At 47.1% G+C, this 228513-nt stretch overlaps 2 protein-coding genes across 2 annotated transcripts; one reads left to right on the top strand and one right to left on the bottom strand.

The window, feature by feature from the left end:
- Window positions 1-34206: 34206 nt before the first annotated feature.
- Window positions 34207-38036, bottom strand: tlr22 (toll-like receptor 22). Its single transcript, XM_038795574.1, has one exon. The coding sequence runs from the start codon at window positions 37924-37926 to the stop codon at window positions 35065-35067; it is 2862 nt and encodes a 953-aa protein (XP_038651502.1). The 5' UTR covers window positions 37927-38036; the 3' UTR covers window positions 34207-35064.
- A 33465-nt stretch (window positions 38037-71501) lies between these two features.
- On the top strand, window positions 71502-212302 carry arhgef37 (Rho guanine nucleotide exchange factor (GEF) 37). Its single transcript, XM_038795576.1, is given in 13 exon segments — window positions 71502-71524; window positions 71526-71661; window positions 89570-89693; window positions 119960-120107; window positions 139940-140139; window positions 149299-149429; window positions 154251-154355; window positions 158755-158868; window positions 158962-159291; window positions 175988-176110; window positions 177345-177531; window positions 209103-209272; window positions 211906-212302. Coding segments are annotated over 13 exon segments (1998 nt in total). The 3' UTR covers window positions 212113-212302.
- The last annotated feature ends 16211 nt before the right edge of the window (window positions 212303-228513 follow it).

Below are 228513 nucleotides of genomic sequence, written 5' to 3'. Positions count from 1 at the left end.
TTATACATAGGTTAATGGACTTCCCCCACCGCTCAGCAGGGGAGCTTGTATGCCACGAGAACCATGGGGAAGATAAAAATTTCCACCCTCTAAGTCCCTGCGGGATATGACCACTACAATTATTCAGTTTCGCTTTTTAAGGCTTTCCAACTTTTGTGAGGGCCACAAAGAATCCAGCATGAGTTTGTAGATTCAAACAGAAAGCAACTTCATTTACAATAGTATGTACACAGCAGCAGTAATTCACCACCGCTTCCTACTTTGCCGGTAACACACTGGTCAGCTCTATTTATACAGGTGCAATTGGTAATGATTTCCACCCCCCCCCCCCCCCCCCCCCCTCCCCCCCCCCCCCCCCCGGCCTCATTGGGGGAGCTCACACTCCACCTGAGTAGCTCACATTCTGAGGTGTTGGAGGGAATCTGTCTCTGAGCCCCAGCTGCCTCTGGCTGTAACCCTGCTCCCTGACTTGGTGTGTTATCCTGTATGGTGGCTGCCTTTTCTGGACTTTGAAGCCTGGACTATGGAAAGGGTGAATGGTGCTACAACCAGTTAGATGGAGGAGAGGTTGCTTGCAGGGGAAAGAGGACGGAGTTGCCTGCCTGCAGTTGCCACGCCTGGGAATCGTACTTGTACTTGCCTTTCTGCTTACCGGCTGGGAGTGGATTTTGGTTGGCCTGCTGTTGGGTTGAAAGTGGAGGAGAACTGACTCGTTTTAGCAATTTTGGACTGGATGGTGTCTGGAGACCGGATGCCGGAACTGTGTAAGCAGCAGGGCGGTGGCCCAAGTGACAATGTGCTCTGCTTGCACTGATGTTAATTTTGTTTTATTGTTGGGAGATTGTACGGTTATTATTGTATTTTTGTTGTATATTATTATTTTGGACCTAGCGGCTGCATGCTAGTCAGTTGTGGCTCTCCTTCTGTGCACTGGTATTTGAGGGGTCCTCCCTCGTGCTAGGGAGGGAAGGGGGGTGTTCTCTCTCTCTCTCTCTCTCTCCCCTCAACCGCATGCTGCCTGTCCTTTCCCCGTGGATTGAGCTGCTTGAGGGCAACTCTTCACCTACATGGGGCTGGTGCCAGGGGAGGGTGGGGGAGGGGAGCGCGCGCTGGCTTGAGTGCTGGCTTTCCCTTGTACTTAATTGTTTGTTGTGTTTCTTGTGGTTGCTCTGTATTTTGTCTTTTTTTTTTATAAAGGGAGTTCTCTCTCTCTCTTTCTTCTGCCATGCCCCGTATCGGTGTGTCCTTTTCCAGTGGTCTGTGCCGTTCATTTGGTTGCTTGGGGCTGCCATTAGGGCAGGGCATCAGTGTGTCCTTTTCCAGTGGTCTGCGCCGCTCATTTGGGTGCCTTTCTATGATGTGGGGCTACCATAGTGGAGAAGGGGTTGGGGGCTGAGGTGGCCGTGCAGCAGGTGGTTTATTTACAGGATATTTACAGTGATGCGAATGTCAAATTTACAAGATGCAATGCTTGAAGCAGTTATTGCTTTTTGCCTGCAAGGAAGAGAAGGAAATAAAGAAATGGGCGTAAAATACCAGCTGTCTAAGAGAATTTGAAATCCAGAGGAGAAACTTAGCCAATTTAATATAAGAAAAGGTGCTAATGAAGGCAATTAATGTTTTTTTAAATTATCAAATCTCAAAGACCTGAAGGTTTCCACCCTGTGGTTATAAAAAGAAACAGGATATTGCACATTAAGAAGCATTTGGCCGAGTACTTGAAACTCCATAGCATGCAAGGCCAAGTGCTGGAAACTGAGATTAGAATTGATAGGTGCTTGATGGCTAGTGCAAACACAATGGGCTGAAGGGCCTCTTTCTGTGCTGTAAAGCTCTATGATTCTGACTCTATAGTCTTCATAATTTTCTAAATAGTTGTGAATAGAGACATTGGAAAATTGCAGATGTTTTCGGACAAAATCAGGAAGCTCTTTCTTTCCCCCACGCAAATACAATTAGAAATCCGGAATTTGCTCCCCAGAAGTTCGAGACTACTTGCCCAATTGAAAATTTAAGGACTAATCGATAGACTTTTTAAGAAGGAAAATCATAGGATATAGGACAGATGTCAGAGGTAGGTTCTTTACTCAGAGAGTAGTAAGGGCGTGGAATGCCCTGCCTGCAACAGTAGTGGACTCGCCAACACTAAGGGCATTCAAATAGTCATTGGATAAACATATGGATGATAAGGGAATAGTGCAGATGGGCTTTAGAGTGGTTTCACAGGTCGGCACAACATCGAGGGCCAAAGGGCCTGTACTGCGCTGTAATGTTCTATGTTTCTATGTGGAGAAAAACTGGATAAATGGAATTGCTGTACAAATTTACCATGATCCAACAAAATAGTTAAACACGCTTGAAGGGCTGAATTGCCTACTTCAGTTCCCCTGATTTAGGGGAAGGAGGGTGAGAAGTAATTACAAGTAGGTGGCGGCTCAATGAAATATAAACACTGCATAGACCAGGTTAGGCTGAATAGTCTTTTCGTGGGTAGATTCCAAATAATTAAGTCATTTGATTTACCAAGTGTTGCTCACAGAGTAAAACTACCTTCAGAGCAGCTCATTTCAGTCACAGGTTAAAAATCGATCAGTGCTGCTTGCTTTTCACAGCTATGGACTGTGAAACAGCTCTGTAGATTAAACAGTGAACCAATATGAGGACTGGATGAACGCCAGCAGGATGAATCAGGCACAACTCACAGCACCCATTTAGCGTCTGTTGCCAGGCAACCTCTGTGTCTGTCATCAGAATTCCTGGCTGCAGATTAAGGGAGTAGTTATGCAACTGCTCCTTTGAAATCTTGTAGTATGAAGGCCAACCCTGAAAAGACGATCTTAGTACAAGCATAACTCTGTTCTGAAGTCAATTTATTTGAACACAAATTATTGCTCATGGAATTGAATACATGATAGTACAACATGTCCAACCTAAACAGGATAACATTAAATTTTGTTTGAAGCACCAATCAATAGCCCCTTGGGCAACAGGGTTTGGTGCTTATTGCATCAAACAACATTTTGTGTTACAAGTATGATTCATTTATAGAACTACAATTTTCTACCCCCACATGAAGTTCCTTTTTTTAAATAGGATGTACTGAAATGTGGCTTATTATTTTTCACACAGCTTTGTGGAATATCTGAGTTCATTTTGATTAAATGGGAACAATTTGTACTTGTAGACTCTTGTGTTCAAGTGCTAGTCACTTTATCATTTCAGTAAATATATTTAGTTCCTTTGGGTAAGATGATGACAGGTAACCTGTTCTTTAAACTGGAATTAATGTTGTTAATATTTAGTGATAGGTAAAGCAAGAAAGTTTTTGTACTTTGTTTTGAACTGTAACTTTGGTTTGATTACTTTATAGAGTTATACAAGTCTGCCCTCATGTGGCATTTAACCTTGTTGCAGATACACTTATCTTTTCTGTCCTTTAACCCGCAGTGTATGTGCACATGTTATATATGCTGGTACAGTATGTTGTTGACATTGCACTAGTTTACCAATTTGCGTATGAAAGCTCATACATTTATGACAACATTTACTGTAGTCATGGATATTAGCTAATTGTAGGATAGAGGTTTCTAGCCATGATTCCTAATGGACTCGATCAGTTACTGATCTCAACCCTCTTCCGGAGGTGATAAGGAGAGAGCTGTTGCCATTGAGGAAGTGAGGGACAGTGGAAAGGGTAAGTTCTATCTTCCGTCATTCATCCTGCTGTGGATGTTTACAGAATGGCATTGAGAAACCTGGGAATGGTTTTCTTGTCTGACTGTGTACTTCTCAGAAAAATACATAAAGCACACTATCAAGCACCAGTCATAACAATTGGTGGCACAATGTTGTAAAGGATTCTTATACCTTGGCAGTATGTTTTGTATGGATGCAGCATTGATAACGATATCCATGCACGCACTCTGAAAGTAGGTTCTGCCTATGTCTGACTCCATGACCTTGGCGGCACGGTAGCACAGTAGTTAGCACAGTTGCTTCACAGCTCCAAGGTCCCAGGTTCGATTCCCGTCTTGGATCGCTGTCTGCGGAGTCTGCACGTGCTCCCTGTGTCTGCGTGGGTTTTCTCCGGGTGGTCCGGTTTCCTCCCACAGCTCAAAGATGTGCAGGTTAGGTGGATTGGCCATGCTAAATTGCCCTTGGGTTAGGTGGGGTTACTGGTTTACGGGGATAGGGTGGAGGTGTGGGCTTAAGTCTTCCCCGGAGCTGGTGCAGACTCAATGGGCCGAATGGCCTCTTTCTGCACTTGGTAACACTTGGTAAATCAAATGACTTAATTATTTGGAATCTACCCACAAAAAAGCAATTCAGCCTAACCTGGTATATGCAGTTTATAATTCATTGAGCCTCCACTTACTTGCAATTACTTCTCACCCTCCTTCCCCTAAATCAGGGGAACTGAAGTAGGCAATTCAGCCCTTCAAGCGTGTTTAACTATTTTGTTGGATCATGGTTAATTTGTACAGCAATTCCATTTATCCAGTTTTTCTCCACATCCATGATTTTCCTTCTTAAAAAGTCTATCGATTGGTCCTTAAAATTTCAGTTGGGCAAGTACTCTCGAACTTCTGGGGAGCAAATTCCGGATAATTTCCAATTGTAAATTCTATGATTCTATGATTCTATGATGACCTATGGAAGCAGCATAACATTAGCTGAATTCTAAAATCAAACTTTACCAGACCAGTTTATTTACTACCCTGCTGCAAGGCACAGAATTCTGGGTCTGCTATGGGGCCACATCAAAGCTCTGGAATCAATAGACTGAGAGAAAGGAAAAAGCCCACAATGCACCAAAGTTTTGAAAAAGTAAGAAAATTAGGTTCTGTAAAATCGGAAGTAACTTGAAATGGTATCTTTACTTCTGAAACCAAATGTGCACAAAAGCAAGGAAATAACTGCCAACATTTAAGAGCAAACAATGTATTGCAGTACATCCACATGCACATAACAGTGCCATTTACTTCTAGGACCTTAGGAGAAATCAGAGTTTCTCAATTTTCATTCCATTATTAACCACACATCTTTTACATTCAATGGTAGAATTCTGAACTTCTCATTTAAGTTAGTAAAGTATTTCCCTAAAAGTTGGTGAAACATTACAGACGCACTTTGCCTCATTTTACAGCATGTCATAAGTAAGGATTTCGCAGGTGGCACGGTGACTCAGTAGTTAACACCGCTGCCTCATGGCGCCGAGGAGCCGGGTTTGATCCTCGCTCCAGGTCGCTGTCCGCGTGGAGTTTGCACATTTTCCCCCTGTCTACATGGGTCTCACCCCCACAATCCAAAGATGTTCAGGATAGGTGGATTGGCCATGCTAAATTGCCCCTCAATTGGGGGGGGGGGGGAATGAATTTGACACTTTAAATTTATATTTTAAAAAAAATAAGGATTTTACAAGTGTCAGTACCTTTTTTGAACAACGAGAAAAATGTAACCCAATATTGTACAGGTAGCCTTATATATTGAAATAATTCAATATTATACTGAAAGTTTGAAAAATTTGTGAATAAAGTGTGAATTACTACTGTTCATGGTGGGTAGACTGCTGAATCAAGTTCAAGGATTGATGAACATTTTATTATCCTCTGGGGCAGATTATGTGCTCAGCTGATTTAAAGTAACATTCAATGAAATAAACCATTCGATGCTTAACAACAACAGTAGCTCCAGGCCATTGCCTGGTTGATGGCTGAGATAGGCTGATCAACCAAGATTTTCAAATATACAGGTAGCTGTCTTTGCGTAGAAGACCAGTCTCACAGTCAGCTATTAATGTGTGAATGACATCCTCGCAATCCCTTGAAGTTCAGAAGTTATAGAAATAATAAATCCTGCAGATTTTTAAATTCAGTCGATTTTCCAACCAACATTTTTCCAAAAATTCATTTATGGGAAGTGGGCTTTGCGGGCTAGGCGAGGATTTATTGCCCATCCTTAATTGCCCTCAAGAAGGTGGTGGTGAGCTGCCTTCATGAATCACTGCAGTCCATGTGGTGTAGGCATGCCCACAGCACTGTTAGGAAGGGACTTCCAGGATTTTAACCCAGCGGCATTGATGTAATGGAGATATATTTCCAAGTCAGGATGGCGAGTGGCTTGAAATGGAACTTCCAGGCTTTGTGATCTTGTGGCCTGCTTTATACACTGATTAAAGTGATTGAGGACGTCATCCATATTATAGAGATCTTCCGGTAGTTTATTTTATCCAGATTTCTATCATTTGAAGAGCAAATTTAAGATTTTATCCTAACTACTCAGGTTGAACTCCATTTTCCCTCAAGATAGTTTCAGACAATTTATGCAAAATGTATAAAGAACACTTATCAAGTGACAATGGGAGATAATTTTGAACATACTACACCAATTTTACAATATGAATATAAATAGTTTGGACTACTTTTCCTGGATGTGGAAAGAACATTTAATCAGTTGGAACAGAGATTTCTCATTGAATATGATTATGGAAAGTTGGAGGAATTCTATTAAGGCACTTGCTTTGCATTTCTTGGTAATAACTATGATAATTTGGTCTCTACAGCGGAAACATAAGATAATTTCCATTGCATCCACTTTGAAAGGGCTGCTATTCTCTATTCTTGTGTAGTAGTTGTGGGTTGCAAAGGGAAGAAACTTGATTTCATTACAACTTGGAAATTATGGTTGGGGATATTAGCAAATGGATACTTAACATATTTGTGTGGCATTGTTCAGTCTCCAACTTTAATACAGGATTTAATGAATTTGCTTTGAATGGATTAATACCTCCATTAAAATAGCAGAAATAATGTCATACGTGTTAAATGTTCAATTATTATTATTTTCAACTGCAATATCTGAGATTTTATGCCGATTTATTATATGTAAACGTTGTACTGGGTATATTGCAGTGAAAACGTCCATTGCCTAAAAAGCAGATTTTCAAATGGCTATTTTGTATTTATTGCCTTGATTCACAAACACCCCCCACCCCCAGAAATTTTGAATAATCTGTAAGCTTTGACACATTGCTTCCAATTCCATGGCTTGATCATCCGCATATCCAGTTTTTTCCCCTCTCCCAGGAGAAATACACTAAATTAAACAAACTGTGGAACAAATTAAAAGGGGCAGCCTCTTAAACGAAGAGCAAATTAAACTTAAAACATCAAACCAAAATGTGTTTGAAGAGGTATATAAAACATCCCAGACCCTGCAGTGCCCACCAAGCATGGAAAGTCTCGAATGTGCCCGTGGACCACTGCATGCTTCCACTCCAGGGGCACCCGGCCATGCATGCAGCTGGGGACTGTCAGGTTGGGTGACCCCCCCTCAGTCGCTTGCCCCCTGCACCTGTTTATGGCAAGTTTGGCTAGGCCCAGGAGAGGGTTCTCAAGGAAGTCCTTCTCCGTCCCCACCTAACTCCACACTGGGTGCCCATAGATCAGGAACATGGGGAATATAGTGCAAACAAAATTGCGACAAAAGATTTTTTTTTAAACTGAGAAGGGTGCCGCTTTAAACAACTTACATACACTTGGTCCACAAACTCCACAAGGCTGCAAAAGAAGCAGGCATCTTGGGAGTCTGTGAACCGATGCTATGGGGATGAACATTAAGTACTGCAGTTAGCATTATCACAAAGGGCTTGAATTCAATTTGTGACCATGTGTGACATTCAAGGGCATAAATGTATAATCACCGTATCATTTACAGGAACAATATTATTACTGGTTGAGACCTCTCACCATTTTTGATTTTGTTACAAACCTCACGGAGGTCACAGCGTATGGACTGTCAGGTTCCCCGTGGCCTCAGCAGAGTATGAACTTCCCCTTAACAAGGGAAGCCTGTTGGGTATAAAAACCCTGGCCTAAATGTAGGTTGGGTGGGGAGAACCTTTTGGGGCGTGGCAAAGCCCAGTTCTGTGTTCCAGTAAATTTTGCTTTGCCTCCAAACATGTTTCCTTGTGGTCACTGCTTGGATCCAGCAAAGATATGATAGATAGATGTACAGTAATCAGCATCTTAAAAAGCTTGATCTAGTTTTCAAAAATAACTTAATTGAATGAAACTCTGCAAGTTCCTCTTAAAATAAATATCCTGAATAATTTTTGACTGTACAAAATTTGGAAGTTATTTAATGAAAATGTTTATTTCCTATGACATCAACTTGTAAAAAAAAATTGAGAAATGATCCCTCCCGCAGTCTATTAAAACCCAAACTTTGGGTTGGTTTAGTACAGGGCTAAAGAGTTGGCTTTTAAAGCAGACCAAGGCAGGCCAACAGCACAGTTAAATTCCCGTACCACCGTACCAGCCTCCCCGAACAGGCGCCGGAATGTGGCGACTAGGGGCTTTTCACAGTAACTTCATTTGAAGCCTACTTGTGACAATAAGCGATTTTCATCTTAATCTCCATTTCCTGAATTATTTTAATTTTTACTACTCGATTGGTATACTATATTATATGTTATAGGCCTAGGGCAGCATGGTACCATAGTGGTTCGCACTATGACTTAACAGTGCCAGGGTCGATTCCCGATTTGGGTCACTGTCTGTGCGGAGTCTGCATGTTCTCCCCCTGTCTACGTGGGTTTCTTCCGGGTGCTCCAGTTTCTTCCCACAAGTCCTGAAAGATGGGCTGCTAGGTAATTTGGACATTCTGAATTCTTCCACTATGTACCCGAACTGGCTTCGGAATGTGGGGACTAGGGGCTTTTCACAGTAACTTCATTACAGTGTTAATGTAAGCCTACTTGTGACAATAAAGATTATAAATTATTATAGGTTCTTCATCCAAACTTCCCAATTTAAAAAAAAAATACAAACACATTTGGGAAAGTAAATGGTATCCAGTTCTTGTACCACCAATAAAATTAAAATCTTCTGTTTCACAGAACTTCATTAGATGCGTAGCTTTCCATTTCATGATTACTTATTTTCTCAAAAATGAGAAAGAAACAGATTCCCTGGAACTCCTGAAATTCTAAGGGAACTTATCAGATAAAATTGGAAATGACAAGAAAAACTGCTACAATGGCAGCACTGAAGGGAGGCTGCAGATCTTTAACCATTTTAGCCTGTTCAACCTGTGATATATATATACATGAGGCAGGTTCTTCCCAGCCCCATGGAGATTAGAAGGTGGGAATGGAAGGAAACTTGGGAATTTGCGTGTTGTATTGTCTTCTGGATGTTTTCTCGCCTCTGAGCAGTCTTGCCAGATGCAGGGCGAGAGTGAGAAACGGCATGGAGAGAGGAGGATCTGGCCAGTTACAACACTGAGGGAGGGGGGAGGAGCTTCAGAGTGGGAAACAGCGTGGAGAAGGGTGGAACCTTCCACTTAAAACAGCAGGAAAAGGGAGTGGAGCTTTGCCATTAACAGAGTGGGGAAAATAAAGAGAGACGTCACAGGAAAATGGTAAGTTCAATGGCTGGGAAGTAACTGCTAATTTGCATTGCTTATTCTAATTTGCTTTCAGATTTAAGGTAAAAAGGTGAAATATCTTACAGATTAGAAAGACTAAAAACCAGCTGGAAGTTTCAGAAAAGAACAAATTAAAAATGAATTAAATAAAATAGAGATGCAGGGCCAGGAGTGTTGTTACTGCATGATGTGGGAGCTGGTGGACCTCATTATGGTTCCGAGTGAGCATATCTGTAGCAAGCGTTGGTTGCTTGAGGAACTTCTGCTCAGAGTTATTTTCTTTTGGAGCACCCAATTATTTTTTCAAATTAAGGTGCAATTTAGCATGGCCAATCCACCTAACCTGCACACCTTTGGGTTGTGGGGGTGAAACCCACGCAGACATGGGGAGAATGTGCAAATTCCACATGGACAGTAATCCAGGGCCGGGATTCGAACCCGGATCCTCAGTGCCGCAGTCCCAGTGCTAACCACTGCGCCACATGCCACCCTAACTTCTGCTCCGAGTTGACGAGCTGGCCTGAACTTCAGACTCTGTGACACATTGGGGGGGGGGGGGGGGGGGGGGGGGGGGGCGGTGGTCAAGAGGCAGTCACATCCCTTAGAGATTAACCATCCTTGAATTCAGCCAGTGCTCTGCAAGGAAACAGGTAATTCTGGATTTGGTGATGGGTAATGAGGCAGACTTGATTAGGGAACTTAATATGAAAGAACCCTTCGGGGGCAGTGACCATAATATGATAGAATTCACCCTGTAGTTTGAAAGGGAAAAGCTAGAATCAGATGTAATATTATTACAATTGAGTAAAGGTAATTACAAAGACTTGAGGAAGGAGCTGGCCAGAGTTAGTTTTTTTTAAATAAATTTAGAGTACCCAATTCATTTTTCCAATTAAGGGGCAATTTAGCGTGTTCAATCCACCTACCCTTGCACATCTTTTGGGTTGTGGGGGCGAAACCCACGCAAACACGGGGAGAATGTGCAAACTCCACACGGACAGTGACCCAGAGTCGGGATCGAACCTGGGACCTCAGCGCCGTGAGACTGCAATGCTACCACTGCGCCACCGTGCTGCCCTAAGAGCTGGCCAGAGTTGATGGGAAAGGGAGCCTAGCAGGGAAGATGATGGAACACCAATGGTAGGAGTTTTTGGGGTTATTCAGGAGGCATAAATTCATTCCAAGAAGGAGGAAACATGCTAAGAGGAGGGTGAGGCAACCGTAGCTGTTAGAATTGTTTGAGGAGGTAACAGGACGTTCGACAAAGGAGGGCCAGTGGATGTGATCTATTTGGATTTCCAGAAGGTCTTTGACAAGATGCCATACAGGAAGCTGCTAAATAAGATAAGAGCCCATGGTGTTAGGGGCAAGGTATTGGCATGGGTAGAAGATTGTCTGACTGGCAGAAGGCAGAGAATGGGATAAAGGAGTCTTTTTTAGGACGGCAGCCAATGACTAATAGTGTTACTCGGGTCAGTGTTGGGACCACACCTATTCACGATATACATTAATGATCTGGAAGAAGGAACTGAGTGCATTGTTCATATAATCATAGAATCCCGACAGTGCAGAAGGAGGCTATTCGGCCCATCGAGTCTACACCGACCCTCTGAACAAGCACCCTACCAAGGCCTACTCCTCCACCCTATTCCTGCAACTCCATAACCCCACCTCATCCTTTGGACACTACGGGCAATTTAGCATGACCAATCCACCTAACCTGCACATCGTTGGACGGTGGGAGGAAACCGGAGCACCCGGAGGAAACCCATGCAGACACTGGGAGAACGTACAAAGTCCACACAGACAGTCACCCGAGGCTGGAATTGAATCTGGGTCTCTGGTGCTGTGAGGCGGCAGTGCTAATCATTTGTTAAGTTTGCAGATGAGTTAAAATCTGTAGAGGGACAGGTAGTGTTGAGGAAGTGGGGAGGCTGAAGAAGGACTTGAACAGACTAGGAAAGTGGGCAAAAAAGTTCAGATGGAATACAAGGTGGAGAAGTGACGTTATGCACCTTGGTAGAAAGAACAAAGGCATATTTTCTAAATGGGGAAAGGCTTCAGAAATCTGAAGTAAAATGGACTTAGTTCAGGCTTTTCTTAAGGTTAACATGCAGGTTCAGTTGGCAGTTAGGAAGGCAAATGCAATGTTAGCATTCTTACCTCTCTTACTTTTTATATATCAAAAAAAAAACTCTTACAGTCTTTTATATTACTAGCTTGCTGACATTCGTATTTCATCTTCTCCCCCTTATTGCTTTTTTAGTTGTCCTCTGCTGGTTTTTAAAGGCTTCCCAATCGACTGGCTTCCCACCAATCCTTGCCACGTTGTATGCTTTTTCATTTGCTTTTATACTGTCCCTGACTTTCCTTGTTAGCCATGGCCGCAGAGACGACCCTCTGTGGGATGTACTGCAGTGCACCACCAAAGCGGTTGAGGCATCGGAATCGCATTTTAAGGAGTCTAATGCACTGCACACTGACAGCCCGAGTAGCCATATGGGCCTCGTTGTATCTGCATCAGCCTCTGTATTGGTGTTATTAGCCAAGTCCTCAGTGATTGCCCCCAGTTGTTATCCCCCAAGATCCAACCAGCCATACTGTGGTGGTCCTCGAAGAGACCATGGATATTTGACTGTCCCAGGGTGTAGCTGTCATGCACACCCTGGGAATTGTGCACACACGTGCATGATCTTGATGTGGTGGTCACACGTGAGCTGGACATTCAGGGAGTGGAACCCCTTTCTCTTGATGTAGGGCACTCCCGGATGGTCCGGTGAGCACAACACTACATGTGTGCCATCTACTACCCCCTGGACCTTGGGCATCCCGGCGATAGCGCAGAATCCTGCTGCCCGGGCATCTTGTTGGGCCTGGTCCATGTCAAAGTTTATATAGTTTGCTGCCCGGGCAAACAGGACATTCGCGGATGCACTGGTGGGCTGTAGCTTATGAGATTCCACACAAGCCCCGCTTGAGCCCCGGAATGAACCTGAGGCTTAGAAGTTAAGGACAGCGGTGACCTTGACAGCCACCTGGGGTGGATATCCTTCTCCTCCACATGGTGCCAAGTCTGCGAGAACATGGCACAGGTGCCACACTGTCGTCTTGTTGAGGTGGAGCCTCCTGTGGCACAAGCTGTCTGTCATTTGTTCGAAAGACCAGTGAAGCCTACACATCTTGGGCCGTCCGTGCCTCCCCCTCTGGGTCCCTCCCTGGCCTGATGGACGGCTGTGTCCTTGGAGTGTGAGGCTGGGCCCTGCCACATGGGCTGCCGCCTCGAGTCTCTGTCACCACCTCTGGCGTCTGGCTGCCTGACCTGCCAGCAGCACCACGAGGGCAGCTCTTGCGGGGTTCAAGATATTATCTGTTCCGCGTAATATCTGTAAGGAATTGGAGACTGTGAGACTGACAACCATTGGTGTCTTCCATCCTGGGATTCTCCATTCCCCCACTGCTCCCTCACTCCCCCCACCCCATGCCAACCCGATACTCCCTGCTTACACACCACCGGCCGCAGCGTGGGCCCCTGCTCACCGGACCCCACACCCTGTACCCCAGACACCCACACGTAACATTACCTGAACTAGGTGCTGGCCCCTTCCCCCGATGCACACACCCACCCTCTAGTCACCAAAATGTCCCCGGTGCAGCGGCCCAGCCCCTGGGTAGTCAGATTTTGGTTGCTACATCCGTGGTGTTGCCTCCCACAGTGTTCAGGCACAATGTCCAGGCATCACGGTCTGATTGGGATGCAAGACAATAACCCCCACATGCTACATGGCCCGCCTACCCATGGGCATCCACTTCGGAGCTGTGAAGTGCTCACTTAACTACGATTACTAATTCCCAATGATCAATAGCCTTCAACCGCATGGCCAGAGGTCTTTGTGGTCAATGGGAGTTGTGGTTGGACGATGGGACAGACGGGCAGGGGCTGGTTACATGATCCAGGGGTGGTATGATGGACCACCGGGCGCAGAGACACCATCTCTCTTTCCCCTGCCCCCCCGGCCCCCGCCTCCCCCCGAGCACCGGGGCAGCAACCCAAAACCTCTGGGCTCATTGCCCTGGAGCGAAGATGGCTACTCACCTCATCGGATCCCCACAGCAGCTCTTCCGCCAGCTTTTAAAAAGGTGTACTAATCGGCGCCCGTGTGACCACATGCCGGAGAGGTGGTTAGTTCACAGGAGGCCGTTAGATTGGGGGTTGCTCCTGTTAATTGCATGGAGATTGACCTCGAGTGGTGATTATTGGATTCTCTGCATGCTATGGCGAGTTCCTGATTTCGCGAATGGGAGTGGGCTCGTTAGATCGCCCGGCGTGGTTCTCGTTTTCGGCCTCTCCTGTGATCTAATAGCCTCGTCGCACTTTCGCTGAAGCGCAATGCGGCCATGAAATCACGCCCTAAATGTCTATCAGACAGAGATAGATAGGGTCTTGATTGATAAGGGGATTTGGGGTTGCAGGGAGAAGGCGGGAGAATTGGGATGATCGAATGGCGGAGCGGACTCGATGGGCCGAATGGGCAAATTCTGCACCTATGTCTTATGGTCTTATACTGACACCAGATACCGGTATGCAGCGGTGGGTAACCAATTATCAAAATGCTGATAGCGTTGGATTCATACGAGCTGGAGAAAGGCCTTCTGCTGAGCTGAAGCCTGCCAAGCGCCAAGAGGTTGGCAGTCCATGAGGCGTCCTTTCATTTCCACGCCCTGTCCGGAGTAGCGGATGCCAGGGGAGCTCCAGTCGCAGCCACAGGCCATCCTGTGGAAGGACTCTTGTCTACACTGATGGCCTGACAGCAGCGATAAGACTGATTTTTAAAATATCATAGTTCTCCAGAGGGCCCCTCCATTTGAGACGCTCTTGCATTATTCTGCTGCCCAACTCTCCCAGTGAGACTGTCAGCTGTCTCTGGTTGAAAATTAGGTGTATTTCGATATTGGGACAACATGTGGCTACATTCCTGATGCATCTTGCCCTATAGAATAGCTATTGAGGCTCAGAGAAAGGGTGGCTTCAAGCATAGTGCCAGCTGCAAGGGTTTCACTTCTGGAAGAAGTTCTTGGAGGAAAACAAGAACTAATCTATTTCTTTGCTAAATATAAATTTTACTGTAGTTGCAGAAAATGAATTCTGTCCTGAATATTTCCATCCACGAAGCGGGAGTAAATAAATTTAAAATTATTCACTGTTTAGATTCTATCTGATGTACACAGTTTGTCTAGTTTGTGGGAGATTACCACAGGTACAGACTACAGAAAGGAAAACAAAATACAGGGGTCAGTGTACATCATGCTTAGTGAACGGCTTGTAATCTGTATTTTTTTTTAACCTAAATTGGTGCATGCATTTGCATAATTGCTTTTGACCTGTATTAATAATGAGTTTGTAATATCTTATGGGAAGTAAAATTATACCTGCAGGTGGCATCTGTGGAGAGAAACAGAATTAATAAGAATTCAAGATTTTGCGTAATAGATGCAGGGGAAATGTGAAAAAGACATGTTTTTGTGCAACAAGTATTTATGACCTGGGGCTCATTGCCCAACGAGGGTGAAGGATGTGGAAACGAGCAATGATTTTAAAAATAACTTTGGTCACTTGAAGGAAATAAACTTGCAGGACTATGATGATCAAGCCAACGATTGGGACTGACTGGATTTCTCAGCAGGTACCTGGTCTGGGCTCAAAGGGCCGATTGGCCGCCTCCTGTGCCAGAGATAACTCTGATCAATGTGTGCAATAGGGGTCCATTGCATTGGAGAACTGATGGGAACTTCGGGTCGTTTATCTCTAAGAAGCCTGTCAATTATCAGGCAATCAGATAATTACCCTGAACAGCATCGGGCTTCCCACACAATCAAGCCCCCGATAGGTTAGAAATCCCACACCCAAGACACCCAGTTCCCCAATACTGCCAGTAACATTAGGAACAGTGGTCACTGCCAGCACACAATTCTAGGGCCTACCTTACAGACTGTTGATGAATCCCCAGATAGAGGTGGGTGGGATGGAGGTCATGAGTGGGGTGGTGGGGTGGGGGTGGGGGGTCAGACTGGGAATGCGGGGAGAGGGGTTGGAAGAAAGGATAGGGAGTGGCTTTCAGAGTTCTTGTGAATGAAGGGACCTTGCAGGCCCGACTAGCAAGGCCCTCACCAGTCATTGGTTGAATACCAGTTGTTGTGGAATGAGGCCTTCTATGGCCCTTGGTGGCTACATAAGGGCCTTAATTGGCCTCTTAAGTGGGTGGCCTTGCTTCAAGAGCTTGTTCAGGAGAGGAGAGAAGGGATGGAGTCTCCACCTCACATCTCCGTGCCAAATCAAATGGAACCCCCCCCCCCCCCCCCCCAAAAACCTCCAGATGGAGTGGGAATGTGAGAATCCTGCCCAACATTTCGGGCAAATGACCCGTCAATTAATGCATTCAGTCTGAATACCAGTATGTAGATAATGGTCCAGTTGTACTACATATTTTACGCTTTTGCCTTTGTATTGACATAAAACTAAATGGTACAATCTGGGTGTGAAATCAGTTGAATCACATTTAGGTCACAGCAACATCACTTTCAAAGGTAATCCAGAAATGCTTTAGGTTCACACTGACTGAGGTTTTAACTACAGCCAATTTGAAACACAGTCCTGAAACACCATCCAGAAGCAATCAGTGAGTCATGTGTTGACTGTAAAGGCAACTCGTTTTGGATGCCAATGACTGGAGTTTTATACATGTTTATTAATGTGTATCTGCTAGGTTTTGTATTGCCACAGAGCAGCTTGAAGCTGTCAAGATGATTTCAACCTCGGCTTTTGGTGGTGGGATGTGCTGAGCAGTCGCATACCAGGTGGCTCTCCTCCAGAATACAATAAAACAGGTACTTTTGGATGAATTTAGCCCCCAAATTCGGACTCATTCTACCCATAAACAAGCGAGGATGAGGAAAGGTGCAGTATGCTTGCAAATGGGAGCTCAAGGCCGCAGATAAGGTAGAAGCGGGAGGGAAAGATGGCGAGTGAGCGAGTCAGTGGACCCATGAGTCGAAGGGTCTCCGTCCACTCCCGAGGGAGGGAGACTGACAAACCAGACAATGGACAGCACGGTAGGACAAGTGGATAGCATGTGGGCGCCAGGGTCCCAGGTTCGATTCCCTGCTGGGTCACTGTGTGGAGTCTACACGTTCTCCCCGTATCTGCGTGGGTTTCCTCCGGGTGCTCTGGTTTCCTCCCACAGTCCAAAGATGTGCAGGTTAGGTGGATTGGCCATGATAAATTGCCCTTGGTGACCATAAAAAAGGTTAGGAGGGGTTCTCGGGTTACAGGGACAGGGTGGAAGTTTGGGCTTAAGTGGGTCGGTGCAAACTCGATGGGCTGAATGGCCTCCTGCACTGTACGTTCAATGTATTATACAATGGCCTCCCTTCCGCGCCCCCCCTCCCCCACACCAACCTGGAGATGGATGGAAGATATTCCTGACTAAGGAATTGACCGCGATGAGGGAGGCAAGCAAAGTGGAGATCAAGGTGGCCGTGATGGAGGCGCTGGTTGCCATGGAGATGGTGATCAATGGAATGGGGAAGAAGCTTGAAGCTTAGGGGAAGACGATCTAGGAGCTTGAAAGGGCTTCGACTGACAGGATTGTTGCTCTGGAGGCTGAAATAAAAAGGCTGGTGGCTACCCAGGGGGCCTGAAGGAGATAGTCGAGGATCAGGAGAACCGGTCTTGGCGCCAAATATCCGAATTGTGAGCTTGCCAGAAGGGATCGAGGGCAAGACCCCCACTTACTATGTGACCCTGATGCTGGGCAACTTAGTCGGGACGGACAAGTTCCCCAAACTGCCGAAGATCGACATGACACACAGGCCACTCCAACTGAAGTCCAAGGCTAGGGAGCGATAATCGCCGAACCACATAGATACCTGGGCCGGGATTCTCCCCTACCCGGCGGGGCGGTGCGGAATTCTCCCCAAAGGCTGGCCGGCGCGAACAGCCTTTGGCGCCCCGCGAGTTGGGGCCGAAAGGCCTTCGCCGGCCGGCGGAAGTCCGCGCATGCGCCGGAGCATCAGCAGCTGCTGACGTCATACCGGCGCATGCGCCGGGGAGGGGCTCTCTTCCGCCCCCGCCATGGTGGCCATGGCGGGGACGGAAGAAAGAGTGCCCCCACGGCACAGGCCCGCCCGCTGATCGGTGGGCCCCGATCTTGGGCCAGGCCACCGTGGGGGCACCCCCCGGGGTCAGACCGCCCCGCCCCCCCCCCCCTCCAGGACCCCGGAGCCTGCCCGTGCCACCAATCCTGCCGGTACCAGAGATGTTTTGAACAAAGTCGGCGGGAAAGGCCTGTTAGCGGCGGGACTTCAGCCCATCGCGGGCCGGAGAATCGCCGCGGGGGGCCTGCCGACCGGCGTGGCGCTATTCCCGCCCCCGCCGAATCTCGGGGGGGCGGAGAATTCAGGACACGGCGGGGGCGGGTCTGATGCCAGCCCCGGGCGACTCACCAACCCCCCGGGGGGGGTCTGAGAATTCCGCCCCAGGATCGGGAGAGGATCCTGCTTTGGGCACGGCAGACAAAGGCGAGCAGTTGGGAAGGACACAGAATACACGTTGTAGCAAGCCAATGGGGCAAACCTGGCAAACCGCAGGGCCGGGTTCAACCAAGCGAAGTTGGCGTTGTACAAAAATGGAATAAAATCTGGGATGCTATTCCCAGCCAGGCTCTGGGTGACATTCCAAAACAAGGAATGTTATTTTAAGACTCCAGTAGAGTTAGACGAGTTCATGCGGACAAATGGCCTGGTCAAAGGGCAGACAAGGCAGTGTTGAGGAAGATGCAGAGAGAGAAAGGAGAAAGAAAAGTAATGGACATGAACAATGTTTGTGCAGGACAGTACTGCCTTGCACTGAGCAAGAGCACCAGCTCAAGGAAAGGGTGAGGGCAGCGGAGCGCAGGACAGGGTGAAGAGGAGACAAAGGGAACAGCTATTGATAGGGCACAGGGAAGGGAAGGAATAAGATCAGCCCCAGGAGAGGAGCCACCACACTAGCGGGGAAAGCTAGCGCTAGGGAGTATGAAAGCAAGGGGGGTGGGGGTGGTGCGACATACCTCCCAGCGGGGAGGGAGCCTCTGGCAGGGAGGGAATGTAAGGGGGCGAATAGGTAGTTGAGGGTGGGGGGGAGGAGAGGGTAGAAATGGGGACGGAGTGGGGTGGAAAGAGGACCACGCGGGTTAGGCAATGCGAAGGAAGGGAAGATTGGCCTCGGCAGGTAAGCTTCGAGTTGAAGGAAAAAGATGGCACCACAAGCAGCCATTTTGGAGGGTTCCCAAATAAAAGGAAACCCTGGAGCGAGGAGGTCACCCACATGTCATACACACAGCATTGGTGGCCATGTTGGGTTCCCCCTGCACAAAGGATAAACCCTGGAGCGGAGGGACCTGGCCTCGTAGTGAGGACGACGACCGCAGCTATTTTGGATGGCCAACTAACAAAGGGAAACCCTGGACTGCAGGAGAAGTCTGGCCTTTTATTCAATGTAGCGATTTGAGTTAACTTGTTTCCATTGTACCTGGAAATCACCGGGTATCGCCTCATTAGTATGCTAACTTGTTTTCTTTCACAGTGCTGTCTGGTTTCTGCAGCAGTTGGAATACACAAGTGCTTTTGCAAGCTGCTTGCTTTTGCAACATGTCCATTTTCCCTGCATTCTTTGTAATCTTCCATTTTGTGTTGGGCAGTGGCCACCCCAGGTGGCTACAGACCTTTTATGAATAGGGAGAGAAGGCCAGCTACCTGCTGGCTCAGCAGCTGAGAAAGCAGGCAGCCATGAGGGAAATAGCCCAGCTAGAGGACAGCAGACTGGTAGCTGAACTAAAAAAAGTCAACAAGGCATTTGAGGCTTTCTAACAGGGACTGTACACGTCTGAGCCTCCCGACGGGGAGGTGGGGATGAAACGGTTCTTTAAAAAAAAATTTAGAGTACCCAATTATTTTTTTTTTCCCAATTAAGGGGCAATTTAGCGTGGCCAATCCACCTAACCTGCACATCTTTGGGTTTTGGGATGAAACCCACGCAGACGTGGGGAGAATGTGCAAACTCCACACGGACAGTGACCCAGGGCCGGGATTCGAACCCGGGTCCTCAGCGCCGCATGCTGCCATTGGTGAAACGGTTCTTTGATGGACTGGACATAGCAGTCATGGGGAATGACAGATGGAGGGAGCTGGAAGCACCAATAGGGCTGGGAAAGGTCATGGGGTGCATCAGCTCCATGCAGGCGGGAAAGACGCTGGAACTCGACGGGTTCCTGGCGGACTTCGACAAAACAATTTGCACAGGCTATTGCCCCACACCTACTGGAGATGTTTGCAGACTCACTAGCGAGGGGTATTTTGTCTCCAACGCTAACACAGGCCACTATATCACTTATTCTCAAAAAAGACAACGACCCGAAGGAATGCAGATCATATAGACCCATTTCATTACTCAGCGTAGATGCGAAAATACTCACTACAGTCCTGGTCAACAGACAGTGTCGTGGAAATTATAATAAAGACAAATTCCTCGAGGTTCGATTTAAGGAAATTTATTTACACAAATATATTTGCGGAGAGAGAGTGTTCCGGCTGCATAGCCAGTGCACCACACTCTGAGATTCGATTGAAGGACGCTTATCTTTCTAGTCTGAAATAACAGCTTGAAGTAAACAGATGTGTTTATATTAAATAGACCTTGGAAAGTGCATAAGATGAAATACGCAGTACGTATGTTCTTGCCCTTGGCTAAAAACAACTCGAGTACACATTTGGTTATCTTTCGGAGGACAATGTTTTATCATAATAAGGCTGAGACCAAAATATTAAGCAGTATTTCGTTTGTGACCTGACCTACTTATTTTCATTCAAAAGCAGTGTTAAACTATATAATCAAGCATTTCCCAGCATGCTTCTAAGTTTGCAACTCATTAATTTCCCTTCCATAGACAGGAGAACTGCGTACCAGATGTGGTCGCAGAGGACCAGGCTGGCTTTGTCAAGGGTAGATAGTTAACTGTGACGACTGATGGATGGGATACTTACCCGATCCGGGGAAAGAACACCAGAGGTGATAGTCTCCCTAGATGCAGAAAAGGCCTGTGACAGAGTCGAATGGAAGTACCTCATCGAGCGGTTTGGGCTAGGAACAAATCCACTGTAAATCGGGGGGAAAGGTCCCAAAGGTCCACCACGAGCGGTAGCTACTAAATAAGCGACCACTCACTCCATGGCTGCCACCATACGTCCCTGATCTCCTTATTAATCAAGAACCTATCTCTGTCTTAAAGACACAAAGAGATTTGACCTCCACAGCCTTCTGCGGCAGAGTTCCACAGATTCATCACCCTCTGGGTGAAGAAATTCCTCCTCATCTCTGTTTTAAAGGATCGTCCCTTTAGTTTGAGATTGTGTCCTCTGCTTCTAGTTTTTCTTACAAGTGGAAACATCCTCTCCACTCTATCCAGGCCTCGCAGTATCCTGTAAGTTTCAATGAGATCCCCCCCCCCTCATCCTTCTAAACTCCAACGCGTACAGACCCAGAGTCCTCAACCGTTCCTCATGTGACAAGTTCTTCATTCCAGGGAGCATTCTTGTAAACCCCCTCTGGACTCTTTCCAAGGCCAGCACTTCCTTCCTTGGATACAGAACCCAAAATTGCTCACAATACTCCAAATGGGGTCTGACCAGAGCCTTATGTAGCCTCCAACGTACATCCCTGGTCTTGTATTCTTGCCCTCTCAATATGAATGCTAACATTGCACTTGCCTTCCTAACTGCCGACTGAACCTGCACGTTAACCTTAAGGGAATCGTGAACAGGGACTCCTAAGTCCCGTTGTGCTTCTGATTTCCTAAGCATCTCCCCATTTAGAAAATAGTCTATGCCTCCATTTCTCCTTCCAAAGTGCATAACCTCACACTTTTCCACCTGTGTTCCATCTGCCACTTCTTTAGCTACTCTCCTAGCCTGTCCAAGTCCTTCTGCTTCCTCAATACTACCTGTCCCTCTACAGTTCTTTGTATCATCTGGAAATTTAGCAACAGTGCTTCCAGTTCCTTCTTCCAGTTCATTACTGTATATTGTGAAAAGTTGTGGTCCCAGCACTGACCCCCCGAGGCACACCACTAGTCACCTGCTGCTAACCTGAAAAATACCCCTTTATCCCCACTCCCTGCCTTCTGCCAGTCAGCCAATCCTCTTTCCATGCCAGGATCTTACCCGTAACACCTTAATTGAGGTCTTTTGGATACGCACACTCAGCTTTCCAGGTTTTTTCACTGAAAGCGTGCTGCTAATCCAGTCTGCAGGAATCGTCACTTTCTTGATTTACACTTGTCTTTTCAAGTTTCTCTATCTTGACTTTCAGGCTGGACTTGAGGGCAGCTGTAATTCTCCTCAAGGTAATGTCATGTGAGAGAACCTTTAAGAAATGGATGTTTAAATAATGTACCTTTAAGAAATGGAGCAGCTCATATTACTGAAGTGATGTCAGAGTGTGGGTGGAGCTGGGTTTTTAGCTCAGCCATTTTGCAGTGTTTTAGTTTCAGTTTTGAGGAAAAGAGCTTGGGTGTGTCTGTGTTTTCAGTAAGCTGGATCTGCTGTGATCTCTGCCAGGAAAGACTATCTTTGAAACATTTGGGTGATTTAAACTCATAATAGTAATGTCTTTAACCTGATGTGTTTCTGTTTAAAGGTATTAAGTCTTTTGGAGGTTTGAAGGAACATTTTGAGGGATTATTTAGTGTTGTATTATTTTCGGGGTTATCTTTGAAGTAAGGGGTGGTAAATGATCCAATGTTTATTTAAAAAGGTTAAGTTGAATTCATTGAATAAATATTGTTTTGTGTTTAAAAACCCACGTGTCCATAATTGTAATACCACATCAGGAGACCAAGCCATGTGCTTCAAAAGCAACAATACATTAAAGGGAGAGGTTGGTTGAACTCCATGATACATTTTGGGGTTCTGAAAACGCCGCTCCCATAACAGTAATAATCTTTATTCGTGTCACTTTATTTGGCTTACATTAACACTGCAATGGAGCTACTGTGAACATTCCCTAGTCACCACACTCCGGTGCCTGTTCGGGTACACTGAGGGAGAATTCAGAATGTTCGATACACCTAACAAGATGCTGAGTTGGTCTCGCAGTCTCCTCTACTTCAAGATTATATGGACTGGGAAGACATCCAAAACCCGTGAAAAGTCTTTGTAATTTGTTTCGGATTTGTTCAAATGTTGATGGTTTTGTGTCATGTGAAACATTACTGGTTCAGGAAGGGTAACTTGCCAAGATTTGATTTGTTTCAGCTGAGATAAGTGGACTTTGTTTAGTGTTTTTTATTTGCAGCTGTAAACCTTTCTCCCCATTGTGTTGGGTTCTCAACTTAGTTTGCCCTCCAGGGGTGAGCATTCCTCCACCATATAGCTCCTAATTTACTTTGGAAGACTTCATTTCTGATTCGCCATTTTGAGCAACTTCACACAAGCCTGGCGGAGCTTATCTTGTTGCACAAAACACATATTTTTTTCAATTAAGGGGCAATTTAGCATGGCCAGTCCACCTCCCCTGTCCATCTTTGGGTTGTGGGGGCGAAACCCACTCAAAGACGGGGAGAATGTATAAACTCCACACGGACAGTGACCCAGAGCCAGGATCGACCTGGGACCTCGGCGCCGTGAGGCAGCAGCACTAACCACTATGCCACCGTGCTGCCCTCCACTGGAGTGTTTGGAAGAATTGTGCAGGTTGATACTCAACGTGTCGGCCATGTTACCAACGCACTTTCCTTGGCCATCAAGTTCTGGGGTGGGACTCAAACCCAAAGCTTCTGGTTCAAATGCAGGATTGCTATCCACTGCATCACAAGACCTCCACTACTCCATTGAGCAGCTCTTGTGGAATTTCAATGATCATGTTTTTGTGCTCCAGATGATCACATGAGGCGCTGACCCCCGGTAACGGACACATCGTCATTTTAGCCCCAAAAGGCCACGCACATTTCCTGGAGGGCTTTGAAGCCAACCCTACTGCTGCCCTGTGCGACTGGGCCCAGAAATGCACCTGTTCAACAGACACTCACGCAGGAGTGGCAGTTTCAGTCGTCGGTCTTCACACGTTTACCGACATGTAGGCAGGTCTTCATAGAGCTGAGCAGCACGACAGCACAATGGTTAGCACTGTTGTTTCACAGCACAAGGGTCCCAGGTTCAATTCCCGGCTTGGGTCACTGTCTGTGTGGAGTCTGCATGTTCCCCCTGTGCTTGCGTGGGTTTCCTCCGGGTGCTCGGGTTTCCTCCCACAAGTCCCAAAAGACATGCTTTTAGGTAATTTGGGCATTGATTTTTCCCTCCGTGTATCCGAACAGGCGCCGGAGTGTGGCGACTAGGGGATTTTCACAGTAACTCATTGCAGTGTTAATGTAAGCCTACTTGTGACACTAATAAAGATTGTTATTGGAGCTTCGTGACACGGGGACCCGACTGGCCACATATACTGGGGAGCCCTTAGAAATCGAGGGCACCGCTCAAGTGCCCATGGCATATGGAGACCAGTCCACATGCCTACCATTGGTGGTAGTCAAAGGCAAAGGGCCCATCCAATTGGGGCGCAATTGGTTGCATCACCTACATTTGGATTGGCAACACGTGTGCCAGATGTACCCTCGTGGACCGGACGGAGTTCTGTCTGAGTTCCCTCGGTTTTTGCCAAAGGCCTCAGGACCATTAAAGGAGCTGTAGCCATGATTAATGTGGTAGAAAATGCCCAGCCCTGATATTTCCGCACCGCCCTGTGCCAATGTAGAAGGGGAATTGGAATGTTTGGAGCAGTTGGATATTATTTGCCCTGTCCACTATGCTGATTGGGCCGCATCTGTAGTCTCCATGTTGAAGCTGGACGGGTCGGTACGGCTCTGTGTGAACTATAAAATGATCGTAAACCGGGTACCCCACCTTGACCGTTACCTGGTCCCTCAGATCGAGGACCTCTACACCCAGCTCCGTGGAGGAAAAACATTCATTAAGTTGGACATGAGCCGCACATACTTCCAGCTGGTGCTCGAGCCAAGTTCCAGGAAATATGTGGCAATTAACACCCATTGGGATTGTTCGAGTAAACGCAGTTGCCGTTCGGGGTCTCCTCGGCTTGTGCAATATTTCAGAGGGTTATGGAGAATATCTTCCGAGGGTTGCCAAGGGTGGGCATCTACCTGGACGATGTTCTCATCACCGGGAGATCTCATCAGGAACACGTCAAGAACCTAACCGAGGTTCTTGAATAGTTTGCTCGGGCCCGGGTCTGCCGCTGGAGGGAAAAGTGCTTTTTCCGCGTGCCGCAGGTCATATATCTCAGCTACCTAGTGGACAGCACAGACTCCATCCAGTGGAGGAAAAGATGCGGGCAATTCGCCAGGTCCCCATCGTGACCAAATGGAGCTCGGCTCTTTCCTAAGCTTGAGCTACAATGCGAAGTTCATACTCAGGAAGACATGCTGCTCAGTCCACTCCACCAACCCCTGAAGAAAGGACAGAAGTGGAGCTCCCTGCATCTGAAGACGTTTCAAGAGGTGAAGCAGTGTCTCTCATCAGATGAATTGCTGACTCGCTTTGACCCGGATAAACCGCTGCTCTTCACAGGTGATGCCTTGCCAAACGGCACCAGGGTGGTCCTGGCACGCCGCTTGCCCGACAGTAGGAGCAACCAATAGCTTTTGCTTCCTGCACGCTGGTGGACGCCGAGTGAAACTACACCCAGATAGAAAAGGAAGGCAGTTGTGTTTGCGGTGAGGAAATACCACCAGTACGTTTATGGGAGACGTTCACGGTATACGATCACAAATCCCCGCTGGGGTTGTTCGAGGAAGATCGGGTGACTCCATCGATAGCACCTGCCCGGGTTCAACAGTGGGCCCTGCTTCTGTCGGCCTACGAGTTTATGTTAGAGCATCGCCCTGGCACAAACATCCTGCAAGTGGGAAGCGTTGAGCCCCTTGCCTTTGCCCACAAAGCCGCCAGCGCCCAGCGCAGCCACGGAAGTGATAGCCGCCCTCCATTTCTTGGGCACTTTGCCTATAATGGCAGCTGATACCCGAGAATGGACCCAGACCGACCTTGAGTTGTGGAGGGTCTGACATAAGGTCCAATACAGGGCCCGACATAGGGCGATACCAGACGGGCTGAGGGCCTACACCTCCAAGCTGCCTGAAATGAGCGTCGAAGACGGCGGCGTCCTGTGGGGGAGGTGAGTGGTTATACCCGAACATGGCACACACCACTGTTGAAAGACCTCCATTCAAGAACCTCCATAACGGGCACCCAGGGGTGGCCAAAATGAAAATGTTGTTGCGCAGCTATGTTTGGTGCCGCGATCAAGTGGGTGGTCCGCAATTGCACCCCATGAAAGGAACACCAGAAACCACATCCAGGTCCCGGCTTATATTCCAATTGGGAGGAAGCTCCACCCCTTTGTCACCTGAGTAACTCATAGGGAATCGGATGTCATATAAGCTCCGAATGTGTAGGAGGTCTGTGCCCTGTACCTGGATTGCATAGGAGACTGGCCTTGTCACGTGGAGGACTACCCCAGGGATCCATTTGGCTCCAGAAGGCCCTACCGGTGGCCACGATGCAGCCCTGGGATTGGCCCGGTAAGCCTTGGTCCATTGTACATATCGACTTTGCCAGCTCATTTTCGGGGGGGGCCACATTCCTTATATTAGTGGACACCCACTCAAAGTGGCTTGAAGTGCACTGGGTCCCCACGGCGACCACACAAGAAACTACGGACAGACTGAGGGTATTTTTAGCCAGCAATGACTGCCCGAGTTCCTAGTGTCCAACAATGGGGCGGCATTTACAAGCCAGGAGTTCACTTTGTTCATGGCCACGAAAGTCAACAGGCACGTGCGGACCGCCCCGTACCACCCGGCCTCTAATGAGCTAGTCGAACGAGCGGTGCAAACATTCAAGCAAGCCACAAGAAAGGTGACTTCAGAGTCAAGGGAGGTGTGGGTGGCACGTTATTTCAGTTATTGTACGATGCTTCACGCCACAACCGGCATCGCACTGGCAGAGTTGCTCATGGGGCGCCGGTTCCAGACGCGTCTCAGCCTCATCCTCCCCGACATCGCGGTACAGGTCCGTCTGCGGCTGGACTGCTCAGAGACAGACTCTCACCGCCACCCACAAGCACGCACCTTCACGACGGGTGATGTGGTTTATGTGAGGAACTTCGGGACCAGAGCCACATGGATCCCTGGGGTAGTCCTCCACATGACAAGGCCAGTCTCCTATGCAATCCAGGTACAGGGCACAGACCTACTACACAGACAGAGCTTATATAACATCCGATTCCCTATGAGTTACTCGGGTGACAAAGGGGTGGAGCTTCCTCCCAATTGGAGGAGCTCCCCACAGAATATAAACCGGGACCTGGAAGTGGTTTGGGGAAGACTCTGTGGAGAGGAATGATTCTTGTGACTAGTGTGGAATAAAGTGAGTTAGTTGTACACTGTCAGCATGGCCTCTCCTGGAGTCTCTGTCTCTGTCTACAACATTTGTTTTAAATAAATTGAGAGTACCCAATTTTTTTTTTACCAATTAAGGGGCAATTCAGCAAGGCCAGTCCACCTAGCCTGCACATCTTTGGTTCTGTGGGTGAAACCCACGCAGACACGGGGAGAATGTGCAAACTCCATACAGACCGTGACTCAAGGCCGGGATTCGAACCCGGGTCTTCAGCGCCATAGGCTGCAGTGCTAACCATTGTGCCCCCCTTTATGTCTACAACACTGACCATGCAGGCTTCAACTTCTGCCAACTTGTCTGTGGATGCCAGTGCTCAAAGGGGATTTCAAGGTCTCACAGCAATTTAGCATTGTGTCTTCCACGAGGTGACCAGGAATGCTGTGGCATCACTCTGGTGGCAGTGACTCCAAGGTGTGCAAACCCCTCTCAGGACTGCAGCATTCATGCGGAATGTTTGATTTGTTTTTTATTTCAAGATTTTGGACACGAAGACATTGATGGTTGGAATAGAGGGATGGAAGGATGGGAAAGTGTGGAGCAAAGATGGTGATCGATCCAGACTGTACTAGAAGGCATCAAGTGTGAACCCACCACCATTTGTTTTTTTTCCAGGCTCCTGTACCATTGAAACCAGCAGCAGTACAGAGCCAAATTTTTCAACCATGTCTTTAAACTGATCTCAGCCCAAAGGAAAGAGATGGATTTTTGCTGAATCTTGACAATACAATATTTCCTTTCGCGGGATACCTGATGGATTTTTTAAAAATAGGCCTATTAGATACCTGTGTTCTGGACTAAATACCCACAGAAGCGAAAAATAAATCTGAGTTGCTACAGGATGAATAGGCACTTCCAGATATACCATGGAGGAATAACAATATTTGAAATGCTGGAACAAGTGGAACCAGCTTCACTAGCATTTTAATAGTGGGTTGTTCTTGTTGATGTAATTATGGCAGACAAAATGGTTTCCATACGTGGCTACGTATCTGAAATTTATCTGTCTTGTTAAGGTCCTTCAGCACCTCCCCTTCACTTGGTCTTTGAGACCCTCTTTTTTTCAAGGCGCAGTTTTCAAATGCAGTCTGAATTATTGTGTAAACAATTGTTATATCTCGTTGTGCCAGAGGTGTAAGCTATGAATCCTCATCACATTTGTATTTGTCAACTATTAAGGCGATCTACCGGCCGGCGGGACGCTTCTGGTTGATCCTGGGAGAGGTCTCTCCCCACGGCCGTTACGTTTTGTGAGATCTTACCAGAGTAAGATCTCTTTTTGCCAGGGTAGCAGGCTGCCATTTTGCCCATGCTGGGGATCAGGCCTGGGGCTGCCCTGCCGGTAAGTGGTGGGGTGAGCCCCCCTACAGATGAGTCGGGCCATTTGTGCGGCGGTGGGTGATGGGGGGGGGGGGGGGGGGGTCTGTGGGTCGAGGGGGGTTCAAGGACTCTCAAGAAAGAGAGCCTCAAGGAGGTTTGGGAGAGTCAAGGACTCGAAAGAAAGAGAATCTTAAAGACCATGTGAAGGGAAGGCGCTGAAGCAGGATAAAAAGACATGAATTTCCAGATATGTAGCCAAGTATGAAAACTATTTTGTCTGCCGCAATTACATCAACAAAAACAACCCACTATTAAAATGCTGGTGAAACTGGTTCCACTGGTTCCTGCTTTTCAAATATTCTTGCTTCCTTCATTATATATCTGGAAGTGCCTAGTTATCCTGTAGCAACTCAGATTTATTCTTCACTTCTGTGGGTATTTAGTCCAGAGCACAGTTATCCAACAGACCTATTTTTAAAAATCCATCAGTTATTCCTTGCAAGAAAATATTATAATATTGTCAAAATTCGGCAAAAATCTATTTCTTTAAATTTAGAGTCTAGAAATATTTTTCTTTCCCAATTAAGGGGCAATTTATCATGGCCAATCCACTATCCTTGCACATCTTTTGGATTGTGGGGGTGAGCCCCATGCAGGCACGGGGAGAATGTACAAACTCCACACAGACAGTGACCAGGGATCGAACCCGGGACCTCGGCGCTGTGAGGCAGCAGTGCTAACCACTGCGGCACCGTGCCACTCTGTGCTGCTGGTTTCAATGGTACAGGAGCCTGGAAAGAATAAAATGGTGTCTTGATCTCTTCCTGCACTGACAGGCTTCTCTTGTTAGAGCTCCTTAGTACAGGAGATGATGCTGAGTGCGGCCCTGAGGGTCCCGGGTCGGTGAGTTCCATGTTGGGGTCCGAAATAGCAATAATGTGCTGTTAGATAGCGAGGTGGTTCCAGGAAATCCTGCCCAGAACGGAGTCTGATTTTTTTTTTTTTTGGTTAAATCACGCCATAAGTGTATTCCACAAAGTGTGTTCAAGACAGGTCAACGTTGACTCTACTGGTAAAATTGCATCAGGGTGAAATATTTGAGAGATTTTTAATGGACATTTTTGCAGACAGCTGCTATTGGAAGTACCAGAAATTGAGATGAAGATTATTTCTTCCTCTTCTAGACCAACATCCTATCCTCCAACATTAAGTATGTGATGTTTTATGAATAAGTAAAAATCGTAACAGCAGAAGTTAAATTTTGAGCCTGTTACTCAGGCACCAGTCTTGCCTCAGTAGTAACAACACTCTTGCAATGGAGTCAAACGTTTGTCTCCAAGTCTTGCTCCATTGACTTGGGCACATAATCGCCAAAGAATATTTGAAATAAAAGTGAAAAATTCCAAATGCACTCTTTATCTTGACATATATGATGCTATTCAGAAATTGTACACTACACAAATGAAAAGCTTTTCAAACAACCTTTCCTATCTTTGTATGTTCATAAATCGTTTACAGGATGCTGGTGTAGCTGGCAAGCATAGCACTTATTGTCCATCTCTAGTTGCCCTTGTGAATGCGTCTCTAATTCACTTGTCTCTCAGTCCGGAAGAAACAATCTCGAACACGTCGGTACTTCAGAATATTCTTTATTACGGTCGGGGCCGCTCTCTAGGTATTCCGGAGAACCACCTCGGAGAGTGCCAAAGTATTGCTCAAAACATCCTTTTTTTAATATATTATTAGGGGGCTGTCCCTTACATTCACTTGAGCTTGCCCTCATTACAAAGCATAAATTTGTTATTGCCATAGTTCCAATACATGATTTTACAGACTTTGAGGTTATCTATTGGCACATGAGTATGTAGCAGTCTTAGCTTAATTAGCAGGTGTTAGCTATAGTTGTAAGCGGTCCCACATTTCATATCCTGTCATCCGGCCATGCTCCTTGTTTCTCAAGGCTATTCGGCTTACAGTCATGAGTCGGCTCACGACTTCAAATATCAACTCCCTTATCTCAGCAAGTTCATTCTCCTTCAATGGCTTCAATAACAAGCTCCTCCACTTGTGATTTTCCACTAATGTATCCCATTCTTTCTGGCTCTTAACCCTTGCTTCACATCCTGACCCTTGAAAAGGTGGTCTGCTGAATAGTATCCTGTTCCAAATCCTTTGTTTGTTTCTCTGACTTCTTGAATAACTGCTGCCTGTATGGTGAAGGTACTCCCACAGTGCTGTTAGGTTGGGGGTTCCAGGATTTTGAGCAAGTGGTAATGAAGGAACAGTGAGATATTTCGCAGCCAGAATAGTGTGTGATTTGAAGGGGAGCTTACAGGCACCACGGGCGGATTCTTCGACCCTCCACGCTGTAATCGCGGGGGCGGAGAATAGCCGTTCATGCCGGAAATCTGGAGCGATGGAGCTTCCGTGATTCACCACGGACCCGCCAGTCCCGCATGCGCGGTCCACGCGGCGCCGGTTGGGGGCCGCTGGAACAGGCCCCCGCGGCGATTCTCCGCGGTCGATCGACCGAACTCCCACCGGCGTGGCTTACATGTAGTACCACCCGGCGGGAGCTGCTCTGCCACGTCAGCGGCACCCCCGCCCAGGTGGGCTCCGCGCGCATGTGCGTACCCGCTTGCAGCCACCGTGGCTAGCAGCGCCCCGCCGGCAGCCAGAGCTGCGGGATGCACACCGGGACTCTACCCCCTGGAAAATGGAGAATCACTCCAGACGTTTGAGGAAAAAGTCCAGAGTGATTCTCTCCCGTTTTCCGGCGGGCGTCGGGACTTAGTCCCCAGAAGGGAGAATCCTGCCCTATATTCCCAAAACTCTGCTGCCCTCTCCTTGGCGGCGACTACAAAACATGCAAGATTAAAAGAAAACTGGACAGTGAAAAATATGGGAGGTGAGTGAAAAGAGCCAGGAAACAGAAAGGAAACAGAAATCAAGAACAAAGAAAGAAAAAAATATGTTTGTTTTCTTCTTTGATTGTTCTGCACAATTTATCCAGTTAATCTTTATGCCTAGAACTCACAAATTTATTTTTATATACCTGGGCTGATTGCACTTATTTTATTTGAATTTGATGTTGTACAATATAGCCCCAAAATATCAGAGGATGATGAGGAAGGTGATTCTGGCCACCATAGGATATTCATCCTGAAGGCCTCCAAGTCTTCCCACTCCAGCATTCAGTCATTTCCAATTACCATTCTGATGGGAAGGTGTTCAGCCACTTGACGTTTCCATTCATGTTTTTATGAATGGAAACGGCAAGTGGCTGAACAACGTGAGTAAAGCCAGCTGGAAAGCTGTTCGAATCGCGAACAGCTTTCACAGCAGAATCCACTCTTCCCATCTTCCCATCAGAATACTACTGATTGTGACCACAGCATTCTGATGGGAAGATGTTCAGCCACTTGACGTTTCCATTCATGTTTTTATGAATGGAAACGGCAAGTGGCTGAACAGCGCGAGTAAAGCCAGCTGGAAAGCTGTTCGAATCGCGAACAGCTTTCACAGCAGAATCAACTCTGCAGAAACCACACACAATGATACCATTTGGAAGTTTTAGTTTCCAAACTTAATTTCCAAAAAAGTCACTCGCATGATACATGAGGTATACCATAAAATTATGTTTGGGGACGAAAATTTAGGGGTCGCATGATACGCGAGATCGAAGGATACGCGAGTATATACGGTAGATCAATCTGAAACGTTTCACCTCCATTACTCTGCCTGAAAGTCTATTCTATCTATTGATTGCTCTGTTTGGAAAACTTCTTGATACCAATGCTAAATTAGCTCTTTACAGGTTAGGAACCTGTGCCTGCTTGGTCTACCATAATAATTTAGTTTTAAGCAATTTGAAGTCCATTATCTTTTCTATTTCATATAGAGTCTTAACTTAAACAATCAGATTGCCTTGATCTCATTTGCCTTCTTTCAAAGTCCAATTTCTTTAATTTTTCTCCAATCTCTGACACTAAGCATGAGCTTTGTCGCCCTTTTCTGAATCACTTCTATTTCTTAAATAGTTGTCCTGTATCTTGCTGGACAGACATGTACACATTACTGTGTTCTGGTTTGTTCACTATGGTGTTCAAGTATTTTAGGATTTTTAAGGCTGTTAGGTCTTTTTCAATTTCATCCTTAGCAATGTCAAGACGCAGAGGTAGTTTTAAGTAATATATGTTTGCATTGTTGGATATTTAGAAATTAAGTATAGATTTAAGAGAATTTAAGTTAGTGTTTCTCTATAAGAAAGGGTAAACATCTGTTTACCAAATGTGTTTGTTGTGGGGGGGTTTGGTTTTAGTTCAATCTATGTTTTTATTGTGCTGAGGGAGAGATTACGATTGGGAAAGTAAACACAAGCCTGAGGAAAAAAATGAAATGTTGCTTCACAACTAGGGGCCACTTTAGGAGGGACAGACCTTGTGATTATTTACCTGAAATCATAGTAGGTGGAACTATGAAGCTAGAGAGGGAACAGTTATCTTAGCTGTGGAACTAGGAAGCTAGAGAGGGAGCAGTTCTCTTAGCTTTGCCAATAGGACAAGGGAGCTGCAATCAGACAGACGTCCTGAAAAGCACACCAGGAACTAAAGAACAGCTAATTATAGAAACCAAAGAATAAAAAGAGATGTTCCAGAAAGTCAGAGGAACAAACACAAACAGGATTTGGAGCAGCATACTATTCACTGAAGTTAAAGACAGAGTTAAAAAGTGAAGCAATTGATGAAGTTGGCAAGCTAGAAACCAGAGACACATATGAAGCATTCATAAGGTTTGGTATACTTATTTCCAATTTTTTGAAACAATAGTTTCTATTGGGAACTGAGACCTGATCTGTGTGTAGATGTTTGGATGTGTGTCACAATTCAAGGCAAAGGCATACTGAAAACAGAGTTGGAAAACGTAGAGCCAGATCCTGAGGGAAAGCATTGAGTGAAAGAAGATTTTAAAACATGTTTTTTGGGAGTGGAGTTTGGAATCATTCATGTGAAGATCATCTGAGGAGAAACGCACAGAAGATTGATTGTGTGGCATTGGCCACTGGGTTTCAGTGGAGTGTTGTCTTATCACTGTTACGATCCCAGACCAGACCCCAACAGTGGCCAGGATACTGGACCAAAACACCAATATTTTAAGTTTATTTGTAAGACTGCGGAAAGAATGATTCGCTCCAGGTTTGATTGCATAAAGAAATAGAGCTTTGGTATGTTCTTGAAACAAAACGTTAATATGACTTACAATTACATCTTAAACACTGCTATTCAATTTCCCATTAAAGAGCAAGAAAAGAAACATACAGCTCTCAATCTATCTTGCTGTGGGAGAATTGTCGACTCAGTGCAGGCAGAAGAGAATTCAACTCCTCTCTCCGAAACTTCCTCTAAAAACTGCCTCTCTAAAGCTTTGTAAAATGTTTCTCTAAAGCTTTGCAAAATGTTTTTCTGCATTCCTTGGCTCCACCAAGCAACAACCTCATCTCCCCAAGATATAAAACAAATGATCTCTGCAGGCTGCAAGGCACTTTAATCCCCAGGAACTTTCCCAGTCAAAACACAGATCATTAGTCCAGACTGAAAAACACTTTCATTTGTCAATTTCACCTTCTGGCTGCTAAAACCTAGGCCCTGCAAAACATTTTTTTTTAAACAAACATGTTTAAACTGTTGAACTGCTTGCAGAAAAATACTTTTCACTGTACCTCTGCACACGTGACAATAAACCAATCCAATCCAGTCAAACACATTCTAGCCCCAGGTTTTTAACCCTTAAATTGACCAATACTTCAAATCCAATATTCTAAAGGCTTCTAGTCATCACACCATAGTCTGTTGAGTTACAGGGACTGTGTGTTTAATGAGAACATAGCATAAGATGTACTTTGTAACCTGTGTTATTCTTTAAAATGGGTGTACATTTGTGAAGATAACTGGGAGTGAAGGAGTACTGTATTGTAGGCAAACTTTTCATGTTCAATAATTTTTTTGTTGTTGTTAAAAGCTAATTGGTAGCCTTTGTTCATCCAAGTTTTCTAAACAGAGTGTAAAATTTACGGCCTTTTGAGCCAGGGTGCCATTGTGGGATTTTCCCGACCAGTTATAAAATCAGCTGGAATTGTACACCTATTACAATGCTATTAATGAATACATGCCACCTGTTTATCCTTCACATGTGCAGTTGGTCTGAATTAAATTTAATCTGCCATTTGTCTATCAATATACATATTTTGTCTAAATTATTTTGTAATTTCTAGACCAGCTTACATTGATCAATTGAGTTTCACAATACAAGTTGGCCCTTTGCAAATATTTACTTATGTTCTGTTGGATTAGGGTACATCAAAAAGTAATTGTAAACCCATAAAAACTATTTGTAAACATTAAGATTAGCACACATTCCCTAGTAGTACACAGAGCTCCAGGTATCTTGCAATCATATTGTTAACTTTCTGCATCTTCTGTTGGTTCCTTTTAAAAATAAAATCATTCTCAGGATGCGGCTGGCGGTGAGGAGGCCAGAATCCATTGTCCATCTCGTATGACAACAGTGTTTCCAAACGGCTGCAGTCCATGTGGTGAGGGTACTCCCACTGTACTTGTTAGGCAGGCATTTTTTGGCCAAATGTAGCCAAGACTTCAACTTCAGCTTCATAGCGTGAGATAGAAGAATGTGATTGTATATCCTTTCCGTCGCTGTATTAAACAACTGCGGGAAGTAAATGTTTAATAGTGACTAGCACTAGAGTCCTGAGTTAGTCCCAGAAAGGAGCGGGCTCTCATCTCTATTCTCGGCTGTTTTCAATGCGGTACCAAGTTTAAGCCAAAACAGAGCTCTCTCCTCTTGATGTTGAGGCCACTGCAAATACGTGGTCTTTTTCACCAGTTTCCTCATTCTGTGATATGGGGAAAGTTGGTCTGGGGGTATGTCCTCCAGAAAAACCAAAATCAGTACATCTTTCCTTTCATCAAAAAGCCGAAAACTTGCCACCTGGATTTCTCTGGAACACCATTCACTCTCCAGAAAGTGGCGACTGATGACGCAGATCGTTTTCCTACTCTGATAGATGTTGTCCACAATGTTATCAATGATCGGCCTCCCAGGTTCGAAATCTCGATGGTGGAGACATAACGTCCACTCATTGTTGCCTTCCAGGTTCGGCAACAGTTGGTTCAATACCCATTGTTCATCTTGCGCGTTATAAGAAATAAAAGCATCATACTTGCAGCGTTCGTTTCTGCCCCTCTTGCGATCGTAAATTAAAGCTAAAAAGAGGTAATATGCATAGACAACATGCCATCTCCAGAAGTGATAGGCGAAACTTACTAATATGGTCATTATTATGACTGTGGATGATGAAACGTAGAGCAAAAACTCGAAGTGGATAAGGCAAGAATTCGAGTTAAAACTAACCAGTTTCATCCCTTCAAGGGTGGGCGGGTAAGTACATGAGTACCGATCGAAGTATATCACTTGGGTTTTATTGCCAGAAAGGGACCAATTTTGAAACCAAGAATTATCGCACGCACACATGAAAGGGTTTTCTCTAAGGTCCAGGAATGTGAGCGATGGCATTGCCTTGATATGTGCTGGGTTTACCAAACCAATTTGATTACCCGCAGCCCGCAGGAGTTTCAGATTGATCAGCCGTGCCTGCTTCAGGAAGTCGAGATTCTGCAACCCGACTTTATTGAGGTGAAGTTCGATTAAGGCCGGTAAGCGCAGCAGCAAACTAAAATGAATGGATTTGACGGCATTGTTGCTCAAGTCCAGGAAAGAAATATTTGGCGCGTACTGAAACGTATTAGGATCAATGTGACTAATGACAATATTCCCTGCGTGGAGCTCTGTCAAAGAATCGAGCCCTTCCAGGAGGTTTACAGGGAAATGCTGGAGACCATTGTGAGCCTGGCTGTTTATGGCAAGGTGGTCCAGCCACTTGAGCGAAGTGAACGGTGCCCTATCGAGCTTCTTTGAAGACGGGTAGGCGAGGCAGTTGTCGAATAGTTGAAGTACCTTCAAGGACTTAACTGGTGAAAATATATCGCCTCTTAGAATACCAGCTGTTAGTCTGTTGGATCCCAATAGCAAGTGTTTTAGATTTGAAAGCCCCTCAAAACTCTCCTCCTGCAGGTCGGATATCTGATTGTCAATCAAATTAAGGCAATCCAAATTCTGCAAATGGATGAATGTATGCTTCTGAATGAAATTCAGCTTGTTGCGTCTAAGACTCAGAGTTGTTAACCTCTTCAGGTCGGATGAGAAGTTGGCTATTTCCAGCAGATAGTTGTTACCCAACTGGAGTTCTACCAATTCAAAAAGGCCAGAAAATGAAGACGGCGCAACTCGAGTGATTTTATTTCCGGCAAGAAGCAGCCGCTTGAGTTTACCAAGCGTAGCGAAATCCTGAGGATCAATGCGGCCAATCTGATTGAAGCTGAGATCCAGGCTTTCCAAACTGCAGGCACCCAAAACAGCTGCAGGGACCAGCGTCAGTTCGTTGCTAGCGAGGGACAGCAGTCTTAGAGCAACGGAATGGTTGAATAAAGAACTTGACATGCTGCTTAACTTATTCATTGATAAATCTAAGTGCTCTAAGTGTACACATGGCCTAAAGGCGCCATCGCCATTTAAAGGGTTGAGACTATTTCCGCTCAGATTTAAAACTCTCAAATTTTGGTGCAAAATGCAGATTTCCAACAGGAGGGGGTCTGTCGCCTGCAATTGCAGATTGTTTAGCTGGATAACCTCCAGTGACACGTTCCTGATGCTTGCCAGGAGCGCCCGTATCTCAGGTGGCGCCATGTGAATCCCTCCCAAAGCTAATTTCTTTATCCCCTTTAAACAAGAGCCGGCAGCAACGTGCAGCACCACCGAGCCATTGCCCCCGACAGAGGAGAGATCCAGAGAGTGGAGACTGCCCAGAACGTCAGTTGTAATATTGCAGAGGGCCAAAGGGTTCTTCGACACATCCAATTCCGTTAGGGTTTTCGGCACAAAGGGGATGTTCTGGGTTGAGAAGTGAACTAACCCGTTGTCTCCGATGTGCAAGGTTTTTGCGGCGATGGCGTTAAACACACCACTCATTTCCTCCAAACGGTGTAACCTGTTCGAGTTTAAGTTGATGAGTTTCACGTTCACCAAGCTGGCAAAGGCGTCGGGCTCAATGCTTTGGATCAGGTTGTTGTTCAGCAGGCACTTAGTGAGATTCCCCAGGCCGCTCAGCATGCCTTTGGTTAATGCAGTGAGTTGATTGTAACTCAGGTCCAGGTAAGAGAGATTGTTTGTGCGCCCGAAAGTCCCCTCCGCGATGTCACGGATGCTGTTTTGTGAAATGTTCAAGTTTTGAAGTTGCAGCAAGTGATCGAAGCTGGGCTTCTGCAGGCTCGCAATTCTGTTCTCGGCCAAGTCCAAGTATTTTGTTGCAGCCGGAATGTACCGTGGGACCTTGACCAAGTTCATCCGGTAACATAACACTTTCAAGTTTGGGCCAACGAGTAAGGAGCCGTGCACTTGGCAATCGTGCAGCGAAAAACTCATCACCCGCAGCCCCGAATCACCATGAAAGGAAATTAAAACCAGTAAAAGTTCAGTGAAATGCATAATTAGCACGGCGATCTGTGAAGAATTTCGGTTGAATTGACCCACAGTGCGTCAGGACCTTCCGCAAAAGCTAAACCACTCTCCACATCCTTACACTAATTTTTCAACATCCATACGACCATTTCTTCCGCATTGAAGGAAGTGAGACAGATGTGACTGTTCAAGTGACGTCTCCGCTATTCCAGTTACTATTGTTCTGAAAGCTCATGTTTACCACAAAGGATATTCCTTTTAAAAAATTGTTTCCAAGCACAGTCGCAGCATGATGGGGCGCAGTCCCAGATGGAGATGGTCCAATCCCTGTGCTTCATGGCCTCGAGCCGTGTGGACCCTGGTCGAGACCAGAGCTGACCTCCAGGACTGGCAGCACCAGGTGGTGCCGAAGCTTTGGCGAATAACTCAGCTCGCACATCAGTCCCAAGGAGTAGCCTGGCGGCCATCGGGCACCCAGAGGGAGGCGGAGGTGACTCCCGCCGGGGAGGTGCCCGAACACCACACACCTTGGATACCCCCCCCCCCCTGTCCGCCACCACTCCTGTCCCTGGTGCATCTAATGTCAGCGGGCATAATGTGTTGGCAGTGCACCACACGGGACACCTGAGCTGCAACCGAGCCCATCGAGGCCCACCCAGTTGCCCCAGAAGCCACCTGCGGATGGGGACCCAGGTCGCAAGGCAGGAATCCCAGCAGGCTGTCTCCAATCCTGCTGTACCATCTGGGGAACCAGCTAGATATAACGATAGAGCCTGTAAGGCCAGAAAGTTAGACACCAATTAATTTGGCATGGATGCAAGGCACAGTTTAGTTATAGGGGCTAGGACACAAACACGTAAATATTTGTTCACATTAAACACCTGTTACCATCGTTACAACCTGCCTCGGTGCTCTGTCTGATGGGTGTGAAGGGTGGGCTGGCCTGGGATGGCCCCCCCACATCCCGACCGTCTCCACCACCGCCACCCCAGAGATCCGATGGGACCATGTGATGGAATGGCTAGCTCAAAGGCATGGATCACCCAGGTGGACGGTGGAAAGTGCTACTGTGGGCAAGAGTCAGATGTTGGCATATGTTGCGGAGCACCAGAGCTCATCACAGAGTGGTTTGTTATCACTCTCTATCCCATGGACCAGACCCGGCGCTACTGCCAACCAACCCACGGCTCACACCCCGTAGTGCGTAGGTATTTATCACGGAGTGAGTTGCAGGTGGGGAGTGGCCGGGGAGTGAGGAGGGAATGGGGTTGGGATGTGGTGTCCGTGTCCCTGGCCAGTCCGTCGCCTCCCCCCCCCCCCCCCCCCCCCCCCCCCCCCCCCCCCCAGTCAGTGAACCTGGAGGCAATCAGAGTGTCCATGCATGTTGGCCCTGGCACACAGGTTGTGAGGCCTCCCATGCCTGTCTGGCCCCCTGTCCTGCCATCCTCGTCCTCCCCTGCATCCTCCGCGCCGGACGAGGCCTGTGTTCATCAGCCTCCTCCAGCACATCATCCCTCTGCTGCGTGATGTGGAGGATGCAGCAGGCCGTCACGTGCGGGCGACTCTCCCAGCATCACACTGGAGGGCCCCTCCAGAGCAATCGAGGCACCCGAACCGCACCTTCAGGAGGCCGAAGCACCCCTCGATCACGGACCTGGTTGCTGTACGGGCTCATTGTAGTGGGTCTCTGTGTTGGTCTGTGGCCTCCGGATAGGTGTCATCAGCCACAACCACAGTGGGTAGCCTCTGTCACCCAGGAGCCAACCCCCCAGCCGGGGTGGGGGAGTCTCGAACATATCTGGAATCATCTAGTGTGCTAGGATGAAGGTGTCATGCACATTGCCCGGGTATCGGTCGCAGAGATGAAGCATGAGAAATATGAGTAAGGTAAAAATATTTTAAAACGATTAAATGAATTAAGAAGAATCATTAAAATTATGAATACAAAAGATAGACAAACAGTCTGGACGATCAAAGGACTCCCTATAGTTTAGTTGGAGGATAGCTTCAAAGCCCTGGAGCAATTAGAAAGAGAATTGAAGATCTTAAATGGGGAAGACAAGAGTTTACTTCAGAAAAACTGATGAGTTGAATACAGCCTTCAGACAGAAAACAAAGGCGGTTATGGAATTGTGTGAAGAATCTTCAGGCAATTGCGAAGTCTCAGGAAATGCTCTGGAGAGCCCTTGGACCGATAGAGGTGATTCCTGGAGCCGGTATGAAGTATCCTCAAAGGGAAGGCAGAGGATTTGGTGACCTTTTTCCACAGAAGACAGAAACAGGCATGAGGCCAAAAAGTGCATCAAGGTTATCAGCACCACAAGCAAATGGAGCTGACATTGCAAAGGGGGTAAATTTTGTGTGATGCACTCTGCCAAATTGGAAGCAAACTCCTCCATAATCCTTGACAGTGATGGAAGACTATCTGGCAGGCCAGCCAATGCACCAGTGGTCTCCTGCACACCATCCCATTGAGCTCCTCCTCTGTGTCCACTGCAGCAATACTCACCTATGATCACACCCTCACCAGTGAGCTGGCTGTGAACCAATCTTTCTCCATGGTTTAGCCGCAGTCCACTCACGCCTGGTGACTTGACCTGTACTGCCAATATCAGGGAGTCGGTTCACTCAGTTGGCTGGACAGCTGGTTTGTGATTTGGAGCGATGCCAACAGCGTGGGGTCAATTCTGAGGTTGAAGGTTTACATGAAAGCCCCGCCTTCTCAACCTTGCCCCTCCCTTGCCAGAAGTGTGGTGACCCTCAGGTTAAATCACAACCAGTCAGTTCTCAAAGTGGAGAGCAGTCTTTGGTCCTCCGGCCGGGACTGTGGTGACATTTACGACCAATATTTGAGCTGGTAGTTGCAAATCTCAGATCAAGTGATGGGACCTCTTCATCAATACTGTGTTGTTGCTCCCTCTCCTCTGCCTGAAAATAAGGGGAAGTAGATTTAGGACTGAGTTTAGGAGGAACTTCTTCACCCAAAGGTTTGTGAATCTATGGAATTCCTTGCCCAGTGAAGCAGTTGAGGCTCCTTCATTACATGTTTTTAAGGTAAAGATAGATAGTTTTTTGAAGAATAAAGGGATTAAGGGTTATGGTGTTCGGGCCGGAAAGTGGAGCTGAGTCCACAAAAGATCAGCCATGATCTAATTGAATGGCGGAGCAGGCTCGAGGGGCCAGATGGCCTACTCCTGCTCCTAGTTCTTATGTTCTTATCTTATGTTCTTATGAAGCTATTTAGGCTGGGTAGTTCTTGAGTGGCTGAAAGCATAAAATTAGAAGTGAGTTGGGTGAAGAAAGAGAGGATGACTGTCAATGAGAGGCCAATGGTCGCAGCACCTGAATCTTGCTCACCTTGCCGGATGATAGGATGAGAGTAATCTGGGAGTTGGGAAATGGGCACAAGACAGGAACAAACAATCATCTTCAAAGTTCTCAGCAATGTTAGATATCATGAGCTCTGTATCCTGATAAAGGAAACCATCTCCTTTCAAGTGGTCAGGGGATGTATATGTCCTATTCCTTTGCTGGTTCTGCCCTGCTCCATTCTGTTATTTGTCACCTTGTCCCGTAAAATAGAGGCAGAATGTCAGTGACTAGTGTATTGAGCAGTTTTTGAGTTTTGTGTTGTGGTGGATAGGAGATGCCATGTAAAGATGCAATCACTGACCTTGACCTCCTGCATGAGTCATTTGACTTTGTGGAGCTGCTGCCAGGTCTTTGGGTCCAGTTGCAGGAAAATGATCTGCTGCAATCCCTTCTGAGGCAGTCCTTGATGCCCTTTTGAAAGTCTTCTATTAAAATCTTAATGGAGAAGACAGAATTTTAGGGCTAAAAAGTGTTATGTGTTATTTTAATGGATGTAGGGGTTATGACTTGTGACCTGTATGCCCCCATTGACGTGCAGGTTGGCAGCACTCAAATTTGTTACTGCCTCCTCCTGGGCTCCATAAAGCCTTGGTGTTTCTCCTCCTGCCTGTTTCCACCGCTAAGGTCTCCGGTGTTGCACCTATAATGGAGCCCTATCTCTTACCTTATACTACATTTTTCTTGTGTAGCATTTAGCAACAACGAGCTCCTGGTTATTTCCCTTTTAGACAAACAGACTTCTTTTAAGAACATACTGCTCAGCTATTACAGGTCACATTCAGCTCAATGCTACAATCATTACAATGAAGAGGCATTTGAGAACTGCTTACCTGTACCTCAAAATGTGTAGGCAGGTCACAAGTCATGACGCCTGTTCCATTAACGGCACAACAGTTTTTTGCCTTAAAGTTTTATCTGTTCCGTCAAGATTCTAGCACACAGTTTTTCAGAAGAACGACAATAGTGTTGATTTAATCAACTAACCAATGATTTCTCTTTATATTGACACATTTACATTTGCTGAAGTTGCAAGTTATTCATTTTTGGAACCCTTCTGCTGTGTTAATTATGCAATGTACCTGTGATGCTGTTGTTTAAAGGTAGAAAGATTAGATTTTAGAGAAACTGCGCCCACACAAATCGTGTTTAGAAATTGTCCATATATTTAAAGTTTAAAAGCAAGTAGTTGATTACCTTTAAACTGAAATTTATTTGGTAGAATTCATATGCACTTGATTGCATAAATCATGGGCTGGATTCTCCGATTCTAGGGCTATGTCCCCACGCCTACGTAGGAATGGTAGCATTTTACGCCAGAAGAAATGGCGTAAAACGGACACCGATTCCCCGTTTTGCTGGGGGTTAGCAGGAAGGCAGCATAGAGCACCTGATACAGCATGAAGAATTGCCGTGCAACATGGCGATGGCCGCTCGCGGACCCGGCCCGCGAAATAGTCTCCCCTTCGGCCGGCTTGCGTGCCCCGGACCACCTCCCCAAAGTGCCCCCAGCCCCTATTAAAGTCCCCCACTGCCGGCAGATCGGCCCCTCCCCGACTGTGCTGGCGCTGGACTGAATCCGCAGCCGCCACGCCGAGTTCCCCACACGGCTGAGACCACACATGTCCCATGCCGCCAGGAACTCGGCCGGTCGGGGGCAGAGCATCGGGGGTGGGCCTCAGGCAATGTCCTGAGGCCGTTGATACATGGCGCGGTGTACTAGTCTCCGGCAAATCTCTGAACGCGATTTCGGCGTCGGCGACCGGAGAATCCAGCCCCATACCTCTGCCTTCAAATATTGTGCAAAGTTAAATGTTGCTTGTTCAGACAACTCTGTAATTAGATGGCTCATTGTTTCCTGAATCTCCCCATAAAGTTTGTTTTCATGACCCCATTTTTTAGCTGGACAGTACACACTGTGCCTGGTATTCATTTCCATTGAAGTCAATGAAAACATTCTGTATGTGAACTTAAGTTCTTTGATGCACTTCATAACGAGTAACCTCTGAAAATGAAACTAAAACAGTGGCAATTCATGGGAAATTGAGGATCTGGTAAGAAACTGGCTGAAGCAAAGGAAGCAGCAGGGACTGATTAGAAAACAGATGTCAGGATGTAAGGAAGGTGCTAGGGGTGGCACGGTGTTAGCACTGCTGTCTAGAGTGCTGAGGACCCGGGTTCGATCCCAGCCCCGGTTCTCAGTCTGTGTGGAGTTTGCATGTTCGCCCCATGTCTGCGTGGGTTTCACCCTCACAACCCAAAGATGTGCAGGTTAGGTGGATTGGCCACATTAAATTGCCCCTTAATTGAATAAAAAATAATTGGGTACTCTAAATTTATTTTCAAAAGTGAGAAAAGTGCTGGCTGAAGTATCACAGGGATTAGTGCTGGAATCCCTACCGTACATGAACAAATTCATTCAGAAACCCAATGCAAATTGGCCAAGGTTATAGGCAAAACTAAGAACTGGAGCAGCAGAGTGTTGGTGTGGTATCTGTTGCCATTGGTTTAGATGGACTGTCAAAAAGAGTTACATAAAATCTGTAAATGGGCAGAATAGTGGAAGATGCAAATAACAAATAGCTGGCAAGTGGGAGAGACATTGAGCGCTGGACAGTCAGTGTGAGGGAAAGAAATGAACCGGATGGTCGGCATGCAGGAGAGACAGCGAGCCAGAAGGTTGGCGTTCAAGATAAGACAGTGAGCTGGAGGGTCGGTGAGCAGGAGAGACGGGCACATATCAGAGGATTGGTGAGCAGGAGAGAAGGTGAGCGGCAGTGTCGGCAAGCAACAGTCAGCAAGCTGAAGATCAGTGAGCGGGAAAACACAATGAACCGGAGTGTTGGTGTGTGACAGACAGCGAGCTGGAATGTCGGAATGTGACAAACAGCAGGCCGGAGTGATGGCAAACAATAGACGGTGAGCCAGAGCGTCGTTGAGCGGGAAAGATAGCTAGTCGGAGAATTGGCAAGCGAGCAGGAGAGACAGTGAGCCAGAGGGTCAGTGAGCGGGAAAAAATAGCTAGTCGGAGAATCGGCAAGTGAGATGGAGGTCGGTAAACAAGAGAGACAGTGAGGCGGAGGTCGGTGAACGGAGAGACAGCGAGCTGGATGGCGGCGAGAGGGGGGAGACAGTGAGGCGGAGGGTCGGTGAACGGGAGAGACAGCGAGCTGGATGGCGGCGAGGGGGGGAGAGACAGTGAGGCGGAGGGTCGTGAAAGGGAGAGACAGCGAGCTGGATCGGCGGCGAGGGGGGGGGGAGACAGTGAGGCGGCGGGTCGGTGAACATGAGAGACAGCGAGCTGGATGTGCGCGAGGGGGGGAGACAGTGAGGCGGAGGGTCGGTGAACGGGAGAGACAGCGAGCTGGATGGCGGCGAGGGGGGGGAGACAGTGAGGCGGAGGGTCGGTGAACGGGAGAGACAGCGAGCTGGATGGCGGCGAGGTGGGGGAGACAGTTGAGGCGGAGGGTCGGTGACGGGGAGAGACAGCGAACTGGATGGCGGCGAGGGGGGGAGGACCGTGAGCCGGAGGGTCGGTGAACAGGAGAGACAGCGAGCTGGATGGCGGCGAGGGGGAGAGACAGTGAGGCGGAGGGGTCGGTGAACAGGAGAGACAGCGAGCTGGATGGCGGCGAGGGGGGGGAGACAGTGAGGCGGAGGGTCGGTGAACGGGAGAGACAGCGAGTGGATGGCGGCGAGGGGGGGGAGACAGTGAGGCCGGAGGGTCGGTGAACGGAGAGACAGCGAGCTGGATGGCGGCGAGGTGGGGGAGACAGTGAGGCCGGAGGGTCGGTGAACGGGGAGAGACAGCGAGCTGGATGGCGGCGAGGGGGAGAGGACAGCGAGGCGGAGGGTTGGTGAAAGGGGAGGACAGCGAGCTGGATGGCGGCGAGGGGGGGGGGAGACAGTGAGCCAGAGGGTCGGTGAACAGGAGAGACAGCGAGCTGGATGGCGGCGAGGGGGAGAGACATCGAGGCGGAGGGTCGGTGAACGGGAGAGACAGCGAGCTGGATGGCGGCGAGGTGGGGAGACAGTGAGGCGGAGGGTCGGTGAACGGGAGAGACAGCGAGCTGGATGGCGGCGAGGTGGGGGAGACAGTGAGCCGGAGGGTCGGTGAACGGGAGAGACAGCGAGCTGGATGGCGGCGAGGGGGGGGGAGACAGTGAGCCGGAGGGTCGGTGAACGGGAGAGACAGCGAGCTGGATGGCGGCGAGGGGGGGGGAGACAGTGAGGCGGAGGGTCGGTGAACGGGAGAGACAGCGAGCTGGATGGCGGCGAGGTGGGGGAGACAGTGAGGCGGAGGGTCGGTGAACGGGAGAGACAGCGAGCTGGATGGCGGCGAGGTGGGGGAGACAGTGAGGCGGAGGGTCGGTGAACGGGAGAGACAGCGAGCTGGATGGCGGCGAGGTGGGGAGACAGTGGGCTGGAGGGTCGGTGAACGGGAGAGACAGCGAGCTGGATGGCGGCGAGGTGGGGAGACAGTGAGGCGGAGGGTCGGTGAACGGGAGAGACAGCGAGCTGGATAGCGGCGAGGGGGGGAGACCGTGAGCCGGAGGGTCGGTGAACAGGAGAGACAGCGAGCTGGATGGCGGCGAGGGGGAGAGACAGTGAGGCGGAGGGTCGGTGAACAGGAGAGACAGCGAGCTGGATGGCGGCGAGGGGGGGGAGACAGTGAGGCGGAGGGTCGGTGAACGGGAGAGACAGCGAGCTGGATGGCGGCGAGGGGGGGGAGACAGTGAGCCGGAGGGTCGGTGAACGGGAGAGGCAGCGAGCTGGATGGCGGCGAGGTGGGGGAGACAGTGAGCCGGAGGGTCGGTGAACGGGAGAGACAGCGAGCTGGATGGCGGCGAGGGGGAGAGACAGCGAGGCGGAGGGTCGGTGAAAGGGAGAGACAGCGAGCTGGATGGCGGCGAGGGGGGGGGGAGACAGTGAGCCAGAGGGTCGGTGAACAGGAGAGACAGCGAGCTGGATGGCGGCGAGGGGGAGAGACAGCGAGGCGGAGGGTCGGTGAACGGGAGAGACAGCGAGCTGGATGGCGGCGAGGTGGGGGAGACAGTGAGGCGGAGGGTCGGTGAACGGGAGAGACAGCGAGCTGGATGGCGGCGAGGGGGGGGGAGACAGTGAGGGCGGAGGGTCGGTGAACGGGAGAGACAGCGAGCTGGATGGCGGCGAGGTGGGGGAGACAGTGAGCCGGAGGGTCGGTGAACGGGAGAGACAGCGAGCTGGATGGCGGCGCGGTGGGGGAGACAGTGAGGCGGAGGGTCGGTGAACGGGAGAGACAGCGAGCTGGATGGCGGCGAGGGGGGGAGACAGTGGGCCGGAGGGTCGGTGAACGGGAGAGACAGCGAGCTGGATGCCGGCGAGGGGGGAGAGACAGCGAGCCGGATGGCAGCGATGGGGGAGACAGTGAGCTGGAGGGGGACGAGCGGGCGAGACAGCGAACCAGAGAGACAGCGAGCAGGAGGGTTGGCGAGCGGGAGGGACAGCGAGTCGGAGGGTCGGCCGAGCGGGAGAGACAGCGAGCCGAAGGGTCGGCAAGCGGGAGAGACAGCGAGCCGGAGGGTCGGCGACGGGAGAGACAGCGAGCCGGAGGGTCGGCGACGGGAGAGACAGCGAGCCGGAGGGCCGGCAAGCGGGAGAGACAGTGAGCCAGAGGGTCGGCGACGGGAGAGACAGTGAGCCGGAGGGTCGGCGAGCGGGAGAGACAGCGAGCCAGAGAGCGGGCAAGTGGGAGAGACAACGAGCCGGAGAGCGGGCAAGCGGGAGAGACAGCGAGCCGGAGGGCAGGCAAGCGGGAGAGATAGTTAGCCGGAGGGCTGGCGAACGGGAGAGACAGCGAGCCGGAGGGTCGGCCAGAGGGAGAGACAGCGAGCCGGAGGGTCGGCGATCGGGAGAGACAGCGAGCCGGAGGGTCGGTGAGCGGAGAGACAGTGAGCCGGAGGGGCCGGCAAGGCGGTGAGAGACAGCGGGCCGGCGAGCTGGTGGCCGGCGAGCGGGAGAGACAGTGAGCCGGTGGGCCGGCAAGCGGGAGAGACAGCGAGCAGGAGAGACAGAGAGCCGGTAGGTGAGAGAGACAGCGAGCCGGAGGGTCGGAGAGCGAGAGAGACAGTGAGCCAGAGGGTCGGAGAGCGAGAGAGACAGTGAGCCAGAGGGTCGGAGAGCGAGAGAGACAGTGAACCGGCAGGGTCGGGCGAGCGGGGAGACAGCGAGCCGGAGGGTCAGCGAGCGGGAGACACAGAGTGCCAGAGAGTCGGAGAGCGGGAGAGACAGTGAGACAGAGGGTCGGTGAGCAGGAGAGACAGCGAGCCGGAGTGTCGGCGAGCGGGAGAGACAGCGAGCCAGAGGGTCGGCAAGAGGGAGAGACAGCGAGCCGGAGGGGCCGGCGAGCGGGAGAGACAGCGAGCCGGAGCGTCGGCGAGCGGAAGAGACATCGAGCCGGAGGGCCGGTGAGCGGGAGAGACAGCGAGCCGGAGGGTCGGCCAGTGGGAGAGACAGTGAGCCAGAGGGTCAGCGAGCCGGAGAGACAGCGAGCCAGAGGGTCGGCGAGCGGGAGAGACAGCGAGCCAGAGGGTCGGCGAGCGGGAAAGACAGCGAGCCGGAGGGCGATGAGCGGGAGAGACAGCGAGCTGGAGGGTCGGCGAGCAGGAGAGACAGCGAACCGGAGAGCCGGCGAGCAGGAGGGTCGGCGAGCAGGAGAGACAACGAGCCAGAGAGCCGGCAAGCGGGAGAGACAGTAAGCCAGAGGGTCGGCGATCGGGAGAGACAGCGAGCCAGAGGGTCGGCGAGCGGGAGAGACAGCGAGCCAGAGAGCCGGCAAGCAGGAGAGACAGTAAGCCAGAGGGTTGGCGATCGGGAGAGACAGCGAGCCGGAGGGTCGGCGAGCGGGAGTGACAGTGAGCCAGAGGGTCGGCGATCGGGAGAGACAGCGAGCCGGAGGGTCGGCGAGCGGGAGAGACAGCGAGCCGGAGAGCGGGCAAGCGGGAGAGACAGCGAGCCGGAGGGCAGGCAAGCGGGAGAGATAGTTAGCCGGAGGGCTGGCGAACGGGAGAGACAGCGAGCCGGAGGGTCGGCCAGAGGGAGAGACAGCGAGCCGGAGGGTCGGTGAGCGGGAGAGACAGTGAACAGAGAGCCGGCAAGCGGGAGAGACAGCGGGCTGGCGAGCCGGTGGTCGGCGAGCGGGAGAGACAGTGAGCCGGAGGGCCGGCAAGCGGGAGAGACAGCGAGCCGGAGGGTCGGCGATGGGAGGGACAGTGAGCCGGAGGGCCGGCAAGCGGAAGAGACAGTGAGCCGGAGGGCCGGCAAGCGGGAGAGACAGTGAGCCAGAGAGCGGGTAAGCGGGAGAGACAGCGAGCAGGAGAGACAGAGAGCCGGCAGGTGAGAGAGACAGTGAGCCAGAGGGTAGGCGAGAGGGAGAGACAGCATGCTGGAGGGTCGGCGTGCCGGAGGGTCAGCGAGCGGGAGTGACAGCGAGCCGGAGGGTCAGCGAGCGGGAGTGACAGCGAGCCGGAGGGTCAGCGAGCCGGTGGAGTGGAGCTTTTGTGATTTTTTTTTTTTCCTTGTTGCTTTTGTACCATTTAGTAATATGTTCCTTTTAAATCTCAAACTTTGGCACACCGCTTCATCAATGGACCGTGTTGGGAGGGAGGAGAATCCGGGAATTTCCTAACTGACATAAATAGGTTATTGGCCATAATATCAATTGCACCCACCTTACCATTGCCAATTAGGTGCCCACCCTCTCATCTTGCAAATAACTCCAACTTGGAAGAGCCTTAAGGAATGTTAGGAGGCAATCCCAGAATAATTGCAGGGAGCCCAAAGGATTTTGGGAAATAGATGTACATTATCTAAATGCACATCATATTTTGATTCAGGCACAAAATGGACCTTTTATTTTCTTTCTTTATTGTTGTCTCAGATATTCTTGAACTACAGAATAAAGAACATTGGCAAATGTTGGACAAACTTTACCTGAACAGCTTTGGGGCAGTGTTGTTTTGGCAATCATTTCAATGAAACAATCCTACATACAATGATTCGGCATAAATTCAGGCAGGAATCTGCAACGTCAAAAGTCCAAAGATGTGCGGGTTAGGTGGATTGGCCATGCTAAATTGCCCGTAGTGTCCTAAAAAGTAAGGTTGGGGGGGGGGGGGGGTTGTTGGGTTACGGGTATAGGGTGGATACGTTGGTTTGAGTAGGGTGATCATTGCTCGGCACAACATCGAGGGCCGAAGGGCCTGTTCTGTGCTGTACTGTTCTATGTAACAAAACAATCTGTCCTGGGCTGTTTCAAGCCGACAATAGTGGTATTCAAATTAAGTTTCAGAACACCACTCAGAAAACCAGTTAGTCGAGATCACTTGTCAGAAGGATCTGGCGCGGGAAGCTGTTGTCAAGCTGTATGCTGCTTCGGTTTGCTGTTATTAACTTGAATCACTTGAGTCCAAGGTTCATTTTCTTCTGAATGCACTGACCCAACCCAAGGTTTAATGCCGGTAAGCCTTTTTCATTTTCATGCTTTGGATTGACCTAGATTTTGTACACAATCATTTGCTGGTCTAAATCTCTTGACATTGTTCAAAACAGCATATCTTAAATAAATACATAGTCTAGATTTGTATTGTATTTAAAAAAATATTTAATTACACAGAAGGTTGTTTACATGTTCACCTGATCTTCTGTTTAATGATTGTGGTTACATAGTAACCAGAAAGAAAACCTACTCAGAGGTCACTCATTCTGGCAGGCTACCCTCTTTTCTATGAGTGCCTCAAATCAAAAAGTTATACCTTTTTATTTGAACCCCTTATCCATTTATGTTTAAAACATGCATTGCTTCATTTTTATCGTCATTGGTTTTGGAGTACTCATGCCAAACTTCTCATTACCTGGGGAAGTCACCCTCTCTAACAGTGCTCTTCTCGAAATACTTGTGGAAGTACATAAGTGATATAAGCTGGCTTATACTCTCCCTCTTGAAGGATAGCTAGTCAGAAACTCAATGTGGAATAAATTGTTCACCTAAATCTGTGCTGTCTCATGCGGCACTGAATTGGTTTATCAACAAACCACTGCTGTTTAAATTTCAGAGCTTTACTTTGTCTTTTTAATTGCTTCAAGATAAATTTACACCTTCATAATTGATGAGCTTTCTTCACATTGTGTTTGGCCGCTGGTTATTTTGAAATCTTACACAAGCCTTTGTATTTCAATGTGCTACGTGTAAAATGGATATTATGGTCGCCTAGTTTTGCCAAACAGATGAGTTATAAGATGTTGAGCTTTTGCCTCATTTGAGCTAGGTGACCAAAGATTTTGAAGTTTTCACTCTTTTGTTACAAACTTTTTTGTTTCAAGAAGACAGAGTTTGCAGTTGAATGGAAGATGTGTTCATATAATCCATAGAATCTCTTGGGTGCAGAAGGAGGCCTTTCGGCCCATTGAGCCTGCACCGATGCTCTGAAAGGGAACTGGACCTAGTCCCCCTCCCCTGCCCTATCCCCCAATCCAACTGAACCTGCACATCATTGGACACCAACGGTCAAGTTTTAGCATGACCAATCCACCTAACCTGTATATCTTTGGACTGTGTGAGGAAACCCACGCAGACACCACACAGATAGTCACCCATGGCTGGAATCGAACCCGGGTCCCTGGCTCTGTGAGGCAGCATTGCTTTTTTAAAATAAATTTGGAGTACCCAATTTTTTTTTCCAATTCAGGGGCAATTTAGCGGGGACTTCTGGTGGCGGCATGTAGGTGGAAGCTGCATGTTGGGTGGCTCCTGCTCGAGGCTCATTTTAGGCTGAAGGCCGGGTCAGGGGAGATGCTGATTAGGAGGAATCATGGGTTTAAGCCAGAGAGGATGGGTGTGAGGCTTTGGAGATGGGACAGAGGAAATTAAGGATTTGTTTCTTGGGAGTGATTCGCGAGTCTGGAGGAGTTGGGTGAGAAGTACGGGTTGGCGCCAGGGGAAGGGTTTAGGTATCTGCAGGTTCGAGAATTTGCAAGAATCCGATAGCACCGGTCTCTTCGTTGCTTGAGGCGGTGCTGTCAGAGGGAGGGCTGGGGTTGTTTCGGCAATCTACAGGAGGATCCTGGAAGAGGATACGGTGTCTATCGAGGGGATTAAGGCAAAGTGGGAGGAGGAGCTGCGGGTGCGTTGGAAGTGGGGCTGTGGTGTGAGGTGCTGCAGAGGGTGAATGCCTCAACCTCGTGCGTGAGGCTGGGGCAGATACAGCTGAAAGCCGTACGTAGGGAGCACCTCACAAAGTCAAGGATAAGCCTGTCTGTTCAAGGGGTGGAGGATGTCTGTGAGCGATGTGGGAAGGGCCCAGAGAACCCCGTTCATATGTTTTGATCCTGCCTGAAGCTGGAAAAGTTTTGGAGAATGGTATGTAGCACAATCTTGGGGGTCGTGCACATGGATGTGGAGCCTGGTCCCCAAGAAGCCATATTTGGGGTGTTGGACCAGCCCGAGTTGCAGGCGGCAGAGCGGGGTCGGATGTGTTCGCCTTCGCCTCGCTGATCGCTCGTAGGTGGGTCCTGTTGAGGTGGAGGTCACCTTCTCCACCCTTTGCCTCACCGTAGCAGGGGGACCTGCTGGAGAAGATGAACTTTTAGCTGAGGTCAGAGGGATTGGAGGTTTGGGGGATAGTTTCTTTGTTTTTATATTATTGGGGTTGTTTTTGTTTCTCTTTTGTATGATGAAAATAGGGTGAATAAAAATATTTTTTTAAAAGGGGCTATGTAGCGTGGCCAATTCACTTACCCTGCACATCATGTTGGGTTGTAGGGGGGTGATTCACCGGACACGGGAGAATGTTCAAACTCCACACGGGCAATGACCACCAGGATCGAGCCTGGGTCCTCGGCGGCGTGATGCAGCAGTGCTAACCACTGCACCACCATGCTGCCCCCCATACAGAATGAAAGATGTATTGTGATAGCCAAGGGCTATCATAGAACTGACATTGATGATGACAAGGTGGACATCTGTAATGTTGCTACATTAGATGGAACAATTGCTTTGAAATGAATGCATTCATGGAAAGTTCCAGAACACGAGAATCAGGCTTAAATACACCCTGTACCTAATGGAAATTCATGACTAAAATTCAAGACATTAAGTCATAAATTGCTGTGATAAGCCAATGCATGGTATCTGCAGTCAGTTAGATCTACAGTTGCACGTTTAAGTTTTTATTTTTTTTGTGTGGCAGGTTGTTGAATGTTTCAGGTGGTAACATTGCAGTGAGGCAAACCAGACATTTGGGACCCAAGTGAACAGGGAAACCTGCAGGGTACCTCCTAAACAAATCAGACTGAAGGATTGTGAAGTGGACAATGCAAAAATAGAGAAGTAAGTTTACATTAGCGTGAATGAATTCAGGTTAGATCAGGAATAAAGAACAAAATAAATAAAGCAAAAAGAAAAAATTGATTAAGAGACTTTAAAAAGAGACAGAAAGCAAAAGATTTTCTTCGTTAAAAAGGATATTTAAAATTTGACATTTTAAAATCTCCAATAAAAATATGGAAACCTGAGGAATGATATTCCACACTTGGATGAGTTGATTTCAGTGCCAGATAGGTTGACAGTTACTAACTAATATTTACCACATCATTAAAAGGATACTTTGACTCGAATAGGCAAAACTTAACTTTGTGGCATGTTTTGTTAGTCTCTATTGGCCATAAACAACTTCAAACTCTCAATGCAATTTTACGGTAAGGCAATTCGCAAGATGCAAAGCTAATAGCAAGTGTGCCGAATTTTCTGGAGTTCTGCAGCTGCCCTCAGTTGAAGTTGCTGTTGCACTTGCGCATAAATAACCGTGAATGCTATTTATCTCACTGTTACTTTGACAGTATGTTATGGGCCAATGTGGTCAATGTCATTGCAACTAACAGAGCTGAGTTTTTGGAAATGCATTCCATTACATTGACAATCCAAGGTGAAGAATTAATTCATGTTTTTGTGATTTCCACTTTCAGTGGCGGATCTGTTTGGTGGTGTGGTGCAAGTGTCACAGCTCCCCTCACTGACACTGCCCCCCCCCCTTCCCCCCCCCCCCCCCCCCCAATCATTCCGAGGCTGGCCAATTTATATGTTGAGGACTGTCTTTATTTTGCTTTTGGAAACCACCATCATCCACTTTATCCTCTGGGTTTGGCCAGCAAGGTCAGTACGATTGATTGTTGGGTTGTCAGACTAGTGAACTGAGCAATTTCAAGTTTCCAGCTCATTTCATTACCTGCCAAGTGAATTAAATCTGGAATTCAACTGCCCCATCTCCAGCAGTTCTTGTGATGGTGATGCTCCCATAATGGTGTAACGTAGGGAATTTCGGGAAACTGACCCAGCAACAATGAAGGAATTATTATGGGCCAGGGTTTAGAGAATACCAAAGTATATCATGGAGTCCACCTGACCCACAACTTTGAATAGATTTTGGTTATGGGGAGCACAAGGGCCCACTTTACAGCTGTGATGCAACAGGGAACTAAAATATTTTTAAACAAAACAATATTTATTCTACGAATTCAGTTAACAGTTTTATAAACCCACAGTAAACATCTTACCAACTACCAACACTGATAATCCTCATAGATACAATACTCTATAGGTAACGCTTAGTAACTTTCCGAACAACATCCATAAGCCAAAACACTTTTTAACAAAGACAGTAGGTTTGAATTCTCTACTGAAACAGGTATCACTTTGAAATCCTCAAATGATCTGGAGACATTCTTTAGAGAGAAAGAGAGATATACAGCTTTTTGTTTGCATGCAGCTCTACAACTGAAAGCAAGACTAAACACAGAGCCAAAAAGCAGCTTCTAGCTCAAAACAAAAGTAAAAAGCAGAGCAGAGCTCAGCTCCACCCACACAATGACATCACTGCAGCCATTTGATAAAGCACACTTTTCTTAAAGGGGCAGTCACATGACAGAATGGCAATATATGTCTGTGTCACAATAGTGTATGGTTTGATGGAGGTGGTTTTCATATTAATTTGCTACTCCTGCGCCTGACTATTACGCTGCACAGCCAATCTGATTGGATGAAAGCTCTCCAATGCAGGGATTCCTTCCAAGTGCTGCCTTCCAGGAAGTCCCGCACACTGGCAATCAACGCTTATTTGAGGAGCATGAGAGCGGGTGAGGGTAAGAGAGGATGAAAGTGTGGGTCAAAGTGGGTGAAGATGAATGAGGCTGAGGAAGTGTGCGTGAGTGTGTGCTACCATTAATAATGACCAAAAGTGATGAGACTTGGAAGCATTTGTTGAATAACAGAACTTTTTTTATTGTAATAAATATATACATATTAGACATAGAAACATCTTTTAAAGTTTGTTTTGTATGTCTGTACCTATTGTACCTTTGTGATTTAATTCTTCAATATAATAAGGATGTGTCTTGGGGGCTCCTTCAGTACTCTTGGGAGCTCAAAAGGGTTCTGCGACTGGAAAAGTTTAGAAAGCCCAGTTTTAGATGGTGGAGATACTGTCAGGAAACAGGAGGTCAGCCAATTAGCACAGTCTCTGTCTTGTCCTTGTTCTGAAATAGTGTTGATATGGTTGGTGCTGTTAAGCATCTGGTCAATGGTGACTCGAAAGATGTTGGTAGTGGGAGTCCCTGGGCTGGTTTCAGAACTGGACTCAAGGAGTGAATAAATATTATGTTTGTTCACTATTCTAATTCGTTCTAAGGAAAGGAAAGGGAACTTAATGCTATCGGTAGCTGACACTGCACCTCACCATGGAGTTCTTGTTGCCAACACGTAGACAAGAAAAAGCACAGGGAAAAAACATATTTTCTCAAAGCAAAACTAAAATACATTGGGTTTCCTATTGTTGAGCTCAGCACATTAATCTACAAATCTCACTTCCACAAAGTGACTCATGCATGGAAAGTGCTGGGTATCAACCTGCTCATGTCAGTTACAGCCCAATTGGTATTTCGGAGTCAGAAGGTTCTGGGTTCAAGTACCACTCCAGGCCATGAGCACAAAAATCAAGACTGACACTCCAGCGCAGCACTGAGACTGGTGCACTATTGGAGGTACTGTTAGGTGGATGTGGAAGGTCCTATGGCACTATTTCAAACAACAGAGACGGTTAACCCCACTGTCCCGGCCAATACTTATCCCATATTCAACATTACATAAACTGTTTATTTGGTTATTATCACCCTACTGTTTTGGGACCTTGCTGTGCATAGGGTAGCTGCCACATTTCCTACACTCCAGCAGTGGCTAAGCTTGAAAAATACTTAATTGGCTGTAAAGCATTTTGTGACATCTGGTGCTATATAAATGTAAATATTTTCATAATTAAATGTGCACTGGAGTACAGCAGGGTTTTTTCCTGCTTTACATCATTTTCCGTTATAATGTCTGAATATTTCCTTTTTTGTTATATATAGCTGACACTGCTCATTTGCTTCCAAAGCAAATTAGTTAATACACCACTTGTTGGAACACAAACCATGTGACTGACTAATGGATGTGGTCCTATCAAGCCTGACGTACCAAGACTTTTGTTTCACAGGTCAGATTCTTTAGTCACTGGGAATAAAGATTGAAATCCCATACTTGCCTATTGGCATTTGCATCAAAAACAGTTGCAATTCAAATTAAACAATCAGCCCTGTATCCACCATTACTCTGCACGTATCAGTTCTGTGTGTCAAGCTGGCTGGTATCTTTACCTCCAGTGGGTTTCGCAGCGACGTGGGGTGGTTACAATGAGAAATCCCATTGAAAATCGGCAGGAAGATAGAATTCCGCTGCCAGCGAACGACGCGCGGTCAGGAAACAAGCGGCTGGCAGACCGGAGAATCCTGCTCAAGGTGCTGCAGCGAGGGTTCAAATATAGATCAAAAAATTAACATTTCAAAGTCTTATTTTTCATTGGATGATAGATTACCTTTGCGCTTTCTCTCTCTCTCTCTCTCTCTCCATGAACATAATGTTGCCACCTGTGGCGGGTTTCTCTGCCCATCCACGGCAACGTGATTCTCCGGCCCTGCTGCAGTGAGCGGAAGATTTGGCTGACCACCGGCAGTGTTGGCAGGGCGGACTCGCAGCCGATAATCCCGGCCCTGTCTTTCCAAGGTGACAACCTGAATTTTAATCTTTTCATATTAATAGTGCCTTTTGCAACTTCACAAAATGCTTTACAATCAAATAAGTACTTTTTGATCACAAAATCCTGTTGGAGATGCGCAACAAATTTGTGCATTGCAAAGTTTCATAACCAACATGATATTGACCAGATAATCTTTATAGTGAATGTCGGTTGAGGTATAAATATTGTCCCGGACACCAGGAAGAATGATAATTGATACCTGGTTGGAATTATTCGAACATTTGCTGTGAACAGGCCAGAGAGTTAGACCAAGAGAATCAGACCATTGCCTCAGCAGAGGCAATGGGAGTACTGAAGGTTCAAGCAGGGACAGGGAACACTGAACCACACAAAGTCGAGGATTGTGAGTTATTGGGCGGCATGATGATGTAGTGGTTAACTCTGCTGCCTCATGGCGTTGAGGACCCAGGTTTGATCGTGGCTCCGGGTCACTTTCAGTGTGGAGTTTGCACATTCTCCGCGTGTCTGCGTGGGTCTGACACCCCCAACCCAAAGATGTGCAGGTTAGGTGGATTGGCCACGCTAAATGGCCCTTTAATTGGAAAAAAATAATTGGGTACTCTAAATTTGAAAAAAGGATTGTGAGTTATCACAGGTCATATATACCCCTCGATGCCAGGCACATCATATGAGATGAGACTGGAGGGATTGCTCGAGGTCCATCCCCTGGAAGTTCTGAGATGAGAACTGCATGGCGGTATCCTGGAAAGTTCAAATTTTCGTTGGCCAATAACCTGCCTTGGTAATCATCTGACACTCCGATTTGAATCGCAAACTTTGGATGGTTCCAACTATCGCACCAGAATACCTACTCAAGAAAAGTTTGGAGAATTAAAACCACTTCTAGCTGCTGGATAACTAAAGTACTGACCCACTCTCTGACACCCCATGGGACACCATCTCCCCCTCCCCCACCCCATCACCTCAGCTGCCTGCAGCCCCATTCCCCGACAACAATCCACCCCCTCCCCCGACTATCATACCCACTTACCTTACTTATCTCCTTTGTGGCTTCTCACAAGTGGCTGCACTTTTAAAGCTGTTTGCTTTATGGAAGCTAGTGTCATACAGAAAGGAGAACTAAGAGAAGCACGGGAGAACCACTGCGGGCGAGTTCCCCCCCCACCCCAAACCACACACCATTCTAATTTGGATGATCCTTGTGGGTCCCGCCTCCCCCCACCCACCTTCTGCCCTATGAGTAACTGCTCTTTGCTTCCACTCTTTGTTTCCTACCTTGCAGTCTGCCAGCTATACATTTTATTACTTGTGCCCGAGAGCCTCATGCAATCACCTCACTGAATAGTCTGTCGCATGGTATCTTTCAAAGGCATTTTTGAAAATCCAGATTATATTGGAACTATCACACTATCCTTGTCTACTGTCTCTGTTACCATGTCAAGTGGTTGACCAAGTAAAACTTTCTCTTTAGGAATCCATGTTGCCTATTCCATCGTACAATTTTGGTTTCTGGATATTTTTTCTAATTTCTCCTTTTGTAGAGATGACTTTCCAGACTACCTGTGTTTGGTTGACTGCTCTTTAGTTCCCATTATTTCTTATGAAATTGTGCCCTGAGCAAAATAAATTGCATAATAAGACTGCATAATAATACAAGTTCTTTCATTGCTTTAACCTTTTGGCACTTTATTTTAATTTGTTTTACGTGACCATACCAGTTATGGACATCATAAGGGTAGGTTTTTATCCTCAGTGCTCCAGGTTGTTTAAAACAAATGCATGGGCAGAAAATAGTCATCAGTAGACACCAGAACCTCTGATACGCATTCCGCAAGCACAAAACCTGCTTCCAAGCACAAAGGACAAAAAAAGTAACTCAAAGAATGATAGAAAAGACTGCATGGAGACTACAGGAAGTGAGATCCTCTTTTCTACTTCTCACACATTGCACTTTCAATAAAATTACAGTCCTTCAGTCCTTGTAGCAAATAGTCCGTGATGCACGATCAATTGCACAAAGACGAGAGTTGGATACAATCGAGGCTTTAATACACTAAGATGCGTGGCCTCCTACAGCAGCTGACGAAATGGCTGCTGTACAAGGAGCACACATATTTATACTCCGACTACTGGGCAGAGCCAGTAGGCAGGGAACTACCCCCGTACTTGTAGTTGCGGGTAGTCAGTGGCTCGATCAGCTGTGCTGGAGTGGCCCCGTGATGACTGCCCCCTGAGTTCGTAGTCTTGTTCGAATTCCTCCACTGAGTTGTCTGAGCGCGGAGATGCCGATCGGGCCCGTGGATCGCACGTGGCGGAGGATGGCGTCCAAGATGGCGGCCCCCATGAGTCGCACGTGGCGGGTGGCGAGGAAGATGGCGTCCAAGATGGCGGCCCCCATGAGTCGCCTGTGGCCGGCCGCGTGGTGGAGGTGTTCCAAGATGGCGGCCCCCATGAGTCGCACGTGGCTGGAGGGGGTGGAGTCGGGGCACAGGCCGCAGCGTTTCGGGCCCCGCGGGGCTGAGAGTGCGGGGAGTGGTTACTGCGAGTTGCTGGGGAGTTGGAAGCTGGGGCCCTTTTTGCGAGGCACACTCTAGCGTAGTGCCCTTTTCGCACGCAGCTGCTGCAGGTCGCGTTGCGGGCCGGGCAGTGCTGTCGCGGGTGCTGGTTCTGGCCGCAGAAATGGCAGGCTGGAGCAGCATAGTGGCTTGCTGGGGCAGCATAGTGGCTGGCTGGGGCAGCATGGTGGCTGGGCGGCCGCGTAGCACAGGCCTGGGGGAGTCGCTGGTCAGGGGCCCATGATGGGGTCGCGGGGTCCGCGGGGAACGAGTTTAGGCTGCGGAAAGAGACCTCCATCGTGGTCGCTTGGTAATTACAGTCATTTGATAAATTGTTAAGTTCTCTTAGGAATTCTGCGAGCGATTCCGTAGGCCGCTGACGATGAGTTGTAAACACATGGCGCGCGTAAACTTCATTAATTGGCCTTACATACATTTTTTCGAGAACTGCTAGCGCTGCAGTATATGAACTGGCCGAGTTTAGTTGTGTTGAGATTCTATGGCTCACCCTCGCGTGCAGTAGACTTAGCTTCTGATCCTCTGTCATTTCGGCTGTGCTCGCTTCGGCCAGGTAGGCCTTGAAGCACCGGATCCAGTGGGAGAAGATTTCTTTAGCCTCTGCATCCTGCGGGTTGAGGTCCAGGCTTGAGGGCCGATTCCATAATCGATCTTTACTGTTCTTAAGTCGATTAAATTGATGGAACCATCAATTCATCAGGCACGTGTTTCTGAAGTGAATCTAGGCTTTAATCGACTTACTTCAGAGCCAGCCTGTTACCTGTTGATGAAGTCGAAGTGACCCAGGCTGACTCTGGACACGGATACTTATACAGCTGCACTAGGAGGAGGAGTCGTGGGCGGAACCAAAGGTGGAGCCCAGTACAAGTTCCTCAGTGCTCCGAGCGCTACTCCCCCTAGTGGTAGGATGGCGCTACTGCGCTTACAATCACAGTGTGAATTATTATATACATTCATATATTACATTCACCACAGGGAGGACGGACTGTCCTGGGGTGGGTGTTGCGGCTGGGTGCACCGGGGAAGGGGAGGATGGTGCCGCGCCGGAGGGGTGTGTGTGTGGGGAACCTGCTGGTGCCAGGTCCCTGAGGGAGACAGTATCTTGGCAGCCGGCGGGGTACGCTACGTAGCACAAATGGGTTGGCGTGGAGTAGCTGTACCCTTTCAACCAGCGGGTCCATCTTGTGAAGTCGAACGTGCTTATGGAGGAGTACGGGTCCTGGAGCTGCAAGCCAAGTCGAGAGCTTCACCTCGGAGGTGGACTTCCTGGGGAAGGCAAAGAGACGTTCATGGGGTGTCTCGTTAGTCGCAGTGCATAGGAGCGACCGAATGGAGTGAAGTGCATCGGGGAGGACCTCCTGCCTACAATGCCGCACAGCTTCAACGATGGCTTGGGCCTCTTTTTCGACAGAGGAGTGCTGAATTTCAGAGGCAGGAAGTGTTCGTAAAAAGAATGCCACGGACCTGCCTGCCTGGTTGAGTGTGGCGGCTAGAGCAACGTCTGAAGCGTCGCTCTCGACTTGAAACGGTAACGTCTCATCGACTGCGTGCATCGCAGCCGTGGCGATGTCGGCCTTGATACGGTTGAAGGCCTGGTGAGCCTCGGCCGTCAGGGGGAAACAGAGTGGATTGAATGAGTGGACGGGCCTTGTCCGCACAGTTTGGGACCCACTGGGCATAGTAAGAAAAGAACCCCAGGCATCGTTTGAGGGCCTTGGGGCAGTGGGAGAGGGGGAGTTCCATGAGGGGGCGCATGCGGTCGGGATCTGGCCCCAGAACTCCGTACTGGACCACATAGCCGAGGATGGCTAAGCGGTTCGTGCTGAATATGCACTGCTCTTTGTTATAAGTTAGGTTGAGGAGAGTGGCGGTGTGGTTAAATTTGGCAAGGCTGGCGTCATGGTCCTGCTGATCGTGGCCGCAGAGGGTGACGTTATCCAGGTACGGGAAGGTGGCCCACAGTCCGTACCGGTCAACCATTCGGTCCATTTCCTGTTGGAAAACCGAGACCCCGTTGGTGACGCCAAAGGGAACCCTGAGGAAGTGGTAAAGGTGGCCATCTGCTTCGAAGGCAGTGTATGGGCGGTCCGCCTTGAGGATCAGGAGCTGGTGGTAGGCGGATTTCAGGTCCACAGTTGAGAAGACCCGGTACTGTGCAATCTGATTGACCAGATATGCGTGGGAGGGGGTACGTGTCAAGCTGCGTGTACCTGTTGATGGTCTGGCTGTAGTCCATGACCATCCTGTGTTTCTCCCCAGTTTTCACCACTACCACTTGGGCTTTCCAGGGGCTGTTGCTGGCCTCGATAATGCCTTCCCGAAGCAGTCGCTGGACTTCGGACCTGGTGAAGGTCCTGTCCTGGGCGCTGTACCGTTTGCTCCTGTTGGCGACGGGTTTGCAGTCCGGAGTTAAGTTTGCAAATAGGGAAGGTGGGTCGACCTTTAGGATCGCGAGGCCGCACACAGTAAGGGGCGGTAGGGGCCTGCTGAATTTCAGTGTTAGGCTCTGAGGTTGCACTGGAAGTCCAGGCCGAGTAGCAGGGCAGCGCAGAGGTTGGGGAGGACGTAGAGGCGGAAGCCACTGAACTCCATGCCCTGGACAGTGAGGGTGGCTATGCAGTACCCCTGGATCGCCACGGAGTGGGACCCGGAGGCCAGGAAGATTGTCTGGTTGGCGGGGTTTACCGTGAGGGAGCAGCGCCTTACTGTATTGGGATGAATGAAGCTCTCGGTGCTCCCGGAGTCCAGCAGACAGGAGATCTCGTGCCCATTGATCTTCACGTTGGTGGAAGCAGTTGACAGGTTGTGTGGGTGAGACTGGTCAATCGTGACCGAGGCGAGATGCAGCTGGTCGTCAATGGTGGCAGGCGATGGGTTGCCCGGGGGGGGCATGGGTTTTGGTAAGATGGCAGCGTCCACGAGCCGCACATGTCATGAGGTAGACATGATGGTGGCGCCCGATGATCCTGGGGAGAACAAGATGGAGGCGCCCACGGGCCGCACGTGGTGGTGATTGAACAAGATGGCGGCGCCCACGGGCCGCATGTGGTCCGAGGAGGGGAAGATGGCGGTGCCCACTGGTCACACGTGGGGGGAGTCGTAACAATAGCGGCGACTGCGCGGGCCTGGCACACCGCAGCAAAGTTTCCCTTTTTTGCCGCAGGCCTTACAAAGGGCGCTCCGGGCTGAGCAGCGCTGTTGGGGGTGTTTAGGCTGCCCACAGAAGTAACATTTGGGTCCCCCGGGGTTGGTTGGCTGCCGCGTGGCACAGGCGTGGGGTTGGCTAAGGGGGGTCGCTGGTGAGGTCCACGATGGGGCAGCCGTCTGCGGGAGTCCACTATGCGCAGGAGGGATGTGCCACGTGGCTGGGGGCATAGGCCTGGGTGTTGCGCGAAGTCACTGTAAGCAAGAGCGCTAGCTTTTTAGTCTCAGCTAGGTCAAGTGTGGCCCCTTCTAAGAGGCACTGTCGGATGTAATCAGACCCTATCCCTGTGACAAAAGCATCTCTCGTGAGCAAGTTCAAGTGTTCCATGGCCGTGACGGCCTGGCAGTCACAGTTTCTAACTAGGGGAATGAGGGCACGCCAGAAATCTTCCACTGACTCACCGGCAAGGTGACAACGAGTGGAGAGGATGTGCTGGCGTAGAGCGTGTTCGTCCACTGGGCGTAGTTTTCTTTCGGTAGCGCCATGGCTTCTGCGTAGGTCGGCACGTCCTGGATAAGCAGAAAGACGTTGGAGCTCAGCCGCGTGTGGAGGATCTGAATCTTCTGAGCTTCAGGAATTGGGTCTGGCGCAGACCCGATGTATGCTTCGAAGCAGGCTAGCCAATGTTGAAAGTCCTTTTTGGCGTTGTCTGACTGCGGACCCAGCTGCAAGCGATCCGGCTTGATGCGGAGGTCCATCTTCTGAAAACTTTAGTGTATTAAATTGATGCACGATCAATTGCACAAAGACGAGAGTTGGATACAATCGAGGCTTTAATACACTAAGATGTGTGGCCTTCTAAGCAGCTGGCGAAATGGCTGCTGTACAAGGAGCACACATATTTATACTCCGCCTACTGGGCGGAGCCAGCAGGCAGGGAACTACCCCCGTACCTGTAGTATAGGGCCTTACCACAAATCACCTAATATGTACATCAGTGGTGACTACCACAGTCCGCAGCTTGCTTCCAGTGGATTCTCGTATCCCCGCTATGTCAAGTACTCATTTTGAGTGGCCTGTCCCTGTCCTAGTTTTTGAAGAGTTTCTTCAAACCACCACCAGAAATAAAAGCATGTTCCAATGATTCATCCTCCCCCCCCCCCCCCCCCCCCAGCCATGCCAGAACAAACCTCCCAGAATCCGCCAAAGGCAGCACAATACATCTCTTCAACTTGAGACTGTCTCCCTTCTGCATCCAGCTGTGGTAGCTCACAAATTCAAGCAGCCTTTTCTCTCTGCTGACCACACAGGACCTCTGCTGCCTGGCTGTGATATTCATTGATTTGTAGGGAAACCCGTAATTTAATCTCAAAAATGGCTCTCTCTGTCCTCTTCGCCATGGTAACGTAAAACATATTAACCCTGTATCTGGTAGAAGTACTAATTAGCTATCTTTGATTCCAACTCCCTTTCATCTTAGAAGTAAGTCTACCCGTTACAGCACAATTGTTCACAATGCCGTGTCTACAATATTGTTTTGGGACTTTGGGAGATTCAGGATCTACTCATGAAAAACTCAAACAAATATCCTGCCCTTTCTTCTCAGTAAAACAATCTAATCCCTCCTATGACCTCTAACAATCAAACCACCCACGCTTACTGTCAGGTAGCCATTTGTATTGGTCACAGGATCCCCTTCATTTTCTCCAAATTTAAAGCTATAGCCCCAAAATATAATACAATTATGAGGTGCATAAGATTTACAGCATGTACAAGTTTAATTAATGCCTTGTCAATAGATACTCGAGTTCAGCAAAATCAGACCATTGTTTTTTTGAGATTTTTTTCCCAAATATTGGCCTGCATTTTATGACTGAAATTTCATAGAATTTACAGTGCAGAAGGAGGCCACTCGACCCATCGAGTCTGCATCGGCTCCTGGAAAGAGCACCCTACCCGAGGTCAACACCTCCACCCTATCCCCATAACCCAGTAACCCCACCCAACACTAAGGGCAATTTTGGACACTAAGGGCAATTTATCATGGCCAATCCACCTAACCTGTACATCTTTGGACTGTGGGAGGAAACCGGAGCACCCGGAGGAAACCCACGCACACACGGGGAGGATGTGCAGACTCCGCACAGACACTGACCCATGCTGGAATCGAACCTGGGACCCTGGAGCTGTGAAGCAATTATGCTATCCACAATGCTACCGTGCTGCCCTAATAGTTAAATATAGAAATAATAGCGAAGATCTCAAAACTCCCTGTTATTAAAGTGTATATTAGACAGCAATTTCTGGAGTGTGCACATGTGCAATTATATGCAGAAATCAGGAAGTTGCAGTCCTGATGGCCCTGCATTTTCAGAAGCTGTGCTATCTCGGTTAGAGACTCAGCATTGAATTACATGTAACAATCCAGAAAGATTAATGGGGGGGGGAATTTTCCGGCCATTCTCGCCAGTGGGATCTTCTGGTCCTCCCCCGCAGCGGGGTTCCCAGCAGCGTGAGGTGGATTTAATGGGAAATCCCATTGACAGCAGCAGGACCAGAAGATCCCTCTGCTGGCCCACAATGGACCGCCTCCCACCACTGGGAACAATGCCACAGAGGGCATGGAAAATCCACTCCCCCCCCCCCCCACCTTCCCAGGACCTGTAATCAAAGCACAAATTTTTAACAGCTTGGTAAGTCCTAATTACCACCAAACAACCTCTCTGTCACTGAAAATGTATTTTTAATAGGGAAGTCTCATTTCTTAATTATTTCTTTTTCTTTGGAGATTTTAAAAATTATGCTTTAGAAACATTTTTTCTGGCTCTTATTTTGCACACTTAATTCAATCTTTTCCTCTCTTTATCTTGTTTTCGGTACATGATTTGACATTGAGTTAAATATTTCCTGATTTAGACGTTGCTTGGCATAATAAGGATTGTGCAATCAAAGGAATTAAGGAAATAAAGTTCCTTGTCCCCGATTGTCTTAGAGACGTTCGCGCTGTTCTGGATTTCTAATTTCTGCAAACTGTAGTGCAAAAACCATAGAATATCTGTGGATTTAGCACAGGGCTAAATTGCTGGCTTTGAAAGCAGACCAAGCAGGCCAGCAGCACGGTTCGATTCCCGTAACAGCCTCCCCGAACAGGCGCCGGAATGTGGTGACTAGGGGCTTTTCACAGTAACTTCATTTGAAGCCTACTTGTGACAATAAGCGATTTTCATTTTTTTCATTTCACATGTGTATGCAATGACTGGCGAGCACCATTTCTTCGGTGCTGAGCTCAAAATCTAGACCATAATCTCTCTTTCACATGACTCACAATCACCTCTGTCTAACTCCTTGCCGGAAAATGCACACAGTACTAGAGCTACTGTCTGACTAATGCCTTGCTTTTTAAATTAAGTTCTAAGTGGCTGCATGTTATATTTCTGGAAGAATGGGGCATACTTATTACATGGTTTTTGTGTGTTAATTTTTACTTTAGACAGAAGTGAGAAAACATGTCCTCTGTCGACTCTCTCTATCGGGACCAATGTACAAGTGTACAGTGTAAACCATTACAGGATACAACATTCCCTTTACTGAGTTTCCACAGTAACAAACACTATTTCCTGGATACCAAGTTGGCAGATCACATACCCTGACCTCAACCTAACTTCCCTTCCTTTAACAGGGTTTAAGCATGAAGTATAATAAGAAGAAAGGTACTCGTTGGGCGATTTCTCATTTCCTACCTCCTTATGTTGCTGCTGATACAAGTTATTTTGTTTACATCCACAAAGATATCCATTGGGCTGTGTGTGAATAGTAATTATGTCAAATGGAAAAGAATGCCGTGTCTACTACATATTTTGTTAGAATATTTGGGCTGAATGTAATAAAATGTATTGACAAACATTATGGTTTTTCATACTTACTTCAAGTAGGTCGAAACGATTCATGTATGTTTTCAAAGAAAGCAGCACAATTTCCTTTGTCTTTTAAATAAAACAAATTGCTAAATTTATTTTTGATAAAAGTAGATGGAGCAAATGGAAGAAATGTTTGTGATGGTCTGCAGACTGAAAAAGCACAAAGACAATATAAAATTGTGATACTGATTGTGGACTTGAGGGGGGGGGGGGGGGGGGTCACATTTCACATTATAGGTGTGATTTAACCAATCTGGTCCAAATCTGGATCATGTCGCGCCAGTTAAATAGCGGGAAAGGCCAAAAGCGAGATTCGCACCAGGCGCAAATCATCTAACGGACCCGATGGCAAGTTCCAGATCACACCCAAATATGATATTTATATCATTGACCCGATTTAGCACCAACTTCCATATCATTAGCCAGATTGAATTTGAATGTAAAGGCTTCCCAGGGATTAACCGGCTCCCCAGCAAGAAATCACACAGGCACTGTTTAGTACTCCTTCTTAAAAACGTAAAGCATGTATGCTGCTGAAGGGAACTGAGGAGGTGAGCAGCCATTTCCATTTCTCAGCATGCAGCTCAAGGGCACTGGAGCGTTTCCTTCCTTTTCTGTCGCCGAAAGAAGGACAATTGTTTCTAAGATACCTGGGTCCTGGAATACTGGACTCAAGGGGACATATGAGCCCAGAAGGAAATCCGGTTTGAAGCAATAAGACGCTGCGGGACCTGGTGCGTGTCATTGTTCCAAACGGGCCACCCGCTAATGCCGTTGAAGAAATGTTTTCGCAGATTGCTGATGCTTTTGTTACTGGTTTGGTGAGTGTGGCATGTAACAGGCATGTCACCATGGGTTAAACACGCTGGAAATCCAGGATGTTCAACTCCACCTTGAGTGCCAGTGGAATATGTGGTTGCCAGGATTTGGTTCCTGTGAGATCAGGCCATGTGGGAGGGCCTGCACACCTGCGGCTCTTGGACGGAGAATGGCACTGATACGTGGAACAAGTCACATATTGAGGGACAGATCATTTCTACGCCAAGGTAGAAATCTGGGCATGATAACACATTCTCAGGCTTATCCTCCTTTTCTGTTCAGGAACCTGTGAGGGGTGATACTGTGTGTTTGTTTCTTTTGAAAATTAGATGATATAGCTTTGTATTGGTACCAATATGGAACGGTAATGTTTCCTTTTTTAATGGTTAGTGTGATATGTGGAATGTTAAATAGTTGATTTTCAAATCTTTGTTACTGTTGACTGTTTAATAATCAAAATATTCTCAAATGGATTCTCGTGGGTACACATGCCATGTCTCAAACTTTGAAGCCTGAACAGCGTGCCTGAATTCTGGAAGCATCAGCGCCATAGAGGCAGCAGCCAACTATTAAACATTCAAGAGCTGGGCTTCAGCACTTGGCACATCTGCATGAGGGGATGCGGAGTGTACCTGAGCACGGTCCCCCTAATGTGCCTGGCAGGGGTCTGGAGTCTAGGGGCTCCTGCTGTGGCCAAGGTGAGTGTGCAGGGCAAGATTTTCTGCCACAATTGGCTTGGTGGATGGCATTCTGAGAGAAAGTGGGACAGGTAAGGATGGGGGAGGCTCATGGGATTTGAGGGTCTCAGTGTGGAAACTCTAACTGATTGTCGGTGTCTCTCCTCCAATTCCTTACAGATACCAAAATGGATGGTGGTGTCAATCCCGCAGAGGATGCCCTCACCGTGCTGGTGGCAGCCCAGGTGGCCAGACACCTGAGAAGGCAGCAGCAACGATGCAGGATGGAGGTGGCACCCCTTGTACAGGGGGCCACTGCAAACCTTGAAACCTGGCCGTCATCAGGCCGAGGATGGACCCAGATGGAGAGACCAGCAATGGCCCAAGTTGTATAGGCGTTGTTGGTATTTCGAGTTGACAAACAGCATGTGCTGCAGGAGGCTCCATCTCAACAAAGAGACAGTGCAGCACCTGTGCCATGTCCTCGCAGACTTGGCACCCGTGGAGGAGGAGGACACTCGCTCATGGTGGCCGTTATGCCACTGGTTCATTCCAGGGCTTGAAACAGGAATTGTGCGGCATTTCACAAGCTACTGCCCATAAGTGCATCCATGAGGCCTGTGCATCAGACTATATCAACTTTTTTCTGGACCTAGCCCACCAAGATGCCCAGGCTGCATGATTCTCTGCCATTGTTGGGATGCCCCAGATTCAGGGAGTAATTGATGGCACGCATGTCGCCTTGCATGAACTGGGCATGAGGGAATGCCCCTCAGTAACAGGAAGGGGTTCCACTCCCTGAATATTCAACTCATGTACGATCAATACCTGCGGATCATGCACGTGTGTGCACACTTCCCAGGGAGCATGCACGACAGCAACATCCTGGGGTACTCAGAGATCTTCAGCATCTTGGAGGACCACCCCAGGATGATGGGTTGCTTCGTGGTGGATAAGGGGTACTTGCTGAGGTCCTGGCTGATGATGCCAGTGCAGAGGCAGGAGACCAAGTCGGAGACCTAATATAATAAAGCCCATCCGTTTTCCACCTCCCGAGGTTTTGTGTAACATCATACCAGGGAGATGGTCCTGGGTCGGAATTGTCAGCAGGTCAATATACAAGGCAGAAGAGTGATGATAACTTGCTGGGTTCGATTTCCAACTTGGGTCACTGTCTGTGCAGTCTGCAAGTTCTCCCCGTGTCTGCGTGGGTTTCCTCCGGGTGCTGCAGTTTCATCCCACAAGTCGCAAAAGACGTGCTTGTTAAGTGAATTGGACGTTCTGAATTCTCCCTCTGTACCTAAACAGGTGCCGGCGTGTGCCGACTAGGGGATTTTCACAGTAACATCATTGCAGTGTTAATGTAAGCCTACTTGTGACACTAATAAAGATTATGTTATTATGTAAGGTCTGGTGCTCCTCAGTTTATGCCAAAAACTGACTCCTGTCTTTCTGCTGACAGCAGGCTCACACCCGTCCTCTGACCGTGATCTGTATCAAGGCCATTTAATCTTGGATAACTGTGACCGAGGGGTGTGAGTGGGTGAAGCAGAGGGCAACAGGGGGTGGGGGTGCGGGCAGGCCCACTGTGAAGATCAACGAGACAGAGGCTTCACATGTATCAGGTGTAACAGTTTTTAATTGTGAACATTTGACATTTCCAAACCCCTGGCTATACATAGTGATCTCAACCCCCCATCGCAGTGCCCATTCAGTGATACTCAATCTTTTTAATTTTGTGTCTACTGTGGTCAAGGTGTGTCCCCAGGATTCACATCAGAGGGGGAGGCAGCCTGCTGCTTTTCGTGCCCTGTGGACTTTGATGCCCTTGTCGGACATCTTCTGGAGGACCTGGAACCGGAGGGCCCCAGCCAACTTAGTGGTGCCATGAGCATGGCTGTGACGCCCTGTTCTGCCCGCTGACCTTGGGATGTGCCAGTGTCACGAGGAGGGATACGGTTGAACTGGAGACCATCATCATCTCCTTGAGTCCAGGCCGTGTGTTGGCTTCTGGCGCCTTCTCCTCTCTGATGATGCCCGTAGTACCCTGGGGGTCTCCATGGAACCGAGGGGCAGCTGGAGTGAACTCCAGAGGCTTGGCATCTGACAGGACCCAGCTGAGTCTTGGGATCCATGTGACCTCCGACTGCTGATTCCGTTGCATGTTCCTGCCTCCATCTTATGTGCGACTGGAACGATGCGGTGCTCAGCAGATTGTCCTGCAGGGATAAAGAACGAAGATCAGTATGTGGAAGGTACGAAGTGTCAGTCAGTAATCTGTGGTGGGAGGAGGGTTTGGGAATTTGAGTCATGACAGGTGGAACTGGTGCCAGGAGAGAGGTGGTAACTTGCCCTTGCAGCTCGGTGGAGGTCGTTGGTCTTCTTCCAACATTGCACGGCAGTCCTTCTGTTCATGCTGTCTGCACTGACATCCGCTGCCACTGCCTCCCAGAATGTATTGCTGACCCTGCTGCTGGCCCTCCAGTCCCCTCGGGGGAAGAACAGTCTGTCCCACCTCCCATCCACTGCCTCCAGAAGCCTGGACGGGTTGGCATTGCCAAAGCAAGTAGCAGGTCTGCATGGTGCCATGCTTGTGTGTTGACTGGAGTGAGTGGTGAGGAAGCGTTTAAAAGCAGCTCCTTCTTGTTAGCGGCGAGCTGCCAGGGCACGAATCTGGTGAATCAGATGGCGAGACAGCAAGTAATGGTGAGATTCCCGTGGGGCTCAATTCCGGTACTAAGTGCCATTAAATACGGGCTGCGATCTCGCCAATGTGGCCATCGAGACACACCCCGCCAATCGTGCCCAAAATGTCACTTCAACATTTTTCTGTTAAATCACGTCCTATATTTTTCCTGACACAATTGCACAATTGAATACAATAGCTTTTCTGTGTAGAAGCCATGTATTTTGAGATGCTGCATAATTGAATTCCAGGCGCATTTTCTTTTCGCAATTATGCAACAAACAAACAATGCAACTATTCTATTTTCATCTTCAATCCAGCCTCTATTACTTACAATTCATACAGCAATTCTAGGGAATGGCAGAAGTAACATTAATATGCACTAACGTATTGATTTATATGAACGCAGGAAGGAAGTTAGTTCTCTTTTTGTTTTTATTGCGCTGAGATTCTCATCCTGCTTCAAAATTACAGTACGCATATTTATTTGGCAAACAAATAACACACTGCGAGCTGTGGCGCAAATTTACAGAGTGTGTCAGAACAATCACTAACACACACTTGTTCAGACAGAAGTGTACAGAATTGCGGGATCATAAAAATTAAATGTGGTATTTTATTCCTGCTTCAAAGCAATTCTGAAGTTTGTTTTTGGATTCTTTTGATTCTGAAGCATGGAGTTAAAATTGGCCAATGAAAGCACAACTGCAGATATTGCTTTGGCAGCAAATTCTCCCTCCTAGCCTGTCGTTCTTGTCAGTGATCCAGCAGCACTGCGAATTGCACTGTGTTAAGCATTTATTTTGAAATAAAAGAACAATCCACAATAAGAAAACTGAAATATACTGAAAAGGTACGTATGTAGCTAAGAAATTATGAGTGTTTAAAATACTGACTCCTTTGAACCACTCATTAGTAGGGCGGCTCATGAAGCAATATTAGACTGGAACATTCCATGATTGCTTGTAGCAAAGAAACACGGACTGTTTATGTTGTTATGTATTAGCCAGGCAAATGTAACTGTGGTGTTACATTCTGTTCGATATGGATCACTTCAGGATTCATATCATAAGAAGCAGAGTAAGGGCCTGGATTAGATTTCTAAAATTAGATTTCAGGTTTACAGGAAATTGTGATTTACAGAACAAGATCAGGTGACACAAGAACTGCATTTAAATTCAACCACAAGGCCATATTTTCAATTCTTTATGGATAGATTAGCCAAAGGGTCGCAGAGAGGCATCTAATCAACATAACTGCAGTAATTCTAATTGTATCTCCTGCAGGCATAGTTACCATGGATGATTCATCTTATGTGGAACTTATTCACATCAGCCAGTAAAATGGAGGAAAAACAAATGAAAGCAATAGAAGAACTGGTTGCAACAGAAAAGCGCTACCTCACCTTTCTACAGCAGTGTGCAACAGATATACAGAACCATTTACAATTCAAACAGGTAAACCCTCCTTTCAGCAAGCATTTATAATTCGAGAAAAAAAAATTGTACTTAAGTTTAAAATCAAGAGGCAGAATTTTCTGAGGTCACTTCTTTCAGGATCAAGTAGGTTGCGAGGTAATGGGAGGGCAAACTGTGTGAGATAAGAATGAACAAGCAGGGTAGATAAAGATAAAAGATAAATATAACAAGCAATAATGAATTTAGCAAAAAGGATAAGATGAAGAAGTTATCTGCAGGATCTTCAAGATAGTAACAGGAAAAGACAGGGTGGATAATGATAAAAGGGCACGATCCAATGGCCACGCTGCATTGGAAAAACAGCTCGACACACCGCAGCATGGCCAATAAAAGCTGGAATCCCCACTCCCGGGATCTACCTGGCTCACAAAGCCTCGCGAGATCCAACGTGATCTCACGAGATGTTGCAATGTAAATCCCACCCATTGTGGGCAGGATCACGTTTTGGCAAATTTGCATAACAGAGCAAGAGAGCTAGCCTCACTCTAATGTGCAGATTCCTGAGGTACCTGAGGCTTTGGGGTTCATCCCCTTTGCCTTAGAGACCTCGTGCACATGGTGTTCAGCATTGGTCCCTTTAAATGGGGGCCAGACGGAATGGCACATGGGGGTTTCATCGGGGATCGGAGGCCCCTAGCTGCATGCCCTGTGCGTAGGGTGGTGTCCTGGCACTGCTGGTGCCACCTGGGCATTGTGTCAGTGGCAGCCTGGCATATTGGCAGTGCCACCTGGGTGTGCAAGGTGCCCAAGTGGTGCTGCCAGCTAGCATGGGCACTGGCATTTTCTGCATGTGCTGGTGGTGCCCTGCATGAGTGTTAGGCTGGGGTGGGGATACCCTCCCATAGTTGCGGGAATTGCAGATAGCGATCAGGACTGTCAGAGGATACAGCAGGATTTAGATCGTTTGGAGACTTGGGCAGAGAGATGGAAGATGGAGTGTAATCCGGACAAATGTGAGGTAATGCATTTTGGAAGGTTTAATACAGGTAGGGAATATACAATTAATGGTAGAACCCTCAAGAGTATTGACAGTCAGAGAGATCTAGGTATAGAGGTTCACAGATATTGATATAGGCAACACAGGTGGAGAAGGTAGTCAAGAAGGCATGCGGCATGCTTGCCTTCATTGGCCCATTGAGTATAAAAATTGGCAAGTCATGTTGCAGCTGTATAGAACCTTAGTTAGGCCACACTTGGAGAATCGTGTTCGATTCTGGTCGCCACGCTACCAGAAGGATGTGGAGGCTTTAGAGAGGGTGCAGAAGAGATTTACTAGGATGTTGCCTGGTTTGGAGAGCATTAGCTATGAGGAGAGGTTGAATAAACTTGGTTTGTTCTCACTGGAACGACGGAGGTTAAGGGGCGACCTGATAGAGGTCTACAAAATTATGGAGGGGCATAGACAGAGTGGATAGACAGAGGCTTTTTCCCGGGATAGAGGGGTCAATTACTAGGGGGCATAGGGTAGTGGGTGCCTGGAACTCTCTGCCGGAGGAGGTGGTGGAAGCAGGGACGATAGTAAAGTTTAAGGGACATCTTGACAAATACATGAATAGGATGGGAATAGAGGGATACTGACCCTGGAAGTGTAGAAGATTTTAGTTTAGATGGGCAGCATGGTCAGCGCAGGCTTGGAATGCCGAAGGGCCTGTTACTGTGCTGTACTTTTTGTTCTTTGTTGTGCGTTCGGGCTGGGAGGAAGGCCGGGGATTTCTTCAGTGGCCTCGACGATCAGGAACTGAAACAGTTTTAATTTTAAATCTGAGGGAGATAAATTTTTGTGAAGTAAAGATATTAAGGGATATGGGCCAAAGGCAAGTAAATGCAGTTAGGCCACAAATCAGTCATGATGTCAATAATTTGGCAGGACAGGTTCGAGGGGCTGAATGGCCTATGTTGTTCCTATATGTTCTTGTGTTCCTGTAAAAAGAGTGAATTGAATTTCAAGGACAGTGAAACTGCCTGTTAATCTGTCATTAGGGCATAGAACATAGAACAGTACAGCACAGAACAGGCCCCTCGGCCCTCAATGTTGTGCTGAGCCTTGACCGAAACCAAGATCAAGCTATCCCACTCCCTGTCGTTCTGGTGTGCTCCATGTGCCTATCCAATAACCACTTGAACATTCCTAAAGTGTCTGACTCCACTATCACAGCAGGAAGTCCATTCCACACCCTAACCACTCTCTGAGTAAAGAACCTACCTTGGACATCCCTCCTATATCTCCCACCCTGAACCTTATAGTTATGCCCCCTTGTAACAGCTGCATCCACCCGAGGAAATAGTCTGAACGTCCACTCTATCTATCCCCCTCATCATCTTATAAACCTCTATTAAGTCGCCTCTCATCCTCCTCCGCTCCAAAGAGAAAAGCCCTAGCTTCCTCAACCTTTCCTCATAAGACCTATCCTCCAAACCAGGCAGAATCCTGGTAAATCTCCTTTGCATCCTTTCCAATGCTTCCACATCCTTCCTATAGTGAGGTGACCAGAACTGCACACAATACTCCAAATGTGGTCTCACCAGAGTCATGTACAGTTGCAGCATAACTCCACGGCTCTTAAACTCAAGCCCCCTGTTAATAAACTCTAACACACTATAGGCCTTCTTCACTGCTCTATCCACTTAAGTGGCAACCTTCAGAGATCTGTGGACATGAACCTCAAGATCTCTCTGTTCCTCCACATTCCTCAGAACCCTGTCGTTGACCCTATAATCCGCATTCAAATTTTTCCTACCAAAATGAACCACCTCACACTTATCAGGGTTAAACTCCATCTGCCAATTTTTGGCCCAGCTCTGCATCCCATCCGTGTCTCTTTGCAGCCTACAACAGCCCTCCACCTCATCCACTACTCCACCAACCTTGGTGTCATCAGCAAATTTACTGACCCACCCTTCAGCCCCCTCCTCTAAGTCATTGATAAACATCACAAATAGCAGAGGACCCAGCACTGATCCCTGTGGTACACCGCTGACAACTGGTCTCCAGTCTGAAAATTTTCCATCCACCACCACCCTCTGTCTTCTATGTGATAGCCAGTTACTTATCCAGTTGGCCAAATTTCCCTCTATCCCACACCTCCTTACTTTCTTCATGAGCCGACCATGGGGAACCTTATCAAACGCCTTACTAAAATCTGTGACATCAACTGCTCTATCTTCATCTACACACTTGGTTACCTCCTCAAAGAATTCAATCAAATTTGTGAGGCAAGACTTACCCTTCACGAATCCGTGTTGACTATCCCGAATTATGCTGCATCTTTCCAAATGGTCATAAATCCTATCCTTCAGGACCTTTTCCATTAACTTACCGACCACCAGCCTATAATTATTGCTTGTTTTACACCTCCAAATTTGAGAGTTCCATTAATTTTCAACCACTCCTCGCGGTAAATGGACCAGCCACCATTTATAAAACGATCCAACTTTCCTGTTGAGAGGATAAGCACCATAGAAACATAGGGCGCGAATTTCCGGCCTCGTTATGCTCGTGCTCAAGCGTAATGAGGCCGGTGAATATCGGGAGAGGCCAAAACTGGGAACCCCGCCAGGTGTCAAACAATTTGCGCTGCAACTGGCCCACTCCCATAGGTGAATTTGGAATCCCGCCGTAGTATGGCGAGAAACCGTTTATCACCACTTCAGGCCCATTTCCATTACCTTGATGCCTGGACATTGTGTGGGAGTCAACACCACACACAGGCAGCAGCCAACATCCAAACCCCCAGGAGATGGGGCACAGGTCTCGGGACAAGACCACGGCTGGAGTGTGGGTTGGTGTGCCACGGGGCGGTCGCCTGGAGAGGCAGGCAAAGCGTCCGGGGGTCAGCCGCATTGCAGATGAAAGTGACAGGCATCATGGAGGGCATTAGCTATGAGGAGCGGTTGAATAATGGTTGTGCAAAAAGTTGTTTAATGTGCTGTACAATACCCCATTCCCGATAGTTCCGACCTCTCAGCCCCCAATTCCACCCCATCCCCGCCACCTACCTAACCCCACCCCCTACCTAGCCCCACCCATTCCCCACACCCTACCTAACCCCTCCCCCTACCCCACTGCCCTCAGTGATCCTCAACGTGCTTGGAACTTCTACATCTACCACTATATGTTGGTGTTTCCCCAGGATGCACATCCGAGGTGGGGGCAGCCAGCTGCTTACCTCATCCCGTGGCCTTCGATGCCCCTGGTGGGCATCCTCTGGGGCCGGAGTGCCCCGGCTCACTTGTCAGCGGCACATGCACAGACGAGCCACCCTGTCCCGTGTGCTGACCCCGAGACACGGCCTCATCAGAGGGGTGGAACTCGGGAGAGCTGGTGGCCACTGTTGCCGCCCCATGGGTCGGACCCGGTTTGGCACTCAGCACCCGCTCTTCCTGATCGGTGACCATAGGGCCCTGGGGTTCACCTTGGGATGGAACGGCAGCTGGTTCAGGCCCCGGCTGCCCCTGCATCATCTGGCTCTGCCAACCCTGGTGGTTCCCCATGGCCCGCACCATGGTGTTGACACCCTCAGCGATGCTCCTCAGCGATTGGGACACATCCCCCAGTGACTGGGCCATGCTCTGCAGCGCCTCAGCCATGTCCACCTGCTACTGGGACAGGCTCCGCAGCACCTCGGCCATTCCCATCTGCGGGACATGTCCGGCAGAACCCCATCCAGGTCGGCCTGGTACTGGATAACATCCCGCAGTGTGGCAGACATTCTGCCAAGACCCTCAGCCATGGTCGTCACCGACTGAGCGACACCTTGGATACCTTCACTCATGGTGCTGACATTGTGCACCAGGCTCTCCACTGCGGTCGCCACTTTGGCAGTGTTGGCCTTGGTCCAAGTCATTGCCAGCGCCATCTTCTGCACCTGTGTAGCATGTGGACTCTTCCAAATGGCAATGGATCTGCTAGAATGATGCTGCCATCTCTCTCTGAACGTTCCGGATGCTCCCTAACGTCTCCATCAGTTCTGGGAAACTCTGCCGGGGCGCAGCATCAGGCTGGAACCCAGCTGGGCCCAGGGATCCAGCAGCTCTCCTACTGCTGTCTCACCTGGGGGTCCCTGCCACCACCAGATGTACATCAGCAGCAGTGTGGTGTTCACAAGATTGTGCCCCAGAAGCCTGTCCACTTGCATGTCCCACCGAGATGCGTGTATCTGCGCTGGTGAAGGATGGGGATGACAGCTGTGCCACGACCACGGTGGCATCCTCAGAGCTCTTCTCCGAGGTGTTGCCCTTGGAGTCAGGAGAGGGGCCGGTGCCATCATTTTCTATTGGTTCCTCTCCTATGCCCATGGTGACTTCTGCACACGCTTCAATCTCCCTTCGAAGGTTTCCCGCTGTTCCTCAATGTTGCCCGCCCACAGTAAAACTTTGAACCTGTTGGAGAGGGCCAGCCAAAAACTGTCCGACATCTCCTTGTCTTTCAGTTTCCTCTTTGCAAATGACCTTCTTGACTTCATGGTTTGTTGTCTTCTGCAGCTTTAGGTGGATCTTGCCTCACAAAAAATTATGGTCAGATCCTACGTCAGCACCTCGCCAAATCCTGATATTTGTAGGGATGTCCTGCTGATGCAGGATCTGCTGCTGATGCATATGTGGTCAATCTCATTCAGAGTGTTACCATCACGTCTTTTTGAAGATGTCCTTATGTTTGAAGAAGTTTTATCCAAAACTGAGCCCATTGCTGTTAGGGAAGGCCAGCACACACTCATCATTTCTGTTGAGTATGCTTGCTTACCTATGTGGCCTGATCATACTGTTCATTCCTTGCCTGTTGCCATTGAACTTAGTATTGAGGTCATTGAACTGTAGCTTGGGGTCTGATTCACCCAAAAGATTTCTGAGTTCATTTATGGCGGGTTTTTCAGGAAGTTTCCCGCCGGCTCTGCCAGCGCGTTCCCCACTGCTTTTCAATGACACTTAGTCACACTGCCAGCTGGGCAGTGCCAAGGCGCCCGCGTTCCAGCGGGAGGGCCAGGGAGCCACCCTGCACTTATCCTGACCACCGTGAGGTCTCCGGTTGCCCAGGAGACCCCCGGGTGCCGTTATGCCTGGCCCACGTTTGTGTGGACCAGCACTGCTCAGCGCCCGGCTGCAGCCTCCCTGGGGAGGCATGAATCACAGGAGGCCGATTGATACCACGCAGGTAGGTTGTAAGTAGGTTTGCGAACTATGTTCGCGAGCGTCATTTGACCACGCCTATTTGGGACGGCTTTCCGAATCTGATGCCTCGCGGGGCATCAAAGAATCTCGCGAGGCGCGAAGGCTGTCAGGAGGCTCGCTGGAGGGCTTTCCCAAATTCCCTGGCCGCATTGCGCTCAAGCAAGAGCCCAATGCAATTGGAGATTTGTGCCCTTGATATCATTGATACAATTGGAAGAAGCACCACCTTAGCTGAGCAAATTAAGGAAAGTATCCTGTATTCCTTAACCACCATATCTATCCACCATCAGGAATTTGTTGATGTGAAATCCACTAGACGTCTTAGAATCCTACCATTTATTGCACATTATTTTGTCTTGTTTGCCATTCCCAAATGCAATAGCTGATACTTCTTTGGATTGAATTCCATTTGCCACTTTTCTGTCCACCGGATCAGTCCATTGATATCTTCCTGAAGTCCACAGTTTTTTTTCTCGCTATCATGCTCCCTACATTTAAGTCTAAATCAGTGATGTACGCCATAAGTAGAAAGCAGTCCATTACTTAATCCTGTGGAACCCCATTCCAGATGTGAACCATTACCGTCTGCTTCAAGTCAGAGTAAATTGTGGATTCAACATGTGACTTTCCCCAATAAGCTTTCTGTTGTGTTGGCCCTTGTCAACAGCCTTGTTAAAATCCAAGTAGACTACATCAAATGTGCTTCCCTCACCAACACTCCTTTCTATCTTAGAAAATTCAATCAAGTTCAACCTATGTTTTGGGCCAAATGGTCTGTTCCCATGCTAGAAATTACATGTCATTTTATGAGCTCCCAATGACGTTTGAACACTTCTGACTCTTCTCAACACTCCATACAAAACCACTACTGCATTGAACTTTTCTGTAACAGGTTTATTCCAAGTAACCGTGGGAAATCTGTCACATCACCCATTTTCAGTGCATATTTGCATCTTGCAGGTCCCTGATACATGATTCATTAGGGTCATTAATTTTATGGGAGATCTCTATTCTTCAGATGGGTTTTTGATCTTTAAAACGGACAGCTATTTTTGGACCATTGTTTGAAATCTACCGTTTCTGTAGTATACAGAGTAATGTGACTCTGGGAGAAAGGAAAGTAATTAAACTTTCTGAAGCATTAATGGATCATTTTCTGAATGCATACTGCTGTTGTGGAGCATCAGACACTGGATTGTATTTTAGCATTTTCACCTCAAACCTCCATGAGGATCCTATCATATGTTGCCACCTGTTTGTACAGAGCCAGGTAGGCTATTGTACCACCACATGTTCCAAGATATGCAAGAACTGTGATCTGCAGAATTGTATACCCTTCTGCAGCCAAGTGTTGGAATCACGTCCAGGGCAGGAACAGCTCCGTCAATGGCTGTGAAGAAATCAGCAGCATTGAACATTAATGTAGCAGGTTTATTTCAAGTTACCTTGGGAAATCTAGGTCATATTTTCGATTTTCAGCACATCTTGCAGCATCAGTAACTTCATTAATTTTCTTTTTCACAAAATGCAGCAAGCAACATTTTACTGAACTCCCTAGAGTGCCAGACATTTGTGATTGCAACCATGTAGCTAATTTAACCCTAGCTCCTTACCATTTCATTCCTGAACATAATATGCAGCTAGTCTGCAATTCTAGGAATTGACCAATCTCTGGAAATCTCCAATAAACCCCTGATGCTCCGCTCCCAATGGGCTGAGTTCCAGACCGTGGTTGACTTATAGTCATAGCGGTCGGGAACCCAGCATGGTGGCTGCGGACGGTGCCCAGTGCTGCCACAGTCGTACGGGAGCCATGCTGCTGGCCGGGAGGGCTTCAGAGAGGGCTGGGGGGACTGTTGGGGGGTGACCACGGGGTGGCGAGGGCCTGTCCAGGGGGCACTATATGGCAGGTTGGGTCCCCGCACAGCCGGTGCCATGTTGTACGGCGCGACTGCTGCAGGCCGTCGCCGTCTGCATACGCAGCCACAGACCCGGCAATTCTCTGGCCGTTTATTTCATGGAGGCCGGACGATTTACGTGGTGCGGTTGCTAGCCACTCACCTGTTGGAGGATCGGTGCTGGAACGTAAAATGCCACGGATCCTCCAGGCATAGCCTCAAAATCGAAGAATCCAGCCCAGAATCCAGCCCAGCGTCGATCCTGTTCCGATGCTCTGGTCGCCCCTCTGGTAGTGGCATCAAGGTTCAGGCCCCACACCAGTGGAGGATTCAAATAGGTCAAATTGTATCCTATTAACAGACTGGGCACCAGGTTCTCCAAACCCATTTGATTCTCCGGTTCTCTAGACGAGAATTGGTGCAGGTATTCCCAGTGTCACCCTGGCGCAGTGAACCTCGCAGTGGGCCAAGGGGGATAACGTTTTAAGGGGGTTTCCCCCAAAGTCCATTGGAGGGTTACCCCCACAATGCAAATCCTGCCCACCCCACCCCTACCAGACCCTACCACCAGAGATCCCACACCAGGGGTGGGAATCTCCAAGCCTCCGTGCCGTAATCGCGATCGGTGCGGGGGCGGAGAATGGGCGTTAATGCTGAAATCCGCCGCAACGCCGCTCCCGTGATTCTCGTGCGCGCGGTCTACATGGCACAGGCAGGGGGCCATTGACAGAGGCCCCTGCGGCGACTCTCCGACGACATCTGGCCGAGTTCCCGATGACGTGGGTCTCTCATGGTCCCACCCGTCGGGAACTTGGCATGGCGGCTGCGGACTCTTGCCACCTTGGTGGGGGGTGGGGTATCCTTCACCGGGGGGGGGGGGGGGGGGGGGGGGGGGGGGGGGGGGGGGGGGGGGGGGGGGGCTCACAGATGGCCATGCTTTCGATCGGGAGCCACCGATCTCTGGGCCTATCTTTTTGGTGCCAGTCCGCGGTATAGGTCCGCCATGTCGCGCAGGACGGCCGACACAGGCCGTCGCCGTGCGCATGCGCGGACGCTCGACCGAAAGTGCAGGGCCCCATATCGGCAGCTGGAGCTGCGAGGAGTACGCCGGGGCCCTGCTGGCCCCCTCCAGGTAGGACAATCACTCTGGACTTTCTTCAGGAAAGTCCAGAGTGATTTGCCTGCGTTTTCACGCTGGAGTGGGGACATAGCCCCATTGTTGGAGAATCCCGCCCCAGAAACACAGCTATAAGAGAGACCCCAACAAAACACTCCATAAGAGAGATCCCCACCACAAACCCCCCCAGAAGAGACCCCACCAGATCCGCCCCCCATTATGGAGACTTCACACCAGAGACCCCTCATAAGAGAGACCCCACCAGAGACCCCATTACAGAGACCCCAATCAGAGACGGCACAATAGAGTACCACCAGAGATCTCCCCATAAGAGAGACCCTCACCATAGGCCCCCCGATAAGAGAGCCACCCACCAGAGATCCTCTCATTACAGAGACCCCTGCCTGGAATCTAGAGAGCAGACAGAGACAGTGAAAAGAATAACTGCTCTAAAACATACCTCGTAGAATCATAGAATTTACAGTGCAGAAAGAGGCCATTTGGCCCATCGAGTCTGCACCAGCCCTTACAAAGAGCACCCCACTCAAGCCCACGTCTCTACTCTATCCCTGTAACCCAGTAACCCCCAATTAACCTTTTTGACACTAAGGGCAATCTACCTAACCCCGCACATCTTTGGACTGCAATATCTGCTGGCTCAGGCAGCAACTTTGGCAGTTAAGTGCTCTCTTTTCCTCTGCAGAAAGAACTCAACTATATGTGGTTCAAGAGCTGTCAATCACAACTAAACTTTATAAACATGATTAGTTTCACAGCTGGAGATCCATTCAAGTGCGAAGAGCAGTGAAATTAAACAATCCAGACAGCTGGCTATGTGTAAACTGTCAATCACAGCCTAGTAAAACCAATTCTTATTGATGTGAATGAAAGCGTTCCAGATCAAAGATCTGAGGGTGTTTAAACCCAGCTGATGTGGTTTTCACTTTTTAGGAATTTGCAGATGCTGTTTTCTCTGCCTGAGCCAGCAACTGAATATAACTGAGTTTTAAAGCAGTGATTTTGTTTCCACTGTCTCTGTCTGGAGTACTCTAGCTTGCAGGCAGGGGTCGATGCAATGTGGATGGGGGAGTGGGGTTTCTCTGGTGGGGGCCTCTGTAATTGAGGGTTTTTGGGGAGGGTCTCTGGTGGGGTCTTACTTTTATGAGGGAGTTTCTGGTGGGGGTCTCTTATGGGAGGCTCAATGGTGACGGCCTGTAATGGGGGAATTCCTGGTGAAGGTCTCTGGTGGGGGTCTCTTTTGGGGGGTTTCTGGTGGGGGCCTGTCTTATGGGCGGTCTCCGATTGGGGTCTGTGGAATAGGGGGAATCTCTCGTGGGGGGTCGTGGGGGAGGGGGTTCGGTTCACCATCGGACTGTCCCAGGGGAGGGGATGGTGACCTAGCAAATCCCACGGTGGGGGTGGGGACGGAAATGCATTATGGGGGAGGGGGCCTGTGGGGTAGCGGATGTCGGGTCCGCGCACGGCCGGCACCATGTTGTACGGGTGCAACCGCTGCCTGTCGTCGCCGTGCGCATGCATGGCCAAGGACCCAGCTATTCTCCGGCCGTTTTCGGTGCGGAAGCCAGGAGTCCCTCACTGGTCCTGGAATCGGTGAGGATTCGCCGCTGTTTTTGGCGTCATAAAATGCCCGCAAATTCTCCATTTCAGCCATCATTTAGCCGCTGAAACGGAGAATCCAGCCATGTAGTCTACCAAACGGAGAATTCAGCCCAATATTTACATCAAGGAAACATTAAATGCACAACAGTCATCTTGACATATCCTCAATTCCATTGATTGACAAGTCAAGTCTTACCACCCTTAGCATCAGACATATCTTCAAACTTATGGGGCAGGATGGGGGTGAGAATGCAGCTGGGCGGGTGTAAACATTTACGCTGTGGAAAGTGATCTTTGCCACTGTTAATTTGACCAGTGCCAGTAATTTTGACCAAAAGGGCTGAAGGCAGAACCCAGCAATCTGCCTGATTTGGATTATTGGTTTTGCTAATCTGACTAGGGAACCTGCAGCATTGGGCACAGTTTCAGGATAAGGGATGATCATTTCGGTCTGAGATGTGGAGATATTTCATCTCTCAAATGGTTGTGAATTTTTGGAATTCTCTACCTCAGGATTTTGGATACTCCATGATTGAATATAGTCAAGGCTGAACTAGACAGATTTTTGGTCTCTCGGGGAATCGAGGAATATGGGGAGTGGACCAGAAACTGGAGTTGAAAGTTTGGAATGGTGGAGTTGGCGCGAGGGACCTTATGGTCTGTCCACTTTTGTTCCTATTCCATGCGTTGTTATTTTCTAATGAGCTTGTTTTCGGCTTGTTGAGGGTCAGTTCTGAATTTCATTGGTTACACAATGGAGCTGTAACAGTCCAGATGCAAGGAGGTGGCAATATAGTAGTGAGCCAGTGAGAAATACCATGCAATTAAGTGAGCCCATAGAAACGTCAGTGACTGAGAGGGGCACCCATCCAATCGCACACAATGAGCCATTGGGTGGTCAGAATTAAAGTGTGGACTTTGTGTGCTTCGGCAGAGATCATGACTCTTCTGGCATTTTGGGGCTATAAGAGGGGTCTTGTCCATTAGGTACTGTGAGTGCAGCTGACTGTAAGAAATGCTGGTTGTGGAACTAAAGTACTCGAAGATGGGGATGAGCAGTACTGAGGATCACCATGCTCAGGAACAGATGCAGAGCCCTAGACTTGAGGAGGGCAGAGAGGGTCACAAGGAGCTGTGGGAAGACAACAGAGACTACACCCCCAATGCCGAATATAGCACCAATCAAAAGAAAAACTACCTGGACATGTCAGATAATAAGTGCCACAGGAGCCTACATCTATCGAGGAAAATGGTTACTGAGATTTGTGCTCTCACTGGGGAAAACCTCAGACCTCGTAATATTGCTCGCCGTGCCCTGCCAGTAGCAATTAAGTCATTGTGGTGCTTAACTTCTTCGCTTCTGGCTCCTTCCAAATACCAGTGGCTGTGACGAATGCAGGATTTTAGGTATATTTGATTATAAACATTTGGCTATTTAAGGGTTAAAAGCCTGGGGAGATTGTGTTTGACTGCAGTAAGCTTGTTTTTAAAAATAATCTTGTTTTGCAAGACCAGAAATCTTTGAGGAGCCAGAGGTGAATATTGACCAAAATAAAATGTTGTTTAACTAGGAGGAGTCCCTGGGGGTTAATGTGCTTTCAGCCTGGGGAGTTGGTTGGGTGGCACCCTGCAGGACGCTCCTGTAAGGATCTCATGCTTTGTGGTGGTCTACTGTGTTTTCCATGATATGGCCCTCCAGAGAGATGTGAACCTTGAAGAAGGCGGAATGCTAGATCGACAGTTTATTAATGGAGGAAGAGGGAGATGTAGGGCGGAGAAGTGAAGGTTGTGCAGCTGGTTAGCTGGAACCAGCTTGTGAGCCAAACCTCTCATCGGGATGGCATGAATGCTGAGGAACATCTGATCCAGGCTTGTTTCACCAGAGTGTTTTTCACCCAGCAGGACTTCATGCTCTGAAACTTACTTTGACCTGCCTGTGAGAACTTGTCCATTGAAGAGGTAACTTTGATTAAATTCACTTTTAGCGCCAATGCTTGGTTTACATCTGCCTCGCAGTTCCAGTGTCTCTTTTCAAAGACTACTGCTTCCCTTCCCCACTTCATTAATCATTCCCAGTTTTGCATGAAAGAATGGAAGCTCATGGGCTGAAATCACGTTCGGCGAACTATTGGAGAATCACATTTTCCGACTGAATCGGGGGCAGCGTCAGGCCGCAGCCGTGCGCATGCGCGACCACGGACCCGGCAATTCACCGGGGCATAGTGGCAGATAGAGTCGGATGCTCTACTCTGCCGTCCTGCTAGCCCCCAGCAAAACAGGGAATCGGTGGCCATTTTGCTCCAGTTTTTCTGACGTAAAGGTCCACCTCTCCCACGCTGGCATACGACATAGGCCCAGAATTGGAGAATCCAGCCCCATATGTCTGGGTCATGGGAATGTTGATGAAAGTTATAAAGTGCACTTTTACAAGTGAAATGAACCCCAGTCAACCACTCATTGCTCCGGATGACTCAGTGGCCTCCTCTTTCAGCAACTTATGGTATGGTGCTCCTCTTTGGCCTGGGCTGAGGTGGAGACAGTCTCACTTCCTGCTGAGGTGCATATGGTGGGCGGCCTCATCGTGTAGTTGTCAGTGGGGGCATCTCCGAAAGCTGCTGCACCTGGATTATTGCAGAGACTGCCTCTGTCTTGCTGCACAAATGGTTCTGCAGTCAGTGGGTCGAAGGAGGCTGGATGATAATGCCCTGTGCGAAGAGGCACCCTTACCCTTTTTGGTGATTGCCTCAGACCCTTGGCTGCTGCTCTGGATCACTGGAGGGATCTGAAGCAGGCGCTACTGACATGCACACCAAGTATTGCTGAATGTGACTGTCCCCGAGGTTAGCCATTCTCTCCAATAGAGGAGCTCATGTATTCAAAGACCTGCGCCATGGTGGTTCAGATGAGCTAAATGGACTCCTGCACTCTCAGCCCACGACCCCGCACTGCCTCGGGAGGACCCCTGACATGCGGGTAAGTATTTTTCACTGTTGGTCAAAGTTGCCCCTTTGCTTGCAACTCCTGAGACCCTGCATCTGTGTCCAGCTGGAAATGGCTGTGTCTGTCCTCCATCCTCTGAAGTGCACAGCTTTCTCTGCCTCTGTCACCTCCTTCTGCACAGCAGTGCCATGCTCTTCACCCAGTGCCACTCTAACCACATGCAAGGACCCAATAATGTATCTGTGCTGGTGCAGGATGTGCTTGTATGATGTGACAGTGCTAACTTTGTTGTTTTGAATGTTTGTGAGGCCCCCAGTCATGCAGCTGTACTCGTGCACTCAGCCCCCATGACTGACCCTGTGAGAGACATAAGAATGTTATTGTGGCAATTCGCTTCTGACAGCAGAAGCCTCTTCAGAGCTGCGTATTTGACGGGAAGGATGTATTTCATCCTCTTCATCGAAGATCACAATGAGCGGAATTTAACAGAAACATTTCTAAGTTCATTTGTGATGCGTTTTTCAGGGAGTTTACCGGCAAGTTCCCACTGCTATCAACTGACACAGTCACTTTTTTGGGCCCTGGGGAGTTTCTCACATCTTGAATTTTTTTCAGCACTGGCGAGCTGAACTTGGAGATCGAGCCGCCATTTTGAAAGGGTGCTCCGATCTTTAATCTTGTAGGTCCACCCCCACCAACGACCAGTATCACCCCTCACACACATGGGCATGACCCAGTATGCCCCCAAATGAGGACACCCTGCTATGGGGTCCCCAGGGGCCCCCCACTTCATGGCACCCACCTGCCACCTTACAGGACCCTCCTCCAGAATCCCCACCCTTCATACCCCTCTCCTTTCATGGGCATGGCCCTGACCCTGGCAGTGCCACCCAGGCACCATTGCTCTCCCAGCCTGGCACCATGGGCAGTGCTCCTTCCAGCTTGGCAATGCCACCAGATCATCTTGGCAGTGTCAGGGTGGCAGCCAAGGTGCCAAATGGGCAGTGCCAGGGTGCCCACATTCCAGGGGCAGGCCCAGGGAGCCACCCTGCACTATCCCTGGCCTCCCAGGGCCCTCCGATATACTGACAGACCTGCCCCCAAGCCCTCCCACTCCCGCCCCAGGTGCCATTCCACCTGGTTCACGTTTGTGTGGACTAGTACTGTACGGCACCCGGCTGTGGCCTCGCTGGGGAAGATGGTAGATCCTGGATAAGGATGCCTATGCACTATTTGGTCACGCCCCCTTTGGGCGGGATTCTGATTTTGATGTCTTGCGGGACATGGGTATATCATGCGAGGCGTAAAGACTGCCGGGAGGTGTGTGGGAGGCCTGTCCCGAGTGAGTGCGCAATGCGCCACAAAATCTTTGAGGTGGGTGGGGTCGGACTGTGGGGAGATGTGGCATCAGACATTGGGGATTGGGGGGTTCAGACATTTGGGAGGCTTGGATGTTGGAGGGAATGTGGAGGGACATATGGGGGGGGCGGTGGGATGTCAGAGTGACAGACATTGGGGAGGGTCGGACAGTGGGGAGGTTTGACTTGGGAGTTTGGATGGTGGGGGGGATGAGGAAGGTTGGACATGGGGGCACCGGACATCTTGGGGGGGGGGGGGCGGCCAGGTTGGGTCAGATGGGGGGGTGGAGAGCTCGGTTCAGTTTGCGGGGGCGGGGTGGTTGGGGTCGGTCTGGGCGGGAGTGGTTGGTGGGGGTGCAGCTGGGATGTATCAAGGAGGGTCAGGCCAAGTCCATGTTGGGTGCGGGAATCCGGTTGGTTTGGGGCGGGTCGAGTCAACTCAGGTTGGGTATGATCTAGCTGGGTCAGTAGGTCAGTAGGGTGGGTGTGGAATCCCATACAGGTGGAGGATCCGGGATAGGGTAGGGAGAAGGAGGGGCTGGGAAATCTTATGCAGGTGCGAGAACGAACGTGGGGTAAACCATAGGAGAGTCCCCTGTGGGGTCGGGATCTGGGCTGGTTTAGCTCAGTTGGCTAGACAGCTGGTCTTAATGCAGAACAAGAATGTGGCGACTAGGGGCTTCACAGTAACTTCATACTTGTGACAATAAAAGATTATTATTATTAATGTGAGGAGAATGTCATGTGGGGATCGATCTGGGTATGTAAACCAATTACACTGAAGTTAGAAATGGCTTTATTTCTTCTAACCTCTTCAGAGTAAATATTAGCGTAAGACTTGCAGAACCATGCGAAGCTGGCGATTTGAATCCCTTTGTCCGATGGATCCCAGAGCAGTGTAATTGTCCAGGGAAGAGTGTACTTCTGGATAATTGCCACACAAACCCTTACATGGGAACTTTCAAGAGGGATTCCCCAGTGCATCTTTGCTCATCGGACTATGCTCCCCCCCCCCCCCCCCCCCCCCCCAACCAACCGAATCTGATGCTTGGGTGGTTATCAGCCAATAGGTAGCATGTATTAACGCTGCCTGGTTCTCAACAGATTTAGGGCCCTGGGCTTTACTAAGAGGTTGATAATTATCCTGGAAACACATCTCTCATGTTCAGGAGCACCATACATCCTCAGGCTACTCAGTAACTGCAAGAGGCTGAAAAGCGAGAGGCCTGTTATCTGGGTCTCACATTGCACCCTCTTTGCCAGATCAAGTGGTGAAGGTCATTAAACCTCTTGCGGTACTGCACTCAGTTCCTCTGAACTTATGCTTCTCACAATTTCTGCCACCTGCAGCCAGGCCTGTTTTGTCCAGCACGGGTGGTCTTCTCCTGCCACCTTCTGGAAATACCACCTCACGTCTCTCTCACTCAGCTTGTCCGGCTGCATCTGTGAATATCCTACATACCAGGCCTCTACCTTTCCTCCTGTTGAACTGGAGCTTATTTACTGAACCAGAACAGAGGCATGAGTAATGGTAGACATTGTGCTTTTAAATTGGGCCTGTATTTTTGCAAGTACCACCTCCATTCTGCTGCCACTAATTGAACCCAGCCGTCAGACAATTAGAGCCAACCTCCAGGAAAACAGTGGGTTGCGATGTGCTTTCCACTGTGTGGGGTCAGGATGTTGGATTCCTGTTCCTGGAGGCAAAATTTGCCTTTCTAATTTTGGGCTAAAATGGATAACCTCATTAAACTCCATCTGCCAAATTTTGGCCCCATCCCCTAGCCTATCTATATCCGCCTGTAAAATCTTTATCTCCTCTTCACTACCTCCTTTCTCACCTATTTTAATATCATCCGCAAATTTTGCTATGTTGCACTCTGTTCCTGCTTGCAGATCATTTATATAAATTGTAAACAGTTGACCCCTGCGGCATCCCACTAGTTACAGTTCACCAACCCGTGTCTGCGTAGGTTTCCTCCGGATTCTCCGGTTCCCTCCCACAAGTCCCAAAAGACGTGCTTGTTAGGTGAATTGGACATTCTGAATTCTTCCTCAGTGTACCCGAACAGGCGTCAGTGTTTGGCGACTAGGGGGTTTTCACAGTAACCTCATTGCAGTGTTAATGTAAGCCTACTTGTGACAATAATAAAGATTATTATTATTAATAGAGAAGGACCCATTTATCCCGACCTTCTGCTTTCTATCAGTCAGCCAATCCTTAATCCAGTCTAGTACTCTTGCCTCAATCCCCTGCGATCTCACCTTATGGAGCAGTATTATGCAACCCCTAATCAAATGCCTTCTGGAAGTCTAAATATATCACATCTACAGGTTCCCCATTATCCACCTTGCTGGTTACATCCTCAAAGAACTTAAGCAAGTTTGTCCAGCCTGAGATACACTTCATAAAAACATGCTGACACTGGTGGGTTGAGCTTTGTTTTTCCAAATATTTTTGTTTATTCCATTATAATCAAAAAGCTACATCTATCACTGATCATGATTGTGATGCAATCGCTTCTCGGTCTTTTGGCTAAGATTGAGCATAGTTTGAGCCTTTTGGCTCAGATCTGTATGTCTCCTTTGTGGGGACCATGAATTGGATTCAATTTGAATTGGTTTTTGGAGCAAGCAAGGAGCTGGATTAGGGGTACGCCTCTGTCCACACTCTGAACCCTGGCTTTGTAACTCAGATAAAGTAATAAAAAATTTTTTTTTTTTTTAATGATTGTGATGCAGCTCGAAATACAAAATTTTACAGCGGTCACATTTCTTTTCCCTATTAGGTGCCAGACCTGGATCTTGAAGGTTTGTTTGGAAATACAGATGAAGTATTACATGTATCGTCCAATCTACTCAAAAGTCTGGAAGAAGCAGCTACTGGGGAATCTGATCAAGTCCTCTTGATAAGTAATTATTCACATAGTACTTTGCATTAGCTTCAGTACAAGTTATTCTGTCTGCTCGAAATGAACAGGCTATATTTGTTCCAGCGACATGGGCTACCTCCGCAAGTTGGAGAACCAGTTGGAACCACCTGTCACTTCCAAGGGGATGGCGCTACGCAATTATGTGCCTGACTAGCACTTCACTGCCAGTGTTGGGCCTCCTATGTGATTGAGGACCCTGGAGAACAGGAATCCTGCCTCGAGTGCTGCCAATCAATCAGCTTTCCATTGCAGGCAGCGCCACCGTGTACAGTGGCTGCTGCTAGTAATGCAATGAGACCCATCCCTAGGACCAATGCTGGACCCCAGGACACAATGAGTGAAGGTGGGGTGGAGATCTTGGGGTGGGCAGGTCACCATCGAAGCAGTGGGGAAGGGGTTGTCAGAGGAAAGGACAGGAGGGTGGCTGGTAACTCTCTCCACCCCCCCCCCCCCCCCCCCCCCCCCCCCCCCCCCTACCCACCCCCATCCCGATACTGGGTCCCTTGATCTGACAAAAACAAAGTGTCTGTGAATGAAGGACTCACTCACCCCACCCACCCTCCTGGTTCTGGCCCACCCCTCCCCCTGAAGGCCCAAGCAAACCTGACTGGATTTGCTGGGAAGCCTTCAGGAGACACGGGAAAGCTGTGTGATTTTGGGAGAATCCCTGGACCATCGCGAAATTCCACCACGCTCAAGGATAATTGGTTTTAAGTGGCTTATTAATGAGCTTACTTGCCTTCCTGCAGCTAGCGGGCTGGATTCCTGGATCGGGCCTTTCCTGCCTTCAACTTAATTGTGGGCGCTTTTCCTGGGAATCCAATTTGGGTAATCTCACCCAACTCTCTCAGTCCCCCGCCACCGTATCCCATTCCCTTGGGCTCCACTAAATCCTGCCCCACATGAGTGTTGAATGAGTCATGATGAATTGAAACTCCTGCCTGCTGTTAGCTGCCATTTTCCCCAATGTGCAAATGAAGCCTGGAAATTCCAATACCCCAGGCCATACACTTAGGCATTGTCCCCAGCCCCTGTCCATAACCCATTGGGGCTTAACATTGACTCCGATAATTCTGTGCAAGTTATCTTTTGTTAGATTTGTTAAAAATGCGGAATGGTTCTGATCTCTCTTTTTAATAACTTAGTTGATAAGCCATGTCCCTAGGCAAAGCTGAGTGCAAATGCCAAAAATTCTTTCATTGGGAGTGTGGCATTCCTCATGCTGTAACCGTGGGACTGTTTTTGTTAGATTTTGTGTTACGAAATAGGAATCCTGACTATTAGAAGTCACATGCTGTACTTTTGGCATTGTGAAATGAAAACTTTCAACTCACGTCATCGATCTTGTGATGTAGTTTGTAATATAAATACACTTGACAGCAGTTAGGTGGCTTTCCCCTGTAGGAGCTGGATCTAAATCTGAAAGGCTTATTTGGAATTACTGATGTACTGTGTGTATTGTATTTTAAGATTCGCTATTTTTCAGTGCAAAATACATAATTTATAAATGGTTACTTGGCACATTTAAAGTTTCTTGCCAAGGTTTCTAAACTGTTGCCTTTCAGAACATTTTGGCCGTGATCTCTGTTTACGCAGCACCTGTTTCTCAGGCGAGAAAATGGATGGTAAAGAGGCCAATGGCAATCAACCCAATGCCACATGTGCACCATATTCCCCATTGATTAGGCGCCTTGCAGGCATCAGGCATTTGCTTGAAACTGGGGTTAGGCTCATTGCCTATTCGAATCAGAGGTGGGAGCTAACGCATATTTTAGCCCTCTCCCCCTGTTTGTGACTGACCATAGAATGCATTGTGCATGCTATGGTCCTATTTTAAGCAGCCAGAAAGGAATGTCCCTTTAATTTCTTCAAACAACAGTCTCCAACAGAGTAAAATCAACTTCACCATATCATAGCTCTTAATGAGCATAATTTATTTTGAAAATGTTTATCACATCATCTTCATGAATATTGTAAAGGAACAAATTACAAACATACAGCCAAGGTCATTTATTTTTGTAATTTGAATTCCAATTTAGTAGTGAATTTCAAAAGTGTTATGATTGCAGTGCTAAAATCATAACATATTTACAGATAAATCATTTTCTAAATTGCAGAATGCACAAAGGTCATTATTTTTATTCTTAGCATAGTAATTTGAAAATGAACATGATCCCAAATTAAATGCAGTCTTCACCTCCGTTTTCTCTTCCATTAAATTGCATTTTCTGCCCAGCATATGAATGTATTGTTACAAATACAAGCAATATAAATACCGCAGCTACAAGAACACATCAGAGGCTTGGAATTATGTGGTGAGTAACTCACTGACTCCCCAAATCTTTGCCACTCTCTATAAAGCACAAATCAGGAGTGTGATGGAATATTCTTCACTTGCCTGGATGAGTATTGCTCCTGTGGTGATCCTCGCCTGTGTGTGTGTACATGTACCACCAGGGGGCAGCGCGGGGACAAATAGGAGGAACGCCGGAGCTCCGCCTTCAGCCAGTTGGAGCTAGAGGGTGGAAGAGACAAGAGGTGGAACTCAACTGTGGAGATGCAAGTCTTTTGGGCCTAGTTGCAGACAAGTAAAGCAGTATATTTTCAAGTACCACTGTAGTTTATTGTGGGGCACAATAAAGCATCAGTTAACCTAGAGACGACTTCGAGCATTCTTTTAAGAAGTCAAACATGGTACAGGAGTGGCTTCTCTGAACAAAAGGAACCAGCAAACAAAAAAAAAACAAAAAGCAACAACAGGCAGGCCACCAGACTCTGCAGGCTCTCAACTACAGACGACCTTCTGCAATGATGGAACACAAGCTACTTACAGGGCCAATGCGCACTACAGGTAATCTATATTCCAACTGGAAAATGTATAAACAACAGTTTGAGATGCATTTGTTAGCTCTGGACTTACATACAGCCGCTGATGACAGAAAAATTGCACATTTGGTCACAATGGGTGGCGAGCAGGTGTTAAATACATATAACTCTTTCACATATACTGATGCTGCAGACAAAACTAAGTATGACGTGGTAATTGCGAAATTTGATGAACACTGGAAGTCTCAATCCAGTGAGATCCTTGAAAGGTACACCCTGCGTAGCAGACTCCAAAACCACGGGGAGACTATCTCCCACTTTGTGACAGACCTACGCTTGCTGGCACAAGGCTGCAACTTTGGTGATTTGGCAAACTCACTCATTAGAGATCAGCTAATCTTTGGTCTTGCTGATACAAATCTGAGAGATTCTCTGTTACTACAAAGCGATTTAACACTCAAAACTACCATAGATAAATGTTTGTTACATGAGCAGAAAAAGCAGCAGGTACACGAGTTGTTTGAAAAGCATTCATTGAAAGACACTCACCACGAGGCAGATATAAAGATGGTGGCTTCCCCTCACAGGTCGTCTCTTCCGTTCTCCAGGCCGTCTCTTCCGGTCTCCGGCCCGTCTGCGCATGCGCACCGTCCTGAAAGACGCGATCCCGGAAGTGATCGGCATGCGCATGCGCACTACTCGCAATACCGGCCCTGGAATGAAAACCGCACTGCGCATGCGCGAACGCAACATGCGCATGACGTCATGACGTGTTATTGTTGCGGCTCCTCCCACTTAAAAGGGCAATGTCCAGCTCAAGGAAAAAGTGCAGAAAGTGTTTAAAAATGAATCACTTCGCCTCCCATGTCAGTCTACAGCAAATTTCACTCCTCAATGCCACGGCACGGGAACATGAAGGTCCGCACAGTTGATGTCATGAACACTCAGGCACCCGATGACAATTATTCCGACCATGAGGAATTCAACTCCTGGGAGCACGAGTACAGCATTGGAATTATTAATGCCACAGCGGAACCACAGGACCTGACGACAAAACCTCGTCACGTGCATGCCATCAATTCGGCAAGCGAATGGACTGCCATGGTGCACGTAAATAACTTCCCCATCACCTTCAAACTGGACACGGGAGCCTCAGCAAACTTGCTGACGAGCAAAGATCTCGCATCCGTCCCAGGGACGCACGAGGTGTTACCTGCAGCATGCAAGCTCACTGACTACAACGGCAACCAGATCGTCTCAAAGGGATCATGCCACCTACGAGTTGCCAACCAAACAGTCATGACAGAACTCCGCTTTGAAATTGTAGAGGACAAAAAGTCCTCACTGCTCGGTGCTCAAGCCTGCAAGGATTTGCGGCTGATTCAGTGGATTTTCATGAACACGGCTGCAGCATCACGAATTGCCAAGGACATACAACTGCTACTCAGCGACTACCCTGACGTCTTCTCGGGCATCGGCACACTGCCCTATACGTACAAGATCCTGCTCAAACAGAATGCCATACCGGTCATTCATGCCCCACGGAGGGTGCCGGCTCCATTGCGGGACAAGTTAAAAGCCGAACTTCAGCGTCTCCAAACTCGAGGTGTCATCTCAAGCGTCACACAGCCGACTGACTGGGTCAGCTCGCTGGTGTGCGTCAAGAAGCCGTCGGGTGCACTCCGGATCTGTCTAGATCCCAAGGACCTCAATAAGAACATTCGCAGGGAACACTACCCTATTCCCAAGCGCGAGGAGATCACGAGCGAAATGGCACAAGCTCGAATCTTCACCAAACTGGATGCATCACAGGGGTTCTGGCAAATGCAGCTCGATGAGTCCAGCCGCCTGCTGTGCACCTTCAACACGCCGTTTGGAAGGTACTGCTATAATCGGATGCCCTTCGGCATCATATCGGCATCCGAAATATTTCACAGGGTTATGGAGCAGATGGTAGAAGGCATCGAAGGCGTCCGTGTCTATGTGGATGACATCATAATCTGGTCCACGACAGAGGAAGACCATATTGCGAGGGTGAAGCAGGTCTTCCAGAGGATCCACCAGTATGGACTGAAGCTCAACCAAGCCAAGTGCACTTTCGCACAGTCCTCTCTGACCTTCCTGGGCGACACTATATCCGAGCATGGGGTGACGCCGGACGCTGAGAAGATCGCTGCGATTCAGGGCATGCAGCGACCACAGGACAAGAAAGCGGTGTTAAGGTTCCTCGGATTCGTCAACTTCCTTGGTAAATTCATATCGAACTTGGCAGCACGGACAACGGCGTTGAGGAACGTGACAAGGAAGGACACGGAGTTTGCCTGGACCCAAGCTCACCAAGATGAATGGGATGATCTGAGACACCAGTTGATGGCAGCTCCAACGCTCGCATTTTTTGACCCGGCAAAACCTACCAAGATCTCCACCGACGCCAGTCAATATGGAATTGGTGCTGTGCTCCTACAACAGAACGACCAGTCAGACTGGGTCCCAGTGGCTTACGCCTCATGGGCAATGACTGTCACAGAGTGCAGGTATGCACAGATAGAAAAGGAGTGCCTAGGGCTAATCACAGGGGTGACCAAGTTCCACCACTATGTGTACGGTCTACCCACTTTTCTCGTGGAAACGGATCATAGGCCGCTGGTCAATATCATCGACAAGGACCTAAATGATATGACACCGCGCCTACAACGCATGATGATGAAGTTGCGAAGGTACGACTTCACGCTGGTCTACACCCCTGGCAAGGACCTTGTGATAGCTGACACACTATCACGAGCCATGGACGCTGACAACCCGCCACCGGCTTCCATCAATGATGTGGAAGCTCATGCACAGTGGTGCAAGGAGACGCTCCCGGCAACGGACGAAAGGCTACAGCAAATTCGTCAGGCAACACAGGAGGATGCTACCCTCCTCCAAGTCTTACACAACCTGCAACATGGCTGGCCAAAGGGGCGGTGCCCACAGTTCCAAAATGTTAGGACTGAACTATCCGTGGTCGATGGCATCATACTACGAAACGACAGGATCGTCATTCCTACGGCTCTCCGGGCGGACATCCTTCACAGGATTCATGAGGGGCACCTTGGTGCCGAAAAGTGCAAAAGGAGAGCGCGACAATCTGTTTACTGGCCAGGGATTAACGAGGACATTACAAACATGGTGCTCACTTGTGACACGTGCCAAAGACATCGACCGGCGCAATGCAAGGAGCCACTGCAGCAGCATGAGATGGCCACGTTACCATGGGACAAAGTGGGCATTGACTTGTTCCACTCCATGGGCCGCAACTATGTTCTGATCATTGACTATTACTCCAACTTTCCGGAAGTCCTGCAACTCCCGGATCTCACAGCCGCAGCCGTCATCAAGGCCTGCAGAGAAACTTTCTCCAGGCATGGCATCCCACGGACGGTCATGTCCGACAATGGTCCTTGCTTTGCCAGCTGGGAGTGGACGGACTTCGCCAAGCACTACAATTTCCAGCACATAATGTCGAGTCCACACTTTCCGCAATCAAATGGCAGGGTGGAGAAAGGTGTCCACATAGTTAAACAACTCATCAGCAAGGCTGAGGACTCGAAATCCGACGTACACTTGGCCCTCTTGTCGTACCGATCGTCACCTTTGAACTCGGGACTATCACCAGCTCAGATGCTTTTCAACAGGGAAGTACGGACAACATTACCAGCGCTACAATTCACCAATCCTGATCACTCGCCTGTCCTGGATAAAATGCGTCACCAACGTCAAGTGCAAAAGCAGCACTATGACCAGCAGGCCAAGGTACTGCAGCCGTTGGCCAGCAACGACACGGTGAGGTTGCGAAACCCGGCTGGAGGATGGTCCAAAATGGCCGTGGTCCTTCGCCAAACATCGCCGCGGTCCTACATCGTTCGGTTGGACGCTGGGACAATGGTTCGACGAAATCGAAGAGACCTTCTTAAAGTCACACCTCGACCACGGGTCTTTCCGACTCTGGATCGGCAGGACACGCTGGACCTACAGGACGCTGTCATGCATCATCCTGACACTCCAGCAGCAGATGTCCACATGGACACAGACGACCCTGGATCTCCATGCCCACTCAGGAGGTCCACTCGGATCAGACGTGCACCTGACCGTCTGAACCTGTAAACATGGACTGACACATGCATGGCCCTGCCCTGATATATATATATGTATATAAACCTAACTGTTACATTTGTGTTTTGTTACAGCTCTGCAGCTAAGAAAAAAAAAAAAAAAAAAGAGTGAAAAAGGGGGATGTGGTGATCCTCGCCTGTGTGTGTGTACATGTACCACCAGGGGGCAGCGCGGGGACAAATAGGAGGAACGCCGGAGCTCCGCCTTCAGCCATTTGGAGCTAGAGGGTGGAAGAGACAAGAGGTGGAACTCAACTGTGGAGATGCAAGTCTTTTGGGCCTAGTTGCAGACAAGTAAAGCAGTATATTTTCAAGTACCACTGTAGTTTATTGTGGGGCACAATAAAGCATCAGTTAACCTAGAGACGACTTCGAGCATTCTTTTAAGAAGTCAAACAGCTCCAACAACAGACATGACCAGGAGCTGAACTCAGGCAGCATTTGACCGAGTATGGCATTAAGGAGCACTAGCAAAACTGAAGCCAGTGGGAATTGGGAGAATGCATTTGACTGGTTGGAGTCATACCAGCACAAAGGAAGCTGACAGTCCCTGCCTCTTCCTCCCAGGTGGCACGAGCTGCCCTGTGGCTGACCCTCCGAGCTCAAGGGAACAGGGCATCCTGTCTGGTCTCGACCACGTCCAACAATCTGCCCAGGTCAGCTCCGAATCGTGGGGCTGGTCTCCTCGGTGGCATGGCTGCGAGCTATGTGGGATTGACTGTGCAGGAGCAATTGTTGGGGGGGGAGTTTGTCGAGTGCGGTCCCGGTGAATCAGCTGGTGGGACAGCCATTTGCGGCATGTAGCCCATGGGCCTTCATCAAGTGGCTGAATTAACATTTTATAACGATGATGTCCTCAACGAGCCGAACATCGGGAAGCTTGTGGCAGTTCCCGATCGCTACTACACTTAGAAACCTTTCCATTAAATCGTGCCCTCAGTGTTGTGTCCTAACCCAACCATCTTTCATCAATGACCTTTCTTCCATTACAACGTCAGAAGTGGGGATGTTGCTGAATGATTACACAGTATTTAGTACCATTTTCAACTCCACATACTGAAGTAGTCTTTGTCCTTATGCAGCAAGAAGCAGACAACATTATGCCTTGGGCTGATGGTTGGCAAGTAACAAGCATACCACCACCGCACCCCCCTAAAAGCCTCTCCACCATCCACAAGGCATGAGTCAGGAACGTGATGGAATAGTCTCCACTTGCCTGGAAGTTCAACTCCAACAATGCTCAAGAAGCTCGACTTCACTCAGGACAAAGCAACCCGCTTGATTGGCATCCCATCCACTACCTGAAACATTTACTTCCTCTACCACCAGTGCACAGTGACAGCGCTGTGTACTAAAAACAAAATGAACTGCAGAAACCCATCAAGACTCCTTTGTCAGCACCTTACAAACCCGTAATCTCTTCCACCAAGTCGGACAAGGACAGCAACTGCAAGGGAACACCACCATCCGCAATATTCCCTCAAAACCAAACGTTATTCTGACCTGCAATCATATCAGCATTCTGTAAGGGTCCTTCCTATTTATCCTCTTATTTCCCCTTTCTTTTATTTTGAGCCATGAATGATTTATGGACATCTCTCTTTAAGGCAAGCAACCTTAGCAAGCAATCGGTCTTGCTATAAAAACTGTAATTGTGTTTACATTTACAAACATGGTGACTGTAATTAATCGGCAGCCAAAGGCCAAAGACTTCTGATATTTTGATAAGAATTATTAGTTAACCACTTGTGTTCTGACTCTGGGGTACATGAGGCTGGAATTGACCGCGCACTAGCCCAGGGTGTCGTAACAATTCCTTCACAGTCACTGGGCCAAAGTCCTGGAACTCACTCCCTAACAGCGCGGTTGGTGGATCTACACCACATGGACTGCAACATTTCACCACCACTTCCAAAGGATAGTTAGTGATGAGCAATGAATGCTGGCCAAGTCAGTGGTGTCCAGTTTGATAAGGTTGTTATGTTTTGGGGCTGTTTTCACTTTCTTTGGTAAAATGGAGGAATGAAGGAGGCCATGTGACCTGTTCCAAGTTCTACAGACAGCAAACTGGGTGGTTCAATTGCTTAATCTTAAAGGAGGGCATGGGTTAGTTTACTGGGGAGCAGGTGCAAGGTGTACACACTAATAGACAATGACACAAGCGTCTGTGCTGATAATGGATGTCAAATTCAAATGGCTATATTTTAATCTGGTTATTTAAATCAAAAATAGGATAGAGTTGGGGCCTTAAATGTAGCTAATTGGCATGTCTATCTAGCTACAAAGCACCTGTGATTCACGTTGCCATGAAGATAGGCTTTGAGTGGGGTAGAATGCATAGGAAGCTATTGTAGGATAACATCGCAAGGTTCTCCTAAAAGATATCCCTGAATTTCACATAGTCAATCTGTTAGGAATCAGGAGAGAGCAGAGAAATACTGGTAGCAAACCTCCATGGTTCACCATACAAGAATGTGGGTGAGTCCTCACAGTCAGGTTGAAGTGACTGAGTTTATGAGGATTTAAATGAGACTGGGATATTTGTCTAGCTTTAGCTAGTTGGAAGAGTCTCCAATTTGACCCTCACTGTAAATACCAGGGGCAGAATTCTCCGGAGAATCTCTCTTGGAGAATCGTCCGGGGCCTTCGTAAATCCCGCCCCCGCCGTGGCCGGAATTCTCCGCCACCCGGGAATCAGCGGGGGCGGGAATCATGCCACGCCGGTTGGCGGGCCCCCCGCGGCGATTCTCCGGTCCGTGATGGGTCGAAGTCCCGCCGCTGTCAGGCCTCTCCCGCTGGTGGCGCGAGCGGGCCCCGGGGTCCTGGGGGGGGGGGGGGGCAGAAGGCGATCTGACCCTGAGGGGTGCCCCCATGGTGGCCTGGCCCGCGTCATGACCCACCGATCGGCGGGCGGGACTGTGCTGTGGGGGCACTTTTTCTTTCGCCGCTGCCACGGCCTCCACCATGGCGGAGGCGGAAGAGACCCCCTCCACCGCGCATGCACTGGGGTGACATCAGCGGCCGCTGATGCTCCGGCGCATGCGCAGACTCACGCCGACCGGCGAAGGCCTTTCAGCCAGCCGTGACGCTGGTCGGCGTGGCGCCAAAGGCCATTGGCGCCGGTCGGTGGAGCGGGAGCCACTCCGGCGCGGGCCTAGCCCCTTGGGAAGGCCCGACGCCAGAGTGGTTCTTGTCACTCCGGTACGCTGGAACCCCCCGCCCCGCCGGGTAGGGAGAATCCCTGCCCAGTTCTGGGATTAGGAGTTATCGGACTGAGAAAGGAAAGGAAACAAATCATTGGCAGTTAAGAATCCCTTTGGACTAGTTCCAGGAGAATGGAGTGTCTGTTTAAGGGACAGAGTAAAATATAAGTTTTTTTTTGTTTTTGATGTTAAAAGGGGATCACTTTTCTGTAGTTTAAAGTATGAGTTACCGACTAAAATAGTGTGTTCTGTCACTTAATAATTTCTCTTTTAACTTGTCTCACTTCCTGCAAATCAAAGGTGTTGGCATGTGTCACATGGGACTCAGTTATGCCTGTCCTTTTGTGGGGTATGTGGAACACTCCTTGTTTCAGTCTCCGGGGGGTGACAGTGGCATAGTAGTATTGTCACTGGATTAGTAATCAAGAGACCCCTTACCATGCCCCTGAGGACTCGAGTTTCAATCCCACAATGGCAGAGAGTGCAATTTGAATTTAATTTTAAAACATTATATGGAATTCTAATGGTGATTGTCGATGGTTGTAAAAACCTTTCTGGTTCACTAATGCCATTTAGGGAAGTAAATCTGCAATCCTTATCTGGTCTCGCCTACATGTGACTCCAAATCCACTCAGTTCAAAGACAATTAGAGATGGGTATTAAATGTTGGCCCAGCCAGCAATGTCCGCATCACTGAATTTATAGTGCAGAAGGAGGCCATTCGGCCCATTAAGTCTGCACCGGCTCTTGGAAAGAGGACCCTACCCAAGCCCACATCCCCGCCTTATCCCCATAACCCAGTAACCCCACCCAACACAAAGGGCAATTTTAGACACCAAAGGCAATTTAGCATGGCCAATCCACCTAACCTGCACATCTTTGGACTGTGGGAGGAAACCGTGGGAGACTGTGGGACGCATCCCATGAATGAATTTTTAAAAACTACTTTTCCATTACATTGGTGACTGTATTGGCGCGTCGCTTAATGCTCTTGTCTGCACCCAGAAAAATGTGTTGATTTTGTTTCCAATTCCACCCCTCTCTCTCCTTCACACAGTCCATCTCCGCCACTTCCCTTCACTTCCCAGACCTCCCTCTCTCCATTTCCGGTGATAGACTGATCACTAATATTCATTATTAGCCCACTGGCTCCCACAGCTATCTTGACTCCAGCTCCTATTGCCCGGTTTCTGTGAGGACTACATCCCGTTCTCCCAGTTTCTCCGCCTCAGTCACAATTTCCTTAACGATGCCATCTACAAAAATGCCCCTTCTGACGTGTCTGCACTTTTCCTGAACCAAGGTGTTCCCACTCCTGCCACTCTGGTGGTGGACAAGGCACTCAGCTGGATTTGACCCATTTGCCACACCTCTGCCCTCACCCCTGCCCACCTCCCCACCCCACCAGCCGCTGCATTCAAAGGATCACCCACTGCCACTCTAACATAACGCCACCATGAAACACATCTTCCCCGGAAGCCTCCATTTGGCAGGTCCTCCAAGACACCCTAGTCCACTCCGTCACCACCCCTAATTCCTCACCCCGTTCCTACGTCTTCACTTCACGCAATCACATAAAGTCCAACACATACTGCTTACCTTCTTTCTCCTCACTGTTCAAAGCTCAAAAACTCCATTCAGGTGAAGCATCATTTCACTTGCACCTCCTTCAATTTGGCCTACTGTATTCACTGCTCCCAATGTGGTCGCCTCTCCACTTGGCAGGCCAAACAAGACTGGGTGAGTGCTTTGTGGAACAGCTTCGCTCAGCCTGCAAGCATGGCTCTAACTTTCCTCTTGCTTATCGTTTCAACTCAACATCTTGCTCTCATGCTCACATGTCCATCCTTGGCCTGCTGCAATGCTTCAGTGAAGCCCAATGCAATCTTGCGGAGCAGCACTTCATCTTCTGATTTGGTGTTCCAGCCCTCGGCGCTCAACATTGAGTTCAATGACTTTAGACCTTTGACCTTTCTCCTCCATCTTGGCCATTTTTGTTTAGAAAATATTTTATTGAAGCATTTGTAATTTTCACAGTTTAACACATTATCTTTCCTTAAACAACCGCGCGGGGCCGACACACGCAAAACACCTAAAAAACAAAAAATAGTAAACAACGTCCCCCACTACCCCCACCCTATCCCCTAATTACCCGTATACTAAATTCCCTGTCCTTATTTAACATTGCCATGCTTCCTGTTTCCCCCCCGCCCCCCACCTTACTGCTGACGTTCAATTTTCCTTGAAGAAATCGATGAACGGCTGCCATCTCCGGGCGAACCCCTGAGTTGATCCTCTCAAAGCGAACTTGATTTTTTTTCCAGACTGAGAAACCCTGCCATATCACTGACCCACACTCCTGACTTCAGGAGCTCCGAGTCCCTCCACCCCAGCAAAATCCATCTCCGGGCCACCAAGGAGGAGAAGGCCAGGACATCGGCCTCCCTCCCCCCCTTGGCCACCGGCTCTTCCAATACTCCAAATATTGCCATCTCTGGACTTGGAGTTACCCTCCCATCCAGGACTTCTGACATAACATCCGCGAATCCCTGCCAGAATCCCCTCAATTTCGGACATGCCCAAAACATATGTACATGGTTCGCCGGGCTGCCCCCACACCGCCCACATCTACCCCCCATCTCCTCAAAGAACCTGCTCATCCGCACTACCGTCATGTGGGCCCTGCGGACCGCCTTGAACTGGATCAAGCAGAGCCTGGCACACAACGAGGATGAATTGACTCTCTTCAAGTCTTTTTCCCACAGTTTAATTTCCAACTCTCCTCCCAGCTCCTCTTCACCTCTCTGACAGGGGCCCCTTCCCACTCCATCAATTCCTTGTATATCTCCGAAACCCCCCCCTCCAACCCCTGTTCTTGACATCACCTTACACTGTCCCCTCAGGGGGAGGCGAGGAAAGCTTGGAACTTCTGTACGAAGTCCCGCACCTGAAGATACCGAAACCCGTTCCCACCCGGCAGCTCAAACTCCTCCTCTAATGCCTCCAAGGTCGGAAAGCCCCCCTGGATGGATAGGTCCCCAAATCTCTCAATCCCTGCCCGCTGCCATCTCTTTAAGCCCCCATCCAGCTCCCCTGGGACAAATCGGTGATTGTCACAGATTGGTGATCACAGTGACACCCCCTCCAGTCCCATGTACTGCACCATTGGCCCCAAACCCTTAGTGCTGCCACCACCACAGGGCTTGTACAGTAGCAAGCTGGCGAGAACGGCGGAGTTAGTAAAGCCTCCAAAGTAAAGCCTCCAAACTCGTAACCTTGCAGAATGCCACTTCTACTCGCTCCCAAACCGACCCCTCCCCCACTACCCACTTCCTGACCATCAATATTTTGGCCGCCCAGTAATAGTTAATAAAGCTTGAGAGGGCCAAACCCCCCTCTCTGTGACCCCGTTCCAGGAGTACCTTCTTTACTCTTGGGAATTTGCCTGTCCATACAAAACCCGATATCGCCACGTTCATTTTCCTGAAAAAAGCCTTTGGGACAAAAATCGGGAGACATTGAAAAAAGAAGAGCAGTCTCAGAAGGACCGTCATCTTCACTGTCCCCGCCAGCGTCAGCAGGAACGTGTCCCATCTGCAGAAGTCCCTTTTCATTTGATCGACTGCTTTGCCCAGATTTAACTTGTGAAGCTGTCCCCAATCCTTAGCCACTTGAATCCCCAGATATCTAAAACTCCTCTCAACCACTTTAAAAGGTAACTCCTTCAATCTCCTTTCCTGCCCCCGTGCCTGCATCATGAACATCTCGCTCTTTCCCATATTTAACTTGTAGCATACAAATCGCCCAAATTCTCCCAGTACCTCCATGATCCCCCCCGGGGTCTGGGACATAGAGCAACAAATAGTCCACATAGAGAGAGACCCTGTGCTCCAGCCCCCCACTATCTCCCGCCAGGCATTCGATGATCGAAGGACCATCGATAAGGGCTCTATGGCCAGGGCAAGCAGTAATCGGGAGAGTGGGCATCCCTGCCTTGTCCCCCTACAGACCAAAGTATTCTGACTGGACTCGGTCGGTTCTTACATTTGCCACCGGCGCTCGATATAACAGCCGGACCCAATCCACAAATACCTGCCCGAACCCAAACCGGCCTAAAATATCCCATAGGTACTTCCACTCCACCCGGTCGAAAGCCTTCTCCGCGTCCATGGCTACTACCACCTCAACCTCGCGCCCCTCCCGCTGGCATCATTATAACATTAAGAAGCCATCTAATATTGGACATCAGATGCCTGCCCTTCACAAATCCCGTCTGATCCTCCCCGATTACTTCTGGGACGCAATCCTCTATTCGAGTGGCCAAGATCTTTGCCAGTAATTTAGCATCTACATTAAAAAGGGAAATTGGCCTTTACGATCCATAGCTCTCCGGGTCCTTGTCTCGCTTCAGGATGGGAGAAATTGATGCCTGTGATGGTGTTGGGGGAAGCATTACCAGCTCCTTGGACTCATTAAAAGCCTTAACCAGAAGCGGCCCCAGTAACCCAGAAAATGTTTTATAAGATTCCACTGGGAATCCGTCAGGTCCCGGGGCCTTGCTCGATTGCATCGCCCCCAATACATCTATCACCTCCCCGAACCCAATTGGGCCCCTCAGGACTTTCACCAGCTCCTCGTCTACCTTCAGGAACTCTAGCCTCTCCAGGAATTGATTCATACCCTCCTCCCCGACCAGGGGTTCCGATTCATATTGTCGACTATAGAATTCATGGAACACATCATTAACCGCCCGGGTCCATCACTACCTTCCACATCATATCCTTTATTTTCCCTATTTCTCTCGCCGCCTCCTGCTTCCTCAGCTGATGTGCCAGCATCCTGCTAGCTTTCTCCCCATATTCATATATTGCCCCTTTTACCCTCCTCAGCTGTCTCTCCGCCTTACCTGTGGAAAGGAGCCCAAATTCCATTTGGAGTCTCTGACGCTGCTTCAGGAGCTCCTCATCCAGGAGATTCCGCATATCTCCTGTCCACCTATAAGATTTCTCCTACCAACCTGTCCACCTCCGCCGGATCGGTCTGCTCCCTATGGGCCCAAATCTGAATACATTCCCCTCTAATAACCACCTTCAATGCCTACCAGACCATCCCAGCCGCGGTCTCTTCCGTGTCGTTGTTCTTTATGTACCCCCGAATGGCCTCCCTCACTCTCTTACAGACCTTGTCGTCCGCTAACAGCCCTGCATCTAATCACCACTGCGGGCGCTGGGACTTTCCTATGCTCACCCATAGGTCTATCCAATGTAGCGCGTGGTCTGACACCACAATTGCTGAGTACTGAGTGTCCTCCACCCCCGCTAACAGTGTTTTATCTAGTACAAAGAAATCTATCCTGAAGTATACCTTGTGCACATGGGAGTAGAATGAATATTCCTTGCTCCTTGGCCTCCCGAATCTCCATGGATCAACCCCTCCCATGCGCTCCACAAACCCCCGCAGTTCTTTTGCCATTGCCGATACTTTCCTGACCTAGAACTCGACCGGTCCATTCTCGGATCCAGGACCGCGTTGCAGTCACCCCCCACCCCCCATAACCAACTGGTGCGAGTCAAGGTCCAGGATCTTTCCCAGCACCTTCCTGACAAACGCGACATCATCTCAGTTTGGGGCATACATATTTATCAACACCACTGCCATTCCCTCCAGTTTCCCGCTAACCATAACAAATCTGCCTCCCGGGTCTGCCTCTATCTTCCCCACCTCAAATGCCACCATTTCATTAATCAGGATGGCCACGCCCTTATTTTAAGGTCCAGTCCCAAATGGAATACCTGTCCGACCTATCCCTTCTTCAGTCTAACTTGGTCTCCCAGCTTCGAGTATGTCTCCTATAGCATGGCCACGTCTGCTTTTAGCTGTATCAAGTGTGCGAACACATGGGCCCTTTTGACCGGCCCATTCAGTCCACGAACATTCCACGTAACCCGTCTGGTCGAGGGGGCCCCCTCCCCTGTCGATCAGCCATAACCTTTCCTAGGCCAGCCCTTAGCCCATGTCCCGCCCCTCCCCTGGCCCGCCGCTCGGCAGCCACCGCCATCTGGTCTCCATCTCTAACCTCCGAAAAGTCCCCTAGTCATCAGCAGACCCCTCCCAACCTCTCCCCCACTCCGTCTCTCTTCAGCTCTCCCACCACTTTGCTCCCGTGAACCAGCAGTCCCAGCTAGCTTAGCAGCTCCCGCCCCCAGCGCCTAGTATCCTACCACCTGCTGATTGCCTTGCCCACACTCTTCACATAAGTTCTCAAAACAATAACATCAAACACAGAAAGAAAACAAACAATCCTCCAAGGTCTGGGCGCAGAGGCCCACCCCCTCCTCCCTTTACATCATCTTATCAGTCCCATCACCTTCAAACAAGCCAAAAACAATAGAAGAAAAATCAAACAAGAGAAGAAAAGATTATGCATTCAGAAACTCAAACATCTTTTCTTTTCGTTCCCTAGAACATCGCAACTTAAAAACCTTTTTACTGTGTCTCCGTACATATAACAACGAATCAAAATCAAATCAATCAGAGACATCCTTCTTTTCCCGATCAACACAACTTAAGATACAGTGAAAGGCTGAGATTCTATAAACATAAAGCAGCACAAAACTTTTACCTCAGCCCACTACCATCTAGATTTTAAAGTCATTATGCCTCTACCAGATTATTGTCTTTCATGAAGCCTGCCACTTATGGTGAGCCAAAATACAGGTCCCGGTTCTCATACGTCACCCAAAGACAGGCCGGGTAGAGCAGTCCGAATTTTATGTCCTTCGCATACAGGGCCGCTTTAGCCTTATTGAAACTCGCCCATTTCTTTGCGAGTTCTACTTCCAAATCTTGATACACCCGGATCTCTGCCTCTTCCCACATGAACTGTTTTGTCTGCCTGGCCCACCTCATAATGCCTTCCTTGTCCAGGAACCGATGCAGCCTCATCACCATCGCCCTTGGGGGCTCACAACCCTGGGGCTTACGCCTGGGCACCCTGTGAGCATGGTCTACCTCTAACGGCCTGTCAAACGCATCTTCCCTGAGCATCTTCTCCAGCATCCCCACAAAAACACCGTCATCTGATCCCTCCTTTCCCTCTGGCAGCCCGATGATCCTGATATTCTGCCTGCGAGAACGATTCTCCAGGTCCTCCACCTTCTCCAACAACCATTTCTGCCGATCCTGTAAAATATTCATTTCCAATGCCATCACAGCGGACTGCTCCTCTTGTTCCGCCGCCAGCTCCTGCAACTTTTGGATAGCCTGTCCCCGAGTCATCACTTTCTCCTCCACCCGGTCGACCACCTCCTTAATCGAGGCCACCGCCCGGGTGAGGTCCTCCGCACACTGCTTACGGTGCCGGGCGAACTTCTCATCCAAGTATTTAACCCACTGATCCATCGTCCATTGAGCTGGCATGGTCGAACTTTGCTTCTCTGCCATTGCATCCACAGAACTCTGAACTTCACTTCCAACCAACTTTTGATTTCTTCTTTTACGATTGTTTCTTGGGCGCAACTCCATAAAATAAGGGTCGCCTTCTTCTCCTCTCGCTCTTATCCACTTTTGTTGCAAAATTCCCCAGGAATTTATCTGAAAAGCCATTAAAAAACCACTAACAACGGGAGCTGCTAAATGTGTAACCGTTCACTCCATGGTCGTCACCGGAAGTTATCTTGACCATTTTTTAAATATCCAAAACATATTTTGTCCCAATGCAAACAAAAACCCTCCCCCATATTCATTTGTTAAGTTTTGCTTTCACGGACCACTGATCTTTATCCTCCTATTAACACATTCTGATATCTTAGTTTTATGCGCTTACTCGCACCTTCTCCTGCCATTAACACTTCCTCTGTCCCATGACTTATACATCTTTGATACAATCTCTCCAAGCTTCACCAATCACTAAGCGTCAACTCTGTTCCAGCTGCTCCATCCCCTCTTATATAGTATAAAATTCATCATAGAATCAAATAATTTACAGTGCAGAAGAGGCCACTCGGCCCGTCCAGTCTGCACTGGCCCTTGGAAAGAGCACCCGATTTAAGCACACACCTCCACCCTATCCCTGAGCAGCTGACCGGGCATACATGACAGCCTGTGATCTCACGGATGCACTTGCGGACTGTAGCTTGTGAAATTCCGCACAAGTCCCCACTCAAACCCTGAAATGAACCATAGAAGTTCAGGGCTGCTGTGACATTCACGGCCATGGGGAGCGGGTATCCTACGCAGACGTGGCACAGGTGCCGCACTGTCCCTTTGTTGAGATAGCATGCGGCACATGCTATCCGTCACCTCCTCGAAAGACCAACGACGCCTGTACACTGTGAGCCACCGCTGGCCTCCCTTTCTGGGTTCCTCCTCGGCCCGATGGGTGGCTGGGTCTTCAGGATTTACGCCACATGGGGTGCCGCCTCCAGCCTGCATTGATGCTGCTGCCTCCTCTGGCGTCTGGGCTGCCACCAACACCGCGAGTGCTACCTCAGCGGGACTTACACCACCATCCATTTTGGTACATGGAAGGAATTGGCGAAGGAGAGAGACCGACAATCAGTTTGGGCTTCCATTAAGGGGAATGGGACAACTCATCGCCGCTGACTCATCGCCGCCGACTCATCGCCAGCCCAACTCATCGCCAGCCCAACTCATCGCCAGCCCAACTCATCGCCAGCCCAAAATAATAATAAAAATAAAAACGCCTCTTCATACATAACAAGTAATTACCGACTAACTAGATCCACAAATTACTCAATTACCAACGCAACGCCTCTTCATACATAACAAGTAATTACCGACTAACTAGATCCACAAATTACCGTTTCTAGGAACTTCAATTTTAAATTCTTCCAATTTTAAACCCTTTACAATGGAGCAAGTTTTAAGTCAGCGAGGCAAAGAGAAGTTTTCTCATAATGGATATTTGTTCATTTTTGATAAATTCAGTAAAACCGAAGGCGATTTGATGTTTTGGCGATGTGAACAGCTCAGCAGATGCAAAGCAAGAATTCACACAAGATTTGGAAACGTAGTGAAATTCATAAATACTCACACCCATGACTCTTCACCAATAAGAATAGAAGTGGCAAGGACGACTACAAAAATTAAAACCCGAGCCGAAGAGACAATGGAAAACCCAAGTGTATTGATTAATGAAGTTTTGGCGAATGTTTCCCAAGCGAAACAAGGATCACTACCATGTGCGTCTGCTCTGAAGAAAACAATTCGACGGAAATGGAATCAAATTAGCGTCCCTAATTGACCCAATTGACGTTCATCAGTTAGCAATCCCTGATGAATATGCGACCTACGAAACGGAGCCAAACCAGAAAGAAGATTTTTTATTAAAAGACAGTGGTCCCGGAGAAGACAGAATCTTGCTATTTGGAAGGAGAAGTTGGTTGCAACAGTTGGCTTCATCAGAAGTTTGGTATGTAGATGGAACCTTTAAGATAGCTCTGAAGCTATTTTCTCAGGTGTATATTGTACTGGCTCAAATATTCGGAGGTGTCATCCCAGTACTTTATGCTCTTTTACCTAACAAGCAAAAAGTTACATATTCAAGGTTATTTGAAATGATAAAAGAAATTGAGCCCACCGTAAACCCGAAATCAATTGTATGTGATTTTGAACTCGCGGCATTTAGTGCAATCAAAGAAATATTTCCAAACGTAGAATTAAAAGGGTGCTTCTTTCACCTCAGTCAAAATATGCAGAAGCACATTGCGGCTTCGGGTTTTAATGAAAGGATTCCTATTGAATATTTACGCAGTATTTCTCATAACATAAAATAAGTCTTTTCACCTCCATTAATTTTTGAGACTTTGATTTTGAATAAAGATGTTTTTAATATCCACCGAATTTCTCCATGAATTTCAATTTTTAGTTGGGCTGGCGATGAGTTGGGCTGGCGATGAGTTGGGGTGGCGATGAGTCGGCGGCGATGAGTCGGCGGCGATGAGTCGGCGGCGATGAGTTGTCCTAGACCCTCCATTAAGACCCTCAAATCCCTCAAGCTTCCCCCACACTTAGGTGTTGTGCCTTATCTCAGAGGTTAGCACTGCTGCCTACGGCACTGAGGACCCGGCCCCGGGTCACTGTCTGTGTGAATTTTACACATTCTCCCTGTGTCTGCATGGGCTTCACCCCCACAACCCAAAGATGTACAGGCTAGGTGGATTGGCCACGCTAAATTGCCCCTCAATTGGAAAAAAAAATAATTGTGTACTCATTTTTTAAAAAGTAAAAAATTATCTCAGGGAGCTACCCACCGAACCAGTTGTGCTGAAAAACTTCGCTCTGCACAATCGCCCCCGACCACAGCAGGAACCCCTAGACCAGATCTCTGCCAGAGACATCAGGGAGACGGTGCTCCGGTGCCCTTCCCTGATCCACACATTGGATGGCAAGGATATCTCGAGTGCTGAAGAGCAGCTCTTGAGTGTTTGATTGTTGCCTACTGTCTCTATTGTGCTGACACTTCAAGAGTTCAGGCACACTGGTCAGGCTTCAACGTTTGATTGAAATGCGATGCAATAGTCATCGTCTAAGACATGGCACATGTACCCACGAGAATCCACTTAAAAGTATTTTGTTTACTAAACGGTCAACAGTAACAAAGACTTGAAAATCAACTACCTAACATTCTCCATATCATACTAACCATTAAACAACAACAAAATGTCACCGTTCCATATTGGTACCAATACAAAGATATATCAGCTCATTTTCACAATAAAAAACAAATGCATGGGGCTGGATTCTCTGCTAGCAGGTTTCTCTGTTGTGCCAGATTGGGGATTTCCCGATGGCATGGGGCTGCCCACAATGGGAAACCCTATTGGCCGGCTGGCGGGACGTGGAATCCCACTGCTGGCGAGGTCACTGGTGCGGCGGGATGGAGAATCCTGTCCCATCACCCCTTTCAACAGAAATGGAGGATAAGCCGGAGAATGTGTTGTTAAGTCCAGAACTTTGTTGTAGAAAAGATTTTCCATCAATGCATTACTTGTTCCACGTGTCAGTGCCATTCTCTGTCCAGGTGCGGCCCAATCTCACCGGTCCCAAATCCTGGCACCCACATATTCCACTGACGCTCAAGGTGCAGTTGAACATCCTTGACTTACAGCGTGTTCAACTCGCAGTGATGTGACAGTCACATGAAGCATTCACCACACCAGCAACAAAAAATCAGTGATCTGCGAAAGCATTTCTTCAACTGAGCCCAGCATTCCAAGATCCAGGAATCTTAGAAAAAATTGTCCTTCTTTCCGGCTACAGAAAAGGAAGGAAACAACAACAGCAGTCTGCAGGCATTGACAGCCAGTAGGAGCAAGCTATCACAACTAACAAGGCTTACAGCCAAAGGATGTTAAAGTGACCTTCAGCAGATCACCAAGAACCAAGAGCAAGGCTCTGTCCTGGAAGTGTTTTGTAGGACAGGCATGCAGCAGTTGTAATTACCCCTGTCATGGCTATCCACAATATTTAAAGATGGCTTGAAGGCCTCAAAGATGAAATTCTCCTGAAACACCCTCCCCTATAGCCCCCCCCCCCTCCCCCCCCCCGCCCAACCTCCGAGCCCAGGGGCGACCCCCGACTTGGAATACTTCAGCCCCCCGAAAAAGCTCAACGACCACTAGGGGAGCAGCTTTGTTGCCCTTGAGCTGCTTGCTACTCACTTCCTCAGTTCCCCTCAGCAGCCAGCAGCCATTACGACAGTTTCAAGTTTTTAAAATGGAGTACTAAACGACAGCCACATGATTTCTCGCTGGGGAACCAGTTGATTATGGGAGGCCGTTACATTCAATCTCACTCATCATAGAATCATAGAAGTTACAGAGCAGAAGGAGGCCATTTGGCCCATCGTGCCTGCAATGGCCCTTGGAAAGAGTGCCCCACCTAAGCCCTCACCTCCACCCCATCCCCACACATCCACACTCTCCCCGTAATCCCATGTACCTTTTTTGGACACGAGGGGGAATTTAGCATGGCCAATCCACCTAACCTGCACATCTTTGGACTGTGGGAGGAAACTGGAGCTCCCGGAGGAAACCTCTCTGCATAGATGCTGCCAGAGTTTTGCTGTTTTTGGTACTATAAAGTGTTTAGTCAATTTTGCTTTCAGTTTGCTGTTAGAATAAAAGTCTTAAAATGCAAAATCTTATTGTTTCATCCTTTCAGCTATTTACTCGGTGTTCAAATTTCTTTAAAAATATTATCCACCTCCATGGGGATTGGAACAGTATAATCTTTCTCACTTGCTCAAGTGACCATTTATAAAATCAGGCATTTACAAATATTCAAACTTATCCCTGGACACTGTATGTTCTCGTACATAAATCAACACATAATTGGGCCTCACATTTATATAAGCCTAGGAATGACTGTTGGCCATATTAGTGGGTAAGTGCTTAACCCATTTGATAATAGTTTTCTGTCCACTTAATCTGCATTTTGCAAATGAGTTTATATCTATGAATGATGCTGGGCTTGACTGCCCTGCAGTGGAGTTGCTGGAAGCCCTTTGGTTTGGCAGCATTGTGAGGGGCAAACTGGGAAGGGAGGAAGCAACTGAATTGCAGAAGGGAGTTGTGAGGTTTTGCGTGTTTATTTTTATTTATTTATTTTAAATTTAGAGTACCCAATTCACTTTTTCCAATTAAGGGGCAATTTAGCATGGCCAATCCACTTATCCTGCACATCTTTGGTTTGTGGGGGTGAGCCTCATGCAGACAGGGGGAGAAAGTGCAAACTCCACACAGACAGTGACCCGGGGCTGGGATCGAACCTGGATCCTCAGCACAGTGAGACAGCAGTGCTAGCCACTGCGCCATCGTGCTGCCCTCGGTTTTGCGTGTTTGAATGAGGTTTAATGCACGCCTTTCAGGAGCAGGGGCAGGAGGATGAGGACTGCAGTTTGTCATTTTCCATGGAATATCTCCAAACATATTTTTTTGTGATTGGTTTCCAGTCTTGTATCCGTGTTTCTGTCTGTCTCTCTCCGTCTCTATTTCCTTCTTTACCTGTGTCTCTTTCTCTCTCAGATATAAAGATATAGCTATTTGAAACACCAACAATAAACACAAGTGATAATTAGAACTTTCATATTTCAATACATTAGTATTTTAAAACATTATTAACCATCAACAAGCTTCACTGGTTGCCTGCTCCATAGAAAGATTAGTTTAATTCTTATTTTCATATCTTTGCACAGCTTTTCTCCCCCTTGTTTTGTAAATCTTCACTGGTCATCCACTGAAGCATCAGCCCTCTCTATTCTTCTGAGATTACAGTTTGTTCCCCATTCTCCTCACCAATTTGTCACACATCTTTCAGCCATTACACCCCTACCTCTGGAATTGAAGCTGAGCAATTCTATTATTTAAATTATTCAGTGTCTTTAAGACAGAGATAGATAGGTTCTTGATTAATAAGGGGATCAGGGGTTATGAGGTGAAGGCAGGAGAATGGGAATGAGAAAAATATCAGCCATGATTGACTGGCGGAGCAGACTCGATGGGCCGAGTGGCCTAATTCTGCTCCTATGTCTTGTGGTCTTATACTGCTACCTCACTCTCTGCCCTTACGATGGCCGACTGGTATTGGCTCCAGACTAGTAATCCAGAGATCTGGGGTTCAAATCCCACCACGGCATATGGTGAAATTTGAATTCAGCAGCAGAAGCCTGATGATGACCATGAAACCATTGTCAATTGTCATAAAAACCTCTGGCTCAGTTATGCCCTTTAGGGAAAAAAATATGCCATCCTTACCTGGTCTGGTCTACATATGACTCCAGACCCACAGCAATGTGGTTGATGCTTCAATGTCCTCTCAAATGGCTCAGCAAATCACTCAGTTGAAGGCCAATTAGGGATCCAACACATGCTGACCCAGCCAGGGACACCTTCATTCCTTGTACGAATAAAGATAGAATGTCTGCTGAAAACTTCTTTCTTTAACTGCCACTTGCTCTTAAAAATACTTGGGGCAGAATTTAGTGCCCTCTCCTGAGATACATTTGGGGGCATTTGATTGGATAGGAGGGTGCCAGCTGAGGATACATTTGGGCAGGATGGCTTGTGGACGTCTTTCACACCTTGCCAGTAATTGAGGCTCTTAAGTGAACAAATAATACCTCTGATAGGCTGAAAGCTCTCCAAGGGCAGAGTTTGAGGCCCTGAGAGTCTTTGATCCTGGGGAAAACTTGCCACTGACCAGGCATGTGCCTGATTGGCACTTAATACGCAGGCTCTCCCAGAAATAGACAATGCAAAGTTCCTGCCAGTTCCCCAGCTGGCAGACAAGAGAATTGACTCATTGTCACCTGGATTAAATACTGCCCTTACACTTCCCGTTTAATTTTCTCCATCTCATGGAAAAGTGCTCTAAATAAAAATGCAACTTGCTGTTGTTGCTAGACTTCATACCTCGATCGATGGGTAATATCTCAGCCAATGGTTTCAGGTCCATACCTTCAAATGAAACTATTTTGCTCATTTTAAAAAGGAAACGGATTTCCCACAGATTAAAACACTTGACCATTATTCCAGTCATTTTGAATTTTTTTCTACTGTTGAATAGGATTCCAACTTCATTGGGCTGAAAAGCATTACAGGGTCTTAAATATATTTAGATATTGTATATTTATGTTGTTATGCAAGGTAGGTGTAATATTTTTTAATTTTATTTTTGAAAGTAAGTTGGCAGAATGTCTTGCACCATGTTTATATGTCTCCAGTCCTTGCATTCATGATGACATTGTTAGTTGGAAAGAAATGTTTATGGCTCACTTCATAATTTCAGGGCATAAATTGAACAAAATCACAGAATTTTTATGGCACAGAAGGAAGCTGGCCATTTGGCCCACCGTGTCTGGAGCAGCTCTCCAAATGAGCACCATGATATAGTGAGAAAGCGAGATCTTGCACTTATATAATAATCTACCACATCTTAAGGATGTCAAAGCAAATAATGGATTGGTTTTGAAGTGCAATCTCTAATATTATTGTGCCAAGTTCCATTGTTCCAACTTGCTGGCCTACTTTGCCTCTCAGTTTATGGCGTATAGAATTTAAATTGTTGATAAGTTACAAAGGGACTCAAACTTCATGAGATTTGTCTAATCAAACCACTGAAGTAAACTGAAATGAAACTCAATAAGTTAGTGCAGGGAAATATTCGCTCCAAAATACTTAGGAAGGTTGAGGGTGGAAAGTGGAGTCTGAGATTTGTGGCAGAACCTGTTTACACAAGGGACACACTTTTAGCTGAGAAATTTGCCTCATTTGCCACGGTATTCTGAATTCCAGCAGAGGTGGCCGGGGGTGTATCTACCTCCTTCTCCTATGTCATGTTCATTGTTGATATTGTCGGCCCAAAGCTTAAGTAGCCGGGCAAGTGAATCCCAGAAGGCTTCTACGTAATCCAAAAACAGATTGGCACCTTTTGGAGAGTGAAAAGAGAAATACTTACTTTCTTTGACTCTGTTGGGTTTTAGCGAACAGATTGGAATGGGCGATGGTGAGTCAGGCATTAATCGTTCCACTGTGACCCAGGGATTTGGAAAATTATCTTGGAGCGTGATGGAGAGTTTGTTTGCTTGAGTTACAGCAGTAGGACACTTCCTCAGGGAGTTCAGGGTCAACTGCATTTTTTTCACATTAATGCAGTTGAAATGTGTGTACCTGTCACTATTAAAGATGAGAAACATTAACACATACTTAACGTAAAATTCAATGCTTTTGTCATAAAAATGTGATGCTCATTTTCTCCATGGAAACAACATTAGCGACTCCCTGAACAGTTCCCTGACTCATCACCTCATCCCACAGTTAAGCAGCTGTTCTGCAGGTAGGTCCTCAGTTGGAACCTTGGCAGAGTTTTGGTGCAAACAAGGTGACCTGTTTTGAAAATGTTGAATATGTTGCTTTGCACTCAGCTGTTAAAAGGCACACCAGAATTGCAAGTTTAGCTTGCTTTCTCATTTCCTTCATTCATTTGAATAAGCCTTAATAGGCTGGTTGAAATTGGTTACTCATTATAAAGAAAGGTGAGTACAAACATACATCAAATGCCGTAGCATAAGCATATTAGTATGCTGCAATTAACCCTATCCATCACTGCATGCCACCACTTCACAGCCAACGCGGGTTGGAATTTGGAAATGGCACATTGGCAATTTATCTGCGGCTACATCTGGGTTTGTGGAATGCTTCATTAATTTGCTAGCTTCAATATATTTTTGTTTTTAAAATCACAATTTTGTTAGGTTTCATAATCGTTTACAAAAAAAGCTCACAGGTTACTGGTCTTGCATAATCACTGTAGTATAGTCAGCAGGTTCTTGCAAAACACTCTCCCAATCTTACAATCATGAGTTGAAACTAAAATGTTCATTTTTCCTTGAACTATTCATTATAAACATGTTTATAGTGGAGGAGAAATTCAGAAATATTTTGTTTGTGTACTGCTGACACTGACTTTTTCATTTTGACCTTCTGTTCTGATTCTGCCTGATTAGTGGGTGTCCACAAAGCTACAACACAGAAAGTCATTGACATGAACTTTCCAAACTAGTGCAACTGAAATTGCCCTGTGTTTAATAGTGTACCTTTATTATAAGTGGTGCTGCGAATACATAATTTGAGTAGATAGAATTTCCTTGGTTGACTACCTCAGGAAAAGTTATCATTTTATGCCCATTATAGAGCTTTTGTACTTCAATAACTAGGTGTAAATTAGTGGGGGTGGCATGATAGCACTATTGCTTCACAGCGCCAGGGATACGGGTTCGATTCCCGGCTTGGGTCACTGTCTGCGCGGAGTCTGCCCGTTCTGCTCGTGTCTGCGTGAATTTCATCCGGGCGCTCCGGTTCCCTCCCACAAGTCCCAAAAGATGTGCTTGTTAGGTGAATTGGACATTCTGAACTCCCCCTCAGTGTACCCAAACAGGCAAGAATGTGGAGACCAGGGTATTTTCACAGTAACTTCAATGCAGTGTAATGTAAGCCTACTTGTGACACTAGTAAAGATTAAATAAAAAAGATTAAATGCCAAGCAGTAAACATCGTGCATAGGAACATGAGTATGCAATTCAACCTCAAGTCTATTCCACCATTCAATTAAGCCATCTGACAGCTGATCTGTACCACAACTCTATTTGCTCCCCTCTGTTCCACATCCCTTGATATTCCTTGATATCCTGACATAACAAAAAAATTGCAGCAATCTCAGCCTTGAAAATTTAAATAGGCTAATCATTGATTGCGTTTTGGTGAAGTGCATTCCAGATTTCCCCTACAATTTGTGCTTTAAAAAATTCTTCCTGTTCACTCCTAAATGACCCAGCGCTAATTTTCAGATTAGGCTCTTGTTTTGAATTATTTTACAAAAAGGAAATGGCTTCTCTGTATCCACCCTATTGAGTAGCTTTATGATTTTAAACACATGCATTAGATAATCTTTTAACCAGGAGAAGATTCAGGTTTACTCAAACTTACTCAAGCAAACTCAAGTTTATGCAAGATGTCTTCACAATTCAACCCTCTAGTCCTGGTATCATTCTGGTGAAGCTGCACTGTCCATTTTCCAAGGCCGTTGGACTTTTTTCTGTGGCCTGCTCCTGAGGTTCAGTGCACAAAAGTAAACAAAGTGGGAAGAATGTTCCCAACTAGGTAGTGGTCGACTTGGAGGCAAGGAGGGTAGGGAAATAAGGAGGTAGGGGAGCCATTTGGGATGGATACATTTCTTTCAATAGGGTCTTTCCTAGCTCGGGAAAACTGGGAACAGTATCAGCTGCCCACTGCGCAGAAGCAGGTAGCCAACTGTGAGTTAAGTCTCCACAGAGCAACCCCACATTGTGTGTAGAGGCCACCATCTCAATGGAGTCTGAGGCTTCATGCCCCAGTAGCATAGCCAAATAATTCCTTTCAAGGGGCTTCCTCTACGCTCTGAGGGCCCTCATAGCCTTTCATTTGGATCCACATCTCCAAGGGCACCTCTTTGTTGAGGTGCCCTTACTGTCTCTGACCTACGTCAGCAGTACCAACCACTCCTCATGGGACTGCCAAAGCTCCAGATATGCCAGTCATCTAATTGGGGTTAGCAGCAAAAGGAGCCAACCACCATTCTGAATTAGATACTCACATCCCTTGGAAAGGTGAGGAAAACCATTTTGAATTGCAAGCTCAGTGAGATAGAGGCCAACATTCCATCAACCTTTAATTCAGAATAAAGCTGGAGGTGACCCATTAAGAAGCCGCCATGTGGCAGATTGTGCAGAAGAAGATTGTGGTCTTGCTGCTGGCAATTGCGGGCTCAATCCCTTGCAGCATCTCAAAACCCCAGGAAAATCCAGCTCAGCACTCGAGATGGGATCTGACCAAGGTTTCGTATAAATGACACAACACCATCTATATCCAGTGGGTTAGCATTGATTAGAAACCTAACTGGACCAGCCGTATAAATACAGTGGCTACAGAGCAGATCAAAGGCTGAAAATCTGTGGTGGGCAACTCACCATCTCCTGACTTGCCAAACCGTGTGCTCGTCAGGTGTGTGATTGGATTCTCTTCACTTGCCTTGATGAGTGTGGCTCTAATAACACTCGAGAAACTTGACACATCCAGGGCAAAGCACTTGATTGGCACCCCATCCATCACCTTAAACATTCACTCCTTCCATCACTGATGCAGGGTGGCAGTAATGTGTACGATTGACAAGATACAGCACCTCACCAAAGCTCCTTTAACTGCACCCTCCAAACCGGTGACCTCTACCACCTGGAAGGACAACACTTGCATGAGAACACAACCACAAGCAAGGACCTTCAAGCCACACACCATCCTGACTTGGAAATATATAATTGTTCCTGCATTGTCACGGGGTCAAAATGCTAAAACTCCCTTCCTAACCGCACGGCGGGCACACTTACGCGACATGGGCTGCAACAATTCACAAAGGTGACTCGCCACCACTGTTTCAAGGGCAGTTAGGGATGGGTAACAAATGCTGGCCTTGCCAGTGACACTCACATCCCTTGGAAGGGTGAGGAAAAACCATTTTGAATTGCAAGCTCAGTGAGATAAAGGCCAACATTCCATCAACTTTTTAAATTTATTTTTGTACCTGTGCATTAGCTCTTAGTGATTTGCGCACATGGGTGCATATATCCAATTGCTCCTTTCCTTCCCCCCTCCCCACCCCCCACCATCAATAAAATATCTTTATTCGATCCACTGAATGGCCTCACAGGTACCCACATTGGACTCCATCTGCTTTGCTTGGTCTACCTCTTTAATTTTCTACGTTTCTTCATTACAGTCTCCTCTTATCCACACAATGTACTGTACCTCATAGCCCAGTGTCAATTTGCCAACTTGGATGTACAGTATTCTGATGTAAATATTTGTCTCCAGTAGTGGCACAAGATGGGTGGATTTGCTGTCCAAAATCCATTGACTGTAATGGAACTGAATGTCAGGCACTGCTTATAACAGCAAGCCAATCCAATTCTACATATTGTGCAAAAATGCCCGAACGAATTTGTCCTGCCAGTAAGTCCAGACTTCCCTCTCTAGCCTTTATTTGAATCCAGCACTGGCATGTTCAAATGATTTCATAACGATGATCTACTTATGGCAGTTTAAAACATTAAATAGCTCGTCCTGTTTGAGACTTATTTTTCTATTCCGACTTCCACTGGTGATCAACATTGATAGATTTATATTGTTCTAATATAATAAGATATCAGGTCTGTGGCACCAATGTTCAAATATGGTTGTTCAGAATTACTTGTAATACATTAGGGTATTTGGGAAAGTAAGAAAATAATTTTAACTCTGTAAAATATATATGTTATATAATTCTTCAAAGTCATGCCATCTTCCCCGAAATGAAAAAGTTATTAGACCCATTGTATGTGTGTTAACTCCTAGTGAATTCCACTAACCATTCTTCTCCAAATCCCTGTATCTTTCCACACTTCAAATATTTATCTACAATTGCCCTTAAAATATGCAGTGTTCTTTGGTGACTCATAGATGTTTTTCTTCTGAAAGGTAATGTGTTCCTGGCCTTCAAACAAGAGCTGGAAGATGCTTACAAAGAGTACTGTGCCAACTATGAGACCACCCTGCTACTTGAAACTAATTACAAGAAGAATGAAACTATTTGGAAAGAAGTTACAGAAGCTATAAATGTATTGGGGTAGGAACCTTGCATAAGCATATTTATTGTATGTTAATTAGGCTTTAATTTGTTAAATGTACAAATATTGGTAACACTTTAAATATTAAAACAAGTCTTTTTTGATGCATCATACTATATCTATTCGAAAAATATCAAAACTGTCTTAGAGGCATTGGAACCTTGCGATGACCTCCAGAGAAAAACAACTGTTAACCACTAATTACTCTTTGCTTCCTGTCACTCAAGTCAATTTCATATGTTGCTACTGTCCCTTTTATCCCATGAACCCTGGGCGGCACAGAGGCGCAGTGGTTGTTAGCACTACTGCCTCATGGTACCGAGGACCCAGGTTCAATCCCAGCCCTGGGTCAGTGTCCGTGTGGAGTCTCGCCGTGTCTGCATGGGTCTCACCCCACAACCCAAAGATGTGCAAGGTAGGTGAATTGGCCACGCTAAATTGCCTCTTAATTGGAAAAAAAGAATTGCGTACTCTAAATTTATATTTTTCAAAAATCCCATGAACTCTCATTTTGCTGACAAGCCTGTTGTGTGGCATTTTATCAAATGCTTTTTGGAAGGCCTTCGGCAGGATCCTCTGTCGCACCACGCCATATTTCTGCCTCACCCAGCGGGATGCTCTGTTACGCTGGCTGGTCATTGGGGTTTCCCATTGTGGGGCTGCCTCACGACATCGGGAAACTCTTGGGCTGCCGGCAAAATGGAGCACCCGCCCAACGGAGAATCCCGCCCCATGTATACCCCATTAACAGCATTACCTTCATCAACCTTCTCTGTTATGTCATTAAATTTTAAGCAAATTAAGCACAATTTGCCTTCAACAAATCCACACTGGGGGATGGACCCCCCCCCCCCCCCCCCCCCCGCCTTCCATAAGAACGGCAGGGGCTAGACTCCGACAATGGAAAAATACATTGACCTCGGACGGGATTCTGCAGTCGCCAGGCGAATGCGGCCGGAGAATCCCACCTAGGCTTTCCTTAATGAACTCACCTTTGCCCAAGGGACAATGAATTCTGTCCCAATTACTATTCCCACCAACCCTTTTTGAACAATTTTCCCACCTCTACCACCACTACTGGGCCTGAGGAAGATTAGAAAATTATGGCTCGTGCCTCGATAATTTCTACTCTCACTTCCTCCGGTGTCTTACTCCCCTGTTATGCTGAACTCGCCTTCGACCTTGCTGTTTTCGATTTTAGTACTGCAGGTCTCTCCCAATATTCTTTGCACCTTGTTATCCATCTCCAATATTGCCTTGGGTCCCACATCCCTGCTAACCTATTGTAAACCCTCCCCAATAGCACCAGTAAATCTCATCACAAGGTCCTGGCTCGGGTGTAACCCCCATCTGACCCGTACAGGTCCCATTTCCCCCCCTCAAAGTTCATTCCAATGTCCCAAGAATCTAAATCTGTCTCTCGTGCACCATCTCTCCCATTCATCTGCTTTATCCTCCTATTTCTATAATCAGTTGCTAGCGGTAATGGGAGTAATCTGGAAATTGCTTCTTTTGAGCTCCTGTTTGCTAATTTCCTATCCAGCTCCCTAAATTTTGACTGTAGGACCACGTCCCTCTTTCTACCTGTGTCGTTAGTGCCGATGCGGACCAAGATCACTGGATGTTCACCCTCCCATTGGTGTGCCCTGCTGCTGTTAAGTGCCATCCTGGCACCTGGAGATGTAACATCCTATTGTGGATTCAGGTCTACGGCCTCAAACACTGTCTATTCTCCTAACTATCAAATCTCGTATCATAATTGCTCTTCCAGACTTCCTTGTGCCCCCACCATGTGTAAGTGAGCTCACCATGGTGTCCTGGACTTGGCTGTGGCTGCATGCGTCAGATGAATCTTCACTTTCATCAGTATTCAGAACTGCATGCTGGCTAGAGAATCAGATGTCATCAGGGGACCCGTGCACCACCTGCCTATTTCTTCTTGACTTCTCTTCCATGGTGTCATAGTGGTATTGTTGCTGAACGAGTAACCCAGAGACCCAGGTTTATGCTCTGGAGATCAGGGTTAGAATCCCACCGTGCTAGATGTGGAATTTGAATTCTATAGAAAGATCTGGAATTATAGGTCTATGATGCTGATCGTGGAATCGATGATGATTGTTATAGAACCATCTGCTTCATCCTTTCGGGATGTCCTTTCGAGAAGGAAATCTGCCAACCTTACCTGGCCTGGCCTACATGTGACTTCAGAACCATAGCAATTTGGTTAACCCTTACCCCTTTGAAATAGCCTTGCAAGCCACTCAGTTCAAAGGAAATTATGGATGGGAAACAAATTCAGGCCCAGCCAACGACGGCCACATCCCATGAAATAATATTTTTTTTAAACTCTAAAGCTACGGTGTGACCACATTATTAACATGCTATCCACAAAGATTTGAAGTCAAGGATGTACCACAATGTGCCAAATGCTGCTCAAGCTCCAAAGCATGGGGTTCAAGCTGAAGCAGCTGATGACACTTCCTTACTTAAACATTCACCAGTCACTCACTTTTCTTCTATTATTGCTTAAGTACAGGGGGATTAATTGAGGTGCTTTACTTCATACTTATTATTTTAAAAAATGAAACATTTAATTTCCCAGCTCTTTAGACCAAATTGCTAACTTGGAGAAGGGAAACAAAGCTGCTATTCTCACCAGACAATCAACTCAAATTCTCCCACTGATGTCACAGTTTGATTTCCCTGCCCCCTCTGCTCTGGATCTGCTTCACTCTGCTCCCGGTCTGCTTCACACTGCTCCAAGTCTGCTTCACACTGCCCAGGATCTGCTTCATACTGCTCCAGGTCTGCTTCACACTGCTCCCAGTCTGCTTCACACTTCTGCAGTCAGTTTCACACTGCCCCTAGTCTGCTTCATACTCGGCCTGATCTCCTTCACACTGATCCCAGTCTGCTTCATACTGCTCCTGGCCTGCGTCACACTGCTCCTAGTCTGCTTCACACTGCTCCTGGTCTGCTTCACACTGCTCTTGGTCTGCTTCACACTGCTCCAGTCTGCTTCACACTGCTCCCGATCTGATTCCCATTGCTCCTGGTCTGCTTCATACTGCTCCTGGTCTGCTTCAGATTGCTCCCGGTCTGCTTCACACTGCCCCCGGTTTGCTTCACACTGCTCCCAGTCTGCGTCACACTCTGCCTGGTCTGTTTCAAGCTCCGCCCGGTCAGTTTCACGCTCCGCCCGGTCTGCAATGCATCTTGTAGATGGTACAAACTGCTGCCACAGTGTGTTTGTGGTGGAGGGAGTGGAAGGGTTACCAATCAAGCAGGTTGCTTTACCATGGATGGTGTCGACTTCTTGAGAGTTGTTGGAACTTCACTAATTCAGTTAGGGGAGAGTATTCCATCGCACTCCTGACTTGTGCCCACTATGTGTAGATGTTGAACAAGGCTGGGGGGGCGGGGGGGAAGGGGGGGGGGGGTGTCAGAATTTACCCGCAGCATGATTCCTAACCTCTGCCTTGTTCTTGTCACCACAGTGTTTATATGGATGGTCCAATTCAGTTTATGGTAAATGGTAATCCCAAAATGTTGATAGTGGGGATTTCAGTGATAGTGGTGCTATTGAATGTCAAGGGGATGTAGTTAGATTCTTTTTTGTTGGAGATGGTCATTGCCTGGCTCTTATTTGAGTGAATGTTACTTGTCACTTGTCAGCCCAAGCCTGGATATTGTCCAAGTCTTGTGGCATTTATGCATGGACTGCTTCAGTATCTGAAGAGTCCCGAATGGAGTTGAACATTGCGCAGTCATCAGCGGACAACTGACTTCGGACCTTATGATGGAAGGAAAGTCATTGATGAAAAAACTGAGTATGGTTGGGCCGAGGGCGCCCCACTGAACACCTGCAGTGATGACCTGAAACTGAGATGATTGATCCCCCCCAACAACCACCTTAATTTGTGCTTGAATAGTTTACTCTTGATTCCCATTGACTCCAGTTTTGCTAAAGCTCCTTGGAGCCACACTCGGTCAGATGCAATGTTGGTGTTCAGGGCAATCATCGCCCCTTACCTCTGGAATTTAGATCTTTTGTCCATGTTTGAACACATTTTGCAATGAGATCAGTAGCTGAGTGGCCATGGTGGAACCCAAACTGAGCGTTAATGAGCAGGTTATTGCTAAGCAAATGCCACTTGATTGCACTGTGGGTGACACCTTTTACTGTTGATCAGAGTACATTGATGGGGCAGTAATTGGCTTGGTTTAATTTGTACACCACATACCTGGGTAATTTTCCATATTGCCGGATAGATGCCAGTGTTGCAGCTGGACCGGAGCAACTTGGCCAGGAGCGTGGCAAGTTCTGGAGCACATATCTTCAGTGCTATTGCTGGAATATTGTTGGGGCCTATAGCCTTTGCAGTATTCAGTGCCTTCAACCATTTCGCATGGAATGAATCAAATTTGCTGAAGACTGGCATCTGTGATGCTGGGATCTCCAGGGGTGGACAAGATGGATTATCCAGTCAGTACTTCTGGCTGAAGATTGCAGCAAATGCCTCAGTCTTATGTTTTGCATTGGTTTGCTGGGCTCCTCCATTATTGAGGATGGGGATATTTCTAGAGCCTCCTCTTCCAGTGAGCTGTCTAATTGTCCACCACCATTCATGGCTGGATGAGGCAGGACTGCAGAGCTGAGATTTGGTCTATTGGATGTGGAATTGCTTAACTCTGTTTATCACTTGCTGCTTATGCTGTTTGGCACTCAAGTAGTCCTGTGTTGTCGCTTCACCAGGTTGACACCTCATTTTTAGATCAGCCTGGTGCGAGGAGTGTTTCTCTCGATTCCCATTGACTTCAGTTTTGCTAGAGCTCCTTGATGCCTGACACACTTGGTAAAATGCTGCCTTAATGTCAAGGGTAGTTAGTTACTTTTATCTCACCTCTGGATATGCCAGGCTATGAGCTTACAAATTATGGTTGAGTACAATTCTGCTGCTGCTGGTGGCCCACAGTGCTTTGTGGTTGCCCAGTCTTGAGTTGAAATCTTTTTCAAATCTATCCCATTTAGCATGGTGGTATTGCCACACAAAACAATGGAGATTATCCTCAACAAGAAGATCGGACTTCTTCTGTACGAGGACTGTGCACTGGTCACTCCTACTGATATTGTCATGTACAGGTGCTTCTGCGTCAGGCATGTTGGTGAGGATGTGGTCAAGTATGTTTTTCCCTCCTGTTGGTTCCCTCACCACCTGTCACAGACACAGTCTAGTAGCCATGTCTTTTAGGACTCAACCAGCTTGGTTAGTAGTACATTCTGTGCCCTTGCCACCCTCAGTGCATCCTCCAAGTAGTGTTTGATGTGAGGAGCTTCATTAACTGAGCAGGAGAGGTGATGCTAGGTGGAAAACAGCTGAAGGCTTTCTTTCCCATGTTTGACCTGAAGTCAAGAGACTTGATGGGGTCCAGAGTCAATGTTGAGGACTGCTAGGCCGACCATCTACCACCGTGCCACCACCCCTGCTGGGTCTGTCCTGCCTGTGGGACAGGACATACCCAGGGATGGTGATGGTGGTGTCAGGGACATTGTCTGTCAGGTCTGATTCCGTGAGTATGATTATGTCAGGATGTTGCTTGACTCCTCTTGTGAGACATCTCTCCCACTTTTGGCATGAGCCTCCAGATGTTGGTAAGGAGGATTTTGCAGGGTCGATATGACACTGTCATTTCCGGTGTTGGTTGGTCCGTCTAGTTTAATTCCTCTTTTACGCTTTGTAGAGGTTGAATTCAATGAGTTGCTGGACCATTTCAAGTGGATATTTAAGAGTCAACCACATTTCTGTGAGTCTGGAGTCACATGTAAGCCAGACCGGTAAGGACGGCAGATTTTGCAGTCACTGAATTGTAACAGCACAGAAGGAGGCCATTTCGGCAATCGTGTGTGCACCAGCTCTCCATATGAACTTTATGACTTGGTGCCATTTCCCTGCCTTTTCTCCGCACCACTGCACATTGTTGTTATTCAAGTAATCATCTAATGCCCTTTTGAATGCCTCAATTGAACCTGCCTCCATCACACTTACTGGTAGTGTATTCCAGACAAGAACCACCAGTTCTGTGTCTCACATTACATTCTACCACACACTCCTACGTGGTCCACTGCACTCCTCTGGTCTACTGCACACTCCCCCCTTGGTCTGCCGCACATTCCCACATTCCTCTGCAATCTAAACCCCTCCTCTGCCCCTGGCCCCCCGGGTCTGACTACCGCACAGTCCTCCTGGTCTACCTTCACAATGATCTCAACCTGCTTCACTTCTATCTGTTTCTAGTCTGCTTTCAGGGTGATCCTGAACTGCTGCACGGTCCTCCTGGTCTTCTTCACATGCTTCATGGTCTGCTTCACATTCCCGCTGGTCTGCTTCACCCTGATCCTGACCTGCTGCACATTCCTCCCAGTCACTTCATCACGATCCCAACCTGCTGCACGTTTCTCCCGGTCTTGAGTGGTGAAACAGGCTGGAGGAGCTAAATGGTCAATGCATGTTCCTGTGCTTTGATCAATGACCTGCTTGTGCGGTAGTTATGATTAAATTTTGTAAATATAGTGCACTTGCACATGGTGGCCATTGGGTGGTGCTTTAGAGCAAATGTTTGAGCTCCATCACCCAGCTACACCATCATCCTCTTCCACCTCGGTTTTGTGCTTTTGCTGACCATACTCAGCCGACTCCTTTCTCATTCCCAATATTTTTTTTCTTTTTTGCTAATGTTCCCGGGCTCCCATTTCATCCTTGTCCTGCGAGCCTCCAGGCACCTTTTCCTTTTCTGCCTATAATTTAACACAGATAGAAATAGTTTAACATTACCCTGTTAATTAAACTTATCTTCTGTCTGGTGAGCATAACAGATACTGCGCCTTGAAGGATAATTGAATATTTAGGGAAAATAATTATTCCATAAGATTCGGACATGATTTACAACACATTTTTAGCCACAACATAATGTGTTTGAACAGTATGGTAAATCACACATGTCTTTTCCTGCAGTGAAGTCAGGGATTGATTTCTTCCAAGTCTTGCCCAGAGAGTGTAATTTATGCCACTTCCATTTATATTTTGTTCCTTGGAAGAATTGTGCGACATCCATTTACTATCAATAACTTCAAATCTTAATTATCATTAACTGTACATGTTACAGGTATCCAGTAATTTCCCAAACCACAAACTGCTTCCCTTGCCACTAAATAACGTTATTAGAGACCTTTATTTCCAGGGACCTTTGGATGCAAACTGCGAGCTATGTTGAAAAGGGTCACAGACCTGACGCGCAATCTATGTTATTTTCTCTCCATAGATGCTGCCTGATTTGCTGAGTGGTTCTAGAATTTTCTGTTTCCTTTCTGGATTTCAAACACCTGCAGCCTATTTTGTGTTGTTGTTGAACTAAGAGCCTCTGTTTATAGAATAATTATTTTCCTCCTCGAAAATGGATTTTGTGACTAAAATTGTTAATTGCAGCCTGCTCAAAAGATTATAGAGCTTCGGTACTCCAAATAATTTAAGTAAAAAGTACTTTACACATAACCTTCCTAATGAACATGCATTAATTAACAGTGATGAAGTGACAACCTTAAATATTGACTTTTATAACTTCAAATATGGCATAATATAAATAATGAATTTCAGTATTCAATTTAAAAAGTTAAAACCCAACAGGGCCAATTTAAACAGAATCGAAGGACAATGTGCAGCGATACCACCTGAACATAAATAAATACAACTAAATAGTGCTGAATGGTGAAGTTGCAAGTGTTCAATATTTAAATGTGGCACTGCCACTGTGAGATCTGTGGTGCATCCTGTAATGTAAGATGACAGTGTACTGACAGTCCTGTTGATGTTCTTGTGATATAAACATTTTCAAACTTTTTGCTACTTTTAAGGTAGTTGTCAACACGTCTAACTTCATTTGGATGTGTACCCTCATGCGAAGGGGAACACAATTTTCATGGGATTGGGAGCATAATATCTCTAGAGGTGGCCTGCTCCCAATTAGTGGTTAGTGGGTGAGGGGGGAGGTGGTGATGAGGGACTGGGAGTGCAGACAGAACTGCAGGTGGGACAGCAGTGGAGTTGGCCACGTTCTGGCCCAATTTGGCAGTCGTGACTGCTGTCTCTGCATGGTCTTAAAAAATGTTAAAGAATCTTCATCTTCAAAGTGGCTTGAGCAAATGGAAAGTTGGGACTCAGGATAGGCTCGGGTAAGATTGGTTAGTAAAATTTTATTACTGCTCACTACTTTATTGTCTTGCATAACTGTGGAGGTCAGAAGGCAAGCTCTTAAAAAGCTCCCTAATGACATTGATCTGCCCAGTTGATAAGGTAGGCAACCCATCCTGCCCACCTATCCATCGTCAGAAAGTCGTCAGAATTGACAACAGAGGCAGAAGATCAGCAAGCAGACTACCAGCACCCGTGTCGCGTCTTTTCGTCCGACGTCACTTCGTCCAACGACACTTCGTCCACGTCTTTTGGTCCAACGTCTTTTTGTCCGCACGTCTTTTGGTCCAACGTCTTTTTGTCCAATTATCCAATTACAAATAAACTCCGTATAAAACCATTTCGGGATGGGCGAATTAAGAAAGAGAACGATAATATCTATCCTTTAACGAGGCTCATTAAAGGAAAGAGAACGATAATAACTATCCTTTAACGAGGCTCGTTAAAGGAAAGAGACCGGTAATAAAAATCCTTTATTACATATTATACCTTGCTATGTGCATTAGAGAAGATTTCTATTGACAAAAAGTCAAGTTACAAAAAGTCTTTGACAAAAAAAATCATCCGACAAAAAAACGTAACAAGTCACAAAAAGTCTTTGACGAAAAAAATCATCGGACAAAAAGACGTAGGACCAAAAGACGTGCGGACAAAAAGACGTTGGACCAAAAGACGTGGACGAAGTGTCGTTGGACGAAATGATGTCGGACGAAAAGACATAGCACCCCAGCACCATATTCTTTGCCATCGCGTCCCTTATCCAGCCCAATTTGGGATGGGAAAATCCGGCCTTTGTGCCCCCTACTGTCCAATAGCTAGTTAAACAGCAGTAGCTTAATCAATGTAACAGCTATTCGAAAGGTGTTTGTGACCCTTGCAGAATAGATTAATTATGGTTTCAAAAGCCATATTACAAAATATTGAAAAATGCACAAAACTGTGTAAGATGACCCACATACAGATAGAGTGAAGACACAAAAACACAAGAAGGGGAGAAGAGAGAATAAGAAAGAACTGAATTTAAACAGATGATAAGAGGAGGAAGTGAGAGACAACCAGAGGAGGGGAGAAAGGGAGGACAAGTGGAAAGAATTGTAACTGTTGCTGCCACACCGTGTCCCACCTTTGAAATTAATTTCCTTAAAATGGTTGATCTACCAATGGAGCTGTGACAGGTGCTGACAACTCAGCCAGGTCAAATAATTGAAGCCCAAGGTCCAATCTTAGGCTGATTTCCAGAGCACGCAGGCGATAAGTCAGTGTTTACGCGCCTGTGACCAATTTCTAGCCTAAGTAGATCAGCCTTCCACCCACATGCCCCTGCTTTCTTTTTGGTTTAGGGATATTATGCAGTGGAGAAACAGTTGGCGAATTGATGACGTTAGTGTTGTAGTTCACTGAAGATCAATTGGGTGCTCAGTTGGTGATTATCACGCCTTCCTCACAGAAATGTTACACATATGGAAAGCAGTAGGAAAAGCAGCAGGAGTGGCAGCTAGGAATCGTGGGGAGATTGATCAAAAGATAACATGATTTATGGAGCAAATGAAAAAAACTAGTGGAAAGACAGACAGGAAGTAAGTGAAAGGTAGACAAAGAGAAAGTTGTCATGCACAATAGAACTACAGAATGTTTACATTTTGATACATGGGACTTGTGAAACCTCAATGTGAAATATTGAGGTAAACCCTCAGTTGTGATGAGAACGATAAATAAGTTTGAAGAGCTTTGTTAGCACGACTAATTAAAAATTAGTTACAATGAGGGATGATTAACATCTTTGTAGTTTGTTCTGTCCATTTCTTTTTTAGATAGCTTTATTTAAACATGCTGCAGACACATCACAGATTTTATGGATGGCAAGTGAATCTTCACATGGCTGTCATTGATTTTGCTTTCACTGCACCATAACTTAGAGTGGTAGGGTGGTGAAGCCAATACTGCTGCTTTTACTGTCAGCTTGTCAAAAGCCACAGAAGAAATTATGCAACCTGCTTTTTATAGTTTTTGAAGTTACTCTTTTATTTTGTGTTTTTTTTCATTCTCCTATCTTGAAGGTGCTGACCCATGCTGAGATCTAGCTCCATCAGGGGTGTCAGCTCTTCAGAACTTAAGAACATAAGAAATATGCAGTAGGCCATTCAGCCCTCAATGACTGCTTTGCCAACAATAAGATCAGGCGTGATCTACCTCAACTCCATATTCTAGCATTATTCCCATATTCCTTCCATTGCTTGGTATCCAACAACCTATCAACCTCTGTCTTGTATGTACCAATGACAAAACATCCACAACTCTCTTGGTAGACGAATTCCAAAGACTCTCAACCCTTTGAGTGAATAAATTTCTCATCCCTAATAGAAACACAGAAAATAGGAGCAGGAGGAGGCCATTCAGCCCTTTGAGCCTGCTATACCATTCATTATGACCATGGCTGATTATGCAACTCAATAGCCTAATCCCGCTCCCCCCCCCATATCCTTTGATTCCCTTCACTCTAAGTGCTATATCTAACTGTATCTTGAAAACATGCAATGTTTTGGCCTCAACTACTTCCTGTGATACTAATCTAAATGGCTGACCCCTTATTCTGAAACTGTACCCTGCACCCCCCCCCCCCCCCCCCCCCCCCCCCATCCCTCCTCCCTCCTTTCTAGCTTCCTCAGCCAAAGAAAACATCCTCAGGAATCTACCCTGTCATCCTCCTTAGGAACTTATATCTTTCTATTAGACCATCTCTCATTCTTCTGAAATGTAGGGAATATAAGCTTAGCCCAGGGGTGGGCAAACTACGGCCCGCGGGCCGCATGCGGCCCGCCAAAGGTATTTCTGCGGCCCACCAAGTCATTAAAAATGTAAGAAATTTTTTTTTTTTTTTTTTTAATTTTTTTTTTAAAGGTTAATGGGTGGGGGGGCTGTTGGGTTACTTACTGGTATAGGGTGGATACGTTGACTTGAGTAGGGTGATCATTGCTTGGCACAACGTCGAGGGCCGAAGGGCCTGTTCTGTGCTGTACTGTTCTATGTTCTATATGAGGCGCCCAGAATCATAACAGGGTGACGTAATTATTTTACTTAATATACTATGCGGCCCTTTGTGAATTGTGAATTTCTGAATGCGGCCCTTGCACGGAAAAGTTTGCCCACCCCTGGCTTAGCCTATTCAATAATTTCTCAAAAGACAGTCACTTCACCCCAGAAATCAGTCAGCCAACCTCTGCTGCACTCCCTCTAAGGTAATATATCCTTCCTTAAGTAATTATAGAATCCCTACAGTGCAGAAGGAGGCCATTCAGCCCATCAAGTCTGCACTGACCCCCCGATAGGGCACCCTACCTCGGCCAAATCCCCCGCCCTATCCCCGTAACTCTACCTAATCTTTGGACACTAAGGGGCAATTTAGCATGGTCAATCCACTGAACCAGCACATCTTTGGACAGAGGGGGGAAACCAAACCAGAGCAGCTGGAGGACACCCACGCAAACCCGGGCAATCCCGCACAAAGGAGACCAAAACTGTACCGCTATTCCAGATGTGTCTCACCAAAACCCTACCTAATTATAGTATGACATCTTTACTCTTCCACCAATACCTTTGCAATAAAGGTTAATATACCATTTGTCTTCCTAATTTATCGCTGTACCTGCTATGTTATGTGATTTCTGCACAGGGACATCCAAGTCCCTCTAGATATCAATATTTTCCAGCTCCCATTATTTAAAAATAATCTTTTTTTTCTACCAATGTGGATAATTTCACAATTCCTCATGTTATAGGGCAGCACGGTGGCCTAGTGGTTAGCACAACCGCCTCACGGCGCTGAGGTCCCAGGTTCGATCCCGGCTCTGGGTCACTGTCCGTGTGGAGTTTGCACATTCTCCCCGTGTCTGCGTGGGTTTCGCCCCCACAACCCAAAAATGTGCAGAGTAGGTGGATTGGCCACGCTAAATTCCCCCTTAATTGGAAAAAATAATTGGGTAATCTAAATTTAAAAAAAAAAAAAAAAAAAATTCCTCATGTTATATTCCATCTGCCTAGTTCTTACCCACTCGCTTAACCTGCCAATACTTTTACAGCCTCTCATCCATGGTTGACTTTTTCACTTTTGTATCATCAGCAAACATGGATGTAATACACCTAGTTCTCTCATAAGTCATTGATATAGATTGTAAATTGCTGAACCCTAAAACACAGATCTTCATTCTATCCAGTAGCTACATCACGCTAATCTGAAAATTACCCATTTGTGCCTCTTTTTTTACTACTAGACTTGACTATTTCAATGCACTCCAGATGATCAATCACATCCTATCCACCATGAATGTGAAGTCATCCAAAACTCAGTTGCACGTGTCTTAATTTGCAGTATGTTCCTTATCATCCCTGTGCTCGCTGACTTACATCCACTCCTGATAAAGGAACATTCTGATTTTAAAACTCTCATCTTTGTTTTCAGATCCCTCCATGGACTTGCCCCTCTCTATCATCTCCTCCAGCCCCACACCCTCTGTGATATCTGCGCCCCTCCAATTCTGGTCTCTGGCTTATTGCCAATTACAATTACTCCACTGCCAGTGGCTGTGTCTTAATTTGCTGAAGCCCCAAGCTACACTCCTCCAACCCTCCACTTCACTCTCCTCCTTTCAAACAGTTTTTAAGACCTACTTCCTTGACCAAGTTTATGGTTATCTGTCCTAATATCTCCTCTAAGTGGATCAGTGTCATACTTGGTTTTAGAATGCTGTGAAGCACCTTGGGACATTTAATTAAATTAAAGATGCTGTAAAAATAGAAGCCATTGTTGTTATTTCTGATTACTTTCTGTTTTCTGTCTGTTAACAAATCTCCAATCCAAACTAATATATTACCCCAATTCCCTCAACCTTAATTTAGTGGAATAACCTCTTAGGTGGAATATTATGAAGACAAAAGAGTGGGAAATGTAGCGTGCCAGGTGACTTAATTAGGCAGGATGTGAAATTTTGATTTCCCACTGGCAGTTTGAGATGCAACGATTAAGTTTATGGCATGTTGAAAATTATGCTGGCCTGTGGTGGGTTCCTACTTGTAACACCTTGAGTTTTCAATTAATTTCCACCTTCAAAATACAGTCAGTGACGTACACGAATCGCCTGATATCCGGTTCCCAATTGTTTAAAGGTGGTGTGCGCCAGTGGGCTTTGTGGAGTTGGGACTAAGATAAGCAGGTTTCCATGTAGAACTCTAACACAAGGTGGTGGGTGGTGAAAGGTTGGTGTTCAGATACACGGAGTGCGGAGAAGAAAAGAAAAGTTGGACAGAAGGTGGTGTTTGGGTGCAGGGACGTACGGAGCAGGGTAAGACCCAGTATCCTGAGTGTAGTGGTCCTGAATGGGTAAAGGAGCGAGTGAAAGGTGGATGAATGGCCTAAAGGGCTAAGTATTGAATGTAACACACAGCATTTTCTGTGGCTTGCTGAAAACACATGTTCAACTGCAAATATTGTACATTGAAATAGAAGAAAGGTCAGTTTAGGTGGGTGGAGTTCATGTTGCACACAATTTGCCATCTAAAGGGATTCCCTAATAGTTAGTTAAATGCAGTGGAACCATGGATGAGCATGCTCCCACATGGATGTCTGCCCTTCCGACACAGTGTACTTATTGCCGTAGCCATGGGTCTCATTCATCCAATTTTCCTGCAACCTTGGGAGCGGGAAGAGAGAATGTGAAGGAGGAGCGCTCTTGCTGTCCAGAAACAGAGGTCTCAAGACCAACAGCAGGCAGCACCAGAGAAAGAGTTGGTCAAGACGCAGACGTCCAGGGAAGGCATTGATAATGACGGTGCTGGTGTGTCAATGCATCCAGAAGACAAGAACAAACATTCTTCAGATGTTACCGAGGCAATGCCAGCGATATCTTAGGAAGTTCCAGTAAATAGTCACTGGGATATGCTGGATTGTTTATCACGATGGGCAACCACGTGGACTTGGTAGCTTTCAAGGTTAAATCGGCCCCCAGTTTCTAAGCCAGCGATGGCTTTCAGCGTGCAATGGATGACATATGTTACATCTCAAAAACTTCCACACGTTGGTGCATAAAGAAGATGACTGATGCCCTATTTAGACAAACCAGTGATTTTATCCACTTTACCTCCAATGGAGTCAGCCACCCTGCAAGGTCAGCCATTTTTGGTGTCATCACTGGGTTTCCTCGTGTGCAACGTGTCATCAACTGCACTCATGTGGCCATAAAATCTTCCTGTGAACAATTAGTTACATTTAGAAATCACTCCATGAACATACAATTGTTGTGTGACCATATGAGAATAATGGTCTGTGTTTGTTTCCCAGAGAGCTGTCACGACACATACATCTTGCACAAATCCTGGCAAAGACAAGTGCTACAATCAAACTCGAGTGTCCACTAGAACCATCATCAAGCACATCATTGGGCTTCTTAAATGCACTTCTGCTGCCTTGACCAGGAAGGGCTCTGCAATACGTATCTCAGAACAGTGGTAATCTGCTGTGCACAACTTGTCACTGAAACCAAGACACATGTTGCAAGGGGAAGAGCATGAGGAACATTAACCCTCGTCAGGTGATTAGGATTTGTTTGAGCATGAGGAGGAATCCATAAATCCAGATGAGCCTTCCCTGGATGCCAGAGCCATGGAGTGATGCGCAATGGGTGCCAGGGTCAACCAAACCTACACAAGACCTGCACAGCAATAACACATCTGCATGACCATCGCTCCATCATCTGACCTCCACCACCTTCCTGGAGTGTAGAACGATCCCTGCCATCCTCCCTTGCTGAGTTACCTCGAAACCTGTTTCCTCTAGCACCTATAACAGTATGTGCAGCAGATATTTGTAAGACATACTTGCTAATAAGTGCTGCTACCAAGGATATTTTAGGAACATGTGTACATCATGTAACAACCTGCCTTGCCTAAAGTAGCATTGCTTTCAATACAAATATACCTGTCACATTTATACCCCTGAGATTGAACGGGGCCAATACATCTCAAGTGTATAGATGGTGTTTCAGCTGTGTCTGCATTTAAAGCCGTGCTCCACAAAATGATCACCACAGATGTAGCAATTCATATAAATATTTCTTCACTGTCGCTGGGTCAAAATCCTAGAAATCCCTCCCTAACAGCACTATAAGTGTACTTACACTACATGGACTGCAGAGGTTCAAGAAGGTAGCTCATCACCGCCTTCTCAAGGGCTATTGGTGCGAGGCAATAACATTGCTGGCCTAACCCACATCCTATCAAAGAATATGTTTAAAAATGCATTATAAGCAGCAAAGCTCTTTCAGGGATCATGAATGTGTCCCTATTTCCTTTCCAGTCATCCCACTGTGGGAAATATGGGATTTGTTATGAGTTACTTCTGATACTATGACGTGCCACCGCAAATTTTAATAATCGCGAATTGCAGAAAATTAGTTATGTTGGGCATCTATTTCCAAGTGCAAACTGTATGGAAAAATCAGAATATCACCTTTGTGCTCATAATTTTTAAGTTTTCTTTTCCTCCTGCCAGCTCTAGGTGCTACCCTAACATCATCAGCTAAGGTCGATACAGTTTGCTCCATGTCATGCCCCTTTGCCTTGGATGACTGTGGCAAGTGTACTCTGGAAAAATGGGACCTCGAGTACTCCAGACTGCTGAGCGTGTCCTGCACTAGTGTAACTGTGTTCCCATGGCGTCGCCTGCTGGAGCTGTTGGGGTCAATGGTGGAGGGGATGAGGAAATGCTGCCAACCTTGAGGGTGTTCTGAGAGGAAGGCCCCAGGGAAGCTGGCACTCACTCTTCATCTGTGTGTACGATACCACTGTGCTGTCTCCCTTAGGTAATGGGGATCCTGGAGGAAGGTCCAGGTACCTTGTCCCCCTCTCGCCTAGCCACTGCTACACTGAGCCCAGTGCGAGGGCGATGAAATGCAGGTCAGAGTGCATATGAATTGAATGCTCATCCTGGCTCCCCATGGTAATCGCCATCCCTTCCAGAATCAAATTAGAGATTGTCACAGATTAAGTACCCTGTGTGATCATTTTCCACCACCAGGTGGTTGCTTCATCCTCCTTATGCTGGCCCGTCTAGCCTTCCCATTGCCATGGATCTCACTTCCTCCTCTCCAGCAATCACCATTGCCTCTTTCTCAGCTGGTATGAGGAGTCTTAAGGTCAGCCACACCTCCTTCAATCCATCTCCTGCCTGTCTGCTTGTCTTGTATGACAAAATGCAGAAACAGTGGCATGTCATGTCACACCTAACCCCCCTTGTTTGCAGGCATCCCGATTATACATATCATCCTATTTTTCAATTGTGGCATCCAAGTGCCCGCAAATGGTAAATTTCCAGTCACTTTGTCCTCAATTGCCATGTGGCACTAAGGCAGAACATGCATTCAGTCTTCTGACATAGCTGCCAACTCACACTTGAGAGCCTCTTGTTGAAGAGGCTCTCTGCTTTGACAAAGAGTTATCGGACTTCAAACGTTAGCTCTTTTCTCTCCCGACAGATGCTGCCAGACCTGCTGAGATTATCCAGCATTTTCTCTTTCGCCTCTTGTTGAAGATGTGACACGGGCTTGCACCCATGCAGGTTATTCACCATTTCCTGCATTGGACCTAGGTTTTCAGGGTTGTTTACTGCTACCATGTCTTCTTGGTCTGGCGGAGGGCCTTGTATCATCTTCAGGGAAGACCACCTCCGGTCTTTCCCTAACAGCCTGGAGGAAAACCTGCAGGGAGGCATCCATGGGTCCAGTCTGTTTTGGTGGTCAGACGTTGCTACGATGTTTATACTATTATCAACTAGTGGTGGAACATCCTGCAGAAAGATGGGCAGCAGGGTAGCATGGTGGTTAGCATAAATGCTTCACAGCTCCAGGGTCCCAGGTTCGATTCCCGGTGGGTCACTGTCTGTGTGGAGTCTGCACGTCCTCCCCCTGTGTGCGTGGGTTTCCTCCGGGTGCTCCGGTTTCCTCCCACAGTCCAAAGATGTGCGGGTTAGGTGGATTGGCCATGCTAAATTGCCCGTAGTGTCCTAATAAAAGTAAGGTTAAGGGGGGGGGGGTTGTTGGGTTGTGGGTATAGGGTGGATACGTGGGTTTGAGTAGGGTGATCATGGCTCGGCACAACATTGAGGGCCGAAGGGCCTGTTCTGTGCTGTACTGTTCTATGTTCTATGTTCTATGGCCTCCCTGTTTGAACAGGAGACTGTTTATAGATCACATGTAGATGCAGAATTGTTTCCTGACAGTGTGTTTGGCCAATGAAAGGCTTCCCCGATGCTAAATCACATGTGCTTGCATGCAAGCCACTGGCATTTAGAATTTTCATTATAACCATTGGGAAAAGGCAATAAGAGAATGGCAGTCCGATCTGGTTACGACATTGGGAGTGACATGCTGGTGACAAGATCCTGACCCTTTATGGTAATTTGCTTAGCTGACCATATTGGAATTTAGTCATTTAGCATTGACAGATTATATACACACATGGAGCATCAAAATTATACTGATCCTCTCCTCAGCTACGGTACGCAAATGTTTTCTTTCTAGCAAGGGCGACCATCAGAAGCAGCCGCACCTGCTGATTCACATTTCCTTAACCCATGCTGAGGCAAATTCTAGCAGTGGACGTTAGCAGCAGTGAAATCTGATTTTGGTGGCAGTGCAAATCAGTCACTAGCAAACCACAGCCTGTTTTTACTCCATGCTAATTTTCTTTCTACTGTAGTAGGCTGTAAAATAGGCTGTGATTTACTTTGGAACGCTGTCAATATAGTTTTTAGAATGCTAGAACATTTCTTGGCACATGCTCAAGAATCAAACTTTCTGATCTGCATATAGCATCACAGACGGCCTTTTGCCCACTAAGCTGTCAGGAAGCTCTGATTTTCCATGGTTACGACAATGCATCTGAAACATGCACCATTCGCATTTGCAAAAGTAGATGGGGTAATAATATTGCAGGTAGACCTGGATCACCCTGCCCTATAGCTGCTGTCGAGAATAAGAAGGATTTTTAAATTTGCAAAACCACTTGGCTGTGTTCCAAATATAGGTGGATGGGATTGTTTTCTCTTACACCATCGATGTGTGCAACAATCATCTTCACTCAAGTCGCAATTACCAACAGGATAATTTATTGCCGATGGAGTCACATCACCAATTGAGGAGTTCACAGAAGCAGTAGGGTGAAACACAGTAAACACTCTTCCTTCCTAAGGGTTGCATTCTATCCTCTGTCTGTATGCTGCTGCTTCAGCTACATGGCCCATTAGGTCAGGACACCAATTTAATTTCAGAACCTACATCACATTTAAGGGAGTATCATTAGTGATATGACATAAAAAATTCAAATTACTAAATGTAACAATATTCTTTTACCATCTAGATCACAGGATTCTTAAAAAAAAACACTAAAACTAAATGAACCTTTGTATTATGATTTTCTAATCTTCTTTATAAGTATAATAATCCTGCATTTGAGTATGACTCATGATCTGAATAATTGTCTGACATCATTTGAACTGAATTTTCTGAACCTGGCTCCTGTCCTGACTCACTCTCCAATTAAGGTAGCAGTAGGACAGAAGAAAATACATGGGGATTTTGCTTCTACACCATCACTGCCGTCTGCCAGCCATAATTTCAGCCAGTGTTGCTGTTTCTATTCCCAAGCTGTTTCAAAGTGAACATTATAAAAGTAGAAAATAATATCTCAAGGATGGGATGAAACATTCAGGGCTAAAGTGCCTCAAAATTCAGTCTCGCCTCACTAAAGTGCCTTCTGGCATGGTGACCGAGAAATCTTCAAAGATGTCAGGTCACAAGCTGTAATGTTCAATATGTTATTCTTATGCTACATATTCTGAGATTGTCTTAGTTGCCCTCATAGCTGAATCAATACGCTTTGTTTATCTACTGTAAAGTGTTTTGGGATATCATGAGGTTGTAAATAGAGCTACGGAAAAAAACAAGCCATTTTTTTTGGATTTGTCACCTGCAATGCAAACTTTGAAAGCACCATTGGGAAGCACCGTGTTAACTCTGCCTCAGTGCAAAATTTTATATTTTAAACACTTACATTTATTTTGCATCATTACATGCATATTTAAGATTAGCAAGTGTAGCGGACTTGATGCCAGCTATAATAATGATAATAACTGCAGGGACCAAGGGGCTTAAAATGCTTGGCAATGGTGGAGATAAGTGACTTTTTTCTGTAGCTGGAGCTCCATTAGCAGTAAAACTCAAATAAAAAGCAAAATACATCAAACATCAGTTTTAAAATTTGCTACTGGTCTGACTAATTTGCATCCTATTGGATGGTTACAGCTAAGCTGTTTTGGAGTAAAGATAACCATGCTCCTCGCTGGGACCATCCTCAAAATGTGAATTAGGTTTTTCAATGTAATGTTGCATTTGATATCATTTAAGAGGTTATCTATCATAATTTCATGAATGGTAACAATAGGAGCGTAGCAAGAGACACCGTTTTATAATTGGGTGTGTCATGGAAGCATTAGTAAAGGTAGACCTGATTCAAAAATATTTTTCTGACCTTTTCAACAGAGTTCACACAGGTGCCACTACATTGACTTTCTTCTTAGTGACACCAGTGCAGAGGATTGGTAAATATCCACTACTTTTAAAAACTATACTGGAAAATACACCGCAATCTGATGAAGGCTACACTGCACTAGAGAAAGCTACTGTGACAATGCAAGAAGTAAACCATAATATCAATGAATTCAAGAGACTAAAGGAAGTAGGTAAGAATGTTTTTTAAAATTTTTCCAAGATGTTTATTTCTCTTCTGAAATTGGCTTCATCTCCATTTACTCTTATTATAGTTAGAGCAAAGATATACATGGATATTTTAATTTATACCATTGCCACTGTTGTTTGCCATCTTATATCATAGAATCCCTACAGTGCAGAAGGAGGACATTTGGTCCATCAAGTCTGCACCAACCCTCTGAAGGAGCACTCCACCCAAGCCCACTCCCCTGCCCTATCCCAATAACCCCTTCACCTGACCGACTCATCTTTGGACACTAAAGGGCAATTTATCATGGCCAATCCACCTAACTTGGACTGTGGGAGGAAGCAGAGTACCTGGAGGAAACCCAGGCAGACATGGGGAGAATGTGCAAACTCACATAGTTCCATGGTGCTGAGGCAGCAGTGCTAACCACTGTGCCACGTGCCACCTTGTGGTCTAGGGAGAGGCAGCTTTACATAATTATTATGTTTACATAGTTCCTTTAGCATGGTAAAATATCTCAAATAACTTCACAAAGAATGATTTATATACAGGAACTGGGAGAGAGGTTAGGGGGGTGTCTGAGTTGTTAAAAAGGTTAGCTTTGAGAAGGCTTTTGGAAGTGGGGACAGTTGTAGCCAAGCAGATGGGATTAGAAGATGAATTCCAAGTGCAGCACCCATAAACGTTTAAAGATCTTGTACTGAGTCACCATTGACCAGAAACTTAACTGGACAAATTACATAAATAATGTGGGGATAAGAGCAAATCAAAGGCTAGTAACCCTGCGGCAAGTAACTCACTTCTTGACTCGCCAAAGCCTGTGAACAAAAAACAAAGAAAATGACAGCACAGGAACAGGCCCTTCGGCCCTCCCAGCCTCCGCCGATCCAGATCCTTTATCTAAACCTGTCTCCTATTTTCCAAGGTCTACTTCCCTCTGTTCCCACCCGTTCATATACCTGTCCAGATGCATCTTAAATGATGCTATCGTGCCCGCCTCTACCACCTCCGTTGGTAAAGCGTTCCAGGCACCCACCACCCTCTGCGTAAAAACCTTTCCACGCACATCTCCCTTAAACTTTCCCCCTCTCACCTTGAAATCGTGACCCCTTGTAACTGACACCCCCACTCTTGGAAAAAGCTTGTTGCTATCCACCCTGTCCATACCTCTCATAATTTTGTAGACCTCAATCAGGTCCCCCCTCAACCTCCGTCTTTCCAACTAAAACAATCCTAATCTACTCAACCTTTCTTCATAGCTAGCACGCTCCATACCAGGCAACATCCTGGTGAACCTCCTCTGCACCCTCTCCAAAGCATCCACACCCTTCTGGTAATGTGGCGACCAGAACTGCACGCAGTATTCCAAATGTGGCCGAACCAAAGTCCTATACAACTTTAACATGACCTGCCAACTCTTAAGAACATAATAAGAACTAGGAGCGGGAGTAGGCCATCTAGCCCCTCGAGCCTGCTCCGCCATTCAATGAGATCATGGCTGATCTTTTGTGGACTCAGCTCCACTTTCCGGCCAGAACACCATAACCCTTAATCCCTTTATTCTTCAAAAAACTATCTATCTTTACCTTAAAAACATGTAATGAAGGAGCCTCAACTGCTTCCCTGGGCAAGGAATTCCATTGATTCACAGCCCTTTGGGTGAAGAGGTTCCTCCTAAACTCAGTCCTAAATCTACTTCCCCTTATTTTGAGGCTATGTCCCCTAGTTCTGCTTTCACCCGCCAGTGGAAACAACCTGCCCGCATCTATCCTATCTATTCCCTTCATAATTTTATATGTTTCTATAAGATCCCCCCTCATCCTTCTAAATTCCAACGAGTACAGTCCCAGTCTACTCAACCTCTCCTCATAATCTAACCCCTTCAGCTCTGGGATTAACCTAGTGAATTTCCTCTGCACACCCTCCAGTGCCAGTATGTCCTTTCTCAAGTAAGGAGACCAAAACTGAACACAATACTCCAGGTGTGGCCTCACTAACACCTTATACAATTGCAATATAACCTCCCTAGTCTTAAACTCCATCCCTCTAGCAATGAAGGACAAAATTCCATTTGCCTTCTTAATCACCTGTTGCACCTGTAAACCAACTTTCTGTGACTCATGCACTAGCACACCCAGGTCTCTCTGCACAGCGGCATGCTTTAATATTTTATCGTTTAAATAATAATCCCGTTTGCTGTTATTCCTACCAAAATGGATAACCTCACATTTGTCAACATTGTATTCCATCTGCCAGACCCTAGCCCATTCACTTAACCTATCCAAATCCCTCTGCAGACTTCCAGTATCCTCTGCACTTTTCGCTTTACCACTCATCTTAGTGTCATCTGCAAACGTGGACACATTGCCCTTGGTCCCCAACTCCAAATCATCTATGTAAATTGTGAACAATTGTGGGCCCAACACGGATCCCTGAGGGAAACCACTAGCTACTGATTGCCAACCAGAGAAACACCCATTAATCCCCACTCTTTGCTTTCTATTAATTAACCAATCCTCTATCCATGCTACTACTTTACCCTTAATGCCATGTATCTTTATCTTATGCAGCAACCTTTTGTGTGGCACCTTGTCAAAGGCTTTCTGGAAATCCAGATATACCTCATCCATCGGCTCCCCGTTATCTACTGCACTGGTAATGTCCTCAAAAAATTCCACTAAATGAGTTAGGCACTACCTGCCCTTTATGAACCCATGTTGCGTATGCCCAATGGGACAATTTCTATCCAAATGCCTCGCTATTTCTTCCTTGATGATAGATTCCAGCATCTTCCATACTACCGAAGTTAAGCTCACTGGCCTATAATTTCCTGCTTTCTGCCTACCTCCTTTTTTAAACAATTGTGTCACGTTTGCTAATTTCCAATCCACCGGGACCACCTCAGAGTCTAGTGAATTTTGGTAAATCATCATTAGTGCATCTGCAATTTCCCTAGCCATTCCTTTTAGCACTCTGGGATGCATTCCATCAGGGCCAGGAGACTTGTCTATCTTTAGCCCCATTAGCTTGCCCATCACTACCTCCTTAGTGATAACAATCCTCTCAAGGTCCTCACCTGCCATAGCCTAATTTCTATCAATCGCTGGCATTTTATTTGTGCCTTCCACTGTGAAGACCGACCCAAAAAACCTGTTCAGTTCCTCAGCCCCTCTTGTACTCAATACCCCTTCCGATGAAGGCAAGCATGCTGTATGCCTTCTTGACCACTCTATCCACCTGTGTTGCCACCTTCAGGGTACAATGGACCTGAACTCCCAGCCCTCCAATCTATCTATATTTTGTTGTATTCTCTGACAGTCCTCCTCGCTATCTGCAACTCCACCAATCTTAGTATCATCTGCAAACTTGCTAATCAGACCACCTATACCTTCCTCCAGGTCATTTATGTAGATCACAAACAACAGTTGTCCGAGCACGGATCCCTGTGGAACACCACTAGTTACGCTTCTCTATTTTGAGACACTCCCTTCCACCACTACTCTCTGTCTGCTGTTGCCCAGCCAGTTTTTTATCCATCTAGCTAGTACTTCCTGAGCCCCATACGACTTAACTTTTTCCATCAGCCTGCCATGGGAAACCTTATCAAACGCCTTACTAAAGTCCATGTATATGACATCTACAGCCCTTCCCTCATCAATTAACTTTGTCACTTCCTCAAAGAATTCTATTAGGTTTGTAAGACATGACCTTCCCTGCACAAAACCATGCTGTCTATCACTGATAAGTCTATTTTCTTCCAGATGTGAATAGATCCTATCCCTCAGTATCTTCTCCAACAGTTTGCCTACCACTGATGTCAAGCTCACAGGTCAATAATTCCATGGATTATCCCTGCTACCCTTCTTAAACAAAGGGACAACATTAGCAATTCTCCAGTCCTCCGGGACCTCACCCGTGCTCAAGGATGCTGCAAAGATATCGACCCTCGCTTCCCTCAGTAACCTGGGATAGATTCCATCCGGTCCTGGGGACTTGTCCACCTTAATGTCTTTTAGAATACCCAAAACTTCCCCCTTCCGTATGACAACTTGACCTAGAGTATTTAAACATCCATCCCTAGCCTCAACATCCGTCTTGTCCCTCTCCTTTGTGAATACCAATGCAAAGTACTCATTAAGAATCTCACCCATTTCCTCTGAGTTCACGCTTTGATTGGGCCAATCCTTTCTCTAGTTACCCTCTTGCTCCTTGCATACGAATAAAAGGCTTTGGGATTTTCCTTAACCCTGTTAGCCAAAGATATTTCATGAAGCCTTTTAGCCCTCTTTATTGCGTGTTTGAGATTCGTCCTACTTTCCCGATATTCCTCCAAAGCTTCATCAGTTTTGAGTTGCCTCGATCCTATGTATGCTTCCTTTTTCATCTTAGCTAGTCTCACAATTTCACCCGTCATCCATGTTTCCCTAATCTTGCCATTTCTATCTTTCATTTTCACAGGAACATGTCTGTCCTGCACTCTAATCAACCTTTCCTTAAAAGACTCCCACATTTCAAATGTGGATTTACCCTTAAACAGCTGCTCCCAATCCACATTCCCTAGTTCCTGCCAAATTTTGTTATACTCTGCCTTTCCCCAATTTAGTACTCTTCCTTTCGGACCACTCTTGTCCTTGTCCATGAGTATTCTAAAACTTACGGAATTGTGATCGCTATTCCCAAAGTAATCACCGACTGAAACATCAACCACCTGGCCGGGATCATTCCCCAATACCAGGTCCAGTATGGCCCCTTCCCGAGTTGGACAATTTGCATACTGCTCGAAAAAACTCTCCTGGATGCTCCTTACAAACTCTGCTCCACCTACGCCTCCAACACTACACGAATCCCATTCAATGTTGGGGAAGTTAAAATCTCCCATCACAACCACCCTATTGTTCCTACATTTTTATATAATCTGTCTGCATATTTGTACCTCTACTTCATGTTCGCTTTTGGGAGGCCTGTAGTAAAATCCCAACAATGTTACTGCACCCTTCCTATTTCTCAGCTCCACCCATATTGCCTCAGTGCTCGAATCCTCCATCGTGCCCTCCTTAATCACAGCTGTGATATCATCTCTGACGAGCAATGCACTCCTCCACCCCTTCTACCTCCCTCTCCATCCCTCCTGAAGCATCTATACCCTGGGATATTCAGTTGCCAGTCCTGCCCTTCCCTCAACCAAGTCTCTGTAATACCAATAACATCATATTCCCAGGTACTGATCCAAGCCCTAAGTTCATCTGCCTTACCTGCTACACTTCTCGCATTAAAACAAATGCACCTCAGACCACCTGTCCCTTTGCGTTCATCATCTCTTCCCTGTCTACTCTTCCCCGAGTCACAATGAGTTTATTATCTAGTACCTTACTGGCTTTAGTTGCTGCCTCTTTACTGACCTCTAACTTCCTAATCTGGTTCCAATCCCCCGCCACATTAGTTTAAAACCTCCCCAACAGTGTTAGCAAAAGCACCCCCTAGGACATTGGTTCCAGTCCTGCCCAGGTGTAGACCATCCGGTTTGTAATGGTCCCACCACCCCCAGAACCGGTTCCAATGTCCCAAAAATCTGAACCCCTCCCTCCTGCACCATCTCTCAAGCCACGTATTCATTCTGACTATTCTTGAATTTCTACTCTGACTGTCCCGTGGCACTGGTAGCAATCCTGAGATTACTACGTTTGAGGTCCTACTTTTTAACTTATCTCCTAACTCCCAAAATTCTGATTGTAGGACCTCATCCCGTTTTCTACCTATATCATTGGTGCCTATATGCACCACGACAACTGGCTGTTTACCCTCCCCCTTCAGTATGTCCTGCAGACGATCGGAGACATCCCTGACCCGAGCACCCGGGAGGCAACATACCATTCGGGAGTCTCGTTTTCGACCACAGAAACGCCTGTCTGCTCCCCTTACAATTGAATCCCCTATGACTATAGCCCTGCCAGTCTTTTTCCAGCCCTTCTGTGCAGCAGAGCCAGTCACGGTGCCATGAGCCTGGCTACTACTGCCTTCCCCTGGTGGGCCATCTCCTCCAACAGTATCCAAAACAGTATACCTGTTTTGGAGGGAGATGACCGCAGGGGACACCTGCACTGCCTTCCTGCTCTTTCTCTGCCTTTTGCTCACCCATTCCCTGTCTCCATCACCAGTTCTAATCTGCGGTGTGACCAACTCACTAAACGTGCTATCCACGACCTCCTCAGCATCGCGGATGTTCCAAAGTGAATCCATCCGCAGCTCCAGAGCCGTCATGTGCACCATCTACGAGGCACAAGTCGGGAGTGTGATGGAATATTCCTAACATGCCTGGGTCATTGCATCTTCAACAACACCCAAGAAGCTTTCCAACAGGGCAAAGCAGTTCATTTGATTGGCACCCCAACTGCCACCTTAAATATTCACACGCTGCGTACCATGGCAGCATTTTTCACCATCTACAAGATGCCCTGCAGCAACTCACAAAAGCTCCTTCAACAGCACCTTCCAAACCTACAATCTCCAACACGAAGGAAAATAGATGCATGGAACATCTCCGCCTCTCCTTCCAGGTACCATGCACTAAGAGGGCTTTGGGATTGGTCCATAATTATGCTTGCAAAGTACTGCAGTGATTTGCCATTGCCTTCTGCAGTATGGCTGACCAGGCTCTGCCGTCAGGCAAAGGGAACACCACCACATGAAATCCCCTTCTAAGTCACACAACATCCTGTCTTGGAACTGTATCATTGTTTGTTTATTATTGCTGGGTCAAAAACCTGGAACTCCCTCGATAACAATGCTCTGGATGTTCCTATACCACATGGACTGTGGTAGATCATCCTAGAATGTGAAGATAACCCCGAGATTCTATTCCCTACTGCAAATCCCAAACATTCTTCTTAAACCACTTTCCTTTGCTCCCTCCAAACTCACAAAGAACAAAGAAAAGTACAGCACAGGAACAGGCCCTTTGGCCCTCCAAGCCTGCGCCGACCATGCTGCCCGTCTAAACTAAAATCTTCCACAATTCCGGGGTCCATATCCCTCTATTCCCATCCTATTCATGTATTTGTCGAGATGCCCCTGAAACGTCACTATCGTCCCTGCTTCCACCACCCCCTCCGGCAGCAAGTTCCAGGCACCCACTACACACTGTGTAAAAAAACTTGCCTCGTACATCTCCTCTAAACCTTGCCCCTCGCACCTTAAACCTATGCCCCCTAGTAATTGACCCCTCTACTCTGGGAAAAAGTCTCTGACTATCCACTCTGTCTATGCCCCTCATAATTTTGTAGACCTTTATGAGGTCGCCCCTCAATCTCCTTCGTTCCAGCGAGAACCTCCAACAGCATATGTGAGGAGCTCATGGATCTCTTCATCACAAAGATTCAGACAATCTAATTAGATGTTTCTGCCTTGTCCATCCCTTTCACTAGCTCACTTGGCCAAACTTCCTTTCATGCCAGCCTTTGTCCTTGCCTCGGACCCACATCTTTCTCTAGTTTGTCTCCTTTCTTCCCATGCCCTGTCCAAACTCGCCTATTCCATGAAACCCACCTTGTGTTTAACTGAACCTATGCCCACTAAATTGCACAGTAAGAAGTCTTACAACACCAGGTTAAAATCCAACATGTTTGTTTCAAACACTAGCTTTCGGAGCACTGCTCCTTCCTCAGTTGAGGAAGGCTCACCTCATGGCTACCATTGACACCACTAAATTGCAGATCACTCAACTTCCTTCTTGAATCTTTCTTTTCAGGTGTTTCCCTCTTCTATAAATTTTCTTCTATCGCCCCTCTCAAAAAAAACAAAGCTTCATCCTACCATCCTTTGCAAACCACTGTTCCATTTTTTAAAATTCCAAATAAGGGGCAATTTATCATGGCCAATTCACCTACCCTGTACATCGTTTTGGGTGTTACACCCACGCTGACACAGGGAGAATGTGCAAACTCCACACGGACAGTGACCCAGGGCCGGGATCGAACCCGGGTCCTTGGCACCGTGAGACAGAAATGCTAACCACTGTGCCACCGTGCTACCCCTTGATTTAGGACTCTGGAACCCATGTGAAACAATATTTATTTTCTCTGTGGTCTTTGTACTGCATAGCCTTCTGAATTGTGAACAATCTTTTAAGATTTTGCCCATTTATCAATGACTCTTTTAATTCTATAGTTCTGTCTACACTATTACTATGCAACCAATCTTTGTGTTGTTGAAAAACTTGGATATACAGCTCTCTACTGTTTCTTTAAATAATTAATAAATATGGTGAATAGTTGAAGCCACTGGACAATTCCTTGCGGAACACCACTCGTCACTTCCTTCCAAGTACAGTGCATACCCATTATCTCTACTCTTTGTATTCTGCCATCTAATCAATCTCCAGGTCAACAATTTACTTTCAGTTTCTTAAGACTTAATTTTATCTAACCACCTCTTGTGTGGAACCTTATCAAATGCCTTCTCAAGTGGTGGAACAAGACCATAGAGAGTTCTGAAAACAAGTGTGACAATTTGAAATCACTGAGATGAAAATGGGTAGGGATCAGGAAAAAGAAAGGCAATATGTAATGGCAGCACGCGCAAAAAACAATTGTAGGTGGATTTTTGCTGGAGTAATGCAACAATGGGTTGTAGAGAAGCCAGCTTGAATGAATTTAAAAGGAAGTGGTGGAGAATTGGGTGAAGTAATGCACAACAATGATAAACTTTTGAATCTTAAAGAGACAGGGAAGAACTGGGACAAAGGCTAAAGAGGAGAGAAAGGAAGCAATCAAGATGGGCCCTTTGAGGTCAGGTATTAAGAAAATTTTGTAGATGGTGGGAGCAACATTTGAGAAAAGTAAGAGGCTGCTTGGGTTTGGATTGGTTTTGATTTATTGTCACGTGGACCGAGGTGCAGTGAAAAGTATTATTCTGCGTGCAGTCGAAACAGATTGTTCCATACGTGGAAAAATATAGGATATACATAAATTCTTATCGCAAACATGGGATTAAGGAGTAATAATTAGGTGGTTAGGTTCAGGATTGGGGGAGATAGAGGGAACAAGTAAGGGAAAAGCTGCACATAACATTTGTGGATGTGTAAGAATGTCACATTTGAACTTTAAAGACCTGGCACATGTGGCACATGCTATGGTGCTAATATTTTATATTTCTCCAATCCCAACAGCAATGAAATACAGCAGACAAGAAAATCTTTCAATAAGAGATACAATTAGCAGAATAAACAAGCATTCCATTGCAAAGAAAGCATCCAGACTCAGCCAAGTTTTTAAACATGAAACTGGAATCCTTCCAAAAGTAAGTTCTTTGGCCAGAAGTTTATTGCCTACATAAAAACAGTAGCAAGTTTACATTTCATTTAACAAGTAAAATTATATTGTTGTCTATTAGCAATATTGCAATTACTGTGAATAAGCAGCAAATCCAGAGTCAACCTAAACCGAAATGAATTGGACTTATTCAGATGGTTCATAATGCTATGAATCTGACCCAGTTTGCCATCTCTAGATTTCAGATTTTTAGTCGACCTAAGAAACAAAAGTGACATATGTGTAGTGGGATGAACATCAGATTCAGCAAATGATAATATGGTTCAATCAATCTAAACGTCTAAAACTGAGTCAGAAGTGACCATAAAAGCCACAGGATCCGATCTACTTGCCGTGCCGCGCTTGAACGGGAGCACAGCTCGGCCAGTAGATGCTGAGTGAAGCCTCCCGTAGGCTTCCCAGCAGCACTATGCCTCATGGGATCTACCCAGGTCCTGCGAGGTGTCAGGATCAGGAACCCGCCCACCATGCTCACCTAAGTAGGCCTTAAATCTACTAGGCCTACTTACCGGCATCAACCGGCCTCCCGGCATCTAACAGCCTCCCCAGGGAGTCCTCAGCCAGGTGACGTTCAGTACTGGTCCACACAAACGTGGACCAGGCAGAATGGCACCTGGGGGTCTCCAAGGCCATCGGATGTCTGTGAGTGGCCAGGGATAGAGCTGGGAGTCCCCCTGGACAACCCCCCTGCCCCCTGAAACATTGGCACCTTAGCATTTGCACCCTGGCACTCCCAAGGTGCCCGGGATGAGGGAGTGTTGGAGAGAGTGGGGCGGCACCATCGGGGAGTGGGGCACTGTTGGACACCTGTGACACATTAAAAACCCTTGACCACAAACAGTATGATGCCTCTGTCAATTTCTTCCGCAATGCGGCCCGATCTCCGAACCCTTGCCCATCTCTCCTTCCCCATCGCAGTCACCCACCTTCTGGCTGTGGACATGTCCCCGGATCTGTGCCCCATCCCCTGGGTGTTCGGATGTTGGCTGCTGCGTGTGTGGTGTTGCCTCCCGCAGTGTTCAAGCACACTGTCCAGGCATCAAGGTGTGATTGGGATGCTAGGCAATGGCACCCACATGCTACATAGCTCTCCCACCCACGGGAATCCACTTGGGTTGTGTAAAGTGCTTACTTAACCACCATTGCCAATTCCCTATTAGCAATAGCCTTTAGCCGTACAGCCAGAGGCCTAGGTAATCAGTGAGGGTTATGGGTGGTTGGTGGGGCAGATGGGCAGGGGCTAGGGTTTCCCCAGAATGGGTACATATGATCCAGAGGTTAGCATGGTGGTGCCATTCATGATTGCATCTCTCAGCGCCTCCTCCCCTCTCCCTCACCCCACCTTTGCATGGCCGCCCACCCCAAGGGAGGGTACCCACCCCTGCCGAGCGCTGGGATGGCAAGCCCAGCTCTCATGAGTCTGGAAAACACCCCTTGTCAGAGTCCCTCACTCTGCCCATGCAGCCTGGCATTTCACAGGATCCCACCCAGAGACCTCAGAGTCAACCCTGTCTGTGTGGAGTCTGCACGTCCTCCCCCTGTGTGCGTGGGTTTCCTCCGGGTGCTCCGGTTTCCTCCCACAGTCCAAAGATGTGCGGGTTAGGTGGATTGGCCATGCTAAATTGCCCGTAGTGTCCTAATAAAAGTAAGGTTAAGGGGGGGTTGTTGGGTTACGGGTATAGGGTGGATACGTGGGCTTGAGTAGGGTGATCATGGCTCGGCACAACATTGAGGGCCGAAGGGCCTGTTCTGTGCTGTACTGTTCTATGTTCTATGTTCTATGTTCTAACCCCTGGGCTGACCCTGTGGATTCTCATGCTCACACCTACTTCTCAGCTGCCACTCTGGAAGTGCAATCCCTGAGCGGTAATATCGCCACAAGCCCAGCCAGGTCACAGAAAGAAATGCATGTAGACCAGCCGCCAGATCCATGTAAACCTCGAGGCTGACAGCCATGAAGGGGTGCAAATAAGATGCCTTCGAGCGTCCTCACCCCCCGAGATGCCGAGACCAAACCACCCACCCGGCATTGAGTTGCACTTATCTGGGTCTCCCGTGTCCTCTTTGGTGCCTCCACTGCAATTGGCACCCCGGGGAGTGATGTCAACCTGAGCTCTCACCTCCAATATCCCCTTTGGAGTTGAGGTCACCAGTTGTCCTTTTATTGAGCTGTTGTAAATGGCGCGGGTGTGACGTCGCACCAGCGATTCAGTAAGGCTGAGAAGTCCCGGCCGGAGGATTTGCAAATAAGATGCTAATGTCTGTAAATAAGATTCCTGACCTTCTGTGGTGGGATTCCCATTACACCACCAGTGAGTGGCCTGGAAAATCAGAAACCACAATGCCGGCAAGAATCGCGTTTCCCAGTACGCGCGGTATTTGGCACCTGCGTCACATTTCTCTCTGACAGCTAACTCCGGCTGATGATCGTCCCCTTTGTTTCCAATATTAGTTTAATAATCCACTGGTCCAGTAGTGGTGGTAGGAACGGGAATATATAGCTGACTGGCAATGTGCGTGAATATGAGTATGTATCTGTTAACGTAGGGGAGGGTCATCCCCTGTTTGGCAACAAATATTTAAAATTATATCTCCTTAAATCTAACGTCTGAGTGCTCAACTTCACTACCTTTCAGTTTAGATTTGGTTAGGAACTGGAGCAAATAGCATTCCAAAATACATTCTCAATATGGAATGATACAAAGCCTCAATCCAAAAGTGTGAAAATGGCAGCATTGCAAGAAAAAGCACAGATAAGACAAATATACGCATTTTTTATAATCAGTTGGCTCAATTAAGCCCTCCTCTGTCAATTTACTGTTGAGTTAGTTGACCCATTAAGATTTGAGACCAGCCTTTGATGGTTGTGATTTTGTGTTGTCTTCTTATATTCTTATTACAGTCATGATTCTCAACTGTAGAACAACATATTTAATTACGGTTTTTGAATTTTTGTTGGTAGCAATGAATAGAATGATATTTGATTCTTAGCAGCAGGTTTCTTAGTCAAGTGAACCCTGCTGCATGTGATAATTGATTCATGCTAAACATGCTCAACATAACATCATGAATTATCTATGCACCAAACAAATAACTTTACCTTCATGAATCTTGAAAGCATTCATGTTACTCAGCTGAAACTGAACTGGCACTTTTCTGTGTTACCCCACCTTCCTTTGAGGCAGAGAAGAAACAATGAATTGCACGAGTCAAAGTGACGGACGAGGAAGGTCACTTTCAAGATCATTGTGATAAAGCACTCATGCTTAACACTGAGTGCTAACTTGGACCAATTTCAATAAAGTTGGCATCTGATTTCCTGCCTGGTATATCTTGTCACTATTTAATGTCTGGAGATTCTCTTGGAGTGTAGCCTGTATTGTTATGGGCTATTAACATACTTCCACAGATTTCCCTTTGTGATGACACTAGAGTACATTTTACAGCCCTCGTTCTAAAATGTTGGGACCAGAGCTTAATATTCGCTAGTTTCCGACTGGGCCACGTTAACACAGTTTTATTATGAATGCAAGTTACTAGCTCATGTCTGGCCTGGGTCTGGAAGTAGCCCCTCTGTCCCCTCTTTATCAAACCCTATCAGCATAATCTTCTATTCTTTTTTCCCATCATGCCCTTAACTTCACCTCTGCTTAACTACACCATGCAACTTCCATATAGTTACCGATCTCTGGATAAATAGTTTCCTCCTGACTTTACTTTTGCATTTATTCGTGACCATCTTATATTTATCACTCCCTAGTTTTAGTCTCCCTCACAAGTAGAAACATCTCCTCTATGTCTACCCTATCAAGCCCTTTCATATAAGACCTCCATTAGGGTTCAAACTCAGCCTTGCCTTTTCCAGGAAAAAGAGCTCCTTTCTTCCTAGTCTTTCCTTCTAATTCTGGCATCACCATTGCAATTTTTTCCCCACCTTCTTTAATGCCTCTATGTCCTTTATGTAATATGTAATATAGATTATGAAAGAGCCAAATGGAAATATGTTAACAAAGACGACAAGAGAGCATGAGTTTTCCAAAGTTAAAATCTATTCCAATTTGAGACATTGCTGGGGTGGAGAATAATAATAATCTTTATTGTCACAATAAATAAATAAATAATCTTTATTGTCACAAGTAGGCTTACATTAACACTGCAATGAAGTTACTGTGAAAAGCCCCTAGTCGCCACATTCCGGCGCCTGTTCGGGTGCAGCTGGTACGGGAATTGAAGCCGCGCTGCTGGCCTTGTTCTGCATTACAAACAACTGTCTAGCCCACTGAGCTAAACCAGCCAAGTAGACTTACATTAATACTGCAATGAAGTTACTGTGAAAAATCTTTAGTTGCTACATTCCGGCGTCTGTTTGGGTACAGAGAGGGAGAATTCAGAATGTCCAAATTACCTAACAACACGTCTTTCGGGATTTATGGGAGGAAACGGAGCACTCGGACGAAACCACACAGACACGGGGAGAACGTGCAGACTCCACACAGACAGTGACCCAAGCCGGGAATCGAACCTGGGACCCTGGTGCTGTGAAGCAGCAGTGCTAACCACTGTGCTACCGTGCCGCAGATAGAAGCAGATAGAGATAGAGAATGACAGACAGGAATACAAATAAAAACCAATAACCGGACCGTTTGGGCAATAATGGTGACAAGTGATTCAGTGCTGTTGAGATCACTCAATAAATTAATCTGAAATTGCGAATTGTTTGATGATACTTAATGTGAAACAACCAATACGTCTTACATTTTAACAGAAGTATTTTTTCTTCAATTATTAGATAAAAGACAAAGATTATGATGATTCAGTAAAACTTTTCTGCATAATTGAAAAAAATGTTTCAGCGCTGAAGAAAAACACAGAAAATTATATAACAAATATGGAGGTAACTTAGTGCACTTTTGTTGTATCTTTGTCATTTTAATTTTCTTTTCTCGTTGTGACATTGTAAAAATTTTATGTATCTAGTTTACTTCCATTCTCTGTTACTATATGTATTGCATTTTGCTCTTTATTAATTCTATCATATTCATTCTTTCTTCCCTTTTATTTCATTGGTGGGTCTCAATCTATTTTATGGCTACTTTCCTATTTCAGTTTTTTTTTGGCAAAATTCATCTTTGGTTTTCTTTTGCTTTATCATTGTTGTTTTTTCATTTGATCATTTAGGGATGAAGATAAGCAAGTTAGAGGAACCCATTACACAACTGAGGAATTCAGACACTGCCTCAGCTCGAACAACATTGTATATAATTAAGTCCTGTTACTTGTGCAACTAATTTTATATCAGTCACCACCCTCCTGCCCCTTCCCCTTTGGTTGCCTGTGTCTCCAGCAGGTCGATGTGATGCATGCTTATATTTGCGTACTAGTCTGCTTCTCATTTTCAACCTCCACCACTAACTAGCAGCAATGTGAACAGGTGATCTAAATGTGCCCTGTCAGTACACTGCCTCTTCACCGGCAAGCCCTCAGTTGTGCTTCCTCTTGACGACACATAGAAGCTGGCTCCCTCATGGCCCCAGACTAGCGCTTTAGCGGACCCTGGAGGAGGTTTGGCTCCAGACATGCAGTGTGCAGAACAACTGGCATTTGGACACACCCTGGCACTCATCAACCAAATTCCTTGCTATGAGCCAAACGCTTTGCTGCCTTGTGCAGATTTTGGGAGAGTTCAAGGGGAAGAGGGTGAACTCTGACAGAAATTTCATTGGAGCCCAAAAGTAGACTGATGCCTAAATATGGCATATTTTCAGCAGCTCCTGCAGCCAAGCTAATGTCAAAGGTAAAGCTTTGCATTCCTTTGCAAAGTTCCTGGGGAGGTTGAGAGGGAACCCTGATATTTGGGTAGCCCAGGGTCTCCATAAATGTTTCCCAGAATTGCTCCCTGGAGAGGACACACCAGTGTCGCTGCAGAGCGTTAGTACATCACCGGAGACAGCAGTATTGAGTGATAAGCCCAATTCAATTGGCGGAGAGAATGAGTGGCTTGCGCTTAATCCGATGGTGGGAGGGACCATTGTGCCCCACTGGTCAGCCACCACCCACCTCAAGTAGGGCAGCACCTGACCAGTAAAGTTCTGACCTGTCACGTCCATCTGCTTCAATGGGTATTTGGAGATTAGAGTGTGTTCAACAAGTGGACGGAATCCATCGCAAACAAGAAAGAAGAGTTACAACACCAGGTTAAAGTCCAACAGGTTTGTTTCAAACATGAGCTTTCAGAGCGCAGCTCCTTCCTCACCTGAGGAAGGACTGAGCCATGCCTTGGACACCACCACCAACCCGAGACCTGAACGTCGTGCTTCAGACTTTCCACTGCTGTCACCATCCGAACAGTGTTGGCCTCATTGGCGGCGGCATCTTCAGTACCCTTGCCTTTGGGACTCCTCCAATCGGCAATGCAGTCCCCAAAATGTTGCTGATATCCCTCCTGAATCTCACGCCTGTCTTCTACATCAGCATTGGTATAACCTTGTCCAGAGGCTACATTTGAGTCCTGGGATCCAGCAGACTTCCGTCTGCTGACTCCATTACATGTTACTGCCTCAACTTAATGTGCATTAACAACTGTGTGGTGCTCAGCAGAATGTGCTTGTGAAGCTTGTCCACTAATATTGCCCACCAAGGTGTGTGTGTATCTGTTGGTGAAGGATGTGGATCCTAGCTCTGATGCTTCAATGGTGGACTCCTTGGAGCGCTCCTCCAAGGTGGTCTCTTGGCTGGTGTTGGGGAGACCCACTCCAGATGGCCTGGCCCCATCAGATGGAGATCCTGTAAGAAAATGGACTTGTGGTCAGTGAGAGGCAAGGATCATTTTTGTCTGACATGAACAACTCACTTGGGACAGTGGATTTTCACCTCTGCAACGCAGGCTAACCTCGCTGTCAATGACTGCTCTCTTGTAGGTCAACCCCGTGATCTCCAGGGCCCATTCCTCACAGGGGGTGAGGTCTCGGATCTCTGATACTCCACTCCGCCCCCCTGGGTCTTGGCCTTTTCTTTCTTATCATGGGCTATCTTCTGCGGGGACAAAGAGAGGGCATTGTGAGTCGCACACCTGATGGATCGGGGGTATCTATAGCAGATGGCATGTGTGGGCACCGCACCTGGACTTGAAGGGATTGTGGCTGGTGGGTGCCAGGGGGTTCTGAGGAGCAAGCACGATCGGATGTGGGGAGGGTGCGACATGTCAGCCAATGATTTGTGCCGTGGGTTTGGGAATTTGAGGGGTGGCAGGCAGAACTGATCCCAGGAAAGAGCTGGTAATTTATCCTTGCTGCTTGGTGGATGTCATTGGTTTTCTTCCGACATTGGACGCCAGTCCTCCTGGTTATGCTGCCCACACTGACAGCCGCTGCCACTGCCTCCCAGGCAGTATTGGTGACCCTGCTTCTGGTCCTCCGACCCCTTTGGGGGAACAGGATGCCCCGCCTCGCCTCACCAGCGTCCAGAAGTCGGCATCCCCAAAACGAGGAACAGGTCTACGCGCTACCATGCTTGTGTATTATCTGGAATGAGTGGTGAGGGAGCGCGTAAAAGCAGCTCCCCCTTGTTAGAGGCGAGAGTGAGGCACGAGTCTGGTGAATCAGATGACGAGACAGCCAGTAATGGTGAGACACTCGTGGGGGCTCATTTCCAGCACTAAGTGCCGTTATGGGCTGCAATCTCATCAAAGTGCCTGTCGAGAAACACCCCGTCAATCGTGCCCAAAATGACACTTTTTGTTAAACCATATAGAATCATAGAATGCCTGCAGTGCAGAAAGAGACCATTTGGCCCATCGAGACTGCACCCTACCCAGGCCTACTCCACTGCCATATCCTCATAACCCACCTAACCTACATATCCATGGTCACGAAGGGGCAATTTTAGCAGCAGTGCTAATCACTGTGCCATCGCGCCACCCTATTTTCTAAGTATTCTGTTACAATCTCCTTAATAATGGATTCTAGCACTTTCACTTTGACCAATGTTTGGCACAGCTTGTGGAGGAGTGATATCCTTGTTTAATTATCCTCTCTAATACATTGTAATAAACTGATTTTTCCTTATAGAGTTTCTTCAATGCCGGTGTGTTTATTTAAATAGGATTAAGAAGTTTGAAATGGATTAATTTTATAACCGATACTCTGAACAGCTGTGTGTGCTTGACAGTTTTGTGAGCAAATAACAGGGGCAATGGTTCTCAAAGGGAATGTTGAATGACTGTTTTTATTTTGGCACGAGACTCAATCCCCTGGTTTACAACTCCTCTGAGGTGCCGTGAACCACATCGCCTAACAAACAGGCCTGACTCCATCAACATTGCAGGGAAGGGGTTTGAAATGCCCACTCCCGCAATGGAGTCAGCAAGGGCGAGAGTGCTGCATGTGCGCTTGCTACCTGCACCCTTACCTCACGCGAGAAAAAATTTCCAGAGAAAGGAATGAAGCACGAATCCTAGAATCAGGTCTCATTCACCTTTTCTAAAGGCCTCTCGATTGGCCCGACTATGAAAATCCAGGCCTAGGTTAGTACCTTCTCTATCAACACATTCTAATGTGACTGGCTGGGCTACTCTTTCAGAGGGCCGGTGCAGACACGATTGGGCTGAATGGCCTCCTTCTGCACTGTAGGGATTCTATGAAAGTAAATTCAATCATGTTCATATATGTGGTAATTGTATTTCATTGTTAGTTATTTAGCCAGTTAAATGACATTGTATTGTGTATAAGATGATATCCAAGGACTGATAAATTACCATTTGAGTGCAATATTTACATTCATAAAGTTTAAATTAATCATTTAAATTCATTTAGAGTAGAAGGAAAAACTGTGACAACACAGGAACCTTCAAATGTAATCATGACAATGGCAAATTTCTGCAATCAGGTAATGTACTGACTCAGAAAGCATTGATCTTGCAGCAGGCTGTTGAGTTTAGTATTGAATGATTGATTATTTTTTAACTCATTGCACTGTTTTAACTTTCATTTTTGGTATCTCTCAATCAGATTTACCTTCACCTAATGTTAGAACTAGGACGTTAAAGCAAGAAATCTATTCTGTGCCTGTATCCCATTTCTGGAACCCAATGTTAAATTTAAGGTGTCAAGGTGAAGACATAGTTACTGCACAAATAATGGTTGCCCTCAGATATATTTAGCTTGTTTTGTAAAACTGATGATATATTTGCTAAGTAATGCCAATGTCTAAGAATCATGCATCCATTATACACTGACATACAGTTACATCTGGCACTGCTCCATCTTTTAATTGTCTTCTCTCTAATTTTGGCTCAGCGTTTTCAAATCTTAAGGCCCTACCATTATGTAACTGATTTGGTGGATGAACGTGCTAGCGTCTGCTATCAGAAGTTTAACGAGATATTCCACCAGCTGATAATTCCTGAATTTGTAAGTAAAGGCAATGTAACAACAGACAATCAATGGGGATAACGGTGTTTTTAAGTTGCAGGTGTTGTATTAAAATATTTTTGTTTCAAACAGAAAAGAAGACTGGAATCCATCGTTTATGAACCGTTATGTGCTCTCACAAGTTTGTTCAGTGGTCCGCAACAACTGGTTAGAAAGCATAATGATAAATTCTTAGATTATGAAAAAATTCAAGAGAAGGTAAAGCAAGAAGGTAATGCATCTTATGATGAAAAGGCTGCTATGGAGACTTACAAAGCATTGCATTCGCTATTACTCACCGAGCTCCCTAGCTTTAACAGAATTGTGCTACAGCTACAGGCACAGATTCTTCAAGCAGTTATCACTGTTCATCGTGACTTAGCCAACAATGTACTTCAACTGACCAGCCAGCATCCACAGGAGGTAAGACTTCATTTTGCATTATTAGTTGTATTGGAGGAATTAAATGGTGAATTAGGTAACAATATTGTATATTTCCTCTCTGGGATCTGGATTTAAATTCAGCCCAGATTTGTGGGAAATCTCAACTCCCCAATACCTGTTCAAAGGTAATTTTGTCTGACAGGGTTGCAAATAAGTGAAAATGCACCAGTCTCCCCCTTCAACTCCATTATATTCTAAAAATGTCCCTGTGTCCAGGGAAGCACCGTAGTTCCATGAATGTTTATAAATGTGTCATTCCATCACATTAACAGAGATGTTTTCAGAAGGACAAACAGGGAAAGCCAACCTCTTGCATTACACAACAGAGCCCTGTGCCACCGGCACCTGACTGAAAAGGGAATCTCTGAAGCGCAGGGATTTCTCCCTTAGTCAAAAAAAATCGACAACAGCAAAGTGCCTTTGCAAGTCTGAAGCCTCAAAAGGGTTTTGTAAAATTTTGATGCAGGTCACATTTGACTTGAGCATACAGCATAAATGGCTGATGCAAAATATGAAGTGAATAGTTTAATTCAGAAAAGGCATAAGGATACAAGACATAAGGATACATAGTGAAAAAGATCAAAGTCATACCGAGGCCAAGGTATTAGTGCAAAGAAGAGGAAAGCTTTTCATTGCACCTGGCAATTACCATATCTAGCTGTGTACTTTACAAGAACAATGAGCTACCTCTGAAAATCAGTACATTGGTGGAAAGGGAAGGCTGTTGCAGCCTGTAAAGATTTATATTTTACTTATAATTTCTTTTAAAAGTGCTGTCTTATTCCTGGAGTATAGATTTACTGGCGTGCCAGGCCCTCTAATGGCTCAACCAAATACCCATGTGAATACTGGCAGGCATTTAAAGTTAGAGCACATCAGACTGCGACCTTTCTGATCTGTATGGCTCTGTTACTCAATAATAAATTTGCTGAGCTGTCATAAGAAAAATTGAATTTATAGATCTGTTAAAATTATCCAGCCTGTCAAGATTATCTAGTCTGCCAGCAACACGAACCACAAAATGGTTGGCAACCTTAATTTTCAACAAAATAATATTTTAACAGGATAAAACTAGGCTTCAAATATATCACGTAAGCTATTGAAATAGCAATATAAAGACTGGCAGAAAAAGATAAATATTTAAAGGGACAGGAAGGGTTGAACTTTTATGGTCGAACTTGCTCTTTGGTTTTAGGATTTGAAATCTATACTAAACCACAGAGTAAGAAAACTCTTGTTCAGGGAATAACTTTATTGCCAAAATTTTACATTAGGAATTTAAAGTTACAGAACAATAAAGATGGGCAAAGGGGGTGGGGTTGCATTGTTAGTAAGGAATGAAGTTAAATCATGAATGAAGGAGTGTCATAGAATCAGAAGGCATAGCATCTCTGTGGGTAGAGTTGAGGAATCGCAAAGGTAAAAAGACCCTGATGGAAGTTATGTACAGGCTCCCTAGCAGTAGTCAAGATGTAGGGCAGAAAATAAATCAGGAGCTAGAGAAAGCATGTAAAAAAGGCAATATCGCAATACTCATAGGTGACTTCAATATACAGGTGGACTGGGAAAATCAGGTTGGGAGTGAATCCCAAGAAAATGAATTTATGGAATGTTTAAGAGATGGATTTTTGGAGCAGCTTGTGGTAGAGCCCACCAGGGAACAGGCAATTATGGATTTGGTGATGTGCAATGAGGCAGGCTTGATTAGGGATCTTAAGGTGAAGGAACCCTTAGGGAGCAGTGACCATGATCGAATTTACCCTGCAGTTTGAGAGGGAGGAGCTGGAGTCAGATGTAACAGTATTACAATTAAATAAGGTAACTACAAAGACATGAGGGAGGAGCTGGCCAGAGTTGATTGGAAAGGGAGACTAGCAGGGAAGACAGTGGAACAGCAATGGCAGGAGTTTTTGGGGGTTATTCAGGAGGCACAGCAGAAATTCATCCCAAGGAGGAGGAAACATGCTATGGGGTGGACAAGGTATCCATGGTTGATGAGGGAAGTGAGGACAGCATAAAAACAAAAGGAAAAGCATACAAAGTGGCAAAGATTAATGGGAAGCCAGAGGATTGGGACTCATTTAAAAGCGAGCAGAGGACAACTAAAAAAGCAGTAAGGGGAGAGAAGATGAAATATGAGTGCAAGTTAGCTAGTAATATAAACGAATGATCCCTGGAATTAAGAACTTGTCGTATGAGGAGCGGTTGAGGACTCTGTGTCTGTACTCGTTGGAGTTTAGAAGGATGAGGGGGGATCTTATTAAAACTTACAGGATACTGCGAGGCCTGGATAGAGTGGACGTGGAGAGGATGTTTCCACTTGTAGAAAAAACTAGAAGCAGGTGACACAATCTCAGACAATCCTTTAAAACAGAGATTCACCAGAGGGTGGTGAATCTGTGGAACTCTTTACCGCAGAAGGCTGTGGAGGCCAAATCACTGAGTGTCTTTAAGACAGAGATAGATAGGTTCTTGATTAATAATGGGATCAGGGGTCATGGGGACATGGCAGGAGAATGGGGATGAGAAAATATCAGCCATGATTGAATGGCGGAGCAGACCCGATGGGCCGAGTGGCCTAATTCTGCTCCTCTGTCTTATGCTTAACATTTACTGGTTGGGGCATGGCATGGTACTCTGGCCAGTAACTTCATCGGATTTGGGGGGTACCCCAAAGATGCACTGGGGAATCCCTCTCGGAACTTTCCAGGTAATCATTTGCATGACAATTGTCCAGAAGTACCAACTTCCCGTTGACCCAACTCCCCCCCCCCCCCCCCCCCCCCGATCTCCCCCACCTTCCCAATCCCCCCCACCTTCCCAATCCCCGCCATCCACCCTGACCTTCAGCCCCCAACAGTATTTGGCTTTTATTTCTATCCAAGCACCTGAATATCAGTGTCCCATATTCCTGCTCAATGATCATTCTTGTGCACTTGTTATTCCCATTGTATATTCTCGGTTTCATTGCCCGAAATCCTCACAAGGTGTTATCATCCACGTCCTTAGAGACAGCCACTGACTCAGGGCCAGACCCATTTGCTGAGGGCCTCTACAGCCCGGCAAGACTGCTCCCCTAATCTCCAAGAAGATGACTCTCAATGATGCTGCACCTCTGGTCAAAGGAACCATGGGGACCACGAACCGTCGCGAGCTTGTCACCCTGGTCGGGAGACACGTTTACCCAGAACCAGGTCTTTACTCCAGCACAACCCAAGGAAGAAGAGGGCATGCATACAGCTAAATTACATTGCTGCATCAAGAGTAACCCCCATCAAAATTACCGTCCGGGTTAATGGCCATCCAGTAGAGATGGAAATTGGCACAGAGGCTGTTGTTTTGGCTATAGGACAGCAAACATACCTGAAAGCCCACACTGGGACCCAACACCTGGACCCAAGGGACACCAAGCCACGATTGATGACATATACCGAAGAACCTCTGGCGTTGCTTGCTCAACAATGACTCTGGTTGCTTACGGATACCATTCCGTTCATTTGCCACTGATAGTGGTACAGGGGCCTATACCTAGTCTGTTGGGCTACGACTAGCTGCAGAGGTTCCACCTGGATTGACAGCAGGCTTTCAAACTTGGCACAAATGGGTTGTATGAGGTCCTGGGGAAATATGCGAATGTTCTGCAGGATGGCTTGGAGAAAATAAAGGGAACAATGGCCAAAATCGATGTGGACCCAGCCACCCAACCAAAGTATTTCAGGGCACTCCCAGTTCCCTATGCCCTGTTGTCGGATGTGGACGACGTGCTTAGCGAGCTTGAAAGTCTGGGGATTATTGGTTCTGTGCAGTTCACGGAGTGGGCAGCACCTGTAGTCCTGGTGATGAAGCCAGATAAAAGTGGCGACCATGGCCTCACGGTTGGGCAGGTACCAGATGCGACTAAGCCACAGGAGCGTAATAATAATAATTGCTTATTGTCACAAGTAGGCTTCAGTGAAGTTACTGTGAAAAGCCCCTAATCGCCACATTCCAGCGCCTGTTTGGGGAGGCCGCTACGGGGATTGAACCTGCGCTACTGCCTCGTTCTGCATTACAAGCTAACTGTTTAGCCCACTGTGCTAAACCAGCCCAGTGAACATAGCGGGGAGGATGGTATTCTCCTGTGGGTAGCCATGTTCTGGTCATGAGCTAAAGCACAAAGACCATGGGTGGTATTCTCCGTTGCCCAACACAAAAATCGGTAACGGTGATTGGGCGAAGAATGGCTCCCGATGCCAAAATCGCGGTAGGCGTGGTTTGTCGGTGATGCTCCGCCCCCTCCAAATCGGCATCATCGAGACATGCACCACGTGCAGTCGCAACTCTGTTGGAATGTCATTAGTGGGCCCACCAGCAATGCTCCGCCTCTGATGGGGCGAGTTCCCGATGGCATGGGCCATCTGTGGTCTCAGCGGTCATGAGCCTGACGAGGCGGCTGCTGAAGTAAAAAACTCATCACTATTCTTAGAATTACCCTAATACCAAAAGGGTCAATAAGACATTCTAAATGGTGAACAGGGATTCTCACTCCCTGACTTCTATGCAGACTTAGGTGGGTGCTATTTGGGTCAAATTATATTTTCAAGTTATCCCCCCGGTATAACTCATATCTTCACAGAAGAATTTTATCTACTTACCACTTAGTAGCATCGATCCTGGGTCCCACATTGCTAAGTAAAGTAGACTTTGTAATAACCACTGTTTCAGGTTAAAACTTTAAGTTATTTTATTATTATATTTTTTCTTTTAAAAGATGCAATCACTGTCTTTACAGTAAAGTAGAAAGATCTTGCTTCTGGATTCCCCTGGTTGGTTGAAAAGACCTTCAGGTCCACATTGACAATCTCTCTTCTTTAGCTTTTGGTCTTCCTCAGATGGATTCACTGTTCTGCTCGGTTGCTCTGTACTTCCCATGACTGAGCTATGAGAGCTGACTCTGCTGGCTGTCCCCTTTTTTAGGGATTATATATCCCTTCTAGCAGTTATTAAGTTTATCATAGATTATCATAGAATTTACAGTGCAGAAGGAGGCCATTTGGCCCATCGAGTCTGTACCGGCTCTTGGAAAGAGCACCCTACCCGAGGTCAACACCTCCACCCTATCCCCATAACCTAGTAACCCCACCCAACACGAAGGGCAATTTTGGACACTAAGGGCAATTTATCATGGCCAATCCACCTAACCTGCACATCTTTAGACTGTGGGAGGAAACCCACGCACACACGGGGAGGATGTGCAGACTCCGCACAGACAGTGACCCAGGCCAGAATCGAACCTGGGACCCTGGAGCTGTGAAGCAATTGTGCTATCCACAATGCTACCGTGCTGCCCCGTAAAGCAACTTTATTTATTCTTGATTGTACAAGATATCTTTAATCTGAATTGTTTCTAACATGACTATGCATTCATATTGAGCATGACTTCAGCTCATCAATCTCTGATTACATTGTTTCCTTTGTGATGTTCAAAAGTGCTTTGATCCCAGAGGGGTATTACATCTGGTTTCTGTCATTTCTAAAGTTGCTTTATTATCAAATAGTGCCCCCAGCTCAGAACTCTGACTCCGATTTGGGTCTAACATGTGTTCCCGTGGACACGTTGTCTCTAGCTTCCCATATTCACCTGGTGTTAGCAGAATTTCACACCTAAAAATTTGTCACCCAATGCAACTGAAATTCCTAGCCATTCTTTTCTAGCTGCTTACTAAAATGATTAACTTCAAAGAAGCTGCAAAATATTGCTTTTTTCCATATAACTAAAAGCTCAATTTGCTGTGACTTAAAAGACATACATCAGTTTTACAGCTTGAATAGTGACAAGCTGTTTTCTTAACACCTGTTTGATAAAGGCTATCTGCATTTCAAAATCTTCTTTTGCAGCTGCTGTTAACCCTTCATGGGATTTTTCCCTACATTCTCTCATGTAGCCTTAGGTCAGGTATTGCCTTAGGGCAGCATGGTGGCACAGTAGTTAGCATTGCTGCCTACGGCGCTGAGGACCCAGGTTCGAATCCCGGCCCTGGGTCACTGTCCGTGTGGAGTTTGCACATTCTCCCTGTGTCTGCTTGGGTTTCGTCCCCACAACCCAAAAGATGTGCAGGATAGGTGGATTGGCAACACTAAATTGCCCCTTAATTGGAAAAAATAATTGGGTACTCTAAATTTATAAAAATAAAGGTCAGGTATTGCCAGACTTCCATGTTTCAAATAACATATTTTCCCATTTTTCTTTTACACCCCGTCTTGGCATTTGAAACATAACTATATCTTTCGGTCAATTATCCCCCCATCCAATTGTACTGAATAACATATATCCCCGATCTTTGTCATTTATATATACAAGTCATGATTTTAAATTGTGCACCAAAATCTATTGTAAATTTATCCACACCTCAGACCAGTGTCGATAGACTCTTTTTTCGTTCTTTCCTCAAGTCCAAGCACCGTGAACCATAGCTATAGCTGCTCAGGAATGTAACACAATGGCTATATCCATGTGTTCCACTACCTCCAAAGCATTTTACTTCCTTGGGGTAGCAGCACCATAGAAGCTTCCTCATATCCCTTAGAAACAGTACACAACTCAGTCCATCAGTAACCAAAAAGGTTTTTTGTCCATCACTGGGTGTCTAGTGTCCCATTTTTCCGTCATTCAAATTGCTTTCCGTTTCTCATTGGAATGGTAAATTATGATATCATGTACTATCCACTGATTCCCTTGCTTCATTCATTTAAAAGGTTCAATCGATCCTGCTTCTATTCCTGACTTCCTCACATTAATGTCTTACATTGTCCTGAACCATGTACGTCTGCCAGCCCTGGTTTACATGAGATAATAACTTTCTGCCAAATTCCCTTTTGTTCGTTATCATTTCCCTTACCACATCAAGTGTATTTTTGCTGTTAGAACATTTGCAACGTAATAAGCCAACAGTAGTCACAAAACCACCCCCAGGACATCAGTAGGCACATTCAATACATTCAATTTTTGGGGTTACAACCCAATTGAATCCTCTTTCGTCACATCGAACCATCACTTTTTCTTCCAAATAAATTCTCCCTATTGTTAAATACACAGGTTAAAAAAAAGTAAGTCTTATCTTAACACATTACTCATTACCTAACCACACAAATAGTTTTTTTTTAATTGTTTTTATTAAAGCTTTTTTCAACCAGAATTTTTACATAACAGAAAAATAAACGAAAAAAAATTTAACAAAACTAGGTGGCTGTTATCATTATACAAAACTCAAATATACATTAAATAGAAAATTCCCCCCACCTGAACCCCCCTCCCCTTCCCTATCCGCCCCCCCCCACCCACCCCCCTACCAGTTGCTGCTGCTGCTGACATTTTACTGCTCCCCTAGAAAGTCAAGGAAAGGTTGCCACTGCCTGGAGAACCCCAGTAAGGACCCTCTCAAGGCAAACTTTATTCACTCCAGGCTGAGGAACCCAGCCGTCTCACTAACCCAGGTCTCCACCCTCGGGGGTTTCGAGTCCCTCCACATTAACAAGATCCGTCTCCAGGCTACCAGGGTGGCAAAGGCCAACACTTCGGCCTCTTTCGCTTCCTGCACTCCCGGATCCTCCGACACCCCAAAGATCGCTATTGTTGGACTCGGCTTCACCCGCATGTCCACAACCCTGGACATAGCCCTCACAAAGTCCTGCCAGAATCCTTTAAGCACCGGGCATGCCCAAAACATATGGACATGGTTCCCCAGACTCCCTGTACATCTCGCGCACCTGTCCTCCACCCCAAAGAACTTGCTCATTCTCGCCATCGTTCTGTGAACCCGGTGCACCACCTTAAACTGAATTAAACTGAGTCCGGCACATGATGCGGACAAATTCACCCTGCCCAGGGCAGCAGCCCACAGGCTCTAGCCCACAGGCTCTCATCTAGCATCTCGCCTAGCTCCTCTTCCCACTTGCCCTTCAACTCCTCCACTGAGGCTTCCTCCGCCTCCTGCAGCTCCTGGTATATGTCCGACACCTTCCCCTCTCCTACCCAGATGTAAGACACTATCCTGTCCTGTATCCTTCGAGGGGGTAGCCGCGGAAATGTCCCCACCTGTGTTTTGAGAAAGTCCCGGACCTGGAGGTATCTGAAAGCATTTTCCGGGGGCAGGTCGAACTTCTCCTCCAGCGCCTTCAAGCTAGGGAAAGTCCCATCTATAAACAGGTCTCCCATTCTTCTAATGCCTGCCCTATACCAGCCTTGGAACCCCCCTGTCTATCTTGCCCGGAGAAAATCTATGGTTGTTCTGTATCGGGGTCCAAACTGAGGGCCCCTCATCCTTCCTGTGCCTCCGCCACTGACCCCAGACCCTCAGTGGCGCCATCACCACCAGGCTTGTGGTGTATCGTGTTGGCGGGAACGGCAGCGGTGCCATTACTAGTGCCCCTAAGCTGGTGCCTTTGCATGATGCTGCCTCCAGCCGCCCTCACACCGTCCCCACCTCCATTACCCATTTCCTAATCATGGCCACATTAGCCACCCAATTGTAGCTACAGAAGTTCAGCAGTGCCAACCCCACCCCCCCCACCCCCATGATCAAGTTACTTGACTCCAAGTCTGGTATTTTACCCAACATGCGCCTCATGAATTCCGCATCATCCCAGTTCGGGGCATACATGTTCACCAACACTAACCAGGCCCCCTGTAGCTTGCCACTCACCATTATGTACCTGCCCCCTTTGTCCGCCACGATGCTCTCTGCCTCAAACGCCACCTGTTTACTAACCAGAATTGCCACCCCTCTGGTCTTTGAGTCTAGCCCCGAGTGGAACACCTGGCCCACCCATCCACTCCTTAACCTCATTTGGTCAGCAAGCTTTAAGTGCATCTCCTGCAGCATGGCCACATCCGCCTTCAACCCCTCTAAATGCGAGAACATGCGGGACCACTTGACCGGCCCGTTCAGGCCCCTCACATTCCATGTGATCAGCCTGGAAGGGGGTTTTGACCCCCCCCCCCGGCCGATTAGCCATCTCACTTTTTCAGCTAGCCACGTGCCCGCGCCCCCCGCCTCCTCCAGCCGGAGGCAACCCCAACCCAACTCTCCGTCTATCCCCAACAGTTGGCTCCCCTTCAGTCAGCAAAGCAGCATCCCTTCCCCTCCCCAGCCCCCCGCTCCCACCCCCCCTGCCAAGCACCCACTTAGCACTGATTCCCCCCCCCCCCATTGCGCTTCCGTAAGTCAGCTGACCCCGGCCGCTCCCGCCTCTATCTCCAACCTCACTTTTGTCTCCTCCTTCGGCCCCGAACCCCCCTCCCCCACAGGGTAAGAGGGAAAGTGCCGTCCGGATCCTTCCTGTGCATCGGACAACACAACCCGGGCGTTACCCCGCCCCCTGAAACAAAAACAGGAAAAGAAAAGCCAACAAACTTAAATTCTATGAACAAACTTACACCAGGCCAACACCCAGTTACACATCTCCACCAACGCGTTTCACCCATGTGCAGCTGCCCCTAGTTCAAGTCCAGCTTTTCGTGCTTAATGAATGTCCACGCCTCATCCGGCGTATCAAAATAATGGTGCCTGTCCTCGTAGGTTACCCAAGTCTCGCCGGATGCAGGAGCCCTAATTTCACCCCTTTGCTGTGGAGGACGCCTTAGCCCGGTTGAATCCCGCACACCTCCTCGCCAGTTCAGCTCCCAAGTCCTGGTATATGCGAATCTCGCCGTTCTCCCACTTACTACTCCGCTCCTTCTTTGCCCAACGCAGGACACGCTCCCTATCTGTAAAGCAGTGGAACGTTATCACCATCACCCTCGGTGATTCATTTGCCCTCGGTTTCCTCGCGAGGACTCTATGCGCCCCATCCAGTTTCACGGGCCGCGGGAAGGCCCCCGCGCCCATCAGCGTCCCCAGCATTGCAGTGACATACGTGCTCGCGTCAGCCCCCTCCACACCTTCAGGGAGGCCCAGGAACCACAGGTTGTGACTCCGAGACCTATATTCAAGGTCATCCAGTCTCTCCTGCCATCTCTTGTGTAGGGCTTCGTGGACCTCCACCCTGACCCTTCCTCTCCACTTCTTTGATCGCCTTCTCCTGTACCTTCTGAACCTCCACCATCTTTTCCATGGGGGCCAGCATCTCCGTCTTCAGCTCTGCGAAGTAGCTCCTCAGAAAGTCTTGCTGCTCTCTCGACCACTGGGCCCATGCTTCATGGTCCACGGCAGCCGCCATTTTGTCCTCCCGGACCCGCTTCGCTCTCTTCCCCGCAATCGCTCGTTTAACGGCCCCGCACCTGGTTCCCTCCATACAGCAGTGAGGGGAACCTCTCCAGTGTCCTTTCCCATGCCCAAGTGCCGATGCCGCCTCGTTTAAAGGCCTGAAACCCCAATTCCGGTGGGAGCTGCCGTGTATGCGACCTCGCCGGACATGGCCGCTACCAGAAGTCTCCACCACACAAATAGTTTGTCTGTTACAACTTTACATATTTTCAGCAGTTATCACAATTTCAACACTAAAAGCTAATGTACAATATCGACACATCCCTTCGTGGCTTTGGGACCAATAGTTATTACATACAAAATATGGCATGTTAACAACATCAATATTATTCGTGATGTTGCGTGCAGTTAAATCAAGAAAACACACTAAACTATCACTGTTATACTTTGTTTATTTATCCCATGTTTACCCCCTCTATTAAAACATTCACACAGTTTTAAAAAATCCTCACCCTTGGTGATTACTGATCAAGTTCTTGAACGGCATACATACCCCCATTATCATACATATATAAATCCTCGTACTGGTTCAACTTATACTATGGCTTGCCTTCTTTCTCAATCTCTATTTCACTCTGTCAGATTCTGTTCTGCTTTTGGCTAGAAGCTTATCAATTGTATCTGTAGACCTCACTCTTCTCTTTATCATGAGTTATGGTCCAACATCAACCAATCCTATCCTAATTGTTCTATTACTCAACTATCTGCCACCTATTTTAATTTAGTGTGCTTTAAACCTCCCTCTTACTAAAATAAACTATAAAATTCCAGCATTCTTTCCTTATCAATTGGACATATCTATGCCAAGCCATGTTAAGTCCCTTTCTCCTACATCTATAACAGTCTCTAACAATATACAAGACATTTCTTCCTTAATAACTATTACAGCTCTCCAATGCAATATTGTTTGCTGCATTGGTTACAAATTTCCCGCCGTGGCAGCAAGCTGCAAAAATTTTTAAACTATTGTCATTTAGCATGTGTGGGTTCCTCGTCAGTCGCTGCTGTCTGCCGAGACCCTTAATAACTCCACCGCGTAGTACATGCCCCGTGGAGACCGCAGATCATCCATCAGCTGATGTCCAGGACACATGTCCAGTTAGAGATGTGTGACTGAAGGTTTCACTGCTCAGTAATAATTTGATATTTTGATTTGTTTCTAACCTGTAAAGTTTTCCTCCAAGCTCTGTCATTTAATTCTCTCAAATATGTAGCCAATTGTATCATTTTTCATTCTTTCCGTTGAGTACTTTTATTGCAACATTTGCAACGTAAGTTTTGACATAATTTTAAAATTCCCAATTTCCAGAGCAGTGCAGCAACTATTACTCCTACTTGTGGTTTTGTTTTGCAACACATTTCCTATCTTAACTTGCCCTTTCTCGGGATCCCATTGAGTATCATTAGTTTTCCCTGAATACTGTCTAAAAATCTTTAATTTATCTGGTAAGTTTAGTACGTATCCCAGGCTGCTTATAAGTGCTCCCCATATTTTAACCCATCTAGCCCACTCCGAGTCCTAGCTTTTTCCCCTCCTTCTTCAAACTTGATCCTTATTTTTCTCTGGAGTGTAATCCTCTTTCTTCATCCAAACAAGTATGTCTGTATTATTTTTTCCATCTGAAAATCAAATGAACAGGTCAAGGGTGGAGAGGGCCCTATTCTTTAATTCGTATTTTCTATTTTTGTTTGGATACTCCAGAAGTGTCCTCTCCAGGACTTCCAGATTTCCTTTGCCATCATTTCTTTCCTTTTTCTTTTTTTAACTGGTTTGTTTTCCTTATCATTTATGTACATCATACAATTAAGGCCTGTTAAGCCTCCTCCTTCTGTCATTGCACCCCTGCGTGAGATTCGAAGAATCTTAACCTCCTCCTCTTTTGCTCGCTCAGTGATCCAATCTGGTCGAAACCTTATCCTGATACATTTCAGGTATTGTTACTGCTTTTACTTCAATTTCTTTATTTTTTATTATGACCGAATTTTTATGAAAGGTAAGTTCCGAACACGACATTTTAATTTCATCATCTGTCCTATCAATGCTGCTAACGGGTTTCAATTCACTGTCTTCCTACCAATTGGGTCATGTGTTTTAATTGTGATACAATTTATTTTGCTCCAGACACCATGCTTCTCTAATTCAACTGCATGTTTACCCAGATTCTGAACTATCTTGTCTTTACATTTTACAGCTTTACTGATTACTTTTCCTGCAGTTTTAGTTGGTAGCTTCACCCAAACTTCCTCTGGGTTATCAATTGGTTTTAATATCTAAATTTTTCCTGCATCTATTTTTATTAAATCTTTCCCTGCCATCAGATTCTCATTTCCTGATACTGCAAGTAATTCTCCTAATCTAACTTTTGGTTCAATATCTTTATTCCCCCTAAAGCTCCTTCTACCATGTATTTAACATTCTAAACATAATTTTTCCTGTGAGTGACTTTTTTGGGCACTAGGACCCTGGTGGAGCTGTGCCGTGTCAATTTCAACACATTAGTTTCAAAGTAATTTCCTGATACAGCTCTGACTGCTCCCGAGTTAACTTCTTTCTGTGTTTATTCTAAGACCAATTTAGTTCTGAACATACTGATTTACTACCTCATAATACTGATCACATTTCTACCTGCCATTTATAACTTCTAATTGATGTGAAACTCGGTTTTGCAAAATACAACATTTAAAAAACTACAAACACCAAAGGAAATTCACAAGTCCTTATTAAACATACACACACTCATTCATCCACTCAGATCTTGGGTCTCTACACTGTAGGGCTTCACAAATCCTTATTAAACACACACACACATTGATCCACTGAGATCTTGGACCTCCATTCTGTAGGGTTTTAGGTACTCTTAACAAAAATTGAGACCTCTCCATTCTGATAAGTCTCTCTTATCTAGGAGTTTTTTGGGTGAAATAGCCCCTTTTCCGTCGTTCCGGGGGTATTTCTCGCGGCACCGATGCTGGCCCCTCACCGGTAGCAGAACCAATGCGGGTTTTGCGCTGATTTTTCCGTCATGAAACACCATGGATCCTCTGTTGGCATAGGCACTTAGACGCAGGAACGGAAAACCCAGCCCATAGTGCAGGACCTGCATAATGGACAATGGGAAGTGTCCAAAATGAAGATGCTTGCCAGAAGTTACGTGTGGTGGCCAAGACTTGATGGTGACGTCGAGAGGTTGGTGCAGCAGTTCACAGCATGCCAGGAGCATCAAAAGGGCCTGCCAGCATCATCTCTTCCCCATTTGGAGTGCCCAGGCCGGTCCTGGGAGCAGCTACACACCATCTTTGCCGGATCTTTTTTAAGGCCAATTTTCCTGCTGCTCATTGACACCCGCGTAAAATGGTTGGATGTTTATTGGATGCCCTCCGCCACTTCACGGACTACCATTGAGAAGCTACACCAATCATTTAGTGTCCATGGCATCCTGGAGGTGCTCGTTACTGATAACGGCACGCCTTTTACCAGCGAGGAATTGTTGCACTTCATGCGGACGAATGGTGTAAAAATACATTTGGACCACCCTCGTAACATCCAACATCAAATGGCCTAGCTGAGCGGGCGGTACAGATCATTAAGAGGGGCATAAAGAAACAAGCCACAGAGTCCATGGAGACAAATTGGCGCGGTTCCTGTTTAGCTATCAGACCACACCGTGTATAGGGTAGCACCAGCAGAATTGCTGATGGGCCGAAGACTAAGGACGCACCTTAGCCTGATGTTTCTAATATTGGCAGGAAGGTGGAGAGAAAACAGGATCTCCAGAAAAAGTACCATCACCAACGGAAGCAGGACAGAGGATTCAAACCAAGGATACTGTAAACGTCCGGAATTTCAGAGACGATGCCCGGTGGGTATCAGCGCCCACAGTGGAGAAGACCAGACCGGTTTCTTATATGGTAAAAACCAAGGTGCAGACAGTACAAAACACGTGGACCACCTTAAAGTCAGGGGGATCCCGCATCAGGACTGGCCCCGCCAGATTAGTTAGCTCTTCGCCCCTTTTGTCCATCATTCAGGGGCCAAGGAACAACATTCCCCAAGTGCCAGGACGCCGACATGGAAGATTCTGGGTCAGACATGGAGACAGAGCATCCATAGTCTCAGATGACAGTTTGACCAGGGAGCGACCGCCAACAACACCTCCCAGATGGTCAGCGCGGAAGCAATTCTCCACAACATGATAACACATTCCCTGACCCCGGCCCTACAACCACTGGAAACACAGCCACAGGCGAAGTGACGAAGGAAACCTCCTCCACCCTCCATTTCAGAGGGACTTGCCAATTTCAGGGATGGGGAGGGGAGAGGGATGTAATAACCCTCATAAGACCCACTGCAATGACCCAATTGATCTCCCCATGGGGCTTCTGGAATACGAGCACCCCGCAGAGGAGCGGAAGCCTAACATCTGGGGCTCGTTGAACCGGGCATTAAAAGACGCCAAGGATTGGAACCAGCACTTCGGTTGGTCCCAGATGAGACTGATGTACTTCCCACCACGTTGTGGCCTTGTTTTGGGGGCACGGTGGCACAGTGGCTAACACTGCTGCCCCACAGCTCCAGGGACCTGGGTTCAGTTCTGACCTCAGATGACTGTGTGGAGTTTGCACTTTCTCTCCATGTCTGCGTGGGTTTCCTCCGGATGCTCGACCCACAGTCCAAAGATGTGCAGGTTAGCCAGATTGGCCATGCTAAATTGCCCCTTAGTGTCCAAAAGGTTAGGTCGGGTTACTGGGTTTACGGGGGTAGGCTAGAGGAGTGGACTTAAGTAAGGTGCTCTTTCGAAGGGCCAGTGCAGACTCGATGGGCCGAATAGCCTCCTTCTGCACTATAAATTCTACGATTCTATGATTAAAATAGAATGAAACTTCACAGCCAACAAAGCTAAGTTAGTGGGGGATTGATTCTGTTAAGTTGCACTGTCTCCAATGCAATTCCCTTGAAATTGGCCAAACCAGTGCAAAAGATTGTGGAATGTCAAGTGCAAGTTGTGTTTGGCACAAATAGAGTAGCTGCAATACTTCGCATAGTTTAAAACACATTACCCCGGACTCGGCTGTAAAGTGTCAGAGAAGCAACCACTCAGAAATGATGACTGTAGAAAAGTTTCAATTTATTCTCCTTGCTATTTACACATCCTACTCCACGAAGGGTCTTCTACACCTGGGCCGGGGTATTTATGTCACATAGCCCAGAACCCCCGCCCTTATCTGTCTGGGTAAATCATACTCCGGTGAGGCCACAGGGACTCTGATGTTGCAGATCCCTGGGCCTCCTGTCAGGTTATAACATCGGCCTCACTCACAAAACAGGCCATGTCTCAGGTCAAATTAACTACCTTAACAGGTTTCAGCTAATTACACTTGTTCATGTGCCACATTGGAGTCTTTTAAAAATCAACTGATTCTTTTAGGTGCAGGGGCAGTAATAGGCCCATTTTAAGTGTCAACTAATATTTAGTTTACTCATAAAATGACTACTAAACACAAATGAAATTTGTAAAAGATTCACCCGCAAAGTGGTGAACTGAACACGTTTACTAAAATTGCTTTTTTTTTCTACTAACCTATTTCCAGCTGTATAAATAAAACTACAACAGGTTCCCATTCTTAAATAGATTTTGAATAAATGCAATTTAATGCAAGAAAAAAGTTATATTAACAAACACTGCCTGATTTCACTGGCTCATGGATGAACTTACAGTTGTGATTGTGAAAATGAATTTGAGTGGATACTTGAACTACAAGATCACTTTGGAAAACTAATTTTGAGCACAATTTCCACCTGGATTGCAGATTGTGCCACATGTTGAAACTCTCTAAGTTATAGTAACTTTACTCAATGTTCGTGAAAGGTTTTTACTGAAAACTGTCTATGTGTGACCATTTCTTTGTCTGATGTATTGTTGCTCTAAATAGCTAAACTTTATATGCTGGTACTTAGAGCCTGGAAAGACACAACCATGTAGGTTAGAGGTGGGCAGGTTACTTGGGCCTCAGATCATCTTATGGATGCAATTGAAACATTGATTACTCCTGCTGCAATGCTAAACATTTTGATAAAAGCAAATCATTGCTGCATAATAAATGTTTTGTTGCTGATTATACAAAGTCAATGGTCACTTGCTTGTTTATTAAAAGTAGTTGCATTGACACTTACAATGTAGTGAACTAACATATTTGTCCAGCTTCAATACTGAGAACCTCACGCTCAATGGCTCATCGTATAGCATGAGGATCCAATACCACTGAAAAGTACCAATGCTATTCAACTATAAAGTTTGAGATTTGCTGATGCTCACTTGAGTGAATTACAATTTTCAGTTTTCAAGCTCCTTCATCTTGACATGATTAATGTTGTATTATTGTACACAATAATAGCTATAAGAGACCAGTTTTTTAAAACTTTTTTGTCTTAGTTTCTCCTTCATCATAAAGAAAACTTTTGGCAACAAACAGAAGAAACATTGCAGCAGTCATATGTACAACTGGAAAGCATCCGCCAAATATTTGAATCAATTCTCGAACAAACCATAGAACAGGTACGCTATCCGTAGAGCAGGTTGAAAGTAAACAAAAGTTTTCTTTTAGAGAATTCCTTCTCCCTGCCCCTACCCAATGTAGTGGCTGTATAGAAACTTCATTATGCAGATAGAAAAATAAATAACAATTATGAACAAAATGTTAATTTGAAATAAGAAGATTCATCCTGATGAAACTGTAAAACGTTACAATTGGTTTGTAAACAACATCATGTGCATTTTTAGAAACATTGTTCATATTGGAGTCACTGTTGCATTATTGAGATGATGAAGTGAAGTGATACCCATTTTGGCATGAAATGGTTGAAAATCACTCCATCAACTTGAGATGAATCCCACTAACGATGTCTGATTGCCAGTATTATAGCTTTTCTGCTCGCTATTTCGTTAATCGCCCAAAGATAATGGCAGAGTGTTTGTTGCGAGTAGCTGCAATAAACCACCAACTTGAAATTCAATTACTGGAGCCTAAAATCGAGGCGGGGAGGGAATAATAATTCAATGTAATTTTTTTACTATCAATTACACAGATTTTTCCAGTGTGTTAACTCCTGTGCTGCAAAAAGATCAGTTAAAAAATATAAGGGTTAATTTTAACTCGCCTCAACTTTTAAAGAATGTTTTCCAATTAAGGGGCAATTTAGCATGGCCAATTCATCTACCCTGCACATCTCTGGGTTGTGGGGGGTGAGACCCATGCAGACACGGGGAGAATGGGCAAACTCCACCGACCCGGGGCCTGGACCGAATCTGGATCCTCGGCGCCAAGATGCAGCAGTGCTAACCACTGCGCCACCGTGCCACCCCTTTAACTTGCTTAACCTCGTGGAAATTGAGCAGTAGAGTTAAACTCATAGCAGTGGATGTAGCTCCTCATACGGACAGTCCATGCACTAAAACCTGGAGGATCTGCAGAGAGAATAGGTAAGCGTTGAAATTATTTTTGAAGAGTCCAACAGAGCAGCAGAGCTCCTCTGGGCTGATCGAGAATAATGAGGGCAATGGCCCAGAGTTGGTGAGCTGCATCATAACATCCTTTGGAAGCATACACCTTGCAGCAGGTAGGTTAATGAGATGCAGCTCAAAAATGGGTCAAGCTTCCTGCTGCAGCTCTCAGACAGCTAGTTGCATGTTCTATCAACTCGTTGCTCTGCAGTTAAAAATTCACACAAGGAACAAGTCGTTATCCAGTGGGTTTTACTTTTCAGTTGACTTTCAATATCTTCCTTTTCAGCCTTATAATGAAGACAAAATGGAAATTCTTCTGCAGAAACACAGCCCAGACAAAATTTATCAAGTTACCAGTAATATTTCTGGAAACAAAGACCTTGACTTGACTCTTGAAAGAGGTGATCTTGTGGCACTTATTCAGGCTGCAGATACAAAAGGAAATACAAGTAGATGGCTCGTGGATTCAGGAGGTAACAATTTTACTGTCATGTGTATGATATAAATTGTAGTCGTAGAGGTATATTCTAGTTTTGACTGTATTTCTCTTTCCTCTCCCACCCGATTTCCTGAATAATCACTATTTGTACTTCAGATAAATCAGTTTGTAACAGGATAGATTCCGATGGTGGGGCATATCCACATGGCCATTTTCCAAAATAGCAGTCAATGGGAGTCAGGGGGGAAAAGCTCCCGCTTGTTGGAGTCGTACAAAGGAAGGTGGCTGTGGTGGTTGGAGGTCAATCATCTCAGTTCCAGGACATCACTGCAGGAGTTCCTCAGGGTGGTGCTGTAGGCCCAAGCATCTTCAACTTCTTCATCAGTGACGTTCCTTCCATCATAAGGTCAGCGGTTGGAATGTTCGCTGATGACTGCACGATGGTCAGCGCCATACATGTGTAGAAGTCAATATTTTTCCCGCTTCTGGACTGTGGTAGAAAGATTCAACAATTTGATTTAACATCAAAGATTTAACAGTCATATTTCCTCTTGCAAATGTTCCCATTGACCAGTTTTCCCATCATGCCATTATTTACTTCGTATAACATCAGATGGGGGATGGGAACCGATGCAGGAAGTTGGAAGGTAGTAAAACAGGGACAGAAGCAAAAGGAAGTAAGGGGAAAAGTGCAAGGCAGAGAAGACATAGTCAAAAATCAAAAAGGGCGACAGTACAAGGTACAGTGACTGAGGGGAGCTCGGTGAATAGGCCCAGTAATACTAAAAGGAATAACAGATGTTAAGATTCAAAACAGAGGTAAAAAAAACAACATAAGTGTACTTTACCTGAATGCTCGTAGTATTCGGAATAAAGTAAATGAGTTGATGGCACAAATCATCGTAAATGACTATGATTTAGTGGCCATTACTGAAACATGGTTAAAGGATGGTCACGACTGGGAGTTAAATATCCGAGGGTATCAAACTATTCGGAAGGACAGAGTGGATGGTAAGGGAGGTGGTGTTGCTCTGTTATTTAAGGATGACATCCGGGCAATAGTAAGGGATGACATCGGTGCTATGGAGGATAAGGTTGAATCCATTTGGGTGGAAATGAGGAATAGTAAGGCGAAAAAGTCACTGATAGGAGTAGTCTATCGGCCACCAAATAGTAACGTTATGGTGGGGCAGGCAATAAACAAAGAAATAACTGATGCATGTAGAAATGGTACAGCAGTTATCATGGGGGATTTTAATCTACATGTCGATTGGTTTAACCAGGTCGGTCAAGGCAACCTTGAGGAGGAGTTTATAGAATGTATCCACAATAGTTTCCTAGAACAGTATGTAATGGAACCTACGAGGGAACAAGCGGTCCTAGATCTTGTCCTGTGTAATGAGACAGGATTGATTCATGATCTCATAGTTAGGGATCCTCTCGGAAGGAACGATCACAATATGGTGGAATTTAAAATACAGATGGAGGGTGAGAAAGTAAAATCAAATACTAGTGTTTTGTGTTTAAACAAAGGCGATTACAATGGGATGAGAGAAGAACTAGCTAAGGTAGACTGGTAGCAAAGGCTTTATGGTGGAACAGTTGAGGAACAGTGGAGAACCATTCAAGCGATTTTTCACAGTGCTCAGCAAAGGTTTATACCAACAAAAAGGGAGGACCGTAGAAAGAGGGAAAATCGACCGTGGATAGCTAAGGAAATAAGGGAGAGTATCAAATTGAAGGAAAAAGCATATAAAGTGGCAAAGATTGCTGGGAGACTAGAGGACTGGGAAATCTTTAGGGGGCAACAGAAAGCTACTAAAAAAGCTATAAAGAAGAGCAAGACAGAGTATGAGAGTAAACTTGCTCAGAATATAAAAACAGATAGTAAAAGTTTTTACAAATATATAAAACAAAAAAGAGTGGCTAAGGTAAATATTGGTCCTTTAGAGGATGAGAAGGGAGTTTTAATAATGGGAAATGAGGAAATGGCTGAGGAACTGAACAGATTTTTTGTGTCGGTCTTCACAGTGGAAGACACAAATAACATGCCAGCGACTGATAGAAATGAGGCTATGACAGGTGAGGACCTTGAGAGGATTGTTATCACTAAGGAGGTAGTGATGGGCAAGCTAATGGGGCTAAAGGTAGACAAGTCTCCTGGCCCTGATGGAATGCATCCCAGAGTGCTAAAAGAGATGGCTAGGGAAATTGCAGATGCACTAATGATGATTTACCAAAATTCACTAGACTCTGTGGTGGATTGGAAATTAGCAAACGTGACACCACTGTTTAAAAAAGGAGGTAGGCAGAGAGCAGGAAATTATAGCCAGTGAGCTTAACTTCGGTAGTAGGGAAGGTGCTGGAATCTATCATCAAGGAAGAAATAGCGAGGCATCTGGATAGAAATTGTCCCATTGGGCAGACGCAGCATGGGTTCATAAAGGGCAGGTCATGCCTAACTAATTTAGTGGAATTTTTTGAGGACATTACCAGTGCAGTAGATAACGGGGAGCCAATGGATGTGGTATATCTGGATTTCCAGAAAGCCTTTGACAAGGAGCCACACAAAAGGTTGCTTCATAAGATAAAGATGCATGGCATTAAGGGTAAAGTAGTAGCATGGATAGAGGATTGGTTAATTAATAGAAAGCAAAGAGTGGGGATTAATGGGTGTTTCTCTGGTTGGCAATCAGTAGCTAGTGGTGTCCCTCAGGGATCCGTGTTGGCCCACAATTGTTCATAATTTACATAGATGATTTAGAGTTGGGGACCAAGGGCAATGTGTCCAAGTTTGCAGATGACACTAAGATGAGTGGTAAAGCGAAAAGTGCAGAGGATACTGGAAGTCTGCAGAGGGATTTGGATAGGTTAAGTGAATGGGGTAGGGTCTGGCAGATGGAATACAATGTTGACAAATGTGAGGTTATCCATTTTGGTAGGAATAACAGAAAACGGGATTATTATTTAAACGATAAAATCATGCCGCTGTGCAGAGAGACCTGGGTGTGCTAGTGCATGAGTCACAGAAGGTTGGTTTACAAGTGCAACAGGTGATTAAGACAGCAAATGGAATTTTGTCCTTCATTGCTAGAGGGATGGAGTTTAAGACTAGGGAGGTTATGTTGCAATTGTATAAGGTGTTAGTGAGGCCACACCTGGAGTATTGTGTTCAGTTTTGGTCTCCTTACTTGAGAAAGGACATACTGGCACTGGAGGGTGTGCAGAGGAGATTCACTAGGTTAATCCCAGAGCTGAAGGGGTTGGATTATGAGGAGAGGTTGAGTAGACTGGGACTGTACTCGTTGGAATTTAGAAGGATGAGGGGGGATCTTATAGAAACATTTAAAATTATGAAGGGAATAGATAGGATAGATGCGGGCAGGTTGTTTCCACTGGCGGGTGAAAGCAGAACTAGGGGACATAGCCTCAAAATAAGGGGAAGTAGATTTAGGACTGAGTTTATGAGGAACTTCTTCACCCAAAGGGTTGTGAATCTATGGAATTCCTTGCCCAGTGAAGCAGTTGAGGCTCCTTCATTACATGTTTTTAAGGTAAAGATAGATAGTTTTTTGAAGAATAAAGGGATTTAGGGTTGTGGTGTTCGGGCCGGAAAGTGGAGCTGAGTCCACAAAAGATCAGCCATGATCTCACTGAATGGCGGAGCAGGCTCGAGGGGCCAGATGGCCTACTCCTGCTCCTAGTTCTTATGTTCTTATGTAAGATACTGAAGCAGTCCATGTCTAAAAGAAGCAAGACCTGGACAATATCCAGGTTTGGCAGATAAGTAGTAAGTAGCATTCATGCCACACAAGTGCCAGGCAATGACTATCTCCAACAAGAGAGAATCTAACCGTGGCCCTGTGACATTCAATGGCAGTACCGTTGCTGAATCCCTACGATCAATATGGTGGGGAGGGGGAAGGAGGATGGGGGAGTTGGGGGGGTACCATTGACCAGAAACTGAACTGGACCAGCCGTATAAATACTGTGGCTACAAGAACAGGTCAAAGGCTAGGAATCCTATGGCGAATAACTCACTTCCTTATCCCCCCCAAAGCCTGTCCATCATCTACAAGACACAAGTTGGGTATGTGAAGGAATACCCTCCATTTACCTGAATAAGTACAGCTCCAACAATACTCAAGAAGCTCAACATCATCCAGGACAAAGCAGCCCGGATAATTGGTACCCTTCCACAAACATTCACTCCCTCCACCACCATTGCACAGTGGCAACAGTGTGTACCATCTACAAGATGCACTGCATCACCAAGGCTCCTTGGGCAGCACCACGACCACTACCATCTAGAAGGACAAGGGCAGCAGATACCTGGGAAGACCACTACCTTGAAGTTTTCCTCTAAGTTATTTGCCATCCTGACTTAGAAATATATCGCCATTCCTTCATTGTTGCTGAGTCAAATTCTGGAACTTCCTCCCTAATAGCACAGTGGGTATAGGTACACCTCAGGGACTGCTGTGGTTGAAGAAGGCAGCTCACCACCATCTTCTCAAGGACAATTAATGGTGGGCGATAAATGCCGGTTGAACCAGCGACTCCCACAGCCCGTAAATGATTTTTTTAAAAATGTTGAATCCTAGCTGATTTCACCCTCTCTTAGGCCAGCTAGGCAGTGTGATCAGTTGTAAAGCAGTATATCTACTGCAACGCCAGATCATCAACCAGTGGGGATCAAGGATTGAAGTCAAGACTCTGCTTGTCTTTTTTTATTGGGCAGCACGGTAGCACAAGTGGAAAGCATTATGGCTTCACAGTGCCAGGGTCCCAGGTTTGATTCCCTGCTGGGGCACTGTCTGTGCGGAGTCTGCATGTTCTCCCCGTGTCTGTGTGGGTTTCCTCCGGGTGCTCTGGTTTCCTCCCATAGTTCAAAGACGTGCAGGTTAGGTGGATTGGCCATGCTAAATTGCCCTTAGTGTCCAAAAAGGTTAGGAGGGGTTATTAGGTTACGGGGATAGGGTGGAAGTGAGGGCTTAAGTGGGTCGGTGCAGACTTGATGGGCTGAATGGCCTCCTTCTGCACTGTAAGTTCTATCTTCTATGTTCATTCCCAACCTTACCCCACCATGGGACATTTGCTAGGCACTAAATAAGTGGAACATTGTTATTTCTTAAGTAAACGCCTGCCTGAGTTTGACTGATACATATTATAACATTACTTGTAATTTTAATTGAAAAGTTTTTACCGCGACGGTTAAAGAAAGAGAGAGAGATAAAACATTTCTTGAACTGACTGCCTCTAGACAATAAAACCTTGAATCCATGACCTTAGAACTGTTGCTTAAGAGAGACCTAAATTATAATGTATAAATAAACACTTAGTTATCCTCATATATAAACACATGTATAAACATTTGCAGTACAACATTTTTTAATTTTTAAAAGTACAATGCAGAAAAGTCCACTACCATGGAGTCTGAACCATCAATCCATTCAACCGTGCTTTGTTGATGAAGTAAGGGATATTTAAGAGAGACTGGAAAAAAACGGAATAGACAGCTGCATTGTGGTCCATGAGTGAGTCAACAATAGGGAAAAGATTGTGCTTGAGGTTATGTAAAAACAAGTTTAGAATACAAATTCAGGAGGATTTATTGGTGATGTTTCAGAAAGAAACTCAAGGCATTTCTTCAAGCGCACATCAGGCCATTAAAAATTGAGCTTTTGCACAATTGGTTTTGAACTTTATTAATCTATACAAAACTTTAATCTAAAATGGGGTTGGGTGTGCAATTTTGCATACGATGCTGTACAATGGATGTTACAGCATAAATTTACAAATAGGATGCTGCCTGATATGTAAAAATTATGAAGGAAAAAGGAAGGATAGATCGTTAAGGTTAAATGTAACAATACAATACAGAGCTGGAGAAAATTCTTTGAATTAAAGGTTGTGAGGCTGTGAAAAACCCTGCTGAAGTTAATGATTGAATCAGAGGTCATGTCAACTATTAAGGATAGGTTAAATAGATGGTCAAATGAAAACAGCTGCTGAATCAATATAAGATCGGAATGGGTGGAAAGAATCAACATTACTACTGATACGGAGGAAAAACACAGGAGGCGATTCCCCGCTCTGCGGACCAAGTGCCCGCGCGAAGAGGGGCCGGCACGACCTATTCTGGCTCCCACAGGGGGCCAGCATGGCGCTGGAGCGGTTGACGCCACTCCAGCATCCCTATGCGGTGCCAAATAGGTGCCGCTCCAACCCGCGCATGCGCAGTTGGGGCAGCTCAATTCTGCGCATGCGCAGTTGGCCCGCGCCATCCTGCACATGTGCAGGGAACTTCTTACGCACGCTGGCCCCGACGCAATATGGCGTGGGTGTTTAGGGGCCGGCCGCGGCATAATATAGGCCCGGGGGGCAGGAGAGGCCGTTCTGCCGATCGGTGGGCCCCAATAGCGGGCCAGACCCCTTCGGAGGCCCCCCCGGTGGAGGAGTCCCCCCTCCCCCAAAGGCCGCCCCCGAGCGTTCCCGCAGAATTCCCGCCGGCAGGACCAGGGGTGGACGGCGCCGGCAGGACCCTGTCGTGACGGAACGGCCGCTCGGCCCATGCAGGCCGGAGAATCGGTGCTCACCATTTGCGCCGATTCTCCGAGCGGACCGGCGCGATTCGTGCGGCGCTGGTTTCGGGCGGGTGGAAAAATCGCGTGTGGGGGTCGGGGCGGCATGGCGCGATTCGCATGGCACCCCGGCGATTCTCCCACCTGGGGGGGCGGGAGGGGGGGGGAGAATACCGGCCACAGACTGGTCGGACCAAATGGTCTATTTCTGTGTTTTGTAACTCTATGGGCAAAATTCTCCATTTTCAAAACTAGGTACAAAGGCGGGTGGCTTCAGCGCCGCCTATCCCACTGGCCAGAATAGTAGGACCCCATCCCAGATTCTGCACTTGGAGAATCATTAATTATGCACAGGCGAGTTTCCTTCCGAGTCACCTAACAGGCCAGAAGCTGTTTCATCCGCCTGCCGTCAGCTGGTGAGTTTGAAAGTCCTGGCAGCATATTTAGATACCAGTCCAGCGCACTCATATCATTCTCCCCAAGCCCACCAGCCTTCACCAGACCGTGCAGGATGTCAACATCCCTGAGGAAAAAGGCCAGCAGTCTCAAGAAGTCTGTTCGTCGATTCAACGACCCTCCCCCTGAGCCCATCACCAGCGAGGCACCTTTGACCCATTTAGACCTCTACCCAGTGCATCTGGAGTCTTTGTGCATCCCCTTTCAGTAAAGAATGTGGCATCCCTGTGACCCTCCTTGTTTGTGAGCTTTTTATGCAATCTTTTCAGGGCAGAGCTTCCCTCCCCTCAGTCTTCCCTTTGTCTTCCATTGCCCATCTTCTTCATCCGCCTCCTTGCCCGTCTGCCTGTCATTTTGAGCCTACCCGCACTGTGTTGCAAAGTCCTCCTTCCACATTGCACCCCGTGTCTTCATCAGGCTACCCCACCCCCATCCTCACCTCGCACTCCACACCGAGTTGAACTTCAGACCTCTGTTACAGTGCTGCATGAGTCCTGCAGCACAGCGCTGTCCAGATCAAAATTGGTGTGTGGCACCGGGGGAAGGAGACCCCTATACTCTCCAACCCTAGGCAGTGTACTGATCCAACTCGGTGTCACAGCAGGGTCCATGAGCCCAGCAGCATGGTGTTGTCCATGAAAGCCACGCCAGCATGGAGACGGAGGGTAGGAACTGGGCTGCCCTATCAGAGTGACAAACAGCAAATCAAGGGCAGCGCAAAAAGGCTTTGTCGCACTCACATCGAAGCCTCTTGCGAATTGAGGATCGCCTTCTACCTGCCACTCTTTAGCAGTCAGATTTCAAACCTACATAATTTCAAGCTGCTGCGACACAAGATTAAAAGGCTTGAGGGCACACTGGTGGACAGCTGTTTTAATGAGCATTCATGGGATGCAAATGGCATTCACACCACGAGCCAGTGGGAAGACTGACCTACCATTAACCTGCCATTAGGAGAATTGCTATGTGATTTTAGGCCAGCAGGTTTCTGACTTTTTGTCCCCCACCAGATTCTCTGCTCTCGCCCACTGGCTGGGATAGGAGAATGCCGGCCAGTGTTACTGGCCCATCACTGTAAATATGACAAATGTTACAATTGTCACTTGAATGGTTGGAGACAGTTGGAAGAAGAAGGGAACACACCTTTGGGGGTAATTTTAACTCCTCCCCTCGTGCTGAAACCAAGCCAGCGAAGAGCTAAAATGGAGGGGGCGACCTTTCCATCCATGTCAGGTTGACTACAAGTTTAAATTGCAGGTGACAAGGATGTCCACCTAAAGCTAATAAGATCACCTTTAAATATATCAATTGTCTTCCAAATACATCACTGGGGGCCCAATCTGCTATTTTAACCTAAGGTCTGAATAGTGGAGCAGTGATGCTTCCCCGTAGCACCAGCCCTGCCAGGTACAGGAACCAGAGCTTGAAGAGGCGTAGGGTTTGGGCCAGAAGGAGTTGGAGAAACTAGGATTCCTTTCCTGGAACATTTACCTTGTGCCAAAGACCATTTTTGGCAGTCTTTGGCAGTGCATTTTTAAAAATTCTTTCATGAGGTGTGGGCATCACAGACTAGGCTGGCAACTGGGCCAGCATTTGTTGCCCATCACTAATTGCCCTTGAACTGGATGGCTTGCTAGGCCATATCAGAGGGCAGTTAGCATTCAGCTATATTGCTGAGGGTCTGGAGTCATATGTAGGCCAGACGAGCTAAGGATGGCAGACGTCCTTCGCGAAAGGGCATTGATGAACCAGATGTGTTTTTAAGAGAATGGTTTCACAGTCACCGTTATTGAGACTAGCTTTTTATTCCATATTAATTCAATTTAAATTCCACCAGCTGCCATGAAACCGCTATCCCCAGAGCATTAGCATGGGCTTCTGGATTACTAGTCCAGTGACATGGCCACAACACCATTGACTCATTGTCACCCTGGCCCTTTTGGTCAGGGTTTGCAACTGACAGGTAAATGGCCATTAAAAATCAGCCAAGCTGCTGAGTGGGCACCAGGTCCATTTTTCCAGGAGTTAAAAGCAAGCTGTTTAACAGATCTACCTTTTGTATGACATCGCAAACTTTGGAGAGCAATTAATGCTTGGCCAGCACTGCAGCACAGTAAGAAAGGAAGGCATAAAATACAGGCATCTATGTTTATACTTGGCCTCCAAGTAATCACTCACTCCCTAATTCTGAATAGCTCTAATATTGCCCAAGCTAGAACAAATTGAATATCTTGTTGTCTCTGTACATTTCTCTAATGTTATAATGACAACATAAAGCTCAGACAATTTTATTGCTTTGTTCTGTGATTTATGTGATGTTAGTCAGGCTCATCTCCTCCTGCAATTTCTTTCTACTGTACAACTTTGTGCAAATTGCTTTTGTGGTACGGTTGGGATGGAGAGAAAGAAGGAAGGAAAGGTTATTAGTTTATTTCTGTCTGTGCGGAGTCTGAACTTTATCCCCATTTCTGTAGGGGTTTCCTCCGGGTGCTCCGGTTTCCTCCCAGGGTCCAGGGATGTGCAGGTTAGGTGGATTGTCCATGCTAAATTGCCCTTGGTGTCCAAAATGGTTAGGTGGGATAGGGTGGAGGTGTGGGCTTAAGCAGGGTGCTCTTTCCAAAGGCCGGTGCAGACTCGATTGGCCGAATGGCCTCCTTCTGCACTGTAAATTCTATGATTCTATGTGATGGCCTCTTCATTCTTGTGCACTAGTTTCTCTCTTCTGGTGCAGCCTGAAATCAGTTTCTATTGCTGCCTTCTCCCGGTATTATGCCACCTGCCTGAAACTGAGTTGTGCAGGAGTAATTTTCAAGCTTTCCACCGTGGTTCTCAGGCAGTCAGTCAGGCACCTGGTCTGAAACTAGTGACCGATAGCATTTTGCAAGAGTAAACATTTTCATCAGTTTCACTGAGTGTCTGGCAGCAACAGGATAGGACCTCGGGGTTTACAGTGTTTTCAGGATTCTGCCAATCCCAAAGTCCTCCTAACTGAACCCACATCATGCCTATAGGTTGTTTCAGATGGCTCTCCTGACTCATGAATCACAAAGACTTCCACTCTGAATTTGTAATTGGCTTCTGACTACTGCCTTTGAACCATAGTGCTCTTATTCTCATTTCTTGTCAGTTACCATCATGTTTTTATTCTGCAACTGTCTAGCCTTCCCTTTTTCTTTTCTCCTGCACAGCAAGCAAGGAGCTGGCTGATTGGTGACTAGAGCCAGTCCTGCACACTTTGCTCCTGATCTTTACAGGACCCCATGATCCATGACTAAATTGTGCTACAATTCGATCCATGCATTAACTAGAGCACTCTTCGAGCAGACCATTGCAGACTTCAAGCAACAGTATTGATGCCAGTACTGGTGGCTACTGGCAATGCAGCCTACAAAGCGTATGAATGGTTTGCTACATGTTGCATTATTTTGCCCTGCAGCAGATGTTACTCTCCCAATAATTTGTAAAAAGATACTTGAATTTCAAGCGACTGACAAGAAAGATCACACAACAAGGTTTCAAGTTCTCAAACTTTTATTGGAACAAACAAACTAAAAGCAAAAGTGCCGAAACACTATTCACTTTGGCAACTTTTACCCCAAACTACAGAAATGTTTCCTCCATTTAACCCTTAAAACATGATGGCCTATCAACTATTATGGAAAATTATTCGCACCCTTGCACGCATTGTTGAGGAAGAAGCAGAAGTGGTTGTGGTAGGTGTCACAGAGTGAAGCATTCACAAATGTGAAGCAACAGCTGCTGTTGTCAAACATCTTGACACACTACAATCCCACTAGACCACTGTTACTAACATGCAATGCCTCTCTGTACTGAGTAGGAGCAGTCCTCCGAGCAGGAACAATGGCAGTGAGCAACTGATTGCATACACATCATGAACCCCGGCAGGTGCGGAATGTCGCTATGTGGAAATTGGAAAAAACGGCCTGGCAGTGATGTTTGCAGTGAAGAAATTCCATCTTTACGTTTACGATAATCACAGACCACGAGCCTCTGCTAGGCCTTTTCAAGGAGGACAAAGCGATCCCTCCATTGCCTCGGCTCAGATTCAGTGCTGGGTACTATTGTTGGCGGCTTATGAGTACTCTTTTGAGCACCGCCCAGGAACGCACATAGCCTTTGCTGACGCCTTGAGTCGCCTACTGCTATCCACAAGCTCGCTCCCCCACCCCCACGGCCCCGCCATTATTGGACAAAGTTATCATGACTTTAAACTTTATGGAAACTCTGCCCGTATCCTCCAATGAAATCCAGACATGGGCCCAGAAGGAACCCATGCTGGCGGGACTACGTCATGTGATCCTAAGCAACAGAATTCCACACACTACGGAGCACCTAAACCCCCTTCCTATCTAAATGAATAGACTTCTGCATGGCAGATGGCATCATCCTGTGAGGAGCCTGAGTAGTCGTCCCTCACCCAGACCGGAGCCCAATCTTGAAGGAGCTACACGGTGGTCACCTAGAAGTCTCCAAAATGAAGCTGCTCACAAGGAGCTGTGTCTGGTGACCCGGGCTTGTCTCTGACATCGAAAATTTGACAAAACAGCGCCTGTCATGTCAGGAAAATCAGAAGTTCCCACCGTTGGCCTCACTACTCCCGTGGCAATGACAAGGAAGCCCTTGGGTATGAGTATACATGGATTTCCCTGGGCAGTTTATGGGACCAATGTTTTTAATCTTGTTCGACGCCCATTCCAAATGGATGGGAAAACAACAGAAGTCCTCCATGTTTCCAGTGCCACCATAGAGAAACTCTGGCAGTCATTTTGTACCCATGGGATACCGGAGGTCCTTGTGTCTGACAACGGGACACCATTACCAGCGGAGAATTCCAAGTGTTCACAAAGACAAATGGGATGAAACACATCCGAATGCCACCATACCACCCATCTTCGAATGGACTGGCTGAATGGGCGGTCCAAACGTTTAAAGGCAGCATGAAGAGTCAAAACAAGCGTTCCAGAGAACAAATTACAATACCCAATGACCCGACAGGATCTTCAAGGTGGGAGATACCATCTATGTTTGTAATTTCGGAAACAGATCCCCTTGGATCCCAGGAATTGTTGTGGAAAAGACTCCCCTGTGTTATACAAGATCAAGACCAGGGAGCGGGCCATAATAAAACATGTTGGCCCTCTAATGCAGAAACGACTGTAGAAGGGGCACACTCTGAAATGGAAACTTGAGGTGAAACAGCAGGGTGACACAGTGGTTAGCATTGCTGTCTCTCGGCGCCAAGGTCCCAGGTTCGATCCCAGCTCTGATCACTGTCCATGTGGAGTTTGCACATTCTCCCCGTGTTTGCGTGGGTTTCACCCCCACAACCCAAAGATATGTAGGCTAGGTGGATTGACCACGCTAAATTGCCCCTTAATTGGAAAAAATGAATTGGGTACTCTAAATTTATTTTTTAAAAAGAAATAGAGACTGAGGTGACTGACCCGCAGCCAGCATTGAACATCAAGGAAGAACTCCCATCAGTGGACCTTCAATGCTCGGCTAGGAAGCAACAATTCCCCATCCGCTTCATGCCCCCAGATCCGGCTCCGATGACGGTGGATTCAAGGGCATGCAGCATGCACAAAGTGGTAAAGAAGGCTTAATCTTCGCAGGAGTGGGATTATCTGGAAATGGGGGGGGGGGGGGGGGGGTGCGCGATGTGATAACCCTCACCGAGCCTTTTAAATGCCATCCCAGACCCAGCTCGGGTGTTCTGTTAGGTCCGAGCTGGGACACCTGTGTTGTGCGCCTCGGGTGCGGCTTTATTTTTCAGTTCAGAATAAATCTGTTTAAACCTTCATCTTCGTGTCTCCTGGATTACTACAGGGCTGGGTGGGCAGGGGAGTGGACCTAGGTAGGGTGCTCCTTTAGAGGGTCAGTGAGACTCAATGGGCCGAATGGCCTCCTTCAGCATTGTAGGAATTCTATGATTATATGGTTGTTGACTTATCCCATCATTTTACAGTTAACTGATAAGTTGCTTATTGGTTGAGTTAGCTTTATTTTGTGTTTTATGGACAGGATGTACCTGAATAATCTTTTATGTTCTGTTTACGTACCTGCTTCACAACAAGAAGTCTTACAACACCAGGCTAAAGTCAAACATGTGTGTTTCAAACACTAGCTTTCAGAGCACTGCTCCTTCATCAGGTGAAAGAGCAGACCACCACAAAGCGAGCGACCCACTGGGCGGCGTGCCACAGTGCACCACCAGAGTGGTCGAGACATCAGAACCGCATTTTGAGCAATCCAAGGCAGCACTCAATGACAGCTTGGGTGGCAACACGGGCCTTGTTATATTGGGTTTCCACCTCGGTCTCCGGCCTGCGTATAGACGTTATTAGCCAGGACCTCAAGGACCCCTTATCCCCCAAAAGCAAACCCGTCAATCTGGGGCAGTCCCCAAAGACGCCAGGGATCTTTGAGTGTCCCAGGATGTAGCTGATGTGCACACAAACGTGCATGATCCGGAGGTATAGGCCACACACACGAGTTAAACATTCAGGGAATGGATCCCCTTCCTGTTGATGAAAGGCACTCTCTGATGCCCCAGTGTGCAAGGCAACATGTGTGCCATAAATTACCCCCTCCCCAGCCTGATGGGCTGCTGGGTCCTCTGGGTGTGGGGTAAGCCCCTGCAAATGGGCTGCCGCCTCGAGCCTGCATCGGCACTGTTGCCACCATCTTCTCCAGCGTCTGGCCATCTGGATTGCAACCAGCACCACAAGGGCAGTCGTTGCGGGGTTCACGATACGGTCAAGATTGTAATATTAGTAAGGAATTGGAGAGGGTGAGAGAGCTACAATCAGTTATGGCTTCCACCCCGGGACCACTGACCCAAGCCTCCCCCACCCTTGCACTGCCCGCCTTTCTCAGAGAGCCATTCAATGAGCCGGCTATGGTAGAGGACCTGCACATGCAACCCCAGCCACTGCAGGGGCCCCGGACACCGGACCCCAGAACCTGGGGCCGAGACCCCTGCCGGGAACATTACTTGGACTAGGCTCAGGTTCCCTCCCCCAAACCACACACACTCACCTTCTGATCGCGGGGATATCCCCAGTGCTGGAGCCCAGCTCTGGAGTGTTTGACTGTTGGCTGCTGTCTCCAAGCCTCACAGTTTGATTGGGATGCTAGGCAATAACACTCGCCTGCGACATGGCACATATACTCACAAGATTCCACTTGAGAGCTGTGAAGTGCTTATATAATTAATAATGCCAGTTCCCTATTGGCAGTTGCCTTCAGCTGTGCAGCCAGAGGCTGCTCACAGACAGAGGGAGTTAAAGTGACCGTCACCATATTACCACAGACAGGGCTCTGCCTTGGAGGTTTTTGGTGGGACCGACAGGCAGCTGCTGAAGTTGACCCTGTTATGGGCGTACACTATCCGGGGGCGCTGGGTGGCCTGTAGGATCCATGGGCGCTGAGCCCCTCACCTACCCAGCCTGGGGTGGCCCACGCTCCCATGCTGGCGCCAGCCTCCTCACCAGGTCTGTGTTCCTCCCCCTAAGCGCTGGGGCAGCAGCTCCAGAGCCCCTGTGCTGCAGGCCCGATTTTGACGATGGCTACTCACCTCCTCCGATCCTTGCAGCAGCTACTGTTTTTATGTAGGTGTGCGAAATGGAGTCAGCAAGACCTCCCGCTGGGGAGCCGGTTAAATCTCGGGAGGCCGTTAGATAGGACGTCCGCCTTCAATTGGTGTTAATGAGTACCTCGCCACGTCTAGGTGGGATCCAGAACCTGCCAGCGGGTACCGGCCAGTTAGATCAGAAATCGATCGGCGTCCAGAGTGGATCACAATTTTGGCCTCCATCCAGCTCGCACGGATCTGCGCCAGGCACATCGTGCCCATTCGATCATGCCCAAAGACTCTTATCTTTTACTTTCATTATCATTTTTTACACCCCTCTCCTCCTCGCTGTACTAAAGAGCAGAGTGGCGCAGCGGAAGCGTGCTGTGCCATAACCCAAAGGTTGATGGATCGAAACCATCCTCTGCTATTTACATTCTCACTCACACCAAATGTAAACATGTCGCTATTACTCCTCCCCTCTGTGTTTGTCTGTCTTGTGTTTGTGCAGAGGGTGGGACCAGTTTAAGTGGGGAGACAGTTAGGAATTGGATAATAGCTAACCCGTTGTATTTGTTGCATATTTTAGTATAGTTACTGTTATTAATAAACTTAATTGTGTTTAAATTTACAAACCTGGTGATTGTAGTCATTTGGCATCTAAGAGCCAAAGACTTTGGGTGTTTGTCAAAGAATTTTGGTTCATTCAATTGTTGCGACCCCCTGGGCTAGTGAACGGTCAGTTCCAGACCCACTTGACCCGGAGTCAAGTGGGTCTGGAACTGACCGTTCACTAGTCCAGGGGGTCGTAACAAAATATCTGAGATGTTAGGCCAGGCCCCAAGTGGAATTATTGCCATACCATATTTTTTTAACGCATTAAATAGTTTGTACCAAATATCCTAGAGCATTACAAAATAGATTCTATATACTTACAAAGTGATATAGAGCATTGATTGCACTGTGATGAAAGTTTAGAACATTCTGATCTGATGGATCGGCTATTCTTTAATAGTTTGCTTTACCACCAGAAATAATTCGCAAGAGTACATTGTTAGGAATCAATACCCATTGCTGGCTTTATTTTTGTGATGTATTCCATCAGGGATTGAGGATTTTGTTTTGTACAGAACACAGTCCATTTGATTTTCTTTAATGGAAAAAGTGAAACCGACTCACTGGGAGTGAAGAAAGTCTGAAAGTTCAGCCGAGACTATGAAAGAAACTTTGTTTTAATGTTGCTCAGTTTTGTCCACTAAAATGGTAAGATTTTCCTTTACATTGCTATCTACATATCGATTTGTTCTAACAATGACTGAAGGCTGAGCCCTCCCTGTAACTTTCAAAGCTACAGAAACAAATATAGATTTACAACTTTTCCAATCTTGTCAGATAAGCCTGGGTGCACTCATCAAGGTGAGGGATGCAGTTGTTGGGAGACATGAAGCATTTTCCATTCAGGGTGTCTGCTTTGTATGATAAGATGCAGAGTGAAAGCCCCTTTCCTCGACTCCCAACAATCTGCCCTGGCTTTAAGCTTAGAAAATATTCCACTATTGCACTAGTGTGCCCAAGACCATTAGGATTTCACATAGGACTCTCACAGCCAGCAAAGTTAGGATCTGGACTGGATTTTAATTCTGGTCAAGGTATCAGTGTCCAATTCAATCCAAATTTTGCACTTTAAAACTTATTGATGTTCTTTTGAAGAGGTTTCTTAAAATACTTCCCATGAGAGGGGCTGGTTTAGCACAGGGCTAAATCGCTAGCTTTGAAAGCAGACCAAGGCAGGCCAGCAGCACGGTTCAATTCCCGTATCAGCCTCCCCGAACAGGCGCTGAATGTGGCGACTAGGGGCTTTTAACAGTAACTTCATTTGAAGCCTACTCATGACAATAAGTGATTTTCATACACTGAAGTGCATGATAAAATAGGGCTGAGTCAGCACAGCTTCGCCTAGGGGAGGTTGTGTCTGACAAATCTGTTAGAATTCTTTGAGGAGGTAACAGGGAAGTTAGACAAAGGAGAACCAGTGGACGTGATTTATTTAGATTGCCAGAAGGTCTTTGATAAGGTGCTGCATAGGAGACTGTTGAATAAGTTTAGAGCCTATGGTGGTCAGGGTAAGATCCTGGCATGGATAGAGGATTGGCTATCTGGCAGAAGGTAGAGAGTGGGGATAAAGGGGACTTTTTCAGGATAGCAGCCAGTGTGCCTCAGGGGTCGGTGCTGGGACCACAACTTTTCACAATATACATTAATGATCTGGAAGAAGGAACTGAAGGCACTGTTGCCAAGTTTGCAGATTATACAAAGATCTGTAGAGGGATAGGTAGTATTCAGGAAGCAGGCGGGCTGCAGAAGGACTTGGACAGGCTCGGAGAGTGGGCAAAGAAGTGGCAGATGGAATACAAGTGGAAAAGTGTGATGTTATGCACTTTGGAAGGAGAAATGGAGTCACAGACTATTTTCTAAATGCAGACATGCTTAGGAAATCAAAGCACAAAGGGACTTGGGAGTTCTTGTTCACGACTCTCTTAAGGTTAACGTGCAGGTTCAGTCGGCAGTTAGGAAGGCAAATGCAATATTAGCATTCGTGTTGACAGGGCTAGAATACAAGACCAGGGATGTACTTCTGAGGCTGTATAAGGCTCTGGTCAGACCCCATTTGGAGTATTGTGAGCAGTTTTGGGCTCCGTATCTAAGGAAGGATGAAATGAAATGAAATGAAAATCGCTTATTGTCACGAGTAGGCTTCAATGAAGTTACTGTGAAAAGCCCCTAGTCGCCACATTCCGGCGCCTGCCCGGGGAGGCTGGTACGGGAATCGAACCGTGCTGCTAGCGTGCTTGGTCTGCTTTCAAAGCCAGCGATTAGCCTTGTGAGCTAAACCAGCCCCTGGTTTGTGCCCCTGGATGTGCTGGTCTTGGAAAGGGTCCAGAGGAGGTTCACAAGAATGATCCCTGGAATGAAGAACTTGTCGCATGAGGAACGTTTGAGGACTCTGGGTCTGTACTCGGAGTTTAGATGAGGGGGGATCTTATTGAAACTTAAAGGATACTGCGAGGCCTGGCTAGAGTGGACGAGGAGAGGATGTTTCCACTTGTCGGAAAAACTAGAAGCAGAGGACACAATCTCAGACCAAAGGGACGATCCTTTAAAACAGAGATGAGGAGGAATTTCTTCAGCCAGAAGGTGGGGAATCTGGGAAACTCTTTGCTGCAGAAGGTTGTGGAGGACAATTCACTGAGTGTCTTTAAGACAGAGATGGATAGGTTTTTGATCAATAAGGGGATCAGGGGAGAAGGTAGGAGAATGGGGATGAGGAAAATATCAGCCATAATTGAATGATGGAGCAGACTCGATGGGCCGAGTGGCCTAATTCTGCTCCTATGTCTTATGATCTTATGGTCTTCTGATTTGTAATGTGATGCCATTAAGAACAGAATTTTGTTCAGGGGAGGCACGGTGGCGCAGTGGTTAGCACTGCTGCCTCACAACGCCAAGGACCTGAGTTCGATCCCGGCCCCGCGTCACTGTCCATGTGGAGTTAGCACATTCTCCCCGTGTCTGCGTGGGTCTCACCCCCACAACCCAAAAAGATGTGCAGGGCAGGTGGATTGGCCACACTAAATTGGCCATTAATTGGAAAAAGAAGAATTGGGTACTCTAAATTTATATTGAATAAAACAGCATTTTGTTCTTTGATATTGGGTGAGACCTTCCGGCTGTTCACGCCAGAGGGATCCTCCAGTCCCTGCCATGGGTTCCCTGCGCGGTGGGGTGGATTCAATAGGAAACTCCATCAAAAGTAACGGAACCAGAAAATCTTGCCGATGGCAAATGGCAGGCTACCTCCTGCACCAGGAAATACGCCATGGGGAAGGCCAGAGAATCTTACCCATGGGGCGGGATTCTCCGTCGGCTGATGCCGGAATCGGGAAAAAGGATTGGGCGGAGAATCAGTTTTGACGCCAAAGTCGTGGCGGGCGCCGGTCTCGGGTCTCGACAGCGGTGTTGGCATATCATTAGCGGGCCTAACCCGGCTTTCTCCAGGGCCTCTGCGATCCTCCGCCTCACTGTCGGTGAATTCCCGACAGCAGGGTTCACTTGTGCTTTTAAAAATTAGGCCAAAGGCGCTGTGGCTAATGAGGGAAAGAGAGGAGCTAGGAAATCGAGAGGCATGACCGAGAGCTGCTGGGCTGGAAACTGGCTGGGCTAGCTGGGGTGTGGTTGGGTGGTGGTGGGGGTGATGGGGGAAAGGGCCTTGGGGCCAGGGTGACTCCCTACAGGACTGGGACATTGTCCAGGCACGGACCTCCATTGCCGGCTACCTCCACGGCAGCCATCTTGGTGAGCACCCACTGACCACTCACCTTGATTCATGGTTCTCCAGAGTTCCATATGGCCATATGGGTACTCTCCCCCCCCCCCCCCCCCAACCCAGGGCCCACCCCAACACTCCCGCAACCCACCCTCCATACTACCCCCACCCCAACCAGCAGCCACCTGCCAGTGGGGCATCATGCGGCCCACCCAAAGGCAATGCCCACAGTAGCCACTATGGGGGGTGCCAGACAGGGAGGCCAGAGCATATCACTGGCATGGGCAATGCCAGTCTAGCGGTACCCCTGGCAGCAAGGACTGGCGCCAGGACCAGAAGCCCACAGGGTGCCAGCGTCAACAGGGCAGGGGAAGGGGGAGGATGAACATGTGGGGGCAGAGTTCTCAGTGTCAATCAGGGGCACCGTGTAGCCCCTTGGACCTGGTTGGGTATGCACCATGCTAACATGTCAGCCTTTCACCCCCTGCAGACAATGGGTATTGTAATTCAACCAGCAATGGTGGCCTTCAGCCCTGGGGAATGCAATGCGGCTACAAGCTGGAGCTTCTAGAGGAGGAGGAAGCTCAGCAGCAGAGCATGCAGGAGCAGAGTGAGCCCCAGAGGAACAGGAGGCGGCCACTGAGGATAGAAAGCCGGTACCCAACAGGCCGAGAAGGAGCAGGTGCAAGGGGTGTCGCAAGAGGCCTCTTGTATACCGGCAGTGCCTGTCATTCGAGGACCTGCCGGACTGGGCATGCCTTCGAAGACTCCGGTTGAGCGGGAAGGGGGGGCAATGCAACATATGTGCCTGATCATGGCACACATGACAGCATGGGGGAGGACATCCACTCCCAGTGGCCGTCAAGATGAACTTCTATGCCACTGAATTTCTACACCACTGACTCCTTCCAGTGCCGAGTGGTCATCTGTCCTGGATCTCACAAAGCTCGGTGCTCAGGTGCACCGCATCGTCACGGAGGCCTTATATGCCCAGTTGGCACAATATATCCATTTCAGTGTGGACCCATCCACCAGGATGCCTGGGCAGCATGGTTCGCCGCCATCGCTCAGATGCCCCGGGTGATCGGCGGGATGCATGTTGCCCTACGGGCATCTGCAGAAAACCGGGTGCTCTACACAAACTGAAAGGGGTTTCACTCGGTGAATGACCAGCTAGTGTGTGACCATGGGATCGCATCATGCACATCTGCGCCTGATACCCGGGCAGTGTGCACGATGCCTTCATCCTGGCACACTCGACGATTCCCGGCACTCTTGGAGGGGCAACCCCAGCTGGGATTGGCTCCTGGGTGATGGGGGTTATCCACTGCCATTGTGGTACGGTGGTGGGACACCAGAGCGATGAGTGCTGCCTGAACTGTGGTCCATGAGTCAAACCCACCCCCAATGTTCACCCAACCCCGCCCGCGCCCCTCTGCAGCCAGCCCGGACCAGCCCACTCTTCACACCCTTCTGACAGAGTACCAAGGCAGGTTGTAACGCTTTGCACAGGTTTTTAATGTGAAAACATATATACAGATACTTGCTCCAGGCCCAATCACTAACTGTGCCCTGTACCCATGCCAATTTAACTGGTATCTACTTTTCTGGCCTCACGGGCCCTAAAGCTCCACCTGGTGACTGCCCTTTCCTCAGGATCGCCGACCATGTCCAGGGCCCGCTGCTCGCCGTGGTGAGGGTTCGCAGGTCCAGTGGTCTCACTGGGTTTGCAGGTCCAGCGGTCCCTTTCCAGTCTTCTCCTGCTCCTGACAGTTATGGGTGGCCTTCTCCTGGAGGGAACAGAAGACGCAAAGTGTTAGACAGTCCAATGCATCACGGTAGCACGGTAGCATTGTGGATAGCACAATGGCTTCACAGCTCCAGGGTCCCAGGTTCGATTCCGGCTTGGGTCATTGTCTGTGCGGAGTCTGCACATCCTCCCCGTGTGTGCGTGGGTTTCCTCCGGGTGCTCCGGTTTCCTCACACAGTCCAAAGATGTGCAGATTAGGTGGATTGGCCATGATAAATTGCCCTTAGTGTCCAAAATTGCCCTTAGTGTGGGGTGGGGTTACTGGGTTATGGGGATAGAGTGGGGGTGTTGACCTTGGGTAGGATGCTCTTTCCAAGAGCCGGTGCAGACTCGATGGGCCGAATGGCTTCCTTCTGCATTGTAAATTCTATGTAAAATGCAGCCCAGTGGCCTGGGCACCCGGCTATAGCAGCTGATATGGGTGCCGGCATATGGTGCGTTTAGGGATTCGGCCACGCCTCCTGTGCGGTGGGTGTAGGGTTACGGGTGTGTGGGATGGGGGTGATGCCAGGGGCACAGTGCTGCCTACTCACCCTGGTCACCCTGAGCAGGCTGTGCAGTTTCCTATGGCACTGTTGGCCAGTCCGGATGGTGTTGCCTGTGGCGCTGACAGCCTCTGCCACCCGCGCCCAGTCCCGGCGAACAGCAGCGGCTGACAGCTTCCCGGGCCAAGGTACAGGGTCACCCCCCTCGCCTCATTGGCATCCAGGAGGGTCTCGAGCTCATCATCCATGAGTCTCGGGGCTGCTCTCCTCGCTGCCATCTTGTTGGCTGAGTGGAATGGTGTGCATGGGGAGTGAAGTGTATATATGTGGCTGCAGCTTGTGAGCCTCCTGAGTGTTAACCGCGAATCCGGGAATCTAGCACCATTTCTCATTGGAATTGATTGTGTTCCATGTGGCTCTGGTGCTAGCCCCTCGATGGTCGGTGAATCGGTCAGGTGCTGTCGTAGAAGTCCACGAACCCTGCCCCAGCATCAACACTTAGTCTCATGAATAGAGAATTCCGCCGACTGTCTTTTACATTAATTTCATTTTAACATAAATTTGCATTAATCATGAAAATAATTTCCCTTGTGACAGTCTCAAAATTTTCAACAATTTTTACCAGGAGTTAAAATGTTAATTAAATTGATAGGGATATACTCAAATAGGAAGGTGCTTATTAAAACACTCTATAACTCTATGTATGTAACAGGCTACTTGTACATGTATGGATGTCTTTAACAAATGTGCACCTGCATGTGGGATGTCATCGGGAGCGCGGGCTTGTGCAAGTCAGCAATTTAGCCACAGTATAGTTCTGTTTAGCTGCTGCTAGTCTTTATTATTGCCTCAATGTTTTTGAAGTAAAGAAGATTTATTTTTTACAATGCATTTGACTACCTTTCTTGTGGTCTTTCTGGCGACGAGGATTAAAAAGGACAAGATAAATCTTTGAGGTGCAGTTTAGTGACACAGAGTTTGGTAAAGTGAGTAGCTGGTTTGCAACGTGGTTGGCAGTGGCTATGTTCTTTTGAATATCCTTCACATTGTTGTCAGCCATCTCCATGCTCTGAGAAACCTCTAGAGCTTTCTTGAAAGTTAGTGTGGCTGCCCCCAACAATTGACACAGTATGCTGCCTCCATTAACGCCACAAATCAATCTATCTCGGAGCATATCAACTAACATTGCCCAAAGCTCACAGTGTTCAGAGAGCTGATGATGCAGTTCAGCAACAAAAACAGGTACAGGTTGCAGTTCCTTTCAAGAATGACAATGGAACTGAAAACGTTCGACGATCATTGAGGGCTTAGGATGGTGATGATTCTGAATACATGCAACTAACTCCTCAAATCAAATGTTCCCCGGTTTCCGTGGTGTTGCTGAATTCCTCATTAGCTTGTAAGTCTTTGCCCCACACACACTCAGAAGAATTGAGTGTTTTTTAGCCTTGTCTACAATTTTATTTGCCAGGAAAAAGTGTCCCATCTTTTCCCCATATGCAGTTTAGTTCTTGCACCTGTTCGCAAACTCATTGACAGTCCCGAAATAGTGTGGCAGAGGCGGGTGCAGTACATCAAGAAAAGATCCAGCAAACAAAAAGATAACTGCAGGGGAATGTTTCAGGTATGAAGGCACTCACTTTGCCAGTCATTGCAATTTCATGTATGCTGTGTGCTACAATTGCAACAAAAAGGGACATTTGGCTAAAACATGCAGGAGTGCTGTAAGAACAAGCCAAAGGCGGGGCAGATCATTTCAAATTCACGTTGCAGGGTCTGTCCCCTGTGGATGAAAATATTTGAGCTCTCAAGTAAGCTCCAAAACCCAAGAATGCACCCAAACTCAGATCATTTCTGGGTTTAGTGAACTACTACAGGAAGTTTCTGCCAGACCTATCAGCCCACTGTATTTGTTGCTCTACAAAGAGACCAAATGGAAGTAGGCGTCCAGCACAAGAGAAAGGTTTCAAGGATGTGAACGCACTGCTGCAGTCAGCTAATCTGCTGGTTCGCTTTGATCAGGACAGAGAGCTTATGCTCTAATATGATGCCTTGCCTTATGACCTCGGGGCAGTGCTCGCTCAACTGTTGGAGGATGGGTTAGAAAAACCTACAGCAGCTGAGAAGGGATGTCCACAGCTAAACAAGGAAGTCTAGCCATTGTTTTCTCTGTGAAACGGTTTAATCAGTATCTTAACGGATGTTCATTCACCATATGTACAGACCACAAGCCATTGATGAGCCTTTATAGCAAATCCAGATGCATTCCTCCCAGCGCCACTGCACGAATACAACACTGGACTCTCACATTGTCAGCCTACCACAACAACATTGTGTACAAGGCAGGGAAGGACAACGCAAATGCAGAGGACTTGTCTTCCCTTACCGGACATGCCAAACAAGACAGTATTTCCTCCAAATTTTCTTGCTTGAACAACTTTCAAATTCTCCTGTGAATGCCAGACAGATTAAATAGTGGTTATACAGGGATCCTGTTTTGTCCCGGGTGAGAAGATTCTTTATTCAGGTTTGGCCTCCTTGCAAAATGCAGGGATGAGCTGAGTGTGCAGGGTGTTGCATTCTTTGGGGGTCTAGAGTGATCGTTCCACCCCTTGTCTTTCGCAAGCTGCAGATGAAGTCATGAAGCTCATCTGGGTGCCTCCCAAATGAGCAACTTCGTAGGCACTATAGCCATAAATGGAGCAGGACTTGGAGAACAAGGTGAAATCCTGCTCTGTGTGTCAAATAATCCAAAATATTGCACCACCGGCATCCCTCCATCCATGGGAGTGGCCTGACTGTCCTTTGTCTAGACTACATGTTGACTTTGCAGGATATTTTATGGGTCATATGTTTCTAGTCATCATGGATGCACATCCTAAGTGGTTAGAAGTACACATCATGAGTTACAATATAACTTACATTACAATAGAGAAGCCACGCCATATTTTTGCAAAGCATGACTTATTGGATTCTCTGGTTTCTGATAATGGGACCGTGTTTACGAGTGACTTGTTCCAAGAGTTTATGCAAAAAAATTGAATATACCATGTGCATACTGCTCCTTTTCATCGAACATCGAATTTGAGCGATTTGTTCAGACACTGAAAAAAGGACTGAAGAGAATGGCAGACGATACTCTGGGAACTAAGTCCTCAGATTCTTATTTCAGTACTGTATCATGCTACATATGACAACAGGATGTTAACTGGCTGAAATTTTGATGGGTAAAAAGCCAAAGTCTCACCTGGATCTGCTACATTCAAATGTCAAAGGGAGAGTAGGACAGAGACAGGAAATGCAGGAGAGGCATGACTACCATACGAAGGAGAGGTATTTCAAACCGGATGACTGTCTATGTCAGGAATATCAGCAGTAACCAACGACGACTGCCTAAAGTTATTCTGACCAAAGTGGTCCAGTATCGTTAGTGGTGAAGCTAATTAATGGAACGGTGGTCAGCTGCAGACACCAAGATCACTTTCGTCTACACCACAACTCAGAGACAGCTAAGTTTCCGGATCGCATGCAGAAGGAAATGCTGCTGTGGAAATTCAACAGCAAGTGATTCCTGTTGCCCAGGGGCATCTAATGGACACTAATCCGGGAGAGGTTCAGGATTTCCGCTCAATAACAACCAACCTACTTCTGCGTCCTCAAGTCCAGCTCAACTGAACGATGACTCACCGGTGTCTACTGAGTTGCCAGTGGTTGGACACAGATCACAGCGTAGCTGCCAAGGTCCTGAACAATTGACATATTAGTTGCGACATGTGTGTTACGATGTTTGCTATTGTCCCTCCTTAAGGGGAATTTTAATTTAAGGGGGGGGGGAAAGTGTTATGGAATGTTTAATGATATTTCAATAAGGATCTTCCTGTTTGATTATTATGCGTATGGATATATTTTTAAAATATTTTTATTAAGGCATTTATATACACATTAAACACAAACTATCACAGGAATAACAACAAACAGAAATCTCATAAAAAATAAATAATTACCCGAACGGCCCGACCTCCCTGCCGTTCCCCTCCTCCCAACCTGCCTTCCCCATTTTAACCCCATTATTCCCCACCCTGACACCAAAATTTTCCTTGAAAAAGTCGATGAATGGCTTCCATCTCCAGGCAAACCCATCAACCAACCCTCTTAAGATGAACTTGATTTTCTCCAACCAAAGAAACTCCGCAGGTTGTTCGTTCACACCCCCGGCTTTGGTGGCTCCAAGTCCCTCAACTCTAGGAAAATCCGTCTCCAAACTACCAGGGAGGCAAAGGGCAAAACGTCGGCCTCTCTCGCCTCCTGGGTCTTCCGACACACCAAATATTGCCACGTCTGGACTTGGGACCACCATCAGCACCTCGGACATTACGTCTGCGAACCCCTGCCAGAACCCCTTCAGCTTCGGACATGCCCAAAACATGTGGACATGGTTCGCGGAGCCCCCCGCGCACTGCGCACACCTATCCTCCACCCCCTCAAAGATCCTACTCATCCTCACCACTGTCTTATACGCCCTGTGAACTACCTTAAATTGGATATAACCTTCCGCACGACAAAGATGCGTTCACCCTCCTCAGAGCCTCCTCCCATAACCCAGCCTCCATTCCGCACCCCCCCTCCCCCCCAGCTCCTCCTCCCATTTCCTCTTGACTTCTCCTATCGGGGCTCCCTGCCAGTGCATTAGATCCAACCAAAGAAACTCCGCAGGTTGTTCGTTCACACCCCCGGCTTTGGTGGCTCCAAGTCCCTCAACTCTAGGAAAATCCGTCTCCAAACTACCAGGGAGGCAAAGGGCAAAACGTCGGCCTCTCTCGCCTCCTGGGTCTTCCGACACACCAAATATTGCCACGTCTGGACTTGGGACCACCATCAGCACCTCGGACATTACGTCTGCGAATCCCTGCCAGAACCCCTTCAGCTTCGGACATGCCCAAAACCTGTGGACATGGTTCGCGGAGCCCCCCGCGCACCTGTTTCCTCACATAGTCCCGTACCTGTAAGTAATGGAACCTTCTCCTATTGGGCAGCTTATATTCCTGCTCCAATTCCTCTAAACTCAAAGATGCCTCCCAGTGGGTCCGAAATATACAGCAACAGGTCATCCGCATAATATAGCGAGACCCTGTGCTCAACACCCCCCCACCCCACATAGTCTCTCTCCAACTCCTTGACGCTCTAAGCACCATTGCTCTATTGCCAAGGCAAAAAGCAAACAGGGAAAGTGGGCAATCCTGCCTTGTCCCACAGTGCAGCCCGAAGTACACCAAGCTTACCTGGTTCATCCAAACACTCGTGACCGTTGCCCAATGCAACAATCAGACCCAGTCCACAAAGCCCTGCCTGAATACTAACTGCTCTAACACTGCCTTCTCCACGTCCATAGCTTCTGCCACCTCCACATCCTGTCCCTCTGGGGGCATCAGTATCATGTTCAGAAATCTCCTGACATTCGCTGATAGTTGCCTCCCCTTTACGAACCCTGTCTGGACTTCCCCTACTACTCCCTCCACACAGTTCTCAACCACGAGGCCAAGATCTTTGCCAACAATTTGACATCAACATTTAGCTACAAAATCGGGGGGTAGGACCCACACTGCTCCGGATCTTTATCCTTCTTTAATATTAGGGTCATGGACACCTGCGATAATGGAGGGGGGAGCTCCCCATATCCCTCGCCACATTATGTGTTCCCACCAGCAGGGGCCCCAACTACCCAGCAAACGTCTTATAAGAGTCTACAGGGAACCCGTCCGGGTCAAAGACCTTCCCTGCCTGCATCATCCCCGTGCCCTCCATCACCTCCAGCGGTCCAGTGGGGGCCCCCAGCCCCTCCACCAGGCTCTCCTCCACATTGGGGAACTCCAACCCATCGAGGAACCACCGCATTCCCTCTCCCTCGGCCGGGGGCTCCGATTCATAGAGCCTCCTATAAAACCCCTCGAAAGCCCCATTCACCCTCACCAGGTCCAATACCACCATTCCCTCCCAGTCCTTTCCCCTTCCAATATCCCTCGCCGCCACTTGCTTTCTAAGTTGTTGGGCTAGCAACCTGATCGCCTTCTACGTGTACCTATGTCACCCCCTGTGGCCCTACGCAACTACCCCACTGCCTTCCTCGTGGACACCAACTCAAACTCCATCTGGAGCTTCAGTCTGTCCTTCAACAATCTCGCCTCCAGGGCCTCCAAATACTTCCTATCGACCCGCAGGATCTCGTCCATCTCTGCTCGCTCTACCTTTTCCCTATGTGCCCAGATTGATATGAGCTCCCCCCTGACCATTGCCTTGTGTGCGTCCCATAGCATGGTGGCCAAAACCTCACCTGTATCATTCAGTTCCACGTACCCCCGAATGGTGGTTTCAGACCGGGGTACCCCAAATCGACAACCCCCGCCAACAGTGCCTTGTCCACCATGAAATAATCAATTCGTGAGTACACCCTGAGCAGATGGGAGAAGTATAATTACTCCTTCGCCCTCAGCCTCCCAAACCATGGATCCACCCTTCCCATGCGCTCCATGATCCCCTTCAGCTCCTTCGCCACCGCCTACACCACCCAGACCTCGGGCTTGGCCGGTCCAACCCTGGTTTAAGAAGCGTGTTAAAATCCCCTCTCATGGTCAACCGGTGCGAGTCCAGGTCTGGGATCGACCCCAGCACCTGCCTCATGAACACTTCATCATCCCAATTTGGGGCACATATATTCATCAAGACAACTGGCATCCCCTCCAGCTTCCCATTCCCCATCATGAACCTCCTTCCCGAATCTGCCACAATATTCTCCACCTCAAACGCCACTCATTTGTTTATCAGCGACGCCCCCCCCCCCCCCCCCCCCCCCGCATCTTCGTATCTAATCCCGAATTAAAGACTTGCCCTATCCACCCTTTCCTTAGCCTAGTCTGGCCCCCGATCTTCAAGTGCGTTTCTTGCAAAAAGGCCACGTCCGCCTTCAAGTGTGCGAACACACGCGACTGTTTGGCCCATGGCCCATTCAACCCTCTCACACTCCATGTGACCAACCTGGTTGGGGACACCCTGTCTCCCTCCCTGCTGACCCTTCTTGGTCCAGCCCCCGGCCCGTGTCATGGAACCCTCCAGGCACATCCTCGGATGTCCACTGTCACCACCTCCTCTCTTGCTGCAACACAGCAACCACACCTTTGTCAGAAGCTCAACCCACCTTCTCCTGAGCAAAATGACAATCTCATCCCCCTCTGCTACGCTAACCACCTGCTCACCCCCACTGCGCTCCCGTTGTCTAGCCCGCCCACTAGCCTGGCAGCCCCCACCCATGGCACCAAACCTCTGATCCCCCCACTGATTCCTCCCCCACCTCCCATTCGCACACCTCCATAGCACAAACAACAGTGAAATAAGAAGAAGGTACACTCACCCTCCATGGTTCCCAAATATCCTGCCACAGAACCCAACGAGACCTCTCAAAGAAGAGAGGTTCTCCCATAACCAAAAAACAAAATGCAACAAAAACAAAAAGGCAGAAAAATAAAATCTCTTCACATCACCTCCACAGTTAAATATCCACCTTCTCCTGCCAGTCCATTGTCCCTTTAAAAACTCCATCACTTCCTCTGGTGTCCCAAAATAATGTTCTTGGCTGCTGTGAGTCATCCAGGGATGGGCCGGGTACAGCATCCCAAACTTCATTCCCTTCTTAAAGAGAGCAGCCTTTACTCGATTAAACCCGGCTCTCCTCTTCGCCAGTTCCGCACCCAAGCCTGGGTACACCCGGAGCTCATTACCTTTCCAGGTGCACCTCCTCGTCTGCCTTGCCCATTGCAATATCCTCTCCTGTTGAGGAATCGGTGGTGCCGCACCATCATCGCCCTTGGTGGCTCGTTCGCATGCGGCTTCTTCATCAGCACCCAATGCGCCCGGTCGACCTCTAGGGGCCGGTCAAAGCCCCCACCCCCATCAACTCCTCCAGCATCTTGGTTACATGTGAGCCGGCATCCGTTCTCTTGATGTCCTCGGGCATCCCCACGATTCTTAAGTTTTATCTCCAGATCCTCCACCTTCTCCTTTAGCCCCTTCTGGGTCTCCCGCATCATTCCAATTTTGGCCGCCAACGAGGTAAGCTGCTCCTCCTGCTCCCCTGCCTCCTCCACCTTCCAAATAGCCTGATCTTAGGACACGAATCTCTGTTCCACCAGATTGATTCCACCTATTAGTGGTTCCACCGCCTTGGCTAGGTTCTCTTGGGCTTCCCTCCTCTGTCGTGTGAATTTCTCATTCAAAAAGTCCACCAGTTGCTCCGTTGACCACTGGGCAGGCAGGGCTGGCCCTTTTTTTTAGAATTAGAATAGTACAGCACAGAACAGGCCCTTCGGCCCTCGATGTTGTGCCGAGCAATGATCATTTACCCTCCGCCATCTTCATCTGTGGCGGACAAAGAATTTCTTGCTCCAACAGCTCCCTTCTTCTTGACCACTTCTGGTCTGTGGATCCATCCACCAGGGCCACCAGTGGAGTTTAACTTCCCTCAACCACCTCTACACCTTTTTCCACCAAAACATCCACCCATCAAATGGGGAAAAGGCCAAAAAAAGCGCCTCAAGCAGTAGCTGCCAAATGTGCGACCACTCACTCCCTGGCCGCCACCGGAAGTCCCGTGTGTGGATGTCTTTAACAAAAGTGCGCATGTGACGTCATCAGGAGCATGCGCTTGTGTGGCTTTTCAGTTTAGCAATGAGGAACCTTTGTTTAGTTGTGTTTAGAAGCTGTTGGTTTCTGAAGCCAAACTATTATTACCTCAATGTTTTCTGAAGTAAAGAAGATTTAACTTTTACAAGGCGTTCAACTACCTTACTTGTGGTCAAGTCACCATACATATGTTTGGATGATCACTATTCCGAGCTACAGGAAGTGCTTTAAAAATATCCTGAGTTGTATTACCTCATGATCAAGATAAATGTATATTTAGCTAAATACTTGTTTTGCGAGTATAGAGCAATGTTTTCTATTTTTCTCTCATTTTATTTGTAGACAGTATAAAGACACTAATAAAGATTATTATTATAAAAAAATGTCATGTTCCTCATTTTATATTCATGCTTATTGTCCTAAGTTAGGAGCATGACTAAAGCATTTTTACATTTCAGCTGTTTTTAGAAAATAAACACAGTTCTCTGTCCTAATTGTCTATAATTAAATGAGCATGTGTGGGAGCTGTTAGCATTTCACAACAGGAACAGGATGAGAAGTGGGTTAGAATGCTATTCCTACATGTTACATAATCAAATGTCATAACTGAGTGGCTTTTTATCAATGAAAATTAATAAAAATATAGAAAATGTGAAAAAAAATCAATTTAAAAACCAAAGTCATATTTAAAGTCACAAGAATGAAAACCAAGTTCTGTCTTGGCAACAACCTGGGATTGTAGCAAAATGCTGAAAAGTTTAAAGCTGATGTGAGAAAGCACATCAATCTCAGAAAAATTCCAAACCTTAGAATACGCATGACCAATGCCAAGGGAGTCTTGTTTTTCAAGTAAAATTATGTGACAAACAAAATATGAAAGCAATCGGGCAGCACGGTAGCATGGTGGTTAGCATAAATGCTTCACAGCTCCAGGGTCCCAGGTTCGATTCCCAGCTGGGTCACTGTCTGTGTGGAGTCTGCACGTCCTCCCCGTGTGTGCGTGGGTTTCCTCCGGGTGCTCCGGTTTCCTCCCACAGTCCAAAGATGTGCGGGTTAGGTGGATTGGCCATACTAAATTGCCCGTAGTGTCCTAAAAAAAGTAAGGTTAAGGGGGGGTTGTTGGGTTACGGGTATAGGGTGGATACGTTGGTTTGAGTAGGGTGATCATTGCTCGGCACAACATCGAGGGCCGAAGGGCCTGTTCTGTGCTGTACTGTTCTATGTTCTATGTTCAATCAAGCAGTAAAGGGAAGCCCTTTAAGTGAAATACCCTTTGGGCGAGACAAGGAGCGAGCAGTGAAACAAGTAAAATTCGATTTTATGCATCTCTTCCTTCTGAAGAAAGGTTGTAAACTGGGTTTAGCATTATATGCATATCAAGACTGACACATTTTAGCTTACTGTTCTGAGCTATGTCAGTAGTTCCATCAAAGTTTCAGGACAATGTTAAACCAGTCCCTGATAACCAGTAGAAAATCACTGGCACAGTTTGCAATAAACTCATTTTATCGTGTTTAATAATGTTATTGTACTGCTAAAACAGTAAACTCAATAGCTGACTTGTCAGCAGAAGCAATTCTGAATAGTTTCAGTTTCAGCAAACAGGTTTGTGCTTAGAACCATTGAATTTAAAAGAAATGCTGATATTCAGATTATACAATTTGATTTTCTCTAATAAGGTCAGAGAGGATTTGTCCCTGCTGGAAAACTGAGTCCTGCAAAACAACTAAATAACCTTCCGCTGTCACAGAGTTCATCTCTTGCCAATGTTATAGATGGAGCAATTAGCAGAAGAAAATATTCTGCTTCACCAGAAAGATATGTACCATCAGTACCAATGCAGTATCAAGTAAGAGACATTTCAATTTGAAAGTTTAGATGTCAATCATAATAGCATTGTTCTAAAATTCAGTTTGACGTATTTCTTAATGTACCAAAGCAAAGCAAGAATTAAAAATTAATTTGACCAGATTTTGGTGTCCGCACTGGCACAGCGTGTGGCGCTCTCACTCTGAGTCACATGGATCAGGGTTTAAGTACCACTTCAGGGCTTGAGCACAAAATAAGACTGACCCTTCAGTACAGTGCTGACAAAAATGATGCGGGCTTTCAGGTGAGACATTAAACCGAGGTGTCGTCTGCCTCTTCGGATGGAAGTAAATAATCCCGCAGCACTATTTCAAAGAAGAGCAAGGGAGTTCTCCCTGGTGTGTGGCCCTTATTTATCCCTCAATCAACATCACAAAAGCAGATGATATGGTCATTATCACATTGCTGTTTGTAGAAGTTTGCTGTGCGTGAATTGGCTGCCGTGTTTCCAACAGTGCAAAACTGACTATGCCCCAAAGGCACTTAATTGCCTGCAATGTGGTTTGACACATCCAGTGGTCATGCATATAAATGCAATTCTTTCTTTTCTTTTTCTCTCCTAGAAATATGATACTGGATAAGTTGGTCAAAGAGCTCATATCATGTGCGCAATTATGGAATACAGTATAAAATCTATACAGTAATACCGTATCTTAATATCCAAGATATAATACAATCCTAAACTAGTTAAGGTCCCATAGTTATTTGCAAATATATTTCAGAATTCTTGTTATAATTGATTGTTGGATTTCTGCCAGTTTACAAATATTGATATGGAATTAGCGAAATTACAAAAAGAGAATTATAGTAATACATTCAATAATTTTGGTCATGATTTCCCACTCTTTTCATTATAAACTTGATTGACAGCTTATATTACTGTGAACCTCCATTGTGTTTTGCAATTTCTAAAGGACAATTAGGAATGGACAATAAATGCTGGCCTTGTCATTGATATTTTCATCCTGGGAATGAATTACAAAAAGGCACTGGGAGGAGATGGCACACTCAGCCACATGGAAGATCCATTGATCTCATTCTAAATTAGCCAACATTTTTTTTATCCCTTCAGCTATTGAGCAGCAATACCATAAAAATATCCTTTCCCAATTGAAAACTGTTAGGGGGCTATGAAAGTGGAGGGGAATAAAATGGGAGCTCCAAATAAAATTACCCAGAACTATTGCTTCTTTGTTGCATATATAAAGCTAAGCTGCAACAGGTCCAACTGCTGAGATAAGACCATCAATGGGAAAACTACAAAGAAAGGTTTTCTGTCTGCATTCTTTGGAAATGGACTTTAGAAATTATTCTTTTTTTGGTTGGCTTTTCTCTTACTTATAAACATTTGTTGTGTGTATACATTACATTTTTCTTGCCCGCGCTAATTTACTTTATTTGACAGAGAGGTTTATTTTGTCCTTCATTTAACTAACTCTGTGTACATTTTGTTGCTCTCTGGATCGGATCGGTCTATAATTCCCTCCCCCCCCCCCTTCCCTGTCGTCGTTCCCCCCCCTCCCCCCCCCCCCTTTGGCTTCAGCACCCTTCCTCTTCTCATGTGGTTTCCCCACCTACCTTCTGCCTACCCCCCCCCCCCCCCCCCCCCCCCGGGTTGCGCTGTCCTTTGGTTCCCCATATATGTTTTTTTTTGTTCTTGGCTTACTCCTCGTTGGTGGCCTCGAACAGGTTTTGGTACAGCCGACAAACTGCCCCCAAGTATCCAGGAAGCCTCCCTCCGACCCTCGGATGGTGTACTTAATCTTGACCAGGTGGAGAAATTCCGAAAGGTCAGCGAGCCAGTCTGCAGCTGTAGGTGGTGCTGCCGATCGCCAGCCGAGCAGGATTCTCCGGCGTGCGATTAGGGAAGCGAAAGCAAGAGCGTTAACCCCCTTCCCCATGTGTAACTCTGGTTGCTCCGATACCCCGAAGATTGCCACTATCAGGCATGGCTTCACCCTCACCCCCACAACCCCGAACATTGCCTCGGAGAAGACTGTCCAGAACTCAGCAAGTTTGGGACAAGCCCGAAACATGTGGGTGTGGTTGGCCGGGCCCCTCTGGCACCGCTCACATTTGTCCTCCACCTCTGGGAAGACCCTGCTCATTCGGGTTCTGGTCAGGTGCGCACTGTGCACCACTTTGAGCTGCATTAGGCTGAGCAGGAAGAGGTGGAGTTCGCCCTGCTCAGTGTTTCGCTCCAGAGTCCCCGCACTACCTCTTGTCCCCAGTTCATTCTCCCATTTTCATCTGGTCTCGTCCAGTTGTGTTCGAGCTCTGTCCAGCAGCTGTTCGTTTATTTTCCCACATACCCCCCCCCCCCCCCCCACTTCTCGCTGCTTGTGCCTATCAGCCCCCCCCCCCCCCCCCACTTCTCGCTGCTTGTGCCTATCAGGTCCTTTAGAAATGATTTTGCACGGAGTAGAAACTTTTCCCGAAGGGAATATATTTTATTTATCATTGAATTAAGTGAGAATTAATGCAATTTGTCAGTATACTTAACTGACAATGAATGTTAAACAGCCCTAAACTCCAATTCTGTGATTACTGTAATGTGAAACAAGTATCTAAAGAATCATGCAGTTTATGTGTCATATTTTTTGATGTGTTCAGGTTGTTGCAGCATACCAGTTTGCAGCGAGAGGACCTCATGAAGCCAGTTTACAACCTGGACAGCCTGTAACTATACTGGAACCTCATGATAAGAAAGGAAGCTATGAGTGGTGCCTTGTCGAAGTGAATGGACAAAGGGGATATGTTCCTTCAAATTATTTGGTGAAAGTGCCTTGCACTGGAGAGAGGAAATCCTTTGCACCATAATATTTACCAGTAACACTGCACTATTGAGAAGTTGCACTAAATGTTCTTGCACATTGTGTTTGCAGTGGCAAGAAGATATGAAGAATTGTAAGATTAATGTTGCTTACTAGCATCATATGCATGCTATCCTTAAAGAATGAGCCTTGTTTTTTTTTTGTTTTGGAGAGTATAATGAAAATCAACATTATCAGAATGGTAGTGTTTTTTATGAATTTTCTGTCAGTATTCAGATTTTAAGATGTGCCCTATTATGGGAGTGCCAGTGGTTGCTCCCTCAGATGTAAAACACTGATGCACTTTTGTAGCTTGTAAAGAGTTAGTATTGCAGAGAGAGAATTCGGGATTAGTAAAGAACAAGGACAGTTTTTTAATAATCTTTATTGTCAAAAGTAGGCTCACATTGCAATGAAGTTACTGTGAAAAGCCCCTCGTCGCCACATTCTGGCGTCTGTTCGGGTACACAGAGGGAGAATTTAGAATGTCCAAATTAACTGACAGCACGTATTTTGGTACTAGTGGGAGGAAACCGGGGCACCTGCAGACTTCACAAAGACAGTGACCCAGCGAGGAAACTAACCTGGGACCCTGGCGCTGTGAAGCCGCAGTGCTAACCACTGTGCTACCATGCTGCCCATGTGTGTTTTGGCCATGTGCTTAGTGCTTAGCTTCAAATAAGTCATTCTGCATTATCCATAAAGCTATCCATATATTTGCTTTCAATACAGAAGTGTACGAACTTCACCTCGGGCTCACCTTTCCCAGCAGAGTGAGGGAGTCAGATCGGAAACAGTGATTGCTCATATCTGTCATATTAACTCAGCCAGTCAAGCATCAGGTGGCCAATTAATGTCTGTCTAATGGGAAGGAGGTGAGTTGAGGAACAAAGAGAAACTCTGGGCTGGTTTCTCCGGTCAACGACGCTGTAATTGCGTTCGGCGATCGGCCGGAGAATCACAGATCCCGACCACATTGGGGGTGGCACTGTTTTCGACGATGCTCCACCCCCTCCAAAGCGATGTATCGACAGCCTCAGGACATTGTCTGAAGCCTGCCCCCGATGCTCCGCCTCCGACAGGCCGAGTTCCCGATGGTGTGGGTCGCATGTGGTCTCATTAGTCGGGAACTCAGCATGGCAGCTGCGGATTCAGTCCAGCGCCACCACATTCGGGGAGGGCCGATCCACGGGCAGAAGGGGACTTTATCAGGGGCTGGGGGTATTGTGGGGGGGGGGTGGTCTGGGGCACGCGAGCCGGCCAAAGGGTGGGGGGGGCACTATTTCACGGGCCGGATCCGCGAGTGGCATCCGCAATGTAGCACGGCGTGGCCGCTGCAGGCCGCCACTGTGCGCATGCGCGGCCTCAGACCCGCCAATTCTCTGGGCCGTATCGGCAGCTAACGCCGGGTGCTCTCTGCCACCGACATGCTAGCCCCCAGCCAAATGGAGGATCGGTAACCGTTTTGCGCCATTCCTTCTGGCGTAAAACACCACTATTCCCAAGCCGGCTTGGGGACGTATCCTCAGGATTGGAGAATCCAGCCCAATGTGTCCAAGTGGCACTGTAGAATGGACAATCATATGGCTGCGGGTAATGGTGCTATTATAGACAGGAGGGGGTTTGATTTAAACAGCCCTGATTTTTCCTCTCACTACTCATTCGTAAACAGAAAGATGTTTTTGATTTCCCCTTTTCATAAGTGACGGTGTATTTTCCCCAACCCTGAAGTCTGGACTGTTCCAGGGCAGCACGGTGGCACAGTGGTTAGCATTGCTGCCTCACGGCGCCGAGGTCCCAGGTTCGATCCCGGCTCTGGGTCACTGTCCGTGTGGAGTTTGCACATTTTCCCCGTGTTAGCATGGGTTTCACCCCCACAACCCAAAGATGTGCAGGGTAGGTGGATTGGCCACGCTAAAATTGCCCCTTAATTGGAAAAAATGAATTGGGTACTCTAAAAATAAATTTTTAAAGTTTGGAGTGTTCCAACCCATGCCCAGTTGGAGTAACATGCCCCGGAACATCGAGATAAGGTAAAATATAAGAGTTGGTTTATTTCACACGTATCCAAAATGTGGGAAGGGGGTTTTACAACGTCCACCCCTTTCACACTCATACAATGAAAGAGGATAAGAATGGGGTATATGGTCAGACCACAATACAAAATGCAAGTTATGGTTTTACATGGGTCCAAAACCCATAATCAAAAGTCTAACAGAGGGTTGCTTCCAAGGGTACATTGGTTCACTGATGCAGGGTAATACAGAAGTGAAATCTGACCTCTTCTGATCTCTTCAAAGATCTTCTCCACTGAGGTTGTACTGCACTCCTGTATGCTTCACCCGATGCCTGGGTCTATGTATTTACATTGTGTATTTATGTATGCCCGATGTTTATTTCATGTATAGAATGATCTCTCTGGATTGTACGCAGAACAATACCTTTCACTGAACATTGTACCTGGGCAGAGCTCTTTCTGCTGCAACCTGTTCAATGGTAAAATGGGCGCTAGCGCAGGCTGCTGCCTGGAGTCCTGTCCTCCCCAGAGGTCAAAAAGTAACAGGATAATTTCAAATAGCTTATTAATTAAAGGGCATCAGACAGCTCAAGTCTCAATCATGTGACAGATGGTTTTGGATAACTTACAGGGCCCCCTGATTGAAACCCATTGTTTGGGAGCAGAGAATTGTTGGACCATCCAGTCACAAATAGCTGCCTTTGTCCATAGCTAGCTGGGACAGACGTACCATCACCGGCACTGTAGAAATGAAAAATGGGTTGATGTATTTCTCTGGAATTCAATGGTCAGCAGTTACAGAGTGCATTAGCACCTCTTTGAGAATATTGGGCGAGATTCTCTGGCCTTCCCACTGTTTGTTTCTCGGCGAAAGGACAGTTCGTGTGATAATAAATATGTATTTATTTTCTGTCCCATTTCAACTGGGACGCTGCGAACATCAGGTTGGTCACTGCTAGAAATGTAAAGGCTCACTGCTCTCAGAATCAGTGTTTATTTTTTATTGAAGTCTCAAAAATGATTTAGAAATGACTTTAAAAAACATACAAATGCTGCCACCTTCCCCAGCAGACTCTTCTGGTGAATTGAACCATGGTCCTCGAGGCAAGCCTATTCCTCCACCCTTGTGTCACCTTATCACAGCTGCTGTGAAACACTTCCAAATGTGTTTGTGTCCGTGCCGAAAAATGCAGTGGCCAACGTAAAATTGGAAGTGTTAACTTGGAATGCAAACAATCCAATTCATTTTGCATAGATTCTATGCGAATGACATGTCATGCTAAAATCATTAACCTGACCTTTGTGCTAACCCTACATTTAAACCTATTGGGCAAAATTCCTACAGACTTCTTTCTCAACTTATTTTATTCGCTCATAACCTACTTTCACTAAGCATCTCTTCTTCATCCTTTTAGCTTTACTTCTTTTGTTTTTCATTGGTTTCTATAAATACATTTATCATAAATGTGGCTGTTAAGTTTATTACTATAATTACTGCGATCTTCACTGGATATTATTTAGAAGTAAACAACATAATTTTTATTTTCTAGCTTGAAATAATATGTTTTCTTTTATTAAATGTGGAGTGACTTGTTCAAAATAACATATATTATTTTATTAAATGTGTAGTGACTTGTCCAAAATAATATATTTTACAAATTATATTCATATGCACAGCATCCTGGTTGTTTGAAGTGCACAACAGTAATATTTTGTGATTATTAATGAACCAGTAATCATGTTTTGCACTAAATTGATGTAACTGTTCGCTAAAGATTAATTACAATGTGAATTGCAATTGCAATGCTGGTTGAAGAAGCTCTTTAATATTGCTGCAGTATTTCCAGTTACAATTATCCTACTTTAGGAGCTGGTCAGATTCCTATACAATCACGATCACGTTAGCAGCAGTTTGTTTCAGTATAATAAGAATTTAAAAGAACATTGCAGATGAAAAATGCATCAGTTACATGAGTAACTATCCTGAAAATAATTTCACATCATTATTAAAATACGACATAATAGTCAACATTATCGATTGTAAGTTGTACTTCTTCAATTTGACATCCCTCTGAAATATCAAATGCGTATCGAGCAAAGTGTAAAATTATCCACAAAGAAATCCGAATGTTTTAGGCTGGCAGGTGTGTGTGTTGTCACAGTACAAATCAAGATTCAAATCAAAGGCATTAAATCATTCCACGATATCGCACTTTGAAAACTGAGAATATCTTAAAACTCTCCCGACAAATTTTTAGTAGGATTATTTTTGCTGCTATTTTATTGCATAATGAATATTGTCTTAAAATGTCAAATTGTGGAAAATCGATTTGCCATTCCAAAAATATTATATATAAAAATAGGAAACACAGGATGCTTCATGGACTTATGAGGGCTATTTTTATATATAAATCCTAAATTAATAAAAATGACTGTAAGGGCCACTGGTTGTTAGTATTTACATATTGTAGAATACTGCAAGTTTTATTGAACATGATGGCATAACCACTCACGCTGTTATGATACCTGTAGAGACAGATAACTTTTTCTAAAATTTAGATTTCCAGCGGATAGCTGAAGGTTTTAAGACTTTTACTGCAACAAACGACTAAAGCACTAATGACTAAACACTATTTTTGGAAGGCATATTTCAAAGTAAAGAGGAAAATTCTCTTCTGTAGTTTAAAGACAACCGAAGAAAAACTTCACAGGTATGCTTTAATTTTCTGGACCCAGTCCAAAGTTCTTCTTAGCTCATAAAGATTTATTTCTGTGAAGCAGACATAGAATAAAACAGATGTGGTTGACTCTTAACTGCCCCTCAAGAGCAATTAGGGATGGGCAATAAATGTTGGCACAGCCTGCGACACCTAGGTCCCATGAACGAATAAAAAAAGAGAAACATTGAGAAGGATATGCAATGAAAGCCCTTAGAAGATCAATTTTCATTTCCACAAAAAATATACTGAAATGCATCAGCACACTTGAGGAATATATTTTGACTCTTGCATGTTGCATGTTAGCTAGATTAAGACATTTTATATTAATGTCACTTTTTTATTTCGACTGATGACAAAGTGTCAAGTGTAGCGTGGGAGTAAAATTGGCCAGACCAAATTCTGGCAAGAAAACAAACAGAACCCTATTTTGCCTGGATAGATGTATTGAGCTGGTCGTATAATTCAGGTCTGCTGGCTGTAAATTGCACTGAGCAGAGTACCAGTTTTAATCTGGTACCTGGAGTGTAACAATGCCATCAGATTTCCAGCTTTCTTTGGGGATGATCATATTGATGTTATACAGCACATTTTATTGTAAGGTTGAAAAATCTGAAGAACTAAACACATTGCTAGAAATGTATTTGCACTGTCTTATTCACTAACACACCCTTGGTTCAGTGATATCCTCTATATTAGCAAGTTATCTATTCATGGCCCACAAGATATTGCCCCAGCAAGCAGAGATAAGGGGTGGAAAATAATGCCCTCCTCCAAGGCAGGTTTGGAGGTGGGGGTGGAATTTAATCAAGTGAGAGAGTAATCCCTCCTGAAACCCCTAACCTACCTTCTCTCCCTGTGATCTGGGTTGCATAGTAATTCTAGGACTTTCTGTGGGTGCATTGCCCGCTGCTGCCACCACTCTCACTGACACCATCTGTAATGTACAGCTGCCAGCCTCTTATTGGCCGGCAGCTCTGCACTGGTGTCATTTCCACTCTTGGGGTCCTGGATCCTGGGGAATACTGCCACCTGCCTGAGAACCACTTATTACTGACAGGCCTTTCCCAATGGAGGTGATGCAGGGCTCTACAGCTAGCAGGTGAGACCCCTGTCACCTGGATTAATACCACCTGATAATTCTGTGCTCTGAATACAAGATGACATCCTGCAGCTACTTGTATCTGATGGGAGTGGATTGCTGACCCTTCACTGTATCTGTTTTAGTAGAGAGTTGAGAGTCAGACTGAAACCCGTTAGTGAGACTTTGTTATAAGACCACCCCAAGGGGGAGTGTGAGGGGCTCAGCTCCCGAAGGTCATCCTCCAATATTGTGCATACCCATAACAGGGATAACCAAGCTGCTGCCTGTTTGTCCCATCAAACACTTCCAGGATGCAGCTTTGTTCGTGCTTATATGCTGACAGTCACTTTAACTCCCTCTGACTGAGAGCAGCCTTCAGCTGCACAGCTGAAGGCTATTACTAATGAGGAATTGGCCTTATTAGGTTGTGTTTGGTCCTTGTTCCTGTTGGTCTCCACAATTCCTGAAGGCTGCTGTTGCTGCCTCCTTCCTTTTCTGTAACTGGAAAGAAGGACAATTTTTTTCTACAGTACCTGGATCCTGGCTCAGGAGGACGTGTGAGTCCGGAAGGCTCTCCCGTTTGAAGGCAGAAGATGCTGCGGGACCTGGTGCGTGGCATTGATCCAAATGGACCACCTGCTAACGCTGTTGAAGAAATGCTTTTGCAGTTTTCTGATGCTTTTGTTGCTAGTATGGTGAGTGCTGCATGTAACTGGCACGTCACCACAGGTTAAACACGCTGGAAGTCGTGCACCTTGAGCGCCAGTGGAATATGTGGATGCCAGGATTTGGTTCCGGTGAGATTGGGCCATGTGGAGAACCTGCGTAGCTGAGGCTCCTGAGAATTGATCGACAGATCATTTCTACAATAAAGTTCTGGACATGAGAACACATTCTCAGGCTTATCCTCCATTTCTGTTGAATAACCTATGAGGGATGACACCGTGTGGTTGTTTCTGATGTCATTGTGTTTGGTACCAGTATGGAACAGTGATGTTTCCTTGTTTAATGGTTAGTGTGGAATGTTACGTAGTTGATTTTGAAATCTTTGTTACTGTTGACCATTTAATAAACAAAATATTCTCAGGTGCATTCTTGTGGTTACATGTGGTTGTCCCAGACGTGTATTTTTGCAGAGCATTCGAATCAAACTGTGGGGCCCGGACACTTTGCCTGAATCTGGCGGCGTCAACACCACAGAGGCAGCAGCCAACAATCAAACACCCAAGAGCTAGGTTTCAGCACTGGGGTCTCCACAACCAGAGGGTGTGTGTGTGGGACAGGGGCGGGTACCTGAGCACAGTCCCCCAAGTGCTCCCAGCTGGGGTCTAAGGGATCCTGAGGGGGCCGGAGGTGAGTGTGCAGGGCGGGTCCTCCAACATAACTCGCTCGGTGGATGGCACTCAGATAAAGCGGGAAATGTATGGGTCAATGAGGCTTGGGAGATTCGGGGGTCCCAGAGTGCCAGCCCTCACCGATTGTTTGTCTCGCCTTCTCCAGTTCCTTACAGCTAGCACGATGGATGGTGTCCACCCCGCAGCGGCAGCCCGTGCGGTGCTGGCGGCAGCCCAGGTGGGCAGACGCCAGAGAAGGAGGCAGCAGCATCAACGAAGTCTTGAGGTAGTACCCCATGTGCAAAGGGTTGCCGTACACCCTGCAGCTCTGGCCATCCATCAGGTTGAGGAGGGATCCAGACGAGGACACCATTGATGGTCCAAGTGTACAGGCGTGGTTGGTCATTCAACGAGATGACAGGCACCATTTGCCGCACGCAGGAGGCTCCATCACAATAAGGGGACGGTGCAGACTTGACACCGGTGGAGGATGAGGACACTCGCTCCCAGTGGATGGGGAGGTCACCGCAGCCCTGACCTTTATGCAACAGGTTAATTCCAGCAGGGACTTTTGCGGTATTTCTACAGCTACGTCCTGGAGTAGAGGTGGGCGACCCTGTACCCTGGGGTAGGAAGAAGGCTGCCAGCCGCCACCATTTCTCATGCCTGGACACAGGCCATCTGGGTGAAGGGGCAGTGGATCCTTACCTCTCAGGCACAGGCCAACCTTGCTGACGGTGACTGCTCTCTGCTCGGTCAACTCGAGCTCGACCTCAGCTGCCCGTTCCCCCTAGGGACTGAGGACTTGGATGTCCGGAGCCCTGCCGACCATCTTGGCGCTTTCCCACCTATTATGGGCTAACTTCTGCGGGGACAGAGAGGGCGCAGTGTGAGCTGCGCACTTGATCCATGAGGGTGGGTCTATGTGCAGAGAGGCATTGTGCCAGTGGGTGCCAGGGTGTGCTGGGGCACAGGCATGGTAATTTTCTGGGAGGAGGGGGGTGAGGGATGTCAGCTGGTAACTTGTTCGGAATGGGGTGGCGGTGTCATTGGGGTGGGTGGCAGGCAGCCATTGATAACTGACCCTTGTATCCCGGTGTAGGTCATTGGCCTTCTTCCTGAACTGGATGGTGATTCTCCTGCTCACACTGCCCGATCTGATGGCCTCTGCCTCTCAGGCAGCATTGGCGGCCATGTTGCTGGACCTCGGATCCCCTTGAGGGAACATAGTGTCCCGTCTCACATCAATTAGTCCGACAGCCTGGCCATGTCGGTATCTCCAAAGTGTAGAGCAGGTCTACGTTGTTCAATGGCCATGTGCTGCCTGGGAGCTAGTTTGGAGGGAGTGGTTTATTTTTTAAATTTATGTTTCTGATATATTTTATTACAAACATGTATAAAAACAGGTTACAGCAAATAAACACGCTGGGAAACATACTCACCAGCAATCAACTATACAGTCTATAGATTTTTTCCCTTTTTCACCCTCCCCGATCTCCCGCCCCCAAACTCCCCGCCACAAACAGCTCCTTAAACACAGTCACAAACATCTCCACCTTTTCTTAAACACTCCTGCAGAGTCCCTTAATTCATACTTTATTTTCTGTACCCGCAGGAAGTCGTACAGGTCACCCAACCAAGCCGCTACCCACGGTGGCAATGCGGACCACCACGCCACTAAAATTCTCCGCCGTGCAAACAGCGAGAAGAAGGCCACAGCAACAGCCTTCCTCCTCTCCAGCTTCTCTGAAATCCCAAATATCGCCACCAAGTCCGGGTCCACCTCCTCCTCCACTATTCTGGCTAAGACCGCGACCACACCCGCCCAGAATCGCTCCAACTTTTTGCAACCCTAAAACATGTGCGTGCGATACGCTGGCCCCCGCCCACGCCTCTCTCATTCATCTGCTACCCCCTGAAAGAACCCACTCACTCTTGCCCGAGTCATATGCACCCTGTGCACCACCTTAAACTGTATCAGGCTCATCCTTGCACAAGAGGAGGTCCCATTTACCCTACATAGTGCCTCACTCCATATTCTCCAATTGATCTCCCCTCCCAACTTCACTTCCCATTTCTCCTTCATCTTTAGCACCTCGCCTCCCTGCTCCCCCAGCCACTTGTATATATTCCCAATTCATCCCTACCCTTCCACATCAGGAAGTAGCAGTCACTCCAGCAGGGTGTATCCCGCAACCTAGGGAACCCGCTCCAGACCTTTAGTGCAAAGTCCCTCACCTACAGATATCTGAACTCACTCCCCCTCGGAAGCTCTACCCTCTCCAGTAGCTCCTACAGACTGGTGAACCCTTCCTCCAAATACAGATCCCTCACCTTGACCAGCCCCACTTCCCTCCACCTGTATACACTATCCATCCCCCCCCCCCCCCCCCCCCCCCCCGGCTCAAACCCATGATTCTCGCACAGCAGCGTTAGCGCCGACATTCTTTGAGGAAGTGACAAAGTTAATTGATGAGGGAAGGGCTGTAGATGTCATATACATGGACTTCAGTAAGGCGTTTGATAAAGTTTCCCATGGCAGGTTGATGGAAAAAGTGAAGTCATATGGGGTTCAGGGTGTACTAGCTAGATGGATAAAGAACTGGCTGGGCAACATAATACAGAGAGTAGTGGTGGAAGGGAGTGTCTCAAATGGAGAAAGGTGACTAGTGGTGTTCCACAGGGATCCGTGCTCGGACCACTGTTGTTTGTGATATACATAAATGATCGGGACGAAGGTATAGGTGGTCTGATGAGCAAGTTTACAGATGATACTAAGATTGGTGGAGTTGCAGATAGCGAGGACTGTCAGAGGATACAGCAAAACATAGATAGATTGGAGAGTTGGGCAGAGAAATGGCAGATGGAGTTCAATCCAGGCAAATGTGAGGTGATGCATTTTGGAAGATCTAATTCAAGAGCGGACCATATGGTCAATGGAAGAGTCCTGGGGAAAATTGATGTAGAGAGAGATCTGGGAGTTCAAGTCCATTGTACCCTGAAGGTGGCAACTCAGGTCGATAGAGTGGTCAAGAAGGCATACAGCATGCTTACCTTCATCGGACGGGGTATTGAGTACAAGAGTCGGCAGGTCATGTTACAGTTGTATAGAACTTTGGTTAGGCCACATTTGGAATACTGCGTGCAGTTCTGGTCGCCACATTACCAGAAGGATGTGGATGCTTTAGAGAGGGTGCAGAGGAGGTTCATCAGGATGTTGCCTGGTATTGAGGGTGCTAGCTATGAAGAAAGGTTGAATAGATTAGGATTGTTTTTGTTGGAAAGACGGAGGTTGAGGGGGGACCTGATTGAGGTCTACAAAATTATGAGAGGTATGGACAGGGTGGATAGCAACAAGCTTTTTCCAAGACTGGGGGTGTCAATTACAAGGGGTCACGATTTCAAGGTGAGAGGGGGAAAGTTTAAGGGAGATCTGCGTGAAAGTTTTTTATGCAGAGGGTGGTGGGTGCCTGGAACGCTTTGCCAGCGGAGGTGGTAGAGGCGGGCACGAGAGCATCATTTAAGATGCATCTGGACAGATATATGAACGGGTGGGGAACAGAGGAAAGTAGATCCTTGGTAAATAGGCGACAGGTTTAGTTAAAGGATCTGGATTGGCGCAAGCTGGGAGGGCTGAAGGGCCTGTTCCTGTGCTGTAATTGTCTTTGTTCTTTGTTCTACCCCTTCCACCCTAAAATGCCTCCTCAACTGATTCCATATCTTCACGGTGGACTGCACCACCAGGCTCCTTGAATACCTCCTCAGAGCCATTGGCAACACTGCCATCACCATTGCCCTCAAACTAGACCCGTTACAAGATTCCACCTCCATCCTAACCCACTCTACCCATTCTCTTTCCCACCACCGCCACACCTTGTCAAAATTCGCCGCCCAATAATGAAGCAAGTTTGGTAACGCCAACACCCCCTGCTGCATCTGCCTTTGTAGCAGGGTCCTCCCCATCCTTGGCACCTTCCCCATCCATACAAAGTCAGAAATGATCGTGTCCACTTTCCGAAAAATGGCCTTTGGTATAAAGATTGGGAGAGCCTGAAAGATAAACAAGAATCTCGGCAGAATATTCATTTTCACCACTTGGACCCTCCCTGACAATGTTAAGTGCAGTGTATCCCACCTCTTAAGATCTTCCCTGGCCTCCTCCTCCAGCTTCGTATGTTCCACTTATGGAGCCTGTCCATTCCCTCGCTACCTGAATCCACAAATACCTAAACCTATCCCTCGCTACCGTAAATGGCATCTCCCCTAAATTAGCCCGCTGTCCCAGCTCATTCACCAGGAAAACCTCACTTTTCCCTACATTCAGTTTGTATCCTGAGAACCTCCAAACCTCCCCAGCAGGCCCATAATGCTTCCCATACTCTCCAACGGATCCAATACATACAGCAAGAGATCATCAGCATAGAGTGACACCTTATGCTCCCTCTGTCCCCTCATAATCCTCTGCCACTCCGCCAACCCCCTAAGAGCCATCACCAATGGCTCTATGGCCAGCGCAAACAGCAACGACAACAGCGGGCACCCCTGCCTCCTACCCCTGTGTAAGTCAAAGCTTCTTAAGCTCATATAATTCGTCGTCATCCTTGCCCTTGGTGCCACATACAGCAAACACACCCATGCCACAAATCTTGGCCCAATCCCAAACCTTTCTGCAACCTCAAACATGTACTGCAACTCCACCCGATCAAATGCCCCAGAGCCCCTGACAGATTCACCATATTCAACAGCCGTCTTATATTACTTGCGAGCTGCCTGCCCTTCACGAAGCCTGTTTGATCTTCTGCCACCAACCCGGGGACACAAGCCTCCATCCTCCCCGCCAACAACTTAGTCAATACTTTCACATCCGTGTTCAATAGTGATATGGGTCTATACGACCCATATTCCACCGAGTCCTTCCCTTTTTCGGGATTAGTGTGATTACTGCCTGTGTCATTGTCTCCGGCAACTGCCCTTTACCAGTGCTTCATTAAATGCCCCCAACAGATGTGGCGCCAGTCCATCGTAAATTCCTTATCAAATTCCGCCGGGTACCCATCCGGACCAGCGGCCTTCTCCAACTTCATATCCCCGATACTATCCAGCTCGTCCAGAAACCGCCCCATGTCCCCTCCCCCCACACCCGGTCCACCTCATAAAGTCACTGGTAGTACTCCATAAATGCCTCGTTAATCCACTCTCTCTCCGACACCACAGCTGTTGCGCCAGCATGCAGCTTGTCTTCGCCCCATACTCATATTGCAGCCCTCTTGCCCTATGCAGTTGTCCTACTGCCCTCCCCATTGACACCTATCAAACTGCCTATGCAACTTTTTCCTCCTCGCCAATCCCTCCATGGTGGGCACCCTCGAATACTTCCTGTCCACCTTCACTATCTCGCTCCCTGCTCCCTAGACAGTCATGTTCCTCCCTCCTTTCCCTATCTGCATGAGCCTTAAACAAAATAATTCCCGCCCCCCCCCCCCCCCCCCCCCCCCCCATCCCGGGACCACTGCCTTCAGTGCTTCCCAAAAAATGGCCGCCATTCTGATTCAACTCCACATACTCCTTAATCACCGCACGCACCTTATCACAAAAACAACCATCCGCCAACAACCCCAAGTCAAACCTCCATCCCGGCCTCTGCTCTAATCCCGCTCTAAATTGAATCTCCAGCCAGGGTGCCCTATAACCTGTCCCCTCCAACCCAACCAAAATCTCCCGACTCACTACAGAGTAATCAACCCTCGAATACACCTTATGGACGTGTGAAAAGAAGGAATACTGTCCCCTTGGTTCTGAAAGCGCCATGGATCCACCATACCCATCCTCTCAATAAACACCCCCAGCTCCCTTGCCATTCGTACCCTACCCATCGACCTAGGGCTCGACCTATCCACCCTCGGCTCCCACCCGGATTCCTCACCTCCTTCGCACTCACAAATCCCATTTTTGCGCTCATTAAAATCGCCACTCCCCTTGATTTCAAATCAAACCCCGTGAAAAGCCTGCCCGACCCACTCTTCCTTAACCTAACCTAGTCCTTCACATGGATGTGTGTCTCCTGCAGAAAGACCACCGCTGTTTTCAAGCTCCTGAGGTGCGTGAACACCCACGACCTTTTAACCGGCCCATTCAGTCCCCGAACATTCCACATTGCGAGCCTTACCAGAGGCTTATGCCTCCAATCCCCTCTACCCGTCCGTCATCTTCCCTACTTAACTCCAGCTCCTTTAATTCCACCCTATACCTAGCCGATCCCAGATGGCCTCTTTCTCTGCCCATAACCAGGCCACCCCCACCACGTCGCAACAACTTCACCACCCCCCTCTTCCCGGCCATCCCTCTCAGTCTTCTTCCCCACCACCTCACTTCTATTCACCAACATCACCTGCTCGCACGGCCACCCTTTCCCAAAGGCACCTCCCAATGACCCCCCCCTCCCAACTCCTCAGCCTAAGGAGGAAGGCTCCCTGCTGACCTTACCCTCCCCCACCCAAACAAGGACTTTTCCTGAACTCCAGGTAGCCTTCTCCAAAAGCAAATAAACAAATGTTGAACAGAAACAGTCCCATAAAACAGGAGGGGGGGGGGGGGGGGGGGGGTTTGGAACGTCCAACCCCACATTATCTTTTCACCCGACAACCCTTCCAATCCCAACAGTGCACAGCAAACCCACTCACCCAAACAAAGACAAAAATCCCCCAATCCCTACCTCCACATCAAACATGCTCCCAACCATTACAAAGCGCAAGGACCCCAGTTCCCAAGCATTGTCCGCTCTGTTCTCCCCCAGTTTATGCTGGGGCTGGGGCTGGGGCTGGGGATGCAGTGTCGGAGCCAGGGAGGATAAATGAGGCACTAAGGGAGTACTACCTGGGACTTTTAATGAAGTCTTTGATTCCTTGGGGTCTCGAAATAATATTCCTGGCCTCCGAACATCACCCATAATTTTACTGGGTTTAGCACTCCAAACCTGATCAGCCGCCGATACAGCACCGCCTTGGCCTTGTTGAAGCTCTCGAGGGCAAAGGGGCGGACTCATGAAAAAAATTGTGGTTAGAGAAACAGCTACTGCTCGATTTTGATACATCCCTGCAGACTTATAAAAATAAACAATCTGATTGATGGCTTTGAAATTCCAGCAATTGGTCATTAAGGATGCCTTTAGAAGGCAAGGGAGTGTGAATTTCAATGTAACCAATCCAGTTCAAAGCATTCAGCCTCCCAGCCATACACACTGCCTTCAATACTTCAAAAGGCTTTGAAATTCACTATGTGAAAACCAAAGGTTTCCACCACTTAAAAGGCATAACCTTCACCGTCAGCTCACAGACCTTTAAATTTGGCATACTGTGAGTTTTTACAGGGTTTAGGGGTACATCAGATCATTTTCACTTTATTATGAGAAACTCATTTCTTACATACTGACTTACTGTTTGAAGAATTTTGGTGTGTAGATGAGAAACTTTTCACTTAATTATGAGAAAAGTTTTACTTTTACAAACTGAGTGACTCTTTAATGGGTTTAAATGCTGCAGATGGGGAGAGCAGCCAAAGGAGCCCCATCCCAAGGAAGACCCTGGACTTGAGCCCCTCCAGCCCAGCACAAGCCCCCTTGACTCCCACCTCTATGGAAAGCCCTTCCTTGCCACCCTGGTGGCTAGTGTGGGAAGGTTGCTTGCCGCCTTAACCACCCCTCAGACTGCAAGGTGCCAGGTTGGCACTGCCAAGTGGAGAGGCCTGATGGGAGGGAGTGAGGGGAAGTGGGTGCCGAATGGGGAGGTGCATGGGTTGGCTGAAGCAGGGGTTCTGAGGCGGGGGTGGCGTCTTGCCAGCAATTAAAATGGAGTGGTGCTCCTGTCTGTGATCTGGGCCGGGGGGGGTTGCTGCAGCAACAAATGGAGATCAGACCACCCTTTAAAAATGGCGCTCCGATCTCAAAGGTACAGGACCTGTCCGAGAGAATAGGTCCCACCCCTCACAGTTGCACTGAGGATCCCGGTGTGCTGTGGAATTGCACAGAAAATCCGATTTCCCCAAAAATATTTTCCAATTATGATTGAATGGCATGTTGGGGGTACCCCTAGTGCCAACGGGGCCCAGCCCTGATTCGCCGCTGACAGCACCACGTAGACCCGGGAATGGAGAATCTTGGCCAAGATGGTTTCCTTGTCACGCATGTTGATTCATGTAATACTATTGAAGTGATTTTTGTTTGGAATAGGATACATCATGGTAGCATTGTGGATAGCGCAATTGCTTCACAGCTCCAGGGTCCCAGGTTCGATTCCAACTTGGGTCACTGTCTGTGCGGAGTCTGCACATCCTCCCCGTGTGTGCGTGGGTTTCCTCCAGGTGCTCCGGTTTCCTCCCACAGTCCAAAGATGTGCAGGTTAGGTGGATTGGCCATGATAAAATTGCCCTTAGTGTCCAAAATTGCCCTTCATGTTGGGTGGGGTTACTGGGTTATGAGGATAGGGTGGAGTTGTTGACCTCGGATAGGGTGCTCTTTCCAAGAGCCGGTGCAGACTCGATGAGCCGAGTGGCCTCCTTCTGCACTGTAAATTCTATGATAATCATCACACCTTGCATATTGTAAGAAACAATGAATATACTGGTCAGAGGTCTTTTCAGTACAGTGTGTACGAGAACTGCTGAGGGTTTATGTCTCTGGTTAGAATAACAATGAGGGTTATGCTCACTGTGCAGCAATCTAAATGCTTGTTCCTCTTGCAGCATTTTGAATACTGGGCTGTCATGTTATTAAAGTTTTCCCCTTTGTTATGCTCGATGAGCACAAACCATTCTCTCTTAAGTAGAGTCATCTTAATTTCACAGCTGACCTTCAAAAGATATTTTGCAGCATTTTAGTTCCATCCACCAAAGGACAGATTGAATGTTCCAGCCCAGCGGTTTCAGGTTACTGCTGAAATAGATAGCCTCCTGAATGCAATTTTTCAACCTGACTTTTTCCTTTTCTAGTCCCACAAATTATTTTTGCGCATCAGTTTGTGCAATCTTACTCAGGAATACCATAAGAGTCTCATCATTGGAAGTGAGAAAATGTCATTGGTTCAGCATCGAGTGCTCTACTGAGGTTAGAGTTAAAAGCTTCACCCTGCAGCTGGTTTATGGCATAACTGTAAACTGACACTGCATTAGAACAGTTTAAAAAATGTAGCATTGACATCAAACCAGTATCATTAGTTTTCCTAATAAGTATAAGTGTATTTGCCGTAAAAGAGAAACAGCATGA

The sequence above is a fragment of the Scyliorhinus canicula genome, chromosome 4, assembly GCF_902713615.1.
Source record: "Scyliorhinus canicula chromosome 4, sScyCan1.1, whole genome shotgun sequence".
NCBI classification, from domain to species: domain Eukaryota; kingdom Metazoa; phylum Chordata; class Chondrichthyes; order Carcharhiniformes; family Scyliorhinidae; genus Scyliorhinus; species Scyliorhinus canicula.
This window is presented reverse-complemented; position numbering and strand designations above follow the sequence as displayed.

Coding starts and splice junctions, on each gene's coding strand:
- tlr22 (XM_038795574.1), bottom strand. CDS start 37,926: ATGCATTTCACTGAACTTTTACTGGTTTTAATTTCCTTTCATGGTGAT.